General features: G+C 36.3%; 2 protein-coding genes and 1 long non-coding RNA gene across 7 annotated transcripts; all 3 read right to left on the bottom strand.

Moving 5' to 3' along the window:
• Positions 1-56,414: 56,414 nt before the first annotated feature.
• Positions 56,415-267,643, bottom strand: Mrm2 (Mitochondrial rRNA methyltransferase 2). 4 transcript variants are annotated; one of them, XM_081731192.1, is made up of 4 exons: positions 267,496-267,643; positions 186,270-186,443; positions 105,157-105,296; positions 56,415-57,049 (listed from the first exon to the last, which is right to left on the bottom strand). In XM_081731192.1, the coding sequence occupies exons 2-4, from the start codon at positions 186,428-186,430 to the stop codon at positions 56,619-56,621; spliced, it is 732 nt and encodes a 243-aa protein (XP_081587318.1). In that variant the 5' UTR covers positions 186,431-186,443; positions 267,496-267,643; the 3' UTR covers positions 56,415-56,618. The 4 variants fall into 4 exon arrangements, with proteins under 4 accessions (XP_081587318.1, XP_081587319.1, XP_081587317.1 ...); XM_081731193.1 differs by lacking the exon at positions 267,496-267,643 and adding an exon at positions 267,362-267,495; XM_081731191.1 differs by lacking the exon at positions 267,496-267,643 and adding an exon at positions 267,358-267,386.
• LOC145664478 (uncharacterized) lies at positions 130,491-144,823 on the bottom strand. Its single transcript, XM_081731194.1, has 3 exons — positions 144,560-144,823; positions 134,122-134,527; positions 130,491-132,114 (listed from the first exon to the last, which is right to left on the bottom strand). Exons 1-2 carry the CDS (start codon positions 144,765-144,767, stop codon positions 134,373-134,375), a joined length of 363 nt encoding a protein of 120 aa, XP_081587320.1. The 5' UTR covers positions 144,768-144,823; the 3' UTR covers positions 130,491-132,114; positions 134,122-134,372.
• LOC145664479 (uncharacterized) lies at positions 233,776-265,935 on the bottom strand. Of its 2 annotated transcripts, none has more exons than XR_014127447.1 (2): positions 262,180-265,935; positions 233,776-233,966 (listed from the first exon to the last, which is right to left on the bottom strand). It is a non-coding gene; the product is annotated as an uncharacterized LOC145664479 (long non-coding RNA). The 2 variants fall into 2 exon arrangements; XR_014127448.1 differs by having other exon boundaries at positions 262,229-265,935.
• Positions 267,644-288,358: the final 20,715 nt, after the last annotated feature.

Genomic DNA, 288,358 nt, shown 5'->3' with positions numbered 1-288,358 from the left:
ATTGTACCACTGATTAGACACGCCATATCTTATGTTCTACATGACAGGTTGACACTGAATATTGCACTCACTTCATATTCAGTGCTCTTTGCAAAACATGTACTTTTCATTGCAGTTGGCAACACTGTTAACCCCACTGGTAGCGTCCATTTGTTCCATATTGTGGCAAGTCTCTTTCTATACATCACTTGTCAGCATTGTATTTTGCCGTGCCCCCCCTTTTTTTGTGGAATTTGCACTTTTCCCCCTTGTCCAGCCTTGCTGTTTCCCGAACTTCCACCCCTTATATTTCTTGAGCCTATTGCTATGGGCAGCTTTGGCATAGGCCACATCTTTCACTGCAGCTATCATTTTCGGAAGGTTCCCTTGTGAGACTTTTCGGTTGGTTGATTGATTGATAGGTATTTACGTTGTTTGTCAAATGCGATGCTTTACAGAACGAAAACTAGAGTTTAAAGTTGGATCTTAACCACTGTAGTACGTTCGATGCTTACTCACCGGGAATCAAACCACGCAACCTCATGCATCAAAGATCAAAGATACGTTCGCTAGCTACTAGATCAACAAAGAGAGCCGTGACTTTTGAGGTTCAACACGAAAACATTAGGAAGGAACCAGGGATTCATTTGTGACTTTTAATCGCATTTCTTCTTTCCTTGGGAAATAACACAAACTGTTATATAAAAGACGAAGTCTTGAATAAATAACTGATCGCACAGGCCAAACCGCTTAAGCTAGAAACTTGGAATTCGGACAGTAGATAAGATTTGTGATCGGACAGTAGATAAGATTTGTGATGTAGGAAATTACTAAGGAAGGATTTCTTGGAAATTCGAAGAAAGGAATGGGGTGCCCATCTCTCCGAATCCCTTAAGGATGGAGACTTGAAGTTTAGTATTTGGATTTCCCATTTTAAATAATTTGACACGCGTTTCAACGTTTTTTTATACTTTATTAAAATTGGAGAAAAAGAGGTCAAAAGAAAAGGTTACGGGGATTGCAATTATTATAATAACATATAAATATCTAAGAATCTTTAAAGGTTAGAAACATGAAATTTGGCGTATGGACTTCTCACTCAAAATAATCCAATACGTATTTCAGCGTTTTTGATATTTTACCTAGAAGGAAAGAAAAGGGATGGAGATTATTATTACAGTTAAACCTCTGAATAACGGACACCAATGCGACATGAATTTTTGTCCGTTATTGAGAGGTGTCCGTTACAGAGAGGTTCAGAAATTTAATTTCTCACAACGGTAATTGTATGCAGTAATATACAGTGAATTCATTATGTATGAGCGTACATACGTAAAATTCATTATGAAAATACGTACTCTATTTACTACGTATTTGAATTACTGGGAGGGGTGAAGGAGAAATTCATTTTTGTTAAATAATATTATTGCTGGGGGATGTGTTAATATATTCGTATACCGGTACTGCAAAAGATAATGCGTATATGCTAATTTTCTTAAGTACATGTAATCACTCTGTAAGCATTTCTCATTTATTTCAAATTCTCAGAACCTTCTCAAAAGATGCGTTAGGAACCAACTAATCGGCTAAACTCTTTTATTTTGCGAGAAAAGGCATAATTTTTCCTTTAGAAAGGTAAGAAAACTCATTAGCAAGTGTCCTCTTAGAATCCTCAGTACGATTCCGGAAAAAACATGTGTATGTGTGGGTTTGTGTACTGGAGCGGTATCTTCGCTGGCGGAATGGATGACAAGGCATATGGGAGTTTATTGACCCAGCCCCAGTATCTAAGAATATCCTCTTAGAGACACTGAAAACTCCAACCCAGACTTGTTCCAGTATCATCAGTAAAAGAAAAATGTCGCTTGTCCAAAAAAACGTAATAGAGGAAACATTGCTCGTTGGAGATGTTACTGTGAAACAATGTTTGTTTTGTTATCTATGAAACTGACGGGAAAGATGCAAGGCCCAGAGGAAAAAGGACTAAATTTGTTAGGGAAGGGAAGATAGTTCGCATAGAATTCTTGGCCATACGACTGACCCTGCATGAGTGCTATCGCGCATTGAATGTTTTCTAGGATTTCCACCAGAAAGCAATTTATTGAGGGCAGAAAAAAAGAATAATTTCAAGTTCAGTTTGAAGCTGTTCTGTTTGATGGTTCACCAGGTCTAGACTCACAATAGATATACTTGTGGGGAAAGACTTTTCTGTCTACTGTAATATATCACAGAACCGAGAATAATTCCTGTCCGTTATGAAGAGGTTATTGAAACGTTTTTTTTTTTTTTGGGGGGGGGAGAGGCTGTCCGCGTCCGTATCTGAGAGTGTCCGTAAAAGGGAGCGTTTTGTTCCATAAGAGAACATATATTTTTGCAGGGACAAAATAATGTGTCCGTATTATAGAGGTGTCAGTTATTGAGAGGTGTCCGTTAAGGGAGGTTTCACTGTTATTATTATTATTATTATTATTATTATTATTATTATTATTATTATTATTATCATCATCATCATCATCATCAAATGCCCATATCTCGGGATCCCTTACAGTTAGAGACATGAAGGTTGGCTGTTTAATTTTTCATTTAAAATAATTAAACATGTATTTGAACGTTTTTGATACTTAACGTAAAAGGAAAGAAAAAGATTGATTGATTTTTGAGTTTTACGTCCCGTTCAGCAGCGAGGCTATATGAGACGTGAACCTACTAATTAACGTGGAATCCGAACCACATGAGCTCCCGCCGGGAATCGAACCCGGGTCTCCCGCGCCAAAGGCGCGCATGCTAACCGCTTAGCCACGAAGGAGCTCTGGAAAGAAAAAGAGATGCGGGTGGTTCATTAAAATGCCTTTCGAGGTGTTTGGATATCGTAACAGAGTTTTAGCTCAATCCAATTCTATATTATTGAAATGATAGCTCAATTCTATATTCTATATGAAAGCTCAATTCTATATTCTAAATGAGACGAAAGGAAGAACGCAAAATATTGTGTCAGAATAGCACGTAGGGGCATTTGCTATACATATCGTGCGAGGCCGTATGTAGAGCAAATTGGCGATCTGGGAGCGAAGCTCTACCCAGGCAAAGGTTAGTATAATATAATTTTATTGTTAGTTTATTTTAATATAAGCATAGCTGTAATTATACTGTTTCTAAGAACTGCATTTAAGAAATTACCTAATAGAGCCAATTTCCTAGTCCTAGTCTGGTCTAATGTTTTTTTTTTCTTTACATACTCAATTATACCACTGCAATAGTGGTGTATTCGGACAAAATACCGTATACAGAGCATTTTCGACACTAAAAAGTAGTGTTGTAAATAGAAAAAAAAACCGTTCGTATTTTTTCAGAAATTTCCGTTTTTTTTAGAAAAAAAACATTGTCTCTCGTTTTTTTTCTAAATTTCATTTTTTTCAAATAGTCATTTGTAATGCATATTACGTCTATTTAAGTATTAAATATTTTTTGTAGGTATAATCACCGTAAAGTGCAACACAAATTACACTCTAGATACTGATACCTACAAATATTTTACAATTTACATGAATACCATACCTATTAACAATTCGGGTTTCAGCAGTTTCCATCAATATCAACTAAGAAATAAAAGTAGAAATGAAATTTTGTTTCTTCGTGAAAGCAGGCCTTTAATAAGAACGAAAATAATGTCACGAACAGTATAAAATTCAAATAACTTGTCTAAAGGTAAAAACTAATACTAATTTGCCTAAATGTCATATATAAATAATTTGTCGACTAGATATATATAATATGCAGAGCCGGCTCTACCATATGTGCAACACGTGCATTTGCGTGGAGCAGGAAGTTTGGATGGTCCGGCAAAATCTGTCATAAGTATATTATTTAAATTAAATATTTCTTGTTGGAAACAGACTTCATGATGATGGTAGTTACATTTACTAAGCTGACCTTCTATTTGAATACTACATTCATAAATTATGTTTAGGTTGCATTACTTTAAGGCCACATGAACAATGCTAAAGCAAATGATCGAATAAATCCGAACACAAATTGCTTGATTGTTGCCAAATGCAAGAATTCAATTCTCGAATAGTAGTGAATATCTGTTCCATTTAGTAAGTTATCACAGTTTTGATATGACAACTAGTCTTGTTTTTGTCAGAAACAAGTTCCTTATCATAGAAGATAGAAACAAGTTTTTTTAAAAAATGTTAACAGATATAGAAGAGAAATAAAGATAAAAGAGCTAGTTACACTAGAATTGCAAACTGATACATTGAGATTGAAGCTCGATATTGAATTCTATAAAAAGGATTACCATCTTTACTCTGCAGGTGTGTTTGCTTTATCTTTCACTAACATAATAGATTAATATTAAAAAAAAAAAAAAAAAAAAAGACACAACGCGATTGCATTTTTAGTAAGCATTTAAGCCTTCCTGAGTGCAACTTCACTTACCCTTACCTTTGATGTTCATACTGGAGTAGCACACCTAAAATCATGACTTACGATTTGTTCTTTCTGGAGAAAGGGGGAGGCGGCAATTATGCCATTGCATGGGGCGACAAATTAACTAGGACAGGCCCTGATGATATGTACATAAAAGACATGAATATAGGATGATACAATTTGAAGTAATGCAGGGTGTTTCAAAATTAATATTAGGGTTTTGAAACTTTGTAGTATCTATTACAATTAACTTATTTAATACAATTATAAATATTATATCAAATGAAAGAGCAACTCAAACAGTTTTGTACGCACGCATGTACATGCAATGCAGTTGCAGTCCTTTTCGTTTGCAGTTGCTACAGGTCTAAAGCCTACAGACTATGGTTTACGTGCCAATTTCGCAAGTGAAATATTGCTGCATAACAATGAAGATTTTCTGGATCGTGTCGTCTTCAGTGATAAATCGACATTTCACCTAAGAGCTAATGTGAACACTCATAATGTTTGTATCTGGCCGTCAGCAAATCCTCAGGAGATGCACTGAGAAAAATCCATTATCCGGACAGCGGTATATTGTACAAATACAAGGATTCGTTATGTTTACTAAGGAAATCTGTACGGAGCGTACTTTATCCATATACTACATAGGTACTGCCTTTTACCCGCTTAGATATTACATCATGTCGCTGCAGGATGTCTGATATCTAACAATCTTCCGTATTTTACATACGTATACGTATGTTAAATACTTCAGCTATATGTTAAATACGTCCATCTGTGTGTGAGATCCAGGCCGCCTATAGACACCTCTTTCTTTCGCCATGGCTGACGTCATTGAACTACCGTCTTTTGCTTGCGAAACGAGGTTGTTTACAAACTGAAAAGAAGATAGGAAGGAAACAAATGCTTGGGTAAGTACACTAGTTAACTATTACTTTAGTTAAATATTCCATTAATTATATATTCTTTTAGTGTAACTTGCTTTAATATAGTACTAAGTAAGTAATGTAGTTTATGACTACAATTCTTACTATTGTAACTCGTAAATGATTGAGGAGAATGGAATGGGTGAATCTGAATTTTGAAAAAACTTTGAATATTAATGTTTTGAAACATATTATGTTTCAAGGTAGCAAAATGAATGTTATGTGTTTATTCATTCCATTTTATATGTGACGATTTATTACTTGGTGCAGATTTACTACAGGACTGCTTAACATAATTGCTAATAAACCGTTTTCAGCGCGGAAATTTCCTTGTGTAGTGAAGATTTAGGATTTAGATTTCTGGGCTTTCGGCATCAATGGCCTTGTTACCCCATATGAGGGATGACTTTCCTCGGCGAGTACACTATCCGGGGAAAGGAAGGGAAGAAAGGATTGGGGAAGAAAGAAAACGGCCTGGGACCTATATGTTAGGTACCACTCCGGCATTTGCCTGCTGTGAATGAGGAAAACCCAAGGAAACCTCATTCAGGATGGCTGGACTTAAAATCTTTTGATACTTTTTCGACCGAGTTCTCCCCCGGGATCGAACCCGGAACCGTTCGCACCGAAGGCGAGAGCGCTAGCGACTACCCTACGCGGGGCCACTTGTGTAGTCTAGAAAACTCATTTTTACTTGGATATTTGCAATTTTTTTTTTTTTTTTTTTTTGCTTTTAATTTAACGCCCCATGATTGTATATCAATGTAAGAGAGAAGGTGACAATGAGATACATGATAATGGTGGAATCAAGAAAAGGTAAGGAAACTGGAAAGTCTTAAGAATAACCACACCTACAGTGTTCACCAAAAGGCTATTTGTCGGGAGCAGGAATCGAACCAGGGACCTAACGCGTCAGAGGTAAGCGCTCTACTACAAAGCTTTCTTTTGTTTAAAGAACTTGTTTACATTGAAATATATATATTTTACGAAGATACTGACATATTTTACAGCCTCACTGAAAAAAAAAAAAAAGTAGTCAGGGAGAGTTTACTTGTCAGATTTTTATTTTTTAATTTAATTTATTTTTATTTTTATTTATTTTTGCTTTGTTATGTTCCCTAGTTAATTAATGTTTGGGTTACTGAAAATTAAAACCTTTTTAGTATTATTGTTATGTCATCACTTTGGAACCAAAAAAGTTAGATTTTTTTTCTTGTGTTTTCATATAGGAAGTTGGTAAGTTTGTGCCTTAGCATTGGTTTGGTTTCTAGAACGTAATTGAAGGTCATGTTGAGTTGAGTCTTGGCGGGTTTAGAGTTCGTGAAGTGTCAGGCACTGCTTGTGCCCCTGTCTTCTGTCTGTGATGTTTCCTGGCTTTGGGCTGTGAGGTATTTATGTTGAGGAGTACCAACGCAGGCCGCGTGATATACAGGTAGCTTCAACAGCTACGAGTGCCAGGTGTTCATCTTTCGTTACGGCGTGACTAATGCAGTATAGTACTAGGTTCAAATTCTATGGGTGGTAAAAATGGTCGTGGTGTGGTAAGAAATACAACGTAATTGTTATTAGTTTATTAGTGTTTCTTCATAGTATAGTTTCACTATTTCTAGAAGGAATTAAGTATTAACGAAGTAATAAATAAGCAAAAGCACACTTTGATTGGCGTTAACTATTTCTCATACTCCATTGAGAATGTTTTGATCCTCAGTTGCGCAAACATCCAGTGTGCGTTTTTTTGTTTGTTTACACTGCCTTATAGATGAGCTCCCTCGTGGCTAAGTGGTTAGTGAACACGCCTTTGGCGTGGAACACCCGGGTTCGATTCCCGGCCGGGGGCCGCGGTGGCTCAGTGGTAGAAGGTTCACCTCTGGTGCTTGGGGTCCCGGGTTCGATCCCAGCCCCGCCAAGTGAACCTTGTGGTGGACAAACACCGTGTGCGTGGGTTTTCTCGGGGTTCTCCCGTTTCCTCCCACTTTCTTCATTCCACTATTTAATTCATTACTCATCACCGTCTCCATTAGCCTAACCGGCATAACCGTAGGACATAAAACTCAAAGATTTCATTTCATTTTTTCGATTCCCGGCCGGAGCTTATGTGGTTCGGATTCCACGTTAATCTGTAGGTCCACGTCTCATACAGCCTTGCTGCTGAAAGGAACGTTAAAATCAAATCAGCACTGTTTTACAGATGCAATTGTTCGATTCCGAGTTCGAATGAAGCTTTTTACGGGCAGGGGGCGACTTTTATATATACAATCCAAGGATTTTAGTTATTAGTCAGTGATGCAATATATAGACCTATATATATTACAAAATTGAAAGTGACTATGTTTGTGACTCTTAATCTCTTAAGAGCTGCGGTGGCTCAGTGGTAGAGCGTTCACCTCCGGTACTTGGGGTCCCGGGTTCGATCCCAGCCCCCGTCAAATGAACTTTGTGATGGACAAACACCTTGTGCGTGGGTTTCCTCGGGGTTCTCCCGTTTCCTTCCACTTTCTTCATTCCACCATTTCATTCATTGCTTATCATCAGCGTCTCCTTTAGCCTAACCGGCATAACTGTGGGACGTAAAACTCAAAGGTTTCATTTCATTTTTTCTTAATCTCTTTGGAATCTTGTACTTAGGTTCACAGCGGAAGCGACGAAATAACTCGACTCATCCATTGTAGCTTTCTTCGCAACCAGTTTCCAAAATGTTGGCAATAAGTTTGCGAAACGGGATATGACAACTCCAATTTTGGGTGAAAAGTCGCTATAAAAAATAATAGAGAAATTCATTGTTTATAAGCATTGTTTTAAAGTTGTAGATGTAAACTAAACAATATGTTCTACTCACTGGCGCAAATTCGTGGGGGGGGGGGGATGACGGATACATGTCCCCTCCAATCTTGGAACTGAGGGGGACTTCTCCCCAATAATCCGATTTGAAATGTGTTTTTTGGGAGAAATTTGATTATTTTTGTCCGATTGCTACAAAGGAACGTGAGATAAAATAGATGTCCCCCAGAATAAGCCTCAAATCTGCAGCCTCCCAACGCTGAAGACAACTCTGATCCTCCACAACATTGTTTTTCAACTTCATAAGTATTTTGGACATCGCCAAAAAAAGTATGGTAACGGTCTTACCCCCCCCCTCCCCCAATGTTGAAGACAGATTTGCGCCGCTGGTTCTACTCACATCTTTGAAAATAGGGCGCAACCAATCCTTTAATTCAGGGATCATTTCAGGTTGTTTCGGGTACTTTTGTTCATATTGTGGTCAAAATAGTTCCGAAATAATTAACACTACAGTACTTACGTTAAGCAATTTTTTTGTAAAAGAAAAAGTGCAGAATAATTAAAAGACCCCAAAGGACAAATATAACAAACATCTTCTTCGCCTTTATTCACGCAATCTATAGCTAATCTTGTTGCTATCGGTAATGATGTATTACGTGTGTTTCTCAACGGAAACTCTGCGAACTAAAGGACATCAAGTTTGTAGTTGTTCTTCGTTAGAGGGCAAGGGTAACATAACAATGCAGGATTGTGGGGCAGTGAGTATGCTGTATTTCCAAACTCTTCATCAGTTGCGCTGATTAAAACAAACAAACAGAAAAAAAGAACGTAAAAACTGTTTTGAACTAATAATGCTTCTCTACAGATGAACATTTTGTTTGGAGCAAAAAGTCGCTAAATGTGTAAGTAGGTAAATCGTCATTTAAAAATCACCCAAAAAAGTCTCCAATCGGAAAAAAATATTTTTTGTCGCTATCGTAGGGCGACCATACGTCCCGTTTTGACCGGGACAGTCCCGTTTTAGTGGCGTGTCCCGGCCGTCCCGTCAGTAGATGGAAAAAGTAGTATTCGTCCCGTTCTATGTAAATGAAAGAAGTAAATAACAAACCCAGTATCTTTACTCCTTTTAAAAGTATTAATAATTAATAATAACAAAGAGGCAAAAATTGAACTGAAATTCCCTATATTAAACATACTCTATAGTCCGCAGTACTGCTCGAAAGGCAGCAGAGGTTTTAGCAGTTGGTTGTGTGTTGAACAAATTTCAACGTGTCTTTCCTTTTTCATAAGTAGCCGCTCTGTAACAAAGAGAGAGAGGAGGAAATCTGATATCAAGGCACAGATAAGAACAAAGGTAGATCTAAAAGTCTAGGGTTGCAAGAACCTGTCCCGTTTTTAACTGAAAATTTTATGGTCAACCTACGCTATCGTTGAGGTCGAATTCCCCTTATTTAGCGACTTTACCCAAAATTGGCAACATTGACCCCCACCGAACAACCAGGGTTGAATTCAGGGGGTAGCCCGGGGGGGAATCTCCCCCCCCCCGAAGAAAATTCATTCCCCCCCGGAGAAACTCCCAAAATTTCAGTCACAAAATGTAGAAATTACTTCACCCAATTATTTGCTTTTCTTTCCGTGTACGTGCAGACGAAATCCGATCTCTCAATATACATATAAATGACGCAGACCCATTCTATATAAATGTTAACATGTAACATCTAAGATAGAATACCAAATAGTGAATAAAACTTGTATTTCTTAACGCTATGACTGAGTTTGGCAGAACATGAAATTGTTAACTGTTGAAGAAAGGTTTGTATTTTAGTAGGTACTATACTCTCGCCCTATATTATATATTAGTAGGTAGCACTAGCACAGGTTGAGATACGAAAGGAAAGATAGGGAAGATCTTTCGATCATTCCATATAATATCTCATGTCAGCAGACTTCAGTTCTTGAAAATATACAGTTCCTACATTATTTGAAATAGGGCGCCTAAATCCCATTTCTCGCATCGGAAGTAACAGACGTAAATGTGTTTTACGATTGTTAAAGTAAACACATCTTTCTTTAATTAAAAATAATTCAGTTAAAGGGTGAGATTCAGTGGGCGTCATTTAGAGGGATCAGGGAGGAACAGTTATCCCTCCTTGATTAGAGACTTATATAGAATTTATCAATATGATAATAGTATATAAGTGAAAGATTGCTATTGAAGGTGGCCAAGATCCTGCTCAGTGCCGTTCCATGGGGGAGGGGCAAGCGGGGCGACGGCCCCGGGCGCCGAAGTAAGGGGTGAAAAATTCGGGAGGGAAAAAGAAAAGAAAAGAAGGAAAGAAAAACAGAGGAATGAAATACATGTGGACATATATAAAATGAAAGGAAAAAAGTAATGAAAAGTGCTCAAAATCAAGGAAAAGCAGGGTTTACTTTTTAAAATTTTCCCACCTTTGGCGGCTGGTCTGTCGACCTCACTCATATATACGGGGATGCCGTCGTATACTCTCGCGCCAAGCGCTGATTTTCCACGACACGGCACTAATCCTACTGAAGATTTCGTCAACTAAACTATTGATGTATATGCAGTGAAGAAACCAAGGCTAATATGTTTGATTTAGAATCAGAAGTGTGAGAAAGAATGATAACTTTTTATTAAGATATTCCTAAGTATGTTTGTTTTAGGAGAAAAAATATTTCAGTTAATTTAAATCTTTTTAAAAATTTTTATATTAGTAACAAACAGTAATTACTGAATATAGGAAATAATAAAAATAGTTACTGTAAATAGCAGTTAAAGTTTAGTGTAAACTATTTTTGCCAGTCTTTATTTAATGTTTTAGATGAAATCAAACGATTGTTTTCTTAAAATTATAATCTCATTGAATATTTATCAGCAATTAGTCTCAATATTAGGTAAGATGTGTATGTGAATGGAATTGTTAAATATGCTGCTTTCTTGAAAAAAATACAGAAAAATAACCCTCCCCCGAGCAGTTGACATTCCCCCCCCCGGGTGTAAATGTCTGAATTCAACACTGCGAACAACACCCCGTTATCTTTAGCCTAGCCAGCACAATAGTGGGACGTAAAACTTAAAGATTTCATTTCGAACAACACTCCCAGAAACCTATTGTTATACCATTCCCAAAACACCCTTTTGTACAGTTCTCCCTATTCGAAAAAAAAAATGTAAATAGCAGTGTTCATACATAAATATGGAACTCAATTTCCCTGAATTTTCCAGGTTTTCCAGGTATTAATTTTTCAATTTCCAGGTCTAGTGGAAGAAACTAATAGTACGAGAACACATAAATTTTAAGAATACTATATTTATATATTTGAGAATGGCCACCCTTCTCCCCAATGAACGATTGCAATTAAATATTGAGTCACAAGAAAATAAATAATTAAAATAAATAAAATTTAAGTTGAAAAATATGAAGTTGAGAAACCTACTAAGGGAATTATATAATACTTTTGTTCCATACTTGAATACATTCAAAATATACAAAAATATTGGCTTGGGGAAGAAAAAAGGGCCCGCGAGATTTTAACTGATTCTTATAGTACTCGACAACAGAAATAAATTACTGAAAGAATTTTCAAAATCGGCGCAGGTAAACATGCAGAAAATCGCATTTTCATGTACCGGTTCAAAATGGGGAAGAAAAGACGACCGCGAGATTTTAATTGATTCTTGTACACGACGAGAGAAATCGATTAGTGAAGGAATTTTCAAAATCGGCGCAGGCAAACATGGAGAAAATGGCATTTTCATGTACCGGTTCAAAATGGGGAAGGAAAAAGGTTCCGCGAGATTTTAACTGATTCTTGTAGTACTCGTCGAGAGAAATCGATTAGTGAAGGAATTTTCAAAATCGGCGCAGGCAAACATAGAGAAAATCTCATTTTCATGTTCCGGTTCAAATTGGGGAAGAAAAAAGGGCCGCAAGATTTTAACTGATTCTTGTAATACTCGACGAGAGAAATCGACTAGTGAAGGAATTGTCAAAATCGGCGCAGGCAAGCATGAAGAAAATCGCATTTTCATGTATCAGTTCAAAATGGGGAAGAAAAAAGGGCCCGCGAGATTTTAACTGTTTCTTGTAGTACTCGACGAGAGAAATCGATTAGTGAAGGAATTTTCAAAATCGGCGCAGGCAAACATGGAGAAAATGGCATTTTCATGTACCGGTTCAAAATGGAGAAGGAAAAAGGTTCCGCGAGATTTTAACTGATTCTTGTAGTACTCGTCGAGAGAAATCGATTAGTGAAGGAATTTTCAAAATCGGCGCAGGCAAACATAGAGAAAATCGCATTTTCATGTACCAGTTCAAAATGGGAAATGAAAAAGAACCGCGAGATTTTAACTGATTCTTGTAGTACTCGACGAGAGAAATCGACTAGTGAAGAATTGTCAAAATCGGCGCAGGCAAACATGAAGAAAATCGCATTTTCATGTATCAGTTCAAAATGGGAAAGAAAAAAGGGCCCGCGAGATTTTAACTGTTTCTTGTAGTACTCGACGAGAGAAATCGATTAGTGAAGGAATTTTCAAAATCGGCGCAGGCAAACATGGAGAAAATGGCATTTTCATGTACCGGTTCAAAATGGGGAAGGAAAAAGGTTCCGCGAGTTTGAACCGCTACGATGTATGTTCACGAATGTCCCCGTCTTCTCAAATTTAGTTAATTACTGTGACACTGAAACATGTGACACAGAGTCACATTGTGGATGACTGCAATCGGCAACCACTGCACATATACTCCTCCCGCCCCACAGTTTGATTATTTCGATCCATTCCTCACGTGCTAACGGCATGGTTCAACATCTGCAAGAAAGAGGTAAATGTAACGTTCAATTGGCAATAGCTTTTCACCAAATTAAGCTGCATGAAATCTGATTGCATATTTGACATACTGAGAAAATTCTAGTCCGTGGCCATATGTATCACATATCCCATCAATTCATAAAAATTTTGAACACAAAATTACGGTCGTCCGTGTGACGTACTCCCAAAAGGCCTAATGTGTATCACCCACCTCACATTCAATGAAACCACATCCGTGTAGAATTTAGAAAGGAACTTCTTATGATGTATACAGGATGTCTCAAACGTTCCCTGACATAGGATAACTCTGTTATTATCAGAGTTACAACAAAATGTAAGAGGAAAAACATCTCGAAATATGACGTTTTCAATCTAAAGTGAACACTTTTTAAAAAAAATCGGACGAGATGTTTGTGCTGTATACTCTTTATGCACCCAATTTTAAATGAAAATGCAACGTTGTCATTTACCTGGACCCACAACATAAGTGAATGAAGTTACTGTTTGAAACGGGGGCTGGCCATCGACATGTTAGCGTAAAAGACAGTAACTTCACTCACTTACGTTGTGGGTCCAGGTAAATGGCAATGTTGCATTTTCATTTCACATTGGACGCATAGCGAGTGTACAGCGCAAACGGGTCATCCGATTTTAAAAATTCCTTCACTTTAGAATGAAAACATTATATTTGGAGACGCTTTCCAAAGTAGTATAATTTAGTTTGTTTAAATTTACAATTTAATACAAGTAGATTCGGATTTATATGCGTAGGATTTTGTATGCATCTAACTAATGAATTCTTTATTTTCATGCTTAACTTAGTGACTTGGCTTTGGACTGCAACTGATTATTGTAACCCATTATTGCTTGAGAAGAAACAAGATATCCGAATCTTCATTTGGAGAAATCAAACGTCTATTGGAAAGCTGGGGATTACAATCATTAATTTCTACATTTCAAGGTGCGTAAATTATATATTCTGTGTTTGTTGTTAAATTACTATTACTATTATTGGGTTTAGAATCAATGAAGCACTTCATGATATTTTATGGGGATCAAGATGGGTGCCGGATAGATAAGTATTTGAGCGTCAGGCTCTTATTTCTTTTCAATTTAATATTTAATCAATGATTATTTTTCTCCCTCATTATTCCACCAAATCGTATTCCAAGATCATATATCCATTTTTGATCGATATATCCATATTTTTGATCTCTTTCATATTTCTATATTTTCGATTTTTGATATTGTTTATATTTCGATATTGCTGTATTTTTCGATATTTCGAACAAGTTTCGATAGTTTGTCAATATCGATTATCTATATCTAAATTCGGATATCCCAAAGCCCTATCGAACCCCCTCCGAAATGAAGTTTTTGGCTATGGACCTGATTAGGGATGCGCACGAGACAAGACGAGACAGAATTTTTGTTACGAAATTCGAGACGAGATAGATCTCTTCCAATAGAAACGGATCCAGTTTTCGAGACGAGACATAACTTTCGCGGCACCTTTTCGAGAGGAGACAATCTCAAATCTTTTCTCTTGCGCATCCCTACACTTGATCATGAGGTATCAAAAAAAAAAAAAAAAAAAAAAGTTAATGAGAAATACCGGTAACATGTAAATACAATATAGGTAGCTAAAACATTTTTGTTTTCATTCTTCAATAATGCATTATTATTAATCTCAGGGGGGCGCGGTGGCTCAGTGGTAGAGTGTTAACCTCCGGTGTTTGGGGTCCCTGGTTCGATCCCAACTCGCGCCGTGTGGACTTTGTAGTGGACAAACACCGTGCTCGTGGGTTTTCTCGGGGCTCTCCCGTTTCCTCCCACTTACTTCATTCCACCATTTCACTCATTTCTCATTATCTCCGTCTCCTGTAGCCTAACCGGCATAATCGTGGGACGTTAAACTTAAAGATTTCATTTTTTATTAATCTCTGTATTTTATAGTGTATTCTCAAGCTTAAGGTGATGTATAATTAAATTTTGAATTCAGTTAACTTATTTTGTTTCTCAGATTGTTTTTAAAATGTATGTACAAACGTTTATTTTCATTCTTGAGAGTTTAAAGTGACGTATAGTTATTAAACATAGTATTTAATATTGTACTCTTAACGTGGAAGTGATATACAGTTAACTTTTGAATTCAGTTAACATTTTTCTCTCTGAAATTGCTTTAAAAAGTATGTAAAAACGTTTTTATTTTATTTCTTGAGTGCTAAAAGTGATGCAAAGTTATTAAGCTTACTACTTTATATTGTATTCTTAACCCTAAACTGATACACAGTGCGTTTTTGAATAAATTATGTCAAGTTATTTGAGTGACGAACACTGGTAGAAAATCCTGACTACTACTGAAACATTTTGATTTTAAGGTGACGACTACTGGTGCAAGGATTTTAAAATATTGTTTTTCCTCCAACGGCTACTCCTTTTTTAATTCTAACTACATGGTCATTATAGGAAGGATCAGTGAGTCTTTCCAACTATGGTACAGCTCCGACAGATTCACGATGCTCAGAGAAGAGACAAAATAGTATGTTTTCAACCTTAAAGTGAGAACCACTGGCGTTTTTACCCTGCTATGCAAAAGTAAGTGAGTACTCCAATGGAGTTCTAATGCGGTACTTAATTTCTGCGTTTTAGATATATGGAAATACATGTCTCTAAAATGTAAAGAACTGATTTTTTTTTTTTTTACTGAAAACTGCAACTCGGTAAGCCTTATGGATACCGAGGTATGGGAAAATAAAGTATAGGTATGTGGGGCTTGCATACTTGACGCTACAATTCGGAAATTGAATTAAAATATGACTAACGGCTATCAAGATGTTGTCAAATAAAGGGAGGACCAACACAGTTAAGGGGTTTTCGTGTTAGATGCTAAAATTTCCGAAATCGGTCATGGAAAGTTAATAAACACCAGTAGTAATTTCATCTTAAAGTAATTAGATATCCTCATGGAGTGTTAGAACATCATGGGGTCTACCAAAATTAAATTTTAAAAGCTTTTGAAAATATAATCTGACATTTGTAAACAGTATTTGAAATATGTGTTTACCCAAAACTTCCAGCTAGTACATCTAACATCTGGAGAAACACTGTGAAATAAAAGCTTGAAATTTCGGAAACAATTATTGGTCGCAACAAAATTAAATAAGATGGTACTTCTATGGGTTAAATCAGTACCTCAGTACAATTTCGATCGAAAGATTAGTTCAGTCCTAGGTTTTCTTCAGGCAATTCCAAGGGTTCATCGAGCTGTGCAAAAGAATGAAAATTCGCTGTCAATATCTAAGATAGTAACCAAGATATAAGGAATTATATATTTTATGACGTAAAAATAGAGATCTTTACGGATTTGTACTTTTGGCTCTTTCCTATAAGAAAGAAAATTAAGAAAACTACTGTATATACCTTAATAGACAATTCAGTGGGCGGGGATACAGTAGCTTAGTGGTAGGGTATTTAACTAATCTTTTTTTTTTTTGCAGAAACTATTGGAGTATTCACTTAACCTGTAGAGATACGATCATACTTAACTCCCTATTTAATTTTAAAATTAAATAAAAGGAAATATTTCAGTGTAGCGACCCACGATTATGCATTTTAGTCTCACGGAGATTATGATTAAAGCAAGTGAATGTTGTTGACAGAATTGATGGAATGCAAAGGTGGGAGGAAAGAGAGTACCCCGAGAAAACCCACGAATACGATGTGCACTACAAACTGACTTGACCGTGGATCGAACCAAGAACCCAATACACTAGAGGTAAGCACTCTACCCCTAAGCCATCGTGCCCTCGCCCATTTAATTGTCTATTAAGGTATATACGGTTGTTTTCTGAAATTTCTTCTTCTTACAGCAAATACTCAAAAGTACAAATCCATGTGGGTCTCTATTTTTACGACGTCATAAAATGCATAATTCCTTATATCTCGCTTGCTATATTAGATATTGACAAAAAATGTTCACTTTATTTCAGAGCCCGATGAACGCTTGGAATTGTCCAAAGAAAATTTAGAGCTGAATTAATCTTTCGATCGAAATTGTACTGACGAGTCTGAGGTACTCACTCAATCCATATAAGTACCATCTTATTTAACTTTTGTTAGGATCAATAATTGTTTTCTGAAATTTCAAGATCTAATACGCTTTTATTGTATGGTGTCTCTCTAGCTGCTAGATGTACTAGCTGGAACTTTTAGGTAAATACATATTTCTAATACTCTTTACAAATGTCAAAATATATTTTACAAAACTTTTAAAATTTAATCTTGGTAGACCCCATGATGTTCTTAAACTCCATGGAAATACCTAATTATTTTAAGATGAAATTGCTACTGATGCTTATTAACTTTACATGACCGGTTTCGGAAATTTTACCACCTAACACGAAAACCCCATAACTATATGGATCCTCCCTTTATTTGACAATATCTTGATAGTCATATTTTAATTAATTTTCTAAATTGTACTGTCTAATATGCAAGCTCCACGTACCTATGGTGTCGCTTTTTATTTCACCATATTTCGGTAACTGTTAGGCGTACCGACTTGCGGTTTCGGTAAACACACACCTCTAACGTTCTTTAAAACGTTATTAAGACATATTTTAGAATATTTAGAAATGAGAGTTCTGGGAATATCATGGTACCCGAAAACCCCCATCAGGGCGTGTGTGTAGTGTATTTAATTGAAACTACTTTTGAGGTTGTTGTAAGCCCTCGTAATTACGTTTCCGAAACTGCACCATCTAGTACGCAAACTCCACAGTTCTGTAGTGTCGCTCTTTATTTTCCCATATCTCGATATCCATAAGGCTTACCGAGTTGAGGTTTTCGGTAAACAGATGTCAGTTCCTTACATTTTATAGACATATATTTTCATATATCTAAAAAATACAGACATTAGGTACCCCATGGTAGCCCGAACACCATTGAGGTACCCACTTACTTTTGAATGGTAATACATTTTGAGTTGTTGTTCAGCATCAATAAACACTTCATAGTTTTTCTACGTGCAACCCAAAAGTCCATACCTGACCGAACAGATTTTGTCCATTTAATCTCAAAAATGTTAAGATACTTTGTATTGTTAAGTACAACCAAATTAAGCACACTGAATATAACATTTTAAATATTTTCTGATTTTTGTTGCAGGTATTTCGTGCATCAAACCAGGATTCTGCTTGAAAGACAGTCAAAAGAAGCAGTGTAGGTTGTGGCTAAAAGTACGCCCTTTCTGAAGACAGACTCAGTTGTACTTACATTATTTTGTACGAATATATAACCCTAATAAAGATACTGTACTACAAATTATTTCTTTCTTCCATAAATTATAATAAAATATTATCTCTGTTTAAAGAAAATGATTGTTAATGTTAAGTCATTTTAATTCTTTTTCTCTGTAATAAGAACATTATCCCTAGCAATATTTTTTATCTTTGTGCTATTGCGATTGGATGAAGTAAAATTCTATACGAAGCACTATTATTTCAGACATGCATTAATAACTAATGTATTGTTCTGTATGTAAGACAACGTGTATACTGAACATGTCTAGCGAAGGTGTTGTTTTAATACAGAATCTATAACTCAGCTTTTCAGTAGTCAACTTTATTGGGAATCCGAAGAAAGAAGTTAAAAAAAAAAATGTTGGACTTACCAGCGTGTGTGTGTTCGAATTCTGGACTAATCCAAATTATCCAGAGAAATCATTATATATTTCTTTGTTGCTATTTCAGATGTATCCTTTATCCAAGTCGGAGACTTCATACATCGCTATACTTTGTATGAACTATGTTCCGTATTTACTTAATCACTTTGTAACTTTCTCTAGTGTTGACAAGGCCGCAGGTGTCAATCGAATAGTTTAGTGTTTCACTCATGTCACCTTGTGACTAAGGTACGTCCTGTCGGTATATATATGGTACTGGGTTCAATTAGCGATAAAATACATTTTTAGCGTTAAACAAATGCAAAAATCTACACGAAATGAGATACCGTGATCTCTGACTTACGGATAACACCAAGCAACTAATGGTACTGAGTGTGATTGAGTTTACTAATTACTATTTGGCTAAAATCAGTGTTCCTTTATCTATAGTTCTTTTCGTGCTTTGAATTGCAAAGTTTGAAATAACCGTTTTAAATTATTGTGTATATATATCTTCCGAGTAATTCTGAGAATCATTGCCCTTTCTTTAAGCAATGTATGAGACTGTTAAATTGCTCTTTCCTTAAAATGTTGCACTAAGAAGGATGCATCCAGGAAAGTCCAAATTTGCAGAATGTCTATAGCAGGGAAGAATAAATATGTTTAGTCGATGGCTGCACAACGCCTCCGCTGTCACACAGCGAATACAGCGGACGTTTAAGAGTATTCTGCACTTACTATTAGGTATCGGCCTGGGAACTTTGGCGCATCTACCCAGTCTCCTTCTTGGTGTTGCATTTTTAATGGTGAGTGCTGAGTAGGAATAATATTGTAAGCGAATACGTTTCCGGCTGACACCACACTTTTAATTATTGCGACATTTAAAAAAAAAAAAAAAAGACATACCTGTTAATTAAAATGTACAGAGAAGTTATTTCTGGAAAATTCTATTCAGGCCTCTTGTGGTAACAACTGCACTTTAGTAGAAGATACTATTAAGGAAAAGAATGAGGTAAAATAATCTTTATATCGTACAAGCAATGGATGATAACAGCTTAATAAATGATTGTATGTAAATCTTGTTTGAGTTTGAATATAGGATTGTATAAGGCTGTGCATTTTGCATTATTATTGAGGTGCTGCAACTAACTAACTGCAAACCATATGATAAATTCTTACAGTAATATATCACATATTGATTTACTCTGTATGGAAACGAAAATAGTTTAATATATGGTTAACCTCCTTTGTGCCAGGGGCGGATCCAGAGGGGGGCGATCGGGGCGATGGCCCCCCCCACAAGAGGAAACTTTCTTATTTTATATATAAATAAACCCATCCATAACAAGTTTGGAGCTCTTAAAAGTAGCAGTATTACCGCCGACCGCCCCCCCCCAGAAGTCCGTCCTGGATCCGCCCCTGCTTTGTGCCCATAATTTTAAAATTAACGCTTGTGTCACTTTTCAACACTTGACTTTGCAGTAGCTTTCCAACGAATTAGCAGGAAGCCCAAACTTATAGGACATCCTGCAGGTAAATACATTTCTTTGGACAGTTTCACTGCTCCAAACTAAGATTTGAAAAGTGTAGTATTGTTAATTTTATTATTATTGGCACAAAGGAGATCAACCATATTTTAAGCTATTTTTGTTTTCATACAGAGTAAAACAATATTTGACAACATTACAGTAAGAATGTATCATGCACTTTGCAGTATGTTGCAGCACTTTAATAATGGTGCACTATACGTACACTCTAGATCCTGCATATGTCCGATCCATACATTACAAGAAGGCAATACGTATTCGATACAGGTAAAATCTGTATATTTCATATGGACAACCTATTAGCTATATACATCCAATCTATACATTACATATGGCCAACCTGTACGCGACATACGTATAATCTATATGCTGCATGCAGACAGTCTGTAAGCTACATATATGCACTCTGTATGGTGCATACGGATATTCTGTATGATGTATCTGGACAAGCTGTGTGCGACATAAGGAAAATCTGTATAATACATACGTACAATACGTATACTGTATCTAGTCGTACGTATGGGGCACAAGTACAATATAGATGCTGTCTCGGGGTTGAACGCAAGAAACATACGTACAGAACGTATATTGCATACTTCTTGAAATCATGCTCCGTCCTGATAGTCAGTGTATGTCGTCATTATTAACCCACATGCTACATACGACCCTGACGTCACAAAGCTAGATATTACCTCCGTATATACTTGTTACTGCAGATAACGTCACACGAATGACGTCATTGCACTTGTGCAGACAGTACGTATAATACATACTTTTTCAGCTATACGTTTGCTGCAGGATGTTATATACGGTTGTACGTTAAGTCCAGAAACTACAGGAATTACGAATGTAACCTACGTTTTTAAGTATGCCACCTACATTTTTTTTTCTCAGTGTGGTACACTTGAAACGAGACTCCCCTAAATTGAATCTGTTTTGTGCCATATGGCGGAAAGTTTATGGGCCTTTCTCGCCTATCGACTAGATGTGTGCCGTGTGACGAATGAATCTCACATTGAACACTTGTAGCAAAGACTGTTTGAGGTGCTCTTTTACTTGATGCATTGCTTATAATTGTACGTAAAATGTAATAAGTACTACGAAGACTTAAAACCCCAAAATTCATTTTGAAACACCCTGCATTTCTCATCAACAGTGTTGGAACTAAGATGTAAAAATGAGAGAAAGTTTTCCTTATAAAGTTATTGTTTACAACAACGATATTATTATTAGTCGAGACTATAACTACTACAGCAACACGAGTTAGTAGTCAAAAAAGGTAATCAATTATATACTCGGTGGCCTAGGTGGCCAAAGTGGCATACACGGGTGTGTCATTTGTTTAATCCGCTCCTGTGTGGACACTAATTAAGATATCGGGATATTATTCTTGAAAAATATGGTTGGACTATAGTTTATCATATTATTTTTTTTCTTCTGCTGTCGAATTTCCTTCTCAAATTTCACCCAGTCAAAAATTCGAGAATTTTCTAATTTCGAATTTCCTTTACTTTTTTTTTTTCACCTGTAGCTTCCTTCGTTGTAGAAAGACCTCCTTAAGACTTGCCAGGTAGATACCTCGGATGAATACCTAACTGTTGACATCAATTGGACGGGCCTGCGCGCAGTGTTGTCAATTAGGGAAATTAAAATTTTCCTAAATTTGGGCAAAAAATTATAAATTTTTGTTTAGAAATCCGTACCTACACGTCCGAGTGGAAGTCAACTTACGCCAATCGAACATTTTTCCTTACTTAACAAACGCAAGTACAGATCGTGACAATGGGGTAATTAGGGAAGGCACGAAAAATTCTTATTTAGGTTCTAACCCTTGATTTTTCTAGTTTTTCCCTACTTTTCTGTTTACCGTAATATATTTTTGGTAATTAGAAGTTTTGTTCCTTAAATATCGTTATAATACTTGTAGGATATATTAGTGGTGTACCAATGTTTAATTTAAGATAGTTTGCGTCTGTCCGGTAGCAGTGTTACCAGCTACAGAAAATTTTAATTCCAGATTTTAGGGGGAAATTTTGGAAAAATTATCTGTTTTGTCTCTATTATTTCCCTCTTGTTGGCTATATCGGACCAAACGTACCAGTATTTGGAAGTCTCGTCTTTGCTCTACACAACGCACTATAGAAAGTTTCAGTAGAATAATTAGGGGAAGTACAGTTGAGGTTTACACTAGACCTTGTTCTCTAATTGAGAAGATAACTAAGATTTTTTTAAAGGTAGAATGAGATATTTTTTATTGACATGCTTACTTTACTAGATATCGTCACAATACTTGTAGGATATATTAGAAGGATACAAAAGCTTATTTTAAGATAGTTTGTGTGTGTCTGATAGTAGTGTTGCCAGCTACAGAAAATTTTAATTCCAGATTTTAGGGGCAAATTTTGGAAAAAATTCCCTTTTTTATTTCTATTATTTCCTTCTTGTTGGGTACATTCGAACAAACTTACCAGTGTCTAACAGCCTCATCCTTAGCCTACCCAGTGCACCATAAAAAGTTTCACTAGAATAATTAGGGAAAGTACAGTTGAGGTTTATAATAAACCATGTTCTGGAAATGGTAAGAAAATGGTGAATTTCTGAGGTAGAATAAGATTTGTTTTTTCAATTTCATGCTTACTTTGTTATATATCGCCATGATACTTATAGGATATATTCTTGGAGTACTAAGGTTTATTTTCAGATAGTTTTCGTTTGTCTGATGGCAGTGTTTCCAGCCAAAACAATTAATTCCCGCTTTTAGGTGAAAAAATTCGGAAAATTTCCCTTTTCCCCTCTATTATTACCCTCTTACTGGCTACATTGAAACAAACGTACCACTATCTGAAAGCTTCCTCTTTGCCCTATAGAACGCACCATAAAAGGTTTCAATAGGATAATTATAGAAGCTGTAGCTCCGGCATATTTGATTTTTGCTTGTGAGGCGTAAAAAGTGTCAAAATTTCATGTGTATGACATAATTTTTTCTTTCCCTTTTTGAATGGAAGCCAGCGACTTCAGGATTTCACTGTACCTTGTCAACATACCAAAGATTTTTTTAGGTGACTTTAGTCCATATAGCAGCAGTGGTACTAAATACAAAAAATTTTGAAATTCGGTTAGGAAATTTTTTGTAAATTTTCACTTCTACATTTCCGTCAATAATTTCCCATCCATTGGCAACACTGCAATGCAATTTACACCAAAAAATAGCCACATCCATCTTCTAAAAACTAAGGCCTTAACCATGTCAATCGAATGAGTGATTTTTGAGCAATAAGTAACTAACTAGAAATGTAGGAAAACGCCAAAAATGACCTGGGTCCGAAAGGAATAATTACACAGATTTGCTAGTATATAGGTACAAAGAAACAAAAGATTTCTAAGTTACGAGGGCTTCGACTCAAGTTCTGTTGATTATTTCAATAATCTGCAATGTAAATCAATAAATAATAGTTGCCAGAAAAAAAACAGACATTTGGAAAAAAAACATGAAAAAGAACGATGTTTTTTATTGAAAAAAAACTTCACAGAAAAAAACCCGTTTTTTTACAACACTACTAAAAAGGTTAAAGACATGGCTACGATCCCGGATGGGTGCAGATCGACTTAGCGGCCTGGCACTATTATATACGCACCGAGACAAACGTAAATTACGATCGTGTCATAGATAGATTTGTCAGGAACAAGATAGGGCGTAGATTTGAGTTTGTGTTGTAACTTTCACAGAGATGGACTGCAAGGTGTCTAAGGCCGTGGTGTGGTTTTGACCCGTCGTAGTTTTGGCCCGTAATTATTTTCAACTCGTGGGTATTCCACAAATATCATGAGTATGAGTCTAACCTTGAACTCCTTCTATGTATCTGAATCGCAAACAAAAGCAAGAAAGATGAACGAACTCGAAAAAGTTTTTGAAATTGCTTTTTTAAATATTTAACTGAAACAAAAGGGTACAACAACAATCGTAAAAAATGTGTATATGATATTTGTTTGTTTAACGTCCCACGGTTGTGCCAGGACGGCTAAAGGAGACGTGGACTTACTGATTATAATGGAATCCTAACCCCTTTTTTCGTTCAAATGTACCCCCACCGGGAATAGAACCCGGGATCACTCGCACCAAAGGCAAGCATGTTAGCCATTAGATCAAACCTTATTATATCTGAAATTAAAGAAAAACAACAAGTTTGTTTTTGTACTTTATTCTCCATTGGTGATTTCGTTTAAAAGTGAGAATTTTTCAAAATTAAATTTGAATATTTTGAAATATCTGATATTGTCAAATAATATCGCCAGTCGGAATGTTAAAGGAAATATAGTTTGTGTGCAGTAATGAACGAAAACATCGCTTTGGTTTTACATTACAGATCTTGTTTCCTTCATTTTGTTTTTTACTATTTATCATTATAATGGCTTATATTGTGATTCTATATAATTGCAATTCATATTTTAATTCATGTAAAATTTATACACATTTCGTGCTAGATCATCTGACAAAATTTCTGTTGAGTTTGTGTAAGAGAAAGTTTAGTATTGATATTTTTGTTATTACATTATTTGCAATATTTTATTGAATAAATTGTGCATTTGCCTTCGTAGTGATTTATATGGTTAAGGAGTACCTGCAATATATTATATTTATATAGGATTTCTTTATATGTTACTGCTGTAGTTTAACTTCAAACCGTCGCTCTGAGTTACTGTTAGTAGCACAATACAAGGTTTAAATGCAGTGAGGATTAGTATTATGTATTAGGAAGTGTGCCCATTTCATCCTCCTGTACTCGATCTGTGCCCTTAAGTGCGCAGGCTAGTTCTATTAAGGCAAAACCCATAACATTCTTATTTCCGGGGAAAGCCACGAAATTCATGTTTCGGCAATCACTACCATGGGTAATAATCACGAAACCACTAACGAGGAAGGTCCATAAACCGTGAGAGTTGAATTTTGATGAAAATAACTGACAAGATTTAGTTCGAGATGCTAAGTAACGTAGTAATAGTCACTCGATGCGCAAATGCTTCGTTGAGCTGCTACACCGACGCCATCTTTAAATCTAATAGGCAACACCCAAGAATAACCTTTTGGCATAAAAAAGAAATAGCTTTTGGTAGATCTGACTTCAACATTGTAAACTGGGATAGGACTCTATATGTGGGAGTACTACCAGTGCATGATCACCATCTTGAGAGTCGCCATATTGAATCGCGGTCAAATATGATAAATAGCAAGTGGGTCATGTGGGGTATCAAATAGCACTGGAATGTACTCCTGAATACATTTCCGTGACCAAAGTTTACATATCTGTTTTCAGTTCAGTGTTAAGAGCTCTCTCACCCACAGGAACATATAAAAATTGTGCGAGTTAGATTTGTGTTATGAAACATGGTCGGGTGAACAAATGCAAGATTTTAAATGTAGCAGTAATCACTTAATCTACAATAGCCACTATTCCAGTAAGATCTTGAGCCGAGTGTGAGAAATCGTTAATTAAATTGAAAGGCCTGTAGTAAAAAATGGAATAGCAGGACTGTAACAAATTATACCTATTTCAAAGTGCGATGGAATAGACTGGTGGTCGATGAAACATGTTTAATAGTACTGACGAGCAGATAATACTAAAGGGATTGCTCGGATATATGTTTGAAAATCCACTATAATCAGTAGATCCAGGTAAGACTAGTTTTCATATCAAAACTGTGATAAATAACTAATTGTAGCAGATGTTTCGAGGATTTATTTATTATTTAAATCACGTACTTGACAACTCAAGAGATTCATTTTGGGACTTGTTTATTCATGTGCTTTGACATTCACAATGATATATACGCCTCTTTTTGTGTTTGAAATACTCTATGGGAACGTGGTGAATTTCCCCAATATTGTACTCGGTAATGTTAAAACCTAACAAACTAGACTTATTAGTTCTCTTTACTTTGGACTATTGTTTACGGTTTTAAGACATAGTACGGAGAATTTAGAGAGTTTTCCTACAGGCGATAATTGCAGCATGGGTGTGCTGTGAGGTGTGTGTGTCTCCAAATGACAAACGGTAGTAGTACAGCAATTTTGGTAACGTGTGTCGTTCGGTACGAACGTATTTGTTAGACTAGTGAAACATTCATTCCGTGCAAAAATGCGGACAATTAATCCGATAAACATAGTCAACATTTAATCAGGCAGTGGTGGAAAAATATAGTGTCGTGAGTGAGAATGGGGTAGAACATAAGATATTTGCGAGTACATTGGTTGCAATGATACCAAGTAAATATTATGATAACGTTTCTCTAACATTTAGTGACACATTAGATGTAGACACTGACACAGAAAATGAGCACGAAATTACGACAAACGAAATTGATTTGGAATAGGTAACTAGTGCATCAATTAGTGAAAGTGAGCCTTCTACGAGCGAATATGAGATGTCATCTCCAAGCCGGACTAAATCTGTACGTGTAACAGAAGCTGTCGTTAAAAAATACAAACAAATTCAAGAGCACGTTGCATTATTGAAAAAGAATGAGAAACTTAATACTGTTGCAGCTGCAGCGAAGAAATTCAAATGCAATGCGGCGTTTGTGTATAAGGCTTTGGAATTCCGTAACAAACCTCCTAGCTCTCAGGTCATGCCACTACTAAAATACGAAGTACTAAAGACATTCAACATTTATCGCACTAAAGGACTTACGGTACCTGATTATCATTTAATAGCGTGGAGAAAATTGAACTATTCATTCCGTGCTTCTCGTGGTTTCATTAACAAATCTTAAAAAGGAGCATAGGAGTCGCTCAAGAAGGATTACTCAATTTGTAACGAAGAAAGATGTTGAAAATGAAGGTCAATTACTTGATAATGCCCGAAATTTTGTGCTTAAAATTAATAAAATAAAACATGAAAAACCATACACGATTGAATGCATCTTTAATACTGATCAGTCTAGGTTGAGTACGAAATGACCTCTGGTAGAACTCTGCCAGAAATAGGTGCAGTCGTTCAGTCTTTAGCCTCAGTGTCCCACGCATATACGATCCAAATTCACATTTCCCCTGTACGGCTAGGCACACATATGCATATTTATGTTTCCAGGAGCCTAAAGGCGTGTTCGGACCCAAAGTGAAACAACAGTTAGCTAGAAAGATACTTTCAACATTGTTACTGATGCGAGCAAATCAGGTAATCTCAGTCGCGAACACATCAAACGGTGGCTAAAAGACGTGTTTGTTCTTGATGTGAAAGAGGATTTCCAGCTGTTGCTTGACTCGTGGAGTGGACAGACGAGTGAATTTCATGCGAGAATTGTTACATGAGAAAAACATTCGTGCTGACGTTATACCCCAAAAGACCACCAAATTTATTCAGCCTCTTTAGGGATACCTTTATCGGCAATGTAAGCTGGTAATTCTCAGAGTTGAGGATTATTTTCGACATAAATTATTGTTTCCGGTACACCGAACAAGTTATAAGACAGAATTTCTGTCATGAAAATGCATTATATTGTGTATCATCAATTTTGTGCGCCAGTCCTAAAGGACATGCTTGCATATGCATGGCAAAAATGTGGGTACGTCACAAGAGCAATAGTTCGTTCATTTAAAAATGCTCTGGAAACTACGTTGTATGTAGAAAATAGTGTATGTGGTCATGCAAGTTGTTGTACTGCTCCATGATGTTGTATGCTAATCACTTCGTTATGGATCCCCATCATCACAAGTAAAGAGCAAAAGATTAGTAGGTTAATATCTGCTTATGTGCACCAGTTTATATTATTTTTCTGATAATTTTCCTGTTTATTTTCTAATAACTTATATTACATCATTTAAATGCTATGCATAATAGCAACACACAGACTCATATATATATATAGCGCATTTGGAAATAGGTTTAATTTGTTACAGTGCTGCTATTCCATTTTTCACTACAGACATTTCAATTTAATCAACGATTTCTCTCACTAGGCTCAAGATCTTATAGGTATAATGGCTATTGTAGATCAAGTGACAACTACTACATTAATTAAAATCCTGCATTTGCTCGCACGACTATGTTTCATAACACAAATCTAACTCGCACAGTTTCTATATGTTCCTGTGGGTGAGACAGCTCTTAACACTGAACCGAAAACAGACATGTAAACTTTGGTCACGGAAATGTATTCAGGAGTACATTCCAGTGCTATTTGATACCCCACGTGACCCTCTTGCTATTTATCATATTTGACCACAATTCAATATGGCGACTTTCAAGATGGCGACCATGCACTGGAAGTACTCCCACATATAGATGCTCTACCTTGGTTTACAATATTGAAGTCAGATCTACCAAAAGTTATTTCTTTTTTATGCCAAAAGGTTATTCTTGGGTGTTGCCTATTAGATTTAAAGATGGCGTCGGTGTAGCAGCTCAACGAAGCATTTGCGCATCGAGTGACTATTACTACGTTACTCAGCATCTCGAACTGAATCTTGTCACTAATTTTCATCAAAATTCAACTCTCACGGTTTATGGACCTTCCTCGTAAGCATCCTTGGAGTTCAGTTTGATTTTTTTTTTTTTTTTTAAATTTTCAATTTGCCGAATTATATCTGATATAAACAGCAATGAAAGCAATATGTAAAGATTGCTCCCCTATATTTTGGCCCAGTTGGAACAATGTGTGCCATATACTATTAAACATTATAATTAATTATTGTATTATTTTTTTTAATACATTAGCGTATTTATTTATTTATTTGTTTAAATAATTGTATTATTTTATTATCCCAAGAAATTTACATAAAAATATCATCATATCTTTTGTTATTTGTTGACATTTTGTATTATTCTTTATTCATGTATATTTTTGTTATCTATTTTTGCGTAGACCGAGTCTGTCTTTTTTTTTTTTTTATCTGTTGTCCCACAATTGTTATTCAAAATATAAATGATTAGAGCAAATTGTACACTCTTTCGTTAAAATGAATGCCATCGTCAATACAGTATTTTCTTTCGTGCAAGTATTGTCCAAGACAGCGCATTGATAGAGTGCGGTGACTAGTGAATCATGACACCGGCATGTCTCCGAAACGAAAGTGCGTATTTAATGTAAATCTACAGAAAGAATATACTTTCATTTCTTTAAAAAAAAAAACTTACAAATTCGGGTACCAAAATGGAATCTGGGAATCAAGTTTGCACCCCCCCTCCCTCCAGTCCCGCATTCATAAGCGTCCGATTCTTGCAAAAGAAAAATTCTGGTCACCATGAGGGTAAGATCATCTTTCAAGAATCGAACCTCCCCCCGCTTCCTAATGTTTCTGAGGGTTAGGTCAAATTTAGTACTAAATTTTGAGCAAGATTGGGGCTCGAGCTAATTTTTTTAAAAAATTGTCGGGCCCAAAACTTTTAAAATTTATCGGGCTCGAGCCGGGCTTGGGCCAAGAATTTTGAAAAACTTATCGGGCCGGGCCGGGCTCGGGCCGGAAATCTCCAAAACTTTTCTGGCCCGGGCTGGGCCGGGCCTAGGTACGTTCGGGCTGGATTGGGCTCGGGCCGAAAAATTCGTCCCGTGCAGGTCTCTACCTCCTACATCACTCCATGTGCAACATTTACAAGTTTGGAGAGAATCTTAGCCTTTCTATATTTTAGATTCACGTAGACAGGTTTTCCTCCGTATTACGAGAATAAATGTCCAATACTCCGACCACTCAGGGTATTCATTGATGTCTTTTTTTTCTCTCTCTTTTTAATGTACTAGGTTTCCGAACAGAGATTACCTTGACAAGGTATGTAATAATTACTACTCTTCCAGGCCAGACTGCCATTTTAAGGTTATCAAAGGTAACTGAGTTCGACCCTTATCCAGCACTTTTCCTCCCACGGGCTGGGAAGTAGTAAACAATTACGAAAGAATGTCGTTTGAAAACTTTGTGTTGAACGTTTGCAAATGTGTGTATAGTACGAGTTCACAACTTGTAAAAGAGTAAAGCCTGTTTTACTAAACGAAGGATACCAATATTATATATAGACTGTTAATAGCAGCATTTTATTTGGATTTATATTTTTCTTAATAGACGATGTACAGTTTGTACACAATGGCAGGACAAAGTTCTAATAGGAGCTTCCTACGAGTATGAACCAAATGTGATATTACAATAGTTGCTTCTGAGCGCATATTGTAGAGAATATTTCTTGTGGCCCTGGTCAACAGGCAGATTCTTTCTCATACTGGAGTGCAAGTAGTGTTGACAGCTCATACGTTAAAAAATAATACTGTAGCTGCGTGATAGTCTTATTCCAATATCTACATTTATCGCAGGAACTATCACTCACATAAATTATTATACATCCAAAGCAAATTTTTCCTACAACTGCGATCATTGGTACTAAACTTTAGAATTTCACGAACTAGTAAACTTTGGTGACAGACATATGAATGGCTTATTGAACGGGATGCAAGGATCACTGACACATGTGGAATTGCTTTCTACTTTCCAGATGTTTCTCCCTCGAGGAGTAAAATGCTCAAAAACACAATGATCAGCTGTGAGGCAGGGAGTCTTTCTTTGAGGAAGATTCCACGAAACCTGTTTGATTTTTATTTTATTTTATTTATTTTTGTATGTGTTTGCTTCAGATTCAGTGAAGTTTAAACATTCAAAGACGATTAACGAAAAATTAGAGGAACCAATTTTTTCTTACCAATCACAATGATCACAGGAGGCCTGTAACTGAAGTGCCCTTTCGGAGTAGTATTCCGAATAACATACTTGCCATTGCAAAGTGTATATTGATAGTAATCGGTAAACATAAATTCCCATTAGCCTACGGTTACCGTATCAAGATTATTGAATGTCAGATATTTTTTTCAGTAAAAGCATGACTTTTCAGGTTTTTTTTTTTTTTTTTTTTTTTTTTTTTTTTTTTTTTTTTTAAAGAAAGACCATTAATTTTTGAAAAGTCTCTTCTTTTTTCTACTTTAAAATTCTGTTCATAATGTTGAAGCCGTCTCGTTTTAAACGGGAAAATCCCTTCTTCAGTCTTTGTCTAGGCTCTCTTCGGTTCTAAAACAGGGCGACGCCAAATGTTAGGTTAGTTTTGATACATTAAAGTCTTATATCAGATCGCCAGTTGGTTATGCTATTCACGTCACTTTGGTTTCATTGTTCAGTTGTTTCGTTTAAGAGATAACAGTGAACACACTTTTCATTTTTATTAAGAGTAAGATATCCTACTGCACGCAGTAGGCCTATTATGGACTTTTCAGCACAGAGTGTATCACACACACACATAATATCTATATTATAAAAGAGAACGCACAAATCCTTTGTTAGCTCATCACGCTAATACGGCTGAACCAATTTCTTTTATTTTTGGGGGGTTATTAGGATTTGGACCCTAGATGGTTTTTATCATATCACTTTAATTTTTAATTACCAGTGTCTTGAGATAATTGACCATTCAAGTGTCCATACGTACAAATCCTTTGTTATTAGTTCATCATAGGTAAAAATAAACGTATTTATATGCAACCCGCATGACCGTGTCACTCGGCGGGTTAACATAAATGACAGGCGCTATAATGTTAACATTTACTGCAATTTGAAAGCGAAAAAGTAAAAATTATCTAAGTAACAAAGTTTATTGCGTTCCGGGGTGACCGCAGCGAAGCGGGGTGAACGCTGCTATCACTCGGCGGGTTAACATAAATGACAGGCGCTATAATGTTAACATTTAATGCAATTTGAAAGCGAAAAAGTAAAAATTATCTAAGTAACAAAGTTTATTGCGTTCCGGGGTGAACGCTGCTAGTCTATTATATAAAAGAGAACGCACAAATCCTTTGTTAGCTCATCACGCTAATACGGCTGAACCAATTTCTTTCATTTTTGGGGGGTTATTAGGATTTGGACCCTAGATGGTTTTTATCATATCACTTTAATTTTTAATTACCAGTGTCTTGAGATAATTGACCATTCAAGTGTCCATAACGTACAAATCCTTTGTTAGTTCATCATAGGTATAAAAATAAACGTATTTATATGCAACCCGCATGACCGTGTCACTCGGCGGGTTAACATAAATGACAGGCGCTATAATGTTAACATTTACTGCAATTTGAAAGCGAAAAAGTAAAAATTATCTAAGTAACAAAGTTTATAGCGTTCCGGGGTGACCGCAGCGAAGCGGGGCGGGTTAACATAAATGACAGGCGATATAATGTTAACATTTACTGCAATCTTCTATGGTTTTTATCATATCACTTGAAAGCGAAAAAGTAAAAATTATCTAAGTAACAAAGTTTATTGCGTTCCGGGGTGACCGCAGCGAAGCGGGGTGAACGCTGCTAGTACGTATATATATAAGATTGAAACAATATTGTATGTTGGAATATGTAATGAATTCTGTAGTGTCATTCAAACATACTACCAATACACGTGATTCCTGGTTCAATCCTTGGTGGAGGACCAGGCTTGGAAAGAAGACAGCAATAGGGCTGTGCGATATGTCGATATATCGATATCGTCGATATCGATATCATCTTATATCGATCATCGATATCGCAAAAATATCGACGTCGATATATCGATATCGTCGATATTCGATATCGATATCCGATATTGTCGATATTCGATATCGATATCCGATATTTTCGATATCGATATCCGATATCGTCGATATTCGATATCGATATCCGATATTCGATATCGATATCCGATATCGTCAATATCGATATTCGATATTGGTGTTTCACACTTCGAAAAAATTACGGCAGGTTTTGCTTTATATATATATATATATATATATATATATATATATATATATATATATATATATATATATAACGCTTTTTGGCTCGCGATAGTAGCTGCATTTGCATTTCTTAACCGAACGAAACCAAACTGCACGATACTCGTATGAGGCAGAAAAACGCCCCGTTTCATGAGTCAAATTAATGTAGGGCTTGGGGACTATGCTTCCCAACATTCCATGTTAATATTTAGTTTTCTCTTTTGACTTCATTTCTTAACAGAATGAAGCCAAATTTACAGAGGATTAGTATGGGTTAAAAATTTGGTTCCTTTTGAAGATAGTCCAAATCGGCGGCGGTGGGGTAGAGATGTTTCTACGTCTACTTAATCCACATAAATATTGTGTATTTAACTTATATTATCGGCTACACTTCTTCACCGAATCAAACCAAACTTTGTGTAAAAATTGTATTGGGCAGGAATGATGTTCCTTTCGAAGATAAAGCCAAAACTAGTGCAGACCCGGGGAGCTATGCCTTCCAAAATATTTCTCATCATTAACATGGCTGCATTCCTTAACCGAGTCAACTTGATATCCTCACTACAATTAATGTTTGTGCTGTATTGCCATTGCGAGTGAAAAATCAAATGCCTGTGCTAAAATTTGCTTAAATCTAAACAGACAGGAAAACAAGAATTTGCTAGTTTTTTGTGCAAAGTAGTAATTTTCCGTTTATTTGTATGTGGTTACTAGATGTAAGTTGAGCCACGTAATTCAGCCCACTAAAACAAACAAATCCCTCCATTCTGTCATTTCACTACACAGACCTACATATTCTGTTTAGGTAGTATTAACACTTCCCTATTTCTTTGGATTTGCTTAAGTATTAGAATATGCATTATTAGGTGCACTGTTATTAGGAATGACTTAGAACCTCTCTAAATTAATTTCACAAGCAGAACTGAATAATGATATAGGACGTAAGCTTTAGCCTAAATTTAATAAAAACATGAACACTTTTAGATATCAGTTTGCACAAAACCAATAACAAGAAACCTCTTCATATGGGAGATGTCACGTCTTTGCGTAAAGCTCTTTAATACAAAAAGATTATCAGTTTAATAATAACATGAAAGAGATCTCGATTGATCGCGTTCTTTTTTAATTGGATATTAAAATAGAATACTACAAAATAATAAGTCCAAGTGTTAAATTTGTAAAGCTAACGGATTAACTTAGAAGAACACAAACAGACACATCACACATACAGAGAAAAATGAACAATAACTGTCTTGTTTAGAAATATGCCTATTAGCACAGTTTTCAACTAGAAATGTATGATGCATTGAAGTTCATGACACTGCTATTTAGGAACGAGCTCTTTTGTTCATGGAAAGAAAATCAGTTGTTTCGCATGTTCTGCACTAACTGTACGTGAAGTATGAGCATCAGTTACGATATTGCATCCACAACTATTACATCCACTTTCCGATAGAACACTGGTACCTACACAAATACTTACGAGCCAGAAGAGCTAATTTTGGAAATTCACTGTCATGAGATTTCCTCCAGTGAAGGAGGTTTTCTTCCATATCTGTAGGCAGTGGTGCTATTCTAATTTTTGGCGACTGGTTATATCTATCTATCTATCTATCTATCTATCTATCTATATATATATATATATATATATATATATAGATAGATAGATAGATAGATAGATAGATGGATAGATAGATAGATAGATATGAGAGAGAGACATAGTAGATGGATACATAGAAAGATATCTCTCTCCAGTGGCGTAACTAAGGGCTTGGGGGCCATCCCGCAGACAACGTGGAATGGGGCCCCTTTTCTATGTCCTACATCGCAATTTGGAGGCCTCGTGATGGCCTGGGCCCCCCGCAATGCGGGGTCTGCGGGGCCCTTATTTACGCCCCTGTCTCTCTCCCTCTCTCTTAGGAAGCAAATCATGCAAGATAGACAAAGGCAAATTTTTCACTGGATACCACAAGTGACAAGTAGAGACCTACACAGCAACCTAATATAAGGTGTTGTGACGAAATTAGGTAGCACTGCGAATATCTTGGAAACGAATTATCCAAAATAGATGTTTGTCAAGAAGTATTGGAAACACCTTAACCCACCAATGGATCAACAATTATTGATAATGGTATGTATGCGTTTCAAATGTAAATAACCCTCACCACTGCACTCATGTGATCCCAGTTTTCATTCTTGATATCTAACCAGACCATTTGAAATTAAGAAAAAATAGTTTATACCTTATTCTGAGAGATTATATATCTAACCCTGTAGCTGTAAGAATTTCTAAGAACAAAGCTAAACAAACTGAAACTTGGTCGTTCTTGGGTATAAGTGGATAAAATTTACTGTTATGCCTGGGTATAACAAACGGTTTAACAAACTCGAAATATATTAACAACCGGCTGAATAGCACCACTGTCTGTAGATGGCACTGAAAGATATGCATCGATTTCCTGTTGCAGTGAGGCATCAAATGATTAGCACAAAAGAGAAACGGGGATTCCCCGATTTTCCTTTTGTTGATCGGGTACGTCATTCGTCCATATCTGAAATTAAATGAAATTTTTGAGTTTTACGTTCAATGATTATGCCGGTTAGGCTAAAGGAGACAGTGATAATGAGAAATGAATGAAAATGATGAAATGAAGAAAGTGGGAGGAAACGGGAGAATCCCGAGGAAACCCACACAACGGTGTTTCTCCACCACAAAGTTCACTTGGCAAGAGTAGGGTTTCAACCAGGGACCTCATGCACCAGAGGTGAACGCTCTACCACTGAGCCACCATGGACCCTATCGTCCATATCTGGATCAAGTATTGTTTGTGCGTGAGCTTAAAATACAACGCACGCACGTGTTATACTATAGAAAGAACTTCTCTCTCTCTCTGAAACGCATACCGCCACACGTGCACATTCACAATCACATACATGAAATAAACACCTACACACAAATAAAACACGCATAATGTATGTCACCCTGTTTCACTCTCATTACTTCCGCAATGATGACCAATATGATGGCTGAGAAAGAAATTAAATGACTATTTTTATTAACTTTTTCTGAGGAAAGACTGGTGGATTAGAAGGAACACAAGTCTGTTTTCTGTGACTAACAAGTATTCTGAGATATCCCCCATTGAAACGTTTTGAGACCAGATTGTATATATCAACATGAATATTCAAGACCAATCAATATGTTGAATATCCATATTTGATGTTCTCGATATCAATATTGGATGTTGTCGATATCGATATTCGATATTGTCGATATTCGATATCGATATTGTCGATATCGATATTGTCGATATCGATATTCGATATCGATATTCGATATCCGATATCGATATTGTCGATATCGATATCCGATATTGTCGATATCGATATATCTATTCGATATCGATATCAGAAAAATATCGAATGTCGATATCGAAATTTCGATATCGCACAGCCCTAGACAGCAATACCTTAGGTCTAGTGTTGTAAAAAAACGGTTTTTTTTCTGTGAAGTTTTTTTTCAATAAAAAACATCGTTCTTTTTCATGTTTTTTTTCAAAAGTCTGTTTTTTTTCTGGCAACTATTATTTATTGATTTATGTTGCAGATTATTGAAATAATCAATAGAACTTGAGTCGAAGCCCTCGTAACTTACAAATCGTTTGTTTCTTTGTACCTATACGAGCAAAATTGTGTGATTATTCCTTTCGACCCCAGGTCATTTTTGACGTTTTCCTACATTTCCAGTTAGTGACTTATTGCTCAAAAACTATTCATTCGATTGATATGGTTAAGGCCTTGTTTTTAAGAAAATGGATGTGGCTACTTTTGGTGTAAGTTGTATTGCAGTGTTTCCAACGGGTGGGAAATTATTGAGAGAAATGTAGGGGTGAAAATTTACAAAAAATTCCCTAAACGAAATTCAATTTTTTTTCTAGCACCACTGCTCCTATATGGGTTCAAGTCATCAAAAAACATCTTTGGTGTGTTGACAAGGTACAGTGAAATCCTGAAGTCGCTGGCTTCCATTCAAAGAGGGAAAGAAAAAATTCTGTCATACCCATGAAATTTTGACACTTTTTACGCCTCAGAAGCAAAAATCAAATATGCCGGGGTACAGCTTCTCTAATTATCCTATTGAAACTGTTTATGGTGCGTTCTGTAGGGCAAAGAGGAAGCTTTCAGGTAGTGGTAAGTTTGTTTCAATGTAGCCAGTAAGAGGGTAATAATAGAGGGGAAAAAGGAAAATTTCCGAATTTTTCACCTAATAGCGAGAATTAATTGTTTTGGCTGGAAACGCTGCCATCAGATAGACGAAAACTATCTGAAAATAAACCGTAGTGCTTCAAGAATATATCCTACTAGTATCATGGCGATATAGAACAAAGTAAGCATGAAATTTAAAAAAAAATTCTCATTCTACTTCAGAAATTCACCATTTTCTTACCATTTCCAGAACATGGTTTATTATAAACCTCAACTGTACTTCCCCTAATTATTCTAGTAAAACTTTTTATGGTGCGCTGTGTAGGCTAAGGATGAGGCTGTTAGACACTGGTACATTTGTTCGAATGTAGCCAACAAGAAGGAAATAATAGGAATAAAAACGAGAATTTTTTCCAAAATTTGCCCCTAAAATCTGGAATTAAAATTTTTTGTAGCTAGCAACACTACTATCAGACACACACAAACTATCTTAAAATAAGCTTTGGTATCCCTTTAATATATCCTACAAATATTGTGACGATATCTAATAAAGTAAGCATGTCAATAAAATATATCTCATTCTACCTTTAAAAAATCACAGTTATCTTTCCAATTAGAGAACAAGGTCCACTGTAAACCTCAACTGTACTTCCCCTAATTATCCTATTGAAACTTTCTATAGTGGGTTGTGTAGAGCAAAGATGAGACTTCCAGATACTGGTACGTTTGTTCCGATATAGCCAACAAGAGGGAAATAATAGAAACAAAACATATAATTTTTCCAAAATTTCCCCCTAAAATCTGATATTAAAATATTCTGTAGCTGGCAACACTGCTACCAAACAGACGCAAACTATCTTAAATTAAACATTGGTACTCCACTAATATATACTACAAGTATTATGGCGATATTTAAGGAACAAAGCTTCTAATTACCAAAAATATATTACGGTAAACAGAAAAGTAAGGGAAAATTAGAAAAATCAAGGGCTAGAACCTAAATACGAATTTTACGTGCGCCCCCTAATTACCCCATTGTAACGATCTGTACTTTCGTTTGTTAAGTGAGAACAAATGTTCGATTGGCGTAAGTTGACTTGCACTCGGACGTATAGGTACGGATTTATAAACAAAAATTCCTAATTTTTTGCCCAAATATAGGAGAATTTTAATTTCCCTAATTGGCAACACTGCGCGCAGGCCCGCCCATTTGATGTCAAGAGTTAGGTATCCATCCGAGGTATCTACCTGGCAAGTCTTAAGGATGTCTTTCTACAACGAAGGAAGCTACAGGGGGGAAAAAAGTAAAGGAAATTCGAAATTCGAAAATTCTCGAATTTTTGACTGGGGTGAAATTTGAGAAGGAAATTCGACACCAGAAGAAAAAGAAATTAATATGTTAAACTATAGTCCAACCACATTTTGCAAGAATAATATCCCGATATCTTAGTGTCCACATTGGAGCGGATTAAACAAGTGACACACCTGTGTGTGCCACTTTGGCCACCTGGGCCACCGAGTATACATTTGATTACATTTTTTTTACTACTAACTCGTGTTGTTGTTGTAGTTATAGTCTCGACTAACAATAATATCGTTGTAAACAATAACTTTATAAGGAAAATTTTCTCTCCTTTTTACATCTTAGTTCCAATGGTGAGAAATGTAGGGTGTTTCAAAATAAATTTTGGGGTTTTAAGTTTTCGTAGTACTTATTACATTTTACGTCCAATTATAAGCAATGCATCAAGTAAAAGATCACTTCAAACAGTCTTTGCTACAAGTGTTCAATGTGAGATTCATTCGTCACACGGCACACATCTGGTCGATAGGCGTGAAAGGCCCATAAACTTTCCGCCACATGGCACAAAACACATACAATTTAGGGGAGTTTCGTCTCAATTGTACCATCTCCTGAGGATTTGCTGACGGTCAGATGCAAACATTATGAGTGTTCACATTAGCTCTTAGGTGAAAAGTCGATTTATCACTGAAGACGACACGATCCAGAAAATCTTCATTGTTATGCAGCAATATTTCACTTGCGAAATTGGCACGTAAACCGTAGTCTGTAGGCTTTAGACCTGTAGCAACTGCAAACAATAAAGACGTAGTTGCAAGCGTCTCCTTAATATTCTTCACACAGACGGTTGCACTGTACAGGTTCAGTCTTTATTAAAACACAAAAAGCTTTCTGCTCTCTAGTCTCCATCTTTGCTACTTGCTCTTTCTAACGGCAGACAGAAGAAACAATGCATGTACATGCGTGCGTACAAAACTGTTTGAGTTGCTCTTTCATTTGATATAATAGTTATAATTGTAAGTTAATTGTAATAGATACTATGAAGTTTCAAAACCCTAATATTAATTTTGAAACACCCTGCATTACTTCAAATTGAGTCATCCTATATTCAGGTCCTAGTCAATTTGTCGCCTCGTGGAATGGCATAATTTGCCGCCTCCCCCTTTTTCCAGAAAGAACAAATCTTAGAAGTCATGATTTTAAGTATGTTACTCCAGCATGAACAACAAAGGTGAGGGTAAGTGCAGTCGCACTCAGAAAGGCTTAAATACTTACTAAAAATGCAATTCCGTTGTGTCTGTTTTTTTCTTTAAATGTTAATCTATTATGATAGTGAAAGATAAAGCAAACACACCTGCAGAGGAAAGATGGTAATCATTTTTATAGAATTCACTATCGAGCTTCAATCTCAATGTATCAGTTTGCAATTCCAGTGCAACTAGCTCTTTTATCTTTATTTCTTGATTTTTCTTCTACATCTTCTAACATTTTAAAAAAAAAAAATGTTTCTATCTTCAATGATAAGGAACTTGCTTGTGACAAAAACAAGACTACTTTCGTATCAAAACTGTGATAACTTAATAAATGGAACAGATATTCACTACTATTCGAGAATTGAATTCTTGCATTTGACAACAATCAAGCAATTTGTGCTCGGATTTATTCGACCATTTGCTTTAGGATTGTCCATGTGGCCTTAAACTAATGCAACCTAAACATAATTTATGAATGTAGTATTCTAATAGGTCAGCTTAGTAAATGTAACTACCATCATCATGAAGTCTGTTTTAAACAAGAAATATTTAATTTAAATAATATACTTATGACAGATTTTGCCGGACCATCCAATCTTGCCGTTCCACGCAAATGCACGTGTTGCATATATACCAGTGGTGTCCAATTATAATGAGCCTGAGGGCCATAACCGTCTTTGCTAGCAAGGTGGAGGGCCGCAGCTAATAATAATAATAGTAATAATAATAATAATAATAATAATAATAATAATAATAATAATAATAATAATAATTATTATTATTATTATTATTATTATTATTATTATTATTATTATTATTATTATACTACAAAAGAAAAATATAAAAATGTATTTGAAATATTACATTCAATGGGATAAATGATGGTAACTAGGAGAGTTTACAAGGGCTGGGATATCTACATCCAATCCTGTTATTGCGAGGCCGCAGATGTAAAAGAGAAGAATCTTCAAGGCAGCTTCCGAAGAGATTCTTCACAATTTTCATGGTGAATTGGTATGGTTGGTTTGATTTGGTTAATTGAAGTAATCGTTCCTTTTAGCCTATAGCTACATTACCGACTCCAGTGTTGCCTTGGGTGTCCGGGTCTTTTTGTTGTACAGAAGCACTAAATGGATGCCTTATTTCGAAAGAAGAGTGGAAACATTAAAAGAATGAACATAAATGTAATCAGTAATAACAATCGTATGTCGTGAGAGCTTTGTGGGCCGCAGAAAATGGTCTGGCGGGCCGCCATTTGGACAGCTCTGATATATACAGTGGCGTATTTAGGGGAGCTTCCGGGCTTAAGCCCTCCCCCCGACATCTTACTTACTATAGTAAAGTATATGAAATATCTTGCAGAATTTTCAGGCAAATCCCCCCGAAAGTTAGCAAAGCCCCTCCCGAAACAAAATTGTAAATACGCCACGGCATATATGGTAGAGCCGGCTCTGCATATCATATATATCTAGTCGACAAATTATTTATGTATGACATTTAGAAAATACTATTAGGCAAATTAGTATTAGTTTTTACCTTTAGACAAGTTATTGGAATTTTATACTGCTCGTGACATTATTTTCGTACTTATTAAAGGCCTGCATTCGCGAAAAAACAAAATTTCATTTCTACTTTTATTTCTTAGTTGATATTGATGAAAACTGCTGAAGCCCGAATTGTTAATAGGTATGGTATTCATGTAAATTGTAAAATATTTGTAGCGTATCAGTATCTAGCGGTTAATTTATGTTGCATTTTACGGTGATTACACCTACATAAAAATATTTCATACTTAAATAGACGTAAGATGTATTACAAATGACTGTTTAAAAAAAAACGAAATTTAGAAAAAAAACGAGAGCCAATGTTTTTTTTCTAAAAAAAACGTACATTTCTGAAAAAATACGAACCGTTTTTTTTCTATTTACAACACTACTTAGGTCACATTGCAATATTAAATTCACTATTCTTGTATTTTCGGAGTTGTGTAAACTAGTGATGATTTCAAGGGATAGCCTGGGGAGGACATTCTATCGCTTTCTAAAAGCTATGAAATTTTCCTGGTGTATATCCCCAACCAGGGATATAGCCAGCAGGTTTGTGTAGGAGGGGCCCGTCGTTTTTGAGGGGGGGGCAACTACAATGTACAAAGCCAAAAAATGTGTTGCTGCTAGTGATTTTGAGGCCTGAAGCAAAGGAAAATTTTGGTTTCCTTTTGGAAAACTAAAAACACTATTTTAGCTTCTTCTTCTTCTTTTTCTTCTTCTTCTTCTTATTATTATTATTATTATTATTATTATTATCCATAAATTATATTCAAGATAGTTTTTATTATGCTTAATCAAGAACTTCTGCCCGGGACCAAACGCTATATTTTTGTGCATAACTATAAAGGTAACCAAGAAAGTTTTGTCCCTTTTCGTGGAGGTCTGTGCTCAATTGGACCTCACACTGTGAGTTGAATGCGAGTGGAGATAAGGCGAAGGTCAGTTGTTGGTGTGGGTATATCCAACATACTAGCTGGTTGTGGCAATTCAGATACACCGTGAACTTGCGTAAAGACAGAGGGAACATGGGACATCCACAGAGCGTCATAAGAGCATGTATGCTGAACGAGTTTAAATGGAGGTCAAACGCCGCTGTAGCGGGACAGAAGATATGCCAGGCCTTTGGTGAAGGGGTCGTGACGACGCGCACAGTGCAGTGATGGTTTAACAAGCTTAAGGACGATGATGAAACACCCGAAAACACCACGTGCCAGAAGACCAACACATGTACAGAGAGGAACTGGGACTACAATTCAGTATGTGGAGAAACCATTCGGCAGCACATCCATCAACTTGGAAAGCACTACAAGTTGGGTTGATGGGTCCCACATGTTTGGACTCCGGGCCAGAAGGCAACGCAGCAGTCGCCTGTGTTTATTTACTGTTTCGGAGCCATTTCTGGACAGGGCGTTGACATGTGATAAAACGTGGGTCATATACGAAGCTTCACGGCTCCGTCATTATTGGTTAGCATCCCATGAACCGATTTCAAAACAGCCGAAACCAGCACTGTTCCAGAAGAAAGTCCTGTGTGTTTGGTGCATCGTGCATCGGGAACTGCTACCAGCTGGTCAGAGTGTCAATGCAACTTTGTAGTGTCAGCAGTTGAGCTGTGCTCAAGAAAAAACTCAAAACTCTGGAGCCATCACTTCTGAATTGCAAATGGGTTTTCGTTTACGGGACAACGCTAAGTCCCACGTGGCTAGGATGACTCAGGACACCATTCTCAGCCTTGGATGGGAAACAATATTGCAACCACTATATTCCCCGGGTGTTGCACTGTCCGATTATCACCTGTTCCATTCTTTGGACAATCACCTTAGAGGACGCCAGTTCAAATCCCTAGTAAAAGTCAAAAATGCATTTGATACCTTCTTCGTTTCACGGCTCACCAAATTCTATCGGGATGGATTCCATGGCCTTCCAGATCATTTTCAGAAGGTCGTCGATGCTGATGGGAACTATTTTTGATCTACCAGGTTAGGTGACATATCGATGTTCGAAGGTCGTGGGTGAAAAAGCAACAAAACTTTTCTTGGTTACTTTTATATTTAAATTTAAGACCTTGTATACACAACCTATCTACACAACATTGATTTTCTTTGAAATTTCACTTAATTTGTTTACGGTTTCCTGGCAAAAATATTTATTTATTATTCGTGACTAAAAATACATAATCATTTTATTACACTGAGTAGAAATAAAAGAGAATGAAATCCAAATTGAATAAAAACAATGTTTCTTACCAAATTTTCCATCCTCTATGTCTTTTAAAACACTTGTTAAAGCATATAAAAACATACTGTACTTACAAATCAATTTAGTACCTTTGTTTAATGACTGTATTTGTCAGTATCGGCTCGTAGTCTGTACAAGCACCGGTTGCAATGTTGCAATATCAAAGGTATGTAGGTACGCGCAAGTGTTCCCCTTCCCCAGCATTCTTGAGTTTTATCCAAGAAATATTCAGGAAATATGAAGAGGAAAGTCTTTTAAGCTTTATTTGTATATTATTGATTAAATTATTTCTCTAATATTAATTTAATATATAAGCTATTACCTTTTTTTCAAACTACCACTATCAATGTACGTTTATACACTATTTATATACAAAACCTCCACACTCATGTTATTGAACACGAGATAAATCGAATATATAGTATGTGCTGTAAGCCATGAATGATGGCGTTAATCCCAAAAGAAGAAAAAAAAGCAAGAAAATTGCATGCACGCAGTTAAACAAAATTATTTAATTATATAAACTATGCATTATTTTAGAATGGAAGGTCTTTCTTCGATCTTTCGGGCTTCAAATTTTTCTATGACTTTATTGAAATCTGAAATCCTGCTCGCCAAGTTTCTCTGAATAGAAATCATCACTACCGCAAATATTTTCCGCTTTATTTTCTTTAGGGTCCAGAAACACCTCTCTCCTCCGACAATATGCATTTTGTTAGCATTTCTTTGTATGAATATACGGAAGAAAAAGTCCATTTTCAGGAACCACGTATTTTTTTGTCTGTAAAGAAGCATGAAATCTTAAGATGTTTTCCTTTGAAAATAAAAATAAAAAATAGTTTAACATTCCAGCAAATTAGGCTAAAGAAGACAGATGAGTATTGGAAGTGAATGGTTTGATATTAATTTATGCTCTCCGCCGGAAATCGAACACGGAATCATGTGCACGAAAGACACAGAGCTAGGAATTAGACCAGTAGTAAGACATTTTCTTCTTGGAGACTCAATTGATCCCCCCCCCCCCCAGAATCTGATTTTTTAAAAAATAAATCTTATCCCAAGAATTTTCACCTTTGTATTATAAATGTTAAATAAAATCTATTGACTTCGAACGACCGCCCCCCAAACTTTCAGCCTGGATCCGTCCCTGCTACCACCAGACTCATATTTGTTCTTTGTGAGTTTATGTTTTGAGAATAACTTCTTTCTTCCACGCCTCTGTATCTTCCTCACCCTATCAATTGAGTCAAGCGCTTCTAAGGGGAGGAATTCGTAACTATTACAGAAGCTGACCAGTTGCGGAAGAAAATGCAACCACAAGGGACCAATACGGGAAGATAGGAGCGCTGCAAGAATAAATCCACTTCCCTATGTTAAGAGATGGGAGCTCGCTGCCATATGCTCAATGTTACTGCTTCCAGTGGCAACGTTCGCTGCCACTGGAAAGGCAAATCTCTCTCTTTCTTTCCGTTTTTTAATTGACTTTTTTCAGAAATGCATCAATACTGTTTTGCGCTCAAGAGCAAAGGTTTATTTTTTACTGATACACTACTTTAACATTTAAAAATATTTTTAGTATTAAAAAATATCCGGTTGCACAACCATGCAACATATAGTACCAGCCGCCACTGGTATTTGTAATACCTTGTTAAAACGTTTGTCTTCAAACTGTCAAATATAAATCGCAATAAATTGTGTAATCTACTGCCACAAAACGTACCCTATTTTTCGATCGGTATAAGGAAGAAATACTCGATCGGTATGGGAAAAGAATATTTCTCCATACTATTTTACCGTAAATTATTGTCAATAAACTTTGTTACTTTTAAATGAATGAAGCGAGATGATTTTACTATGATGTTTTAAAAGCTGGTCATTTGGGGGGGGGCCTGGCCCCGATAGGCCCCCCCTTGGCTACACCCCTGTCCCCCAACCATGTTCAACGTATCTTATCAGTATTTTCACAGTACTATTTTCACCCCCTCCCCATATGAGTTAATGGTGTAATCTGTGTTTGTACTACTGCTGACAAGAGGGTGTGTGCACAGTCGCGCAGGCGTAGTGCGCACGTCACATGCTCGGTAAGGTACACAGTCGGGTCTCAATAAACCTTTCCAGTTAGTACTTCTTGTGTGTTATCTCTACAGAAAGGTTGCTGCGGGCTATTAGAAACGAGTTAGAATTAGCAGAGGGGCTACAAGAGATCAGCTTTGAGCTTAGTAAATTAACATGTTTACTTTTGTTACAATTGGCATTTTGTAACTTTTCTTTTTCTTGCGACTGCCTGAACTATTGTATATACACATTTCTTAAGTATATAGGGGCCACGGTAGCTCAGTGGTAGAGTGTTCACTCGTGGTACGTGGAGTCTCTGGTTCGGTCCTAGATCGCGCCAAGTGGCTTCGTCGTGAAACACTGTGGCTGTGAGTTTTCTCGGGGTTCTTCCTCTTTCCTCCAACTTTCTTCATTCCACCAGTTTTCATTCATTCTCATCATCACAGTCTGTTTTAGCCTGCACGGCATAATCGTCGGATGCAAAACAAATATTTCATTTAGTTTTTCTTAAGTATACAATAGAAAACAATTCTTCAATCGTATAGCATAACGAAAAAATATAACATTATATAACAGAAAATAATATTAAGAACTGCGTTAAAGAAGAAAAAACAACAATAATAATATCAGTTTATGAAGCTATTGTGATATTAATGATGTTTTGTGTTCATTTGTTTAGAGCTTAATGTTGTTTTTTACCATTACTGTAAGGCCAATGAGATCTCTTCTCCCAAAAGGCAAGAACACTTACCACTTATTCACAAAGGGTCAATAATATGTCTAACAACCATTACCTTTTACTTCAAGTGTGTGAATCTTTACGATAATGAGATCTGACAAAATCATGGCAAACAACACCAAAATAGAATTGTGGCAAACAACATCGTGTCAAACACGCTACCCTTTATTTTATGCTTGTAGGCACATACATTGTACTTCTTTTGTGTTATCTCTACAGAAAGGGTGCTGCAGGATATCAGAAACGAGTTAAAATTAGTAGACGGGCTATATGAGATCAACTTTGAATTTCGTAAGTTACATGTGTACTTTTGTTATAATTGGCATTTTCTAACTACTTCTACTCTTGCGATTGTCCTAACTATTATATGTACACATTTCTTAAGTAAATAGAGGTTACGGTAGTTCAGTTGTAGAGCGTTCACTCCTGGTACATGAATCTTTTGTTCGTAGGGATGCGCTCGAGTCGAGACACACTTTATAAAATTCGAGACGAGTCGAGACAAACGTATTTCTCGACTCGAATTTTATAGTCGAGACGGCTCTTGAAAATCTCGACTCGACTCGAATGTCTCGAAAATTTTTCTATAATTTTTAATATTATTTTGAAGAAAGTATTCCCTCAGAAACAGCCTTGAACCCAATTCCAGCTTTTATTCCTTCAGAAAGGTACAGAACGCATAAAATTAATAGTTAAATCTTTAAAGATCAAGATTTAATTTTCAATTCCCGTTTCCTCCCACAATTTCATTCCAACAATTCTTCCATCATCATTCACTTACTTTAATCATTATCTCCCTTAGTCTAACAGGCATAATCCTGGGACGTTAAACTCAAAGATTTCATTTCATTTTTTAAAAAAACCCATTAAATCATAATTAAATTGAAGGCTTATTCTTTTAGTATGGGAAACATATTGACACCCATGGCCGTAATCAGGCTTGAAGATTTGGTCGGACAGACAGCATTTAGGGTCAGGCTCTTAAGTATTCTTTTAATAAACAATGCTGAACAAACTAGACAATCGTGTTTTAGGATTGTAGAAAACGACCGTGAATTATGTTCAAACACAATTATTATTATATTTATTTCTCTGACTATTGGATCTTTACATTACAGTGTTAAACAAAAGAGAATAATTGTTTGTATAGTAGTATTCAAGAGTTTTCTCATCATGATTAGTTTTGTAAACAATTCAATTACACTTATTTGGTGTTTATTTCTAAATAATAAGTCCTAATACAATTTCATAAAGTTGTAATTCTTCTTTAGTTTGTATCACTTTACACAATGACAAATCCAAAAAGTGTGTTGTATCGGTGCAGTACCAGTTTTTCACGTTTTTCAAAATTTTCCAAAACCCAAAGAATAATCTTTAATTTCTGATATTTTAGTCGTCACAAATTACAATTTTATAATGTAGTCAATGTTTATAATTACTGGGCAGTTGGGCGTTTAAACTAATGACATCATAATAAAGTCAAAACCATAATTTTGAGTTGAATTGATTCTGAGTTTAACGTCCCGTTCAACAGCGAGGCTATGTGAGACGTGGACCTACTGATTAACGTGGAATCCGAACCACATGAACTCCCACCGGGAATCAAGCCCAGGTTTCCCACGCCAAAGGCAAGTATGCTAACCGTTAGCCACGAAGGAGCTCCACCATAATTTTAGATAAGAAATATCTCGCCAGTGCTTTTACAATAAATAAAATTTTATAAGTATTAAAGAATAGTGGTAAGAGATTTTATAATAATTCTTTTATTTATGAGATATGAGTATTTTGAAAAAAAAAAAAAGAAAGAAAGAAACTAAAGAATAGGTTGGCGCAACCACAAAAGACTCGTAAAATAAACTTTCTTATAAGTACATACGCACCCTACTCACCTTTTATAATTGCTATGCTTACGTTCTCCATAAAAACGGAAATTCTCTTTTAGCGATACTTTACACAAGATCACGAAGTGGATTCCAATTTAATTAAAGGCAAAATACAATACAATAATCCACAAATATTGCCTCAAGTGAGTTTAAAGATTTCTAAACATTAGTGCGAAACCGGGCTCTGCCGTTGCGATCGATTTTGCAGGTCTTGAGACGAAAGTAAGAAGGGACTTACGCACATAGTAAGTAGAAAATATTAATATGCCCCAAATGGGTGTATCTTGAAACTAACCTCACCATTGTTTTCCTAATTAAATTCTAGCCCGAAATTATGTATCATATTACCCTATTCCCATTTTGAAAGCTTGACCTTAATTCAAAATGGCGGATTTCAAGATGGCTGCCGTCAAGGTCATACCAACCATACGACTTCACCCCAGGACTTATATGTATTCAGATGGTTGTTCTTCACTTTTCTTCATTAACGCTCCGTTTACAAAGGGTAGTAAGGGACTTCTGTAGTAATCTCTAACAACCACATCACAACTCTTAAAAGTTATTAAAAAAAAAAAAAAATAGAAAACATGCACCATGGCAAAAAATTGTCATCACAAGTAATGCATACATGCCTTCTATCAGCAAAAAAAGTTTCATTGAAATTGGAGCCGGACATTTGAGTGATGTCCCTTGGGGATGTGATTGAACGTGACGTCAGAACGCATCGCCCCCCTTCCCGGAATTTAAGGGAATTAGGTGACCTGAGTATGCACATCTGGTGTCAGCTCTCTCCAGCGACCTATCAACGATCATTGCGTGTATGCCAAGACGTGTCGCCGTTTTTATCCATGCCAAAAGTCGACATACTGACAATTGGGTAGGTAGTCATAATGGTCTGGCTGATATGTGCGTATATTTTAACTCGTACATTTTGTCTCGACTCGAATTCGAGTCGAGTCGCGACAGAAACATATTTTCGAGTCGAGACAACATTTTCTCGAGTCGAGTCAGGCTTAAATCTCGACTCGACTCGTGCGCATCCCTACTTGTTCGATCCTAGCTTGCATCAAGTGGGGTTTTGTCGTGGACAAACACTATGTCCATGCGTTTCCTCGCGGTTCTTCCTGTTTCCACCCATTTTCCATTTATTCTTATTATCACAATCTGTTTTAGCCTACGCGATATAATCGTGGAACGTAAAATTGAAATATTTCATTTAAATTTTCTTTATATATATATATAAATGTGTGTGTGTGTAACAGTTCTTTTGTAGCATAGAATGACGGAAAAATGAAATTAAATTTTTCAGTTTTATTCCCATGATTATGCCGGCTAGGCTAATGGAGACGAGAAATTAATGAAATGGTGCAATGAATCAAGTGGGAGGAAACGGGAGAACCCCGAGAAAACCCACACAAACGGTGTTATTCCACCACAGAATTCACTTGGCGCACTTGGAGCGGGGATAGAACCAGAGACCCCACGCACCAGAGATAAACGCTCTACCATTGTGCCACCGTGGCCCTATACGAATTTGAGGTTTTGAATATGAATATGAATATGAATTCGAATATGAAATTATTGTGATGTTCATGATGTTTTGTGTTCGTTTGTTCGGAACTTAATGTTCTTTTTCACCAGCAATGCTAATGAGGCGTCTTGACCCAAATGCAAGAACACTTACTACCTATTCACAGGGGATCAAAAATATACCTGGCAACCCTTACATTTTTACGTCAGATGTGTGTGAATCTTTACGATAATGTGATCTGTTAAAATCGCAATGAAAACTCTGTGGCAACCAACATGAAAATCGAGTTTTGGCAAACTGGCAGTTGTGCTACGCGTCAAAAGTGGATGCTATGTTACTCCAGAGTTCACAATTTTCCAAGGAGTAGACAATAACTTCCTCAGTCCCTCCCTCTATACGAGGTGCACACCTATAGGAAAGCCTCAAAGAACATAAATAATATAGTTATTAAAATGGTACTTTTTTTTTTTTTTTTTTTTTAACAAAAATTATCATTGACTTTTTTTTAAATCCTCAGGGTAATTTCAAATATCTTCACTTCCTCATTCTTGACTAACAATAATTGCAAGCAGAGAGTATGATTTCGAAGCCTAGTACACACACACAAGGCCATATTTAATCAAACTCAAGTAATTTTGCAAGAATAACTGTAAAGCAAACAGGCACACAAATGCCGGTAAAAGCTGTTTTACGCTCGTTTCAATAAATGAACTGCTTTTTACAACTGATATACTTTTAGGAACAATGAATTCTAAGATTATATTTTGTGCCTAGTAGCATTTTTACAGTTGGGAACAAACAGCCGGAAAAATAAAATAGTCTCATTCGGTTATGCTACGCGTCAAAAGTGGATACGGTCCGCGCAATAACAAGAAAGCTCTTCGTGGGTGGTACCGGCACTGTCCGAACAGTCGTATCCTCTTACTAGTGACATTGTAAGTAAATGTGTGTCCACCAACGTTGCCATAGTTTTGGTCTTCGTTATACTTTGATTTATGACTTACACATGTGGGTTTAAGAGGTCACTTTCCTCTCTTTCTCCCCCCCCCCCATGCCGTGGGTTTGAGATTCCACTTTGTTCTTTTCTCCCCCTCGCCAACAAAAGCTAGATGCTCCATTTTGTTATTACTAGTAATATATATATATATATATATATATATATATAGAGAGAGAGAGAGAGAGAGAGAGATAAAAGATTTTCACGTACACCACCACATCAATATTTTAATATTTCAGAGTACCCATATTTTTATTTTTGATCTATCCACAGCAAAAAATCATGTGTAATATTCACTATTTGATGCAAATATATTCTTAAGAGTATGTTTTAAAATACAAAATATACGCCACTTTAAACTATTAAGAATAATGAAGAATTCTGTTACTAATTTATTTTGCTTATTTCAACTTTGTTTCAATAAAATTAAGAATATTAATTAAATAAACTGCGCTATCCTCCCGTTTAAGCGAATCTCCGGTTTAACAGAATCGCTAAAAGAAATAAGCATTTACTCGTGCATGATTTTTGTATTTAAAACACCAACAACGAGTAAAATATTTGTTTTTACATGAGCAAAACAAGAAACGGCTTTTTGCAATCGATTTAGTGTCTCAAGAATACGTTTTAATCTCCTTCTTGAATTCGCATAGTTTGGAAGTCTTGGTTAAAATGATACGATACTCAATTGTTATGTCATCAAAATTCATATGCTAAAGTGGAGGAATAGGTTTTAAAATGTATACCAAAAATAGGATATTTCACGACATATTAAGGAGATGAAACAGTATAGAAACTCATTATTAAAAGTAAGTGAATACTCAGCGCCGTAACTTAGATTATTTTTCTGAGGGGTCAACGATATTTGGAACCCCTAGAAAAATTTATTTGGGACCTCCGCAAAATTCGAAAATAGGCCCCTTCTTTCCATCTTTCTCTTACTCTTTGTGGACCCTCCCGCACCGCAAGGTCTGCGGGGCCGTTAGTAACCGCTTTATCTATAATTTAATGAAAAAGTTAGATACTTCTGCATCATACATTTCAGATATTATTATTTGATTAGAATTCAAGAGTATTTTGTATAGATTAAAATTCAATCCTTCTTTCTCAATGGATGTATTCATTTTTATAACTTTAAAAGAATGCACACTCCGAAGTAGGGAAGGGGAAAATGAACACATTAACCAATGTTCCTGCATATAGTTCATTCCTCCCCAAAGGAAGGTTTTCCGCTGAAAGTGTCATATAACAAAACAACACAAACCATTCGGAGTTTCTAGGCTACTTTTTTCTTTCGCCAGAACCTTTCTCAAGTGACAGAGAAGAATACTCACCCATATTTTGGCTGAGAATTGTCAGTTGGCAACACCGGATTTCGGAGAAAGTATCTGTTTCACTACCATGTAGAGGGAGAAGAAGGCTAATAGGCGAATTTTCCATACCTTTCCCTAAGGTGTTTTTTTTTTAGATTTTTCAGACACTGTATTATGCTCCAAGAAGTAGACAATAACTTCCTCAGCCCCTCCCTCTATACGTGGTGCACACGAAGAGTATGTGCCGTGTTATTCTAGAGATCACATTTCTTGTCATTTCAGGAAAGCAATTGCGGCGTCGCCGACCTCCATCTTCCGTCTCTAAGCAGTGCAGGTTTTGTTTACTAGGTAGCAGCAGTTAAGTTACAGTGCCTGAACAAGTAAGACATGTTTCTCATACTACCCGTTCAGGGGATATGGAATTTTCATTTGAAAACAGCAACGGGTATACCTGTGAAATTCATCACCGCAGTTGGACGTTATGGAGAGGATATTCATCGCCAATTGGAGGCTGTGTGTGTGGTGATAGTGCTAGGAAGGGGGTGCATGAGTTCAAGGCATAGCGAACCAGTGTGAGTGATGAGCAGAGGTCTGCACGTCCAAAAGACAGCATCAACCGACGCTAACATTGCCCGTGTTGAAAATTTCATCATGGAAAATAGGCGTTTCACCATGCATGAGATTTGAGATACACTGGGGCTAACAATGGGAACAGTAGAACAAGTAATTACAAACGAACTGGATCTAGGAAAGGTTAATTCTCACTGGGTTTCACGGATGCTTAATGACGATCAAAAAAGGCGAGAATTCAGTGTTGCAAACTTGACACGCTTTAAAATAAAGGGAGGTAATTTCCTGGAAAGTATTGTGACAATTGATGAATCACAGATTCCATTACTCAAACCTCAGAAACCAAAAAGTGTTCGATGCGGTGGAACACACGGATTTATCACCCCAAAAATTTCTTCAGGTGGCATCCAGTATGAAGATGCTGTACACTAACTTCTGGTGTTCCAGGGGAGTCATATTGTCTATGTCCCGAAATATCACACAATTACGGGCGAGTATTTTTGTACACCTTTCGATACAGAATTTTTGCCAAAATTGACTGAGAAACGACCACAAATGGATATTTTATCCTCTGCAAGGACAATGCACCGCCACACCACACTAATGTTGTAAGCTCATTCTTAGCTGAGCCACGGTATTGAACTGCCACACCAACGCTGCTCACCAGATTTAGCTCCAAGTGACTGGTTGTCCTCAAAGCTCAAGGATTTTCTTCGTGGACGCCATTTTGTCAGTAGAGCATAACTGGAAAGTGCTATTTTCTAGTATCTGAAACATATCCTCAAAGGCGACTATGCCATATGCTACACAAAAAGGACGAAACATTGGAAACTGTATACCAATAAAGAGGGAAAGTTTGTTGAGAAACAGACACAGGTTAATTCCCTATATATTCTGTTCTTGGAAATCAGAATGAAACGGCACGTATTTTTGGTGTGCAACTTGTATAAATTATACATAGATAGATAAAAGTCAAAAAAAGGTTTTAAAAAAACTATTTGCTGATACAGAATTATTCAAGCCTGAAAGGGACAATGTCACCAACAAAGCTAGATACTCAAAGCTAGAAAACATGATTTCTTGAAGGCAGACGGCGGAAGAGGAGTGAAAGTGAGAGAGTAAAAAGTTTTCATATTTAATGATTTGATAGCCCGCACCGCTGCGTATAAGAAAAGTTGCATAGCCTCATTTATACGCTCCACGATTTTCAGATTAAGAAACCACGATACCCTATGAAAATTTACACGAAAAACCAGGACACCCTATTGAAATTTAGACTAAAAATCAGGACACCTTATTAAAATTTACACTAGAAATCAGAATATCCTATTAAAATTTACAGTATAGTTACAGTACTACACTCTTTTTTTTTTTTGCTGGAAAATCAATTATTTAAATAGGTCAATAATAGGTGAAAAATCGGTACTTTTGAAGTTTTGAACAATTTTCAGGACAACTTAGTTTGTTTACTCAAACTAAAAGTAAACCCATACGAAATTCAACTAATTTCTCAACTAATAGCTTTTTGCCTTAGAAATAATATTTTTCAATTTGAGGATACCATCTTTCGTCAGGACAATGGATTAGCCATGGACAATACTCTTTCTCCAATACTTTCGAACCTGGTATGGGAGATGTTCGAAATCAACATTTTCCCAAAATTTCCTCGTATCAGGTATTTTAGATATGCCGACAATACCATAATTCTGTACAAGGAATTTCAGGATTTAAAGAAATTATTTGATAAATTTAATGACACACATCCTAGAATAAAATTCACGATGGAACTTGAAGAAAATGGAGCTCTTAACTTACCTGATATCACCATTAAAAGACAAGCCAATAAGTTTGTTACTTCAGTATATCGTAAACCTGCTGGCACCAAGTATATTCATTTTAAACCATCACATTCATGGCTTCAGAAATTGAATATTTGGAAAAACTTCTTTAGAAAAGATCTTCTACTTTCGGATCTACCTGCTGACCTCAACCAAGACATTCAATATTTAATTAAAATTTGACAACAAAATGGGTTTCAAAAGTCTATTACTGAAGTGGTACAAGGAGGTACAATAGGAGATCGTCGGCACCCACCATCAACCAACAACAAATGCCGATGCTGGCAAATGGATTGGTGTCCCTCTGGTCCCTCGTATTTCGGCAAAAAATTAAGAAGGCACTGCATAAATATAACGTCTGAGAAGTTCCTCCTAAATCTATAGAAACACATATTACAAATTTTAAACCATTTTTTTACTGATCCCCAACAAACTAGCGGTGTCAATCGGCTTAAATGTCAATGTGACCAAATATACATAAGTCAAACAAAAAGGAATATTTATACCAGAATCGCTGAGCACATTCGCACATCCAAATCTCGTAGCTTATAACAGTTATCTGGATTGGCATCGCATCTTAAAGACAATAATCACAACATTGTTAATTCATGTTTGATAGAAAATTAAAGAGCCTTATTACATTTATACATAGAAACCGACAGATAAAGTGACATAAACGCAATTTGGAGTAGCCTTTTTACTACTCATTTCCGCCGTCTGAAAGATAATAATAATAATAAACAATCAGTGAACAAGAGTGAACAATGACAAGTGAATTACCATTAATATTTGTCTATTTCTAGTGACAAGATGATTTTACTTCGCATATTTTTAAAAAATTCATTTTTACCTATCAATATTTTCTTTCCTATGTTTTAAATCCATTTCGAAGTGTGCCTAGGCTAAAGATGAAGATCCTGTTCATCGAAAGTACTTCCTAGAGGTGTGGTTTGTTTCTTGCAATGAGTATTAGCCTTTTACTTACATCTTTTTCTAGTTATTATCACCGCTCGTAATGCAGTGACACTTTTGAGGACAGATTATGTAAATTCGGGATTGTCTCGGCTAAACCCTGTTAAACGTCTGGGACCTCTACTGACTTATAATACATATATGCAATTAAGTAAATTACAGTTATATTGAGCCATATGCTGGGTCACCGACCATAAAACGGATAAAGTGATCAATTTTATTTTACAGTTTTTACAGCACTTTAACTTTCGGCAAACTCCAAGTCAGGTAGACCTTCAGAGTGATTCACATTTGCCTTTATTATTTTAGTAATTTATGACTTTTAAGAATATTACAATAAACATATCCAACCAGATGTGAATGCTCGTACAGTAAGTGCGGTAGAATAATTTTGACAATGCGAATGATGAAAAGATAAGGAAAAGTTATTTGTAGGTCACTGGTATTTTGAGATTGCCAAATAAACTGTCTAAGATGCGTCGATGTTTTGGAAATGAGATATGCAACGTGATCTTGTTGGAAACAGTTCTAGTATTGCCCGAAGTATAGAATAAATAGGAACTATCCAGGAATACTAATAAATCACGCGACATCATCAGAAATGAAGTTAATAACAGCAAACATCACATAATATGGTTATATTGTATTTACACGAATATATTTTCTGTGAAAAATGATTTTAAAACATCTACTGTATAATTCACAACTGATTGTACATGCTTGTTGTGATTCGCTTAAAAGTAATAAAATGATAGTTTGTATGGATCACCATGTACGCCATTGAAAAGCTAGAAAAGAAGTAATACAATTTTGATAGATCTGATTTTAATTAAAGTATCCCTGCAAATGCAGATGTAATTAGCTTCAATCTGAAACCCAGCAATGGTCTACACATTCTACCTCTGAAATATATCTCTAATGAAATCGATGCCTATTAAAACCATCGTCTACACTTAATTTTCAACCAAAATGATTTGAGTAATTACTTCTTACATATATAAAACTTTTACCAACTATGTCAAGGTTTAAAAAGAAATATACATTTTTCTATACATTATCAATTTGTGTATTTTTTCGAGACTTTTCCAGTTTTGTTTTAAAGAAGTTACATCTGTATTTCACGTATTTATATTTTTTTAGTTACTTATGTGTAAAAATACATTCAATATTATTATTTCCTCCATATATTGTGTTTATCATACCTTTCTTGTTTTCGTAAACAAAGTTTGTGTATTTATAGCATTCTTCATGATTTAATACCTTGAAATCCTCTTGCTAATATAAATATTTCAGCAGAATTTACTCTACTAGAAGCCGGTTTTACAGTTTTCACTTGTTCATAGAAACGTCGTATATCCTGCTGAAGTGTGGCAGTATTTCTTCCATCCCATATTTTTAGCAAACATGATGCACCTATTTTTGATGTACACAAAGCTAATCTTAAAGCAAGGTACGCTAAATGAATTATATTGTCGTGGTCCATTTCTTGAATTCCAGTGGCATTGGGGGCCATATCACTAACAACCAAATCAAGAAGTTTTCCATTAAGAAGTGCCAATATGGCTTTTTGAGTATCAGGTTTCACAAAGTCCATATTACCTAATGTCACAGCACCTTTAACTGGGTGAAACGGCTGTCGATCAACACTTATCACAAGCCCCTTTGGACGACTGGGATCTGAAAATAATAAAAACTATTATTAGCGCGGGGTTTGACCCCAGTTTCAACTCGTACAGCATACACGCCCTTATGACGCTCTTTGGAGGTTCAGTGTTTACTCTGTCCTTACGCAAGTTCACGGTGTAACTGAACTGCCACAACCAGGTAGTGTGTTGGATATACCCACACCAACAACTGACCTTCGCCTTATCTTCATTCGCATTCAACTCACAGTGCGAGGGCCAATTGAACACAGACCTCCACAAAAAACGATAGAACTTTCTTGGTTACCTTTATAATTCAGGACTTGGAACCCGGTAGGTAATTTAAAACCGAAACAATGATTTTACAATTTAAGGTCATTGGTGGAAAGTTATTCTTGATGTAATTAGATTCGCTAATCACTAGAGATGCAAGGGCTCGGAAAAAAACAGCTTTTTTTTTAAAAAAAAAAAGCTCGGCTTTTCTGCTTCGCTTTTTTGCTTGGGAAATTTTGGTCTTTTTTCAAAATGTTGCTTTAAATTGATAAAGCAGACTTTGTTTCGTTTCTCTACAGCACAAAACTCATTTAATTACTGGTTGATGTAGGTAATAATATAAAACCTAAAATAAACCATGAATTTCGAAAAGATTTCTTTAAAATTCTTAACACATTTACATTATAAATTCCCAAGGATTAACCAATAGATGGTAATAATTTTTAAACCTCTTATACACAAAACTAAGTACTTTTATTTTTAAATTTTTTTTTTTTTTTTTTGGTATGTGCAGTGGCTACAATAATGTTATTTCGACATTATTTCATCAAAAACAGAGTTTTACATCATAAAAGGAAATATTCCTTATATTCATTCCTAAATTATATAACAGATTAAAAACTGTTTATTCTGTAGTGAAACCACTTACAAATCCAAATTTGGTCGAAAAAAGGAAGTTCGTTAGTCAATGTATTTAAAACAATTCCAAGCGTTAATAACAGATTAAATAAACAATTGAATGATCTGTAGATAAAGTTGCTACCACTCCCAAATTTACCGGTATTAGCCATTACTTCCAACAATGTATATTTATCCAAACTGGATTCAAAACATTCTTCATGAACATAGTCAAAGTGGTTGTCAGCCTCCTCGGATATGTCTCCTTCCGTCTTATTGCGTATTATAGAAGAAAAATCTCGTCCAGTTCTTTACCAGGAGGTAATGTGCCTAAGATCGATGACACATTCCCGCGCTGGATGGCGATGCTGATACGTTGGAAAAGGAATTTAAAAATTGTACACAAATAACTAGCAAAATTGTGTGTAGTATTTTTACTTCAAAATATCACACACCCTCTTTTTGATACAAAATAAAATAAAACATAAGACAAATGCATTTATGTGATAATCTTAAAGGCTGCACATCAAGAGCTTGGTTTCGGGTGGTTCTGCACTTTCTTGAAACTTTTAAGTTTTAACTTTCATATACATTGTATGGATACTTCGAACAAATTTTTCATTCATTGATCACATACGTAATAATCTGTTACCACCTATCAGGTGCTTCGGATCTGCAAAATCGGTAAAATTCCGAATTCTATAATGAACTGACTGTTCCTTAAGCTTGTTTAGAATTGGGCAAGTACCGAATTTTCTGTTCATGGATCATATGCGTAATAGACCGTTCATCTGATCGTGTGGTTTCCTAGGCTTATTAGCACCATCACGGTTTACCCAGTCCTGAAGGTTTCTGAATTTCTAACGACAAGAATTCAACTTTTTTGTTAAAAAAAAAAAAAAAAAAAAAAAAATGAAATACATTTTTAACAAGAGAGGAAAGAATCAACCACTGTTTCAATTCACAAGAAAGGCGACAAAACTTACTGTAATAATTAGCGAAACATTTCTCTTAACATTATATTAACAAGATTGATTCCATACGCAGATGAAATTATTGGAGATTATCAGTGTGGATTTAGGCAAATCGATCAACTATCGACCAGATATTTACTATGTATTCGATAAATACTCGAAAAGAAATAGCAATATATTACCCAGCACATCAGCTGTTTATTGATTTTAAAAAGGTTTACGGCTTGGATAGGAGAGAAGTATTGTACAATTCTTACAGAATTCGGAATACCGAAAAAGCTAGTCAGATTAATTAAAATGTGTTTAAATGAATGCCAGAGGAAAGTCCGAGTAAAAAAATTCTTGTCCATGGGCTTCAACGTCGAAAATGGTCTGAAACAAGGAGATGCATTATCGCCATTTTTATTCAGCATCATTCTGGAGTACGCTATAAGGAAAATTACAGATAGCAACTAGGCCCTAGAGCTGAATGGTATTCACCAGGTTATGGCGTATGCTGATGATGTAAATTTAAAAGGGGATGATAGGAGAATAATACAAAGAAATGCATAGGCCTTACTAAATGCTTGCAGCGACATTGGTTTAGAAGTAAATGCAGAGAAAACTAAATACATGGAAGTTCACCGGGATCGTAATACGGCAAATTGTGGATGCGTTAAAATATCAAATAATACTTTCGACAAAGTGGATACTTTCAAATATCTAGAATCAACATTACCAGACCAAAATCATATCCACAAAGAAATTAAATGTCGACTGAAATCAGGAAATTCGTGTTATTATTCAGTTCAAAATATTTTGTCGTCGCAAATTCTATCGAGGAATTTAAAGCTTAAAATATATAAAACGATAATCATGCCTGTTGTTCTGTATGGTTGTGAAACATGGTCGCTTGCGTTGAGGGAGGAAGAATGCAGACTGAAAGTATTTGAAAATAAAATCCTGAGACGAATATTCGGACACAAGAGGAACGGGAATGGGGGAAACTTCATAACGAAGAACTGCATAATTTATACGGTTTACTAAACATCGTTACGGTAATCAAGTCTAGGAGGCTCAGGTGGGCAGGTCATGCAGCCAGAATGGAAGAAGGTAGGAACGCTTTCAAAGTTTTAACTGGAAATCCAATCGGAACACGTCCATTAGGAAAACCTAGGGACCGATGAGAGGATAATATTAAGATGGATCTCGCAGAAATAAGAATACAAAGAAAAAACTGGATCCAGTTGGCTAAGGATAGAAGTCAGTGGAGAGCTTTTCAGAACGCGGCATTGAATTTTCGGATTCCATAAGCCATAGAGCGAGAGAATATATTTAAGTTAAGCACAACTGCACAACAACCATGACTGAGTGGTTAGTTTTTGCACTTCTATCGGGAAGTCCGGGATTCAACCCCGAATTCGAGCATTTTGACCAAAGATTTTCTTAATTCCATCTGTGAGTGTAGAGATAGTGCGTGTACTGTGAATCCTGGCCGACTTCCTTTATCGTTTTTAAATCGTTGTTATTACTAATTACCAGCAGTGACGGATTTGCGAAGGGGGTTAGGGTGGGAATGTCTTACAGATTGAAGCCTGTATCCCGAAATTACGGAATTTCTATAAGAATCGAAATATTTGTTATGCCTTTACTCATAAACTTCAAGCTCTCCTCAAATAAAAATTAGGTATTTTCAGAAAAACTAAACATTAATATGGAAAAACCCTCCCAAAATACTTTTCTAAATCCGCCGCTGATTATCAGTATAAAATGGTCTTCAAGGTTGTATCCGGAACATTATTGCTGAATATAAACAAAACGAAATATTAGTTATGCCTATACTCATAAACTTCAAGCTCTTCCGGCATAAAAATTAGGAAATTTTAGAAAAAACAAACATTGAGCAGAGAAACACCTCCCGAAATACTTTTCTGAATCCGCCACTGATTATTTTTATAAAACTGTATTCAAGTTGTATCCGGAAGATTATTGCTAAATCATTGCACAGCTACAGTATAACAAAAATGTGGAAGTACGCTCTGACAGATATACTGACAAACGTACGCTCTGACGGATATATTGAGAAATATAAGTTTAACTTATGTGCTAGAAGCTAGAGTAGGCCTAGTAATATCTAGGAAATGAAACACGGATGACTAAAAAGAAATGACATAGAAAAGAAAAAAAAATGTCGATAACTCAGAAGTTAAAATAAAATAAAGTTAAATATCCTCCACAATTGCCCTCAAATACTATGTACTGTATGTTTACTTTAATTCATAAAACATATGCTCCATCCATCAGGATGGTGAATTCCAGAGCGAAATATGGTATTTAGGTCATGAAATCTTATTTAAATTTAGAGTATACTATAAGAAAGCTATTCAAATAGAAAAATCATGAAAATGAAAAAAGCCAAAATTTCCAAAATTCTCGTTTTTTTTTCAAAAAAATGCAAAATTCTCTTTTTATGTGCAAAAAACCATCGATTCAAAAAAGCCGGCTTTTTTGCATCTCTACCAATCACTTTCAACCCACTGTTTAAATTTTTTCCGAAAGTTTTGTTCATTTTTTTTTTGTTTGAATTCTCTTTTCATCATTGTTTGATTTTCTAAAATTCTAGTTTGAAAAGTTTTTAACTCCAGTAATATAGTTACGACTCTCAGTCTAAGGTCATTGCTGTAAGGATACTACTCCTGCAAGGTAATTGCCTAATCACTTTCAAATCTTTAATTAAAGCATTTCAAGATTCGAAAATTCTTGAAGCTTAGGATTGCAGCTAGTCTATGATCGTTGGTAGAAATATTTAGGACTTGAAACCAAATATGTGAATATTGAAACCGATTAATATGTAACGATAACAATTTCACACTTTGAAATTTAGTCATCACTCATAGTCAACGTCATTAGTGGAAAACAATTCTTGCTGCAATCTGACTGGCGAATCACTTTGAACTTTTAATGTAAAATTTTCAAATGTTTGAATACTTTTGTGTGTGTGTGTGTGTGTGTGTGTGTGTGTGTGTGTGTGTGCGCGCGTTGGTGAACCCGCTAATCTTTGTAGGTCGATCGGTCTACAGAGCAGCACTCTGAGCAAGTTTTGCAATCGAGCATTTTTTAGTGGTTGCTCGAAAAGTTTTTTAGTTTTAACGCGTGCAGGACCATTATAAGGGTCCCCCCGCGAGTTCTTTTGACTCCGCTCGTTTATACGGATACAGCCGGTTGTGTGTGAAAAGTGTGTATTCAGACTGAAAAATTTCGTTTCTCGATCGGTGTGTATTCCCACGCAGTGCCATCTACGTGTGTATTGCAAGCAGGAACTAGAGCAATTCAAACTCGCAGCTGCTGCGTTCACCATTGTTGCCAATCAAGTATTTGTTGAAATGTTAAAGAAAATTAGCAGATTTCGCAGACGAATTGTTCACGGTAAGAACTCGGATATAATAAATATAACGCAAAAATAACCCTATGCCTAAAATGTTTTTATTAGAACTGAGGGGAGGGAGAGGTGTGTATATATAAAGATAAATCTATATAGGTAAAATCGAAAATCACTATGTTTGTGACTATAAATCTGCTGAACCGCCTGACCGATCTCGATCAATTTGTAACATGGATGAGGTTCGAGGTTGGGCTGGTTTTAGCCTATTCACTTTAATAGTAGAACTGAGGGTCGGGGGAAGGGGAGGGGTATAAAGAAAATAAAAATTAATAACTCCCGAACCACTCGACCGATCTTGATCAAATTTTCAACATAGATGAAGTTCAGGTCTGGGGTCGTTTCTATGATTTAAATTTGGCGGAGCAACGTAGGGGCGGAGAAGGAGGGGGAGATATGTAAAAATCAATTTATATAAGACTGAAAGTGACTATTTTTGTAAGTTAATAAATCTTGAACTATCCGACCGATCTCAATAAAATTTTCAAGATACATGAGGTTCGGATTTGGAAACGTTTTTTGTAATTTCACTTTAACGGTAGATCATACGAAAGGGGGAGGGGAGGAGAACTTATAGATAAAAATTAACAAAACTAATAACTTTTGAACCACGCATCAATCTCGATCGAATTTTCAACATGTATGAGGGTCGGGCCTTGAGGGTTGTTTATCGTGTCACTTTGACGAGCCAGCATAGGGGAGGGGGAGGGGGATATATGTAAAAATACAAATAAAAATGACTTCTTAGTGACTTCATCACTCTTGAACCACCTGACCGATCTCAATAAAATTTCTACATACATGAGTTTTGGGGCAGGGATTGCTTTAGGCTATTCACTTTGACGATGCAACGTAGGGGCGGGGGAGGGGGATAGAAAATTAAAAATGATCAAAATGACTTATATTAGTGTTGAATCCATAGTTTTCGGGATCGATGAGAGAAACAGTGACACTTCTGACGCTGTTTCAATCCAAGTTCAGCCCTCATAGTTAGGGAGGGGGAGGATACAACGTAGGGGAGGGGAATAAACGTTAAAAAATGATCGGAAATGACTAATGTTAGTGTCGAAACCGTAGCTTTAGGATTAGCTGAGATGAACAGTGACAATTCTAATGCTATGTGCCGCAGCACGGTTGACGGAGAGGGGGAGTTATATACAATAATGGTCGAAAATGACCAATATTAGTGTCTAATCCATAGTTTTCGGGATCATTCAGATGAACAGTGGCATTTCCGATCCGGTTTAAATCCAAAATCAACCCCACCAGTTGAAGGAGGGGAGAAAGAGATATAAAAATGATCGAAAATCGCCAGTATCAGTGTCGAATTTATAGTCTTTTGGGTCTCTTAGATGAACAATGATATTTTAGATCCTTTTTAAATTCAAATTTAAACCTTCAACTTGGGGAAGGGGGAGAAAGAGGTTTAAAAATGATTAAAAATGACCCATATTAGTGCTGTGGTGAATCCACATTTTTTGGGGTCGCTGAGATGAACGTTGACACTTGCGATGGCATACGCCGCAACATGGGGGAGGGGGATATAATGGTCGAAAATGACCAATATTAGTGTTGAATCTATAGTTTTTGGGATCGCCGAGATGAACAGTGACACTTCTTATGCTGTTTAAATCCAAATTCAGTCCCGCATCTTGGGAGAGAGGAAAGGGAAATAAATAAAACGCATAAAAGTGACCCATATTAGTGTCGAATCCATAGTTTCCGGGGTCGCTGAGATGAGCTGTGACACATCCGATGCTGTGCCGCGCAACATTGAAGAGGAGGAGGGGGAGATATATATATATAAATGGCCAAAATTTTCCGATATTAGTGTCTGATCCGTAATTTTGAGGGTCGCTGAGATAAAGAATGACACTTCCGATCCCGTTTGAAACCAAATTCTACCCCGTAACTTGGGAGAGGGGGAGATAATAAAATGAAAGAAAACGATTAATATTAGTGTCGAATTGATGGTTTTCGGGGTCGCCGAGATGATCAATGATCTTTCCGATGCCGTTTAATTTGATGCCATTAAAACAAAAAAAGAAAAACATATTCACCTGTACTAAACACATGAGGTACCGAATTGTGCATTTAAGTATTCATTTCACCCAGCGAAGCGGGTAAATATATGCTAGTTAAACTTCATAATTTTGGAACCACTGAACCGATCTCATTCAAAATTTCAACTTGGATGAAGTTCGGACCTGGGATGACTTTTATCATTTACGTTTGACGGTGCAATGTAAGGAAGGGATATATATATATATATATATATATAATATTGGGTGTATCAGACCACCAGTCTTAGGCATTTTTCTCAGCTCGTGGTGCACGTAGACACTGGAAACAAAAAATTCATGACAAATGAAAAATGAAGAATCAAATAGTGATACTTCCATATCCAGTGGCGTAGCGGGAATACACCAACGGGGGTCAACTCCAAAATTTTTAATGAAACTGGTATCAATTTTGATTTCTTTAGAAGTAATATTGAAAAAGAAATAAGTTTAACGGGGAACACTTTTCGTTATATTCTACGGTCTGGGATTTACATCTGTTATTTGTTGAATTGCTACTATCAGACCACCCGGTACAGGCATTTTTCTGTTCTAAGTTCACGTACACACTTCAAACAAAAAATGAATGACTAAATCGTATGTGAAGAATATAATGGTGATACCTCCATATCCAGTAGCGTAGCGGGAATACATCAATGGGATTAATTTTAATTTTTTAATGGAAACTGGTACCAATTTCGTCTTCTCTAGAAGTATTACTGATAAAGAAACAGCTTTTACGGGAAACACTTTTCGTCACATTCTACGGTTTGAGATCTACTTATATTATTTGTTGTTGAATTGCCACTATCAGACCACCCATTTCAGGCATTTTTCTCTGTTCGTAGTGCACCCAGACACTTAAAAAAAAAAAAAAAAAAAAAAAATGACCAAATCGTATGTGAAGAATCAAATGGTGATGCTTCTACATCAAGTGGCGTAGCGGGACTACATCCACGGGGGTCAACTCCAAAATTTTAAGTGGAAATTGGTATCAATTTCGATTTCTTTGGAACTATTATTGAAATAGAAACCACTTTAACGGCAAACACTTTTTGTTAAGTTCTGCGGTTTGAAATCTACGTCTGTTTTTTGTTGTTGAATTGCTACTATGAGTCCACCCGGCACAGACATTTTTCTCTTTTCGTAGTGCACGTAGACACTTCACCGAAACTGAATGGCCAAATCGTATGTGAAAAATCAAATGGTGTTGCTTCTATATCCGTGTTGCTGCTTCTATAATGGTGCTGTTGAAATCCAAATTCAGCCAATCCAGAAAAGGGGGAAGGGAAATACATAAAACGGATACAAAATAACCCATATTAGTGTCGAATGCATAGTTTCCGGGGTCTCTGAGATGACCAGTGTCATCCGATGTCGTGCCGCGCAACACGGAAGAGGAGGAGGGGATATATATATATATAAAATGATCAAAATTTTCCGATATTAATGTTGACCCGTATTTTTTATGGTCTCTGATATGAAGAATGAAACATCTGATCCCGTTTAAAACCAAATTCAGCCCTGTAACTTGGAAGAGGGGGAGATAATAAAATCATCAAAAATTATTAATATTAGTGTCGAATTCTTGGTTTTCCGGGTCACCGAGATGATCAATGATCATTCCGATGCCTTTTAATTCGATGCCATTCAAAACAAAAACAGCATATTTCACGGGTACTAAACACATGATGTACGGAATTGTGCATTTAAATTTTCATTTCACCCAGCGAAGCGGGTAAATATATGCTAGTAAAACTTCATAACTTTGGAACCACCGAACCGACCTCGTTCAAATCTTCAACATGGATAAAGTTCGGACCTGGGATGACTCTTATCATTTTAGTTTGACGGTGCAATGTAGGGAAGGGGGATATATATAGGATGTATCAGACCACCAGTCTTAGGCATTTTTCTCAGCTCGTAGTGCATGTAGACACTGGAAACAAAAAATGTCTGATCAAATGGTACATGAAGAATCAAATCGTGATACTTTCATATCCATGTGATGTAGTGGGAATACCTCCACGGGTGTCAACCCCAAAATTTTTAATAGAAACTGGTATCAATTTCGATTTCTTTAGTAGAAATATTGAAAAAGAAATAACTTTTACGGGAAACCCTTTTCGTTAAATTCTACCGTTTGGGATCTACGTCTATTATTTGTTGTTGAATTGCCACTATCAGACCACCCATTTCAGGCATTTTTCTCTGTTCGTATTCCACGTAGACACTTAAAATAAAAAATGAATGAGTAAATCGTATGTGAAGAATAAAATGGTGATACTTCCATATCCAGAGGCGTAGCCGGGATACATCCACGGGGATCAAGTCCAAAATTTTAAATGGAAATTGGTATAAATTTCGATTTCTTTGGAAGTATTATTGAAATAAAAACAACTCTAACGGGAAACACTTTTCGTTAAATTCTGCGGTTTGGATCTACGTCTGTTATTTGTTGTTTAATTGCTACTATTAGTCCTCCCGGCACAGAAGTTTTTCTACGTTCGTAGTGCACGTAGACACTTTAAGGAAACTGAATGACCAAATCGTATGTGAAGAATCAAATGGAGTTGCTTCTATATCCAGTGGCGTAGGGGGAATACCTCTACGGGGGATCAAATAGAAAATTTCAAATGTAAAGTTGTATCAATTTCGATTTCTTTGAAAATACTATTGAAAAAGAAACAACTTTTACAGGAAACGCTTTTCGTTAAATTCTACAGTTTGACAGTCTGTTATTTTTTTGTGGAATTGTCACTATCTGAGCATAATTCCGAGGCATTTTCCTCTGCTCTTTGTGCACATAGGCACTTTAAACACGAAATTGAATGACTAAATTGTGTATAAAGAATAAAATGGTGATGCTTTCATATTCAGTGGCGTAGCGGAATACCTACACGGCCTGTAATCTCCAAAATTTCAAATGTCAAGTTTTCTTTTTCGATTTCTTTGCAAGTATTATTGAAAAAAATGTCTTATTTCTGTTGTCATCTGTCTTATTTGTATTAAAGGGATGCCGGGAGACCATTTATGCTGTACGGTGCAACGACATTGCGCAAATTTTTCTAAAGATTAGATCGTTGATAATCTAAGTAATTTATGTCTTATTAACGAGGAGCAGAAAGTGCTGAAATTGCGCAAATTTCCGCCGCGACGTTGCCAACAACAGGATTTAAGGAATTGTGTGAAATTTTGCATCGAAATGAAATGTATAAAGCTATTCCTTTATGAGATATATTTTATTGCATTCTAATATTTACAAAGCAACATACTTATTTACAGAAAATTTCATTTTACAGTTTGAATGCTTGAAATTTAAATCCTACAGCTTTTAAAAATGTCATACGTGCCTTCTCATAGTTTCTCTGCGAATTCCTGAACTCAGCATACTTCCTCATGACAAACTCGCTCCTTTTGACTTCTGCTGGTCTTTGGGCCTTTGAAATTCCTTTTAATATGGACGTTATTTTCATGGCAGTTTCCGTTTGGATCTCTAACAAAGCAGAAATCACCGTATGAATATCAGGAGCAGGGAAGTAAAATTGACTATTATAATGTCTGTGAAAAGCTTCTGGTCCATTTGTCGTCCGACGCATCGTGGATGGTATAGACGCCCACATGACAGGTGGATACCTAAAATTAATAAAATAAAAAGATCCTTAGTTCATGCACACAATTATTGACAATTTATATAAAACACTAAAACATTTATAACACTAGATTCAAGAAATATTTATAGTCTTGGTCCGTAATTTGTTTACAACTATCAAAACCTGCATTTTAATCTACGTCTTACATGAAGACAGAAGAAAATTTCACTATAATTAAGTTGCATTGAGAGAAAATACCATATCAGCACAACCATTAATGTTGTGTTCAAACTAGGACAACAGTTTTTGCAGTATTAAGAGTTATTGAAGCATGTGCTACTATAGATGAAATTCAAAAGGAAGCTACTTACTTGCAACCGTCTTCTATGTAGTTTTCTAGGACGTAATCGGAAAATTTATGCCCTGTATCATCCGGCGTCATTGATATTAGTTGAGTAAAGGCATCTGATACTTCTGTTGGATGTAAATATGGCAACCCAAAAAATGCCTTTATCCATGAACCTGTAAGAAAAGCAATAATAATAATAATAATAATAATAATAATAATAATAATAATAATAATAATAATAATAATAATAATTTGTTAGAATAAGCAAGCATTGGGAAAGTAGTGAAATTGATGGATCTTACTGTTGGCTTTATAATTTCTTCATTTCGTACATTATTAGAACAGCAGTTTATTTGCTTTTAAGAATGGTGACTGAATTAAGATTCTTCAGTCAAACAGAATAAGATTCTATTTTCAACTGTATTCTGTATTAATATATAACAAAACAAAGTCCACATGGTATTATTAAATTAATAATAAAGAATAATAGACCATAATAATATCAATAATACCTAGTTCAGATTTTGGATCCATATATGCTTGTCGCAGATCATTGTCGGCTTGAATCCTCCGCCACCATGTTTGTCCCAAATGGAATCTGCAGCCACGAATGTCACAATTTGGAAACACATTCTTGATGGCTTCGTGAGCAGCTGTTTCAAAATCAACGTAAATGATTTTCAAGTCGAATCTACTGTCTAAGTTTCTTATCATCTTCCACATGGCCACATACGTATTCTTGTCTTTCTTCGGCAAAAATGCAAAACATAGAGGTAGATAATATCCATTTTTATATGCATGTATTGTATATAACTGTGTGAAATGCTTAGGAGCATAAGTGAAAGTTCCATCTGCAAATACTTCTAACCCGCTGAACTCACACAGAAAACTGAAAAGAAAATAAGATTAGTGTCAGAAAAGAAAATAGTAAACAAGACTGTAGTGTCATATCGTTAGGTGAAATGCTATGTTACGATATATTTTGTGAGAATCAAAAAAAAAAAAACTATTTTACTATAATTTGGAAATAAGACGGAAAAAGGAACTTTTCTGTTCAAGCAACTACTTCCTATTCTACTTCTTGATGCTGTAAATGAAACTCATTTCAAAGTTAATGGTTATAAATGAAATTATACTTACTCGATATTTTTCTTACACGTGAAAAGAATTATATTAGCTTCATCATCAACAAAGATGAATCTTTCTCCGTCAATTGCTATATCATCCTGCTTCTGAACCATTTGCTGTATAGCCTCTACGGTGTTTCTGGGTAGACGAGGAGTCACCTTTCTTCGATTTTTATAAATAACGTCTCGGCATCTTTTAATTTCTTTATGATCAAGTGTGTCATGATGTTCCAATTTTGAAACTTCCTGCCTTATAATTTTATTTGGCTTCTCGTTCAATTGTTCAGTGGCTCGTCGCTTACAATTCTCTCTAAGAAAATGCCGTTGAACACCATCTTCATCTTCACAATGATTATGAATATCTTTCCTTTCTAAAACTTCACTTGTATTTTCATCCATTGTTATACTAGCATTACAGCTTTTCTTAGTACATCTGAAAGAAAGGAAATAATAATTAAATCGTATCACGTGTTCTAAACTTACTATTTAAAGAAAAATGTATTCACTATTTCACTGGCAAAAATGTTATATCTTCCATCACCTTTTAACAAAGTATAGGTCCAATTGACTGACATAAATACTAATGCAGGCTTACTTATTCACTTACGAAAGTATAGGACAAATTGCCTGGCATAAATATTAAAATAGGGACTAGACACATATTTTAACAAAATATAGACCCAACTGACTGACATGGATATTAATGTAACTTTCCATTACTTAACAAAGTATAGAAGCAACTGAATGGCATAAATATTAATATAGGTTACATCACTTAACAAAATATAGGTCCAACTTCCCGACATTAATACTAATAGTGTGTTACATCTTTTAACAAAGTATATATGGATCCTATTGACTAGCATAAATACTAATATAGGCTTACAGAACTTACTAAAATATAGGTCAAGCTGACTACTGAAAATACTAATGTAGGCTTTGCATAACTTAGCAAGCTATAGGCTTATATACATGCAAAAATTATGTACTACATTAACTTACCTCCAATTTGAGCCTTTTTTTCCTTGGCGAAAGAAACGATACTTAAAGCCTCCCATTAATACACAAGGTACACCTTTTTCTGTTTTCGTCAATGTAAACTCCATTCTGAAAGTTTCACTTATGTTTCTCCAGTTTATTGCTTCCTGTTTATATTACCCTCCTCACCTAAGAACAACTAAGACGCAAATGCAAATCTAAGTATCATTTATAGAAAGGTGAAAGGATAGTTATTAAGATATGTGGTAGACACACCTGAAATATGTATACAAGTGCTTGTTTCTGATTGGCCAAAACTGGAAGATATAGACAAATCTTTATTTCTGATTGGTCGAACGTCTGTTCACGATATTTCAAGAGAACTTCTAGAAATATTTATATATATTGTTTATTTTATATATGTTTGTTTTCCTTACAGTATTTCAAAACTATTTGCTTTCAATAACTATATTCTTACAGTTTTAATCTTACAGTTAGATATGATACGGAAAATGAATGACTGGGACACATTCCCCAGTCACCCTCTCTAACGACGCCATTGCACACATATAATATAGATGACTGAAAATGCTATTGTTATCCATTACTTTGTATTTTTTTTTTTTTTTTGTTAAAACGACTTGCATTTTGGTGACTGTTTTTATTAGTCGATATACTTATGGTAATGATGGCAACGTTGCACAAGATTTTTTTCGCAATTTCCAATTTTGTTGCCTGCTCATTAAGGCTTTATCTGTGTCAACAGATAAGCGTGGGAAAATTTGCGCAATGTCGGTGCACCCATGCTGTACACGGCGCCTGATCTCCTGAAGTCTTTTGTGTTGAGGAAGGAAGTGCCCAGTCCTCTGCACACCAAGTGCAAGAGATGAAATGCTTTCCTCGACTGCCCAGCACGATTGGGAAACCGTTGATCATATAACCAAACAGCCTCGCGATAATTCTGCCGACTTCACTCAATACTATCAACATATCCAAAGCTACGATATTCGAAAAAAATCTTTTGGGTCCCTTCAAGCACACGAAATAATAGGCAATAGGAGTCGAAATCAACAAACGTTCAACAGTTTATCTTTCAACTTTAAACAACAAATTTTCAACTGTTTTATATCATAACTTTTTTCTGTTTTCTTTCCTTCTACTTCGTCAGATGACACTTATTAATGTATTTTTCGCTACTAATAACCATAATATAAAAACGTCTCCCGTTTCTCTCATTATTGCAGCTTCTTTCCCTCTTGACCTCCTCTTCCCCTGTATCTCATTATTATGTCAGGTGTAGCTTTGGCGCACGACATTTTGAACTATTTACAGGTAAAATTCAATTCTTTGCACGAAAAGGCATGTTTATAAGGATCAAATATCTGCAGGCGACAGAATGAAATACAAAGTAATACGCTGTATTATAGGTTTACAAGTGTAGTGTTACTAGTCTAAAATGATTACAAGTGATTTACGCCGGATATAATAAGTGAGTGTATTTGAGAGATGGTACTATTTGATGTTATTTTCTACTAGCAGCATATTTTTGCACAATGTACAAAACCTGTATTTTGTGTGTACAAGTGCAACGTTACTAGTACGAAACCATTGCAAGTGCTAGTGAAATTCGTACCATTGACAAAACCCATTTCTTTCCACTATCCTGGCTTGCGCACATAGCCCCGATTGCTGACGGGCTTGCTCTTTCGTGCGCACCTCCGCTCTAGCGTACGTGCTCACCAGTTTTATTCTGCCATGGCCCAAGTGGATAGCATTCGTGTTTTTAATGGTCACATAGCACAGGTTGGTTTGTGTTTTTGCAGTGTAATATTTAATTATTCATCCTTGTATTTTATCTATGCCAAGTGAGACATTTTCCTGTCGCCATGGGAATCCTTTTAGGGGGCAATAAGATGGAAATTAGTGAAAGAATTATGTTTTAACAATTGTTTCTAATGGTGCGCCAAAAGTAAACTTGTACGTATTCTTTTTCCTTCTGACTCTTCTCCTGTGAATCAGCGGTTTGTTTTAATTCTTCAGACTTCCTTCCATCATCTTTTTATAACTTTTCTTTCAACTCAACCTCTTCTTTTTTTTCTTGACTAATTACTCTATATCTTCACTTTATCTTTGATCTTTACACGTTCTTATTATTCCACTATCTACTTCCTATCTACTACTATTATTCCACTATATATCTATTTCTGTATTGTTTTCTTCTGTTTATTTCTTTCATTACTTTATTTTCTATTCTCACCTGTTTATCATAGTTGTTTTGGACTTCTATTATTTGTATTCTTTCCTTCTATTATTGTTGACCTAGTGGGTATTCCCTGACTCATATTAAGGTATTCCGTTTCTACTATCTGCTTTTCGGTGTGTCGTCTACAGACCTGATTCCTCTGTTATCGATTTTCTAGTTCAAGATTCTCATGTTTTACCTCTGAATTTCGATTTACCAACTAACTTCGATTAGTTACCAGTGAACATATTTTCTTCTATGTATTGGCTACCTGAATGGAGCTTAACATAAAATCTCCATTGAACTAAAGTTTCGTTCATCTTCTACATTCATATGTATGTGCTTCTATGTCATCTAATGCTTTTGTAATTCAGTAAGGATGAAGGTCTTGTCTTCCTTCTGAATGTCTTCATCAGGTAACTCATTGATTCTTCTTATGTACCTATTTGTATACCTTTTGGACAATATTGTGCAAAATGATTATATTCGTTGCAATTTCTACATTGTGCGCTCCTAGCTGAACATTGATATTCAAAATGTTTCCCACATACTAGTCAACCATGTTGATAACATCCAGATTTTCCTCTGATTGTTTCAGAACGAAACCTATTGATTTTATGTAGTTTGTCTTGGTAGATTTTTGTACCTTTCGTTAATCTTTTGCGGCATTCAGTTGTAGCGAAAAAAATACTTTTGTACACTGATTTAACAATGCACATCGCATAGACATAGCAAATCATGTAGCATTGCTGGAAAGGGAAGTAACCTTGTTTTGTGAATTTTATTCAAGAGTAGAAAAAAATGAATCTAGCTGCTCTCACTGTATTATTGATCTTCATTTGGGCCTAATTATTTGTTCTATACTAGCAGCCTGTGTTAAATGGATACAAAATCTTTGAAAACATGGTCGTCCCTGCATCAGGAATCATAAAATTCGTAGTGGCGTAACAAGACGGAAGAGTGATGTAAGGGAGCACTGCCTCCTCTAATTTCAGGAAGGGAATTGACTGGTGTCCAACTTTTTGTTTTGCACAAATTAGTACCTAACTCAAGAGTGCTAAGCATTTTCTGAAAGTAAACCTGGCAAGATAAACATGTATTAGTTTACATTTTTATGGGAAAGGAGGTAGCCCCAGACATTTTAACACATTGAAGTGGCTCTTGGTAAAAAGATATAAAATTGCCACGAATAACCCTGAAATATGGAATGTGAACTTTATTAACAAACTGAAGATATCGACATAAATGCCAAAATAATGAAATAAACAAATGACAACACAGATCGCTAAATTTAACATATTTGGAATATTGGCGAGCACTAACGAACACGTAAGATGATTGAAAAACATCATATTCTACACATAGAAGGAACAATAAGAAAACCTACCCACGAAGCTAACAAAGGTAACGTGTAATAATGCTATCTATTGATTTAATTGAGGTGCCGTTTCATGAACCCAGCCATCGCAGAATTCACACTACACCCAGCCTTCATTGAACGTTTCATCACAAATTATGAATTTAATGATGCTTTCCTGTTAATATTTTCTCGTAGTCCGTGTGGTGGTTCATTAGCTTCTTGTTACGTTACTTGGCTACTTCGTTTGCTGAAGTCACTTTTTCTTTCAATTTGCCTCATATGGTATCGAACTCTACCCAGAAACTCTATCGAACTCTCTATCGTGACGCTAAATGCCTCTTGCGATTTTCCGGCAATGATTATAACTGTTCACTAATGGAGAGCACTTTACTAGTTGATGAACGATAAGATTCTGATTTCTCGGGCATATGTGGAGAACATAGATTCCCTGCAGACGACAAACAAGAAGTACCCCCCTTTTCCTCAACCCCTACCGAAGTTGAACATTGTGGGTGTTCACAGGTAGGTCTAGTGTATCACCTTACGGCAAGAATCAAGTTTCTGGACAGATAGTTGTGTCTGTAAATATCTGAGGGTTAAGTGAATATATTCCGGTGCACGCAAATCTATTGAGAGCAATATTCATGCGGCCCACGTTTCAATATGCCTCTGAAACAAGTTTAAAGCCGTAAATTAGTTTGAAATAAATAATTGCTAGCTTATTCTCAGATCAGTGCTATGGTTGCAACGAAAGTGGCAACATCATGCGGCTTAGCCGTAATGTTTTTGCCTCTACCGAAATCGATGGTGATAAGTAGCTTAAGATTAAAAGGTAAAATCTTCTATCCCACAACGACCTAGGGTGGTGATTTAAAGGATATCTTTCTTACTCATCGTAGTTTCAGGAGATAGTATAGTTGTATCTCTTTGTTTATTGCAACCTCTGGGGTAGGTAGTTAAAGAAATACTCCTTTGCCTATTACGGCTTCAGAAGTGTGACTTGAGGAAATCTCCGTAACACAAAACGATCTCAGGAATAGTTTAAGAAGATTAGCGACAAGCACTGGAACTTATTCTTCAGTCCATTTGAGATCTTTTATAGCTGTCCTCTGAAGGGGAAGTTCGTGAGGAGAGGGTTGACCATCTTCGATTTCCTTCGGAACCAACTTCGCGTCTTTCTTGTATCCTCTTTCCACCGTCTGTTGGTGATTATGTTTTCAACAGGAAACACGTGCTCGTTAATGAAGCATGCTTTATGGTAGTTGCCTCTACCTGAGGCACGGAACCTTACAGCTCCCACACCAGGAACAGAATCCATAAGATCATTTGAAAAATACAAATATTGCTATGGAAACATTTGTTAAAAAGATCCTATTTTCATGGCAAAATCCTTGTTATGTGCCAGTAAGTAGGAGCATAAGCCCATAAAACTTTGCAAAATTCTCTTTTGGTGGAATCTTGAATTCTGTGTTTTAGGTTTCTTGGAGAGATTTTAATAGAAATGCCTGATACTAAATATCCGAGAGCATTCAGCTCTAAGTAAAATAAATTTGTCTTAAGTGAAGCACAAATATTTCTTAATTTTTAAAATAAAATTCCGATAGCTATTGTTGAAAACTGTAGCCTTTTAGCACGATGTTATCGACAACAAGATCTTATTCGTTAATCAACGTCAAATCATCCTAGTTGCAATTAAGAGAACTTGCGTGCTAGTTTTATGACCCATCACCCATCACACATATGAGAATTTTGTAAGATTTTCTTGTGTGATTGACCTCGAAGGTCATGTATCAGGGGCTTTTCGGATGGAGCAACATTTGGTGGTAGCTCGAGGAGAGATCTAAGGTCGTTATGTATTTTTGCCTTTCAAAGTGTTTAACACATATTCAGTTTACTGGCATGGCACCCATAAATATGTATGTTTTACACTGCTGTAAATTCAAAACAATTCTAAAGGCGTTCGTATTTAGTTTCTTGAAAATATTCTGTGGCGAGGTGAAGTTATTATCGACTGTGGGTCGTATAATTCTAGTATTAATGAGTTCTTGAATTTGTCTGCCAGATCTCGAATATGCATTGGAACATGGAGATTTGTTTTTGAACACTGCCAATTTAGGGATTCTTATTTTGTGATTGTAGCCCCTATAATGTCCAATGCTGTTCGGAGTGTATAAAATATTTTTATATTTGTATAATAACTCGTGAATGGCCTGTTTCTGCGACTGGTCTAAATTAGGATATCAAAAACACAAATTAATTTTTTATCTATACTTCAAAGAATTGTCAACCTCCTCTTTTTCTGTACATTTATTCTTCTATAGAACTCGCTTCCATTGTTGCAAAATATTAGTCCTGACATTCCACAAGATCCACCATTGCCGTACTTTTCCTTATAGTTACAGGGTAACTATTTGGATTCAAAATTACAAGTCATGTTGTTTACGTCTAATCTTTGCTGAATAGTTTGTATTTCTCAAGGAAGCCATGGGGAAATGATACGAAGAAAGATCCAGAATCATCAATCTGTCTTTTTGCTATCACCGGAACAAACGCGTGGAAAAGTGGAACTAACTTAATGCGTTTGCTGATAAAAAAGCAAGCTTGTTGTCTTTGCCTAAGTATATGAGCCGTGTGTTATGATAAAATGCTTACCTGGTTCTTCTCTGGGAATGTTGGCTGCTTATGATTTTTAAATAGAGATATAAGATTCTTTGTTAAATCGATTCCCCACTCCGAATGATACCATTGCTACATATTTCAAGTTAATAATTTTATTTCATATCACTTTAGCCGCTGTTTTATATGATATTAATTGAACATCAGGAAGTAAATATTTGAAAGGACAGATGGAAATGCTGGATACGGTGTCCACTAGCACTGTACGTCTGCGTAATTTAGTGATTATTCATAGGCTTCGTTCTGTCATTAGAATTGCTTGATCTTTGATTCCTCCTCACGGGTCGGCCTACTCGCTTTTAGGATGTTTAAAATAGGTAGAAGTGCAGTACCAAAGCTTTCTGAATATTGCGAAATCCAGTATTTGATCTTCTGTTGTGGATTTTGTTTTAGCTTTTGTGGTGTGCCCTGTTTTCCTCTATACTTAACCCCATTTTAATAGTTATTTTTGTTTCATCGCTTATTCCCTTAATTCCTCTTTCTATTTTGGTTATGCAAACTAGTTTATGCAACTATTAAATAGGGCTCTGCCATTTTGTTGGCCAGGAAAGAAAAATCGTTTTTAACAGGAGCTTTCTGCTGGTTTGGAGATTCTACGACGTTGAAGTTAGACTTGTGATCATCTTTCTCTATTTGTGGTAGTGATATCGAAGTATGTAATAGCGGAGCGGAAGGATTATATTGAAAAATAGGATTTTGTCTAGGTACTGCTAAGTTGACATTAAGTTTATCCTGTAATTATTTAAGAGAGTGAGGTAGTATATTTATGTATATACAAGTACAGTGCGACAATAATATACCGAATTGAAGTTTTTGCAAAAGAGAAATGAAAACTGCACCGAAAGCAAATATGTCTATAAGTTTCTTCGTGGCTAAGCGGTTATTGCGCGCAGCTTTGGAGTTGGAGACCCGGGTCCGATTCCCGGCAGGAGCACATGTGGTTCGGATTCCACGTTAATCAGTAGGTCCCGTCTCATATATCCTCGCTGCTGAACTCTAAATCAACTCAAATGAAAGTATATGTCTATCAAGTGCCTAGCGCAAATGTCAGTGGTCGAGCAGTAACAGAGCCACACATTATTATTATTATTATTATTATTATTATTATTATTATTATTATTATTATTATTATTATTGAATAGAATGTTACAGTTAGGTTTTGTTCCCTGAAGTTGGGAAAGTCAACTACGAAATTTCATAGGTAGTTTATATAATGCTTATATGAAGCATTGTGTAGCATTTGAGTTTCGCAATACCTGGTAAGGTCAGTGATTCTTTGAAGCATGCCGGTAAGACAGAAAACCGAGAGAAGAATGGTGCACACGTAGAAGGCACGGATCAAGTTTTGTTAGTCACTAATTTTGGATTCAAATCGTCCCGCTATTCTCTCATTAAATTAACAGTTGAATCCTTTGGGAGCAAATGTATGGATTTCATGGAGAGATCGAAGTAGAAAAAATTCTGTAAGAGTACTGTAAATATGTCAAGACAAACGGATGAAAAAGTTATCAAAAAAGTGAAGGCACAGATTATTGCTAACCATTCGCATTAAAATTGACAACATTGCATACTAGCATAAGCTATGGTTTGTTTCATAGTTACTACGGCTAAAACAGTAAAATAGATAAATTGATTGGATTAGTCAAATATCTTATAATATTTCAGAGAAACAGAAATTTTAAGCGATACAAGATTACGACGTTCAATAGTATATTAGTCATAGTATATGAACTAATAGTATATTAGTTCAATAGTATAATAGTATATTTGTGTGTTGTTGCTAAGTGTTAACGCAAGTAACATGATAATGTCTTAACCTTTTAAAATCCTTTCCTTGCAATTTTAAACTTACTGCCTTTTATTGTTTTATATTCTATCTTGTTTTGCAGTATTCTTGTAGTTTAGTATTTCATTTTCCACGTTATAACAAAAATATTAAATTCGATGGTACGAATAATTGAGTTAACTTGATTTTGAATTTAACGTCCCTTTCAGCAGCGAGGCTATATGAGACTTGACCTACTCATTAACATTGAATCCAAACCACATGAGCTCCCGCCGGGAATTGAATCCGGGTCTCCCACCTGGTATGAAGAATGTATCTTGTTTCGTGTTTCTTGTAGGCATATAATATTGTTCTCCCGCTGGTCTTGTAGCTAGCATGACCTTCTTTGGTCACATAGTCTCATGGTAGCATTAATAAAATATGAACTAATATAGTGGTTCTGATTCCACCTTCACCTATAAGTCTTCGTCTATTACAGCCTCGGTGCTGAAAAGAAACACTAACCTTCATCGAACAAACAGATATAACCCTACTTTAGTCTCGCCATTCCATTTCAAAATGAAATGAAATCTTACAGTTTAACGTCCCACGTTGTGCCGTTAGGTTAAGGGAGGCGGTGATTAAGATAAGTGAATGACGATGGAATAAACTAGTGGAATGAGAATGTTGAAGGAAATGGGAGTACTCCGAGAAAACCCACGGAAACGATGTTGTTCACCACAAACTAACTTCTCCGGGGATTGAATCAATGTGCTATTCCATTTGAAATCAAATGAAATTTCTAGTTTTATATCCCTTGATTATACTTTATAGCTTATAACAGACGGGTGATTAATGAGACTGAATGATTATGAAATAATTGGTGGAAAGGAAATGTGGAAAGAAACTGGAAGACCCAAGAAAGTCAACAGCATTAATCCATGTGTTTCATTTGCTACAAAGTTAACTAGTGTTTAAAGCAATTGCCCTAATCGCACTGCTCACGTTTACTCACTGAACTCGCATTTTACACATTTTACACACATTATCTTTGTTTGTTTGTTAGTGTCTTCGTTTGTTACAGTTACTCGTTTTGCAAATACAGAGTTGGTTTGGGTTCTCATTTGTACGCATCCAGTCATGGACGAGATATTGCATTCTGATGAGTCTGGGAACGTAGCTCTATTGCCGACGCAACTTTTGGAAACGTATCAAAAAAGTAGCTTCAATACTAAAGTAGATATGAATGCATTCTCGGTTTTCCTATGGCCAAGCTCGCATACGCCTTTTGTAGGGTAGACAAACAGGGAGAGAGGTAGGTAGGTGTAGGTAGGTAGGTAGGGTGTCTTCCCGTTGTGCCTACTTCCCGTTATGCCTACAGGCCCTCCAGCACTTTGTAGAAAATATTTTTAATGATCTTATCTGTAGGCAGAACAGTAATTCCCGTTGTGCCTACTTCCCGTTCTGCCTACTCTTTCGAGACGGGGAATTCTGTGCAGGGAGGGATCTTTTCTAGGGATTTTTTCTTTAGTAATTCTAATAGATTCTGTAAGAAGAATAACTATTCCTTTAAATTTCATCATATATTTTAAATGTTATCTTACTTGCTCTTCTCAGAAAAAATGACTAGGTACAGTTTTGTTATTAGCAGCGTTATTCACGTCTACTTTAGTAGAGATGTGTTTTTTTAATACTTACAGAGAAATGGAAAATTAATTGATTCAGTTACAAGAAAATAAACTTATTTCGGTCTAATATCAAGTCATTTCACAAAAAAAATTTATTCGGTTTTCCAGTATTTCATCTCCAACGTGCTACGACTCATAGTACGTAAAATGTGCCACAGTTCACATCCTTAAGACATGTTTGATGGCCATATATTAAACAAATAGGGCTAATGCAACAGGATGCATAAGGGGGCCCTTAAGAAAGGGTCTTAGTCTCCTACATTAAAATTACTTTTTCGGCATCACCTTATCAGCTGATTTGTCTTCTATACGTGATTCTATACTATATGCCGTAATATCATACATACTTCTATTTTCATATTTATATTGTCAATGTAAATAGCAGGAATACAAAATACAAATATCATAATTGAATGTTTTTGTAGAGTTTCAACTCAAATCAAAAGGTCAGATAATCGGGGAGGGAAAGGGATTTATAAGATTTTGTTTCAGTTTGGTACTCTTGAAGGTGATTGGCTACTGTGTTCACCGGTAGCCAATCAGCGTTCAGAACACCTGACGGCTTCGAAAAGTGAAAGTTCTGAGATCGAGACAGTAATCTGTATAAAATTCAATTCAAATTTTTAATATGTCACTTTATAAGTATCAATAGGAATAGTAAGCAGCACAGAATGGCAGAATTTGTCAGTTCGAAATACGGGGGGAAAGTGCTCGCGTACGAAGGGTTCTTATGCCGGATTAATAGACGTAGTAAAGAAAAGACATATTGGAAATGTACACGTGGGTGCAAAGCGACAGTTGTTGTTTTGGGTGACGATGTTTTATCAAAGAGTGGAGTACACTCTCATGAAACAGAAAGGAGCAAAATTGAAGCAAGATGCTTAATAGACAGGATGAAGTGTAAAGTGTCCGAGAATCCTGTAGATGCAGTTCCAAAAGTTTACAGGTAAGACTAAATTTTCTTTTTAAATGAGTAGTTATTTTATTGGTTAGTTCTATCTTCTAGTTAAAAATTAACTACTTTTTTGTTTCGTTTTTTAACATTACGTTAAGAGACACCAAATAGTTGATCTGGGTAAACTGAAGTCAGTTTCTTGAAGGTAGTGGCCTAGTATCTCGCTAGTCGTGTGATACAAGTTCAAGTTAGCAGTACAAATAATCTCAGTTTACAAGTTTTGACTTCAAGCTTATTGCACTAGTCAGATGAATGTATTTTGCAGGTAAATTTTAACGAAACTATTCATGTATTTTTTTTATTTATTTCATTTGTTTCTATCTTCAGAGAAGTGATTGCAAAGGAAGGGATACAGGAAGAGGTTGCAGCCGCTTTGCCAACATTTGAGGGAATTAAACATACCCTGTATAACTGTAGAAGCGCAGAAAGGCCTGAACTTCCCACAACAAGAAATTGTATTAGGTTAGAGGGCAGGTGGAGACAGACATTAACAGGAGAGGAATTTCTCTTAATTGATGATGGTGTTGATTCTGATCGATTATTGGTAACTGAATTTATTATTATTCAATTTTAATTACAATAACTTTCGTAAAGTACTTAATGTTAGCAGTGTTAAGTTTACAGACATTAATTAATATCATCTAGTTTGAATTTACTTAATAGGATCCTCAAAGTTTAGTTTTGGAGCCAGAGGTGTACTAATACAATTAACTGATTCAAATAAGGGATTTCAATTGTATTATATTCTGGGCACGAGCTTTAGATAACTTTAACATTCAAGTATGCATCCTTAAATTTTTAGCTAGAATTAAGTATGCTGGTCATCACACTTCAAGCTTGCAGCATGTCTGAAAATTCAATATTAAATATATATTTTGTTTGAATTTAATAAGTTTGTTAATATGTTAATTAGCTAATACACTAATAATTATCAATATATTAGGGGAGCTAAATATTAATATTATATTCTGCAGGTCTTTGGGACAACCGGAAATTTACGGAAGCTTTCAACCACAAAGACAGTTTGGATGGATGGTACTTTTAAAGCAGCTCCCCGTATATATCAGCAGCTGTACACCATACATGGGACATATTTGGGGCAGACTTTTCCGTTTCTATTTTGTTTATTGCCTTCTAAGAAAGAGGAAGACTATCGTAGGATGCTGCTTCTCATTAAAGATGCGGCTTCTGCAAATGGTCTTTCCTTTAATCCTACTACAGTGATTATAGACTTTGAAAGAGCGGTAATCAATGCCGTTACTGGTGTTTTTCCGGATGCAGCCATTCGTGGGTGTTTCTTCCATTACACCCAATGTTTATGGAGGAAAGTTCAGTCATTGGGGTTGTCCACTTTTTATGAAGAAGACAAAGAGGTCAGGAAGTGGATAAGACGTGCTGCTGCACTACCACTTGTGCCAGTGGAGCAAGTGGGTGACATGTTCCTGCATCTCCAGGAAAATGCCCCGAAAGTACAAAACGCAGAGAAGTTTCATGACTATTTAGTCGAAACATGGCTGGACGATGCAGACGCCATTTTCACAAAGTAAGTACGATATAGTAGTTACCTTATTTTCTACGCTATTTCACTATCTGTTTTTCGTTTGATTTTTTTTTCAAATATATGTGGTTTTCGTTTGGGAAACGAAATCTACGTTAGCAGTGATTAGTATTTCATATATAGGCCTACTCATTCGGTCATTTTAGTCCTTTATGTTTTTCCATTAGTTTCGTTTGTCATTGTTGTATTGCCTATGTGTTCTACAATTGTGAGCTCAGAAGTGTCTGGATATGAAATGGTGCATAGTGTCTTTAATGGAGTGTGGTAAGCGTAATTATTATTCTCATTCCATAAAAAATCATTTCTGAGATCTGCATGCCAATACGAAATTTTAATCTGCTCATACCAGAGATCTGAAATTAACTCTATACTAGTGTAATGATTACAAAACTGAATACTTATAAATTTACCGTGTTACTAACAACAAACAACAGACGTTATCCTTAACGTTATCTACGACAGACGTTAACATGCAACTTCCAATCGTTGTTGAATGTATTGTCAAGGTTTGATTTGTTTTATGTAATTAATGTTTCTCTCTTTTCCAGAGATATATGGAACCAATATGATAATGTTGAGGGAAGAACAAATAATGTTGTAGAGGGCTGGCACTCTAAATTAAACAGAAAACTGACAAGAGAACATCCAAATATTTTTACATTTGTACAGCTGTTGCAGCAAGAACAGAGTGAGAATGAAGCTTGTATGCTGATGTTGGAGGTAGGAAAAAAGCCGAAGGAACCAAAGCTGAAATATAAGCGAATTGAACAAAAAATAAAATCATTGAAGGCACGTCTGGAATCACATGTAATAGACTTGGTGGCTTACACAGATGCAGTTGCATACTGTTTGCATTTAGAACAGTGATGGTGAGATGTTTTAAATATATTGGCTATATTAACGATATATGGTATTAACATTGACGATATGTAGTATTTACATTGACAATATAAGTATATGTAACATTGCATGTAGTATAGAATCGTGTTAGAAGACAAATTACCTGTTAAGGTAATGCCAAAGAAGGAGCAGTGATGTAAAAGACAAAGGCTCTTTTTTTTTCAAAAGGGCCGCCTTATGCATCCTCTTGCATTGTTTGTTTAATGTATGGCCGAACATGTCTTGAGGATGTGAATTGTGGCACTTTTTAGTACTGCAAGCCTTAGTATGCTGGAGATAAACTACTGGAAAACCGATTAAAATTCGGTTGTGAAATGAATTGATATTAGCCCGAAGTAAGTCTGTTTCGTGTTCGTTTCAGATACAATGTCAAACGGGTTACTGGCAACTGAATCAATCAATTCGAGGAAAGAGATATGATGGAGACAAACACTCTTTTTAAAGGCCGCCTTATGCATCCTCTTGCGTTGTTTGTTTAATAGTTGGCCAGACATGTCTTGGGGATGTGAACTGTGGCATTTTTTAGTACTGCAAGTCTTAGCATGCTGGAGGTAAACTACTGGAAACCCAAATAAAATTTTGTTCTGAAATTGCTTGATATTAGATCTTTTTTTTTTTTTTTTAATGTTTGTTTCACATACAATGTCTAACATTCTTGCAACTGAGTCAACCAATTTTCCATGTATGATGAAACTTGTAGAGGTGGTGGTTGTTTTTACAGAAGCTTTTAGAAATACTAAAGAAATATTCCCTACAAAAATTCCTCCCTGCACATAATTCCCCGTCTCGAAAGAGTAGGCACAACGGGAAGTAGGCACAACGGGAATTACCGTTCTGCCTAGAGATAAGATAATTAAAAATATTTTCTTTAAAGTGCTGGAGGGTCTGTAGGCAGAACGGGAAGTAGGCACAACGGGAATGAACCGTAGGTAGAGGTGTGTGTGTGTGTGTGTGTATATATATATATATATATATATATATATAAAAGTTCTAAATTTTAGTTTGAAAATGTGTTGAACCTTAAGTTTGTAGTTAGGACTCATAATCCAGGGTCATTGATAAGGAAAGTTATCACTTAAAACATACTAGTTAATAAATAACCTATTTTTATGTAACCTCAATTTCACATTTTGAACTTTAGTCATAACTGATACTCTGTCATTACTCGAAAGCTATCCTTAGTGCAGTTTCTGAAATTTTGTTTAAACTTTTTTGATTAGTGTTCCAAATTTTTTGACTAAACATATTTGTTTAAAATTCTTAGGTTAAAAAGTTTGCCTTCATTAAAATTTTTGAAAAAAAAATGATCAAATTTTCTATTTTAAAATATTGTAGTGCTCATTTAAATTTCAATTATCACTTTCAAAATTACATTTAAAAATTACTTAATTTATGAACATCTCTATGTAGTTTTCTGAGCACTTTAAAAAAAATTGTTTCAGTATCCTGATTAAAATTGTTCAAATTTGAAAATTTTTTATTCAGTGAAAAATTTTTAAAATGTTGATGAAATGTTTTAAAGCTTCTGAAACTTTTCAACAAACGTCATCAATTTTTTTAACTTTCCAATGCATGTAAAAATTTTTAAACCTAAAAAAAATAAAGATAATGAAACAAAGTTTAAAAAGGGTTCTTAAAAATTTTACATAAAATTTTGAACAACTTTAAAAATATTCAAACTTGACTTTGGAAGTGATAATTGAAACTTTTAAATGATTGCAAGAAAATTTTAAAACAGAAAATTTTATTTTTTTCAAAAGCTTTTAATGAGGGCAAAATTTTTAACGTGAGAATTTTAGACAGATGGTCAAATAAAAAAAATCGAAGAATTTGAAAATCAATGAATTTTTTTAGATGCTCAACGAACGAAACTGAACCAAAGATAGCTTACCGCTACTGGCAGATTGCGAGTTGTGACTGAAATTCAAAATGTGAAATTGACATTGTTAAATATCAAATATGTTAATAATTACCCACTAGTGATTTCTAGTGATATTTGTTTTACCAATGATTCTAAACTGCAACTCGTAACTACAATCCTAAGGTTCAACAAATTTTCAAAATAAAATTTAACCAATGTCCTGTTAAGCAAAATATCGAAGTTAGAATATTTTTTCTCATCTCGCCTCGATTTCTGTCCATACAGCTTTCTTTCTTCTACTACGTGCCTCTTTATCGATCCCTCGTTTAAACTACTTCTTAAGATGCTTTCCATCTTGGAATGAGACTCCACTACTGGAAAAATATGATCTTATCCTTAAAATGGGTCTAGAGTCAATTTTGAACTGCTCCTTGAGTGACAACTCTTGGATGCAGGCATCCTTACCTGTTGGATTAGGAGGTCTTGGTATTCGACAAACCGTTGATATGGCGATTTCTACCTTTTTAGCGTCCTACCACGGATCTCTTCGTTTAATCGAGGCTCTCCTTCCACAAGGTTACCACCTGGACCCAGATGAAATAGTTCAAGAAGGCTCAAGTAAATGGATAAATATAACAGATACGGACCTTCCAGAAATCAGCAAAAGAGGTTTTCAGGCATCTTGGTACACACCAATAGAAGCACATTTTCATGAACTTATTTTAAAATCCGTTACTGTTCCTGAGGATAAAGCTAGGCTTCTTGCTGCGTCATCCCCCCATGCTGGGACATGGTTAAATGCGTTACCTTCCCCCCAATTAGGTCTTCACATGTCTAATGAAAACTTCCGAATCGCAGTAGCCTTAAGACTAGGTTCAGATGTTTGAGAGCCACTTCGCTGTCCAGCTTGCGGGGATCAAGTTACCCAACGCGGCCTGGATGGCCTCTCATGCATGAAGAGCATAGGCGGGAACACCAGACATTCATCTGTTAATGACATCGATTTGCGAGCCCTCACAACGGCAGGAATTCCTTCCATTCGTGAACCGTCAGGCTGTTGTCGTTCTGATGGTAAACGACCTGATGGCATGACATTAATACCTTGGATGAGAGGCAAATCACTAGTTTGGGATTTTACATGTTCGGACACATTTGCCCATTCAAGCCTTCCATTGACTGTTATGAATGCTGGAGAAGTTGCTAGACGTAGAGAGGCAGAAAAGGAAAGGAAATACAACAATCTCCTCGACAAATTTATTTTTGCTCCAATATCCATCGAGACCAGTGGGGCATGGGGTTCTAGAAGCCTTGATTTTATCAGAGAGGTAGGCAGACGCATATCTATCGTTTCTGGAGATGTTCGTTCAGCGTCCTTCTTAGTACAACGTATATCCATTGCGGTCCAACGTGGCAACGTTTCGTCAGTTCTTGGTACGTTGCCGCCTGGAAAGGAACTGGAGGAGATATTTCTTCTCTAGTAGAGTAAAGCGGGGCAAAAGGTCGCACTTAATGTTCAGCATGCTATTGCTGCTATACCAAAAACAATATTGAGATGATCCATAATTGTTTTTTCTCGAAAGCCATGTGAAATGAATCTTTTTATAAAGCATATATAAATATGATAAATTAATAAAAAAAATTTAAAACTTATGAAAAGAATTTTAAACAAAGTATTTCAATATTCGAAAATTTTAAATTAAAATACCAAAGTGACCTTCAAAATTTTAAACTAAAATTTCAGTGATCAGCCAATCAGATTGCATTAACAATAACCAATGAATCTTGGACTATGAGTTGTGATTAAGTTTAAAGTGGAAATTGTTCTTGTTTTATATTCATTGGTTTTAATAATTACATGGTATTTTGTTTCAAGTCCTAAATTTCTCTACCAATTATCTTAAGTCAGCTACAATCCTAAGGTTTAAAAAGTTTCAAACTAACTAACTAAATTTTAAAACAATGATCGAACAATTTAAGCAAAATTTTGAAACATTGTAAACAGTTCTACATCAAGATTTGAAAGTGATCAACCAATCACATTGCATCAAGAATAACTTTCCACAAATGACAAACCACGAGCCGTAAACACAAGGTTCAAAAATTTTCGAACAAAAATTTTTACACAAAACTTTTCAAAAACTTTAAATAGATTTGAAACTGATTACTCAATCAAATTGTATAAAGAATAATTTTACACCAATGACCTTGGACTACAAATTGTAACTATAATACTAGCGTTCGAAAGTTTTCAAAGTAGAATTTTTAAAAGAAATCAAGAAGTGATGAAAAGAAAATCATGGTGTCTAGCAAATTTCTCTCAGCAATTTCCCGACTTTTTCCAGACTTTTCCCGACCATTTCCAAACTTTTCCCGACTCATTCTAAAAAAAAAAAAAAAAAAAAAAAATGTTTTCGTAAAATTAGGAAAGGTTGAATGTAATGATAAAGTGAACAGTTCTTACCTGATCATAGAATGTCTTCTTCATATATGCAATGAAACAATCTAATCATGCAATTTTTTGATCTCCTCCTCTATGGTAGCTACCTGTTCTGACAACTGATTTACGATTTTCTGTTTCTTTGCTTCAAGTTCCTTTCGTCTCTGTTCTGCTCTTCTTTTTTCAGTGACCCTGCGATCTTTTTCTGACATCACTTTTCTGCGGCGTTCTTCGGCTTCCTTGATTCTCGCGTATGCGTTTCTCATTGATAGAATCATCTGCTTTGGGATAGGAAGGGCTTGTATGCCACCAGCTTCATTGACAGCATCATACACTACACGCTGCGCCACTAAAGAATCCTCTGACAAATTTTCAACTACTATTTCCCTGTTTACCGAAAAAAAAAAAAAAAACCTTTCTAATGCTGCATTACCGTGGGAAAGAATTAGGCATATCTTTACTATTTTTCACAGATATACATCATTTGGTGGTAACACACTCATCCAGAAGTCATCAAGTCTGTTTTCATTTCTTTTATACGACTCCATTTTTTCCCGCACATGTGTCTGATCTACTAGAGCATTGTATTCTCTGTCTGCCTTTTCTGCATCAGACGCTGAGACAATATTACTCTGCACTAAAATTTCGAACGTTGCTCTCATTTGTTTAACAGCTTCTTCCTGTGAGTGACCAACGGTTAAGGGATTGAGAAACTTCAGCGCTTTTGTAAGGGAATATTTTAGCGGGGACCTCTCCTGCAGCTTGGACACGAAATGTTGATAACATTCAGGTACTTACCTTCGGAAACATAAATTTCCTTTTCACTAACTTCTGTACATCTCCTCAGTGCTGACCTAGTTGCATACCCAAGGTCAATTTCCTTGATACGAATTAAATTAATATGTAAGTTTTCACTTTTCTCCATAACATCAATAGCATTGATACTCTTCCTGTCCATTATTTCTTTTTTAACGAAGCGAGACATCAATACTTTCAATAACTGAGTAAGGCTACCATGCAAAAATGGAGTCATAGGAATCTCTGACTGATATTCAGTCAGGAAAGGCTCACAGTCATCAGCAAGAGATTGAAAAAACGCTAATTTTGCATAGAGCAACTTGTCGTTCAAATTTCTAGCTACTATTCTGAAACTGTTACAATTGGGTTCTTTGTCTGTTCTTAGGTTAGGAAAACTGTCTTTAGGTTAGGAAAACTTTGCTTAGGTACTTTTTTTTTTTTTTTAATAGTTGGTAAAATAAACTTATTTATGACGGCAGGAATGTTGAATACTCAAAACTGACACGCCTGTAATTCATGGCAAAGTAAGAAATGGCATGTGGTTTGCCGTGACACTAAAATAACTAGCCTTTAAAGTGTTGAATTATTTACGAAATCATTGCCCAGGTAAACTTACTTGTACGTGAAAAACAATCCAACACTTAATTTATACTAAATATTATATACGCATAGTGCGATGCAACGCTCAATTTACCACCCGTTACTCTTGAAACGCAAAAACCTTTCTGCTGTCAGCAAACACTGTTGCCAACCACTCACTCACCACTCTTCTTCCCCCAGCACTACAGCAGGAGACAAACCGCGCGCCTCACATAAATCGCAGAAAATCCACGGTGTACGAGATGCAACGCGTACCACGTGACCGCTTCTACGTAGAAAATAGAAAAACGGTTGAGATGGATCGCGATGTATTTAGGAACACTTTAAAAAAATACGATGTAAACGTACTACATCGCGATGCATTTAGGAACGCGAGGTTTATCGGAGTCGCTCCGACAAGCGTCAGCATCATTTCTAACATGTGGAATTTAATTCCATTTTTCCTGACTTTTTTTCGCAAATTCCAGACAAATCCCCGAATTCCCGACCATTTTTTAAATTTAAGACAAATTCCCGATTTTCCCGACTGCTAGACACCCTGGAAAATTCAAACTAAAAATATTAAAACACAACTTTTCAAAAACTTTTGGAAATAATTTAAGCTTCAGTTTGAAAGTGATTAGCCAATCTGATTATAAGAATAACTTTCCACTGTGTTGCAACTGAAGTGTGAAATTGTTATGGTTTCATATAAATCGGTTTTAATAATTACCTATCAGGTTCCAAGTCTCACATTTATACACCAATAACCTTAGGTTATGTGTTGTCCCTAAGTTTCAGTGTAATGATGATTTAAATGTTTTTTCTTATCCAATGATTTTATATTGTTCACAGGGTAGCGGAGCGTTTTCCTGTAATGTTTCAATCTTGCTATCTGCGCACTTGTTAGTGGAATATTGCCTATTAACACATTATAACAGCATTCACAAGTACTACGGATTAATGAATCGTCTGCATTGGCAATTATAGCCTTACGCAATCTCGGTTTAGCTTTGTGCACAACATGTAGCAGATAAGCGTGTTTCACTGTAGGAGACATCGTGATAGATTAAATCATCATTTTAACATACTCAATAATTTAAATGTTTAGTTGGTACGTAGACGTATTGATTTAAATCGTCGGGAAAGAAATCGCATTTCGTCACAATGCTACTATTCACTTCTTGCATATAGTCAATTAATAATAATCTTGTGATTGAAAATCTTTCATCCGTGGAAATCCTTCGTGAAACTGTAATGAAATCGGCATCTTACAATACAATTTGCCATTTTCCATAATACAAATATATCTTATGGGATTTCGTTTTTATATTAGTTGAAAGTTTAGACAATAATCGTTTCACAAAGTACGTTTTGCCAGACTTACTAGGTCCAGCGAGAATACATGTAGACGGATGTTTCCACTGTGTATCCCTGATGAAAAGTAATATCTTGTTACAAATGTAGTGTATATTTTAAGTTATTGAATGTTGATGGTTTGTTTAAATTTTCTAACGTTAAAAACTTTTACGTTGATTTTTTTTTTTTGTTTTGATTTGAAACTTCTTAAATATTTTAGTTTGAAAAAACTACAAAATCTTGGTTTTAACTGAATTTTTAGTTGCAAAAAAGTTTTGAATTTTTAGTTCGAAAATTTTCGTTTTTTGTATTCGCTGAAAAGTATTGGAAATTTTTTCAGTTTGTCATTAGTACAATCTAACTGGATCACCATGAATCTTAGGATTTGTAGTTATGACAGTCTAAGATCATATATGTAGTCGAAGAATTGAAAACCGTTTATTTGTTAATCGAATAGTCGAAAATCAGATACTCTGACAGTTAACTGTAAAACATGGAGTTATTCTTGGTACAATCTGATTGGGTGATCAGCGGAAAATTATTCTTTATCACTTTAATTGGCTGATCTCTTTCAAATCTTGATTACATTTTTTAAAAAGGTTTTCTCTATTAGTTTCGTTTTCAAATTTTGTTTCAAACACTTTTATTTGGGAATTTTTAGTTTAAATTTTTGCTATGAAAAATTTTCGTTTGACAATTTTTGGTTTGAAAATTTTATTTATTTTTTTTTAGCTTGAAAAAATTTGATTTGAAAATTTTAGTTCAAAATTTTAAATATAAAATTTTTTTCCACTCGCTGAAAACAAAATGTTTGAATGTCATGAACCTTATAGTACAACATTAAAAATTTCCTTTTCATACAGAAAAGGTGACACACTCAAATTTCCCAGCCAAAGTAATATCACGTACTGCTTACGTATCTCTTTTTTCACTAATGAAAGCACACAATTTGAACTAACCAAATTTACAAAGAGATATATCTATATCCGTAAGAACATTTACCGATTTTATTCTTCTCGGACAATACGTAATTTTGATTTTATATCCCTCCTCCCGACGAATGCATGCTAGTGATACGAGCGAAATTCACATATAATCATATTATGTAATAAAGTACAATTAAAGAGGATAAAATTGGTTAGTAACTCACCACGTGGCAATACTAATATTTGGCAATTTTTGTATCCACAGGAGGATATAAATAAGACCAATAAAATTTATTACAGTCGTATACGTTACGGTCGTAGAAAACATTTACCAACTATTGTTCTTTCGACAATTTCCAAATTTCACACATGGACCTATATACTTCTCCCAAAATTTAAGAGAGAAGCATCAATGTACGCATGTCCTATGAAAGCATATAAGGTAATATGCTTCATACCGAGCGAAGTAGCTCAAGTGGTAGAGCGCTGGCTTCACATTCGGGACGTCGTGGGTTCGATTCCCGCTGCCGACCATCCTGACTGGGGTTTTTCATGGTTTTGCTCTTGCTCAGTCCTACCAGGCTACCTACTAAACAGACCCTGGCCGCTAATAACCCAAATTCTTTTCATGGTTATTGTTGTTTTTAGATATCCAGTATAAAATTGCCTCTGAGCTGCATCTGGTGATTGATAAATAAATAAATGAGGATAAAATAAAACAAAAACCGCCGAAATTTACTTTTTTGGTAATTCTTTACCAATGAAAGGAATGAGATGGTCCATCGACACACAGAGGTACATACCCCGTCCTATACTACCATATCAATTTTTTTAATTTGACAATTTCCAAAATTTAAGGAGAGTGATCCTACGTACCGCTTCCAAAATTTAGGGGGTGAGTCAAGATATTCTTGCCAAAATCAGGAGGGCATTGACCCTTTTATGTCATACCACGTAACGTACCTCAGTCAATCAGGAAAGTGCGACTAAGTGAAATCCTTGCTACTGTAGAGTAGAACATTCTGATAGCTGGTACTATGAAAACACGATCAGAATAGCGCGTCTCTTAATTTATTACCTAAACTTAACACAAAGACTTTGGTATCCTTTTCGAAATTTGGTGATTTGCATGTAGGTGTACTGCACGGGATCATATACTGTAAGATAATTACAACTGTATACGGAAAGAAGGGCTGTGTGGTATTGCAAGGAGAGAGCGATTTTACCCAGTCGCTGAACAGAAAAACTGGAATCAGATAGCGAAGCATTAATATCATATCATATATATTTATGAGAGAACAAAGATACAATAAAATTATCTGGACGTAATATGCTCGATTTTGAAATCACATAGTTAGTGCCGTCAAAGTGTTCAACGAACATGTGCACAAGTTGAAACTTGAATTTTCTTCTTTATGGTATGCTGAACATTTGTGAAATATGATCTTAATTCTACGAATAACAAATTAATTTGTGTTAGATTGCAGAGTGATTCTTTATATGCAGTTATTAGAATTGACAAAGAACTTGTGTCTGGAGTAGAGTTAAGTTGGATTGATTGGGAAGAACTTCTGGATTTGTCACCGTCTCTGCTTATTTCAATTCGGAAGCGGAAGTAACATTTAATAAATCATTTGGACGTCTTAATAAGCTAGTGCTTGGTAAATCATTGGAGAAAAATTCCTGATTATTTAAAAGAAGGATCATCCCACGCTTCTCGCAACACTGTATTTGAATATGAGTGAATGACATTATTTCTTGGAGATCTTCCCATGTGTGGAATGAAGAATGAAAAGTTGCAGGCAAGACTTCGAGTGTTGTGCTCTATAAATATTTTGAACAGCGTATAGATACTATTGGTACACATGCAGTAATGCAATGTCTTACATAAAGAAGATTGTTATTTATATATGTGTTTATGAGCAGAGTATAACAAATTCAGTGAGAATTAATCTTCTAAGCGTACTTGTTGCTTGCTGGTGTTTAAATTGGTGCTGAAAAACTAAAATTAGAAATGAAAGTGTTTTGTAAAGAGAAATTAATTGAACAAATTCGGGATGAATACTTTTGTTCGCATAAATCTTGACTGCCTTCCAGAAACTAAATTCAAAAAAATGACCCTAGATTCTTAAGAACTCCCTTTAGATCTGGATCATATTTCCTACATTTTTGCCGCAGTCAGGTGTGGAAATTAAATAATATTACAGTATGCATATGAAAATTTCGTTGTATATAACGAAAATAGCTACAATACAGGAAATTACGGTAACTTTATGTCGCAAATTTGACATATTATTTATATTTTTAATCTAGAACGATATTATCTGCGATGTAAATAGGGGTAGACTACAATGATTAACAATTTGCTTTACGCGATTTGTTAATTATTTCACTGCCAATTTGAATGTCTTCAAAACATACTTTTGTCTGGTTACCTTTCCTGAAGCCAAAACTAGGGAGAAATTTATGAAAAAAACCGATGTCAGCAGGGTAAATGCTATAACATCTGAAAACATTCTGCTGTTCTCTGATATAACATCCGACCTATCTTTTGAATTGAAGGTTGATGGGAACGGGTCTTTGTTTCTAAATGGATTGGATATTCCAAGAATCAAAGTAAGATCACATTAACTTGCAATGTCCGTTTTAGAACATTCATGCCAGAGTAAATTGATCTTGTTAGAATATGCTATAGTAAAAATGAATCAATATTTTTTTCAGGAAAAGAGATAAAAGTGTCTGTCATTTATTTTCTCTAAAGTCCTTCAGCAAGTAAGTAACACGATGAGAAAAACCTTTAAAATTATGAACTTTTATTAAGATCTCCGGTGCGTGGTCCCTGGACATTTTTTTATGGATAAATACCGTGAGTATGAGTGTTCTTGCAGTTCTCACGACTCCTTCCACGTTATTCATTCTATTATTATCATCATCCATCTCATTATCACAATCTTCTTTAACCTTGGTGCATGAACATAGGGGTTAAACTACACAATAACATTTCCTCTACTTTTAAATTTAACCCAAAAAATACTATCTTAGGTTAAATTTCATAACAAATCCACGTTTTGTCAGGAACAGAAATTCGAATTTTCAAAAATGAAAGAATAATACTGATGCTTTGTTATGTGAAAATAACCCTTCGCATTTTAAATCAACAGTAGCCGACGACTAAAAGAAAGATGTGATTCTAAAAGCATTCCTTTTTAGGATTTCAGTAGTTCTGTTTACGTCACTTTGCACTCAATAAGGATCCCGCTTGCGCCAATAAAAACAAATAAATTTTGCACCCATCTTTCTCGTTCATTTGTTTTCTAAGTTAGACTAATGTTAAACTAAAGTCCACAACTGCATTCATGTTTAACAGCTACTTTCATTTGTTTAATTATCTCAGATTGATGTATCTACATTGTGTTTTCTTTATATTGCACAACTCAATCCAATGTATAACCCAGTATGAATCCAGAAGGTAATCTCTAACCCTGGGATTATCTGAATTTAACATTTTAGCATTGTCTCATGAATTCTTTAACATTCCTTTCCTGTTGCGAAATTATCTAACACGATGCCTACACTCTCGCAAGAATAGTATCATAACATAGATTTGCGTATATACATTAAGCACACCATTGAAAATAGCCTTTGTAAAACGTTAATGGCACACTTAACTCACAGTCCCTCCACATGAAATACCAAGAAGACTATCACCCAGTGATATAAAAGTCGACTAGTAAATAGTAAACTGCGAGACCGACTTAGGAAAACCTTTTCAGTAGAACTATGTTAATGAAACAAAGTTAAAGGTTGATAATATATAAGAAAAAACATGTCATAAAGGCACAATCTAAACCAAGAAACACCAGTTTCACGTCAAAAGAATCGTCTACATCAGAAATAAGCAAATTGGAGTACTTTTCTAGGGTGCTCTAAGCTGTAACGAGCAAAGCTATAGCAAGGTGCTGTAGACTGAGTTGTTAACTTCGAATGAAAAACTCGTTAAATCACAAAGAAAGTCTACACAAGAGATGAAAAAACTTTATTTTTATGGTTTTATTTTCTAATGTTAAATTTTGTAGTTATATTTGCTTAATGAAGTTACATTTTTACTTTCGAATGACGAAAGAAAAATGAAAGTATTGTGATCGTGAAAACATAGAATTCGAGATTTCAACGAATTTATACCTTTCATGACCGTTACAAGCCAAAACAGCGAGTTTTAGATGTCTGTCCATCTGTTCGTTCGTCCCGATGTAAATGTGCTCACTCGTCTGGAAGCTGTACTATTCAACGTACCGCATTAAATTTTAAACTTAAGGTTCTTAAAAATTCTCCAGGGTAGGTTTCGAATTTTCTTCCTACCCCCAAAATCAAAGGAGTTTGCTGTAGGGCGAAAACAAAAGAAAGTGATTTTTTCGAAAAAGGCTATAGCGATTTCATTGCTTTAATATACCAATGTTTTGGTAACAACCTTATACTATCGTATGTCACTTTTCTGAGAAAAAATTATGAGAGAGTGTTTATTCTTAGAAGTGAGTTTTCTCGAAGTGTTTTCTCAAAAATGACTCAGACGATTTTGTTTATATTTCATAGAATATATTTCATTAATAACTTAATAGTATGGCAAAACTCATTTGTTCTGAAAAATCTACAAGGGATGGTTTATTCTTCGGGATGATTATCTTTGGATGATTTCCTCAAAAATAACTATGCTATGTTTATAAATATACATTTCACTAATAATAATAATTTTGTATAAAATACTTTTTACGTAAACATCACAAGTGGTAATTTACTCTTGGGATGAGTTTTCTTCGGCTGAAGTTTTCCGAAACGACCACACAATTTTCTTTGTATTTCACAAGAAAATGTTTCATTAACTGCAGCACAACATGATTTAGTTTAACGTAATGAAGCGAGAAAGTTTAATGTGGTGGCCCGTACATTTCATTTAAATATTTTACTTGTCTGATAATATATTATATGAAACTTATAAATGGAAAATGTATTTAAATAAAATCATGTTGTTCTATAAAAATAATACTGGAAAAGAATAAACTTTTAAAAGATTGAGATACATTTTAACATTCTGAATTACTGCATACATATACACATTTATATACTTTTGTATTCTGGCATAGATATATAACATGTCTAGCTTCATAAGGAAATACAAAATATCACTCAGTTTTGATTACTATTAATATTTTGTGATTGCCAACCCGTGTTCGTGGGTTTTCTCTGGGTTCTTTCCACCACTTACCTCTTCCACTTTCCTCATCATTCCTTTTATTCTCATCATCACCATCTCTTTTAGCCTCGGAGCATAGCCGTGAGATAATAATAATAATAATAATAATAATAATAATAATAATAATAATAATAATAATAGGCCCATTCAAGCCCTACTTACTGATGAAGTGGCTTGGGCGTGCGTCTTTGGTTCACCGAGTTCCGTTTCCATTCCCGGTATACAGCATTGTGATTTTAATGCATTACGGTGGTTCTAATTCCATAACTGTATGTTTGCATATCATATAAGTTTGGCGCTAAACTCCAAGCAATTAATCAAAATAAATGAAATCAGAAACACAAATCAGGTCACAACAGCAGACAAGTCGTTATGTTAAAATATACCTTGAAAAAAATATTTAAGCGAACAGTATATTTCGCCTTGTTAACGAGAGGTATTTTTCTTAAATCCCGTGGTCAGTTATATGATTACTACTTTCCCACCATCTACCTCAGTTTCGTAAGTAGCGTGATGTGATACCTAGGCTTTAACCCGACTTCTTACTGAAATAAGTAATCAAAACTGCGTTTCTTTTAAAATAGCGTCAGGCTTCAGATCGATGCAAAGTAGTGCTCTTGTTTCTTTACATTTTTGGGGAGGTTGTTTGTGGTGTTTGTGTGCGTGCTCTGGTGTCATGTTTCTTGGGTGCTGTGACTTTTTCAAGTGAAGTGTTGACAATGAATCATGGACTGAGGTGTAGTGAAAGCAGTTTCCATTACATAGCTGCTGCTTGCATACCAAGAAGACCGCCATATGCTTTCTTAGCTCCTGCTAAAAGTGACAGAGGAACTAGCAGTGACCGTATGACAAGGTATAAATCAAAAACAGAAAAATAGAACCTCATTCTTTTTTGTCTTCTCGTGCTTTGTGGTGATATTCACATAAACCCTGGTCCACCTGGTCCAGACTCCACCAGTGCTTTTAATATATAATGGAACTGGATTGCCTTGCAGTGACTGAATCGTGGTTCAATGAAGCAGTGAACAACAGTGAACTTCATTTCTCAAATAATTTCTCCATCTTTAGTAAAGACCGCATAACTCGTGGAGATGGAGTGATGATCTGCATAAATAATAAGTGGAAGAGCAAGATAAGATTGGATCTTGAACGCGATTGTGAACTTTTTTGGGTGTATTCCAAACTGTAGCTCTGTGTTTATTGGGTGCTTCTATAGACCGCACAAGAACACTCCCCAGTACATCTTAGAAGCTTGCTATGACTCACTGTTACAAGCGTTGTCATATGGTGACGTCATCCTATTGGGTGATTTCAACCTTTCCATCACGTGGCAGGACAGTAAGCATGGCATCGCTACAGACGGAAATGACAATTATTTCATGGACAATTTTATTCATGGACTTGGACCGGGTCAGCACAATATGCATAATACCCGCAAAAATAGCAATCTGGACTACGTTCTCTCTTAGAACGTTATTGTATTGTTCCATGCAAAAATCTCTTTCCCTCGGATCACGATTCCTTGGATGCTTCATTCAATTTCCTCCCCTCCACTACTACAAACCAGCCCCTTAAAAGTAGGTCAGAACTTCTTTGGAAGAAAGCCCCTGGGGTGACATCTGTTGGGCTACTGAACTCTCTCCTTGGTGCTTGTTGGAGGGAGGATCTGTCGACGAGGCGGTGGACCTATTTACATCTGTTGTCTACTCAACTATAAAGGATTTTGTCCTTGTAAAAACATCAAAATCGAAGAAGTTCCCGGTCTGGTATGACAATGAGCTGCGTAATCTTCTTAAAAACAAAATGCTTGCCTGGAATCTATGAAAGTCACATCCGAGCAACTACACATGCAACAATCCGCTCAAATTAGAAGTGTTACCAAGAAGGCACAGCGACGTAAGTACTTTGAATACATGGACTCAATTGGTGATTTTACTGTTAGAAACCCTAAACTATTTTGGCCTGTAATTAAATCTCGATCGAAATCTCCTGGCATACCAGCAACAGTTCATGACGAAAATACTGAAGCTAGTGATGTTCAAAGACCCGACTTTTTAAATAACTACTTCTGTATATATATATATATATATATATATATAAAGTGAAGTAGACGAGGATGATCAAGGATTTAGTATTCTTTGGGATGAGTCTGAAAAGACTATATCCGAGATTCGGAATGGAAAGGCAACCGGGATAGATAATATACCAATCGAATTCATTAAAAATATAGGACACAAGGGAAAGAAAGAATTGTTCCGACTATGCAATGAAATACATGAAACAGGGGAGTGGCCAAAAGACTTCCTGAAGACGATCATGATACCTAAGAAATTGAACCCAAAGAGATGTGAGGATTATAGAACTATTAGTCTCATATCTCATGCAGCTAAAAGTTTGCTCTGAATACTGAACAGAAGGTTATATGGAGGAACAAATGAAGAAGTTGAGGAGGAGCAGTTCGGGTTCAGAAGAGGTAAGGGGCAGAAGAGATGCGATTGGATTATTAAGGGCGATCGTGAAAGATTTATAGAAGAGAGGAAAGAGGTTTATGTTGTGTTTATTGATCTAAAAAAGGCTTTTGACCGCGTACATTGAGAATTGTTGTTGGGAGTTCTAAAGAAGATAGGGTTGGAATGGAAAAATCGAAGACTCATAAGAAACTTATACATGAACCAACAAGTAAGTGTTAGGAGAGGGAAAGAACTGAAGGAAGAGAGTGCAATTGGAAGGGGAGTTCAACAAGGATGTTGCCTCTCGCCAATACTATTTAATGTCTATCTAGAAGAGATAGTGAAAAAGAGTTTACATGATGATGACGGCATTTCGGTAGGAGGTAGAATGATTAGACGTGTAAGATTTGCAGATGATATGGCGCTTGTTGCAGAATCTGAAAAGAAAATTACTAAAATGTTAGAAAACCTGAGGATGGGCTTTCAAGAATATGGGATGAAAATAAATGTAAGAGAGACAAAAGCCATGGTGTTTGGAACGAAGAGGTCTTTGTCAAATTTAAAAGTGGGAGGGGAGCAATAGAACAAGTGAATAGTTTTTGATATCTGGGTAGTATTCTTAGTAATGACATGAAGTGCGAACGTGAAATAAAAGCAAGGATAAGAATGGCGAAAGAAGCCTTTAGGAGGAAGAAAAGTCTGTTTTGTGGGACCTTAAATAAAGAGATGAGAAAAGGACTCATAAAATGCTTCGTGTGGAGTGTTGTGCTGTATGAAGCGGAAACGTGGACATTACGTAAAAGTGATAAAAATCGACTGGAAGCCATCAAAATGTGGGTGTGTAGAAGAATGGAAGGAATTAGTTGGGTCGAGCTGAAAACGAATGAGTGGATGTTAGAAATTATGGGGGAGAAAAGAACACTTTTAGATATTGTTAAGAGGAAGAGAAACTGGTGGGACATTGACTAAGAAGAAATCGTATCATGAGGGACGTCTTAGAGGGTATGGTGGCGGGAAAGAGAGGGAGGCAGCGAAGATTATAATTAATGGATGATATAAAAACAGAAAGATCATACGTGAAGACGAAGAGGTTAGCGGAGGACGTGGAGCATGGAAGCTTCTCAGCTGCTGCAAATGACCTGTCCGTAAGGGCAGGATACCTATGATAATGATGACTTCTGTAAAACATTTACTGCCCTTCTCCCTAACACCCATCTTCCCCCTCTCCGTTCCATCTGTACTAACACCTTATCAGACTTCTCTACCACCCTAGATGAGGTTTTGGTTCTCTTGCAATCGCCTTCTCCATATAGATCTCTTGGGCCCGACAACACTCGCTCTCTCTCTTAACAAAATTGCCTCAGCTACTTCAGTTCCTCTATCCATACTATTCAAAGATGCTTCAGAGAAGGATATTATCCCACTAGCTGGAAACTAGCTCACATTACCCCAACATATAAATCAGGACTTAAAAATCAAGTATTCTCCTATAGGCCAATTTCTTTTCTTTCTGTAATACCTATTATCTGCGAAAAAAATAATCAAAGACAGGCTACTCAAACTCACGTCGCCTTACATTCACACTTCTCAGCACGGCTTTTTACCGAAAAGCTCAAGTCTCACAAATTTAAGAACTCTTCTTTCCTGTGAGTTAAATGTATGAATAACAATACTCAATTAGATGTCATGTATTTTGATCTCTCCAAGGCCTTTCATTCTGTCAGTTACATTCTTCTTCTCCACAAGCTTTCCAATAGGTTTAATGTACATGGTAAATTTCTCTCTTTAATCACCAGCTACCTGAAGGGCCGTAAACAGAAAGTTGTTCTTTCAGGGGCGACTTCTAACCCCCAACCTGTGATCTCGCGGATGCCTCAGAGAAGCGTACTAGGGCCCCTGCTATTTGTTCTGTATATGGACGACTTCTACTCTCATTTATCAACTAATCCTAGTGGTATTTTACTTTTTGCTGACGATTATAAGAGAAATATCATGTTTCCATGACACGACTGCCCTACAGGAAGGCATAAATTACTTTGTAGACTGGTGTGAAATGTGGCAACTGAAACAGTAAGAAATGTGACAGTATTACAATTACTCTGAAAAAGTATCCTGTTCCCCCCAAATACCACATTAACGATTCCCCTATAACACATTCTGCTAGTCATAATTATCTTGGTGTCATCTTTGATTCCAAAGTCTCGTTCTCTGACCACATCTAATTAAGTTAAGAAATCAATGCGTATGCTGGGGCTTCTTTATCGATTCGTTGAACTACGCACTGTGACATCATTAGCAACATTCTATAAAACTCTTAATAGCACCCAAGATCGAATACTGCTCTCCCATATGGGCCACTGTCGCACCTACACATTTCTTTAGACTTCAGTCTGTTCTCAATTTCTTTCTTGCAATAGTACGTTTTCGTGTTCCCTCATTTCGAATATTACCCAAGGAGGAAATTTTGCGATATCTTAATATCCAGATGCCAGGAGTATGCGGAAATAACTCTGACCTGAAATTCCTTCATAAGATAACTAATGGGAACTTGAGATCAGAAATCCTTCTTCAAGAAGTATCCTTACGTGTCCCTTCCCGCAAAATCCGGAATACCCAATTATTTCATCTTGCACGCCCTAGGCTGACAATTATACAGAGGTCTCTTTTTCACAGAATATCGAACTATTATAATAATCTAACTAATGAAGTTGACATTTTTTTCGAGCTACCCGGTGTTGGACAGAGCAATAAAACACATGGTGGCCAAATGATATTACTTGTGGATTCTTTGTTGATATTATTGATGTTATTGTTGTTATTTATTCTCATTGTTTTTGTCGTTTTCCTTTTTTTTCCTGCTTGCTAACATTTCCTTGTATAAAATGGCAAAATTATGCTGTATCTGGGAATTTGTTCAAATAAATATTTCATTTTAAATTCTTAAAGGATTTTGGTTGTTTATACTTTAAAAAAATCATACGTAAACACACTGATTACTCGGATTAGCATTTAACTCCCGTTTTCAGTGCCAAGACTACATGAAACGGAAAGAGGGACCAACTGACCAAATACCAATCAAATAATTTATTATGTAATGTAACTAGACAGATTTTATTATACACATATTATATTCTTATTTTACTACAACAGTGATTCAAAATAGTCATTTTCTTGATAATATACTGAGACACATATTTGTGCGTCAAATTTTGTTTTATTTTTACAGGCATTTGTGTAAAAATATACTTAATATAAATAAATATATATAAATAAATTATGATATAAATCTAAATATGAATAAAACTTGGATGGTATAATATCCAATTTTTTAGCACCAAAATGTTCATTCACTCGTTCTATGTAATGTATGTAGTTTCGATTCCACACAACACTATACACTTATATTTCATATAGGAACATAATAACATTGGAAAATACTGTAAAATTATAATCAGGCAACGTACAATGCCTGCCCATTATATCTTACACTTGATATATAAGAGGGTAAGTCAATAAGTATCTGCAATCAATTTTTATTACCACAAGAGTACGATCTTTTCATTCATATCATTATTCAACGTAGTCAACCTGCTTTTCAATTCATCTGGTCTACTGTTGTACAAGCTTTCCGATTGACACCCAAAATACTGTGAGCATCACTTTCTTCGCAGAAGTTTGAATCTTGAATTTCTTCTTGACGGGAGATGCGGGGTGCTTTCATTTCATGCTCTGACCTTTGCTCTCTGGTTCAAAGTGGTGAATCCACGTTTCACCTCCAGCGATGATTCGCCTGAGAAACGCTTCACTTTCGTTGGCATAACGGTCCAGTAGGTGCTGACAGATTCTAACACGGTTTCGCTTGTCCTCTTCATCGAGATTTTCGCAACCCATCTCGCACAGACTTTGAAAAAATTAAGCCTGTTATGCATGATGTCATTTGCAGAATCATGACTAATCTGCATATGGCTTGCCACTTCATCAACAGTCACTCATCTGCTCGAAATCAAGGTACGGACTTTTTCAGTAACGTCATCTCTTATTGCTGCACCTAGCTGGACGCCCTGCTTTTCCTCATCCTTCACGCTCGTTCGACCACTTTTGAGCTGTTCCATCTACTGGTAAACACTTCGCTGTGGCAACACATTGTACCCGCAATGAGCTGAAAGTCTTCTATGAATTTCCGCTCTGGGTACACTTTCAGACCACAAGAAACGGATGACAGAACGCTATTCTCCTTTGGTGCACACAGAGAGTGGCGTGGCCATCTTTACTTCGCAACAGCGGAAAACGAGTTGATGTGATAACGCTGCAACCTACCACAGACGAAGCTAACAGTGACACCTAGCGTACGGAGCACATGATGCCGTAGAGTCAACTTGAAAAGAAACTTATCGACTTACGCTTATATATATACACTGTTTATTAATACTATTTATGTATCTAAGATTGCTCTTTCATTGTTTTAGTTCATGATTTACGGTTTATTTTGTGTTTAATGTAGAGGGAATTTACAGAAGAAATCAAACTTCGATTGAAGTATATCAACAGCGGGGTAGCAAACCCAGTAGCGCTAATTTTTGTATAACTTTTGGGGGTTTGTCAGATATCACCTAACAAGATATCAAAATGAATTTTAATACAAACATGTAGCCCCAAGCAAACTTCAGGAGGCCCGAGCCTCCTTGACACCCCAGGATCGGTTCTCATGAACAAACCTTCGGTTATTTGTAAGTGTGCAGCTCATAAGACCAAAATATTTATCATTATTTATATCTTGTTAAAGATGAGGATATAACGTTTTTATTTCTCCCTCGCAGTATCCATGATTGGAAAGCGCTTTATCCACTACCGAAACAAATAAACATTTTTTTCGTACTTTGTGAAAGTTGGATGAATATATCTTCTTTTTTTTTAATTTAACGTCCAAACATTATGCTAAGAGACTAAGGGAGAGACTGATGATGATAACGAAATGGTGGAATGAAGAAACTGGGAGGAAACGGGGGAACCTCGAGAAAGCCTCACATACGATGTTAGTCTATCAGAGTCTACTTGGTGCGATCTGGAATCAAACCAGGAGCGCGACGCAGCAGAGGTATGAGCTCTAGTACTAAGCCACTGCGGCAACCAATATATTTTCTTGTATACCATTCTAACTTAATGATAATTATCGTGAATAAAATCAATCACCAAACAATTTTAATTCTTTATATCTAATTTGAATCAAAGTTTAAAAGTATTTTAGTGAATTAAATTAAGAAATTCTCGATAATAGTATTAATTTTCGCTTAGCATTTTCTTGCAAACTAATTCAAAATCTCAACATATTAAGTTTTGAAAATATATTTTTGATATTTACGCTTTACCTCAAACGTAGAAAAAATACTTTATTTTTTAACGTACTACTTTATAAATCTATAGCAGAATCTTTCTTTATTATTATTTAACTATGCGCATACATACTTTGCCTAAACTCTGATTATATATAAGGAGAATAGGTAGTTCAATATATAATAATAGTTGCAAGTTAAAACATTACAGAATTTAAAATTCACTTAAATCACACGCACTTACTTTTTCATATAAATGTCACTTAGAAGTCGTCACATAAAATAATAGTGAATCTTAAGCAGAAACATAATCGGAGAAAATGCCGTGATTATCCGCAACCATCATTACTGCTGTGTATTGTGGATTTTAAGGTGACATTAAAAAAAAAAAAAAAAAAAAAAAAAAAAAAAAAAAAAAAAAAAAAAAAAAAAAAAAAAAGCTGTGCATTTGAAAGCTAGCCAAATGCAGAAGAATTATGAAACTGACTCATTTTACATACATCAAACAACGAACTTTGGCATGCTACATTTTGATTACGAATCCTTTATGAAACATTTTGATCATGGAAAATTTGGAAACTTGGTAGCTATCTTGAAAGTGATAATGTAGTTAGTTTACCTTGCCCATCTGCATTTGTTTGTTTTACCAGTACTTGGGTCCAACCGCCTGGTGCAGCTCCACAATCAACAACGTCCATACCAGAAGAAAGTAGATGGTAACGTTTGTCAATTTCAAGTAATTTGAAAGCACTGCGACATCTGGAAAATAATAAGGATAACACATAAGTGAAAATCCTTAAGTACGGCAAGATTAATAGTATTTTCATTCCAAATTCTCTGAACTTTTCTTAGAACAGTAAAGCAAAATACATTGATTACGTTCTGAATTCTACTTGCTGCTTAAAACTCAATCACCTAGTATGTCAGAACGTACCTCCGTATTATACGAAATTTGGCAATGGATTTGGTCAGGATATCTGGTTCAAACCTAAGTGGTTGTATGTAGTTACGGATCTCGCGTTATGTGCTTCATATTGCCTACATGACGAAAATGGATATTAAACTTCACACACACACATTCGGGCCAGGAATTCTGGATTTTTAAAATCAGTGGGGATGTTCTAAGTCAGTGTCCACAACCGTGGGAACTGGGGTAGAAATAATTTGTAGGTTTGGCGGGGGCCTCCCCCAGTAAGTCTGAATAAATGACCTTTTCGAAAATGCAGTTTTAGGTTTTTCACAGTGTAAAATATTCTTGAATGAGAATATAGCGGCGTAAAGGTTTCAGAGTTTGAATTCCCTGCATTAATTTCCGTCATGTCATTCTGAACGCTGACCTTCTGATTTACAGATTAAAAAAGGAAAGAAAGAAGGAAAGAAAGAAAAGAAATGAAATGAAAAAAGGAAGCAAATAAAGCTAGCTGATTGGAATATATTTAAAATATATTTTTATGTTATAATAATACATACAATGGAACAAATTAAAATGAAATGCTCGTCATTAGTATAAAAATTGAAGTCTTTGTAGAATCTCTAATTCTCACTCAAGAAAAAAAGGGAAGAAGCATTCTGTCGGCGATCCTTTGATAAAAATATTTCCCACAGTTTCAAGATTCAATATACGTTTCGCTTCTTGCATACGGATATGCATAAATTGCGTTGTTCAATTTTTCCTTCCATCATGGTAACCCGGGTAAGTCTTAATTCTCTAGCCAGAGAAAAAATGTTTTGTTGTATATATAAAAACGTATATTGTTAACGAGATTTTTAGCAACTTATCACTGTAATCAGTTCGCCGACATGCTTATTTGAGGAAAAGAATCGCACTAAGTGTTCTGGACTATTAACGAGTAAACTTTATGATACACACATATTCAACATCACATTTGTGTAAAATTAATCTACCAGGGTCAAAGTCTTCCTTACATAATTCTACTACAGAACTGCACTCTTTAGTTTTGGAAAGAAGGGTTAATTTTATTTCTATAGCAGCTTTAGAAAATCGATCATCGTAGCAATTCGTTACACTATCTAAATTCTCGAAATAAGTTTTCCGATAAAATCATGGAAGTTTGCAAAAGCGAAGGGCTGAGCTAGGCATTTTTCAACTTTTGAAAGTTTTGGCTCTTCGACAAATATTTTGATCCAACTCAAACAAGAGATCTAGACTGTATCGAAACGTTTATCAGTTGCAGGTAACTTCAAAACTTCGGAAATAGTATCAATATTCCCCACGACTTTTTCCAATTGTATGTTAAAACTTTGCACAAAGACATTTGAAGTTTCAACTGAAACTAAAATTTGCATAAAAAGCAGTGACAAAGTCAAAGGAACACAGAATATTGGGAAACCTTTAGCTTTCGCACCGACATCAGATTCGGTTTCCTTTTAAAAAAATCGTAATACTGCAAACAATTTTTCAATGAACTTATTTTGCCTGGTTAAGAGTCTTCATCCCGGCGAAATTAATATACCGCTAATTTTACAGTATTTATGTGATATCTTCAAGTAGATAAAAGATAATCGAAATCTGGAACAAGAGCGCCCTAGACAATATTATTTTACATGAGAAACCGTTATCACGACTCACTTATCTGCTTTCGATTTCGAGACATTTTGAAAATCGGCATTTATTTTCGCGTTTCTAAACAGCTGAAAACGGAAAGCCACTAGGTGACTTGTGATAACGGTACCTCACGCAAAATAATATTGTCTAGGGCGCTCTTGTTCGATATTTCAATTATCTTTTATCTATTTGAAGATATCACATAATTACTGTAAAATTAGCGGTATTTTAATTTCGCCGGGATGAAGACTTAAGAAAAAATGAATAGTTACAGGGTGTATGCAGCTATCATCTTGGGCAGCTTGCAGAGACCCAAATATTATTAATTGTTTGGGTGATTCGTCACAAAATTGATAATTTCTTTCACATCTGCACGATAGTCTCTTGCCACGGTTTCATTTTGTATTGCCTCTTGAGTTACGAAGTTCAAAAAAGTGCAAAAAAATGGTCTTGTATGACTCCCAGTTCAATTTCTGATTTTTCCTTGCAAACCTGAAAAAATGCCTACCCTATTTGTCGCTCCGTAAGTAGCAATACTTCTGCACGACTTGATATCCAGAGAAAAAGTATTAGAATATCCATTAGATTTTCAGCTGTAATAATTCAAATATTATTATCACAAAAAATTTATTAATTTGAAAATCCTTACCACCAACAAATCAAAAAAAAAAAAAAAACAAACTGAAACTTACTCGTGTTGACGTGCATCTCCAGTTTCATTCATAATTATCGAATAGTATTGGGAGTTGTTTAGAATCTTGAAATTTAGGAACTTGATCCGACCTCGTTAGCCATGATGGAATCTAGTTCATGTGTTATGTCGTGCGAAGATCATGGACAAATAGGAGTTATCTTCAGTATCTGAGTTGAATAATTCATGAAAATTAGAATTTCCATCTGTGATTACGGCTTCCTAATCCCCGAACCATGAGTAACGAAGTGAAGATAACATTCTTGACAAATTTCATGTCTCTTCATTACCTTTAACCATCAAGAACTAAACGTTCACACCTTATCCATTGTAAGTTTACCAGTAAAACAAGACATATGAAAATAATAAACTCTTTATAAGAGTTTGTTCCAAGAAAATAATCCGACTTCTCAAAATACTTTGTATTGAATTTTGTCTTCTTTATTTATTCGCAAAATGTCCACTGGAGGAACTATTTTTCCTATTATTTATTGTACAACTAGAGACATGTATCATCTTACAGCCCAGATGATATTGATTACTTTAAGGCAAACGAGCACAAGATACAAATAAAATGCTTCATTTCATCATCGTTCCGTACCTATTCCTTTAGGAATACGGAAACAAATTGATAAATCAGATGCAACAGCTGTTAGATGCTAATATAAAGACAAACACTAGTGGTTTTTCATCCTCTTTGCTAGTAGTAAATAAACCATATTCTAAAGAATTTACATTAGTGTTTCATTTACTGGCTGGTACCAGCTATACAGAATACTTGTCCACACCACTTCAATCAACGGACATCTTACGTGTTAAAAAGAAAATCTTTCCTATCCTCGACTGACTTAAAGCAAAGTTATTTTCAAATTTTATTGCATCCTAGGAGTACTAAATATATGACTTTTGAAGTGAATTATACACGCAAAACCTATAAATTCGAAAGGTGCGTTATGGGTCACAAGACAAGCGCTTGGGCGTTATCTATAGCAGTGAAAATGATTTTAAGACTGCAAAACATGATCCTCATCCTAATTTGAAGAAGACACCTCGCTCGCCTGCTTTTGATCACTGAGATATAGACCTGGTGGAAATCTGTAACAAAACTCTACAGATAAACCGGTAACAACTTATATACCCCACAGAACACTTTATTTATCCTTCGTATACATGGTTAAAATTCTAAGAACTGAACTTTTGCCACATAGAATTCTTGGAAGTGTAGTTAGGAGCTTCAAACGAGTATACATATATCTGAGAGAACAGCTAGAAGTCTCAAACTGCCCACACATATACTCGTCGGGAAAATTCCATATAAGGAAAGAAAACTAAGTCTTACTTCGTTTAACTTCGTTGGTTATATAATCGCTTATTATAACTATTGCATTAGTTGTTCATCGAAGCTCGTGGAAGGCAAACAAGGGAATTTCCTGATGTTGATTTTATTAATTCTGAATATATGAAATGAAATCTAAGTTTTACGTCCCACAGTTATGCCGGTTACGCTAAAGGAGACGGTGATGATGAGATGAGTGAAATGGTGGAATGATGAAAGTGGGGGGAAACGGGAGAATCCCGAGCACGGTGTTTGTCCACCACAAAGCACACGGCGCGAGCTGGGATCGAACCCAGGACTTCAGGCACCGGAGGTGAACGCTCTACCACTGAGCCACCGTGCCCCCAATTCCTGAATATAATTTAATAGTAATTGTATGGTGATGCACAGTGAGAAGTGTTGAATCTCCCATAGTGTTTTTATTTCCCCTCTCTTTAGGGAAAGTAAAGAACGATGACTTGTCTTCATCCCTTTTTCTCTTCCACTCCAAGGTTCATGAAAGAAGGTGTAGTCAGTTGGTGGCCAAGAGGCAGCAAGACAAAAAGCAATGAGTTAATAACAGTAAAGCAAAGCGCCGTAGCCAGGCGCCTAACCTTTATAAATATTTTCACTATTCACGAAATAGCTCTACTGTTCTACTATTATGACGCTAAAACATAATCAAGAAATATACACAAATTACGATATTTTTAAGTTTAGTCCTTAAAATGGGATAAAAGCGAGGAGTAATCCGTAAGTAATAGTGCAATGATTCTTCCGTGATAAGGAATAATGGAAAATGTATGACTGCGGAATCATTGAGGATTTGTAAAGTAAATTTTATTGGTTACCCGCAATATGCGTTAGTCATAGGACAGAAATAAAATAGAGTTGTGTTTTTTCCTTGTGCTTGTGATTCACGTACGTATTTATCATACAGGAAATATAGTGTTATTGTGCTATTTTAAAATAACCTTTTCTTACAATCAACTTATTGCAAAATATTATTCATTTTCCCAACGCTCCTAACTTAAAATAATGAATATTTTAAGTAAGTCAGTCAATTTGCATCCTAATGTTTTGATAATATAATTTCGTCTCACAATTTGGTTCGCCTCAACAAATCTAGATTGGTCACTTTTCTTACCTATTTCCCCTTTCACCAACACCTATTGTGTCGGTACCGTTGGTCAATACCAAGAATTGAACTCAGAGTCTTATAAATTGGTATCTTCTCCGAGGGACATACGATCATCGTAAGCTTGTTATCCTTATACAAAATTCATTAATATATTCCATACGAAAAAAAAAAACAGGCACCTGTGCAGCTAATGTCAAACATGTGCCTGAAAATGGAACACGACTTTTCACCTGTACAGTGCCTGGACTTATCCAGTTAATGGGCCTCTATAGACGCAGAGAGCATGCATTTACAGGCGTCAAGCACATACAAGAAACCTGTACATGCAATGTACAGTATATATTCAGAGAAAGAAACAGTTTATTTACAGGTAAGGAACATGCTGTATTCAGGATCACAAACACAAATTCCTATACATGCACATGTCCAGAGAAAGAAACAGTACATGTACATTGCATGTATAAGGCGAAATACATGTACTTTTCAGGTATGCAGCACCCATTTAGAACACCCAACACTCATGTAGAGCACCCAACACCCATGTAGAACACCCAACACAATAACTGTAAAGTGTTTATACTTCGCCTGTACAGATACATGTACTCCCATGCGCAAAAAAAAATTGCGCGTATACTGTAACAAGATTTTTCGCATTTATTCCATTTTCCTTACGTTTATGGGTAAAATTCAGTTATTAGTATGTGGAGATAATAGAAAGCAATCCATCTAATGAAATATTTCCAAAAAATATAGTAAAATAATAAAAATATAAGCAAAAAACAAAATTATGCTCGGTTTTTTGTTACTGGCAACGATGATTTCTAGGGATTTTTCAGTAGCAAATCACAATTGCGGAGGGAATTCAGTAGGGAAGTCGAGGAGTTGGATCAAGGAACTGGATAGTGGAATAAAATGTTGCATTTATTGGTTAAAACCTAGTGTGTAGATTGCCTGCCAAATATAAATTAGCTTCTGTAACTAAGATGTCATACGAAAATATAGAATTAAACAGAAAAACTCTTATCTTAAGGTTCGAAGCGATACGGACCATGGTTATGAAGATTATTTCTTTTGAAAAAGGAGCTAACACCACGTAGCCTCCGTGGTTCGGTGGGTAGAGTGGCGGAGTCGTAGCTATTTTATTATTTTGACACCACATCGAATCCCATCCCATCCCATCCCATTTCTTTTTCTTTTTTTCTTTTTTTTTTTTACAAAACATTATAATTTTCATGTTAATAAGAACCGAAGCAATATAATAAGGACAACTTACTGATATTTTGCTGTAATGACGTATTTATCCAGGATTAGAGAACTATTGTTAATAGCTATTGTTTTCTGTTCATGCTGTTGTATAGTTTCTCTCATCTTGTTTTCTTGGGGAAAAAACAATTTTGTCTCCAACGAAGTGTGAAGGATATATACGGACAGAAAAAGACATATTAGTACCAAACGTCATTTATCGTGATGAAGTGGACTAGTTTGCCATTATTAAAAAAAAATGAAGTTGGCTTTTCTTTAGGTTTTAGCTAAAAAAAATATTTTTTTCTTTATAAGACTATACTTTATCAGGCAAGGTGTGTGATCATACCCACAAATTTAGCTAGGGAATGAAAGATAATTGTTTATACAAACATTTTATAGGTTTAGGTGCGTGAAACACCAATACACCATGGTCTCGCTTATCCGACCATCCTTTGTTCCACATACCGTATGATCCGATATATCATTGCAAATAGCACCAATCGGCAAGATGATCTGCAAGTTGTGGTCTTAATCTATTTTTCATGCTGTGGAGTCTATCGCCTAGCGCGCCCGTCTACACCTTGACTCATACGTCTATCATTCAGTGCAGACACGTATCCAGGTTTTCTATTCGGAGGGGGCCCAACACGAATCCTCGTAAGCACGTAATTCTAATGTTTTTAAATATCAATAATAATAATACTAATATTACTACTACTACTACTAATAATAATAATAATGCAACAGTTCTGTACTTCTCTTAAACGTTTTCCTACTTTTCATTTATAAACCGGTTTATTTTGGAAACTGCATTATAGCACAAACAAAATGAAACATATTTTCGAGAGAAATGTAACTAAAGAAAACTGTCTGCTACGTATATCACATAACAAAAATAGCAAGAAGACATGGAGTGTATCGTTCTAATATATTAAAGTTAAAAACAGAACGGAAACGAAATGTTAATCCTATTTAAAACTGTTCTTTAATTCCACCTGGTCAGTGGCGTATTTACGATTTTGTTTCGGGAAAGGATTTGCTAACTTTCGGGGGGGGGGGGCTTTGCCTGGAAATGTGAAAATTCTGCAAGATATTTCATTTACTTTACTATACTAAGTAAGATTTCGTGGGGGGCTTAAGCCCGGAAGCCACCCCCCTAATTACGCCACTGCACCTGGTATAATGGCATTATGGTATGTTCTTAGAATTATAACAAGACAACAGCACATTGCCCAAAGTTTGGACACTGACTACTAGTAAACTGATATAAAAGAACCTCAAAAGGGTAAAGGCAAGTGTATTAAAAAGTGCTTGAGTTTTGGAGAGAGACAGCTCTCAGGCCCTCACGCTGGATACGTCCCTGATTCAGTGCAGTGCAGTTATTTGTTATAAAACATTATTATTAGATGCGTAATATGTAAAATTATATCATAAGTTTTACTTTTAATAGGTCTTTTCTTAACACATCCATATTATCCAGCGTTCTGTCTGCCTATTTATGTCGGATAAGCGAAACTCTACTGTATTTCCAAAGCTAGCATATACATGAACTAGAATTGTATCGTCCTAGAAAGACAATAGTCTGAAATGCTTATATTAAAAGGCTGGAATAAAAAAAAAGCATAAGTACTGTTTTGGTAGCGTGAGAACAAATTAAAAACAATTCAGTATATTTCCTAGGTGTCAGATTATCATCTCATTATGTCGATGTGTATTCTTTTTTAAACATAGTTTTAAAAGTTATACCATTCGCAATATTCCTAAAGAAATCGAAAGAAACCCCTTGTGCCTCTTATGGCAAAGCGGCTAAAGTGCATGGTCCGAAACCGATTCCCACGTTAAGGTATAGATAAAGTTCCCGTACTTCAAAAATGCAAATCCGGGACGCTACTAAATTACGAGAATCTTTGAAATGCTTAAAACTGAAAGAAGTGTTGAATACTAATTTACTTTCCTTCATTAGATAGAGTTGTTCAAGTATTACGATATCACATTTTTATTCATTTCACTAGATCTTCCAAGGAACTCCAATTTCTCTGTAAATTTGGGGAGGGGTGGCATTCAAATGCAGAAGATATATATATGAGGATTTTAAGACAAATTACACACAAATTATGCCAAATATTGTATATTCATAAATACAAAGGAGGCCTACATGAGCTTTGAGCGGGCCCGGCCCCCCAGGATCGGCGCCCTTGCCTTCTTCCTAGTTAAGCAAACGTAAGCAGATGATTTACTCCCTCCCCCTGGTAAGCAAAAAAAATTTTTTTTCCCTCAAGACCTGTGGTGTTTCGTGAAATAACAGCAGGAATTTCCTGATTACTTAACCATCTAAATGAATGTTTTTACTTAGAGCCATCCCGTCGATTCGCATTGCCTAGGACTAAAATAAATTAAGGGTAAATAATGAAGATGAGACTTTCATATCAAACATGAAGACATGTGGATCGGAGATCTTTCTTTGTTCCAACTTTGATTTTTTCAAATCCTTGATGGGAAATTATATTATGAGTACAATTTTCGAAATTAATAGTATACAATCGTAAAAATATCTTACAAAACGATGGTTTATTGCAAAATACTTTGACTCAAAGAATAAATTACAAGTAATAAACTTGTTACTTTTCCTGAAGAGTCTAAGTCTTGAATGAGACGGAAGCTGTCGAGCGTAGTGCTTGGAACGATTGCCTCACTTGTTCTACCTTCCCGTGGCGCAGCCTTGATTCGACTTGATCCTAAACGTATTATTCAGAAGTCGAAGTCGGAAGATGTTTCCCATTTTTCCAAAATACTCTTGGTCGATTACAATCTGCCTCACTCGTGAGGGGACAATCCCATGCCGTAAGCGTCGGTGGACCACCGATAGGCAACTAGTGACATGTCCCCAAAAATTGGCGGTCCCGCAGCCAAAAATTGGTCCCACTTCCGTTTTGAAAATTATTCCACCACCGGCAGAGAAGCGACGGAACGCTAACGAACCACAAAATTATTCCCCTAAAATACGTTAAATCGCCTATATGCGTAATTTCTTTGCGTCAAGATGAGTCTAAAAGCATTTTTAAAAAAATAAAACGAAAGTGCCCTGAACTGGGCGTGAACCATCAACCTTAGGGTTACTAATTGCGTGTTCTTCCGAATTCGGCACGGAGGCGATTATGAAGACACAGCTTGTGGAGTGATAAATCGTTGAAGTCTTTTTAATATTTCTAATCAGAGTGCTCCTTTAACCGTGTATATTTGAAGACAACTGTTCGGAATCAAATCAAATGCACTCGTCATGTAATTTTATAACAAAATGGCAAGCGTCTATTTACTTTTTTCATAGTTCTCCCATATTCACTTGCTAGTGATCGGCGACAGTTGCCAACTAAATTCATACAATTATACGCACCCACCCCAAGATTTTTCACTTCAAGATGTAAAGGCAGGAGTTACTCTTGACCGCCGGAGCTCAAGTATTGTCCTTATAATAACAATTCGTCAGGGAAAAATAATATATAATAATAACCGCATGCACATGACTGGCGGTAGTTCATGTTGGTCCCTTTTAGATTCTCCGTGACAAATCAAACGAGCGCGGACGAAAATGAAGTCCTCGTTCTTACGTGGTGGTAACTTCAATACCCCCGATTCTAGATATCTGCTTCGACTCGACGAATCCCTGCCACTAGTGGCACGCTAGCGGCAATCCTTCGACGCGTCGCTATATCGACGATCGCCATTTACCGGCAAGTGGGCCACTAGGAGTTGGCGACGTTTACGGCATGGGGAAGCTAATAAACAAACAAAAAAAAATAATAAATAAATAAATCTAAAGCCTTATAAAAAAGTTCTCCGAAAAGTTACATCTAGCAAAATCATTTGTTGGTATTCCAGAACTGTGAATTCACCTTTATTTATAATTTACTTCTATCGTAGTTTTGATATGAGAATGATGTCTGAAACTGTAACACAGGTCATTAATATTTTTTTTGCTTTACTCAGATTTAGCAGTTTTACTTAACAGTCAGTCAATTTGGATCTGTGATATCAGAGTTTTAGAGATTTCCTTATTTTTTCATTTTTAAAAAAGTTTGCAACTAACACCATTAACGTATCTCTTTCGATATTTCCATAGGCAATGGCTTGGTCACTCCCAGTATATTTCAAACAATAAAATATTTACGGTGTCTTACTCCATTAATCCGAACTACATTTTATATCAAACAACTCTGTGCATTTTTCCTTAAATCTGCAAACTTTCTACTAGGTTAAAACTCGGTATTTTCTATTTTCTTCCTTTCTTGCTAAAACGAAAGTGTTCTTTAGACAACCTGGAATGATGACTATACTACATTATGTTGCATAGGGCATTTTATGTAGCATATCATTTGACAGTTGGACACTTTCTTTTTATATTGAAAGCAACAGGGATTAAGTCCTTCTACACTTACATGAGAAGTAAACACATTCTTTTTAATTCGTGGAATTGTGCCAATGCATTAGGTCCAGAGAGTTTTTAATTTAAGATAATAATAATAATAATAATAGTTATTATTTTTATTATTATTGTTATTTTATTGACTTAGGTTTTCCTGAATATTAAGCAATATTTCACAAAAAGCTGGTATTTTTAAACAAATGTGTTCGATATCAAGTTTTCATAAAAGTAGTCACTCTTTCCTATAAATAATTTCAGAGGGGCCGCGGTGGCTCAGTAATAAAGCGTTCACCTTTGGTGCATGGGATCCTTGGTTCGACCCCAGCTCGCACCAAGTGAATTTTGTGGTGGAGAAACACCATGTGCATGGGTTTTCTCGGGGTTCTCCCGTTTTCTCCCACGTTTTTCATTCCACCATTGCATTCATTTCTCATCACCACCGTGTCCTTTGGCCTAGCCGGTATAACCGTAAGTCGTAAAACTTAAAGATTTGATTTCAAATAATTCCAACCCAAACAGTTGCAGGAAGTATGTCATTTCGAATAAAACAAACTACTCTATAAAATTCTGAGTATTATTATTTTTTATATATACAATTCTAGCGGACCTTATTTCTAAATCGAAGGGTAAGAAGACTAAATTCACTCTCTTATTATTATAAATTCATTTCAATTGAAGCAGTTAAAATAGTTGGGAAAAATTAGAAAGATATACCCTATATTCCAGTGTGCCACAACCAGATAACGTGGCACACTGGCGTGCCCAGCAAAATGAACAGTGTGACGCAAACTTTTACCTATTATTTACAAGAATATTTGTCGAGATTATTTTATTTATTATTATGAACGATTCTTCCACGGATCAGCTCTCTGTATACAGTTAAACAAACAAGTATCACATTGAGGGAATGAGTGTAATTATTTACTTTAATAGTAATATAAATGTATATTTTCTTGTATTTTCTACCGGGAATAACTGCATCCGGTCTAGAAAGCTGGGACTAACAACAAAGGAACCCAATGTGCTAAACACACACCACCTACGCACTTCAATACACCAATGAAGGTGCAGACTATTCATGAATTAAAGTCTCTCACCCAATGTATTCTCCTAACATGTCTCCCAGCGATTACAACATTTTTTGGTATCTCAATCACTTCCTAGTAGGATAGCTTTACCTAGAGACCACTGATTAACCTGGTATTGGATGTTTCACTTTCTTACCTTTGGAGTTGACAGTCATCGGTTGGACAATCTCACACGCAAATATCTAATATTAACAACGTTTCTTCTATAATTTCGTAATATTGTATTATTTCTTTGTATTATTTATTAGGTTGGTTAGGCTTGTTTCAACACTTTTCTCTTTGCACCTACTTATTACCTATACCTTAACGCTGGATAAAAATACACTAGCTCTCACCGGGAATCAAATCCAGAACCAATGGACTTGAACCATTTGGCAACAACAAGGCACATTTAAATAGAAGTTTCGATTTTGTTAGGAAAATTGTGATTAGGTGTAACATTTAAAAATATATTTAAGAATGGGTACGGATGAAACGCACTGAATTTTCTCGCTCGAATTTCTTAAACTGACTCGTGTTAGGCTGCAGCTATTACTGAAACATTTATTTGGGAAATGCGAATAAAATAATGTGTTTTTGGAAAACTTTGTTCGAAGGAACTTATGTCCAAAAGTAAAGTACCCATTGGTCATATTTCTGTTAGAAATAACTTATGCCATATATTAGAATTATTAAGGAAATAATCGTATGTGAACTATGAGCAAAAGCGTCTAAGTACTTTCTGAGAAATCGTCAAAAAAGTCATTCCCAAGAATAAAATATCCTTTGTGTATCTTTTCAGGACAAACGGGTTATGCTATTTATGAAATACGAACAAAATTGCCAGAGTCACTCTTGACAAAATCGTAGGGTAAAAATTGCCCCGAAAAGTAATATACCACTTCTAGCTTTTAGGATGATGGAATTATACCATATCGTTAGGTTATTTATGTGACATTCATTTATGAAATATGAACAAAATTGCGTCAGACGTTAATGAGAAAATCGTCGGAGAAGAGTAAACTACCTCTTCTGAATGTTTACAGGACGAACGAGTTGTGTCATATTGTTAGGTTATTAATGATACAATTATTTATGAAATGTGATTGAGAAAATTGCTCGAAAAAACGCATCCCATATAGTAAATTACACCTTATGTATTTTTTTCAGAGCAATGATTCAAACTATATTTGTAAAAAAAGCAAAATCTTTACAGCTATTTTTGAAACAATTTGTTTTAAATTTTCATCCTTCAGTAAACTACCCTTATTTTTAGGTGTCGGAGAATATAGAATTCGAAACGATAAAGTGTTGTAAGAACTTCATGTCTAGACTTAGGTCCAGATACGTCGAACAGTATGGCCTCTATTTGAATGCATGTAAAAGCATGACGAACCAACAAACGAACAGATGGACAGACATCAAAATTACTTTTTCGATATGTGGGGGCGTGAAACTTGAATTCATTGAAATCTCGAATTTGATTTTTATCACTATTACTACAATTTCTTCTTTCGTCGCTTGAACGTGAAAAAGAATAGGAATACAACGACACGTAAGGTGATAATTTGTAATTCCCAAAATTTAATGAGTTACGTTTAATGTGTTGCCATGCTAGAAAAAAAGCTTATGCCTGTTTGTTATATCATTTTAATATCAGTTTTTCACGCTACTATATAATGTAGAAATATGGTATGATTATCGTTCATATTCATTCTATATTTGGAAATATTCGTGTTCCGCATACATAGATCTGTATAATTTAGTTACGTTCAACTAAAGCATTCTTGCACTTGTGAATATGAAAAAAAAAAAAAAGAGAGAGAGAGAGAAAGTCAATAGGCTACTCTAAAAAGCAAAAAAAGAAACACACACACACACAAACGATCATTTAACATCAGGTCGATGTAACAAGGGGTAAGACTGCACAGACTGTCAAGGTCGCGTATGTTCTTCCTGACACACAAACCCGAAGTGAGTTGTCTGCTGTTCAAGAACGGGAAGTAACATACAAGACTATAAACTGAAAACAATAACTGTTTCCAATAGTACACGTATTCTAATACTGAATAAATACGTCGATTAAAGGATGCTACCAATAAATTATTTCCTTATTATATTGTTTCGGTTCTTATTAACATCAAAATTATACACTTCCTATAATGTTTTGTATAAAAAAAAAAAAAAAAAAGATGGGATGGGATTCGATGTGCTGGTCAAAATAATAAAATAACTACAACTCCGCCACTCTATCCACCTAACCAGGGAGGCTACGTTGTGTTAGCTCTTTTTTTAAAAGAAATAATCTTCATAACCATGGTCTGTATCGCTTCGAACCTTAAGATAAGAGTTTTTCTGTTTAATTCTATATTTTCGTATGACATGTTAGTTACAGAAGCTAAATTATATTTGGCAGGCAATCTACACACTAGGTTTTAACCAATAAATGCAACATTTTAGTCCATTATCCAGTTCCTTGACCCAACTCCTCGACTTCCCTACTGAATTCCCTCCGCAATTGTGATCTGCTACTGAAAAAATCCCTAGAAATCATCGTTGCCAGTATACACAAAACCGAGCATAATTTTGTTTTTTGCTTATATTTTTATTATTTTATTATATTTTTTGGAAATATCTCCTTAGATGGATTGCTTTCTATTATCTCCACATACTAATAACTGAATTTTACCCATAAACGTAAGGAAATGGAATAAATGCGAAAAATCTTGAGTTACAGTATACGCGCAATTTTTTTTGCGCATGGGAGTACATTGCCTGTACAGGTACATGTACATTACATGATTATTATTATTTTTTAATTTTTTTTTCATGCACTGAACAGGCAATGTGTATAATGCTTGTACAGGTTACTTGTGTATTGCATGCTGATTAACTTTTTACATGAACTGAACAGGCCACTTATACAGTACCTGTACAGGTTAAGTGTGCATTGCATGTTCAGTTACTTGTTATATGCTCTTTACAGGAAAACTGTACATTGCTTGTATTTTACATCTGCATATATACTTAACTGGCAGCGTGTACATGCACTGTACAGGTTATCCTTATGTTTCCTTTGCATTGCATCTGTACATACATCGAACAGGTGACTGGAGTAAGTTTTCAGTGCCTGCACATGCACTATCTTGTCTGTTTAGTAGCTTGTGAAGTGTAAAGTAAGTAATGATAAACGGTGCATGTATAGATATACTTCAAATGCTACTAAATAGATATATGTATAGTGCATGTACAGGCATTAAAAACTTATTCTGGCACCACCTCTTCGATATATATATATACAAACGCAATACACAGTAAATGTAAGTATAGCCTGTACAGAGCATTAACATATAGTACGCATGATAAAGCCTGTAAGTGTAATGTACACATGCACCAATAGGATAGCTACTTACCCCACTGCAGTAACAGCTGAGGTTATTGTTCCTATATGCATCGCCTCAAACGTTATATATGCAGGACAATATTTAAACTATTGCTGCGTAGTAAGCAGGGCTTCCACTCAAATTAAATAACCAAATTCACGGTTTTCACGTTTTAAAATTTTTCAATTTCTTGATTGGAAAGGGTATAAGAAAAATCTCTACTGACCGCACTGACAATAAAACTGCCTGGTGCGGAATTGAACCGTGGGTGTTGCAGCCGCTACGCTGCAGTAGAAATGAAATCTTTAAGTTTTACGTCCCACGGTTATGCCGGTTAGGCTAAAGGAGACGCTGATGATGAGTAATGAATGAAATGGTGGAATGAAGAAAGTGGGAGGAAACGGGAGAACCCCGAGGAAACCCCCGCACACGGTGTTTGTCCACCACAGAGTTCACTTGGCGGGGGCTGGGATCAAACCCGGGACCCCAAGCGCCAGAGGTAAACGCTCTACCACTGAGCCACCGCGGCCACGCTGCAGTAGAATAATTAAACTTGCCCTCGTTCAACTTTACAATGAAAATTGGACACAGAAGAAAAAGGGAAAACACTAATTAGAATTTTCAAGGTTTGATAAAGAAATTCACGGTTTATTCCAGGATTTTCACGGACGAAATCCACAGCTTTTTCACAGTTTCACGGTTAGGTGGGTACCCTGGTGAAGTAATTAGTACTATATTATATATTCAGAATTATATATGCAGAATTCACTTATGTCACTGAGCGGCAACATGTATGTATGTCCATTCACAGATAATTTTGTAACTGCGAACGGAGTAAGTGGAACTAATATATCAAAATATAAATACCATAAATACTCACTCCGTTTTTTTTTTCTTTTTCTAAAAAAGGAAAACCTTTTACTCGTTAAGGTATAGTCATGTTCAAAGATCTTGGAAAGCTACTTCTTTTCAGTCGTAGCTACTCACCTTTGACAATAGCTTACACAGCTTAACATAAATGAAAGGTACTGTCACCTTTAGTCCTTTTCGAGATCTTTTTCTAACCGTATCTAAAGAAAACGGATGAAGGTAGACTCTTCTAAAATAGATGCGTCAAAAGATTTCTTGAACATGACTGCATATACAGCTAGGCTCGTGTACACAGCAAGTGCAGAGAAAACATATACAGCTAGGCTCGTGTACACAGCAAGTGCAGAGAAAACAGATTTTAAAGAATTTTTGCATGAATAACACTTTTTATTTATTTCCAGGAAAGTAGCATGTACACGGTTCATACAAGTGAATACAATACATTATTAGTACTTTTTTAACTATTGTGGTACATTCAAATGCAATTTACTGTTACCTGAAAATTACTTCTAAATAAGTATAACATTTTTTATGCGTTAAGTATAAAAACACACTTTTCTCTCTCCCTCTGTATATAATAAATCTTACCTATGAACCCACAAAATATTTCGACTGTACATAGTACCGTTTTCTACTTATGTCTTTCTTTTAGAAATATTGTATGGGCCAAAAATAAAGTGCATAAGCTTGGAATACACGTGTTCTCATTGTACATACTGTCACCTCCGTCAATTTACTGTTATACAGAGTGTTAATGAAGTAGATCGACAAACTAAAAGAGGTGATTTCTTACATCAAATTAAGAAAAATGTTTATATAAACATGTGGGAGAAAAAGTGCATAGTTTCAGGGCTAGAACGGTCCAAAGCACGGAAAACAGACTGAACACACGTTATTTCGAGCCCGAGGAATGGAGGGGCGGCGGGCTCTCCACAACAGCGTAAAGGAAGTCACACAACGCTCCAAAAATGCTCATTTCAGCAATACGTAATGGGTGCGCACGGGATTCCTCACACGACAATTCCAAATATGTTCCCAACAGAACTCCCAGTTATGCTCCAACTTAAAAATGGGTCCAAAGTAGCCAAAAAGTAAGCCTTGACAGCAGTGATAGGAGATTGGAAGTAATGTTTCTAATGTTCAGAATAACAGGCATAGGGATATTTTTCTACACGTTTTTGGACAGCCCTAGCTCCGAAACAATGCGTTTACCCCCCACATGTCTACATGAACTTTTTCTTATTTTTAAAGGTGAACATTAAGAACTTATTAAAGAAAGAAAGAAAAAACATTTAGTTTAAGGAATCACCTCTTTCAGTTTGTCGATCTAGGTTATTAATAATCTATATATGATAAAAGAAGCGAACATACGTAAAAAAATCCTGAAAGTATCCGGAAATCAAAAAGAAATACAATCAACCATACATAGGAGATATTTATCACAATTTTTGCTTTACAGAAATATGTATTTTCGTACCACGTACAAATCAAACTATGAAAATTACACAGAAAAAATTGACGCTGCACTGACGGGGATGTGTACCAATATCTTACTTGCAGGCAGCTGCTCGAATGCAGTTTAGCAGCAAAAACACCCAAAAATCAGACGTTTCACTGACAGCTCAGTCGAAGGAGGAACAAACACATTTTTTGAGTTTGCTTTATGTGAAAAGGGAGAAAGAAGGAAAAACCTTCCTTAAGTTAGTTTACACAAAGTACTTTTTGAATACGTTACAGTGGTATCTGCTGTGCTTCGTATTAACGGACTATTTTCTTCCCAACCAGAAACTTTCCTACTTCTGACCTCGAAAACTCACGTATGCTAAGTTTTATAATTTCATTCGGAGATGTAGCTCCCGGACAAACTATAACCACAAGACGAAAGCATGTCAGTATAAGATGAGTAATAAAGATCCAAGTTTCCTTAACGCGCGACATGCCAAGCTTAGCTATAATTAATTATCTAATAAGAAGTAGCAATGGATTCACAGTAAAGATGAGCAAAAAGGAATCTCTGTTGTAACGTGCTGAAACAGTCAGGTTCAGAAGTACAACATAATTTAGGAACCAAGTATCAAACAGAATCATTAACGAACAAAACGGTAAGAAACTGGTGTATATTAAAATTTGAAGTAAAGGACTTACGGGTATATGACAGAAAACAAATAGGCAAGCCAAGGCGTTAGGTTGCGTAACGCGTACGAGAATTCTTCACCGAAAGTCTCCAATCCCGCAACCTGAGAATTGTAAATGTTAAAAAAAACTGTTATTTATGCTACTCAAAAGAGTTGCTTGTGAACTACACCGCTTAAAGGTGCCCCAAGTTCTCACCTCTTCATAATATCACATCCGTTACCACTGTGTATGGAGTTTCGTAGCCTCCTAGGTCACTCAACCTAATTCCGTGACTTTTTCCCATGTGGTCGTACATTAAAGACAATAAATGCTCATCCCGCTCATACACAGAGAAAAATCCGTTCTCCGGACAGCGGTATATTGTACAAATATACGGTATCCTCTTGCTTACTATAGAAATCAGTAAGGAGCATACGTTATCTGTATGCTACATAGGCACTGCCCTTAGATGTTACATCATGCCGTTGCAGGATGTCCGACATCTAACAGTTTTCCGTATATCACATGCATATACTTATGTTACCTTCGTCGGCTATATGTTATATACGTCCATTTGTATGTGAGATCCTGACCGCCTACATTGTTTCATACGGAAAGTACGTATAGATGGAACACTTATACAGAAAGTATTATAAAACATGCGCTTTCAGTTATACGTCTGCTGTACGTTAAGTCCAAAAACTAGAGGAATTACGCATGTAACCTATCTTTTTAATTACGCCACCTACAATTTTTTTTCTCAGTGTACCCTAAGTTATTGACAGTATAGTCCCAACACAGAATCAACGCTGGATGCAGTTAGCACAATGGCATTGATATGTTACAACGTGTGCACCGGGCAACAACTTAATGACAAATTTGGCATCAAATCACTAAATGAGGGCATATCGAACATGTGTAAAGTAAATTATAAACTTGCGTATTACTATTTTCAGTGACATACTTTCGGCCTCTATGGATAAGTTAATCCTTCAGCTACGAACCTATTAGTGCGGAAGTTATGTGGGCAATTCTATAAAAATTGTGCACTTCTGGGAGAAAAAAAAAAAAAAAGTGAAACTATCAGGAATACTTGTTTACACCCAGCAGAAAAATCTAGAGGTCGGGCCCAAGGGTTCTTGGCCGCCGTATTGTAAAATGGCCGCCATCTTGAAAAATAGGGCTATTTTTCAGAATATTCATTTGAAGTAGCTACTGTTTCAACACTATTCATCCGAATTTCATGGTTAATACGTCATTCTCTTCAGAATAAAACAGGCTTTTAAATGCAACATGGTGTATTTCCATATGACGTACAACGAAAGGGAAATCGGGAATTTTTCTTTTAAAAGAATATCGTTTTTGGAAGTCCCCCTAGAGCCACCCCAGGTAAGAGTAGGCGAACCTAATGTGCCCTGAAATATACAAAGGGATTATGGTATCTCTTTGCCAAATAACATTGGAATATCCTATATAATGACATGAGAAAAATATATTTCCTAATCCTGTTTCTAAGTAGGAAATTTACACTAACAGGGAAAATGGCGATCTAAAATTTCTGGATAAGTTAATATTCCAACAAATTTCATGGCTAACACTCCATTTTCTTTAAAATGATACAATTTCTCAATTGCAATACTGTCCATGCCCCTGTGAAATATGGAAAAAGGGAAATATATCTGAAAACCTTTTTTTTAAAAGGATGTTTTGCTCCTGAAATTATCCCGGGTGAAAGCACCTGACCTTAATGTGCCCTGAAAAATACACTGGAGTATTGGTAATGTTTCTGCCAATTACTATTCCGATATCATGCATAGTAACGTTGTGAAAATTAATTTCCCAATCTTGTTTGCTAGGACATACTATCACTTTTTAGCAGTACTTCATAAAAGTTAATTCTGACATTAAGTAGACAAAAACACTTAACTCTTATGTTTCCAGACGTTGAGCACCCACCTGCTATGATTAAACATTCAATGTCAGTAGTAGCAGATGCTGTAAGTTATCTCAATGAAGGACAAACATCCGGTATTACTTGTGGTGTTCCCCTGTATGCTATTGCAAAACGTATTCAGTGGACATGTCCTGAAAAGTATAGTGAAAACAGTTATGTTGTGATGATCGGGGCCCTTCATCTGGAGAAGACTATCATGAGAGTACTAGGAGATCTTTCAGATGGCAGTGGATAGGTTGAGTGTATCATTGAGACTGGGTTAACATCTTCGGGTAGAGCTCAGTCTTGTAAATTATTCATTGTAGCTTTGGAAAATTCAAGATTAGTAATAAAACTCCAACTGACCAAAGCAGTATATATATTTTAAGATTATATATTTGTGTTACAGTTTCGGCTATGTAACATAGCCTTCCTCAGACACATTATGAGAGAGATATCCAATTCTGACAGTTTATATACAATCTGGATGCAAGACACACCAAGACACGAAAGTGGGCTGTGGAGGGCTATGTTACATAGCCGAAACTGGAACACAAATATATAATCTTAATATATATATACTGCTTTGGTCAGTTGGAGTTTTATTAGTAGGCTCAGTCTTATATCAAATTGCATCATATTACAAGGGCAAGGTATGCACATCAGGTGACATTATGTGCCCTGTTTATCTTATCAAAACAAGCTTATACTCAATATATTAATGGTGCTAATGAGCCTCTTCCGATTAAGCAATGGTGAAAAGACAATTGTGAAAGAATTCCAAGGTTCGCATATTGGAGTACAGTGATGGAGCTAAAGAATTCGCTTCTGAAATTTTTGACATCAATCTGAAACTTCAAGTTTGAGTCTTATGGGAATTCTCTGACAAGATGGGCTCCTTGGTTCTTTTTATTTAACTACCAAATCTATGCCAGATGGCTTGCAGTGCATTGACGTGACATGACATATCTGCCAGAGATACACCCGAGAATTCATGAGGAGTTTTTAGCTGGGAAGTTTACTATCGACATTAGTGAGAGATTATTTTCTGCAATGGCATTGGACCAGGTGCATGAACAGTGCAATGCTTACGTTAAGACGGATGGAGGTGCAGTGAGATTAACAAAAAACCCAGATGTTTTGATGCGATGGACGGTAGCTAGTCCTGAAGGAACAAGATTGATACAAAAATTTGAAGAAGGATTTAAAAAGCCCAACACAATCTCAAAGGAACACCATGAATGCTAACAAAAACGTAAAGGCTCTGAAGATTTAGGCAATCCATCTGAAGACAGCAGCCAAGACTTGTGAAATGTGCATAATAGGGTTATTGTTTCTCAAAGGGAAATTGTGGATTTAAGAAAATGCATCAATTTAAAGAATTTGTCAACACCAAACGAACAGCAAGTAATATCAACTGAGAAACCGATCAAACTCAATTATTCTATACAAAATCTCCAACGAAGAGCAAACCCCAATTGCGGATGAGAAGAGCAAGAAATTATGCCTGCCTCTTTTCAAAATTATATATCGAGTGTCAGTAGCGAAGTTCTAACCTTGATGAGTTTTCTAGTCATGAAAGCCAGCCATTTCCACCTTCTTTGTCAGACTGTGGATGTCTTCGAAAATCGAAGAAATCTGATCTTCTTCAGGGTTTCAGAAATGTTTGTGACTATCTCAGCGACAAATCTACAGCATCATGTGTCATACTGAATGGCCCAGCCTTACTCCACATGATACCACCTGGAAATGCCAAGACGTTTGATATGTACTCAGAGATTTACCAGCATAGTTCTTCACGAATGGGACAGTATAAACAGAATTTACATTGTCTGGGAAGACTATAAACCTGACAGTTTGAAACCTGAGACCAGGATGTTTAGAGATGCTGGCATAAGACGAAAAGTATGTAGTAATACGCCTGTGCCTAGAACTTGAAAGAACGTTTTGATCAATGGTGAAAACAAAAAGGAACTCTTCTATCTACTTGCAATTAAACTCGTATTTTGATTCGGGAAAGAAGTGGTGACTACAAATGGATAAGCGATATTGTGCAATACACCATTATGTACCCATGAAGATCTTCAGCCATGCAGTCAAGAGGAAGCGGATACAAGAATTTTGCTTTATGCTAAGGAGGCGTATCAAGTGGGACACAAATCTATCATCATTCGCACAGTGGACACTGATGTTGTAGTGCTTTCTTTGTCAAAATTTAATCAACTACAAGCAGACTTCTTATGGATTGCATTTGGCACTGGAAAGAATTCAGAGTACATCCCAATTAATCTACTATTTACCAAGCTTGGAGTCGAAAAATCTATTTCCCTTCCATTTTTCCATTCATTGTCGGCTTGCAACACAATTTTCTCCTTTACTGATTATGGGAAAAACGCGTGGGAAACATACAGAAATCTCCCTAAGATCACACAGATTCCAGATTTTGTCCCAGCAACCTGCAGAAATTGAGATGTTTATGGACGAAGTTGACAAATTTGTTGTTTTGATGTATGATAAGTCATCATGTCAGCACAGTTAATGAGTGTAGGAAAGAACTCTTTACAAAGAAAGGACATTCCATGAAAAGAATACCACCAACAAATCAGCTTTATTTTAACATGTCTTTAAGAGTGCTTATGAAGCTGGCTATTGTTGGAGACAGTGCTTAGTTAAACAGCCTACCTTACCTGATCCAGATCTTTGCGGTTGGAACAGGAATGATACTGGGAGCCACCATGGACAACTCTTCCTGAAGCCGCTAGTGGATGTAGGGAATTATTCAGTTGTTCTTGCAAACACTGCAACACTCCTCGTTGCATGTACAAAATGCAGTGTACAACACTCACGAACGCAGTGTACAATGCTTTGCAAGTGTACTGATTGTGAAAATGAAAGTTAACAATTCGAACTTCCTACTTGTGCTGACACTAGCGATTATGATTTTGACGAAGTTGAGACTGACATTTAATGTGGTTTGTTACATTAGTTTTACCTTTATTTTAAAAGCTGATTAGTCTCTAATACTTCTTCCCGTTTTGTTTCTAACGTGTCAGGAGAAAGGTGTTTGTTGTGTCAAAGAAAGAAAATGAATGATGAAGTCCAATAATGCAAAATTAAATTAAACACAAACAAATGAAATGTTATAAATAATTTCCCTTTATATCTTCAGGTTTCAAAATAAAGGGTGTCAAAAAAACACCCTAATGTATAATTAAGAGGATTGGGAAATTATTTTTCACAACGTTACTATGTATAATATCGGAATAGTATTTGGCAGAAACATTGCCAATACTCCAGTGTATTTTTCAGGGTACATTAAGGTCACGTGCTTTCACCCGGAATAATTTCAGGAGCAAAACACCTTTTTAAAAAAAGTTTTCAGATATATTTCCCGATTTCCCCCAAATTTCCCTTCTTCCATACTTCACAGGGGCATGGACAGTATTACAATTGAGAAATTGTACCATTTTAAAGAAAATGAAGCATTAGCCATGAAATTCGTTTGAATACTAATTTATCCAGAAATTTTAGATCGCCATTTTCCCTGTTAGTGTAAATTTCCTACTTACAAACAGGATTAGGAAATATTTTTTTCTCGTGTCATTATATAGGATATTCCAATGTTATTTGGCAAAGAGATATCATAATCCCTTTGTATATTTCAGGGCACATTAGGTTCGCGTACTCTCACCTGGGGTAGCTCTAGGGGGACTTCCAAAAATTATTTTTTTAAAAAGAAAAATTCCTGATTTATTCCAAATTTCCCTTTCCTTGTACGTCATACGGACATACGCCATGTTGCATTTAAAAGCCTGTTTTATTCTGAAGAGAATGACGTATCAACCATGAATTTCGGATGAATAGTGTTGAAGCAGTAGCTACTTCAAATGAATATTCTGAAAAATAGCCCTATTTTTCAAGATGGCGGCCATTTTTCAATGTGGCGGTCAAAAACTTTGGGTCCTACCTCTATAGATTTTTTCTGCCGGGTGTAAACAAGTATTCCTGATAGTTTCTCCTTTTTTTCCAGAAGTGCACAATCCAATCAATCGCTTTTTTTTTCTTTTAATTATACTTGTTCCAATTTAAAAATGATGAAAAGAATGTGTCATTTCCAACTCTCAAAGTACATAATTTTCTAAACAGAATAGCTCTCGTAAGTAGGATATATTCTTGCACAAAGGTAGAATTTTTTGTATACTCGAAAATGTGAGAGAGTGAAAGACCAGACCAATTTTCTATGAAAGCATGGTGGACTTGTCTTTTTAGAACTTGCATGAAAATATGTTCTTTTTCACACGGAACGCATTGCATTACAAATATTTCTAATATTCTACAAGCAGAAGTCGTACAATTTCCATCTTCTTTTAACAAGAAATAACTATCATCATGTTTTTCACCTTTTGAATAATTCGAGGTACAATATAAAATCTTTTTCGTATTTTTATCTTTTATTCCATTACATTCATACAAAAGACAATTTGAATCACTTGCTGCATTGACAACGCAAGTTAGCGTTAATGATATATTGCTACACTTACGAAGAATCCCATCGTTGTCCGAAGTATCTATTTTACCTAGTTTTGGGAGTGACACCGAATAAGAACTTAGGATATATTCACGGTCTTCACTGTGTGAGACATTCCCTGATCGAATGTCCACCAGTCGTTCAATAGCAAATCCTCTGAGCAACTGCTGACTAATATACTGTGTTCCATGCAGTTGTTGTTTTAAAGTAGCATTTAAAGATTCGAATGAAAAGCAGGAAAATGAGTATAAGGGTCCTGCATTTTTCACAGTCACTAATGTGTAGTATATCATGAATATTGGATAACAAATATTTCACCGTATAGATGCTGCATTTGAAATACGAAGGAGTGTAAACACTTTTCCATAGTTGGTATCTCTTTGACATTGATATTTTTACACAAGAAACTTTCCAAATGTCTTACGATTTGGCACAAATGATTGAAATACATATCATCTTGAAAAATTTGTTTAAAAATTGGTAAATAATATATGAAAAGAAGCTCAAATCCTATTGCTTTCCAGTTACGTCTTTCTCTGAAAGAACGAGGAGTACGTGTAGCGTTTGATGGAGGTTTAATTGCTAGCAAAAGTTTATCCAATTTATTTATTTTTCGACCTAAATACCAGGGTTCTTGTTTATTTTTGAGATCAAACCACATCATAATTAACACTCGAAATACTCCTTAACACGAACAACGCATATAATCGACCAATGTGCCTTCTATTATTTTGTATGAAGTGGGCTGTATGAAAACAGGTATTCCTTTCACTCCATATTCCTTTGTTTCCGAATAGTTCAGAATATCGGTATCACGCCTTAGAGGACCCTTAGGATTTTCCTTTACATAAGGATAAACTCTTAAGCCTCTTCGCAAATATTTACCCGGTTGTAAGCATTTGCTACACCCGTATTTTCCGTTAAATTGAGCTAACTGTTGCACAGTGCATTTTGCGATCTTATCAAACGTTCCCATCAAAACAAACAACGTAACACGTTGTACAATTTCTCGAATATCTGTAAATTAGTAGATAATTCAACTCCCGCTTCTAAATCTTTAAGCTGTGAAACAATTGTTTTGTAGAAAGTACAGTGTAAGAGATGACATTTTTTCATTGAACCTTTTAGTAAACTACGTATGACAAATATACCAGCTAACAACATATTTTCAGCTTTCTACCGATGTAGTTCATTAATTTCTAAAACTAAAATGTATAATGGCCAAAAAGAGGTGTTGGAGCCAACAAAACATTGAACTCCGTCAGTATTTAAAATTCCAGATAAAACAATTCTGCCTTCAACAGAAATTAACTGTGGGTATTTACGCTTGAATTCGACATAAATGTTACCATCACGTATTGAACTCATAACGTTTCGTGTGTGAGCTCTCGATAAATTTTCAATGAAATCAGGTCGTGCAAAAAGGTTTTCTATTTGATTCTTTAGATCAAGTGTTACAAAGTAGTGTAACTGCCCACATTCATGTAGTAAACATCTTCCACAGTTATTGGAAGACTGTTCAAACAAACTATCACATTTACAACAAAAGTAATGTTTCTTTTGTGTGATTACTTGCGTTTCATTAAACCTTTTATACAGCAAGTCCTTAGAAGTTGGTACATTTTTAGCATTTATAGATTGTACTAAACTTAGAAGATCTGTGAAATCTTATGGCGTTTAATGAATTGTATGATGATGTACTGACTTACTTCCACATCTTTCATGGTTAACATTATCGTCCATCTCATTTAAGTGATCTAGACTTATTTTATCTCCAGATAACTTTCTTGGTTGATCACCTATATGTTGAACTGTTGGTGATTGGGATGTGGGGTTACTGCTTAAAACAACGCTTTCTCTTTCAGAAAGAATGACGCAAGAGTTCAACACACGATGGTCATTACTGCCATTTGTATCATCAGCACTTATACAATTCTGACGATTACACCATCTGTAAGCAGTTGTTCGTGGTATTTTTGCTATTTGTAATGCAAGCGCACTCTCTTCATTTAAATACTGTTTGAATGATCGCTTCATTTATGCAAAAGATTGTTACAGGTTCGTGAACAGCTCGAAACTTATCAAAAGCACATATGAAAAATTATATTCTGAAAACACACTTAAAATACAAAAAAATAGACATAGATGCAGACTGATTACTTCTGTTCCTCTGTGTTTTCACTCTTATCTGAGCTTCGAACACTGCCTTTCCTCATGGCCATTCGTCTGTTGTACACATCTATCTATCATGGCAGCATGAATCTTCGACGGTTTTACTGATGGATACTTAGCAATCACGAAATCTAAGGAAAAAGAAAATATACATTTTTGAGCCACGCAGACAGAATTAAAATTTGGAGCAAAGAGAGACAACTTTAAAAAAAAATCCCAGCGTATAAGAAAAACGAAAACAAACCTTACAATCAGATGTATACAGATATTCATAATTCATCACAAGCTTATATACAATGAAACTTGTGAGTAACGGAACTATTCTAAGCGAAAATTTCCCGCTTGAAGGAAGACCCCGAAAATCTTCACAAAATTTATTTTAAATCTGTTTAAAGTTTACTCCCTTTTGCATGTAAAGAGTACCCTACACAACTCCGAAAAAGAGGTTCTAATTGAACAAACAAACGAAAAGTTGAGAACATAGAAAACTCCTTTCTTCTCAAAAACGTTACTTTTCAGTGTCACACTCCTGATTATTTCACTGCAACAAGTTTTTTCCTTGTTTTCCAATGGGAGTATTCTTAAGAGTCTTCACTATAGCGAAATTAAACTACCGCTAATTTTAGAGTTTTTCTGTAATATCTTCAAAACAAATAAACATATTCGAAAACCAGAAAGATAGTGAACTAGACAATACGATTTTCCATGTGATACCATTATCACAACTCATCTATCTGCTTTTGATTTGCAACTCTAGATAGATTTAGCATTTTTTGCGGGTTCTGTGAATAGCGGCATACCCAAAGCAGATAGGTAAATTATGGTAAAGGTATCACATGTAAAATCGTATTGTCCAGTTCACTACCTTTCTGCTTTTCGAATATCTTTATTTGTTTTGAAGATATTACAGAAAAACTCCAAAATTAGCGGTTGTTTAATTTCGCTGTAGTGAAGACCCTTAATTAAGTTTTCCTGGCATGTATATCTTAGGATCTACGAAATAATCCACGAATGATCCACGAAATAATATCTTTAATGAATATGCAAGTGAGTTCAAATATGACCGCAACTGTTGCTATTGCAAACCACAACCCATGCACTCGCTGGTGAGTTCAGCTACTAACTCCACCTTAACTCCCGTGCAGATTAGAACTTGCTCAGTCGTGTCCAGGAAGTGCGAGAGTGATGAGCGAAGAATAGCTGCCTGGGAGCGTGCAACAATGCATTATTGATAAAATTTCTCATTGGAGAAAAAGTCATGTCATCTTAAATTTGACACCGAGACTCCAAATACAGTATAAGGTTTGGCTCCAAGTAGTTAAAGGCTTAAATCTCACTTGAGAGGCATGAAATGGGGTGGATAACGACGCCGTCATCGTCAGTGTTCAGGAGTGTATTCGCAACCAATAGAAAAAATGTATATGAAAAGAGTATGAAAATGCTTCCAGAACACTAGCAAAAATGTATCGACTCTAGAAGGGAGTACTTTGAAGGGTGCTATGTTCAATTCTTTCGCTCTCAGTCAAGGTTTTGGTATAAAAAAGTCATATTTGAACCATCTTGTACATTACAAACAATTAACAAAAAGTCCCATGATTTCTTTAGTAGCATTTTCGTTACCATACGACTACTATATAGTAATAAAAATTGCGAAAAAGTCATCATTACAACCAAAAGCATGCAAAATTATGGTAGAAGCTATCCTTAAATGATATACAGTAGAGCGTCGATTATCCGAACGTCGGTCAACCGAACGACCGCTTAACCGAACTGTGTACTCGCTCGCATCTGTTACTCTCCCACCCTACCGTCCATCATCCCCCTCACTCCCAAACCAAGTTTTCCACAGTAGTCGCCGCACTGAGCCACCGCTGGCGGAACATTGCTTCTAATGGGGCCTTCATAAGGCGCTGCTGACCGGCCAAGCCGCCAGTCGCTGTTTCAACAATCAGCACACTTCTTTTTATGAATAAATTTACTGTACAGTACTTCTTTTTGGCAAATAAACATGTACAGTTCGATTATCCGAACAAACCAGTTTTCCGAACACCCATTTCCCCCAATTACTTCGGATAATCGACGCTCTACTGTACTACAAGTTTTTATAATCTATGAAAGAAGAAAAAAGTATTACTCACACCAGATTCGGAGTTCGACTGATCAAAATCATGGGAGTTTAATTCCAACCAATTAAAAGCTGTTTCACATTATGCGGTATTCGCAACCGTTTGTCTCGCTTGGAACTACTGAGCACTTTTTTTAACGCTGAAACAGTACATTCTTTTTCATGCAATTTTTCTTCTAGAGACGCAATCTTTTTTCTTTAGCTTTCTACAATTTACACAGCTCTCTGGAACAGACGCAGTGGCATTCGATGCACTACTACCGCTTACTGTAAGGTATGAATTTTCAAACTCTTCTTGCAATGTTCGTTATTTCGTGTTGGAGACACATCATGTTCAGAAAAATCTACACTTAAAACACTTTCTCCATCTATATCATCGTCACAAATTTTAAGATGCCTTTCGCAATCACCTCTTGATCCTGAGAAAATAAATAAATAACCGTAAGTACAATGAAACTAATGTCAAATATTACAACTTAGTTCTTTATTGTGGCCAAGTGGCCAATGCTGCCTTTTGTTACGTCAAGAAGCATATGCGTGCCTAATGTCCACTGTTTGCGCGTGATTTTATTACTGAAGTCTTCTCTAATACACAGTATATACAGGTTGTTAATAAACCACATCGACAAACTGAAAGAGGTGATTACAAAAAACACGTGGACATGAAGGGAAAGTACATAGTTTAGAAGCTAGGACATCCCCAAGCGTGGAGAAAACATCGCGGCATGCGATATTCCTAACATGAGAAAAAAGGTGAACTGGAAGTCACTAATAATTCCGAGCTCTCGCCAACGCATTGCATATTCACGGCGGCCAAGGCTTTCGTTTTTGCCAATTTGGACCCACTTTAAGTCCGATCATATCTCGGATTCTGTTCGGAGCTTTTCTGAAATTTTGCCATGTGGGAAATCCCCTGCGCACTTATTGCTAAAATATGCATTTTGGAATGGTGTGTGTGTGACTTTCTTCACTGCGATATGAACAGACATTTTCTATGGTTCCACGTGTTTGAAATAAATTATTATTACTTTAATGCAGTGGTCGCCAAACTCATGCAGCTTCTGAGCTACCATGCCAGTTTTTAAATCCTACTGTGAGCCACCAATCAAAAGAATTAACAGCTTTAAAACAAAAAATCTTACCTTTGTTTACTAACATGAACTTACATTGTACATAATTATACATAAGAAAGTAGTTCAAGTGTAGTTAGTAATGGTAGCTCGCGATTGACAGTGGCGACTACTATTTTAATTTGAGAAATTATTTCGGTCAATTTGTCGGTGCAGTTCATTAATATTAATATATCTAAAAGTAAGTTTACTAACCTGAAGTTAAAAGCCAAGCTAATTCACCGAACATATGCATATGATAAATGCATTCAAGAGTCATTTTTCCAACACTTAAATTATTTACTTACTGCTAAACTACATGCAATATTTTTTTTAAAAAATCGGATCTCCGGCACACGCAAAAGTTTGTTAACCTTTCTGTACTACTTAGGATATTCCCCAGACATGGTACACAATTTTCCTATTGACGGGAGCGAATTACATCTCAAATCACTTTAACTGTCCTACAACTGACTTCTGTTGTGCCTTACGGACAAACTTAATGCCAAGTATTAGCTTATTCACACTTTGAAACACACTGAAACTGAAGAAAAATACTAATGTTGACAAGAAGTGAACATTAAAGAATAAACGGAAATGAAAACAAATGCACACAAAGTTAAGTCATAAATTTTCGTATAGAATTTTTGTTTCTGGGAACAGCGTTGTGTACACATTTGCCCGAAAGCCCTAGCTACCGGCGCGTGCAATTCTGGTGCACGAAGTTCCGGTTCGATTCCCGGTGAGAGCATTTGAACGGTTACATGGTTCGGATTGCACTCTAAACAGCGGGGCTAACCCTGTGCTTGAATGGATTCAGAATTGTCACTATTCATTTCAGCTCCCCCGAAAATTATGAATTCGACACTGATCTCGAGCAATTAGGACATTTTAATTTTACCTCCTCACCCAATATCGATGCGGCCCCCATGCCAATATGAGCTAATCTTAGACTTCAATGGCTACGAGATTATTACTAATCATTTCAGCAAACCCAGTGACTACGGATTCGACACGAATCACTGCCATATTTAGTAACTTGTTTCGGGGCGAGGGGGCTTGAGGAATAGCAAGAAGCATTTCGTTGTACTTACAATGCGATTAAATTATAACTTACTTATTTCGGGAGAGCTTGAGCCCGATAGCCCCTCGTAAATACGCCACTGACACTAATATTGATAGTTGTTGAGTTTTTTTTTTTTTTGTGTGTGTATTCATTTAATTGACATATTTCTATCTTGCTTAGTTGGATACAGCGCAGTGTGGAACCACGCAGCAAGCAGAATTTCCCATAATTGCAATCAAAACAGTTCATGCGCATCAAAGACAATTAATTACCAGTTTAATCAGTACTGTTATAGGATGTAAGGAGATGTCATATTATACTTTAGGATATTTATGGAATATTATCAGATATTATGGTTTTAGATTTCAATCTTAGTAAAGTTACAATATTTTATGTCATTTAGATTTAAGTTTATTCACATCATCATTTTACTCATTAAATCATGTCACACAAATATTAGGAATAACATTATGTCATGAAATTCATTTAGTTTGCTGACGCTTTATTATTTCACTACCAAAAAGCAAATAAAGCAACCTAGTTACATTATGTTAACGAGAGAATTTATACAATGTAGTTATTACGTTTGTCAGACAATTACAATTAGATCAGCGTTTTCATTTTCAAAATTGAGAACAGAATGTTTATGATATTGTAAGAATTGTGTATCTTTTTGTTTTTAAAAATTCTTGGATTGACAAAATTTAAATCATCTGAGAGATTGTGTCTGGGGATTCTAGAGATTTCTGGTCAGCAGAATGTCCTGTCCCAATTGAGTTTCTCAAGAATTCCACGTGCTATCTGGAGCCTGTTGTTGTCATGAATATCTTCAATGTCTGCAACCTCATTTCTTGATTATATAAAACCGTTTCCTTGGAAAGAGAGGGCAGTTAAAAGGAAGGAGTTAATAAGAAGCAGTGAATAAGAATTAGTTAACAAGAATCGAGTTAATAAGACCTCAGATAATGAGAAGTTATTAAGAGATCTATTCGTAACAAGCCGAGATAGTTACTTTAATCTAAGTTTCGGAAAGATCGTTTATAAATTTTATTCGCGTACACTATCGAGTGATAAGCTCATTTTCCATGGACGATTTATAAAGTTTGGAGCTGAACTGCAGATGGGATTACCTGACAACATAGGACCAGTAGTCACCCAGGTATGATATTCTTAAGGCCAGGTTTCCCTAATTTCTTTCCTCATGATCTTTCAGATATTTAATCAAGTCAATCTCAGAACACCAAATTCATTGTCCAATAAACTGATACAAATCGAACAATATGTCTTTCTCTGAGTTAAATAACACTTCCATTGATCACAACTAAATTAGTCTTAAATCTCATGTTACACATTTGCCTAACTTTTAGGGGCACGTTGAGAGAGAAATTCCAGATATTTCTCTTAGTTTAGTTTGGTCTTCTCATTCTTGCTACTATCCCCACATTCATTTCGTACAAGAGTAGACCAGGCTAACAGTACTTTAATGCAAGTAGTTCATTGATTTCTATATATATAAATGCAGCAGTTACTGTAAGTACCAAAAGCATAATTATTTGTATCATAGCAATGTATGTTGTATAAAGACTTGTTTACAACGAAGCAATAATGCATGTAGTCACTGTAGTGTGAATCATATTTTATATCTGTAATAATTTCATAGTATAAAAATAACAAGGCCAAATCTTAGAATCAGCGTTAATAACACAGTCCACAAGGTGTTATAGCAATACTTTAAATCACATACAATCGTTTTCGATTATTTTACTTATAAGCCATATAGAAAATGACTATTTTCTCCGGGAGGATTTCAACTCAGAGGGATAAAGTAGTATTGCAAGCAGTGTGCGAATTGACGGGGGGATGCCTGGGATTTTCCCCTCTGACAAACCTTTATCCTCCCTCGGAGAAGAATAATTTTAAACCCTGCAGGGGTAATTTTCCCCACTGTCTATAGGAGTTTACGTGTGTGATGGCTGAGTGCGTATATGGTTGAAATTCGTCCCTTCCTGGGAAAAATATTCAATTCGCACATTGACTGCGAGGATACTGGTAACCCACCTTGAGCAAAATTAGAGATTTGCTTCGGTCGGGGAAAATGCCCCGGCCACCCTCTGAAATCATCACTGATAGAAAGTACGGCATTACTGCTGTATCGCCGGACCAGACGAAAATCCCAAAAAAAGTTTCTCCCCCAAAATACCAGGTTATGACCCTGACACAACTGGTAGTGATTATTGTTTGAAATAAAGTGTGGACGTATGGCATATAAGCTAGTGAATACTTAGGTAGAACACGAACCAACTTGTGCTAGATGACCACTAAAAAGTACGAATGCTATCTAACCGAGTCAGCGTAGAAACACAGCAGGGGGCCCGAGTGGTTGCGAAAGGGTCCGTCCGTAGGGAGAAGACATGTCAACGGCGGTGAGTATACCCATAAGCCAGGATAGTGAAAAAACACTTATGTCATAAAATGCTTGGCTTGTATTGCACAGTTTTGGGGAAGATAGTAAATGCCATGCAAAAGAAGTAACAAACTGCAATAAATTAGGTTTGGTTACATCTTTTCTGTAGTTTCAATAGCTTCGTTTCTACACTTACGACAAACAGTTCACCTGTTTAGTAGACCATGCCTTTCACACAATTTCAGCAACTGACATTCCATATTTTTGTATAACTCGAGAAAACTGAAACACGATATGTAACAATCTTGTTATTTACGCACCGTTTCTACACTGAGTTTCCCATAAATCATAAGTATATCTCTCCGTCAAATAGTCCCTTCCGCGTCTATTATAGTGCCGCCTACAACATCAAAAACAACTAACAACAAATATTTTCTTAACTTCAAGTATTCCCCTCACCTGACTTTCACTCACTCTACCTCACAAACCAAAATAAATTCTCCAGTTCATCTAATAAATTGTCTAAAATTGGTCCGGTGATACAGCAGTTAACCGGAAAGTACCCCTTTCCCGTTACTAAGAGTGAATTTTCAAAAATGCTACATCACGTGTCTGCTTATTTTTAAAGAAGAGTTAATATACCTAATTTCCCTTAAGTTTAGAGGTGCAACTCCAGTTTCAAACCTACAAAAAAGCAGTCAAAATATTAAAAATTATTAGGTTACGCTAGGTTATGTTACCCGGTAAGACTTTAGTTAGACTAGAAGGATCTAGAAGGTAAAAACTGGGGAGCGGTCAGAACCCAGGATATACTATAAACTTTGAAAAATATATAAATAATAGCTTAAATTATATTTATCACTCTAAAAACAGGGAGCCTAGCCTCCCGGCCCCAGCCTAAATCCGCCACTGGACTAGATCCGGTTCTCTGAGAAGCTTCAATTATCACTTAAATTCAGTAATCCGTGGTTCTCATAAAAATTTAATACATTGCCTTCATCAACCATATATAATTCTGTAAAAGTCAATGCGGAAATATCACATTCAACGCACCGATTCGCCATCCAATACGATTACATTCTGCTGCTGAATCATCGAAACCTTCTGTGTTTACAACTAGTACCCACTTTCACACATCTTTTCCCGTATTAAACGTAACTCTACTGCAGTGTTGGGAAGTAACTAACGCAAGTAACGCGTTACTTTTTAAGTAACGCTTCCTAGTAACGCTTACATTTTTCCAAAGTAACTATAACGGTAACGCGTTACGAATTTTTAAGTAACGTACCTAGTTTGCGTTACATTTCGGATGAGTAACTACAATATATGTATATTTTTTTTTCGGAAACAAATGTTTCTTTCCTGTAAGTGAATTTCTCAGAATGAAACAATCGAGCATGAACTACGTATTAGGGTGGGCCGAAAAAAAATTTTTTTTTTCAGATATTCCGGATAGAGTAGTCATCAAAAGTTGTGCATTGATACGAAATGAAGCCATGTCAAATATGTTGATTTCAAAACAATATTTAACCGGGCCCCGGTGGCCCTAAAGTGTCTAATTTTTTGTTCAAATAAAATGGTTTTAGGTAATAAGAACATTTTACCAGACAATACTATTAATACACAAAACATGAAATACATGGTTTCAATATACACAAACAACTATTAAGAGCTTAACTAACTTTCATAACTACCATATTAACACACGAAAAACCTCCGTGTTGAGTCCAGCTCAGAACTCTCAAACTTTAAGAGAATATCACTTTTTCGCATCTGGATGCAAAATGCACAAACTGGCTTCCCGAAGGCGGCGCTTACATTGCTGAATTTTCCGATTGCGGCGCTTACATTGCTGAATTCAAACTAGAAACGTAATGGCTGCGAGCCTCTCTTCCTGTATTGTCTTGCCTTCGAATTAAGGATATGATTTTGAATTATAACTCAAAATGCAAAACGATCATTAACCTCATTAAGAACGAGATACCTCCCATTAAGAGCCAAATTAAAGAAATTTAAGAACGGTGCTCAGAAGTTATTTGATATTTTCTCTTGCAAATGCTGCGATAGATTAACCTGTAAGTGTGATAAATCAAATTAAATACCACTTTTGGAGTGGGAGTTCATATTAAATCAGAGAAATCAGAGACAAATGACGATTTGCAATGTAGATAAAGCAGAAACCCATAAGCTCAAAAGAAAGCATGACCCACAGATCGATTATAATGCTGCGGTACCAATTACAAGAGGGTTAGAATCGTTAGCCTCAATCCCGCACTTGGAACATACATTAAGCGCTTCCATCCCGAATTCAGACGATGCAGAGTTCGCATGGAGCTATCGTTTAGAGAATAAAATCTAAAGTAAACCTAAATAAACAATAGTGAGCCCTAAACAAATGAGTACCACAAAAGATTTAACAGGTGTCTCGAATTGGTCGGCTGCTAAAATTGTATCGCTGTGTAGAGGATATGAGTTTACTGAATAAAACTAAGACAAGGTAGTAGATAAAAACAAAATCCATAGGAAACTAGCAAAACAAGAAAGAGAAAAAGAAAAAAAGAAACCGTTCTACAGTGTAAAACTACTAATTTTAAGGGTCACTATTTTGATGGCCTAAAATACCAAACTATAGTTCTAATTGGCAATTGCAGTAGGCAAAGCACTGAAGAATATGCGAATTATATCGATTTGATCGATTGGTCAGAAGTAATAGTAACGAAACCTCCAATTTCGGCTAATGTATCAACAGAAGAACTAACCGAAATGATTGTGGAAAAGAGGGGTTTCCACAGTGTCACATTCCCTTTCCACACACAGGCTTTTGACAGGTGTATAAAGGTAGTAACAGAATAATCTTCAGAAGTATGCGGTAGTGTTGCACGAGACGGTTATATTCGCACAAAACTGGAAGCACGAAAGTATCTACCAAGCTTCGGACATAAATCTCAATATCTTGCTCCAAGATTCAACTAAGGAGCTTTAAGTACGAGGAGGGTGGGTTTGAGGAACTCGCTATGTTGCCACTTCCACGTGGTGGGTTCTGGGCTGGTTTGGTGTTTGTTGGTCAATTTTTCAACCTTACACTAAACACCAATCCGACGAAGAGCAGGATCAGAACATTTAAAATCCTGGAGTCAAGTTAAAGTATTACGGATTTTAACCAATGTTCTAGACATACTTAAGATAATGGTATATATTTTTTAAAAAACAAATTAACACTTTTCGGACCCGCAGGATTTATTAAAATCTTTTTATCTGCCTCTGTTTTGGGGAAGAAACATAGCATTATACAACTTTTGCACGGTACCCAAACTTAATTTTCTGAAAACAAATATTTCAATAATATTTTCACTACTCACAACCATATTTTTTCAGCATTAACGTTCTTTGGGGCTCCCGAGGCCCGGTTAAATATCTTTATATCCGGCTCTGTTTTGGCTAAGAAACATGTCATAAATTTTGCACGGTACTCAAACAACTTTCTAAATATATATATATATATATATTTCAATAATATTTTCACTATTCACAACTATCTTTTTTTTTTTTTTTTTTTTGTAAAAAAAAAAAAAATAAACGTTCTTTAGGGCCCCCGGGGCCTGGTTAATAACTTTTACTCCGGCTCTGTTTCTGTGAAGAAACGTAACATTATACAATCTTTGCACGGCACTGAAACTTAACTTTCTGAAAATATATTTTAATATTTTCATTGCTTGCTACTTTTTTTTTTTTTTTCAAAATTACCGTTCTTTAGCGCCCCCGGAGCCCGGTTAATATCTTTTTATCCAGCTCTGATTTCGTGAGGAAATATAACATTTTTCAAACTTTTGCACAATACTCAATCTTAATTTTCTATTTAAAAAAAAAAAAAATCGGCCGTTTTCGGCCCACCCTACTACGTATGTCAGTGACCGACAGTCACAGACACACAGAGAAAAACAGATAAATTCGTAGTGCCACTTGCTGTTTTTTGAAGAAGATGAGAGCCTTAGGGAAATCACGTGTACTGAATGCAAGCACCTGTAAGATTTTGTCGTCGATTTTGACGGCTCCAAATCAATACATTCAGTGAGTGAACTAGGAGTGCAATGATACCGGTAGTGTATTTTAATTTGATTGGTATTGTTTTTATAAAGATAGAGAACGAAAATATTTTACCGTTCGAACATTTGAAAGAATACTTTTTTCTTAAGAGCTGAGGATGATGGTGGACAGAATTTAAAAGTAAAGTGTCTGAAGTGCCCCGGCGGAAAATATTTATCAACAACTAGGGTGCCATAATTAACGATTTACAGTAAGAGGTTAATATTATGAGCGGGCCTACTTTATTACTAGAAAATAGTTTGCTGATGGTATGTAATACTGGAGTTTTTTCAGAACATTTTGCTTATCCTAGAGTCCCGTTGATTATAGAGTAGTGTAATGTTTCTCTATATTCTTTATTTTTAATTTTACATAACAACATTATTATTATTATTATATAATTAGTTTAGCAGAATAATAATAAGCAACCATTTTTCTAACGCAGAGGGATGAGCAAGAGTCAAGCTAAAGTCGAGTTTCAAGTCCAGTTTCGAGTCAAGTCAAGGTTAATATCCTCGAGTCGAGTTCCGAGCCGATTCAGTTTTTCGCGTCGAGTCGAACTTGATAAATGGCTCGTTCGTTTTGTCGTCTCGAAATCATGGCCTGATTACACTGGAAAACGAAAGTCATAAGAAATGTAAGCCAAACAGTAATATGGAATACTTTTAGTGTTGCTCACGAGAGGGGACACTGCTTGCATCTCGTCTCGTCTCGATAGCGAGACCACAAGAGATGTTTTATAACAAACTCAGCTCGGCTCGGCTCAACTGAGAAGATGGCTTTAGCCGGCTCACTTGGGGTGAACCATCGGCTCGAGCTGGCTATGGTAGGGATGAGCCATTTGCTCGGTTCGGCTCAAGTGAGCCGAGGGCTCTAGCCGAGTCGGTTGGGTGAACTGTTGGCTCGGCTCACTCCTCGGTTCGGGTCGATAGTGAATGAGCTGTGAGCTGCTTGAATCGTTGACAATTCTAAACCCGGGCCCAGCAGTTTTGAAGATATTTGGCCAGTGCCCTATAACTTTTAACAGTGTTTGGCTCGAGCTGAATACTCAACCTAGACCCTCAACCCAAATTCAAAGGCTCGTGAACAATGTCCTTGACTCCTAGACTTCACGACTACCGAGGTTGGCAATCAACTAGTTCTTTAGTATTCAAATACAAACCGCCTATCTTTCCTTTTATATACAATGTTGTTATAATAATAATAATAATAATAATAAATAACCATAATAATAATAGCGGTAGTAATAGTAGTACGGAAAATTGAAATCATATTTTTTTCCCATTTTTAAAGTTTCGGACCTAAAAGTAACGCGTTACTTTCGAAGTAAAGTAACAGTTACTTTTGGGGGGCAAGTAACGCGTTACTAAAGCGTTACATTTTAAGAGAAAGTAAAGTAACTTGTAACGCGTTACATTTTTACAAATAACTTACCCAACACTGCTCTACTGCCAAACTTACACACCTGAAAATCATATAAGAACTCCAAACCATCATTTCTTACCTGATTTCTCCTATAAATTTTCCTAAAACGGGCGGGGATCTTTAAACTTAACCCCCAAGTTTCAGCTCATCCTAAGTTGAAAGACTGGTGAGATACCAGATACACACATTGTTCGCAGTGAGAGTTTCACCGATACATAAATTTGTCACCGCATTGTTAATTTATGCGCCTAATACTACGCTTCATTGTGTGTATAGACAAACATATTAAAATCCATGCATATTGTACGTTACTACACATATCTAATATGCTATATTTTTATACGGAATATGCACAAAGACTTACCAATGTATAGAACTGTACCATTGTACAGTTTCCTTCCTTCCCATGTAACTTCGTATATGTTGTTCATGCAGACGCTCTCTTCTTCACAGCGTGATCGAGGAAGAACTGATTTCTTCTCGTTATCCCACTCTACAAGCATATACAAACTTGACATTCTGTAGACACAGGTGATGACTTCTCGCCCAACTTGTATAACACCGCAACGCATACATATACGTTATATACCGGTAGTTCTTTGTTCTCGCACTTCACGCCACATTTGAATGCGCGCGCACCAACTAGCGATAAAAGATATTTAAAAAAGCTAACTCGTATTTATTTATATTATTAATAGTTTTACAAGTTTTATCATTTTATTTTATATGCCGTTAGAATTAAATAAAGAAAATTACGTAATTCTGTTTACATTTTTGCTGACATCTTGTGAGGATATTTTCAATCATACAGTGCATGTATCTGTGGCTGTATTTCACAGTTAACATAGCGTTCACCAGTGATGCCAATTTAGCCTATTTTTGGCTAAATTTAGCGTATTTGGAAAGGCATTTAGCCATACAAATCTACGAAATGCTTATAGCCTTAAATATAGCTTAGTTCATGAAACTCTTTTGCCAAGTTGGCTTTTTTTTTTATTAGCCGTTAAATTAATTCTAAAAATACTTTTTCTTTGAAAATAAAGTGTAATTTTTAAAAGTTAGCCTATTTGTCATTAAATATTATCGTATTAATTGATTTCTCTAGAGGGTATTTTATTAGACAACATACATTTATTTTTCATTCTTCTTCTCTCTCCCAACCCACAGATTTACAACTACTTAACAATACTTATCGGCTGAGAAGGTATTTTAATGTCGCTCCCGTAACGGTCCCGTTTGCTACTTTTTAATTATTTTAATTTTCACATTTCATTGCAAGAATGAAAGTTTTTCAATACAAATTTAGTAAATTGTTCTGTTAATCAAGGTACTGAGATTGTTTTTGTTTATTAAAGAAAACAAATAGGATATCTAATTAGCTTGAAAACTCTCAATGCAATCATGATGATTCCTGTGAGTGTACGTAGAAATAACAAGTGTTTATAAATATTATGACCTGCCAAAAGTACTACTGAAGATTGGGACAATGGCAATCTACACAATCGCAATCAATCCGCAATCCAACCATGGTGTATCGAGTTCCAGCGCTTGGGCTAGTTGCGACATCATCGATGATGACTTATTTCAATTCAACTAATATTATGGCTGCTGAATTTCACAAATCAGCTGAGTTGTTGACGGATTTTATTGTAATTTAAAGTCACATTATTTGTTAATCTTCACTGAATAAAATTCAAGATTTCAAATTTTACTACAACTTACTTATAATCACAAAACAGGGTTTAAAATCTACAATGTGGGTTATAGGTTAGCAGTTCTAAATCTAGGCACTTTTTGCGTAAAAAAAGCTTATTTCTAAAGGGCATTTAGCCTATTTTCTTCTAAGGTTGTTGGCAACACTGGCCTTCACAGTTAGCAATCCTAGTTTGCAGGCAAATATTACCAACATGAAAGACATACAAGCTACTATAAAGATCCATGTTTCCTTTACACGAACATGCACTGTATATCAGTGGCGTAGTCAGAAACTCATCGAAGAGGAGGATTAAGCCATTAACATTACTACTATCCATTTCATAAAGATAGGCTCCTGACTTCGCGGTGCCGCCGTGACGTCCAGTCAAAACTTATATTTCATTGTCGTACCTCGTTGGAATTGCTGGAATGTTGTCTTTTCAATACTTAAGACATAACAATTTTCTTTGTACTATGTAGTGAGAAAAAATAAAAATTAATGAAAAAGTGCGTATTTTTTCGTACTTTTTTGGTAGATCAATATTTATAGAGCTATATCTCAGAAAAGAGATCACGTGAAATAATTTCCTGTGTACAATATGTAGATGCATCCATTAACTATAAGTTGTGAAAAGTTCACTTGTCATCACTTGATATTTTTTGTATAATTAAAACAAATGTACGACGCTCTGATCTCCTTTACCATGGTAGGTAGAGAAACGTACAAAACACTGTTCGAAAATTTGGAAGCCTAGTGTTGCAAATATTTGGAACTATTAACAAAAAAGGGTTTAGTTGGTAGAGTATTTATTTTTTTAAAAAAAATGTTCACTTCAACATATTCTCTGCGTTAAGCGGTGAGCCATGTTGCAGCCCAATCTTTAAATTCCCCGCGCTTATATGAAGAAACAGCATACAGTAAATGGAAGTGTGGCAACGCTGTCGTGCAGTGTTATCGCGTTCAGGAAGCTTGTAGCGCGAAGCCTACTTCATAAGAATGTAATAGGAAAAAGTATTTATTATAACCTTTCACAACATCATAAAAATATTAATGCATTTACACTCATGTCCAAAATTATTGTCGCATGTCTATAAATATGTTATTGTAGGAATATAATTTGATAACGAATTCGCCTGGTATTTCTTATAATGTTAGTATGTGTATAATCGGCAAAGACATGTAGGCTATGTGGAAAATTTCATGTCAAAAGAGCAGTAAATAAGAACAATAAAACGAAACAAAAATTTTCTTATCCATTTAGCAACATTTTGTTTTACTCATGCTAATTTTCGTATTCTTTTCCTATGAAATTTACCACAAATATACATTTCCCTATTACAGACATAGTATCAGTATTAAAAGTACCCTGCAAAATCATTATCAAATTATATTCTTACAAGAAGACAGTTATAGATATGCGACAATAATTTTGGACATGAGTGTACACATCTCAATGTAATCGAAATAAAACGTTGAAGTAACACATCGAAAAACTCATCTCTTAATCTATTTACTTCATTCACTTTCGTCATAGCTTTGTTGACTCATCGCTGCTTCTGCTATCTTCCCTAATATTTATAAACAATGGCTCCATTTCTACCTCAAGATCTATCAGTATACACACACTCCAGCTTACGAACATGTTAAAGGTTAAAAAGAAATGTAGTGTTGTAGCCTTGGCAATCACGTGTTCACCCAAGTTCTGCGATCAATTCCCCTGCCGAATGTACAGTAACACAGAATGGGTCCTTTGTTTTCTTACAACGAAAGAAAACAATGCAATTAGTAGGTGACGAGGGCTGTATTTGCGTCTAATCACGTTGCACTGATTAAGTCTTCAACACTTCCCTTCGGTTCGTAGGCGTCAAAAACTTACACACGCACTCATATCATATGGGTTCATTGCAATGAGACGGACGAATGGGCATTTATATTTTCGTGAGTATATCTTGTGCTTTTTTATTTTTAAAAAAAAAAATGGATATTCCTTTACGAGCGGCGGTATTACAAAAAGAGGCAAAATGTTTAGCGATAATGAAATTGCAGAACTGATGAATGACTCCGACTCAGACGGTTATGAGTTAGTAATTAATAGGCCTAGTAAGGACATTGATTATTCTGTGCTCAGTGGCGTATCCGGGAGTGAACAAGATAGTAACTCTGTTTCAAGTAAACCTGAGGCTGCGCCGAAAAAAAAAAACGTCATTCCTGTTCAAAAGCAGATTCTAATGTAGCTTGGAGCTCTTAGATCTGAAAACAGATTTTCTGTGAAGTGTAAACTCAATATTACATGTCAACTAAGGTTGTATCATATAATAAATTTTGTGCGTGTTTTTGTTTCTGTACAGGTGTATTTTGTACTGCGTGCAATAAGTGAAGAACTGACAAAAAGCAACAAATTTTCGAAGACCATTACATGCAAATCCAAACAAGATAAGAGTTCGCTTTTCTAATTTTGAACACTTGGTACATTTACTGTATATCCTGTTAATTTCTAAGAAATTGGTTTAAAATCTGTGGAGACATTACATTTTTAAAATATCTCTAAAAAGTGCCGGACAGTGTGCGTGACAAGTTTAAATACCCGTCCGGCTGAGAGTGTATACGCGTCAGGAAAATGTGACAACGTAGCACTCCGTACAAACTGCAATAGCGAAGGGCGCAAAGCAGAGAAAATCATAATGTCATATTTGTGATTGTTTATCTTTTAAAACAAGTCAAAACAGTTCGGTTGAAAAAGCTACTTTAAGATCTTTCTAAAAGTTTTTTTCAGATTGTTAATACACCGCAGCAATTCGGAGATAATGATGTCTCACTTTTTGCTGAATAACAAGAAAATTACTACGTGTTGAGTAATGAAATTTTCAGAACTTGCAGGTAATATAGGCATCTACATATCGTGCACAGGAAATTATTTCGTGTTATCTCCTTTCCGAGATATAGTCCTATAAACATTGATGTACCAAAAAAGTACGAAAAAATACGCACTTTTTCATTAATTTCTATTTTTTTCTCATTATACAGTACAAAAAAAATTTTTATGTCTTAAGTATTGAAAAGACAACATTCCAACAATTCCAACGAGGTACGCCTAGCAGTATGTTTTGACTGGACGTCACAGCAGCACCTCGAAGTCAGGGGAATATCTTTATGAAATGGATAGTAGAATATTTAGCTGAGGGGGACATACCCCTTAATTCTGAGAATTGAAAGAATTTTTCAGTGATCATATAGTATGTAATGGTATTCTGGGGGACAATTGCCCCCTCTAGTTACGCCTGATTTAAACACATACACATATCTCAAAGATATAAAAAAGACAAAGTTCAGAGTGACTAACTAACTAATTGATTAACGCATGGGACAAACTACTTAAGCTAGAAACTTGAAACTTGGACAGTACATAAGATACGTGATGTAGGGTACCAGTAAGGAAGGATTTTTAGAAGTTCAACGGGAAAGGGGAGAGAATGGGAATGGGAAGAATTTTTAAAAGATGGCTGTATCTCCGAATCCCTTACGGTTAGAGACTTGAAATTTGGTATTTGGATTTCTCATTTGAAACAATTTGACACATGTTTTAGCATTTTTTAAAAAATATTTTAGTAAAAAGAGGAAGAAAAAGGTGTGGAGATTGCAATTATTATAATGACGTCGACATTTCGGAATCTCTGAAGGTTAGAAACATGAAATTTGGTATTTGAACCTCTTATTTAAAATAGATATCTATTTCTGTTTTTATATCTATATGCAACCTAGAAGGAAAGAAAAGAGCGGGAAGAGAAATGTGTTTAGGAATACAATTATTAAAATAAGATGTTTATATCTTGGGATCTGGAAAGGGAGTCATGAAATTTGGAATTTCAAATTAAATTCGGTATGGTTTCAGGTATATGCGGTGCGAGGCCGTAGCCCGAACCATTACGGGCGTCTGAGGGAAGTGGCATACCTAGGGAGAATCCAGGGATCTGAACACCCCGAAATTTTAAAAAGTTGTTAAAGCCTAAAATCGCGTTTTCAGTCTAAATTTTTCCGAAGAAGACTCCGGACCCTCCCCGAAATGAAATCCTATCTACGCCTTTGTCTGAGTGCGGAGCCTTTAGCTAGCCGAAGGATAGTAAAATTAGAATGACGATATTCATCATCTCATCACGGCCAAACAATAATGCCGAATGAAATAATTGTTGGTATACACTTAGAATCCAATCTGGGTAATACAGGAGATTTATAATATTCACTTTGATTATAATACGTACCCTAAGGGGGGAGCAGTGTTTTTTTTTTTTTTTCGAAGGATTAGTATCTCACGAGCTATTTAACTTAAGCTGAAATTGGGTATAGCTATTAGCTTGTAATTCAAAATAAACAGACATGTTCTCTAGTGTTTTCGAAAATTCCCTCTTTTAGGGAGGGGAGGAGGTATCTTCTATAATATATATGGAGAATTGATAATGCGTTATATGTAAAATAACCCAAAAGGGTCAATATTTGTGTTGAATCTATGGTTTTCAGGACAGTGGCGGATCTAGCCCGGGGAGCCTAGGAGCGGTACTCGCATGACTTGGCCTAACTTTGGACTTTGACCCCAACCTTTAGGACGTCATAGGTCAAGGTCAATGACCTAGGGGTACTTAGGACCACCCTTTCTAAATTTTGGCAGGGCTACCTTGGCCCACCCCCTAAATTTTGACAGGGGTACATCGGACCACCCCCCTTAAATTTTGGAAATTGCCAAATCTAAAAATTTGGTATGGTAGCCTAGGACCATAGTATGTACATCTATTACTATTGGGGGTCTATGTCGTCCCCTTTCATGGGTACAAAATTGCCAAAAATTCAAATTTCGGAGGTTTTGACCTAATTTATCTCCTTTGATGAGGTGCTATTACCCTATATGGTTATATGGGCGTATACAGGGGTCAATTAGCTTTCATTAACATGGGTATATTGATGCACCCTTTAAAAATTTGGGAGGGGTACCTTGGCCCACCCTTAAATTTAGGAAATTGCCCAATTTAAAATTTTGGTATAATAGTATAGAACCCTAGTATGTATCACTATAAATTTGGGTGGTCCACCTCGTTCCCTTTCATGGGTACAAAATTGCCAAATTTAAGTACAACCACGTGTTTGGTTTTTGGCTCATTTTATCCCCTTGGATGAGGTCCTATTACCTTATATAGTTATATGGGCGTATACAGGTGTCCATTTCCTATCGTAAGACATAGGTACGTTTGTGCACCCCTTTAAAAATTTGAGAGGGGTACCTTGGCCCACCTCTTAAATTTTGGAAATCGCCCATTTTATACATTTGGTACAATAGTATAGGACCCTAATGTCCCTTTGCGGATCCCATGGTACAATTTGTACTATACGGGTGTTTCATGGTACATTGCGTTATAACTCTCCTATCTGAGGTTTTTCGTCCGTTTTTTTTTTGTTTTTTTTTTTGTTTTTCAAGTCCAGAAGCATTGTAGAACACGTTACGTATGGTTTCACACCTTCCTGCGTCCAGACATAGGAGGTGATGACGTCATAATTTTAAATATATGTTTTCTTCTTCGCCTGTTCATTATTTTTTGGCGGGCTTATTTTTGCACGTACAAGATTGAAATTTTGCACAAACATTCAGTCCACCGAGTAGTATTTACCAGAAGTTTTTTTTCCCCCGATTTCTGCGTAAAAACAGGGGGAGTCCAGAGGGGCAAAAGTTGAAAAAAGGGAAATTTTGCCCCAAAAATTCCCTTTTTTCAGGAACTTCTCGCCTTAGATACATGATGGAAACATGTGAATGGTACCGCGTGAAAGACAGTTCTATTCTGAAGAGAATGATTGGCGGATTATAGTCCTAGGGTAATTAAGGATGTCTCAGGAATTTTTTTTCCTGAGATCATAGTGTTTTATGGTAATTTGGGGCATTGTGGGAATTTTTGATAAAAATTCTTCCGCCCTTACTATTCAAGATAGAAACTTGAAATTTGGCACACACATTCAGTATACCAACTACAATTTATCAGATTTTTTTTAGATGACTACGATCACACAGGGAGGGGGGTCCAGGGGGGGCAAAGTTCGAGAAAAAAATTTTACCCTCCGAAATATTCACTTTGACATTTTTTTCCCGCTTCTGGTATATGGTATGAGCATGCAAGTGGTACCATTTGAAACCCAGCTCTATTCTGAAGAGAATGAGGTATGAACCATGATCCTAGGATAAATAGTGACGATACAGTAGCTGCTTGACTGAAAGTCTAAAAAATAGCCCAAAAAGCCAGGATCCTTTAAGGGATATAGGTTCATTTCCTATTATAAGACATGTGTACATTGATGCACCCTTTAAAAATTTGGGAGGGGGTATCTTGGCTTATTCACTCAGTTTTAGAAATTGTTTAATATAAGCATTTGGTATCATAGTACAGGTCTTCAGTATGTACCACTATAAATTTGGATGGTCCACATCGTTCCCTTTCATGGGTAAAGAAATACTAAAAATCAAATTTCGGAGGTTATTGACCCCCTTTGATAAGGATTTAGCACGTTATATGGGTATGTACAGAGGTTTATTACCTTTATATGTTTATGTTCCCTTTTAAATTTGGGAATTATCAAATAACAAGTAGGTGTCCCTCTTATGGACAAATATTCAAATTTTAAAGGTTATTGACCTATCTTATCTTTCTTGATACGGCTTTATTATTGAATGAGTACATGATTTATTACTTTTTTCATAAGACACAGGTGTATTTGTGTATCAATCTTAAATTTTGGGAGGGGGTACATTTCTTATTGTTAAATCAATAATTGGTAATTGTTCTTGAAATTGGATGGTATCTCATTCTTTGGGTAAATCATTGTCAAATATTAGTATGATCACGTGGTCAGTTATTGTCCTATGATGGGATTAGGAGTCCAGGACATTGGTACATTGAAACTTTGTAGGATAATTTGAGAATTGTCAAAATAAAATTACGTCATTAGTTTTGATTATCCCCGCCATATATAAACGTAAGCAATATGATGTACCACGTGATTGACCTTGATGAGGTAGTGTACAGGAATTCATTTCCTTTGTTATGGTACTTCTTTCTTAAGTTTGAGTACACACTTCTAGAAAACAGTTGGTTCTGCTAAAGTAAACAATTGACGGACATTATTGACCTTATTGAACATATAATGCCACGGTTAATTTTAAGGCAGGTATATCGAGAGAGGTATTCTTTAAATTTGGGAATTGTGATAAACAGAATTTTAACATAAGGCCCGAAATTTGAAACAATACTTTGAACTTTAATCACAGCTCATAGTCTAAGATCATTGGTGTTGGTTGATTTGACCTTGAGCTTTAGAAATCTGATAGCTAACATTATTGAATCTTATGACTCATAGTCTAAAGACAATACATGCTAAAACACTGAAATTTAGTCACAAGGTGATGTAATCTGACACTGGCAAAGTTATTATTGATGCAATTTGATTAGTTGATCACTATCTTTCGTACAATCTGATTGGTTGATGAATTTCAAATCTTTGCTGCTTTCAGTTTTAAGTTTTGTTTAACATTTAAAAATCTTGGTTTCGTTCAACATTTTGCACTCACCGATAAATATGATCAAAATCGTTTATTTGTTAATTGAATAGTTAAAAACCGGATAAAGATTGACGGTTAACCGTGAAACGTAAAATTATTTGTTTAAAATTTTTTGTTTGAAATTTTTTATGATTTTTTTTTCGTTTCAAAATTTTGTTTGAATTTTTTGTTTGAAATATTTGTTTGTTAATTTTTTTGTTTCAAAATTTTGTTTGAAAATTTTTTATTTCAAAATTTTGTTTGTAATTTTATCGTTTCCAAATTTTTAGTTTAAAAAATTTTGTTTTAAAATATTTTGTTTGAAATTTCTTTTGTAATTTTTTTTTCAAAATTTTGTTTGATTTTTGTTTCAAAATTTTTTGTTTGAAATTTTTGTTTCAGAATATTGGTTTGACATTTTTTAAGTTTGTGCACTCATTAGTAAAGAACCGGAACTGTTTTAGAACAATAAGATCTGGCAACATTGTTTATCATGATGCAATAGTACACGTCAGAACATGGGGTTGTACTTGAAATGAAAAAAACGCAAATCATTGAAATGGATCATTTATTACACTGTACTGATTAATCACATACATCCATACCAGATAAAGGATCTGTATATTGTCGATACAATGTATTTTGAACTTCTTGCACTAGTTTGTCTTTAGCATATAATTTTAATTCAACTGAAGTCTTTTAAGGTCTATTGCAATGTCAATTGGTGGAAACTCAATGTCCATTTGATCACAAATAAACTGTTTATCAATACAGGTATGCACCCACGAACGATGTTGACAACCATCACAACATCTAGATACATGTTGTACAATATGCATGACACATTTCTGAAAATAGTACTTTTTCAGGAATATACTTGTTTTGTTGCCCACTTCCATTGCATGCTTTACACACTGGAATACATTGATGAATTTGTTTCATTCCATTTGCGTTAGATATACAATGTTGCGAGGGGCATGCAATGTACTGTTTTTGCGTAACAGCACCATCTTCTCTTCGAGGACTGTACGCAACACCACTTCATGATTTGAGCCTAATGATTTGACTATGGTCACATTTAGCTCATCATGAAAATAATCATTCATTTGGTCGATTCGTGAACATAATATTCGCCGTTCTTCACAGGTCAGTTGTACACCAAATTGATCTGCTTTGATCAGTCGAATCACAGGTACAAATGTTGTAGCACTGATACCAATCATCACATGTTTTGTTTGAAATACATTTATTGGATAATAGCTTGCGAAGAGGAATTCTTTACGTAAGAAGTACACATCTTTCCTGATGAAACGCACTTGCTCAAATGATTTCATGGGCTGACACGGTATTTGCTGATTTCATAGTTATTGCTGACTTCATTGGAAAGGAATGTTCTGACGTCTGAATTCATTATTTCATCACATTTGCTGACATCATGCTGACCAACCAAATTCATAGATCGCATTCTGTGATTCAAGATTTCAGCATACAGCTACGTCTGACGTCTTTGAAAAGGAATGTGCTGACGTTTGAATTCATGATTTCATCACAATTACTGACGAAACCAAATTCACTGATCCGGCTGTGTACTAAATTCAAATTGATGATTTCGACCCAAGAATCCTTTGTAACATAAAGATACACATACAGTATTTAAGAAACGTAACAGTTCCTATTGTTTTGATGCTTTCATGGGTAAATATCTTGCTGGTAAAATTATATTCTTATCATTTGTCAAGCTTCACTACGGTTCTTAATCCAAACTTTGTAGGGATTATTTGGCTAGCTAAGATTCTATAAGGTACATTCTGTTGTAAATCAGTAATCTTGGTAAATGATTTCATCACATCACGTGTGTTTAGAAACTGTAGACAAGTAGCCATGATAACGTTACGAAGAATACTATCTCGAACGATGATGCAAAACTGATGACGTTGCATTACCATGTTCTGTCGTGTACTATTGCATCATGAAAAAACACTGTTGCAATACGTTTTTGTTCTAAACACTTCCGGTTCTTTAATGAGTGCACAATCTTCAAAAAATTCAAACTAAAATTTCAAACAAAATTTTGAAACGAAAAAAATTTCAAACAAAATTTTGAAAAAAATTCACAAAAGAAATTTCAAACGAAATATTTTCAAACAAAAATTTTGAAACGAAAAAAATTTCATAAATTTCAAAAAAAAAACTTTCAAACTAAAAATGTTCAAACAAATAATTTTACGTTTCGCGGTTAACCGTCAAACTTTATCCGGTTTTTAACTTCGATTAACAAATAAACGGTTTTGATCATATTTATCAGCGAGTGCAAAATGTTGAACGAAACCAAGATTTTTAAATGTTAAACAAAACTTAACACTGAAAGCAGCAAAGATTTGAAATTCAACAACCAATCAGATTGCACGAGAGATAGTGATCAACCAATCAAATTGCATCAACAATAACTTTGCCAGTGTCAGATTACATCACCTTGTGACTAAATTTCAGTGTTTTAGCATGTATTGTCTTTAGACTATGAGTCATAAGATTCAATAAGGTTAGCTATCAGATATCTAAAGCTCAAGGTCAAGGTCAAATCAAACAACACCAATGATCTTAGACTATGAGCTGTGATTAAAGTTCAAAGTATTGTTTCAAATTTCGCGCCTTATGTTAAAATTGTTTATCAAAATTCCCAAATTTAAAGAATACTTCTCTTAAAATTAAGCATATCATTATATGTTTAATAAGGTCAATAATGTCCGTCAATTGTTTACTTTAGCAGAACCAACTGTTCTCTAGAAGTGTGTACTCAAACTTAAGAAGTACCACAACAAAGGAAATGGATCCCTGAACACTATCTCATCAAGGGCTATCACGTGGTACATCATATTGCTTACGTTTATATATGGCGGGAATAATCAAAACTAACGACGTAATTTTATTTTGACAATTCTCAAATTATCCTTCAAAGTTTCAATGTATCAATGTCCTGGACTCCTAATCCCATCATAGATCAATAACTGACCACGTGATCATACTAATATTTGACAATGATTTACTCAAAGAATGAGATACCATCCAATTTCAAGAACAATTACCAATTATTGATTTAACAATAAGAAATGTACCCCTCCCAAAATTTAAGATTGGTACACAAATACACCTGTGTCTTATGAAAAAAGTAATAAATCATGTACTCATTCAATAATAAAGCCGTATCAAGAAAGATAAAATAGGTCAATAACCTTTAAAATTTGAATATTTGTCCATAAGAGGGACACCTATTTGTTATTTGATAATTCCCAAATTTAAAAGGGAACATAAACATATAAAGGTAATAAACCTCTGTACACACCCATATAACGTGCTAAATCCTTATCAAAGGGGGTCAATAACCTCCGAAATTTGATTTTTAGTATTTCTTTACCCATGAAAGGGAACGATGTGGACCATTCAAATTTATAGTGGTACATACTGAAGACCTGTACTATGATACCAAATGCTTATATTAAACAATTTCTAAAACTGAGTGAATAAGCCAAGATACCCCCTCCCAAATTTTTAAAGGGTGCATCAATGTACACATGTCTTATGATAGGAAATGAACCTATATACATGACCATATAACCATATAAGGTAATAAGACCGCATCAAAGGGGATAAATTGGGCCAAAAACAAAACACGTGGTACAACATATTGCTTATGTTTATATTTTGGCAAATTTTTACCCATGAAAGGGAACAAGGTGGACCACTCAAATTTATTATGATACATGTTGAGGTCATGCACTATGATACCGAATGCTTAAATTGGAAAATTTCCAAAATTTAAGGGATTGGCCATGATACCCCTTCCAAAAAAGGGGTGCATCAATGTACCTATGGTTTATGATAGGGAATAGACCCCTATATATGACCATATAACCATATAAGGTAATAGGACCTCATCAAAGGGGATAAATTGGGCCAAAAGCTAAACACGTGGTTGTACTAAAATTTGGCAATTTTGTACCCATGAAAGGGAACGAGGTGAACCATCCAAATTTATAGTGATCTATATTAGGGTCCTATACTATAATACCAAATATCTAAAATGGGCAATTTCCAAAATTAAAGAGGTGGGCCAAGGTACCCCTCCCAAATTTTTAGAGGGGGTTCACAAATGTGCTTATGTCTTACGATAGGAAATGGACACCTGTATATGGTACGCCCATATAACTATATAATGTAATAGGACCTCATCCAAGGGGATAAAATGAGCCAAAAACCAAACACGTGGTTCTACTAAAATTTGGCAATTTTGTACCCATGAAAGGGAACGAGGTGGACCACCCAAATTTATAGTGATACATACTAGGGTTCTATACTATTATACCAAACTTTTAAATTGGGCAATTTCCAAAATTTAAGCTGTGGGCCAAGGTACCCCTCCCAAATTTTTAAAGGGGTGCATCAATATACCCATGTCTTATGAAAGCTAATTGACCCCTGTATACGCCCATATAACCATATAGGGTAATAACACCTCATCAAAGGAGATAAATTAGATCAAAAACCTCCGGAATTTGAATTTTTGGCAATTTTGTGCCCATGAAAGGGAACGACATAGACCCCCAATACTAATGGAGGTACATACTATGGTCCTAGGCTACCATACCAAATTTTTAGATTTGGCAATTTCCAAAATTTAAGGGGGTGATCCTAAGTACCCCTAGGTCATTGACCCCGGGACAAGGTCATTGAACTTTGACCTATGACGTCCTAAAGGTCGGGGTCAAAGTCCAAACTTCGATAGGGTGACCCCCTTACTACTCTAGGTTCCCCAGTTCTTCGAGTGGCAAAAATAATTAAACCTATTATTTATATATTTTTGAAAGTTTATAGTAAACTAATGATATACCTTCATATTTAGTTATGGGTGGCCCCCAGTTTTTACCTTCTAGATCCGCCACTGTTTGAGGGTCGCTGAGATGAACAATGAGAATTACGAAGTCGTTCAATCCAAGTTTAGTCCTATCGGCATGGCGAGAGGGAGGAGGCGCGGCATTTCATCAATTGTTGGTCTGACGAAGCGAAGCGGGTACGTTCAATGTTAACGTTAAAAGATGCTTCTCCGCATGGAATCTTTCAGTAGTCTGGAAATCGCTTGTACAACGCATGCTTAACTATTTATTCCTTGTCGGGTGTTAACCGTGTAGCTGTACATCGCCTGCACATTGCTGTTAGCAGTAGCTTTGTACAGCCAATGTATAGTCAATGCAAAACCGACATCAATCCAGATGTACTTTTGTGTCGAATTGCATGTATTCTTCACAGGAACATTCGCTGTACCTGGAACATGTAACACGCCTGTGTACAGGCTACTAAACACATAGTGTACAACCCAAGGTTTGAGTGACTGTACAGTGCTTGTTTATTTCAAACATGTTAACGTTAAGAACAGCCTCCGTAACGGGAAGGTTTTCGAAGTCTGAAAAGCGTTTATACAACACATGTTCAGCTATTTCTTATCAGGTGTTAAACAAGCAGCTGCTCATCGCCTGTACATTGCTGTTAGCAAGAGCTGTGTGCTACCAATGTACGATCAACGCAGAACAGACATCAATCCAGCTATACCTTTTCTGTCGAATTGCATGTATTCTCCAAATATACATTCACTGTACATGCAACATGTAACGTGTCTGTGTACAGGCTATCAAACATACTGTACAATGCATGTTTTGAACTCATGTACAATTTTTGTTCATTTCTTACATGTTAACATTAAAAATAGCCTCTGTAAAGGGCGTGTTTTTGGAGTCTGGAAGCCGTTTGCACAATACGTACTCAACTATTCCTTGTCAGATGTTAAACATGTAGATGTACACTCATGTCCAAAATTATTGTCGCATGTCTATAATATGTTCTTGTAGGAATATAATTTGATAACAAATTTGCCAGGTATTTCTTATAATGTTAGTATGTGTATAATCGGCAAAGACATGTATGTGGAAAATTTCATGTCAAAAGAGCAGTAAATAAGAACAATAAAAGGAAAATAAAACTTTTGTTCATTTAACAACATTTTGTTTTACTCATTCTAATTTAAGTATTTATAATTTTTTCCTATGAAATTTACCGCAAATATACATTTCCCGATTATACACATAGTATCAGTATTAAAAGCACCCTACAAAATCATTATCAAATTATATTCTTACAAGAAGACAGTTATAGATATGCGACAATCATTTTGGACATGAGTGTACATCGCCTGTACTTTGCTGTTAACAATGTACAGTCAATGTATGACCTATGCAGAACAGACGCCATTCAAGGTATACTTCGTTGTCGATTTGCATGTATTTAAAAAAAAAAAAAAAAAAAAAAACATTCATTGTACATGCAACATGTCTGTGTACAGGCTATCAAACACAATATGCAATGCATGTTTTGAACGCATGTGGAGTGCCTATTCATTTCAAACATGTTAACGTTAAAAACAGTCTCTGTAAAAGGAATGTTTCTGGAGCCTGGAAGTCATTCCTACAACATTTGTTCAACTATTCCTTGTCAGGTGTTAGACATGCAGCTGTACATCGCTTGTACATTGCAGTCAGGAAGGGCTATGTACAGACAATGTACGGTCAGTGAAGAACAGGCGTCAATACAGGTGTACTTTTCTGTTGAATTGCAAGTATTTTTCATAGGAAAATTTATTGTACATACAAGCATTTTGTTCAACGCATTTTTGAGCGCTTGTACAGTATTTCTTACTTTTTTAACATGTTGGATGCAAAACCAGAGTCTGTACATGCACTGTACATTGATGTTACCGAGTTCACTGTACAGCTCATGTCCGTTTACCTCAAAATAGATCTCAATACATGCACTTACAGATCAAGAAACGCCTGTTTTATTTCATGAAACAGGTACGTAACATGCAACATGCATAAAACAGGACCTGGAAAAATGTAACACATGCACTAGACACGCGTTTCCAGTGCCTGTATAGTACCTCTACAGATTTTTCATTTTCGTATGGGTATTTTGAACATAATCACAAAATATAGTCAAAACTATTGCCGAACATCACATTTGCTTTAAATACATTTGTACAGTCGGGGACCAAGAAATCAAGCTTATTATTACATGGGCATGAGCTATGCACGATTTCAGACTGCCAACTACAAGTATATCCTCAACTATAAATTGAAAGAAATCACCTACTTAAAATAAAGAGAAAAACTGAAACAGAATCTATTGAAGGTTCACGAGATGTTAAATAAATATTTCGACAAAACATATACACAGACTACCTTTTAATCTAGCCAGAAAGTGTGAATTTATTTCCCATTTCGACATAAAGGCATTCTCAAGATGAAACAACCTATACAGAATTTGAATGCCGGAAAATGTTATTGATACATCTCTATTGAGCGAAGAAAAGTAAAAAAGATATAAGATGACCAATATAGCAGAAAGGAAGAAAAACAGAAGAGAGAAGAAACATGATCCCAGCAGATAACATGCCAATCATTCCTCCCATGTTTTAGCAGCAACGAAAAAAGAGGAAACGAGAGAACAAGATAAAACCGAAAAACACACAATATACGATATGACTTATTTTACAACTGAATTTCGGCAACTGCCCGCTAAAGGTATTTAATTTTACCCTCAACTTTCAAAATTTTCAACGAACTATCACTTTTATGTATTTCCTGTTACCACAAGCAGAGAACTCACTTTCTCATTACTTTTTGGATTTTCATTTGATAACCACTTTCCTCTGGACACTAGTCTTCATAGCACTCTAATTATTTTATTATTAATTGGAAATGGAATTTTTCTTTACTATCTTCATAAGCGAGTCATCACGAATAGCAACTAATGAAACAAAACTACCTTCTCTTACAGTAGGTATAGAATTCTCATTCCGATCTTTACAACAGCCGCCATAGTTCTCTATTCTTAATGTTCCTGTGTATTCTCTATAGACTTCTCAGGAACCGACCAGCCACACAACTGAAGCCTACCACTGAGATCTATAGACATATTCCAATGGACTTTCTTAGTTTAATTTCTTTAAATGACGTGCAAACCTCGCCACAATATAATATGGCCATTACTATCAGTGACCTAGTGTATAAGTATTAATTGACAACGCTAAAGCTTCGGCAACCTCTCCTCTGAGGGAGATGATACACTATAATATATTGATCCTGCTTAGGAAAGAGGATAAACTGTTGATACTCATAACTTTATTTTCATTTATTTGGGTGAAAGTTATATACAGGGTTGCTTAAGTGAATAATGTTTTCCTTTTTATTCATTTAAGTGTTCAGTGTTCTAGTGCTTCTCTTTTACAAACAGCACAACCAATGTACAAATTCCGAAAGAAAAAATCTTAGTTATTATTATTATTATTATTATTATTATTTACACCACGGGGTGCAATGATCCACACGTGCTTTCTGTAAACAACTTCAGACGACGAACACGACGACGACGTCGTTGACCATCATCAACAACAGGCAAATAACGAAGGTCAACAAAGCCAGCCGATATTTCAGGATAAATGAAGCCACAACACCGCAGAACGCATCCATCTTCAACAATCAATGCATCGCATGAGAACCAGAGGAACGTAACTCCAAAAATGCAGTTTTCGTTTTCTTAATGTTTGAACATAATTTTGAAAGCCCCACTTGGTGTAAAAGGAACGTCAGGCCATCTGTTCTCCTTGTCGATCATCTGTTGTAATGTAGATCAATTACGATCTTATTAGAAGCACATCTTTCTAAGAAAATAATACTTTTGGCCTCTCATCTGTAAACCTACGAAAATGGAGTTACGTTCATCTGGTTCTCATGCGACGAATTAGTCGTCACCTTTATTCTCTAGGACGCCTGGTCCTCCCAATAACCTCACCACTCTCTATGACGCCTGGTCTTCGTGTTTTATCCTCCTCTCTAGGACGCTCGATCTGTGAAAGGTTCCTACACTCACTCCTTGGCTGCATGAGCTTTGGATCCTGTTACCCTACGATGCTCGGTCTGTGGGTTCCTACAATCTAACTAACAAACCACCAAATTCTAAAAACTTAGTACTTCAGACTGTAATTATGATTACTGTACATAAGAGGAATTTTATACTAAAAGGTGATTGGGAAAGTCCAAACAATTCCTGTATACTATTTTATGCTCTACCCTAAACGGAGAAATTTAAAAAATCACTGTGGTTACAGGACCTGAAAAGAACTAATCTCTTCCAAGTAATTTCTAATATGTGCCTATAAGGTTTCTAATTACTATTAATATTTTATTACTTTCGTTAAACAATTAATACTGCTATTATTAATCTATAATCTAAAATGAACAGATTATTAACAAAAGGTTTGTCATAAAAAATATTACAATTATTATTACTGTTCAGCAAATCGCCTATTCATGGCTGACGACCTGAGACTATGCCACAGGTGTCCACTTCTTTTACTATTAATAAACTTGTTTACCCACATCATTAAAAATAAAAACAAAGTTTTCATTATTTTAGGTTTTCCTTTTCTTTATTTTGATTTTATTCCAGTATTACCATGTGTCATAATTAAGAACTGACTTATTGCATTATTTACGTTATTATTCACTTAACCCCCTAAGCAACGAAATCTACATGAATCACCTGTTTCTCATCTTTGAATGTCTGTGACCGTAATGGTTTCAATTTACGAAAATCTATCATGTAATTTTAGCCTAATCATTTATAATTAAAGCACCTTTTCTTTTGGTGCACTTACAGTGAGAACACAACTTGGTTTTCTTTCCTACGGTTACTGTGTGATGTTAATGTCGATGACATAGTTCATGTTTCGTTTTATCGCTACCTACGAGGTATGCATGCTCGAAACCAGCAAATACTTACCTTATAATGATTTTGGCTCGATCCTTGATAACTGAAATGCATTTTCTTTCTTTTGCTTGGGCTCATATTCCACAAACTTTATCTTTTTTGTTTGGAATATTTTGCCCTAAAATGTCTTCGAAAGCTTTCTTTTTTCTATTACTGCCCTCAACAGTTTCTAACTCTGAAATGCGATGACTATTGTTATGTTTATCTTTATGATAATCATCATTTATTTTAGCAATCAGCTATTCAGTTGGCTGAATTCCAGTCATTGCCGCCAATTTCCGATTGACTAGCGATACTGTTATTAATCCGTGAGTTGCGATGGTAAATTGTCTATTCTTCTTTCTACTTGCTTGTCACCTGTTCGAGGAAATACTTCAAACCGACTGTCATTTAGAAATAATGATTTTTTTTTCACACTTGCTCACTAACAACGTTGTCGCGCGTAACCTTACCTGACTCATTCGTATCCTCAATTCCAGAAATGCATGTTTGACCCTCGTAATGTCTGAAAAAGCCTTTGTTGTAATCAGATTGCTATCTTTATTTTCTTTCTCGCTAACTACGCACTGCAAAGTTCGTAGTTCGGCAATGTTGTTTTTCGTGTATGACTGCTTTCTTTTTCTTTCTGCTTTCATTTTCGATAATTTCAGTTTCTATTTGTATTTCTTCCCTACTTTCCCTAATCTTTTGCGTACTTTCACTAATCATTTACCTACTTTTTCTAATTTGGGGCAGTATTTCTTCATTGTCTACTCTAATAATTTGTCTACTTTCTCTAATTTCGGCCAGCATTTCTTCATTGCCTTCTCTAATTTCGGTCTACATCTGGATTATTAAATTATATAAATTACGTGAGCGACAGTCATTTTGAAATATGCAGTTAATATATTGACTAATACACAACATGGAAACGTATAATCACTAACTAGACATAATAGCAGAACAAAATAAATGTTTATAATATACTGACCCAAGACTGGAACTTTCTTAAAATCCTATCAGGAAGAAAAAAGATTATCTTACAAAGTTAAATTATTTTATATTTTGAAACCAACGATGCTTCAAGGTCCATTTGTTCGGGTGTCATTTAATATGTAATCGTTTACTACTTCCCAGTTCTTGAGAAAAGAATGCTGGATAAACGTCGCACTCAGTTACTTCTGTAACCTTAAAATTGCGATCTGACTTGGAAAAGTAGTAATTATCACATACTTCGGTCAAGATAATCTCTATTAGAGAACCTAGTATGTTACAAAGAAGAAAAAAATCAAACATCGGAAAATTGGACATATTCAAGACTTGTAATACGTAAGAAAAAAAAGTAGATGTAAATATTAAATATGGAGAGGCTAAGATTCTTCTCTCCAAACTGATAAATATCGTACATGGAACGATATAGGAAGTACATGAAATGTCAACAACCATATAAAAGAAATTCGGATACGTTACTTGGGTACTAAATATTTATTGTATATTTGCAGAAACACGATGTACGAAAATATAACACAGGAACACTTGCACAAATTAAGCGTGATTTAAGATTATGAATGATTGCAACATTTAAATTCTTATCATTATTATGATACCTTTTTACTAGTATTCTCAAACTTGGAATCATACTGATTAAATACACTGGCATTTACTTCACAAGTGGGAGAGTGTATATTTATGGGTTCATTTGTACAGGGTGATCGATGATTACCTAAAACTGTGATGAATTCCACTACTTGCCATGATAATTCTACTAGCCCTCCAAGCGTCTTGAAGATAGATAACTGAACTACAGTTGCCTTAACAGCCTGACAGTGATTTCACTCCCTGTATCTGTAATCGCCAAAGAACGTAGGAAATGATTTAACTTCCCCTCGCAGTGGAAAACCGTTAACTCCACGACGCAACGAGGCTCATACACTAGGGCACACTGATGTACTGTCCCTGAGAAATACGAAGTTTCTCAGCACTCAATTATCAGTAAAACTTGAAAATCTCGTATCAAAATCCATATATGAATGTAAGATAATTGCTCTTAGGTTGATAATCTCAAGAAGGTTTAGAACTACCCGACAGTATCTTTTCATGACCATTTTTCCAATTTGGGACCTCTTGGAAACTTTCGTGACTTTTCCATGTGTTAGATACCCTGCAAAGTAAAGTTTGAGTAGGAAAATACTTTTCCACGAACTTTCACGTCCAGAATGGCCTGAAACAAAGAGATGCATTGTTACCATTATTTTTCTGGAATATACTATAAAGAAAATCTAAGACAGCAACAAGAGTTTAAGAGCTGCATGGTACTTACCAGGTTATGGCGTATACTGATGTTGTAAATCTGACAGTGAGTGATACGATGACAATAGAAAGGAAGATGTTTTATTAAAAGCCTGCAGGGACATGGGTTTAGAAGTATATACAGAGAAACCTAAATACATGGAAATTTGCCGTGGCCATAATATTGCGAATAATAGATACGTTAAACTATCAAAAAATGTTTTCGATAAAATGGATACTTTCAAATATCTAGGATCAACATTAACAGACCAAAACCATATCTAGAAAGAAATTAAATGCGGATTGAAGGCAGGGAACTCATGTTATTATTCAGTCCTAATTCTTTTGTCTTCCCGAGTCCAAACGAAGAAGTTGAAGCCTGAAATATATAAAACGATAATTAGACCTGTTGTGCTGTACAGTTGCGAAAAGTGGTCGCTTCGTTTGGGGAAGAACGTAAACTGTAAAGATTTGAGAACAAAATCCTGAGAGAAACACTCGGTCTCAAGGGGAACGGAAATGGAGAATGGTGGAAATTTCGTAACGAGAACTACATAATTTATACAGTTTACCACACATTGTTAAGGTCAGTAAACCTAGGACACTGAAGTGGCAGACCATGTAGCCAGAATGTAGGAAAGTGGAAATTTTAACTGAAACCCAATCGGGGAAAGACCACTACAAAGACCAAGGCGCAGATGATAGGACAATTTTAAGATGAAACTCGCAAAAATAGGAATACAAAGTAGGAACTGGATCACCCGGTAGAAACCGGTCCTAGTTGCCCAAAGGAATCGAGCCAATGAAGAGCTTTCGTAAATGTGACACTGGGCCTCCTATTCCATAGGTCATCGAGTTAGTTTAATATATACAGTTAAAATCACAATTTTGTAAGTAATTTTTACAATGGTATATTATTAATATCCCGAAACGCTCTCAAAGTTAACAAGGACTAAGTGAAATATAACTATGAACCTATATGATGCATACCCGATTTGACCTTTAATACGTCACACGTTTGTTGAAAAATTAATGTGAACTATAGATAAGAATTTGGACATTATTAAACTCTATATCTGGTTGTCTTATATTCAATAAAATAGAACACTGCATATGAAAAGGTTTTTGGAACTGAATTCACCGATAATTTATTATATTAAGACTGGAGTGTTAGATCCAATCATTGTTACACCGAACGCTAGAGTATTGGTTACTGACGTTGTATGACTCTCCTAATACTGTATAGCTACTATTATCCTAATATCATACAACAGTAGTTTACCGCATTCTCCTTATTATTCCTATTACAGCTGCTTCTGGGAACGCTGTTTTCAAAGCTAATAACAATAAATATCTATGGAGACCTACAAAGCATCAACGTTTGAATAGACTGACTATCATAAAGATGAACTGATGTAGGATTTGATCAAAGAGAAAAAACAACGACGAGCTACTAGCTACTTTCTTTTAAGTTCAAGCTCACTTGGATCAAATAAACAGTAGAGGGGTGATTATACACAGTAATAGTGGTAATGGTAATAATTAATCGATAGAATTAAATATTTTCTAGCTTTATCTGTGATAATAACTATCAAATTATTATTGTGATCAATTGTTTTCCCCTTCCGATGAACAACTGAGCTGCTTTTATGTAAGGTAGAGGAATTATCGTACACGGGAATTTGGACTTTCCCATCACTTTTTATTATAAAAGATCTTAAATACATAAATATATTACATTACAATAAGTAGTTCCTCTAATAATTTTAGGTAAGAAAGTGGAAGGAACCCAATGACCAGGCATCGTAGGTGAGGTTCCTCTCTTTGACCGGGTGTCGTGAGAGGGGATAAGTTTTGTGTAATTAGGTGTGTCTCTCGGTAACCGGGCGTCATGAGAGAGAAAGGGAACCCAATGGCAGGGCGCCTTAGGTCTTAAGGATAGGTATCTCTCAATTGACCAAGCGTTGTGAGAGGGTAAGGTGAATCTAATGGCCGGGCGCCTTAGGGCTTTAGGTGGTTTGATCAACCTGGATATATTGATGCTTGTTGAGGCGTGCTCCTAAAATGTCGGCTACCTTCGGTGATCTCCACCCTGCCGACTGCTGGCGATTGTGGTCGACTCCTCTTCGGTACTGTCGTCTGCGTTGTATTTGTTTAATGTCAACACGTGTACTACACACATGGTTATCGCATGATATGAAGACATGCGGAACCTTACACTCCCGTGGCGTAGAAAAAAAAGAAGCCACAGGATTATTTTTTGTCATTATTGGGAATCTGCATATTGGTCGCAGTGTACACTGAAATCCACTGAAACACTTGAACACAAAATGAAAGTGAAAAGCACTGGTCACTTACAGAACTCTATCACATAAACAAACTTAAAGTTGAAGTTGAAGCACTAACAGTTTTTACTCTAACCTAAGCAGGATCCATATACATTACTTCATCTCCCTCAAAGGAGAGGCTGTTGAAGCTCTGGTGGTTATAATTAATAGTTATAACTACGTCACTGATAGTAAAGGCCGTAGTACATTTTGTGAAGTTCGCACGACGTACGGTGCTATTATAGAAAAGTTTCTAATATCGGTCTAGTTCTTACTAGTCGTAGGAAATGGATGACAGAACATACTTATATAATGGGTAAAGTCACTACTATGATAAACATAGGCATGCCGGAAGAAAGTTTGTCAACTGAAAATCCTGAATTTCTGAACACTCTGTGTGTATATATATATATATAGTTAATTATGTTAGTGACAATTATGAGTCGCGGCGGAGAAGCGAAAAAAATGATGTTGCTGGCTTTGTGAAGTTCATTCGCTCGAGGCGGAAAGAAAAATGCTGGCTTGCAATTTTGTTCGTTGAAGGAAATTGTAAGTATGCAGGCAGTCTAAATGACAGAATGCAGTGAGGGGAGGAATTATAAGTGAAAAAAAGACAAGGGATCTGTTGCAATGTGAATACTAAGGTACGTACTAGATTTGGTCACTTCAAATAATTAGCCTTATCGTATTACATATCTTGTTTACAGATATTCCGTGTTTTGTTTCTGTTCTTTTTTCCGTCGCTGAAGTATGAAGAGTGCGCGGCGCGTGTCGATGGTCCGTATCTGTTGGAATCATGTTATTCTTCTTTATTCTTATCTCTTCTATTCTTCCTCCTAGCTATTGCGTACTTCATTATCCCTGTATTACAAATGTTCCTCGCCATCATAATATGGTTTATTCTGTCGATTGAGATATTCTGTTCTTTCTCCCTGAAATTGTCAGGCATTCGAACTCGGTAGAGATAGTTTAATTTTGAAACTGTTGTGGCCGGTCCGCACTACCTTTTGGTCCATTATGATGATTCACCGACCGTTCGAAAAGGGGAAAAAATAATACCTTATCTCCATTGTGAAAAGTTCCTTGTCAAAATATTTCTTTCGTTGTTCATGAGCCTTTAATAAATTTTGACGTACTTTTTCTCTTAATTTTACAAGTTAGTATCTTTCGAGCTGTAGCTGGGGAGCTGTCTGTAATTGGCAATCGCCGAATTGTCCTTGGTTCGTACCCGTATATTAAAAAGAAACTTGATTTCTTCGTTCCTAATTGGACGAAACTGTTTAAACCAAAAGTGATGTGAGGTAATAGTTTTGGCCACGTTTTATGATTTTGTTGGACGAAAAATTTTAAGGAATTCTGGAGAGTTTTATCATGACCTCGACTAATCCTATATCTTGGTGATTAAAAGCAGGGCAGAACTTAAATTCAAAATGTCATATTTCTGCTAGTTTTTGAAGTTTCTTCGCTCTGTGTACTTGGTGTTTGTCCAGATGAAGAAAACGAAAGGAGCCGAATTTTAAAATAATTTCTTCCAATAAGAATTGTTCAATTGTATCTGCCGTGATGCTATTAACAGCTTTCGTCACTATATAACGAGTGCTTGTTTCGATGGCGACTAAAACGTATTTTGGTTTTCCTTCTTCGTGCGGATAAGGTCCTAAACCGTCAAATATGCATCGTTCTCTTATAAGGCCTGGGGGATGATGGAGTTCTTGTGGTTTTTTCGGGAGTTTCTTTAAGAGTTGACATTCTCTGCAGTTCTTAACTCTAAATGCTAAGTATGACTTCATGTTTGGCATGTAGTATTTGTTGAGAATGGTCTTATATGTCTTTGAAAACCCAAAATGGGGTGCTGACGGATCCTTGTGAATACTCGAACCAATGTTTTGCCAAACTTTTCGCGATACATAAAATATAAATTAATCCGAGTTCTGGATGTTTTTGTGTGCGGCAAAGTAGGTCGTCTCTTAAGCGAAAATGCTTAGCTGCTCTCATAGTAGAACTTTTTGTTGGTTCTTTCCCTTCCAAAACCGCTATTATGTCAGCGTACGCGTCATCTTTGTGCTGTTCTTCCCGTAAGTTCTTCAAAGATCCTGATTGTTGTATTTGAAGAATGGGTTCTTCTAAAAAATTGGAACGGTATGCATGCGTATCCTCGGTTACCTGATGTAGGTCCGTGGGTGCTGGACTATCATTGCTGTTTTGTTCTAAGCGGCTGATGATACCGGCCGGGTGCTTCTTTCCTTCAATATGGCAGATGTCAAAATTATAGTCGGCTAAGAAAAGTCTATACCGTGTGTATTTTCCTACTTTGTCCGGATGCGTGTGTAGAGATGTAAGACATTTAGCGTCTGTAAACAGTTTAAACTTACGGTTAAGAAGGAAATATCTGAATTTGCGTAAAGCATATATAATAGCGTATAGTTCTTTTTGGCAGACTGAACTTCTAGTTTCGGCAGTTGTAAGACGACGGCTGCAATATGAAACAATTCTTTCTTCGTCTGTTTGGGGGTTATAACAAGCCAGTAGCTCCCCAAGTTGGTGTGAGCTTGCATCAGTATAGAGCCTTATCTCTAGCTTTTCGTCGAAATGGTAGAGAGATGGGGCATTCAAGATGTCTTCTTTCAGCTTCTCAAATAATCCATCGTGTTTTTAGGTCCATTTGGATTTAGCATTTTCAGTAAGGAGCTGTTGAAACGGTTCTACCTTGGTCGTGAAGTCCTCAATATGACTTCGAAGATAAGAGCAAAGACCTATGAAACCTCTTCAGTATTCGTTTAATAGTTGGTTACTTAAAATTCTTGATTGTATTTGCTATTTTTGGTGAGATGCTGATTTTTCTCCGGATACAAGAAATCCTAATACTGCGAGTTCTCTATATAGCAAGCGTGTCTTCTTGGGATTGGCTCTAAAGTCATGCTTCCGTAATTTTTGGAATAAAAGCTCCAAATCTGAGAGTTCTTGTTCCCACGTATATGAGCCAATGACGAGGTCATCTGCAAAATTGGTAATTCGTTTTGGTAAGCCGTCACGTATCATTTTAATGACAATAGTCAAAGATTGGGAACTTGAGCAGTGGCCCATTACGCACCTGAGAAATTTATAACTTTTGCGTGTATGGTTCACCTCAAAAGTCATGTATTTAGTGCTTTTTGGATGCAATAAGATTTGGAAGTACGATTGAGAAAAGTCCAGGGTCGAAATTCCCTTTTAAAACCTGCAAAACGTCTTCTGTAGATTGAAACGGGATGCTTAAATATTTGGTATAACTATTACATGCCTGTAGATTCAACACAAGCTTGAATTCTAAACTGTTTTTTGAACGCAATTAGAGGCGAAGAGTAATTACTCGTCTGTGTCTCAGTTATGATTTTGGCATCTAACAGTTGTTGTATCTGCTTATCAATTTGGTCCCTGATACCTAATGGAATAGATGGGGAACGGTGATTAAAAAACGCACTTTTATCTATGCATATTTTATGTTCGTATTCTGTAAAATAACCTATATCCTCCGGACTGTATGAAAAAACATCCCTGTATTTGTATAATAAATTGCTTACAGCTATTCCGGTAAATCGGGATTTATATTAAAAAGTTCAATGTTAAAAGTTTTAGCGGTCTGTTTTAATCTTCCCTGTATCTCTTCTCGAGTTCTAAATTGATGTTTTTCTTGTCGTCGTCTTCTATTTTGAAACAAAATTCTTCCACGTCCTCCTCTGTATACGCCACTGCTGTGCCTTTACTTAAAGTTACTATGCGAGCCGTAGGGTTTGAGATTAATAACGTAAGGTCGTTACTCGGTAGTTTCATGGTCATTGCCTCCAATCCATATCGTTCTAACAATGAATGCAATGGAGTAATGATGTAAAATGCTGCGTAATGACTTTTCTTCAGAATTGAAACAGGAAAGTAGAAATGTGATTTTCCTGGGATCGTAATTTTACTAGCTGTGGATACATTTGCGTTTCTCTGCAAATACAATGAACGAGTAGTTGCTTGCGACATTTCCTCCGTCTCATTTTTTTCCTTGAGAATAGTAGGCTCCCTAGGATTTCTATATAATGATATAGAATTATGCTCTAGGTCTATTTGAGAAAAAAGTCTAGTGAGAATGTCAGTCTCAAAAATCGGACTGAAGTCTGCATCTATAATGCGGAAATAATGTGAAAAGGTAGCGGTACCAATTTTAAATTTAATTAGAGCTATTTCCTTCAAAGTCAGAACTTGGTTAGCAATGCCCTTGATACGAGTCTGAAAAGGTATTAATTTACAATTTGGAGGTATGTCTCACCTGGACCATAAACTAAGACTAGATCCTGAGTCTATTATTACTGGCAGACTGCTTGAATTTACTCTAATATTAAGTAATAATTTATTATTTTCTGTCCCCAGCTTGACGTGTTCTCGGCGATCATTGTAGGTCGCCTGAGTGAAAAAAAATGTCCTCCGTACCATTAAAAGTTTCCGCTATTGCCTGTTCTTTTTGAAAGTGATGGTTTTTTGATTGTGGTAGTTTCTGTGTGGCCCGCGCCGACTTCTCTGGAATGGCCCGCGAGGCTTGACTTTGACCTGCGAGCCCATCTATGCGTTTCTCTCGTTGGAATTTTTTTGAATTATTCCAACACGAAGGTGCACCGTGGTTCTTATAACATATTGGGCATACAGATATTTTATCGACTTTTACAAAATTTTTGTTTTGCCTATCACCATTATTTCCTTTGTTGGTATTCTTTGCGCCCGCCTTGACGATGTTTTCCTCCGTTATTACGCCTGAAATTAGTCTTCATGGCATTCTGTGCTACCATTAATGATAATTCGGCCATTTGATTGGTTAGTTTAATGAGGTCCATGTGAGGAGGTTGTAAGGGCTCGTTTTGACTGATGGGGGTGCGGATTTAAAACTTCAGGCTGAATGGAAATTGACTGTGGAGGAGAAATATTCTTCAATGAAGGTGCAGGAGGTAATGATTGCGAATAACAAGGAGCAGGTTTGGTGTGATGCACAGTAGAGGTTGACTGTTGTGCATAGGTTGGCATTAACAAACTAGGATTCGTTTGTTATGAGTCATTTAAAGGAAGTGTTGAGGGGCGGTTAGGCTGGCCGATTAAAGAATGAATTGCCTGTGACAATTCCACGTAGTTCCTCTTCTGCATGAGGTCCTGAGTCTTTTCTAATTCGTGGGGTCGATCCTGCAACTGCTGGACTGTTTGGAAGGACTCCAACGCTATTTTCTGTAATAAATTTCTTTGTAATCCCAATGAAAGAAAATGGATCTTCTGTTCCTCCGAAGCCGCTGGCATTAGCTGTCTAATAGTCCTTAATCCTTAAGAAATATGAATTGACCAACTCATTTTCGTTCTGCTGTATTTGAAAAATTTCTAATTCTGCCTTGTATGCTGGTAAATTTGGACGAGACAATGAAATTAATTTAGTTTTAAGTTGGTCGTAATCTCAGGTGTTAAATTGATTCTGATTTTGTAATTGCAATACACTAACACTAATACACTGAATTTTAAAAGTTCTAAGTCCGTTTTTCCGTTAATAAAAAGAGCGTCCCGTAGGAAAGTCGTTAAGAAATGTCTGCAAATAGACGCCGACGCTTCTACCATGTAAAATTCTCTCAATTTATGTAAGGTAGAGGAATTGTCGTACACGGGAATTTGGACTTTCCCATTACCTTTTATTATAAAAGATCTTCTTAAATACAGAAATATATTACATTACAATAAGTAGTTCCTCTAATAATTTTAGGTAAGAAAGTGGAAGGAACCCAATGACCAGGCGTCGTAGGGTTTTGTAGGTGAGGTGTGAGTTTCCTCTCTTTGACCGGGTGTCGTGAGAGGGGATAAGTTTTGTGTGATTAGGTGTGTCTCTCGGTAACCGGGCGTCGTTAGAGAGAAAGGGAACCCAATGGCAAGGCGCCTTAAGTCTTAAGGATAGGTGTCTCTCAATTGACCAAGCGTTGTGAGAGGGTAAGGTGAACCTAATGGCCGGGCACCTTAGGGCTTTAGGTGGTTTGATCAACCTAGATAGATTGATGCTTGTTGAGGCGTGCTCCTAAAATGTCGGCTACCTTCGGTGATCTCCGTCCTGCCGACTGCTGGCGATTGTGGTCGACTCCTCTTCGGTACTGTCGTCTGCTTTGTATTTGTTTACTGTCAACACGTGTAGTACGCACATGGCTATTGCATGATATGTTCATTGTGAGAGGCTGTCGTAGTGAAAGGACGTGTTTGTGCGAAGTTCCAGGGAGCAGTGAACCGAGACAACATGGGGATCGAAATTCAAACCTGGCGTGTGAGAATAGGAATGTGGTGCGGTCGAGTGTGTATGAAATATCCGAAAACTCAGTGTGACCAACCTTGCTTGTCTCCTATATTCTTCATGGGAATTGTGATTGCTGTGTTGGTTATAATTGGTGGGATGGAACTGAATCCTGGACCAGCTACAATAGATGATGTGTTATCCAAGCTTGAGGACGTGGACAGTAAAATAATATCATTGTGCTCAACCACTTGTGACCTGGGTAAAAAAATAGAGAACTTGACTGGTGAATTAACTGATATCAAGAATGAAAATAAGGAACTTAAGCGACAGTTGGAGGAGACAAAGAAGTTGATTGATAAGCTTGAGGACCACTTCCGCCGCAATAATATTGTTTTCTACAATATTGCGGAAGGGGAGAAAGAAAGATGGGAGGAAACAGAGGAATTGATAAGGGAATTCGTTGAGGAGAAACTGCAAACTGAACTTAATCCGATTGACATTGAAAGATCTCATAGATTGGGTAGGGGGAGGGATAGACACACAATAGTGAAATTTGCGAATTACAAAAGAAAGGTAGAAATACTAAGAAGTGCTTATCGTGCCAAGGGAACGCTTGTCAGAATAGGAGAGGACTTTTGCTATGCTACTGGTGCCATTAGGAAGCAACTAAACACTCATCGGATCGAAGCAGTGTCGAGGGGTCAGAAAGCATGACTTCAGTATAATAAGCTGTACATCGATGGGAATCCTTTCCGGCTAGAAGATCTTAAGAAAAATAGTAACAACCAGATGTCTTCGAAAGTGCAGTATGGTAGTGAAACTAGTGCTAACGAGAAGGAGTCGGCAACAATGCAAGGTAATCTTCCCTCAGTTTGGGCTTCAGTCGGACAAACAACAGCAGCGGCAAGGGTGAGTGAAAAGGAATATCCTGTCCTTCGACCAACAAGAAGAAGAGGAGGGGCACAACCTCAGGAGACTTTTCGAAATTGACAGGAAACGTTCAATGACCTTCAAGGTAAGACTTTGAAAACTGAATGCTCCAATGTGTTTGGAAGTGGTAAAAAAACAGAACATTTACGTATGTGCTATATGAATGTGCGATCTCTTAGAAAGAAGGCGACTGAGTTTTATCCTAATATTTTATCAAATGACTATGACATAGTAGCATTAACAGAAACCTAGTTAAATAACAGTTTTTGTGATCATGAGTTTTTTGATATTCGATATTCTGTTTATCGGAAAGATAGAGATAGTGCAAGCAATAAAACACGTGGGGGAGGCGTGCTCCTGGCATTTAAGAACATAGAAGTGATTCAGGTTATCTATACCGATCTGAACATGGATGGTATTCTTGTGAAAGTAAAAATTAATTCAAAGGCTGTTTACATTTGCGTTGTGTATATTGAACCGGACTCCAGTATCTCTCAATTTGATTACTTCTTTCAATTTATTGAAGGCAATTGTGAAGTAGACAGCACTATTCTCATAGTGGGGGACATGAACTATTCTCAAATAAATGGAACGCAATTTTCTTTTCTTAACTTGACAGGCAAATATCAGCATTTATATAATTTCCTATTGTATTATGACCTAACATCCCTTAATAATGTGTGCAACAGCTTAGGACGAACGTTGAACCTCGTACTCTCTAACCTTGAGAATGTTACTGTAGAAAGAGAGCTGCATCCTCTCGTAAAAGAGGACATGCACCATCCGTGCCTTCTCATAAATATATTGTGTAAACGGGCAATAAAATCGAAATTCCATAAAAATATTTTAGGTTTCAACTTTCGAAAGGGAAATTTTTTGCGACTTTACAAAGATCTACATGAAATAAACTGGTTAAGTCTGGGAACTTACCGGGATGTAAATAGAATGGTGGACCAATTCTACGAAATAATTTATGACGCTTTTCGCAAAGTATTCCCTTGAGAAAAAAGTCTACAAAAATTTTTCCATGTTGGTTTACAAGTAGTATAATAGAAAAAATAAAAAATAAATCGTACCACCGTGCTTTTTGGCTGAGGGGAAAGGGAATTGTCAATATCATTACAATGAATTTTGTAAATTGCAGAAGAAAGTGAAACAGGAAATAGCAAGGCAGTATAAATTATTTATTTTAGAAACGGAAATTAACATACAGGAAGACTCAAAACAATTTTGGAACTATATTAAGAGTAAAACGCGACATCTCTCTTCTGGACCACTGTTGTACCAGGGACGTAGCCTGAGCAAAAATGATGAGATTGCAAATGCTTTCGCACACCATTTCAGTCTATATATCGACTAGCGTCAACTAATGATACCGGTAGTAGTCATTCATTTGGTGATAACATTGATAATAATACTACGTTAGGCTCTTTTTTTATATCGGAGATAACCATATTAAATAGAAGAGATTGAAGGGCAATCAGAAAATTAAAATCTAATAAATCAATGGGAAATGACAACATTCCTCCATATATTGTTAAAGCATGTATTGATATTTTCAAATATCCTCTAAGTATAATATTTAATTTTGAAAAAAAAAAAAATGTTTTTCCTGACAAATGGAAGCACTCAATAGTTTGCCCAATTCCAAAATCAGTAAGGAAAAACAATATTGAAAAATTTCGGCCTGTTACAATTTTACCCGTATTTGCCAAGATATTTGAAAGTATCCTATATGTTCGAATACTAAATCACGTGCGCCCTGTAATCTCGGTATATCAACATGGATTCTTACAAAGTAGATCGACAATTAGAAATTTAGGTATTATTACAGACTTTATAGCTGCTTCTTTGGACAACAATGGTCAAGTATATGTTATATATACTGATTTCAGTAAGGCTTTTGACACCATACAACATGATGTTTCACTACATAAATTAGCTTTATTTAAATTTGGTCCTGCGATTGTCAATTTCTTTTCCTCTTATTTACATAACCGTAAACAGTCCGTTATCTATAAAGAATTTCTTTCTGAAGAAATCGACATGATTTCAGGAGTTCCGCAGGGATCGAACTTGGGGCCTCTTCTCTTTTTACTTTTTATCAATGATCTTCCGTGTTAACTAACTAACCAACTCTATGGCCTATGGAACCCGGAGGTTCAATGCCGCGTTCACAAAAGTTCTCCACTGACTTCTATCCTTAGCTAACTGCATCCAGTTTCTAATTTGTATTCCAATCTCTGCGAGATCTATTTTAATATTGTCCTCCCATCTGCGCCTAGGTCTTCCTAATGGTCGTTTTAAGATTGGTCTCCCAGTCAAGACTTTGAAAGCGTTTCTACTTTCCTCCATTCTAGCTACATGATCCGCCCACCTAAGCCTCCTAGACTTCACGACCCTAACAATGTTGGGTAAACCATATAAATTATGTAGTTCCTCGTTATGAAGTTTCCGCCATTCCCCATTCCCGTTCCTCTTGGGTCCGAATATTCGTCTCAGGATCTTGTTCTCAAATACTTTCAGTCTATGTTCTTCCCTCAGGGTAAGTGACCATGTTTCGCAGCCATACAAAACAACAGGCATGATCTTCCGTGTTGTATTACAAATTCAAAAAAACTACTGTTTGCAGACGATCTCAAAATATATGCCAAAATCAAAACACAAGAAGACTGTTATTTATTACAGCAAGACCTAAATAAAGTAATGAATTGGTGTAAGGTAAACAAACTTCAGATGAATGTAGATAAATGTGTGTCTGTGACGTTCAGTAGAAAAGAGTTTCCTTGCGAATATTCGTATTTCATTGGTGGGGCAAATTTAAATAAATCGAACTCAGTGAAAGATTTGGGAGTAATATTTGATCATAGGCTAACATTCAACCAACATGTAGATAAAATAACTAATGAAGCCTACAGGAACCTCGGATTCGTAATTGGAATGAGTAATTAACTTAGAAATGAGATGACGTTGAAGACTCTTTACTTTTCGTATGTTAGGGCTAGAATATGCATCAGTTATCTGGAATCCATACTTAAAATCTGAAAGCCAGAAAGTTGAGCAATTACAAAGTAAATTCTTGAGATATTTTACCTACAAAAAGACCGGTCTTTATTCAAAATTAGAACACTATACTAATCTTATTGATAATTTTAAATTCAGGACGTTAGAACAAAGAAGAACACTAACTGACTTAATTTTTCTCTTTCGACTTCTGCATAATAAAATTGACTGTCCAGCGCTGTTACAAAACCTATTTATTCAAGCCCCGTCCCTCAAAACGCGTGCAAAAAATAACAACATATTCTTTTGCCGGAAAGCAAGAACAAATATACTGTTTATGTCACCTACTTGGAGAATTAGTGCTGCTTACAATGCAATAAGTAAAGAGAATGTGTTTTTGGAAATATTCAGTGACAAAAGAGCATCACTTCAGGAACCAAGTTTTGGAAATCCTATTATTCATGGCTTATTTGTACACTTAAATGTATTTTATTTGTCTTGTCGTGTTATTATGTATTTATTTATGTATGTATTTAAACTTATTTATCATCATTACTCTTACTGGTTAACTGGACATAAACATTAATGTTAACCTTCTGTAGCTGGAGTTTTATACTCTGTTGAAGGTACAAATACAAATAAATATATAAATAAATAAATATGAAGACATGCGGAACCTTACAATATAAAACCGAAAGTGGTAGATCTGTAACTTTCGGTTGCAACGAAGGATAAGGATGAAGAAGGATTAGAATTGAAACCAAATTTTGTACAGATTTCTACAGCCTCCAGTTTTTGTATAAAGATAAGAGCAGAAATAGAACATATTTCTATAATTCTGAATCCATAAAAATAAACCATTTGTAGCCATTTATTATCATCTTTGTTCATGGCGATCAATGTAGAAACTAAAAAGCGTATTATCCATTAGGGTTTAATAGAGAGATAAAAATGTGGACAAAGTCTATTCTTAAAACGCTGAATGCACTCTAAGAAGTAGCTTTCTGGTATCTATTACAGTTTTTATTCTATGATGATAAACTTGAAACCGTAAATGGTTGATTTCTGCCATTTTCGTTTCGAATACAAACGTAAGGAAGGAGAATTATCTATTCTTGATTCACCGAGTCCATATTAAAAGATTCTTCATATCTCTTACAGTTTTTCTGAGATACAAGTTGATTAATAAAATGGACGGATGGATGGATTCATCCGTTCTATAAGACTTCTCATACTTATATGAGTGTCTCCAGAAAACTACATATTTGAAACTTCCCTCATTTCTCTACATATTCAACACCTTCATTTAAACATTTGTCGTATCTATTCATGAGCTTCAGAATTCCTGTTATACTTTTCTGTCAGCAGTCCATTAAGCCAAGTGGTCACTGCATTCTCCACTCTTCATTACTTCCAAAACGTTTACCGTCCAAAAACTCCTTCAGCTTAGGGAAAAGGTAGAAATCGCGAGGAGCAAGGTCCGCAATAGAGGGTGGATATTTAAAAATTACCCATCTGAATTAATCCAGTAATTGAGTTGAAGCAGCAGTGTGACGGCGAGCATTGTCGTGAAGAAGCACAATTCCTCCTGAAACCATCCCTCGCCTCCTATTTTAGATGGCTCATCACAGTTTTCTTCGAGTTCACAATAACGATTTGCATTGATCGTAGTGCCTTTTGGCATGACGTCAACCAAAAAAACACCTTTACGATTCCAAAAGACGGTTGCCATGACCTTTCATGTTGAGAGAATCTGCGAGGCCTTTTTTTTTTTTTTTTCCTCCTCAAGGGATGACGCCACACGAGTGATTGATGCTTGCTCTCTGGGGTGATGTGACACCCAGGTCTCATCACCAGTCACAATCCGATCAAGAAAGGCATCTCCATCTGTGTGATATCGTGTCAAGAATGTCAATGTTGACCCCATTTTCAGGGTTTTGTGTTGGTCACTCAGTTACCGCGAAACTCATCGTGCACAAATTTTGTTGTAGCCGAGATGTTGTGACACAACTTCACCATGCAAAGAACGACAAATGTCTGGAAACACAATGTGCAATTCATTAAGCGTTACACGCCTGTCTTGCAAGATTCTGTTTTCACCTCAGTCTTCAGGTCTTCTGTGATGAGTAATGGGCGTCCTGGTCGAGTTTCATCGTGCACATTTGTTCGAGCACTGTTGAACATTTCACACCATTTTCTTACTTTTTTTCGTTCATTACATTATGACCATATACTGCTTTCAGTTGCCGGTAAATTCCTTTTGTTTCACCTTTTGAGCGTTCAGAAATCTAATAACATTCTATATTGAGCGTTCAGAAATCTAACATTCCTGATCTCAAAATCGGCGCGACTTTTAATTACGCAGATCATTTTGACCACCCCAACTGCACAAGGGCGACTCTTTTCAGCCTCCACTCACAGCATTATGAGCACAGCTGTTACGGAAGGCAGTTGACTCTGAAAAGAGAAAGAGGTGTGAGCTGCGCGAAGGAAATGCGCGGGTGGTCTTTTGTTTGAATGTTTAATGAAATGGCTGCAGAAGAGTATAACATGGAAATTCTCAAGTTCGTGAACAGATACGACAAATGTTTAAATGAAGGTGGTGATTATGTAGAGAAGTGAGGGAAGCTCTGTAACAGAATTGTTTCTTTCTAAAAATATTGTGTTTTTCATTTTATGTAACTAGTTTTTATTTTCTGGATGACCCTCGTACATAGCATATTTTGGAAGTATAAAATGCGTATCATGAGCTGCTCCTATAAAGAATGCGTTTTGATTTAAAATGGATTTGGTAACATATAAAAGGCAGTGAATGTTGTTTAACAAATACCAGTACTATATTATATTGTTATGGAGCGGATATTATTATTGTTGTTGTTCCTTTGTTTTAAATATTTAGTGGAATATCGCGGTAGTTGGTACAAAATAATTTATTCATGACGGATATAGAAGTCTTAGCCACATTATTGAGCCCAGAATTTACTTTCCCCCAGGTCCTACAAAACGACAGAATGATCCTTTGAATATGCATAACCAAGGAACAGCGAGTAAAAAGCGAGCAGTCATGGAGTATCTCTAAAAGAAGGGAATAGGTACAAAGAATCCATATCGATATGTGTCAATCGTCAAGGAACATTGAACCTTCTAATGCTACTGTGAGTAACTAAGTTCCAGATTTTAAAAAAACATCCATTGATAATGACTTCGCTGCGGAGCAACTTCAACGATGCTGACCCAGAAAACATTGTGGTCATCCATGATATGATACTTCAGAATCAAATAATAATAATAATAATAATAATAATAATAATAATAATAATAATAATAATAATAATAATAATAATAATAATAATAATAATAATAATAATAGACTACGTTCTAATAGTGATGAAGGAATGATTAAAGGTGATAGCGATTTGTTGAACAAAATACCTCTGGATTTTATTTTCATGTTTACGAAAATCTTATGGATCGACGTAAGAAAGGACTCGCACTAAGGAGGGGTTACATTGGGAAATCTAGAAAAGTTTTCACGCCTGAGCGGTACTTTTATTTTTGGTTAGGTTAGAAAGTTCTCTCAATTAACCCAGTGTAATACATATAATAAAAATCTAAGGCAAGAATAGCAAAAAAAAAAAAATCAGAAAACAATAAAATAATCCGGTGGGATTCGAACCAAGTTTAAAAATACTGAATATCAACATAACAGAAATAACATCCATGGCTATCGAAACAACTATCGAGATTTCCACCAGTAACCTAAAGATTAATTGATAGAACTTCTCAAGAACTCTCCTTGTTTTTTACGATCTTTCTTGGTCCAAGTTTGTGTGTATTTTCTTTATCTATAACAAGTTCTTTTGGATCTGCCAAGATACTGTTCGTTCTAAAGGTAGCACTGCATTTGATAACAAAGACGAGCTGAATATCTCAAACAGCGAACTGTGAGCTGTTTTCGGAAGTCTCATTTTTTTCTATTCCTTTCTTTCTAATGTGTTGTTGCAAATTGTATATTTTAAAGGAATTTAAAAAAAAACATGCGTGCAATTCTATTTTGGAGGAACACATTACGGTATGTTCGCACAACTTCTACATAGATGCACCGATTTATATATATGTGTGTGCGGTATTAACACTGTGTGTCATTGAGGATTTTCATGACCTAGTTCAAAACATTATCTATCTATCTATCTACATACCTCTACCTACCTATGTCTCTCTCTCTCTCTCTCTCTCTCTCTCTCTCTATATATATATATATATATATATATATATATAGAGAGAGAGAGAGAGAGAGAGAGAGAGAGAGAGAGAGAGAGACATAGGTAGGTAGAGGTATGTAGATAGATAGATAGATATATATATATATAGAGAGAGAGAGACATAGGTAGGTAGAGTTATGTAGATAGATAGATAGATAATGTTTTGAACTAGGTCATGAAAATCCTCAATGACACACAGTGTTAATACCGCACACACATAACTACTTAACGTGTGGAGGTATCACGTATGCTTCATGAAGTGACTCATTTTATAGGAAGGGATGTTTTACGTTTAGTTTAGGTACTACCTATACTACTGAGGTGATTCTACTAAACTACTGGGTTACCGATAAAATGGAAATATAAATATAAAACTTTTTAATGTATATTAACTAACTTTACAAAAACCGCTATAAAGCATTAATTTTAAAAAAGAGCTAAAATTTTCTACCTATACTAATAATTGATTATTTAATTTATTGTAAAATCACGACTTTACGAACCTACTTAATTATATTATACTGCATCTACCTATATAAGATTGCGTTCTACAGGGTGTCTACTAAAATTCCAAAATGAAATTTCGTGACTTTTTCGTGACCTTTTCTTTACCAAATCACAAAATTTTCTAACATTTTCAAGGGCTAATTTGGGTGCGAATTAGGCCGAATTTTCATCCATGCGATAGACACGTACTTTGCTTGCGATTTGGTAGCGTCTAAAGCCGACCACAGACATTTTTGGTGATGAATTTTGACGTTTTATAGAACAAAATTTTCCAATCTGTACTTACATTTGTACAGTTAAAAAAAATCATGACCCAAAAGCTAAATTTCGTGACTTTCATGACCGTTTTATGATTTCGTGACCGATAGACATCCTGGTTCTATTACTACAGGGTGTGGCGCGTCCCTTTACAAGACAGAAGATGGAAACAATGATTAAATAAATTCAACATTTACAATGAAATGTAATGTTTTGAATGTGATTACTCACCTTCACAGTAGGTGCTGAAGATGTTCTCAACACACTTCTGAGCACGTGTGAGGAGATTCATATATACACTTGTCAATTCTTGTGTGGTGACGCTACTGATGACATCCTGGATGGAGGTCTTGAGTTCAACAATTGTATGTGGATTTGCTACGTATACTTTTCACTTTAACAGTCCCCACAAGCAAAAGTCACAAGAGGACAAGTCTGGTGACCGAAGAGCCCAGAAGTCTTTGCTGATTGTCCTCTTTGGTGTAAACATCTCATGCATACGCGACAATGATGAATCCGATGTGTGTCATGTTGAACCGTCCTCCTGAAAGTAACATAACTGACGCTCCTCTTCTGTCAAGTTCGAATAAAACTCCTCCAGGATTCCCAAATACACGGTACTGTTGACTGTGGTCTCAAAGAAATGGGCCCTATAACGCGTGAGGCAAAATGACACACCAAGCAGCAATCTTCTCGTCACACAAGGGTACCTGGTGGGTTTCGTGTGGATTTTCTGTCGACCAATACCGGTTGTTTTGGTAATTTACGTACTTGGACAGGTGGAACCAAGCATCGTCATTTATGATGAGCATTAGTGGGTCCAACAAGCCACTGGCAACATTTCTCGACATCCATGAGCAGAAATGCACCCCCTTCTGCAGAACAGGCTCCTTCAGTTGTTGCACAACATTTGTCCAGTACGGTTTTAGTTTCTGCATCCTTAAAACACGTCTGCAACTTCTCTCACTCGCTGGAACCTGTTGACTTACGAGGACTTCTTGCCATTATGTCCTACACCTGTCTCTTTAATTCAGGTGTGCAGACAGCTGATGGTCTGTTTCTGGGAGTATTTTGAACAGATCCTGTACGCCGCCATTTTTCAATCAAGTCTTGTATGGTGCTTTTTGCTGGCACGGACAGTTCTGGAAATTTCTCGTGAAACAAATTCTTTGTTTTCACAAAAGATCCTGTACGAACGAACGCTTCAACAATGGCCACACGCTCGATTATCGAATAGGACATTATCTCACACACCCGACTTCACACAACGAGGCCTACTTCTCAACTGTTTTGGACACGTGTCACTGGCTGCGACTGCAGCTAGTTTATACGTGCTCCTGCAGGCCACTTGTCTCGACACCGGCTCGACAAGCCATCTCTTGATAGGAAGTCGAAAATAAATTAATTGTCGCCAAAAACAAAACATACCATGACATTGTGACGGGCCGATTTACGTACCGCATCCTGTATTATTTACTGAAAATTTTGACGTCTGTGCCACATCAAAAACATTAATGCTTCATAAAATCACCACTGAAACCATTACATTGGTATTTAAGTAGATAGGTTCGTAATGTTATTGCTTTATAATAAATTAAATTACTCAAGTACTTATCTTGTTAAAGTATGTGAATTATTTTAAGCGCTTTTTATTATTTTCTGTTCTCTAGAGCTTTTTGGGTCGGTTATTAATTTATATTTGGATTTAAGAATGTTTTGAATGAAAGTGTTACACTGGATCAACAAGCGATATCCACATTTACAATATACACGAAAATAAATTCACAATATGTATTTCAGAAACGCTTAAATATGCTAAATATTGAACACAAAATCAATTTTCTAATCAAATTAATTGACCTAATACCAAGATAAACTAAAATAGTTGCCTCGTTAAAATAAATAAATAAATTGGGTGGCATAGTGTATCATTAATGTTTTAAGAGGAAATTTATACAGTAATTTCCCCTTAACACGAACTCGCTTAAGCCGAACACTCGCTTAACATGAACAAAATTTCGTTCCCGGCAGCGATGTACGTTATCTTATAGGAAGTTTTATCGGTTAACACGAACTTCGGTTAGCACGAATTACGAACTCATTCTTAGTCCGTTTCGTCATTAGAGGTTTTCATTTAACACAAACTATCAGGATTTCTTTCGTTTTTTCTCCAGCTTAGGTTTTTTTCAGATTCTACTCCAGATTAGTTTCTGCCATACAGTATTTATGCATAAGAAAATTTCCTAGTAAATAAGAGAGAAACAAGAAAACGCTGGAGTTAGTTTCGAGGAGTTTGTTGGTGAAGGTGATGATGTTACCGTGTGCGCTCCAGTGGAGTCTGGTGTACAAGCCACTGTGTCTGAGATGCAACAAATGCCATCAGAATAAAGCGAGTTTACAATATCATACCGCCTACCCATCAGGAAGTGTTACACGCCTTGGACACTTTAGAACGTTTTACTGCAACATCCGAAATGTCCGCGAATTTTTCGAAATCCATAAGTACAGTTGGACACAAAGTTACCAGACATTTTCAATCCCGTCCTAGACAGCTCAATATACAGGATTTTTTACCACAAAATGATCTCTGCATTTTTGCAAGTTACAGTACAGTTACAGTATTATTGTAGTGCAATTTGCTCAAGTGGATTTTCCGTGTTGTTGCACACTAAGATAAGAGAATGCAGGTAACGTAGTGTTTTCTATGATGACATGCATAATATACTGTAGTGCGCATATATGAAAAAATAAAAAAAAATTAAAAAAAAAAAACTGTATTCCAAAAATAAAATTTGGGTCGTTCGTTCGGTCGGTTAACACTAATTTTTTAACACGAACCCTCGATTTTCCAGTCCCTTGAGATTCGTCTGAACGAGAGTTTACTGTATAACGTTAAACTAAACAAACTATTTTCACATGAACAAAGTTAAATTAAAGATGCCATACTCTGGTTAGTAAACGGTTTATGCTCAATGAATCACCTTTTGGTGTTCAAAATTATCATTATTATGATATAGGAAGTTCTTTACTATGAACAATTAATTATTGCTAAATAATAACCTAGTTTATTACTAAATAAACTAACAACACTAATCAAGTAATCAGGGAATCTTACCTAAAATTTCCCATTCGCGCTAACTCCACATATGGATCATTGAGTTGTCTTTTAAGCCAATCCTGGGAGCTCTTACTACGACCTTTCAATGTAAATGGTATTTTCTTCTTCACAATGCAACTTGTGCTAAATCTATAAATTAATTTTATATTAAATTCCATAATACTTGTGAACCTAAAAATGAAACATTAAAAGCGAATTTTAGTCTATATTCATTACTATACGACAAAAACGTTTTAACAAACCAGCCATAGTTTTTCATATTCTAACATATTTATACTTCTTCCTAAATATAATTGAAATGAATATCTCTGGAATGTTGCTTCATTAAAGACGGTTTCAGAACGAACGTACAGCACTTCACACAAAATCATGAAACTGATATCACCATTGTGTGTGCTTTATAAATAGAAAATCGCTCTCTCTTTTGATTTCAATGTTAGCATGTAACGCAAATCGTTGTAAACCACTTTTTTTTCTTCATTCATTTGAAACGCCCTGTCTTTTCAGTTTCATTTATTACGTTCCGATTCTTCTGACAATTGAACCTGGGACCATGTACGTTCAACTCCAAATCTTTCAGTTTTTATAAACACAAGGAAACCTCATACACAGATCATGAGAAAAGAATGGTGGCTCAGCCGTAGAATGCTTATGTTCTCAAGTAGTAGAGATATACGGATTCTATATTATTTCTCACTATTCCTCATCGGGGGATGCTAGTTATTGTCGTATGAGAGTAATAATAATATAATAATGGGGTATCCTGCGACAAATTATGATATTATCCATCGTGTCGGTGATCATTTTGTCTATGTATTAGCCATTATCGGCCATGAAGTAAAGCAGAGTGAAAAGTAGATTTGAGAAAGTAGGTCATTGATATTACGAGTTTTGAGTTAAGCTGATGATTTTTGCAAGGCAAATGATCAGGAAAGTGAGTCTCATATAGAAGTGCCCATCCACCAAGTTTCAACCCATGTGTTCCCATTTTCTAATGGAATTATTAAAAATTAAGAAAAGTGAAAAAAGTGCGTACTTCAAAGGTATATATATCTCTGGGAGCGAGGGGGGGGGGGGACCTGATAAAAATATATAATTCCTCCCCATAACATGTCTATATGATATTATTATATACCAAAAGTTCAGAGTTTCAGATTTGAATATAAGTACCTTTATTATTAACACAAAGTTATACCTACACATAAGCATAAGCAGAAGTACGGATAACCGAAAGCTTACTGTATAGCCATCACAAATCAATAGGCAGTGGATGAATAAGTTACAAAGAGGTTAAGCAAAACATACAACAAGTTTTATCCTGTTAAAAATCAAACAGAACAAATGTACATGAATACACAGTCAGCAGGCTCCGTGTTCCAACATGCAGAATCGTGTTCAGACATGCAGCAGATGGGAATTCATCACTGGTGTCTCAGTCAGATACGTACAGCGCAAGGAGATGGTTGTATTCGTGCAGATCTGTGTATGAATGTCATAAGTATGTATATGGGCCAGTATCAAGATGCATGACGGTACTTCAGTGCATGATACCTGACAGATGCATGATGCCACTACAGTGACTTCAGTGAAGAGAAGATGAATCTGCTGATAATGCGAACAAGCAGTGGCATTAAAACATATCCAACTGCAATGAAATGAAGTTTTCTCGAAAGTATCATCATCTGTGTAGTAATTCGTGTTTCGACCCGCAAAAAATTCATATAAAAGCTGTAACTAAAGGACTTTAAGAAATTTCGATTGCACACTTACTACAGGAAAAGAATTATGCAGTACAGCTGATTCCTGGAAAATTATTATTGCTACATGCTACACAAAATTCTTTGTTCTACAAAGGAAATGCAAAAACAAAAACAATAATGATGAATTAAAAAATGAACTTGATTTTGCCCCTCCATCAGACAATATTGACGTTTCGAATGCAACGTGTTCAAAGGTAGGTGTACTACCTGTTTCAAAACTAAGAAAATTAAGTGTTAAGCAGAAACCAAGAGCAATTAACAAAAAGTTAAAACAATTGACTACAGGTTTGCAAAGAAGACTTAAAGTTGTCCTGGACAGTTCAGTTGCTGATGAATCAAGGATAGAAAATATGTCATTCATGCTCGGTTGCACCAACCGAGGATTAATCCGTGGATAGGGATTAAACTAAAGTTAATCATCGAAGTGAGGATAATGTAAGTATTCTGTTTTAGATATTTTACAGCGTTTTGTTGCAGGATTGCTTATAGAAGACTATATCAATAATTTGGCTGTTTATGTGGTTATGTGGATATAAATGGTGTTACTGTGCTTATTTCAATTGTTCCTAAAGCAAGAAAATGATATTTGTATCAATAAATATCTGTCATTACTACAGTGGACCGATTAAAGTAGCATACTTGCACTAATTCATTATATTATTTATTTTATTCATTGAGTTATTTATTATAGTTTGTGAACTGAAGAAATTTAGTTTTTAGTGACTACCTAGTAGAGTTGGACATAGTAGGTTAAATTTACCTCACATTTAAGGTAGTTATATTTATAAGATTCGGCCTTGCTGCAAGACACTCTCTTGGGGTCAACTATATTTTATGGCATACACTGCCACATTCGTTCATTTAACAGATCTATTGGCATTTTAAATCTGTACATTTTTTTTGGGGGGGGGGAGTTGAATATGCCCTTGTATATTAAATACTGCAGAAATAAGTGTGAAAAGAAAAGTAATAAACCGAAGCAGAAAATTGGAACAGTCATATACTAGAATCGCTCCCATCCTTACATTGAATCTGCTAGCACGTTCTGTAAATTTTACAATAAAAACTATTGATTGCTGCTATCGTGCTTCTACCAATAAGTTATGCAGTAACCACCGTAAGCAATAACGAAAGGACAGAATGGCAGGAGGACAAAATGGCAGGGGACATAATGGCAGGAGGACAAAATGGCCATGGACGGAATGGCAGGAGGACAAAATAGCAGCGGACGAACTGGCAGAAAGTTAATTTGGCAAAAATTATAACTCCTAGGGCTCGTATTTTTAGATTTCACCTATTGTGTTTGTTAGTAGGTAACGATTATCGATTTAGTCATTTCTGCCTCGAATGTCCAAAGCATGTAAATACGGCTAAATTGAACCAAGAGCGTAAAAGAGGATAAATATCAGTTATCCAAATCTAACTTTGTTTCTTAAATTTATTTCTTTGTAACCATCTTCCAATTCATATCTTGGTCTTGTAACAATTTTAACTACAAGAAAATATAGACTGAAAGCAAACAAGGTAAGTACAAAACTGAAAGAAAGGTTACCGGTACTATTTATTCTTCAACACTAGTAAATATCATACTACAGATCTATAAAATTCCTTTACAGTTACAGGAATGACATTTTTTCTCTAATTTCCTATAACATATCCTTTAAATTATAAAAACAGCTTGTAGTTGTAAGAATGACTTACTACGTACATCTTTCTTAATTCTCAATAATAACGGATATCATAGAACAGACTATAAGGAACACTCTGCAATCGTCAGAATGACAAATTACTTACATCGTCATTAATTTTATATAACAAAATTAGCCTTTGGCTAGGAGCCCCCAGACTCCCAAGTCTGCTCGGCCTACGGCCTAGCATTTCTTATCTATTGGTCTTTGCATCAACAATGAATTTCGTGAACTTGCTTGCTCTTCATATTTTCTGAATCTGCCCATCCGGGGGTTTCGCCCCCACACACTGTCTTTGCTTGGCCTACGGCTTCGCATCTCTCAAACCCATAATTCTATCGTTTCTTATCCTATTTCAACTATCTAATAACATTTTGTATCCCAAGAAAACGTCCATTTAAATAACATGGGAATCTCCTCATCGCCGTCTAGACCCCTAAACAATTAAAAATTAAAGCTTTTTGGCAATTTTCCTGTCGGTTAGTCCTGGAAGGCTACAATTATGCCAAATTTCATGATTCTAATCGTGCCGGAAGTGCCTAAACATTTAGGGTTTTGAAGACGTCCAAGTTAGAATTTCAAGTTTTTGTTCCAATTCTAAGTACCTAAAGCACGAGATATACGTCCAAAGAAAGGCCCATTTAAATAACATGGGGAAATTCTTCATCCCCTCTTTAGACCTCCTAAAAATTAAAAATTTCTACTTTTGGCAATTTTCCTGTGGGTTAGTTCCGGAAACCTACAATCATGCCAAATTTGATCATTGTAGCCCTACAGGAAGTGCTCAATAATTTATGTCAGCTCATGTAGTTTTATATACAGTTAGGATAGAATTAGGATATATCATAATATAGACTATAAATACACTTTGCAGTCGTAAGAATGACTAGTTACTTACAGTGCTGTGAACATCCTGTAACACATACCCTAGAATGCACTGTAAAAACTAATCCTGTCGAATTTTTGTGACATTTGCGGTTTTCGGTTTTCTGAAAACCGAAATGCGGTTTTCAAAACCGATTTCGACAGCACTAGTAAAAACAAAACAAACAAAAAAAACTCTGCGCTCGTAAGAATGACTAAAACATAGTCCTTAATTTTATATAACAAAATATATCATAATATAGATTATAAACACACTTTGCACTAATTACATACCAAGCAGGCTCGTATCCAGGGGGGTCTATATTATGATATATTTTTGCTCTCCCCCTAAAATTTTCACTGTAGTCTTGCAAATGAACTATAATATGGTTGGATCCCCCCCCCCCCTACATTTTTGGGCTGGCTACCGGCCCGATACCAGGGCGTTTACATCTTATAACACATATACTAGAAGACAATATGAAGACATTCTGCAGTTGTACGAATGACTAATAATTACATCGGCGGTTATTTTATATAACAAAATATATCGTAATATAGACTATAAACACACTTTGCAGTCGTAAGAATGACTAGTTACCTACAGTGTCGTGAATATCCTATAACACATATCCTAGAATATGCTATAAAAACATTCTGTAGTCTTAAGAAAAAATGGCTAATTATTTACACTGTCGTTAATTTTATAAAACAATTTGCAGTCATAAGAATGACTAGCTACTTACATTGTCGTTAATTTCAATTTGTGAGCAATTCCCCGCAAGAATTCCTCAAGAGATCTTTTGTTTGTGTCATAATCCACACATATGTTCCTCAATCTATGCTGCAGATCAACATAAACCTTTTAAGTTTTCATGATGGGGTACTGTCCTCTTTCGCACTAGGAAATGGTAGAATGAACGGTGGAATTCTCTTTCTGTAGGCTTTGTATGAGTTTCCATACCACTGGGTGGTTGTGTCCAACCAAATGGAAAAACTTATGATTCCATCCTTCACATAAGTTATTTGTGCGAGGATTGTTAGACAGAGTTGCCTCATGAGCATTCCAAACTTCCGGCGGAAATCTTGGTGGCACTCTCTTAATTTTCACATCAGAATTTTCAGAATTGAAATGTTATTAGCAGTTCGAATTGTGGAACATAATGAATAAATCGAAAATTTATGTTGAAATCTTCATTTACCAAGTAAGAAACAAAATAGTTTAAAACCCGAGAATTCAAATAATATTTTCTACCTTTATGTCCTCCTGCCATTCTGTCCGTTCCCCGTAATAACTTGATGTGTATATAATTTTTAAAGAAAATGTAAGGCTAGTTTTAGACGAAAGCATTTATCATAGCAGATGTGCTGTCAAAAATCTTGTATAATATTCTATGGCATCAAAAGTATATTGTGCTTTTACACGATAGCATTTTGTCGTGAGGTAGCAAACAAATCACTGGAGAAGAGCGCAATTATGACTCCAAAACTAAAAACAGATATTTCAGTCACTATTTCTTCTAAAGCCCTTTTTCGGATATGCTTATTATGCTACAAAGGACTTTTAACGGTGCAGTTATACTATACAGAGCCATAGATTTTAAAATTTACAGAAGAAATTTCTAATATTACAGAGGTGCCCACAAAAGGGGCTATGACGCAAACTGCATCATTGAAATATTTGGGGGGGTTAAAAATCTATATAAATATGTTTGAGAGGATGTAAAATTAATCAAAAAGTTTTTTTCATGGAAGAACACCTACGGATAGACAATTAGGGGTGCATCATGGACATAAGGGGGTGTAGGCACCACTGAATATTTTAATAGAATAGTGTATAAGTAATGGAAATATGGTGTGCACTTACATCTGAAATGCGTATTTACGTGGAAATATAGAAATTAAAGTCGAACCTGAAATGCACGTAATCTTCAATAAGCTGCCATAAAATTTTGGCAAGTCTGTAATTTCCCCATTTTGTATCGAGAACAGAAACCAACCAGCCCCTTCGAGGCTTCTAACCCGTTCCCACTACTGCTACTACTACTACTACTACTACTATTCCAACTACTAATACTACTACCCGTTCCCACACCTATTCCTACTACTACTACTACTACTACTCTTACTATTACTACACCTACTGCTACTGTTACTAAGTACTCCTACTCTTACTACTACTTACTCCTCCTACTCCTACTACTACTACTTACTTCTACTACTATTACTCTTACTACTACTACTTGTACTACTACTACTTACTCCTCCTCCTACTACTACTACTACTTACTCCTCCTCCTCTACTACTACTACTACTACTACTTGTAATATGGATCCGTATAGTAAAACTACACGTTGCCACCTGTTAAAGTGAACCTGCACCGGAGAATGCAAGAGCACACCTCAGAAATGATTACTGGTGGTACAATAAATGAAACAAAGTTTTTTTTTTTTTTTTTATGAATTTGTGTGGGTCCGTATAGTGAAACTGCACGCTTTTAACTTTGTACAAACAAGGATGTTCCTCATATTTTTTTTAATCAACATAATAATAGATCTAGTATCCCTACTGTAACTCATTTTTCTTTACTACAATTCAATTTCCCACACAACAAAGAGCATGGATATTAGATACAAAATCTTTCGCTTCCTTTTAACACACCACGGCGCTGCAATCGGAACAGAAATGCTGGGGAAAATGCTACGAAATAGAGCAGGTTCTATCGACAAGAAATGCCATAGGATATGCCATGGCATGGGAAATGCTATAGGTGCCTTCCATTTCAATTCAGGCAGAGCATGTACCATCACCATCTCAGAAATTGTTGAAACTTTTTTTATAGCAACTAGACATGTTTTTAAGAGACCCATATTTTTTTGTTTTGTCGAAAAAAATTTTCCCGCCAAGTAATGGGCCATCAAAGACGGGGAGTACAATTTATGAATTGTAGAAGACATGGAAAATGGTCAATTTCGGAGCCTCACCATTCGGCTATGGAGACAGGTAGAGTTATAATTCTTGTTGTGGTATGTACATAGGGATATAAATAAACTATATTTTATTATAGTTTGCTTTGCGCATGCGTATCTTTTTGTACATAAATTAACAAATGAACGTCAATTTATCTGAAAAGTCGAAGTTTGCGAATTTTTTTCGAGCACTTCCGGTTCGAATTTTAAAATTCTGTTTTCACGGTTGGTAAGACCTAGTTACCCGCTTTCCGAAAAAAATTTTGTATCGCTTCTGTTGTCAACCGTTTTGTCGCAAAAAATTCGAGAAATTGTAAAATTTTCAAAAATCGCCATTTTTGGGCGCCATTTTCTCGAAAACACCATTTTTTAAAATTCTGAAATTTTGTCAGATGGTTCAACCTTACCTGAATAATAAACACACCAAATACCATTCTCGACCAATGCTTCATGGATTAACTGCAGCCTTTTGAAGTTAGCGAAGTTTCGCTAATTTTGATGTCACAGTTAGCAACACTGGGAACAATAAAAGTGCAATGATTTGATGATGTTTGTGGTTCATATTCATTAAATGAAGAATAAAAGGTTTTCTTGGCTGTTTTTTTATTATTTTGAACAAAGAGGCTCTCTGAAATAGTAAAATAAGCCTCACCCTACTCCGTTTTCTTAAACTGAAGTAATCTGAGGTGGAAATTACGATTACGAAACACACAAATTTTAAGTTTACTTGAAATGGCCATCCAATGAATTCTGATGATCTATAAAAGGCCTAAACTATTACCTCAGTGTGATTTGGAATGCTCCAAAGTCTCAATTAAGTGCGATGTCATTAGAGTGATCGAAAAATGACAAAAATTTAAAAAAAAAAAAAATCAAAACGTTTTCTTACGCGTTCCAAAGAAATTTACTGAATTTTTAAACAGAACAATCCCAGCATAAAAATGGGTCACTCGAAATTTTATAGTATTCGACTAAAGTGTGTCAGTCCGCAACCAGAGAGGGAAGTGTGTGTGTGTGTGTGTATTGTGCAAATTTTATTAGCTGCTACTGCGTTGCTACAAATCAAAGGTGCAACCTGTATTGAAGCTGTCATGAGTGACCTATTTCCTTTAGTAGTATGATCCTTAGAAAATGACAGCTGTCTTCTTCAAGAATGTGGTGAATGTCCTGGAGTGGAAGAAATAAGTGTGGTGTCTTTAATTATTGATCCTGATGAAAATGATAGTGGTTACTTATGCCATATGGGAGAATAATGATCTCGTTAAAAAAAATTTAAAAAAAACTGTGCCACTTTCTGTTTTCGTATCGTACATTGCCGCTTTAACTGTAAGAATTGTAGTTCATGACTACATCAAGAAAATCCAAAGAGAATCAATTGGTACCGAAAACCACCGTATAAAATTTCAAGATACAAATTCTATTTTACTTCATGTGGACTTCGTTGAAAACTGGACTGTTATTCTGCAAAGTGAAATTCAGAGTTATTACCGAAATATGAAACAATTGACAGTTTTGTTGTAATAAACGACGATAAAACACACGATTCGGCTCATGAACTCATAGTCATAGACAAGATTCTAAACATACTCGAAGAAAAGCGAAAATATATTTTATAGAAAAAGGTTTGAATACGTGAAAATAGGTGTCTACAATTTCCCAAACCGTGTCAGTGATTTCTGATGGTGCTGCATCCCACTTTAAAAATCGCTTTCAGATGTTCGAGATGCAGACAGGTCCGATAAAGCAGTGTTTTTGCAGTGAAACCGGCCATGGAAGGGTCTCTACGACGGTAGTGGGGAAGGGGGGGGGGGGCAAAGAATGTGGCAACGCGCCATAGCCTTAGGCTAAAACAGATACACAGTATTAAAACCGCAGAAGAAAAAAATGAAATGAAATCTTTAAGTTTTACGTTCCACGGTTATGCCGGTTAGGCTGAAGGAGACTGTGATTATGAGAAATGAATGAAATGGTGGAATGCAGAAAGTGTGAGGAAACGGGATAACCTCAAGAAAACCCACGAGCACGGTATTTGTCCACCACAAAGTCCATACGGCTCGAGCTGGGATTGAACCAGGTACCCCAAGCACCGGAAGTGAACGCTCTACCACTGAGCCATCGCGTCCCCACTAAAACCGCAGGAGAATTCGTGAGTATAGTGCAAGTACAAACTCCGGGTATTACTCTCGTTTTGTTACCTGGAACTGAATTCGACGACTTCCGGAAGAAAAAAGGAAAAGTATGCGACCGGTAACTGGTATTCAACGAAGTTATCTTTGGCTTTCGGAAAATTGCGAAGTTTTTATGGCAGTAACGGGTCACCATGAACTAACTTCATACTTCCGCCAAAATCGAACTTTTGCAATTCAAAGTGTAGATTTAAGAAATCTGCAAAAAGGAACTTTTGTTATATACATATATGTATGATAACCAGTGGTGCGTAGCAGAAAAATTATGAATAAATCATGAATTACGCGAAGTTGAAGTGCTGTTTATGCTTCCACATGAACCTTCAGCAGGTTACAGGTTTCCAGAAGAGCATAAGAGAAGTGAAAATAAGTGTTTTGTGACTATCGACAATGTGCTACGCAGGGGCGGATCCAGGACGGACTTCTGGGGGGGGGGGGGGAATGTAATACTGCTACTTAGAGCTACTTTTAAGAGCTCCAAACTCTGGGATGGGTTTTATTTATATATAAATAAGAAAGTTTCTTCTTCTGGGGGGGGGGGTGGCAATCGTCCCCCCAGATCCACTCCTGGATGAGTTATGAGTGAACCAACATCTATTGGATCATCTGCACGGTTAGATGCTATTAGCAAAGAAGACAACAACCAAGCAAATGATTGGCCCATGTTAAAAAAAAAAAAGTGATATTTTGTTTCCGAAGACCATTTTAAGTAAGTGAACTTGAAATGTGTGTGTTTCGTAATCGTAATTTCCACCTCAGATTACTTCAGTTTAAGAAAACGGAGGAGTAGAGGGAGGCTCATTTTACTATTTCAGAGCCTTTTTAATCAAAATAATAAAAAAAACAGCCAAGAAAACCATTTATTCTTCATTTAATGAATGTGAACCACAAACATCATCAAATCATTGCACTTTCATTGTTCCCAGTGTTGCTAACTGTGACATCAAAATTAGCGAAACTTCGCTAACTTCAAAAGGCTGCAGTTAATCCACGAAGCATTGGTCGAGAATGATATTTGGTGTGTTTATTATTCAGGTAAGGTTGAACCATCTGACAAAATTTCAGAATTTTAAAAAATGGTGTTTTCGAGAAAATGGCGCCCAAAAATGGCGATTTTTGAAAATTTTACAATTTCTCGAATTTTTTGCGACAAAACGGTTGACAACAGAAGCGATACAAAATTTTTTTCGGAAAGCGGGTAACTAGGTCTTACCAACCGTGAAAACAGAATTTTAAAATTCGAACCGGAAGTGCTCGAAAAAAATTCGCAAACTTCGACTTTTCAGATAAATTGACGTTCATTTGTTAATTTATGTACAAAAAGATACGCATGCGCAAAGCAAACTATAATAAAATATAGCTTATTTATATCCCTATGTACATACCACAACAAGAATTATAACTCTACCTGTCTCCATAGCCGAATGGTGAGGCTCCGAAATTGACCATTTTCCATGTCTTCTACAATTCATAAATTGTACTCCCCGTCTTTGATGGCCCATTACTTGGCGGGAAAATTTTTTTCGACAAAACAAAAAAATATGGGTCTCTTAAAAACATGTCTAGTTGCTATAAAAAAAGTTTCAAAAATATCTGAGATGGTGATGGTACAATTTTATATTTTTTTGCCTGAGTTGAAATGGAAGGCACCTATAGCATTTGCTACTTTACACGGTAGGATATCGATGATACGATTTTTGCTACGATAAATGCTTCCGTCTAAAACCAGCCTAAGCAAATTTTCATTGGAATCGCCGGTTTATATTTACTGTACGGATCCATAGATTTGTAAAATTTACAGAACAAATTTGTAATAATATTTTAACAGACTAGTGTGTTACTAATTGAAATATGTCTTCTTCCCTGAAGACATCCCAAATCCTCAGCTACGTAAAAATATATTAATGAAAGTCAAACTTGTTGTGCGCGGATTTTCCTATAAGGTAGCTACTAACCGTAGTATGTGAAGTAAAGAACCTGAAGTCAATGTGCTAATTCATGACGCGCAACGACAAATGTCTGAGCGTTAAGAGGTTCACATAATTGTGAAATTTACGTTAGTAATGTGTTATGTTAATTTGAGCATTTGTGCTGTACCGCCGGACCACACGAAAATCGAAACAAAAAATACCAAAATGTACTACATTTTGTTAGATTAGATTAGATATTATTATATTAGGTTAGGGATAAGTTTAGAATTACCCCTCCGTTTCTTTCTTTCTTTTTTTTTTTTTTGTTGTTTTTGTTTTTGTTTTTTTTTTAAATAAAAATTAGGAAAATTTACAGGAGAAATGAAATAATAAATGATGATTTGCAGTTCTTACGTGATGTTTAGGTGTGTAAGTTTGGCAGTAAATTTATGTTTAATATGAGCAAAGGTATGTGGACGTGGGTACTATTTGCAAGACGCGGAAGGTTCGATAATTCAGCAGCTTGCCCATTTTATGTCAAGAACAGAATCCAATGAACCCTTGCGGGGCTTCTAACCCGTTCCTACTCCTACTACCACTACTACTGATACTATGGATCCGTATAGTAAAACTGCAAGTTTTGATGTTTTTACTGCTTTTGTAGATATGAAACTGGAGGGACAACTCTAAATTTAAGCCTTAGGTTAGTTTAGGTTGAGTTACAAGCCTGTTATCTTGAAAACAGATACGTGTAAACTTTTACAACTTGGAATAAAAAAATCAGTATATTCGTATAAATATGGAGTCCGGATACAGGTATGGCATAAAAACTAGTGCAGAAAACATAGAACAACTTGTGCTAGGTGGCCACTAAAAAGCACAAATGCTACCTAACCGAGTTGGGCAGGGCGGCGCTAGTGGACCCGCACGATAGCGCAGAACTCGTCCGGCGATACAGCACTAAACCCTTAATTTGGAACACAAATATACAAGCAATGAAAAAATCAGCATATTACCTATAACGTTTTTAGTAACGTACAAATACAACATCATGTAAGGTAATTTGATGCCATATATAGTGTTTGGACTATCCTCGTTTATATTTATATCCACCTTCGCTGACGCACACCCTCGCTACCGATCGGGTCACTCCTCTGCGCTCCTACCGTGACTTGCTTAGATAGCATTCATGTTTTTAGTGACCTTCTAGCAAGAGTTGGTTAGTGTCTTTTGTGCAGTAGTTCTTATCGTATACATACACTGAAGTTCCCCTAAAATGAATCTGTACAAAGAAATGCAAGTCCTCACCCCAAGAATAATTATTTAAGGCACAAAAAGTCGATTTACTGAAAAAGAAGTATATATGCAAGGAATTTGTGCTGGATCCGTACGTAAATCTGCACTGCATCGCCAGTTGGTAACATTATGCAAACCCGACAGTCAACTACTAAAATTAACTTTACTTAATTAAGATGATCAGTTTTACGTACACCAGTGATACTGGAATGAAGCATAACCAACTGGCGACGCAAATATAAACTTAAACCATTGATATTTATTTTTTTCAGTGGAATTGGCGCGGCGATGTAAATGTAAATCCATGTCAAAATTTGGATTTTAAAAAGGTTGTCCGAACAGAGTCGTGGGGGGCGAGACGGGGACATATAACCTCGCTGTTGACGTCCCCATTATTCCCCCATTCATGCTCATATAACTGTTAAATACAGTGTGATGGTGAGACACGGCAATATGATGAGTTCACCTAACCTAACCTTTCCTACCCTTCAAAATAATGGCTAAATATTGATTATAAAGTATCCTAACTTACTCTACCCTACATTTGGAGCGCTTACCTCAGGTGCGTGCGGTCCCTTGTTCGATTGCAGGCCAAGTAAATTTGTTTTGGACAAGATCGTGTCCGTGGGTTTTCTCAGGGTACTCCCGTTTCCTCCAATATTCTCATTCCAGCAATCCTTCCATCATTCACTTGTCTCTCTCAGCCTAAGTGACATAACGTGGGACGTTAAATTTAAAGATTTTATTTCATTTTTCTGCCCTACATTTGAAAATAATAGCAAAGCATTGAGCTAATGTAATCTAACTTAACCTCCACTACTCTACCGTACGCTACCCTAATATTCTATACTTCTCCCTATCCTACCCTATACTTCAGTGCAAAAACCGAACGTTGGATTTTAGACAAGACAGTATTTGTATGAAGCTGAGCGTAGTGTGTAGTCAAACATTATTTAAGGAAAATGGACCACTCACACTTACTTGAAAATGTCGCTTAACAGGCGGATAAAGGAGTTTGATCTGCTACAACAGAACTATTATTTTTTTAATTTTTTTTTTTCAATTTAATATTTGGACACTAGATATCTATATTTGATTTGGTTTGGAGTTTAGCATTCCTTTTAGCAGCGAGGCTATATAAGATGCGGTCCTACAAGCTTAATGTAAGATCCGAACTACATGAGCTCTCGCCGGCGGATCTTACAAGCCATCCCGCTTATCAAAAATTAAAAACGCTCCTATATATATCTTGGAATATCAGAAACAGCTTCTTTTTTTAGTATTTGATATGACTTTTTATTTTTATTTTTTTAATTAATTTATTTATTTTTATTTTTTAATTTATTTATTTATTTTTATTTTTATTTATTTATTTATTTTTGTTGTTGTTGTTGTTTGTCCAAAAGCATTAAAACACATTTGCCTTCCCGAGCAGTCAACTTCACCCTCTTTCCGTATCAAGTACAAAAGTTACCATATGCTATGCGAATCAGTTTTCAGTTGTTACTGCACTGTTTTAGCCAATCAAATGCATGATATTGCATGATGTCATGTCATAAACGTCATAGTTTTATACAGCTTCCGATTACTTGTGGATAAGTTAATCTCTTATCACAAACTGTTGGTGCAACGATGTAAGATTCTTATCCAAAGGTAAAAATAATCAACGGATTATCTTATGGATTTTAATCTTTCGTTGGTGCAACCGAGTATAGTGTCGTTGGCCGAAGAATATGAAGTTCTGATCGAAAAATTGAAGCAGAATTGCACTGTTACTGCGAAAGAAAGACAATGAAAATAATAACCTTGCTACCTGAATTGTGGCCAAGACAAACGGTGAGTACTGAATTTAATGTTTCAGAATGTTTAAACTAGCTAGGAAACTAACGAAAACGCAATGAATACTGCCAGACGTATGTAACAGAAGTGGTAAAATTATTGATAAAGATGCTGTGAAGAAGGTTGTAGACTTTTATACAAGTGAAGAAAACAGTTGGATCCTTCCTGGTAAAAAAGACCACGTATCTGTGCGAATTAATGCAGTTGAAGTTCACAAGCACAAGCAGTTGGTAGCTTGAACGAGTTATTCTTACACTTTAAAGAGACAAATGCAGATTGTAAAATTATGTGATGAAATTCTATGAACTTAGACCTAAGTGCTGAGTATTTGCTGGTACATCAGGAACAAATTTAACGCTTATGTATGTGTATGTGTATATAAGCACAATGTGAAGTTAATGATCGACGGTGCTAAGTTAATGTTGACTATAAAGATTTGCTTGAAATGTTAACATGCGACTTCAAAATGCATGATGGATAATTGAATGTAGTGCCCATATACTGAAAGTCTACTTCAACTACTGTTTCACGAAGAGTATACAGATGACATTCCTGACAATATTATTTACTAGCAATGCGTAACAACAGATCGTGCTGAGATGATCACCCTAATGAACCAAGAGAAGACCTTCTTGAGGACATTGCAGCAAAACTTAGAAATCTCAAAGTCACTCCAGTACAAAGTACAATCTAGTTTTCCTGTAGAAAAAAAAAGTCTTTTACACTATAAATGAATTGTTTTAGATGATATTTCAGAAAACTTCCCATTCGTAATTCAAGACGAGATTCAAAGTTTTCATTGAATCAACAAACAGGCAACGCTTCACCCATTTGTTTACTATTATAAACTAAGTGATGAAGGTGATGTAAATGCAAGTATGTGAATTATCACTTATTATTTACAAGATACCTTCCAACGTCATCTGATTGAAGAAGTTAAGGCACATGCCCCGTCAGTGGCACATCATATACTTCACGGATGGGGCTGCAAGTCATTGTAAGAATAGGAAAAACAATCAGTTAGTGTATTCACAAAGGCAATTTCGGTCTTGAAGTGGAATCGCACTTTTTTGCGTCCTGTTATGGGAAAAGTGCTTGTGATGGGATAGGAGGGACAACAAAGCGGATAGTACCATAAAGAAGTTTACAAATGATAAGCAATTATGACATTTTCTCCCAAAGAATATGTATGATTATTGTGTAAAAAACATTCCTGGTATATAGTACATTTGTGTCAGCAGTGAGGAGGTGGTCAACCATGAAACTGAACTGCTCGAGAGATTTGGTACTTGTTTACCTGTTCCTAAAACATGCTGACTATCATAAATATGTGCCTCTCAGTGACGCAAAATTTACATGCTTTCGCACTTCAATTTGAACTTACTTTCAGACGTAAATATGATGAAAGCACCTTGGGGCAATCCAAATAAAATCGACCAACTTCCAGGTCGAAGGTTGCTGACTTTTTTTTTTTTTTTTTACACCTAAGATTGTACCACATTCAGGGCGTTGAAAACGGGTATTCATTTATTTTTTCGTTGCGCAGGTTTGTGGCTGCCATTTTGTATAGGCGCGTGTGCGTATTTTGCGCTCCTCAGAGGATTCCGTTAAACGCTGTAACTTTTTAGGTTTTAAAGATAATGAGTTCGAACCAAAGCCATATGGACAACACTCTGTGTTCTGTGCACGTTGAGACGTTCTTCAGAACGTCGAAAGAAAAAGCTCTGAACATTGAGATTTGAAACTAGAAATGGCCATTTTGGAATGTACATTTTGAAACAAAATAAATGAGACTCACCTTCAATTTTTTGTCTACATAGAAACTAGATAGCAGACAACGTCCCAAACAAGTTTCAGATCTGAGAACTATATACTTGATTTTTTGGAAATTTTAAAACATTGCGAATTTTCGAAAAATCTCAAATTTGCACAAAATATATTATAGTTATGCAGTAACAAGTGGGTAAAATTGCATCACTGAGACTCGAGTATAGTTTCTGAGCTATAAGACTGAGTTTCTTTTTCTTCACTGGGACTTAATATTATGAAGCGCCACGAGGCGTGTACATAAACTTTGTAGCAAAAGTCAAAATAACACGACAGTAATGTTAAATGGGTAATGTGTGCATAATTTATGAATCATATCTTGTACAAAACACGAAACACGTCTGTTATTTCTTTTCTTATTATAGCGCTGCTGTTAAAACATCAGTGAGGTAAATAGTTGACTAATGCGTGAACAGAGATTAGCACTGATATTGAAAGTACGACCTGTAGGAGTTGTGAACTCTGTGGTTGTGAGTTTCCGGAGAACCTTAGTGATTGACAGCCACACTTTGTCATTCGTAGATAGTTTAAAAGAGGTTCTTGGACCATGGGGATGGAAAAAGTGATAAAGATCGTGATTTTTCTGTCTTCAATTCCCCCCTCTCCACTATTTCTCGTCATAAATACAGGCTACGGTATCATTAGTTACAAATGACATGCTATGTTCTGGAAGTACTGCAATCAGTAAATTCATCTGATTGTGAGTATTTATTACATCTGATTTGTGTTTGCGTCAGAGTTATAAATCTATGATCTGATCTGGTATTGATAATTCTTTTACAAGTAGCAAATCTCGAATTTCTTGCTGTTTGACTGCACTTCTGATGAAACACAGATAAATTATAAGCCTGAGATACTATATCAACACAAAACCAGTACATCTGTTCAGTTCTTAAAATCGCGCATTTCATATCACTTCAACAACTTGTAACTCAGAAACTACTCAAGTCTCAGTGACGCAGTTTTACTCACTTGTTACTACACAACTATCGTCTATTTTGTAAAAATTTGAGATTTTTCACTTGTGTCCTTCCTGAGATATTTGATAGTGAAAATACACAATTTTCGAAAATTCACAATGTTTAAAAATTTCCAAAAAATCAAGTATACAGTTCTCAAATCTAAAACTTGTTTGAGACGTTGTTTGCTATCTAGCCTTTATGTAGACAAAGAATTGAAGGTGAGTCTTATTTATTTCATTTCAAAATGTACATTCGAAAATGGCTATTACTAGGTTTCCAACCTCAATATTCAGAGCTTTTTTTCTCGACGTTTTAAAGTACGTCTTAATGTGCACAGAACACAGAATGTTGTCCATTCCATTATCTTTCATGTACTTTTGGTTTGAATTAATTATCTTTAAAACCTAAAAACTTACAGCGTTTAACGGAATGCACTAAAAAGTTCAAAATACGCTCAGCCGCCTATACAAAATTGCCGCTACGACAAACCCCTGCACGGCTAAAAACTAAAAGAATACCCGTTTTCAACTCCCTGGATGTGGTACAAACTTAGGTAAAAAAAAAAAAAAATTAATAAAAAACTAAATTTTGTCAGCAACCATCATTGGTCGATTTCGTTTAAATTAGGATTGCCAGACGTCCCGGTTTTCCGGGACAAACCCGGTTTGAAGGAAAGAAATAACTCCCGAAAAGGGCTTTCGGGACGCTTGTTTGTCCCGGTTTTCGTTCTTCAGATTGAAAAAAATCAACCCGCAAGAATTAGTATGTCTCACCTAAAAACGCAAGGTAGTATTTCTGACTCAAATGATGATGCAACAAAGAAAAAAATAACCCTTCAATCATAAATGGGAGAGTCTGTCGTATTGGCACAATATTTAGGGCCTGTTAAACACAAAAATTCGGAATAAGGGACACAGAAACCTCTCCTTATGTTCCCTTTTCATATTCTTTATACATCCATTGTGGGGCTTCATTTGTGTCAACTGTATATTCGAGGAGTTTTGAGCCTTAAGGAAACTATAAGGCCGCGCCTCCATTGCTTTCGAATGCGAATTTCCCAGCACGTGTAAATAGATTGGAGTGCGACTAGTTCCAAAATGTGAATTGCGAAAACCGACGAAAAGATGCGAATGCGAACGATCCCAACCTGCTGGGATTATTCCGTCAGAATTCGTGCAAATGGAGAGTCGTCTGCAGAGGAATTGAGCGATATCTGAGAGGAGAAAGTTTGTTTTGCGTGAAAGTAGACGACGTTGCGAGGTGCGGAGATAAAATAAATAAATAAATAATTAAAAAATAAAGATGGAAATAGATGCTGATGCAGTGTAAACTGTGTTTTTGTTAAAGTTACATTGTGGAACTAAGTTCATCCAGATTATCACAAACGACACGTCGTAAACAAATTATGGGCACATGTAAGCAAGAAATTTGGAGTGGAAGGTGTATATATATTTTTCTTTGTTTTGTCTTTAAAATATGAAGATTTAATAAATACACGAACATTAATATATTCAAGCAAAAATATTTCACGCTAAGCTTCGAAAGAGACATTGCAACTTAATTCACATTCGCAAAACTTCGGATCTAGTAGAGGAACATGAATTCGCAGTTCGCATTCGGAAGCAATGAAGGCGCAGCCTAAGAAGTGCAGATTTGGTAATACTTTTATTTTTCAACATAATCCCCTTGGACAGCAACACATTTGTTCCAACGGTGCTGCAGTGCTCTTATCCCAGTAGGGAAAAAATCCTTAGGTTGTGACCACAGAAACTTATCCAGATGCCATCACTTTGCCAGCGGAGGGGATCACACCTTTGCTCTTGTTTGGTAAGGGGAGGAGGGGTGCTTCCATTGTTTGCATTGTTGTTTTGTTTCTCACTGGTAATGGTGCATCCAACAGTCGTCCATAGTGATGAATCAACAGAGAAAATTGTCCATATCATGTTCTAACTTTCAAATTGTTCACGGATACGAGGTACCGAGTGTGTTTTTGTTTGGGAGTCAGAAGACGTGGGACCATCGAGCAGAAACTTTTGATAAACCAAGCTCCTCCTTCAGAATATGATCTGCTCGCTCCTGTGATACGCCCAACCTGTCTGCTATCTATCGAGTTGACAATCGGCGATCTTCCATGATCATGCAATGTTTTCCGTAGTGGTAGCATTTGATAGTCTCCCAGATCTCGGCTCATCTTCAACACACTGCCTACCACGCTTGAATTCCTGCAACCATCCAGGGTGTCCACTTTCAAAGCGTTTTGAAATTCCTGCTTTTCCCGGCTCTACTAGATAAATTCCCGGTTATAACGGGCACTAAAAGACGAATCTTTTGAGAAAGAGGCGGAAGGATTATTATTTAGTTCCCACCCGAACAACATAAAATTATACTATCGAAAGAAATTATATTTTCTTACCTGTTTTCATTACTTCCCGATAAGTGCGTTGATTTTTTCTTCCAGAAGAGCAGCTTCTTTTTTTACCTCAGCAATTACCTTTACTTTTTTAGCTTCCAATTCCAGTTTTTCTCGCGTCACACGTTTTCTCTCTTTCCATCTTTTCCTTTTCACTCAAATCCTTCGCCTTTTTCTTCAAATGTTCAGTATATAGAGCATGTGCATTTCTGGCCGCATGTATCATATCTTTGTTGATTTTAATTTACTCCAATCCACCTAATGCACTCACACCATCATACACTTGTCTCATGGCAATAAGGCTCTCCTGTTCTCAAAAATGCATTCAGAATTTACAGAAAATATCTCTACTGATGCATTTCCGTGTGACAGTATCAAAATGCATTGTATAAAATCATTGAGTTCTTGTACACTGTCCTCACTGAATACGCTGAGAAGTTCAACATAAAATGCATCCAGACGCTTCTCCTTTCTTTTAAACGTTTTGCACTGATGAATAGATTCAGGTGAAGAAAATACCTTCCAATATTGTCCCATAATTTTATCTGCTTTGCTTCCGTAAACCATTGTTTAGCTACCATCTCCCCAAAGATAATGTCAAACGCTTCTCCGCTAGTGTCAGGGTGTGACCAATAAGCACAGGATCGAGACACGAAATACCTCGAGTACGTTTGTATTTCAATGGTGACCTATCCATTATTTTACTAATCATCGTTGCGATAGCTTCTCTGCACGTTCGTCGCAGTGTTAGCTTGTCTAGACCCGTTATTTCCTCGATTCCACACATAGCATCCCTAGTTGCAAAGCCTATGTCCACATTTTTAGCAGGAAGAAGATTGTTTGGATCTGATATATATATTTTTTGAACAGATGCACCTGCTTTATTAAGAACATCACCCTTCACTATTTTTTCCATTAATCTTTGTACGAAAGAAGTGTGCTCTTCATGTAAAAAGGGTCCCATGGGTTGGTCTGTTTGAGATTCGGTCAGAAATGGTTCCACCATTGAAGTAATAGTTGAGAAAAATGCTAATTTTGGTGCTAGCATTTTGTCATGCGAATTTTTTCTCTACAAATGAGAACGTTGTCGAGTTAGGTGTTTTCTTGTCCTTCTTGACACACGCAATATTATATATATATATTTAAATGAGGCAACATTAATAAGGCTCGAGATGCAACGTCAGTGTTTTCTGCCCATCTAACAGCACAAAACTTCTTTGGGAAAATATCAGGTTCGGTGTAATAAGTGTAATCCGACCTTCGTGCTGGCGAGTCTTTGAATAAATAAGACAAAGCACGTAAAAACCCCACTAAGTTCCAATCTGTCTTCTGCATGTCGGTTTTGAACGCCCCATTAACTACATGAAGACCGCAACTACCAATGCTTAATAACACTGGACTTTCCGGCGTATGTTGCAGTTCAAGTTGCACATCTGATAATAGTTTAAAATTGACACTTGGCCCATCCTGAATAAGTTTCACCTGAATGAGTTTCTTTAAAACGTCCGAAGATACATTTTCACTGATACCTTTTAACACATCTGACGCTGTTGAGTATCAGAGAAAAACAGATGTAAACATCTTGTTGTAACAAGAGATTTATCTGAATCCCAAAATCGTACATGTAAATCCATTAGTTGCCTCTGAGAAACTTTATTCAATGTTTCGTCGAAACAGATCACAACGTAGGTACAGTCTTTTAATAACCTATGAAGTTCTCGCTCGAAATAGGGTGCTAATCCAAACACTACTGTGTACCTCACTTTAGTTCGATGCTATTGCATTTTTTCTGCAATATCATTGTCAGAAAACATCAATTTAAATGTTGATGCACAACGCTCAGCTTCTCGGAGAGACATATGGTTCATCACAATTTGTAAACACCAAAGCACCTCCGCTTTAGTAACTGAATCTGCTAATAGGTAACGTTGAATATTCGGTTAAGAAGTAGAATGAATACTGCCTGACTGACAAGAAAAAGATGTGTCATTCTCAGACGAAGAAGCAGAAGTTGACGCTTGACAATGATCAGTGGATGAACTTTGCTTACTATTAATGTTGGACGAGTTTTTATGACAATGATCGGTGGATGTACTTTGATGACTATTAGTTTTGGACGACTTCTTAAACGCTACATGAGTTAATCCATTCACAACGCAAATGAAAGTCCTCCAGCTGATTTTTCCACTGTATTAGGCAATAAAAAATAAGAAGAAAGCATAATAATACCTCGGCATATGTCGGCCTGATAGAGGCCAGAATTTCTTACCCAAAAAAGTTGCTTTAAAAAAAAGAAGCCTAATTTTGGTTAGATAAGGTCAGTTTTGGTTAGGTTAGATTTGTTTCGTTATTTATGTTTGTACTTACTGTCACAGTTTGTATAGATTGGCCCGCAAGAATTTGTGCAAGAAACTTCAATATTTCGCTTACATTAAAGTGGATTATTGCCGAGACCGGAGTGGCGATTGCTCATCAGACACAATCCCACACTCGCTGTTTCATACATGTTCATGAACAATTTATTTATTTATTTTCTGTGGTGTGGAATAACTGTAACAAAAGCCTTTCTACTGTTATTTCATATTGTTAAGAGAATAATTACCATCAAAACGCAATATGCTACCTTGTACTTATTGTGCTGATGTTACCACACGTGATTAAAAAAAAAAAAAAAATGGACTAATGACTTTCTTACTGACTATTTTGTCTTTTTTAGTCACTTCGTGATGCAGAAGTAACTTTTGCCTAATCCAGAAAATTAATGCCCTCCTTTATTTTGGCATTCCGCACCTGAAAAGTGCTTTAGTTTTACATATTTGCTCACATCCGTATATTTGAAGTATTTTTAAAACCAGCTTTAAAGATACTCAATAAACTTGTACGACATTAATAAATGTTTTATGAGGACCAGTCCTACAACCTCCTGATGCCGCTTAATATCAGATAAGAACGGGATGATAAGTGATCACAATATTAATATATTATGTAAAATGAGAACTACTGCCGCAACATCTTGATGAAAGTTTTAAATTACTCAATAAAGTTGTATACCAATAAATATTCCCTTAGGGCAAGCCCTACAATTTCCTGAAGTCTTTTAATCGTCAGATAAGATAATGGAATGATACCATTTACCACAGTACTAATGTGTTATTTTACGTAAAATAACTACTGCAGCAACATCTTGCTAACTTATCTGGTGGTTAAAGATATCAGGAGATTGTAGAACGAGACCTATTACTAAACAAGCAATCCTAACTGCCAACTAGACAATCTCATTCCCGCCATTTACTATTCGCAATCATCTTTACATTGCTATTCATTTTAAACAAAAGTAATAATAAAGAATATATCAAAGAAAAAATTCGTGCTACTTAAAGTTGAATCATAGTTAAATAATTATCCATATTTTTTTTTTTTTTTTTTCCTTAGAAGACCAATGCCAAAACAAAAGACCGCACACATGATTGCTGACTACAACACAGCGCTCTTTCAGGTTTCAAACAACCCCTTTTGACGCATCACTACTCCATTCTTTTTTTAAAAATACAAAACATGATCGATAAGCGAACCACAACGTAGGATTCAAGCGACCGCCTGTTTCACCGTTGCCACGTTCACTTGAGATTCACCATTGATGCTGAATTCGGACGCCTCAAACGGTGGATACCGCCAGGATGACGCTGGAACCGACCCAACGAATCATGAATTCAGAAGCGCCCAGTGACTTATCGGTAGAAAACAATTGACCTACGCCTTACGTTTTTAAATTTCGGCCTTCTTCGGCTATTATCGTCGTGTTCCCCGGTTCTTTGGAGCAATTCATGGCTTATTCCCGGTTTTTTCCCGGTTCATGAAATTCCCGGCTATTTCCGGTTTCCTGGTTTTTCCCGGTGGGTGGACACCCTGCCATCTTCTGATGGTGGCATATGAAGGGGCAGATTTACCTACGGTATTGACCATATACTGGTGGATCTCAGATGTCGACATTCCTTTTAATTGCAGATACTTGATGACTGACCTGTACTCGATTATTTTCATTTTCCCAAATTCTGCCATCTCACTCACTTCAAGACTCTGTACAAGACAAAAGCAATTAATTAGAACCAAGAGCTTCATACACATTAATATCGAAGGTTGTACTATTCTAATAGATATAATTATTCTATTCTAGATTCTAGTTTTCTATATTACAGATGTTGGTCAGCCTACATTTGGCCGATTTCGTTCCTTCCCCGTCCCGGGTAGAATGGACTCACCCAACCTGGCTCGTGGAGTCCTGCAGTGTTGTGCAGTGGCTTCCTGGGAACGGAGTTGTTTTCTCCACGCGGACAACAATAACGCACAAAACAGGACCATTGTTGTGAGTATTGTGTTAAATTTGTTTCCAAGTGTGTGGGTTTCCGCTCTGTGATCAAAATGCCGCGCAAACTTAGCCGGTTTTGGGAAGGCTATGTTGCGGCTCTTTATGACGCCCATTTTAGTGTTTCTGTCATTAGAAAACAGTGCAAGAAGAATGGTTGCAACATCAGTTTAAGTGGAATAAAAAATGTTATTAAAAAGTACAAGGGCAACGAAGCTCCACCATTTGGATCACCAACGAAGTTGTCTAGGAAGCGGGAATGCACCAAGGCCACCTCCACCATGCAGAGGAAATTTCGCAAAATGGCAATGCAAGAAAATCCGCCAACACAAAGTTGTATGGCTAATCGTCTTGACGTGTCTTTGGGGACTGTGAGCCGGACGTTACACCATCAACTCAAGCTGGAAAGAGTCATGAAAGCTCGCGGCCATCTTCTCACGGATGCCCACCAAAAGGAACGAAAGTGTAACGCCCGGAAGCTGTACGAACGGCATCTGGCAAAACAAAAGTGGATGTACGTCGTAACGCTCGATGAAGCAAGGATTTACCTTTCCGACTGCGGCAAACCGAGAGCCATCGTGTACCGAGAGAAAGGCGCCGAGAACTTCAGAAGGTGGGTCCGTGTCTGTAAAGAATCCTCCCCAAAAGGGTTCATGGTCCTTACTGGCTACTGTTACCGAGGCAAACTGAAGAATCGTAGGGTGGCGAAGAACTGCAAAATAAATTCGCAGTATTTTCAGGAGCAGATCATGCGGCCGATCTACGAGCATGAGATTCCAACAATGTACGGATATGACGCCAATCTGTTGCGCATTCACACTGACAAGGCCTCATTACATACCTCACGATCGTCCCTCGCATTCTACAGAGAGATGGAGGGGGCACGTGGTATACAAGTAATACCTTTCAATGAGGTACCTGTTAAATCTCAAGATGCAATTCATATGGACTCCTGTGGATTTGGATTGTTGACGCGGGCTTTGGGAAAACGACGTGTGACAACTGTGGAAGGACTTTAGAAAGCTGTGCAAAGGGAATGGGACAAGATTCCCCTCCCAGTTCTTCCGAGAAACCTATTGCAGTGGAAATTATGCTGTTGGGATATTGTTAGAAACCAAGGGAAACACACCTGGCGCCATGGATTCTTCTAAATTTTTAGGTAAGTCGAAATTGGCCAAATGTAGACTGAACAACCTCTGTAGGCTCGAACTTTTCAGTCACCCCTCGTAAAATCAACTAGAAAATTGTGAGTACTAACCTGGAAAAGACAGGTAATTGATTCTGACCAAATAAGTAGGAACCGTGATCTTATATATAGCCTGAGATTGGTGGCCCGGTTTTTCGGTTACAAAATCTGGCAACCCTAGTTTGGATTGACCCCTCTTGCAATGCTTATAAACAGGAGACATAGTTGCGAGTATTTACAACAGAAACTAGTATATTGGAATTGTTGAAGATGTCAGCAAGTTGGAAAAAACAGTTTTTTTTTTTTTTAAAAAAAAGCCCAATCCACCTGGGCCCATATGGGTTTTTTCGGGTTTAATTGGGTTTCTTCGAAATCAATATCTTTGGGGCAAAAGTGTTAAAATGTGATTTATATTTCAAGATTGTCACTGTCGCAACTTGGCAAAAATTTTCTGTTCACTGCTCTTTTGAAAAAAATGCCCCATTTTGAAATTTTACATTGGATTACCGAGTAAACCTATACAGCAAATTTAGAATATCTCGTGCTTCTACCCTCAAAATTTCAACCTAAAAATCCAAAATCTGCGCTTTGTAGCGTGGATACCCGCTATTTTGAAAAAGAAAAATGACCGCCATTTTGAAATTTTACGTTGGTATGCCGCCAAAATCTATACAGGAAATTTAGGGTGTCCCGTGCTTGTAACCTGAAAATTTAAATTTAATAGACCGGAAGTTGTACCCTGTAGTGTGTGTAGTAAAGGCAGATAAACGAAGAAATGTAGATCGAGTCATCTCAGGAGCCTCAGTGATGTTCGCCAAATATGAATACCAAATATATTAATTTAAAACAAAGACATAATTTATGTTTTATAAAATAAATGTTTCAAAATTTCTTATATGAAATAATATTTTCCAGCTTAAAATAAATGGTTTTATTATTAAAGTTCACTTTCGGTACTTTGTGCGTTCAATTGCGGGAATTCCCGAGCACTTCTTTCACGACGGGTTTTTCCCGAAAATGAAGCTTTCTTTGCTGTTCATCGAAACTTTCACTTGTACAGAAGTTTGAATTCAGCACTTGAAATAGTAGCGTTATGTAATCTTCGGAACTACGAGCATTAAGCTTCTTAAGTTTGACAAGAATTTTTACGCTATTGCTGGTGTTGATTCTACAGAATACTTCTTTGAAGAGTAGCAACAAATGACTGAACTAAACTGTTGTTGTTGGAAAACCAAATTTTACTGAAGAACACTTCTGTTACCATCAAAGATAAGAAATAATACTAATAGTTTTACTAATGTATTTACATATTTACTGGTACTACCGGCACCTATGGCCTTAAACCCGTCAAACGTATAAGGGATAACACCCCTGGGTGTTGCTGAGTCGGCGAGCACATTATTCATGGAAAGTATTTTCTAAAAATACAAAATTGCATAGTTTACTTCAAATAGACTATAAGCATAATCCACACATTAATTTGTTCTATAATTATCTCAAGCTAAGGTAAGATTTATCATATTATTATTATTCATTCATTCATTCATTCAGTGCATTCAGAACTTTATAAAGCCCTTCTGTTGAATGTTTTTGTAACTTTAACGTAAAATCATCTAATTCATCCAAGGAAGGTCCAAAATCTGATTAAAAAAAAAAAAAAAAAATCACTTAACGTAATCACCTTAGTTGTACTAATAATATACTAACAAAAAGCTCAAAAACCCAGGTGGGCCCAACCCGAAGGGCAAACCCTGAACATGACGTGAAAGTTCGTTTTTACGAACCACTAGAACCACAAACTTCATTCAAACTTTCAAGAAAGAACAAGTCATGGGTGCCTTTCAAGAACATTTTAAGGAAACTTACACCCACTGAGCTTACAACAACGACTAGTCTGTGTCATACTATCACTCCTCAGATCAGGGTGGCCACTCATTTGGAACTTCAAAATTCCCTGACTTTTCCAGAAATTTTCCCGGTTTTCCAGAAAATTTCTAGAGAGATCTAAAATTGGTATATCATTGTTTTTCAAAGCTTAAACGGGAGCTACAAGTGAAATGCAATGTGGACTAGAGGATCATTATTTAAAAAAGAATCACAAAAACCGCTAGCGAAGATAAATAGTCTAATTTTAATCACTTACTTGCATAATTTTCAATTCTCCTGTGTGTTTCCACTCCACTGTAACCAACTGCTGCACAAAACGAGAAGAGGAATGTTTATCCCTATCGCTTTCCAACCTTAAGCTTAATACTAGTCACAAAAGTACACACACCTACAAATTACTGGAACGAACACTACTTTACTGAAATGTTTTAAAACCTCAAATCACAAACTTGCAGTTCACTAAAATCAAACTGAAGTAAAGACCACATCCACTTAAATGTTTTAACACCTCAAACCAATAATCTCATCATCAATTGCAGACAGTTTCTCCTTGACATCATTCAACAACTTCATTTTCTTCGCCTCGAGTTCAATAACTTTATCCTTAATGGCATTTCACTTCTGTTTCTTCTCTTCCTCTTCTTGATTCCTCAGAGACTCAACATATACTCCATGAGCATTGCGGGCAGCATGGACAACCCTCTTTGTAATTGGAAACTTATCAATACCACCCACAGCTGAAATTTTATCATGTACCTGCCTGAGTGCAATTAGACTCAACTCGCTTTGATTTTCAATTAAACATTCTTTGTTGATTGAAAATCCCCTCTCCACACTAGCATTTCCATGAGATAAAATGAGGAGAAATTTCACAAAATCAGTCATATGTACTGAGCATGCACCTAAATGCAGCATCTCCATCCAATGGTCATCTAATCTCTTACTTTTCCTGTCATAAGTCCTCATTGCTTCCAATACAAGAGGATTTTTAGCAAAAACTTTGAATTCACCTTGGATTTCATCAGCTAATGTTCCTGAAATCCAATTCTTGGATACTGCAATTTCTAGGCAATTGGACAATCCCTTTGCAGCTACAGTGTCATCCATAACAAACACACTTGGATCCAGGAAAGAAATTGCTCTTGTCAGGTTGAATTTTAGAGATGACCTGTCCATTATTTTCAGTATAAATTTCTGACATCCTGCGCGATAGTTTTGTCGAAATTCAAGAGTCTGTATATCCGATACGGTATTGGCTTTTCGTATAGCATCCTTTAATGTGTACCCAATGTTTACAAACTTGGCTGGCTTTAAGTTTTCCCTATTATTGAAATCAATCTTAACCAATGGCCTGCCTTCCAAAACACTATCTTTCACAAAACGACCTGCAACAGACAATACTTTGGCCTGGAGCGAGTTTTAAAGGAAGGGAGCTAATGGAGCTTCTCCCTGAAATTCACGCAGGAAAGGTTCAACAGTTTTTGCTAATGTTGTGAAAAAGCCAAGTTTTGCACCAAGCAGGTTATCATTTGTGAAATGTCTTACAGTATCAAAGCTTTAGCACTGTGGTACTTTCTTCTCATCAACAGCCCACTGTACGTATTTCTTTACGTTCGGTAATATTTCCATCGCCCGGGAAGCAACGTCTGAATTTTCTGTCCATCTAATGCTGCAATTTTTTTTCGGAAACACAGACGACCCTGTGCATCTTATGTAATATGCACGACGAGCTGGAACGTCTTTGAATAAATTATAAGACGCCCTTAGGAATTCTTCTAATTTCCAACCTGCTGCTTGCATTGCAGCTTTAAAAGCACAATTCATAGTATGCAGCCAACAACTTCCAATATCAAGAAGAATTGGATCTGAAGGTGAACTTGCAAGATCTTTCTGCAGGTCACTTAAAAATTTGAAGTTAACATGTGGGCCATCCATCGAAACTTGAACAATTTTCTTGAGGTCCAAACCTAAGATACCATTCTTGAAACTAACTTGAATGTCTGCTGACGTTGAATGTCCGAGGAACACTGAATTTAAATATCTTGCTGACACTTGGTTTCTTTCATTGTCCCAAAACCGAATCGTAAGGTCTATTTGCTGCTTTTGCGAGACTTTGTTAAGGCTTTCATCAAACCCAATAACATAATGCTTGCAAGCTTCTATTTCTTTGTGAAGATCACCTTTAAAAAGTCGTCCAAGACCATGAACGATAGTATAAGCTAACTTGGTACGTTGTAATTGCATCTTACTACAAATTTCGCTATCAGGGAACATGAGCTTGAAATTTGTTGCCAGTCGGGAAGCAGATCGGAATGACAAGTGTTCCATTACTGCCTGCAAACACCACAGAACTTCAGCTTTAGTTACCGACTCAGACACTAGAAACGACTCCATAACATTAGCATGTTTATTTTTAATAGATTCTTCGGAAGCCACCAGCATCTCATTACTTACAACCAGTTCTTCAGCGGGACAAGAAGGACCTGGACTCTGACCACTACATTCCACTGCATTCTTTTGCTGACAAAAAGTTATTATCGGCCGAGTTACTAGAGAGTTCTTCACAGCTGCAGTGTGTTGTTTGCCTTCCATGTTGCTAATAATAGCCCGTTTCCCCAGAGAGTATGCAGAGGACAATTATGGAGCTACCTGTATTAAGAAGTAGCGGACTTCGGTCTAGAAAGCTAGCATTACCAACTTGAGGTAGGCCCGGGTCCCAAAGGTTTTGTCGTGCCAGCAATGGCGTGCGGTGGTTATGCAACCGAGGAACAGGTCGACATAGATAGGAAATATTGTGTAACAAAACAACGGAACTGAAGTAAATAGGCTCTAATAAAATGTGCTTTTAAGAAATCAGAAAATTTTGTTTGTAGCTGATTTTTTTTTTTTTTTTTTTAGAACAGTAGTACATGCAGTAGCGGAATTGGGTGTAAAAACTAGGGGGAGGGGAATGCCATTACCTCAAATTGGTGGTCAAAAAGTCAAATATCTGTAAAAAGCATAGCCAATTAATCGTGTGTCGCAGAAAGTACTGCCGCCACTGAGTACAAATGCATGTGGAATCCACAGTTTTTGATTCCACATAGAAATACACGCATTAACCAAAATTCCACACATTTTGTGGAATTTGAAACAAATTCGGAACTCTTCCGGCAGAACTCAACTACCGTTCAGCCTTTATATTAATCACGTGACTACCAAAACGGGATGCAGGGGCGCAGGCCCGAGCGAATTCTGAAAATCGAGCAGCCATCGAACAAAACAAGTGTGTTAATTACAAAATGGTCCCGATTTCGCTCCAGCCAATTCATGGGCAGCACTAAATGACAAAAGAACATGAAGAAAGTATGCACAGCCCAAACCAGCAGAGCTAGATAAACGAAACCTGGAATGAAGGAGAGATCTGGGGACGAAGCCCCCAGTGACCAAAGTTATTTTGTATTTGAATAAACCGCCTAAATGGCTAGGAATACAGCAGAACGTAAATTTTCCCCCGAGAAAAAATTCCCGGTTTTTCATCAAAATTCCCTGACTTTTCCAGAATTAAAAATTTCCCTGACTTTTCCCGGTTTTCCAGGTTTTCCAGGTGAGTGGCCACCCTGTCAGATGGATGATGCATCATCCAAACTTTTTGTGGAACATACTGTTTAAATTGTACTAACCCAGCATTGTTCTTGTATGTTTTACTTAAGAGGGGACTGGAGCCTTGCGAGGATGCTGTGAAAAATGGGACAAATTTAACACGGGATTTTTAAAATTTTGCGTGAGATCATGTCCTACACTGCTCATTTGGAGAAAATCGTAAATTAGGTTTATACATTTAACCATATTATTCAAATTCGTGAAGTTCATAAAGTATATGTGTGTAATTTGCACAAAATTAGTAACATCATTTTTTAAATTTCCCATAAGGAAATCAAGATTTACCACCAAACTCCATTCCGCTTTTTAGAGAAAGTAATGATAATTAGCAATCGAGGTACATACCTTCATAATCTTTGATTCGTCTTTATTCGACCTATAATTATCTTATTTCTTATTATCTACAGAGAAAATGCTAATTAAATTAAAGAGTGCACATTATTGTAATAATTAATGTCAAAAAAGTTTAGCATTTTTCCATTAGATGACTGTTTAAAAAATGCAGCCGGAAAAACCAGGCTTGCGTTCATCTTCCGTGACCGGACAACCTCAGCGCTTCATCTGTCCCTGGTTCTTCAGTCCCGCCCCCGCTATCAGCAAAGAACAAGTTTTTGTCATTCATATCGTTCAGTCTGTTTCCGAATTTGTGTAAAGGCTGTGGTTGGAGAGCTTAGTGAAGAGAGCTGATCTTGTTTTGTTTCGGGATAGAATGCCATGAAAAGAAGACAAACAACCCAAACATACAGTAGAAAACACAAATTGTAAAATAATTTGAGATTGTCAACAAAAAGGAAGAAAAGAAGATTACCGACAGGATTGAAAAAATATCAGGAATGAAAAAGGGAAGACTAGATTATTATTATTATCCTTTTAGAGAAAATAAACACAACATTGATGTGAAGTAAATATTCCCCAAGAGTTACATAGTCCCCTAAAGTTTTTCGTTCAGGTAGGAAAAATCCCCCCCCTAAAAAAAATTATTCCCCTAAAGACTGAATTTCCCTAACAGCATTTGATTAAAAAAAAAAAAAAATCAGACACACTACGTTTATTACATATAATTACAGGTGCAAAATGCTCTCCATCAAGGCTTACTTCTTTATATTGGAACAATTAACCCTAGTATTACAGTCTATTTCATCACGTTCAGAAAGACATTCATCCACAGAAAGCATGAATATATATTTTCTGTAACACATTTCTAAGGGTTCTCTAATGTGTTTTTGTGATTTTAATGTCATTTTTGATAATTTTAGGTCATCAAAATCAGAGACCCGGTTATAAAATCGATGATCAAAAATAGAAATTGTCTTAAATAATTCATTTCTGGTTGACATTGGCCTATTCATCAGTTCAGAAACAAAGACATTAAAAAATTGTAATGTTTTTCGACTTTCCGCAGTTTTCTCACCGGGGTAATTTGGTCAGTGGAGTGGTATTTCGGTCGCATCAGTAATTTTAACCGGCTATTCCTCGAACCCTAAAGGAAGTAAATAAAAATTTTGACTCCATTGTAATTGGACAGAAATAAAGAAAAACATAGTTTGAATGTAACAGTCATATAAAGTTGGTAGCCCTATGTAATAACCTCAGCTAAAGCTGTTCCTCGCTAAGAATCAAAGTTGTGGCGGTTTAAAGAAACCTTTGAACTTAATAGATGCCTTAATTCATATTAATGACAAAATGCTATCAATAATAATGTGTACTTTTCACTTCTACTCGTGTTATTACATTTGAAATTATCTTCAGGAAGTCGTAAATACCCTTCCCAAAACATTCTTTAAAAATCTAGATTGCGGATCGAACTTTGAAACAACAGCAACACAATAATAATAATAATAATTTTATATATATACTGTATATATATGAGAGAGTGAGTTACATTTACTTTGGTTCATAAATCACATACAGTACTTATTTCCACCTATTTCATACTGACCAGCAATGAAGAAAGTATAACGAACTAATATGAGACTACTCAAAGAAAACTGTCTTCTTCCAGAACTAGTAGATCCTTGCCAAAGTAGATCTATGCCAATTAGGGTCCCTTCGTACATATTAGATACCCAGGAAAGAAAGCAGTTGGCTCGTAAGAGACAATCAAACAGAGCCATCAACGTCTCGACAATGATTTCAAGACTCGGCCATCAACTATGAAAATGAGATAAATAATTTCTTTGCAGATCTTACAGCTTGGCTTACAGCAGATAAATTGGCTTAATTCAGCCTGGATTTATTCTTTCTGATATTATGATTAGTTTTTAAATAAATAGTGCGTCTTCTTTCTCCTGTTTGTAAGGAGAAAGAGGTACGTTTCAAAGTGGCAACCTTTCAGCTTCAGGATAAATAAGAGTTTTTATAACTAGAATATGTATTACTGGTGTAAGATCTTGTAGTTAGAACTTATGGAGATTTTCTATGGGAGATGTTGGAGATGCATGACTCAAATAATATGTAAAGATGAGTGAAGTGGAAATCAGTCAACATGAACTAGAAAATGTGGGTATTGTGGTGATAGAGATAACTCAGAAGACAGAGTATTCATTAGTTGTGAACGATGTCAGAAATGTTTTCATGTCAGTTGTATTGGATTAACCTCTAGTGAGTTGGAAATTATAAAACAAAATGAGAAGGATTGGTACTGCGCTGAATGTCAGATTCTACGAGAATAAAACTTAAGTAATAATGAATGTGCTGGTGATGTGGTTAGTTCAGGTGTGGATCAAAACGCTATTGGTAATAAAAACCCAAAGCCTGTACAATCGGTGCCGAGAATTGAGATAGATGGGGGACCTCTTCTGGAAACTGTAAAATCTTTCATCACAGGACTAGAAACAAAAATAGATAATAAAATGTCTTCATTAAGCTCTGAAATAGATAATAAAATGTCTTCATTAAGCTCTGAAATAGATAATAAAATGTCTTCATTAAGCTCTGAAATTGGTAACAACATGTCGATAAGCATAGGTGATCTAAAATCTGGTATGTCCAGGATGAGTAATGATATTGTGTTTCTAAAAGAATCATTTTCCTCTATGAAAGTTGAATTGAATAATGAAGTGTCAACTTAAATTAGAGATTAATGAGACAAAAGCTAAATTTCGGAGAGTATAGAAAATGTCCAGGATAAATTTTCCACAGAAATAAGTGATATTGGTGAAAATTTGGGTAAGGTTAGGTTAGATTTAGATACTTTGAACATTGACCTGCAGCAATCAAGTGAAAACATGGATGGTAAATTGAATGCTGTTAAGAAAGAAATATCAGAATTGGAAGTAGAAATTAGTAAAATTAGTATAAACACAGAAACTGAATTAAAGGGTGTAAAGGAGCAGCGAACTGAAGAGAACCGTAAATATCGTGAGTTGAACGAAAAAACGGTAAACAGAATAAAAGTGTTGGAAAGGGAAGTGATTGACGCGTATAGACATGGAAGGGAACAATGCAAACAGAATACAGAAAATCTAAAACAACTATTGATAAAGCAAATGGATGAGGAGAAAGTTGACTACAAAAATTTGTCTCGCGAACAGTTCGAACAGGTAGGAAATAGACAAATTAATCAGGCAAGTAACGATATAGTGTCAGAAACAAACGGAATTGAATGTAATATATAAAATGAGAGTAATGAAAATCGAGCATTTGAATTAGATGAAACTCGAACAAGCCGCGAAAGAGAATATGTGCAGTTGAGTCTTTCTTCGTCAGATACGGATGAAGGAAAGAACACCCCTCAGATTAAACGTACGCGTATGAGAACTGACAATGTTAAAAAGAGAACTTGATGTCGGGAAAAAGGTCTCCATCATTGTCGAAAGGTTGGAACGGTAGATGATAGAGTAGGTATAGAAATTTCGGGTCAGAGTAAAGAAGATATGAATTGGCAAAACAGTCGTTAACATAAAATGTGCGCAGGATCTTATTTGCGTGAATTACACCATTTCTCACGATTCGATGGGCAAATGACTCAAGGTATTGCACAGATTTTTCTCGATGATTTAATACATACTATGAATATGTATATATTAACGGATCAAGATCGTATATGTATATAATTGCCCGTTGTTTAGAAAAGTTTGCGAAGATCTGTACAGAAGTGTGGTAGGTAGGATTAAAACTTTCCAAGATTTTGTAAACTTGTTCAAACTGCAATACCTATCGGAACGCATGGAGAGGGCACAAAAGCGTCGGCTCTCTTCGTTAAGATATGACAAAAACAAATATGCCTCTTTATTAGATTTTGTCCGGTATATTGTCGAAACATACAATTCTATAGCTACATCGCCGTCTGACCAAGAGTTGTAAAACTTAATTTTAGATTGTCTTCCCTAGTGAAGAATCAAAAATCCTCAAATGAGGATCTGTTAGCACTGTCCAGGACTTAATACTTAGAATAGCTGAACTAGAATGCAACCCTAATAGTAATAAGGAAAATTTCAGTGGCGTGAAGTTTCAGAATAGGAAACCACAAATACGAAAAAGTTTTATAGACCAACCTAAACCAACCCGGACTGATAATACCATCCAAACGGAACCTATAAAAAAAAAGAGAGTTCTGGGAAGGAGAATATGTTAAATAATCAAAATTTCAGAAATTTTAACGGAAGACAACGTAAAAATTGGAGAAGTAGGAATCAAAAATCTAATTGGGGGATGAATGAAGAGAATAGAATCAGACCTATGATAGAAGCTCAACACCCCTATGATGTATGGGAATGGACCAATTCCTTACCTGGTGCCTGGGATGTATAATCTGAAACCAGCATTTGGGCAATATCCTCCGGTACCAGTAGTTAGCTCTCATTTCTCCCCAAATATGCCAGTTGTAACTTTGGTTACATCCACGTTGAATCCACCCTATCCTTCAGTCACTGTAGAGTCAAATAATAACCGCACTACTGCGTTTACGGGTAATTCTTCTCTGTCTTCGGAAAACCTGTTGAGCAGTCGTCCTTAAGGGGAGACGATGACTGCTCTAGCCAACTTCTCTCTTCAAAACAAAATTTAGGTGAAAATTATGAATTTGAATTTACAAACAAAAGCTTTGATGTTCGGAAAGCTATCGAATCACCTTTAAAATTGCTAATTTATTTTGTTTTAAAGGAAGAGGACGTAAAGCAGCGAGAATTTGAAATATTTCCATAACCTTCGGTAAGCTGTAGAGTGGGGGAACTGCAAATAAAGTGTATCCTGGACACAGGAGCTGAGTTAAATTTCTTAAATTACAATCTTTGGTTACAATTACAACATTCTTTCCGGAATGCCAAACTTAAACCTGTGCCCTGTGTTCACTTAAACACATTTGCTGGAAAAGATAGTTTCCCAGTAAAGGGATTACTCGAGTTGACCTTGAATATTCAGGATAATCTTTTCGATGTGCCTGTGTTCGTTGTAAGATATGAAAGCAAGGTTATTGTTAGGATCACCGTTTTTCGCAAAATTTCACGTAGTTTTAGATAGCTCTAATAGAAAATTAATTTTGAAAAACAATAATCAAGAAGTTGACTAGATATCTCGTATCCGAAAATATTACTAGTTCAGGTAGATAGTCCTCAATTGGTTGGCAATCGATGTGATGTCTTTTCCTCTTCTGATGAACAGAGTATAGATTACGGTGAAATTTCGGAATTTGAAATTATAGAATATATTAATAAACGGGAATCTTTGGATATGGATACTAAATTACAATTACAGACTTTACTAATTAAATACAAACATCTATTTTGTGAATATCCGAAACCTATTCGTTGTGCCCCTTATAAAATTGAGCTCGTTAATCAGGAACCTGTGGTGGGAAAAATTTATCCCATTCCCTAGGCCATGCAACAAGAGTTCGAGAAAGCGTTAAATAAATGGATTAAGTTAGGAATAGCGAAAGAACACCGCAGTAGCTACAGAAACCCTATCCATTGTGTCAGAAAAACATCAGGAGGCGTTAGACCGGTGAACGATCTTCGCTTACTGAACGAAAAGGTAATTAGCCTTAAAATCCAAGTAGAACCTATTAGCGAGATACTGTCACGAATTTCAGGTGCCAAAATTTTTAGTTCCATGGACGCTACTATGGGATATTACGGAGAAACTACATCCGGACTCGTTTCAGTATACAAGTTTCATATACCTTGGTCGTCAATATGTACTGTGTGTATTACCGATGGGACTCAAGTCGAGCCCTAGTATTTTCCAAAATATTATGAATGCATACTTCGGATTAAACACTCGACATTTCGTAGTTGTGTATCTCGACGATTTGTTATGTTATAGTCCAAATTTAGTTGAACATTTTCGTCATTTAGAAGAATTATTCAAAATTTTTACTTTTGGGAATTTTGCTCTAAATTTTAAAAAATGTCAGTTTGTACAGACTGAAATTTTATTTTTAGGACGTGTTGTGAGTGGAACGGAATTAAAACCGAATCCGAAGCAGAACGAAGCTATTAAGTATTTTCCAATCCCGAGAACCAAGAAGAAATTGCGATCTTTCTTAGGAATTCTTTCTTGGAGAAGAAAATTTATTCCTCAATTCGCTGCATTAACTGCACCTTTCTTCGAACTTTTAAACAAGGATCGAAAATATTGTTTAACCGAGGAATTGTTAGAACGACTCGAACAATTGAGAAGGTTGTTGAGTGAACCTCCAGCCCTCAGTCAACCTCATTCCACTGTCTTTTCATTTATTCTCGGACGCGTCTTTGGAAAATTTAGCAGGTTATCTTGGTCAATATGATGAAAATGGAGAGCTTTTTGTTATCGAATATGCTAGTCGTAAACTAAAATTATATGAAGTATCATATTCTGTTTCAATTAGAATTATTAGCAGTCCTATTTCTATGTGAACATTTTGCGTACTACATAATAGGTAGACAAGTCACGGTACATTGCGACAATAAGGCAGTGACTTATGCATTTCCTCTGCAAAATCTCATACCCAGAACTACTAAGAGTTTGTTAAAATTACAACATTTCGACCTCCGATTCGAGCATATTAAAGGGATTGACAATAAAATAGCGGATATCTTGAATAGAAATACTCCTGAACTGCATACCGAATCGGAAGAATATCATGCAAATTTCATACATTACGATACTAACACATGGTTTGAGGTCGATGAACTAGAATCCTTGCAAACCGTAGATGAGTATTGTTGAGAATTGATAACGAAGTTAGATACTGAAGCTATAAATAATCAGGTTCGAATAGTGAATGATTTAATACATATTCGAAATTCTAAACTACAGCGTTGGCTGCTAGTAATTCCTGCGAAGTTAGCTGAACAAGTAATTAGACGTATTCATGAGACCGGACATTTTGGTGTAAATAAATGCGTTAAATTAGCTCGAGAGTTATTTTTTGGAAATATCAGAAAGAACATTTAGAAAATATATAAACAATTGCGAAATGTGTGCTCAAACCAAATTCTCGAATCGAATTGTTGCTTGTGAAGACCTTCATATCACTCCAGAGAAGCCCCATCAAAAATTATGTATTGACCTCGTAGGAAAGCTCCCTTGTAGCTATGGCTATTATTATTTTATCTATTATTGATGTATACACTCGCTTTATTTGCTACTTACCTTTGAAAACGGCAACCACTGCGGAAATCAGAACATTAGAAAAGGAATATTTCTAGTGTCCGTATCCAACTCAAATTGTAGCTGATCAAGGTCCACAGTTTGTTTCGCAAGTAAAAACCTTTTGTAATGAGCGTCGAATCCACCATATTCTAATCTCTCCATACAACGCGAGGCCGAACGGGATCGTAGAACGTTCTAATCGTGAGTTGAACCAATAAGATTGATGTGTAAAAATAACTATACGAAATGGAAAACCGTGTTAAAACCTGCGCAGGACTTACTTTATTATTCATACACTAGCACTATTAAATGTACGCCTGCGGAATTATTTATTTCTTTCTCAACAGCTGATAGGTTTCGAGAACAATTTCCTTGGCCCCCAGAATTGCAGAGTGTGGAGAATTCGAGCCGTTATATCCAAGTGGAACCTCGACTATTCTCAAAAAGAAAAAGAAATTTACAAAAGAGTTCGAATCATCTGGTAGAGATTAAGGAAGGAAATTTGATAATGGTCCGAACACATTTTCTTTCTGATGCTTTTAAGAAGATTACACATAAGTATATGGCTGTTTATACTGGGCCTTATGTGGTAACAAAATTACACAATAATTCTGTTTAGTTAAAGGATCTAAAGCGGAGAGAAGTACCAGCACAAAATTTATGTAACAAAACTTTTTAATTGCTCGATAGAGAAACGAGAAGAATTGCTTAAGGATTTCAAATAAAAAATAACATTTTTGGGCCATTAGGGAAAAATGTAACGTACCGGTTCACCGGTAACTGTACATTGATTATTTAGTTACCTGTGGTAACTGTACATTGATTATTTAATTACCTGTTTTATTGTCTGGTGGCCCTTGTATAGTTAAGCTTACACTTTTGTTCATTTTATTACTTGGCGGCACTCGTATAGTTAATCTGTGCAGTGTCATTATAATACATGGATTATTTCGTTGTTGGTGCTATTGTTTGGTGGCACCCATGTAGTTAAACTGTCACTTTTGATATGGTTAATATACTATACTTAGGTTGATTTTTCATTAATTTTCCCTGTAACTATGTTTGTTTTATAGGTAACTGATAGATTATTATTGTTTGGGTGAAACATGCTAATTTTGCCACTTTTGTAACTTCCCATATAACACTATTACCTTGAAATTACGGATCATAGCCAATTATATTAATGTTAAATATTAGAATAATGTAACTTATCAATCTAGGAACAGTATACATTTAAACGATTAATTCTTAAACTTACTTACGTACCATGTCAAAACTTCGAAGGTTTGTGATTGCATGAGATTCAGCTTTGCTTATATTTACTTGGCCTAAATAGTTGAGTGATAGGAAATTATTTCAGAAGTCTTCTTAAGTTTAAATCTTTATTAGAAAAGTAATTATTTAAAACAAAACAATAATACTAAGATGTATATGTGCGCAATAACAAATAATTTATAGGTGTTTCGAAATAATTATCGTAAACGAGTATCGTGTGCAACTAGTTATGTTAGTAGTAGAAGTAAAAAGTTACAAAACATCGGACTACTGGTGGCGGATCCTCCAGTAATTTGAAAATAAACGTAGAAGATTAGTGATTTCGGACTGTAACCTTATCGAAAAGCTTTTAGATCAAACCTTAACCTGATATGATTTAGTGTAAAACGGGAGGAATCCATAAAAAATTTAGTAAAATACCGTTAGGTTGCTACCAATAACATTTCGTGTATGGTCTGCCATGAAAATCATGCAGGAACTAGAATTGGAGTGCGAGGGAATTCAACAGCTGAATCTGTGAACTTCAGAAGTAGAAATTCTTTGCAGTCGGAATCTAGTGTCTGTTTTTAAAAGAATTTGCTGCGATTCAGGTAATATAATTTAATATCTTTATTCGTCCAAGATTGAAGCTGCCAACCTAAGATGGCGCCTCGTGGGCTACAACCATAACATCACCATAGCAACACACTATTATGAGCATTAACTGTTATGATAAAAACCAGTTAAATTAAATATGCAAGGGTTTTACATTACGATGTATAGTTAAATCAATGTTGCGTCACGCATCTTACGCATTTCCTATACATCTCTCCACTAGAATGAAATTTAATAATACTTGAATTATAATAGTAGTCTGTCAACCTCAATCAAAATTTGTTTCGTTGTCCGTATTATCATTAGCTATGATCACTGTGAATGATATTACCGGTACATCTCGGAAACAGCTTTCATCACGTAAATATCTAGATCAATAGTGGCCTTACGTGTTTATTTAAAGGGGAGTCAGTTTTTGGTTTGCTGCTCTTCATATATTAAGACTGACTCATTATTTAGATTAGGTCAATTAATGGTGCTGATCTGAATAAATACCAGGGAAGCAAGAAAGTTCGTGCGCTTTTATACTATGGAAGAAAACTGTCAATTACAGGGTTTTAACGGTTTGTTTATTCGGCAAAATAGCCTCCATTTGCTTCTACAACATTCTCCCAGCGCTCAACAAGCTTGTAAATACCAGTTTTGTAGAATATTTGTTCCCGAGACACGGAAAGCTCAGCAACTGCATTTTTGACGTCTTGTTCAGTCTTGAACTGCCTGCCACGCATAAAATTGTCTATGGCCAAGAATAAATGGCAATCCGAAGGGGCGACATCTGGGGAGTAGGGAGGATGAGATACAAGCTCCCAACCAAGTTCTGAGATTACTTCCAGCGCCTGTTTTGCAGTGTGAGGGCGCGCGTTGTCCTGGTTATAGAGCACACCTCTTTTGATTACTAGTGCTGGCTGTTTCTGGGTCAGTTTGGTGGCTACCGTTCTCAGTTGTGATGAGTACACATCTTTGGTAATTGTCTTACCACGTTCCAAGAATTCGTAGTGCACGATACCGTTTGTAGTCCACCAAACACAGAGCAAAACCTTGTGTTGATGGATGTTCGGTTTTGCAGTCAAAGGCTTCGGATCATTCGGTGATAGCCAATGGTATGACCGTTTTTTATTGTCATACATGACCCACTTCTCGTCACAAGTTATTATACGGTTCAAAATTGGACAGATTTTGTGTCTCGTCAACAAAAATGAAAGATATTCAGTCTTAGAACTTGGCTCGTAGCGGTCAGCTCGTGATAGACCCACTGACCCAGTTTTCAGGTCTTCCCCAACTGATGCAGACTTACCCGAATAATTTTCCTGCTTACCTCGAATTGGTGAGCAAGTTCCTCGCATGTTGGACTGGAATAATCTTCAATAGAGGCCTTCAGGTGGTCCATATCCACTGATTTAGGCCTCCCAGAGCGAGGCTTATCTTGAAAGGTCTCGTCACCAGTTGAAAAGGTCTGGAACCATTTTTGTGCTGTACATTTACTTATTACACCCTCTCCGAGCGCAACACATATTTTTCTAGCTGCTTCTGCACCATTTGTCCCCAATTTAAACGCGTAAAGCAAACAAGCTCTAAAAACTTCATTTGACACTGACATGATCACGAGCGATTTTTACACACTACACTGACAAATGCGTTGTTATATTCACCGTGGCTGATGCGTCAATGAATAATCTCTCCCAAACAGTCAAAACTTTCATGCTACGGGGAAAGATGTCGCCGCAGCAGCAACATGGAAGCGGGAGTGGTTCAAAAGCGCACGAACTTTCTTTGCTTCCCTGGTAATTGTTACTGCGAAATGCAAGTTGTGATAAACATTTGCAAATGCGTTCTCTCGATGTCAAATATTTTCTCTTGGATTTTTTTTGTAGTTGCACGTCATTTGTAGATAGCTCATAAATCATCATCACGAAGTAGTTGTAGTGTATTCTAGTGTATGGCTGGATTAGTATGTGCTCCTGCTTTGAAGATATGGCAAGCAGTTTGTAGCAATGCGTACCGCTTAGGGATGGCCAATTCCGGAATTTTTACTTTCCGGAATCCGGAAAGTAAAATCGGAAAATTCCGGAATTCGGAAAAATTCCGGAATTCAGAAAAAATCCGGATTTCGGAAAAATTCCGGAATTCAGAAAAATTCCGGATTTCGGAAAAAATCCGGAATTCAGAAAAATTCCGGATTTCGGAAAAATTCCAGATTTCGGAAAAATTCCGGAATTCAGAAAAATTCCGGAATTCGGAAAAATTCCGGATTTCGGAAAAATTCCGGAATTCGGAAAAATTCCGGATTTCGGAAAAATTCCGGATTTCGGAAAAATTCCGGAATTCAGAAAAATTAAGGATTTTAGAAAAATTCCGGAATTCGGAAAAAATCCGGAATTCGGAAAAAATATTTTTTCTTTTTGTAATCCTAAGAATTTTGTTCAAATGCAAACGAACAAATTTCCTTTTTGTAATCCTAAGAATGCATGATGCAAGTTAAGCTGAAACTTACATCCTAAAGTATACACTACTCAATCTTCCCATGGTTAATGAGATGTAGTCCAAAAGTGCGATGCACTCCTAATATTTAATTTTTGTTTTACTGTGATATTGTCCAGAGGTAATACATATATCACACTGAGATAAACAACTTGACAGAATGAAGATATCATACGTAGTTTTCCAGAAAATCGTGAGAAACGAATTTTTATGAAGTTAAAATATGCGTCGCTTGTTGCCAGTGTGATGCAATTGATAACTTTTATGCTGGAATAGTCTTATTATTATTATTATTATTATTATTATTAATCGTTTGTGTACTGTAAAAGAAAAATATGAACCGTTAAGTAGTAGATTTTATCTGTTGTTTTTTGACATCTTCTAACAGTAATAACAAACTGCTTGTAAATACGCAATGATTATCAAGGAGAATGGCATATTAATGTAAGGACTACTCTGCAGACTAGCAATAAACAATAAACAATAGTTCCAAAAAAAAAACTAACTAACTTGGGCACGTCAGAATGTTCGCGAGAACATAGGGACCCATTGAGACTATACGTGGTGTAATTATTACTCAAAGGGCCGTACAATGGAGGCATTAACGTTAATGTTAATGGTACTAATGAGCACTTACTTGCTCTAACGGTTAACCTCATTTTTGAGATGATTCTTAGAAGTGGGCGTGTTGGCATGCAGTTAGAAGACATATCCATTATTTAAAAAGCACACGTTATCTGTGGAGTGCTAACGATTTGCGTCACTATCGAACACTAACATAGCACTAGCGACGTTTAAAGTCGAAATTGGAGTCTGACATAAGTGGCTTGTCAACTTCACGGACATTATATTTCCCTTGAATGCGAGAATTTTGCGCCCAGGAAATTTGCGCCCTACCACAAAAATAGGAAAAACTGCGCTCGCAATATATTTGCACTGGGATGTTTGCGCCCTACCGCAAAAAGAGGGGAAAAAGCGCCGGCTATATATTTGCATTGGGATGTTATTGCCCTACAATTCAACTTATTTTTGTATTGTGTAAAGTAACTTCCACTCACACTTGAACTAGGCTTGCCTCTCATCGTCTCAGTGAGTTACTCCATTCGTTATAATATTCCGAACAAATGAAAAAAAATACAATTTTAGTTCACTAAAGGGCAATCCATACAAATATAATTTTTCATTATACTACAAAATTTACAATAAAAGTATAAATTACTGATATATAATTATTTATTAATATAATCAAAGAGTATAATTTAATCTACAAAAGGCTGTTTGGCTCTACCCAGATATCTGTGTTCACAATCCTTGCGAGTTGTTTGGCTTTTTAGGACACAAAATATAGAAAAGAAAATGTAAAGTGAATGTAAAATCAGTTCAGTAATATTATCAAGAAAACTATGTACAGTGTGTTTACTTGCTGGAATTACACTTTAAACACACAATTGCGTTCAGTCGTTCTTTCAGAAAAAATGTTCCGGGGGGCACACTTAGTATTCCGGAGGGGGTCACTGCTGGTACTATTCTATTTATTATTATATTATAGACATATTATTTTGGTCTCCTCCGAGGGGGCACTTTGAGAGCTCTGGGGAGGCCAGTGTTCCCCCAAAATCATCTCTGGAAGAAGCAGTGATTGCGTTGATCCGTTGTGTTCTTTTGGCTTATATTGAAGTTTATTCTCCCCTTATATAGCCACAATGAAAATAAATCACAAATGGCATGGTTGTGGGGGAGGATTGTTTATGCTGTAATGTCAGCCCTTCCGAGCAAATGCGTAAGCTCGAATAGGTTCTTTTATTTCGCAGGGCTCAAACTTCCCGGTGGAGGTACATTGCAGGCGCAATTTTCCTTGTTCTTGAGGTAGGGCGCAAATTTCCCAGACGCAAAATTCTCGATATTATTATATTAATATAAATTAATGAATGCCTGCTTATGTTAATTATTGAACAATTACATTGTATACTTCGTAAAGTCAAAAATTATAAATTTGTATTTACTGTACATACAGTGAGCGCAGAAAGTGTTCGTACACCTATGCTATTGAAACGAGAATGCCTGCGAAAAAGAAACAGAAAATTTAAGAAGTGTAATAACACACACAATATGAATAATGAAAACTAAGCTTTATGAATATATCAATAAAGAACCACGAAGACAAGTTTAATGGTCAGAAAGTAAATAAATTCCGTAGAAAGTGTATAGAGTAGACGCAAAAAGAGATCGTACACCTGACGTACGAATACGAAACAAAGATACCACAACTGGGGTTCACTAGTATTCACCTGATTATACACCTCTGTTTATAGCATGACGAATAACAGAATGAGTTTAGTTGTGGAGTGAAGAAACTGCACGGTGGGCTGTAAAAATGGGAAGCAACCGAACAGAAACAAATGAGGAGACAAGAAAAGTAATTATTAAATTGCATAAGAAGGGTAAATCTTTGAGAAAGATAGGAAACCTTGCAGACAGACCTCATTCAACAGTACAAACAATAATTGCGATGTATAATGTTTCTATCACTGTGCGAAAAAAAAAAAAAAAAAAAAACTGGAAGACCAAGAGTGTTGAGTGAACAAGATAAACGTTACATTATTAGGGAAAGAAAAAAGGTTCCGAAAAGTAGTGCTGTGCAATTGGCAACGGATCTGGAAACACGCGGTGTTAAAGTATCAGCCAGTACAGTGCGGAATATTTGCAGGGTATCATGGTCGGATAGCCAGGAAAATGTTATGGGTGAACAAGACAAATCGTATAAAGAGACTAAAGTTTGAAAAAGAGTATAAAGATAAGGAATCAGGCTTCTTTCTGGAATAGGGTCATATTTTCGGACGAAAGTAAATTTAATCTTATCGAATCCAATGGGAGGCGTATGGTATGACGCAAGGTGAATACAGAGATGAATCCTCAAAATCTCGTCCCTAAAGTAAGACACGGAGGAGGGTCCGTGCTCGTCTGGGGTTGTATGAGTGCCTCAGGAGTGGGTCGTCTCCACTTTATCGATGGAGTGATGATCCACAAAGTGTATATTAACATATTAAAGGAAAATCTCCATACTAGTGCGCAGAAAACAATTTATTGTTCAGCAAGGCAACAACTAAAAACATACAGTGGAAAATACTCGATTGTGGCTACTCTATAATACCTTGAAACAGCTTCGCACACCTCCCCAATCCCCAGACATGAACCCCATAGAACATCTATGGTCTGTTCTGGTGACAAGAATCAGAAGGCACAGCTTCTCTACTAAAGAAGGCCTGAGAAAAGCTATTCAAGAAGAATGGGACATAATCAGTCCCGAAGCTACTAACTAACTAACTAACTCTATGGCCTATAGAACCCGGAGGTTCAATGCCGCGTTCACAAAAGCTCTCCAGTGACTTCTATAGTCCCGAAGCTACAGAACTACGAACTACTACAGGTGAAATCAATGCCACGAAGACTACAGACAATCATTAACGCACAGGGTAATCCCACAAAATATTAAATAACGTAATATACTTTATAAGCATTAATTCAATCATAAGTGTACGGTGACTTTTTGCGTTTACAAAAAAGGAATTCTCTCTTTTCTTCTGAGCAAAACAGTGATTGTCTTTGTTTGGCCTTTCTCTTGTATATAGAAATAAAATGTATGAATGTGTAGTCTTAATTCTGGTTATATATATATTTTCCACCTCCCGTTCTCATGCTAGCTGTTTTCAATATAAAGTATGCATGGTGTACGAGCACTTTCTGCGCTCACTGTAGGTATGTTGACAATAAGCGAATGTTATTAGAATATTTGTTGAGATTTCTTTTCCTTCACTGCCTTTCGCCTGATTAAAAAGTAGTTTGCAGTGCTTTGGAGCAGCTGCAGGTGGGAACGCGATAATGTTTGAGACATACCGGCGACTTTTTTGTGTGTGAAAATAAGACCTTCTCATAAAGCAGTAAATAACTGCAGTAGCAATTGTCTACGTAAGTGATAAAGACATATCCAACTACAAGAAACTAATACAGTATATATATTCATTATTGTGTTTCTCTTTTAACAGCTACTAGCTAGGGATGGCCAATTCCAGAATTTTTGCTTTCCGGAATCCGGAGAGTAAAATCGGAAAAATTCCGAATTTTTTCTAAATTCCGGATTTTTTTCCGAATGTCGGAATTTATCTGAATTCCGGAATTTTTCCGAATTCCGGAATTTTTCCGAATTCCGGAATTTTTCTGAAATCCGGATTTTTCCGAATTCCGGATTTTTTCTGAATTTCGGAATTTTTCCGAAATCCGGAATTTTTCCGAATTCCGGATTTTTTTCTGAATTCCGGATTTTTCCCGAATTCCGGAATTTTTCCGAAATCTGGAATTTTTCTGAATTCCGGAATTTTTCTGAATTCCGGAATTTTTCTGAATTCCGGAATTTTTCCGAATTCCAGAATTTTTCCGAATTCCGGAATTTTTCCGAATTCCGGAATTTTTCCGAATTCCGGAGAGTAAATTTTCCGATTCCGGAAAACAAAATTTCCGGAATCCGGAAAATTTTGGCCATCCCTAGTACCGCTAATACACTTCATGCATACCTGGCTAGCGGTTAGGTTTGGTGGGATTCACTCATTGTTTTGAGACGCATATTATAATGATTATAAAGTTATTGGATCGGATCAGCCCATATCAATTTTATGACGTACATGTAAATGTAATGTGTTTAGTCAGTCTTAGTAATGTTCCGTAGATGGCTCCTTATTATATTATAACTAACAAAACTCCAATGTGAATGATCTAGTTAAATAAATGAAAGCAAAATTTTGTAGTTTCTCTAAATTTATTACGTTTTGAAATACAATTGAGTGATACATTCTAAATTTGAACATTCTCAGAATTATCATGAAAGTATGGGCATATATGAACTAAAGTCGGCGATATAATCATAATTATGTTCTGCTGAAGCTATTATCAGTCCTCATTGTATTTTTGATTTGTAGCATTGATATTGCCTGGAACAATAAAAGTAATTTTGTTCAAATTAACATTATTTATTGAATGAGCGTGTTCTTGCATTAATGAATATATACATTTTTTTCTTTCTTACGGAACTAATATACATCTGCAAACACAAAACTATGAAAGTAAGATAAATAATTTCTTTGCAGATCTTACAGCTGGTATACAATTCTAGAAAGAACCTATAATTATTTTATAAATAAATTGCGTTCTGGGTTAAATAGCTATCGGTATGAATTTTTTTTTATTTTATCGCAGGAAAGTAAGCGTAATAAATTGGCTTAATTCAGCCTGGATTTATTCTTTCTGATATTATGATTAGTTTTTAAATAAATAGTGCGTCTTCTTTATCCTGTTTGTAAGGAGGGAGAGATACGTTTCAACCTGAGCGAACCTTTCAAGAAAACTGGAAGCATTTTTCTGAGGCTTATTCTATAGTTGTACCGATAATCGAGCTGTTAGCTGTTACATATTACATTTTGCTAGAAGTTACATATTAAAATTTTCTGCGAGTGTTAGCGGAAATATTACGATGAGACTGAGATGTGCGACGCAATACAAAGTACTATTCGCACATGTTCATCATGCTATTGTTAAGTACGGATAAAAATTTTGTAAACAGTTAATATTTTCCAACGTTCTAAAGTTCACCACACGAATGCTACCATAGATCATGTTATCTTCAGTCTGAATGCTTCGATCAGAAATAATGTAAATCTGGTTTTACCTGATTATGAGTTGTTTGACTATCCTAACTCATCTGGTTCCCACCTCTCCAGCCAACTGCAGGGGCCAGTCTCAAAGCGGGTCCGGACAACGCAGACAATTTTTACCATCCACTTCGGTTCTCCATGGCGAAGTTATGGATTATTATTCATTGTGACTTTATTTACGAAAAAGGTTAAATTAAATTTTGGTCAGAGCCTCCAATTTCAATCCAAATTACTACAGGTTGTGCCGAGATAAAATTTTTGAACTTGTTTCACCTAATACAGCTTTTCGCAGGAGATAAATTTCGTATTTTCTGGAGGGGTCTGACTGCGTCACATTATTCTTACATCAGTATGGAAGGTGATGCATCGTTCAATACCTGACCACTACACACCTGGCTACAACACGATATTTTACATTACAAACCTAAATTTTCTTATAATTACTCTGTTAGATTTTAAAACAGGGTTGGCAAAAACCATGGTTTTTATTGAAAAAACAAAAGTTTTTTTGTTTAAACCCTTTTTTTTTTGTTTAAATAATATACTCTATGTATTTATATTAGATATGGACAGAAATTAGTTTGTTTCGCCTTGATTTTATTATGCAACAAGGTTATGCTGGAAGGGGTCACATAAGCTTAAAGCGGAATCCAAACCGCTTCTCGGCTTCATCCAAGAAAAATTGTCCATTTCGACACGAAACCGGGACTAATTGGTCACAAATGCGATTCCCAACTCACTCACGAAGGATCCCTGATAAAAATACGTTGTACTGATCTTTACATAGGCCTAGTTGTTAATATAATTGTCAAGTGTCATTTCAGAAGGACAAAAAGATAAACAGTTACACAAGTAAAAACATTATTCAATTATATATAAATACGGAAACTCCCGCCTTAGCCATTGGGAAAATCCTGTTATTACTTTAAATGTATTTGTATATAAAATTTTAAGCTCAACGTACCATAATCACTACGCTAAAACTGAGGTATTAAATTACAAATTTGGTATGTAGATATCATTCAATAAAATTAAAACAAAGTAAAATCCAAGCTGATGTCGGAAGCTGCGTAGGCAGTTGATAAATTTTGCCCATTTCTATCAATATATTTAAGCAACCTTGGCTTCTTTATAAAACAACAGGTATTCAGGCAAGTAGAAATATATAATTTGGTTTCGTTTCGTATGTTTAGGCTTAACATCATAAGAAAAATCAAGGTTATCACGGAGAAGACTTTCGCTTAAAGGGACACCTTGAATCGCTACTTAGTTTACACTTGAAAGATGGGTTGTGGTTCGATCGAGAATTGAACACAGGACCCGTTGATTAAAAGGTGAAAAGTACATAAACGTAATGCAAATGGTTTCATATGTGAAAACGTCACCATGAAGTTCACACGAATTAAAGCATTTTTCGTTCTTCTTTTGTTTGGTTTAAACCAGTTGTTTTTTTCGAAAAAACCAGCTGCTTTAAACCATGGTTTAAACCAGCCAACCCTGTTTTAAAACTTAACAAATTAGCAACAAATATAAAACTTTCAATGATTTTAATAATTCCTTAACTAAGAACGAAATATTTATATACTTCGATTACTTTTGCCTACCATTTCCCTATTTCCTGCTCCAATCAACTGTCTACAACTCACCTTCACCTAACTTTTCATTTTCGCCATCTTTAAATTTACTCCACTTTACATGCAACAAAAGACTGACGCTCCGCAATACTAAAAGTGAATGTTGCATGGCACGGATGAGTTTTATTAAATAACATGATTTCTACGACTGTTCTAAATAATAATACGAGTGAATTATGAGTTTTAAGCCAAAATCCAAAGTTTGATATAGAATTTAATATATTTTTACAGGGTAATTACATTCATAATTAATCTTGATTCAACGTAGCAGTACTTTTAAGCATAGTGCTCAGATATAGTATAACCACACCATCTAGAGGTTTGCATTATATTATCATTAACCTTTCAAAAAAAACGTTAAAACCAACATTCAAAAACAAATCAAATCGAACACGTATTAGAACGAATGGCACGATTCTACTAAACGGGAACCATTCAAACAAACAAAAAAATAAAAACAATAATGTGAGGTACCGTAAAAGGGTACGTTACAACCTTGTCCCCAGTGCATATTATTTTCCACAAAACTTGCAGGATTTACAATTATTATTTCAAAAACTTAGAAAACACGATTTTAGGGCACCACCCAAGAAAAAACACATTGACTACCAGGAGCTTAACGTATTAGGACACTTTATTAGTGAGGAATCCATTAATCTCCTAAGATAACCAAGAAAATACGAACTTTTAAGAAACCGACTACTAAGCGGATTCTCAAAAGCTTTATTGGCCTATGCTCATATCTTAGAGCGCAAATCAAAGACTTTACAATAAAAACTGAGCCTTTTCAGCAATTAGTAACTTCTAAATCTAAATTTAAATGGACAGAGAAGCATGATGCTCTCTTTGAACAATTGAAAGAAGACATATTAAACGCCCCATCACTAACTCATTTTGACGACTCGCTAGGAAATGCGCGTCTATAGCGATAGTAGTCAAACTCAGGTAGGTGGAGTACTCGCTTGCTATGACCCAAAAACACGGAGAAGGTAGTTGCTTATTGCTCTCGAAAACCGACAACTGAAGAGAAAGCTAGCATATGGCAAAGAGTTGTACGCTCTCATATATACATTACGCAAATTTCGCTACTTTTTACTAAATAGAAAATTTATTCGACACGTAGACGCAAAGTGTATAGCGACGATAAATACACAACTTGACAAAGTTGGGAAATACACAAAATATAAGCTATTCTTGGGTGATTACGATTTTAATATACAGTATCTACCTGGGTCCAAACAACCAGCACACATAATTAGTAGGATCGAACAAACCCATGATATTAGGAAAGAGGAGGAAAAAGAAGATAAGGATGAAGACTACCATGCTTTTAAATCAAAGTCTTCAAGTCAATACTGTAGAAGCAGGAGATAACAACCTCTTACCAGACATCGCAAAAGTGCAGCGTAAAGACGAAATTACAAAGACATTTCCGTTTTAGAGGGGAAGGAACCGGACAAGATCTCCACGGTCAGATCAGCAAGATTTTTTGTCTCAAAAACGCCCTATTATATAAAAAAAATACCACCCTGATTATAGCTTCCTATATCTTCTATGTATACCGAAGTCGCTAGCCAATTTGTGGTTCACAACCTTCCACAGTCAGGCGACCAATCCGCATTTTGGGTTTTCAAAATCGTACAAAACCGCCATAAAGAAATTTTATATGCTGTACCTCAAAAACTATCTTGCTCATAAAATACGTACGTGCCAGGATTGCCAGCATTTAACGAAAGTACCACGAAAGAAGCAGGCGAACTACTACATCACCCGGAAGGAGAAATAGCAAAAACATAGATATATGACGAACTAGGGGCTTTCCCAAGTAGAAAAGAAGAAATAAATACATACTAGTAGCCACAGAACTAGCCACACGTTATGTGATCGCAAAAAGAGTAGACGCCATAAACACGGAAAATATAGAAATTTTGGAACATATCCTCAAATTTCGAGCATTTACAGTGCTGTATTGGGACCAACATCCAGTACACGGAGAGACTCGTTTACAACAGTTAGCACAGAAGTACGATTTCGCCTATAAATACTCACTCGCATATAATCATGCTTCCATAGGATTAGTAGAACAGACCAATAAAATCATACAGAATTGTCTTAAGTTTTTCGTACAAGAACCCCATACGGACTGGGAAAGATGGTTACCGCACGTTATTTTTGACATCAACACTTACGTACAAGGAGAGACCAAATATTCAGAAAGCTTTTTATTGTATGGTTACGAACTTAGGATCCCGACAGAATGTACCTCGCATCAAGGCAACATATACAAATCGACAGAGATAAATTAGCGGCCATCAGCAAAAAAGTACAAAGTAACCTGGAACAGGCATATAACAAACAAAAGCAATTTTATGATACTTATACAGATAACTTACAATCCAGTGGACCTTGTTTTTGTATATTATCCCACAAGAAAAAATTGGTTTACCTGAAAACTTTACCGTTCACTATGAAGGACCAGTACGAATAGTGGAGAAGCTCAATTCAAATTTATATCGAGTCGAATTACCATCTAAATTCAAGCACAGAACTCAAGACATTGCGGTAGACCGTTTGAAGCCATTCTATGCGGACCAAACAGACGGAATACAAAATTAAGAGGCACTAATCCAAGAAGAAGAATTTAACAAAATTCCACGTACTCACCGAGAACAGAAGAAACGAAAAAAAAAAGACCTATTGTGGACCAAGATTCGCACTGGCCATATAGGCTGAACAGGCTTTGCTGACAGTCGGCTGACGGGATCACAATACTATCTCGCTGGGATAGCGTAGAGAAGCAAATACACAGCAATTAGTGAACTGGCCCTTTTCAGGCCCACCAACCCAATTGGTGACTGTGGCCCTTATCAGGATCAGCAAACCCGCAAAGCAATGCCCAGACCAACAAAAAGAACATCCACAAAGAAGTCACGTCATGCCAGCCACAAAAGGAAAGACGACCATTCGAGTGTGAGAGAAAACGAACCGTCGTTAGAAACACCCAGAAGAGAGCCCAGCAGGGAGAAGAAACCCACCAGAAGACAAACGTCCAGGGACGACAAACATGAAGACGAAGTAAGGGAAGAAACCCATACAGAAATGACCACAAGGGAGATCCGGAAGGAGGCAACCAGCCCAGCAGTACTAGAGACGCCCCCAGAAGCACATAAGCCACTCTATGATGACTACCTGATGTTTCCGCCCGTGAGCATCTTGAAAACCAGTCAAGAAATCAACATCGAAGTCATTATCAAACGGAAGATCGATGCAGAGGATTTCATGTTGCTCAGCATCGGTGGAGCGAAGCATCGTGCTTACTTCAAGTCAGAAGCCACAAGAGATATCTTCCTGAAAATATTCAAAAACAGCGACTTTGGCCCACAAGCAATCATACTTGGACGTCTAACGCACACCACAGATACGACTCAACCAGAAAGACCATCCACAGGAGGAGAACAAAGCATCACGACGAAACAGCTCACACAGGAGAGACCTCAAAATTCTGGCTCTTTTCAGGGCCACCAGAAGCACACACAGGTGAAAACCCCTTCTCATACAGGTGAAAAACCAATAACAAAGGATCAAGAAGTTGAATTCAAGCCGGTTCAGCATAGAAGAAAAAGAAACCTAAACACTGAAGAAGCGAGAAGCTCAAACACGAAGACAGACAGCAGCACGCCCCACAAAGGCAGGAGAAAAAGACACCAACGTATACATGTGTTATACGCGTGGTTGAGACCACAACCAGCATTAATAAGATCAAAGAAGCATCACATAAGCAGAAATAAGGTTTAACAACCTCATCCTCATTAACACAAATAGTGGCCCAGTACCAATGTTAAGTTTTTTTTTTTTTTTTTTTTCAAACAATTGAAGACATCAATAGACTCACAACTCAAGGACTGGAAACTGAAGATAAGCGATACAAAGTCGAGAATTCTCGTCAACCTCCAAGACCGATGCCCTGCTGAAACTGTTACCAGTATGAGCATCTGAAATTTCAATGCACCAGCCAGGGAGTCTGTTTCCGCTGTGGAAACTCACACCAAGAAGATTGTAAGAAACCGTTGACAATGGCTTTTGTGTCACTTGCAAGCAAACGGGATACAGAACGGGAAGCAGCACCCCTAAGACCACGAAGCATCCCCTAGCAGAAATACACTAAAATCACCATAGAAGAAGAAAGCTCGCCCTACCAGACGCACTGGCCCTTCTCAGAACCATATCGCCACAGAAACAGCAGGAAACACCACAGAAGCGAACATACCAGATCATCCATCTGACCTAGAACAGAAAATCACATCTGCAATAGAGACGGCTATAAACAGAATTATCACATGGGTTACAACCATCCTCACAGCAACCAGTCATCAAGAAGAACGCACCAAGATGTTGACAATTACACAAACAGCCACAAAGAAGGTCTTCGCAAAAACAGTGAACGCCTTGACAGCAACTAATGGTTCCATACATGTCACCCAACCCACATATGCAGACAAGATAAAATCCAGGGGCAACCAGTCGAACAAAAATTATAAACCAGCTTCAAAGAACAATGAAACAGAGGTGGCAGCTGTAGAACAGGTGAATTGATGCTGAAACCAGCAGATGATGACACATGCACAGACGAAGGAAGATGAGGCGGCTAATTTGCATGCTAAAAAAATAACACAGATCCCCAGTAACAATACATTCCCCACTACAGACAACACAGATTTGTATATAACTTAATCAGATAGGCTTTAATATAACATAATAATTTATTATTGACAGACACATTTACATGGACTTTTGCCACCCTTCTATTGTGGTTTTGCCATGTAAATACTATTGCATGCAGCATGACCGATGCAGGTTTTTTTTCCTGGCTTCCAGGTTTTTTGTCCCTCTATCAAACACAAATAACTCTTCTCTCGCGCTTTCCTATCTTCTATTTTACCCTTCTTTCTTTCTATTTACACTTTATCTACAGATACGCGAGTAAATGTCTTTCGAAAAAGATAGAAACCGCGAGACACACCCACCGACAGCAGCTTTAGGTTACTAACTGCATGGGAGAGAGGCATGTAGAATGCTGGTTGATTCCTTACCCACTATCCAGGGCGCGGGCTTTCCCGAGGGGCGTCCTTATTTTTAACTTTTCTGTTTCTGATCCAGCATCAGTCGACCAACTGATCGTAACCTATCCTAAGCCCTGGAGGCTGCTATAAAGCTAAGGGGTTATCCTAACCCCAACTAATCCCTGGAGGTTGCTATGAAGCTAAGGGGATCACCTTAAACACCATACTTCGTGAAGGCTGCTATGAGCGGAGGTTCCTAGAACCAAATCCTAGAAGACTCCCAGAGGCTGCTCTGAAGCTCAGGAGTTATCCGTACAGAACACTATAACCTGTAAACCTTGGTCATTGAAGAGATACTTAATTGTCAAAACTTTTGTAAACACAAAAGACTAATTTTAGAATAAAATTGGTGAAGGGATAGATCTCGGTCCATCATTGACTCTACCAAAATTATTACAATATTCAAAGGTTATTTTAATAACTTGTAACGTGTTTCTTTATTTTAGTTACTTACATCGCGTCGCGCAGCCCGAATACTACTCCACTTCTACCAATCCCTTATGTGTAGCCTGGAGGAAATTCATTGAAACTAAAAAAAATTAGCACGTCAGATCACTGGCGTAAATCTCGGGGGATGAGGGGGCATGTCCCCTCCAATTTTAAAACTAAGGGGACTGTCCCCCCCAAAAATTAATTTGAAATGTGTTTTTTGGGGGAGAAGTGTGATGGTTTGTGTCCAATTGCCACAAAGGAAAGTAAGATGAAACTGATGTCCCCCCAGAATAAGCCTCAAAATCGCTTGAGAAATAAAAAAAAATATATATATAGGAACGGTCTTAACCCCCCCCTCCCCCGCTCGAATGTTGAAAACAGATTTGCGCTGTTGTGTCAGATGTGTCTCGAGTGTTTCTACCTAAATTGCGGGTGCTGAATCGGAATTTGCCTGGTGTATAAATATGTACACCTTGAGCATTTTCAATAATTCAAGATGGTGCTTATTAAAGTGATAAGAATATTTTTGGAATATTTTATCAATACGACTACCGAATTTTTTTCGGGGGGGGAGATTCCAACAAGAATGTAAAAATGTTAATGAAATTGATGAAAACAAGATATCCAAAATGGAAAATTCAGATTCAGGTCCTCAAGTTAGGTATATACTTAGATATAGTGTAATTTTGGGTTAGGTCTTGATGCTTTTTCCTGCCACCACAGCTTAGAAGAACAGGCTTTCCGTGACGCTTTGCAAGGTATCAGAATCTCGGTCGTTTTCACTTATAGGTCCCCTGATCCGAGGCTATACAGAGACGGGACCTACAGTTTGAATTGGGATTCGAACCACTACTTGCGTATTCCTCCGATGCATTGGATTTCCAGCAGAGTTTAAACCTGTGACCATCCACATTGAAGGCAGGTGAGAGATTCCGGATTCAATCCGTTGACATAACGTCGAGGTAAGGAACAAACAGTGCTGAAACGCTGTTTATTTTCTCGCGTGGCTTGCGCTTGGAAGTCCTTGGTTTGACCTTACAGAGTAGCTCGTTGCGAGAATCATAGAGACTGCTTTTAGTTACATTTCGTTAGTACAAGTGAAGAAAAAAATATTAAAATTCTGAGTATTTTTCACTGAGTATAGCGAAATTGTCGACTTACACAGCATTTGTGTTGTCTGTTCTTACGGTAACTGAAGAACGCGAGAACCGATTTGAATTAAACTTTTACACATTGCTTATTATGGTTCAAAATACAAGTCAAGTACGTTGGGGTAAAAAATCGTACAGGAAGTAGGAGGTGAAAACGCCCTAGAAGTGCCAAGATGTAGAATAATGAAGGTAACTAATATTAAAAACGAATTAAATGACTATTTTCTCTTATAAGTGCTTCATAAATATGCAAACATACTATATATGGTTTCAGAAAATGGATTCCAGAACTATATATACTTTCGGAAAAGAGAGAATTATGTCTTTCCATTTCTGTTCAATTTCAAATGAGAAGCAGCATTTTTTGAAAGAAAAATAGTTGCACTATCATGAACATGTATATATATACAGGGTGACCGCGTGACTATGTTACAAAATTAAAGGGATGATTCCTGACACGGAAACAAGAAAAAAAGTTCAAATAAACTTTTCTCCAACGTACATAATTTCGGAGCTACAAGGTGCCGAAAGCGTGGGAAAATGACATTCAAAGCTCTATAGCTCGACTATGGTGAATAATAGAGCTAATGCGGCATGGTCACGTCAAAGACATCGAAGCTGCTGTATTCAAAAATGCTTAGGTCGAGATCGTGCAATTCGTGCACAAGGATTCCCCAAAGCAACGTAGGGATTCCCGAATAATCTCTCAAGAAAGATGGGTCGAAAAGGATACGAATGAATAGCTGTCCCAACTGCTAGCCATAATGCATCTGTACTAAGTCGATATCTCGCACTTGCACAAAATGGCGAACAGTTTTATACGTGCCATGTGTGGTTGCATAACGCGCACTAAATAAGAGTGGTAAAACATGAAAGGAAAATGTGAATAATCTGGTACAAATGGTAAATACATGATATTACGCTTTCGTATCATTGAACAGACGCTGTTAATAAAAGGTAATAGTCATGAAACATACTAAAAGCTTGTAAAAGGATCACACGATTAAAGTCTTTCTTCTATGTATTGTTGTCATTGAAAACAAATAAACAAACCTAAGCGAAACAACCATAATGCAAAAGAGGTTGTTTCCTAAAAACAAAAGTCACAAGAATGGGAATAATGTCTTCAATCAACATTTTATAGCAGGATTGAATGCAGCCAAGATCACCAATTACCTGTAAACGAGACAAATCTCCCAATTATCCTACAATAGGTGATGGACATGGCGTACCTCTACTTCAACATAAGCGTTACAGCGTGGCAGTATGTTCTGACGCATCCGCTGTAACAACCCAGGATGTGTTCTTATAGTATCACAGGCAAGGAGTATTCGTGCTAATAGTTCTTCTGCGTTGTCTATAGGCGTTTCATAGACAAGTGTTTTGACATGGCCCCACAAGAAAAAATCAAGTGGAACAAATCTGGGGAACGTGCATGCCAATTACCAGTACCGCCTCTTCCAATCCATCTGTCACGAAACGTTTGATTCAAATACTCTCGAGCACTAGCTGAAAAGTGGGCTGGGACACCATCATGTTGAAACCACATCCGTTGACGAACACCGAGAGGGACATACTCTAATAACTATGGAAGTATGTCTCGCAGGAATTTCATATACACTGGTGCAGAAAATCGTGGTGGTAGTAAATATGGACCTATAATCTGATCACTGATAATACCCGCCCACATATTTATGGCGAATCGGTATTGGTGGCCCCTTTCCACAATTGCATAAGGATTTTCGTCTGACCATACATGACTATTGTGACTATTAAATATCCCGTCTTTCGTGAAACAAGCTTCGTCGGTGAAAAGCACGCAGGAAGCAAACTGCGGATCAATTACAGAGCGTTGGAGAAATCACTCACAAAAACGAACACGAGGTTGAAAGTCAGTTGGACGTAAGGCCTAAACCCTCTGTGGGTGATAATGGTGTAACTGTTGCTCGTGTACTACTTTCTAAACAGTATCGTGTGCTACTCCGCTTTCACGTGCTACTTTCCGGGTACTTACTGTTGGGTCTTGGGCGAAACGATCAAGCACTTGTTTTTCAAAGTCTGGAATCCTTGTGGTTCTTCGTCTTCCTTGGTCGTAGTACTGAGGTTGTAAATTCCTCGTGTTTCATAAGCGTTGAAAAAGTCTGGCAAACATAGTATGGGCTGGATGTCTTCTTTGTTTATACTTCAGTCGATATAACCTATTAGCTTCTCGACTGTTGCCATTTGCTTGACCTATACAAATGTCATGTCGCAAGTTCTGCTATCGAATACTCCATTTGATCTCACATTCGAACAAGCAAAGCACAAACTGCACTAAGCAAACGCTACGAAATATCTTCTAAACGATAACAATATGACGACATGTAAAGTATTTTAGACAAAATCTCGGAATCAGTCCTGCAAAAATCGGAAGCAGCGACTAAAACAAACGTCCTGATAAATTGTTTTTCCTTTTTTTTTTTTTTTCAATGTTCGGGTAACGCACATTACGACTAATGATAAGAAACGGATATTTTACTGTTGTTCTCTGGCAGTGGTCAAATTAACATGGGATGGCGTAAAAAGTATCCTCGACTCGTATCATCAAATAATATAAGATTTCTGCCTGGATGAAAACACCCATATCACCAAGTTTCTCCCCTTAGTTTTACTTGCTTTTAATGACGAAACTACATGGAAGAAAACAATCTTAGTGTGATGTTTGTACAACATTTTAGTACATTTCATGATTATTCCCTTTATTAAACGCGTCTATACGTACAATAAACAGGACAGTGTACTATCATGTATTTACCATTTGCACAAATTTATTCACATTTTCCTTTCATATTTCCCACTCTTATTTAGTGCGCGTTATGCAACCACACATGGCACTTATAAAACTGTTCGCCATTTTGTGCTTGTGCGAAATATCGACTTAGTACAGACGCATTATTGCTAGCAGTAGGGACAGCTATTCATCCGTATCCTTTTCGACCCATCTTTCTTGAGAGATTATCCGGGAATCCCTACGCTCCTTTGGGGAATCCCTTGTGCACGAATTGCACGATCTCGACCTAAGCATTTTTGAATACAGCACCTTCGGTGTCTTTGACGTGACCATGCCGCATTAGCTCTATCATTCACCATAGTCGAGCTATAGAGCTTTGAATGTCATTTTCCCACGCTTTCGGCACCTTGTAGCTCCGAAATTATGTGCGTTGGAGAAAAGTTTATTTGAACTTTTTTTCTTGTTTCCGTGTCAGGAATCATCCCTTAAATTTTGTAACATAGTCACGCGGTCACCCTGTATATATATATCTGGCGACGAGAATATATTCAATCTTAAAAAAATGTAGAAATAATATGGATCACCATTCTTTTGAGATGATTTTGGATTTAACGTCCCGTTCAGCAGCAAAGCTGTATGAGACGTGGACCTACTGATTAACATGGAATCCGAGCCACATGAGCTCCTGCTGGGAATCGAACCCGGGTCTCCCACGCCAAATGCCCTTACGCTAACCACTTAGCCACGAAAGAGCTCTCGCCATTCTTTTGTACATGAATAGAAAAAAAAGAAAAGCAGAAACCAATTTTTTGGTTTGGATGTGACGTACTGAACATAACGAATATGAAATACTGACGCGGAACTCTTTGAAATTAACGGTTTATCACTTTTGCTTTCCAGGAGCTGTCAACAAAGAGAAGATCAGTGAGGTATATAATTGACACGCGACATTTCTTTCCAAATGGAATATAATGTGTTTTTACATGCCTGGAGATAATGAGATAAATTGATTGCGAAATCCATTCTAATAACGAGATATTGGATTTTAAAATTATTATTAGTACTAGCATATAATATCCGCTTCGCTGGGTTGAAATGAAAAATTTAAATGCACAACTCCGTATCTCCTGTGTTTAGTGCCCGTAAAATATGCTGTTCTCGCTTTTAATGGCATCGACTTAAACGGCATTGGAAAGACCATTGATCATCTCGGCGACCCCGAAAACCATGGATTCGACACTAATATTGGCCATTTTCGATCATTTTATTATTTCCCCCTCTTCCAAGTTGCGGGGCAGAATTTGGTTTTAAATCGGATCGGAAGTGTCACCGGTCATCTCAGCGACCCCAGAAACTATGGATTCGACACTAATATGGGTTATTTTTGATCAGTTTTATGTATTTCCTTTTCCCCTCACTCAAGATGCGGGGCTGAATTTGAATTTAAACAGTATCAGAAGTGTCACTGTTCACCTCGGTTACCCCCAAGACCCCATAGCAGAACATGCCGCGATCTGCGACGTGATCGCAAAAACTTCCCGCGCCTGTGCAGAAAAATTGCCAGAGGGGAAAAAAGTAGCCAACAGAAAAGTATAAAAACGCCTTGTGAATGACCCTATGGCAGTAAAGGGCCAAACTGTATGTGAAAAGCCCCTAAAGAGGATTCACTTGAGTAGAACATTGCACCTAGCTACTACTTTATTGTTAGTGGGATGTCCTTCAGAGCCACCACTACACAATACTCAATTAATTAATACAATGTTTATATTTTCTTCATTGAATACAGGGCTGAGTACTGACCTTTGAGAATCAGATAAAAAATAGAATGCAGGAGCTATGAAGTTGATATTAGATCATCAGAAGCAAGAGAGTAGCGTTAATGGTCATATAAAATTTTAACAAAATTGAAAAGAAAAAGACTATACTATACTGCCAATGATACCGAAATGGTGCAAAATCTTTATTTATTTATTTACTTTTTTTTTAGTATCTCCCTTACTATATAGCTCCTGTCAATACTTGGGTTCTAATTTTACTTCCTGTGCCCCGTTAGAAAGTGACAATACATACGGGAAACACTGAGAAGTCCTTCATACAATTTTCAGCTGAAAAAAAGAAAACAGGAAATGGTACATCTAAAAATCAGTGTACTCACCAGTTCCAGAACCTTGGGACAATTCAGATATGAACCAGCCATTTGCTTTTTGATATGATTTAATAGCAATAATTGAAGATTTTAAAAAAATGGTATAATTCTTTCTGGAACACTTGAACATATTTCATTTTGCACTTTCCCACTGTGCACAGGGATAATTACCGACCTTGTATATGTCTATGCATATATTTATATATACATAGCTAGAGAAGTTTTACTTAATAAAATGTTTATCTAGTTGATGTTGATATTAGTTTGTTAAGCGATTTTAGTACATAGTTCGATTAACTAGGATGTGCACACAATCTTAATATTTTATGTCACTGTTCCGCAAAAGGACAAGTCCAAGTTCACTAAAAACCACATATATTTTTAAAGTCAGGATTATAGTCCCTTCTTAGTCCTTTGCAAACACCGTCTATCTGGTACAAGATGTTTCTTAGAACTTTTAATTGTCTATGATGAACTAACAGCTTCGTTCTCTTTTATGTTAACTATTTTTTTTTTTTCACTATGTGTGATCCGCCGAAGATGTGTTATGTGAAGCAACACATTATTCTCCCCAAAAACCAAGGGAGCTGCATTGCCCTGAAAATGTCTGGTAGGCGTTTGTCTTCCAACTGCAAGCAAAGTTGAGCACTTTAAAAAAAAAAAAAAAAATCTTCAATTAACTCCGATAATACACACTGAACTTGTGAAAAAAAATAGCACTGGTTCGCCGTATTTCGATTTTGTTTATCGTTTTTAACTTGCAGAAGCGGCAATTTAATATTTCAGAACACATACTGTTTTATATTTTTTTCACACGAATTATCTTACTGTGTTCACCATTCTCTGGCTCAAGCACTTCTCCCCTTCGAATGCTCTTATTCTCCAGAATCCCTACTTTTTTTTTTTTTTTAAAGTTCAAAACAGGAGAAGTGCTCCGCCCCTCATGTCCACTCCAACCGTTTTTTTCTCCCCTTCTTCCAAAGAATTTGTCCAGAACCGCTCCACAGCCAGATTCCACCCTCGCTTTCGATGGTCACTGTCCTTCAGGCTCTGTTAACGAATTTGGTTTCTGATGTGGTATATTTTAAAAAAAAATAAATAAAGCGAACACCTTCAAGTTCGTATGGATATGTAACATACTTCAATTTATGTTCCTATTCTCTTTCTTTTCCTTGACCATAATAATATCGAACACTGTTAAGTTTTACTGTATAAATTAAAACAAGATTAAAAATAATAACTACATAAAAGAAAAAAGGCTGGTTCGTCCAAATCCCTTCTGCCTATCCTGTTATCTAGATCAACAACAAAAAAACTCCGCTCTCTCAGCGTATATATGTGTGTGTGTCTGCTCTGTTAGCAGACTGTTGACACATACAAGTAGCATAAAAAATGAAAAATAGAATAATATACTAGCTATAAGGTATGGGGTCCCTATACGGTAATATACCTGACATCAATATTTATTGTACAATAATATTAAAATTTTCCAATGTGCGGTAAGGACATGATTTTCTTCTGCACCAAAACCCTGCTCCCCCTTCCGCCGAATTCGCATGAAGGGCTGTATACAGAGATTTTGAAGAAATAGCGAGATTAACCGCTCTTGTCGTAGGGAATCGCGTTCAAGTTTCAATTTTATTCGGAATAATTCCCAAGAATAATATTTTATATTTAATTCATACAAAATTAACCTATTACATTAAACTTGTTCTGTGATTACATAATAAAGAAAAATAAAAATATAAATACAGATATGCAAATAGGATAATTTTCATATTAAAATATAAAAAAAAATACTGAGTGCAGACTGCACTTCACAATTCCCCCCTTGGAAATGTGAAAGGTGGTAACTACAACATTTCATATTTCCAGAGTATGTGAGAAGTGCTGGCATTGGATATGAAATGCATTACATAAGTAAAATTAATTATGAAATAATAGATGAAATTAATTACGAAATACATATTATATAAATACTAAATTGAAATTAATTATGAAATACATTACAATAGCCAATTCTTTCCTATATATATATATATATATATATATGGCAAGATGTCGTACTGGAGAGTACTCCATTAATTTTTCTCTTTGTATAAATCTATTCTTTTGCAATACATTCTTCTGCTATTTACGTAGGTCAGCTGGTGAGATGCAACTTCTGAATATTTCTGACTGGTGCGTTAATATTAGTGGCAATAGCCAACAGATGAACTCAGTTCTAGGACCTTTCCCGGTGTTGTATAGTCCATTACATGTATCACTTTCCCAGCATCTTTTCCAGTTTAATTTTTGAAGTAGGTCCCGAGTATGTGTATTTTAATTTTTGCAAAATAACACTTGTTTAGCCTTTGAGGTAACACTGAGATTTTGAATAAACATGAATTATTTCGTTAGAATTTGTCATGCTAACAACAGGGTTTTTTTTTTTTTTTTTAGCAACTTAGTTCGTGTAATTTATAGGAAATTAGTAGAAGCGTTTTTGCTTTCATAGGATGAACGTCCGTTATCATTATCCAATGCACATTATGTTTTGCAAGCAGACTTGAAATCGAACGGTGCCTGGTGCTTTATTAAAGTTTTTTTTTTTTTTAATTTCAATTTCTTGGTAGGAGAGAGATCAGTGTTGCTATCTGCATTCTCTTCTATTTGTGGAATTGTTGCTTGGGTTCTCACCTCTTTCCGAAAGGTATACATTTGATTTGCCAGCTCAAATGTGGTCGGGTATATTTCATCATCCAACCTCAGCCTTGGAGATGCCGTATTTCTCACGGTCTTACTTTCATCCATGTTGGCTACTAAAGTGGCATGGTATTACGTCCTTATTCCCGACGTTGATACATTTTCATACTCCCCTACAGGAACCTAGAGATTCTCGCAGTCCAATTCCCATTCGAAGGTACGCAACACTAAATCATCTGTCTCCACACTAATATCTCTAAACGATATTTCTACATCTTTTCTTCATCAAAATATTTCCGCTTAACAATATTCTCACAAGTACTACAATTTCCAGATTCCTGTTCTAAAGTCACAATTTCCTTAACTGAAGTTTCTTGGTCATCAGTGTTTAGTTCCCCTTCTCTATTACGCACACACTCGGGTTTTGAATTTGCAGACTCAGCCAGAGTATTCGTTAGTTTCACTGACCTACCGTCTTCCGAAACGTATGCAGGAACATGTCATTGCCTTGAGGCAGGGTTCCCATGGCTTGAGGTGTCATGAAAATTATTTCCATTGTTGCTTTCTGTTGCTCTTCGCTCGTCATATGCCTCAAGTACTTGTACTTGCTCTTCCCCCCTATATGTTGTTCTCGCAGGATTGGAGAATGACCTCGTAGCATCTCTCCGTCCTCTATTATTTCGTGGTGAGTCGTTACGGGAACTATTTCCTCGACCACGTGATGGAGGTACACTCACGTTTGCGTTGTCACGGCACGGAGAACTATTTCTTCCGTTCTCATGATCGTCATGTCTCTGGTACGGAACTCTCTTTCGGATCTCCTGTTATTCCATCGAGGAGAATTCCTGCCTCTCTTGCCAGTGGAGACTTCCGGTCTGCTATCTACTTCGACTTCTAGCATGTGTACACCTTTCCTATTGTTTCCATAATAGTCTTTATCTCTTATGGAGGTTTGAAGTTCTTGAACCAGATTCAAAAGCTCTGTTATACTTTTCGGCCTTGATGAGACAATTGATCTGAAAAGCCAGTTTGGAAGCTGGCGAGGAAGTACCTTCAACAATGTCTCAGGTGACATAGGAGGGGAAAGGATGCTATTTTTATGCAGCAGTTCCAGCAAATAATCAGAAGGAAGTTTGTGAATCCGCTGGTCGTAGTGGGAAGTTAATATGGTGGCACGGAGGTTAGCTAACCTCTCCTCACCCAAGTACGCGTCACGGAAGTGTTTCACGAACTCTTCATATGTTTGAATCTTCCCAGCTGTCACTAAAAACCATTGTGCTGCAGTATTTCTCAGACACTTAGATACAAGATTTAGCCGTAACTCAATCGGCACCCCAGTTAATTCAAAGTACCTCTCCAAGTCAATCAGGAAATTATGAGTCACCGTCTCACTCTCGTTTCCGTGGTACGTGGGTAGGGTAAGATCCCGATGCAAAAAGCCTAGTGCAGTTGCCAACTGCATCCGGTTTGAGTGATCATTAGGACAATTCTGTGACGTTGAAGGTTGCTCGCGTCCCCGTGCTTCCTGGGTGTTTCCGAGGTTTGCAGGTTGAGAACCCTCCAAATCGCGTCCAGAAGAGAGATGATGTGCAGAGGACGGCGAGTCAGCTCTATGTGAGCCAGCTGACATAGAGGCAATTCTCCCGTCCACTATCTCAGCTGTCTCACGCTGCATTGTCTCTTTCCACTGGGTCAGTTTTCCCTCCAGTTTCTTGCACACACCATTTACCGTCTCTTGCATTCTCTGAATGCTGCTGTTGCACTCAGAACGAATCTCATCTAGAGGCGTGTCTTGGAGGATTTCTCCCCTAATCCGAGCTATCTCCGAATTAAAGTTTAATTCGACGCGCTTCACTTTTTCATGAACTCTTATCACCGAGCTTTCAACATTCATAACTCTTTCAGTGACGCAACCAAAAGTCTGTTCAACCCGGTTTGAGACCTGCTCCAAACCTTCTGATAACTCTACATAATTTTCATCTACCTTACTTGCAACCTTTTCGGCATTGTCTTCTAACTGTCCTATTTTATTATTGATGTCGTTGATCTGAGAACTCACCTCCTCCCTGGTACTTTCGAGTTTGTTTCGTAACTCGTTGGTATTTTGCTCTATTCTTTCCACTAGCTGTCGTTCGCTTTGACCTAGTTGTTCTTTTACCTGGGCTAAACCTTGCTCTAAATTACTCGTGCTGGTTTCTAACTTTTGTTCTAAATTCTTGTTACATTCTCTATTCTCTCTTCGCACCTGCTCGAGTCCAGATTCTAAATTTCTAGTGCTTGATTCCAGCTTTTCTTCTAACTGCTTTTGCCCCTTTAAGATTTGTTCTAAAATCATAGTTAAATTCAAGTTCCCTGTATTTCCTACTTCCAAAACTGTGCTGTTAATTTGTGCGTTTTCTGCATTTGGAGTAACCTCCAGTGGCGTTTCATCGATGCCTGGAGGGGTATCATTTCCTTTCTCAACTTCAGAGAGCTCATTATCTCGCTGTGCGAGTTCAAGTGACCTTAACTCTTGTTCCATTTTCTGTATCTGCAGTCGCGTTCTGACCATTTACGTTAGTGCTACTTGAAAATAAAAGTATTCTCCCCCCCAAACACTATGATGTCTGATATACTAATTTTACTAAAACTCTAACACACATAAATACAATACAATTTCAAACACACTGAAACTGATATTATTCTGGGAATTATATTTCTTAAAAGGGACTTAACCACACAAAATCCGTAAACTACTGACCGAAAAGTGTTTCCGTATGTTGTCTTATTTTCAACTAGTCAAACAAGTAAAAGCTTGTGACTACTGAATTGCCCCACGCTGGGCGCCAAATTTTTGTGAATGATCCTATGGCAGTAAAGGGCCAAACTGTATGTGAAAAGCCCCTAAAGAGGATTCACTTGAGTAGAACATTGCACCTAGCCTACTACTTTATTGTGTTAGTGGGATGTCCTTCAGAGCCACCACTACACAATACTCAATTAATTAATACAATGATTATATTTTCTTCATTGAATACAGGGCTGAGTACTGACCTTTGAGAATCAGATAAAAAATAGAATGCAGGAGCTATGAAGTTGATATTAGATCATCAGAAGCAAGAGACTAGCGTTAATGGTCATATAAAATTTTAACAAAGTTGAAAAGAAAAAGACTATACTATACTGCCAATGATACCGAAATGGTGCAAAATCTTTATTTATTTATTTACTTTTTTTTTAGTATCTCCCTTACTATATAGCTCCTGTGTCAATACTTGGGTTCTAATTTTACTTCCTGTGCCCCGTTAGGAAGTGACAATACATACGGGAAACACTGAGAAGTCCTTCATACAATTTTCAGCTGAAAAAAAGAAAACAGGAAATGGTACATCTAAAAATCAGTGTACTCACCAGTTCCAGAACCTTGGGACAATTCAGATATGAACCAGCCATTTGCTTTTTGATATGATTTAATAGCAATAATTGAAGATTTAAAAAAAAATGGTATAATTCTTTCTGGATCACTTGAACATATTTCATTTTACTTTCCCACTGTGCACAGGGATAATTACCGACCTTGTATATGTCTATGCATATATTTATATATACATAGCTAGAGAAGTTTTACTTAATAAAATGTTTATCTAGTTGAGGTTGATATTAGTTTGTTAAGCGATTTTAGTACATAGTTCGATTAACTAGGATGTGCACACAATCTTAATATTTTATGTCACTGTTCCGCAAAAGGACAAGTCCAAGTTCACTAAAAACCACATATATTTTTAAAGTCAGGATTATAGTCCCTTCTTAGTCCTTTGCAAACACCGTCTATCTGGTACAAGATGTTTCTTAGAACTTTTAATTGTCTATGATGAACTAACAGCTTCGTTCTCTTTTATGTTAACTATTTTTTTTTTTTTTCACTATGTGTGATCCGCCGAAGATGTGTTATGTGAAGCAACACATTATTCTCCCCAAAAACCAAGGGAGCTGCATTGCCCTGAAAATGTCTGGTAGGCGTTTGTCTTCCAACTGCAAGCAAAGTTGAGCACTTTAAAAAAAAAAAAAAAAAAAAAAAAAAAAAAAAAATCTTCAATTAACTCCGATAATACACACTGAACTTGTGAAAAAAAATAGCACTGGTTCGCCGTATTTCGATTTTGTTTATCGTTTTTAACTTGCGGAAGCGGCAATTTAATATTTCAGAACACATACTGTTTTATATTTTTTTCACACGAATTATCTTACTGTGTTCACCATTCTCTGGCTCAAGCACTTCTCCCCTTCGAATGCTCTTATTCTCCAGAATCCCTACTTTTTTTTTTTTTTTTTAAAGTTCAAAACAAGAGAAGTGCTCCGCCTCTCATGTCCACTCCAACCGTTTTTTTCTCCCCTTCTTCCAAAGAATTTGTCCAGAACCGCTCCACAGCCAGATTCCACCCTCGCTTTCGATGGTCACTGTCCTTCAGGCTCTGTTAACGAATTTGGTTTCTGATGTGGTATATTTTAAAAAAAATAAATAAAGCAAACACTTTCAAGTTTGTATGGATATGTAACATACTTCAATTTATGTTCCTATTCTCTTTCTTTTCCTTGACCATGATAATATCAAACACTGTTAAGTTTTACTATATAAATTAAAACAATATTAAAAATAATAACTACATAAAAGAAAAAAAGGCTGGTTCGTCCAAATCCCTTCTGCCTATCCTGTTATCTAGATCAACAACAAAAAAACTCCGCTCTCTCAGCGTATATATGTGTGTGTGTCTGCTCTGTTAGCAGACTGTTGACACATACAAGTAGCATAAAAAATGAAAAATAGAATAATATACTAGCTATAAGGTATGGAGTCCCTATACGGTAATATACCTGACATCAATATTTATTGTACAATAATATTAAAATTTTCCAATGTGCGGTAAGGACATGATTTTCTTCTGCACCAAAACCCTGCTCCCCCTTCCGCCGAATTCGCATGAAGGGCTGTATACAGAGATTTTGAAGAAATAGCGAGATTAACCGCTCTTGTCGTAGGGAATCGCGTTCAAGTTTCAATTTTATTCGGAATAATTCCCAAGAATAATATTTTATATTTAATTTATACAAAATTAACCTATTACATTAAACTTGTTCTGTGATTACATAATAAAGAAAAATAAAAATTTAAATACAGATATGCAAATAGGATAATTTTCATATTAAAATATAAAAAAAATACTGAGTGCAGACTGCACTTCACAGCCTTCTATGTGTAGATGTCTTAAATGCACGGACAACTCGCATAAATATAAATTGAACTGTTTTTTACGACGCGTAAAGCCTATTTTAACAATTACAAGCGTTTTTCCTGCTGGAACTGATTCCGGAGATATCCGAGACAAATACTATGTTGCAGTAAAGCTAATGATGTTCAATTAGAGTGTACCAATGTCTGAGACCATACGCAAAAGCTGCGGTTCATTGGTTACTAATGCGATGGAGGAAAGGCCAGCAGAAAAGGATGGACTTTGTGATAATACGTGAACAACAGACATGCTTACATACATTATTCTAAATGGACCCCCATCAAGTCAAGTTTAAAAAAAAATAAATAAATAAATAAATACATAAAAGCTGCTCTCTTTACAAAATACGGTGTATACTATCATAAATATTTTAAATCTGCTTCTTTTAGCAAAACTCTTTCAAATGACGTGACTTTACAGATTGTAACTCGAACTAGGGATACCGGTAAAAACTTTTTACCATGCTTCATGTAACACTGTACTAAAACCATGATAGTATCATCTTGATTTTTTTTTATTTTATAATTCCTGCAGAAAATTTCTGACTTACAAAAGCTTATCGCAGAAAGACAAAGAAAGCTCTGCCATCGGGCCCCAAGAACTATAGATTCAACACTAATATCAGTCATTTTCGAGCATATATATATATATATATATATATATGCCACTTCTGATGCTGTTTAAATCCATCCCATATATATATATTTCCCCCTCCCCATGTTGCGGCCCATGGCATCGGTAGTGTCACAGTCCATCTCAGCGACCCCAAACAATGTGGATTTAGCACTAATATCGGTATTTTCGAATATTTTTAAATATATCTTCCTCCCCTTCCCCCAAGTTTTAGGGTTGAATTTGAATTTAAATGGGATCGAAAGTATCACTGCTCATCTAAGCGACCCAGAAAACTATAAATTGACAGTGATAGTGGCCATTTTCGATCATTTTTATATATCTCTTTCTCTCCCTCCCCAAGTGGCGGGACTGATTTCGGATTTAAACCGGATCGCAAATGTCACTGTTCATCTGAATGATCCCGAAAACTATGGATTAGGCACTAACATTGGTCACTTTTGATCATTATTATATATAGTTCCGCCTCCCCCTCCTCCGTGCTGCAGCACACGGCATCAGAATTGTCACTATTAATCTCAGCTACTCATAAAACTATGAATTCGACGACACTACTATTAGTTATTTTCCATCATTATATAAATGTTCATCCCCCTTCCCTACGTTATACCGTCCCCGACCCCAACTATCAGGGCTGAACTTGGATTGAAACAGCATCAGAAGTGTCACTGTTTCTCTCATCGACGCCGAAAACTACGGATTCAACACTAATATCGGTCATTTTTGATTATTTTTAAATTTCTCTCCCCTTCCCCCTCCCCAATGTTACATCATCAAAGTGAATAGCATAAAGTAATCCCTGCCCCTAAATTCATGTATGTTGCAAATATGATTGAGATCGGTCGGTTGGTTCAAGAGTGATGAAATCACAAAATCAGTCATTTTTATTTTTTTTTTTTTTACATATATCTCCCCCTCCCCTAGGTTGACTCAAAGTGAAACTAAAAGACACCCAAGGCGCGACCCTCCTATTTGTTGAAAATTTGATCGAAATTGGTTGGGTGCTTCAAAAGTAATTAGGTTTTATTAGTTTTTATTTATACATCCCCCTCCCCAAGGATCTACCGTTAAAGTGAAATTACAAATATGTTTTCAGATCTGAACCTCATATATTTTGAAAATTTGTTTGAGATCGCTTGGATAGTTCAAGAGTGAATAACTTACAAAAATAATCACTCCCAGTCTTATACAAATTGATTTTTATATATCTCCTCCTCCTTCTCCATCCCTAAGTTATTCCGTCACATTTAAATCATAAAATGATTCCAGGTCTGAACCTCATCTATGTTAAAATGTGATCAAGCTCGGTCTAGTGGTTCAGGAGTTATGAAGTTTCATTTATTTTTCTATACCCCTTCCCCCTCCATCACACCTCAGTTCTACAATCAAAGTGAATAGCCTATAACAAGCTCAGCCGCGAACCTCATCCATGTTTCAAATTTGATCGAGATCGGTCGGGCCGTTCAGGAGATTTAGAGTCACAAACATAGTGATTTTCAATTTTATGCAAAACGAAAATCGGCAAAACGAAACAAATACGTATTCTTTTCTGTGTTCAAATCGAAGACAGGAAAAAATACATGCCATCTTTCCAGAGCGAGCTCAAGTTTTTTCTTTTTTTTTTTAAATTTTTTTTTTATTTCGCATCATCGCAGTGTAAGAAGCTTCCTGCTCACTCCCTGAAGAAAGATTAGTAGATATCCTAGTAAATACTCCTCCTCCTGCAAGGGCACCCCTGCTGCGTTCAAGAAGGGGCGGGGAGAGGCAGCGAAGCGACATTCCATATACCTGGAGTTTCTGCCTTTCGCCACAGAGCGCTGTTTGACAGCTACAAAAGAACAAGAAAGCTAGAATGCAGAAACTGAATTATGCTCCAGTCCACTCTTAACCCCTTTGTAAGTTATTCATCCACTGCCTATTGGTGTACGATGTCTATACAGTAAACTTTCGGTTATCCATACTTCTGTCTATGCTTATTTGTAGGTGTAACTTCGTATTAATAATAAAGGTACTTATAGTCAAATCTGAAACTCCTAACTTTTGGTATATAAGATCATTCAGACCTGTTATGGGGAGGAATTCTATATTTTTATCAGGTCCCTACCAGATATATATATACACCTGTGAAGTACGCACTTTTTTCACATTTCTGAATACTTAATTTCTATTTTAAAAAAGGGGCACAAGTCTAAGAGTTCACAAACTTGGTGAATGAACACTTCTATATGAAACTCTTCATCAAGAAAAGCTCACCTTCTTGCAAAAGTCGTCTCCTCAACTCGGAACTTTTAACGTTAATGACCTACTTTTCACCCTGCTATACTTTATGGATGATATTGGCTAATACAAAATCTTGTGGGTTACAATTTCTGACAATGTTGGTTTTTGTTCCACATCGTTAGAACAACCAGTTACTGAGATACTTCAGATTCGGTATCCCCTTACATCATCACCAAATTGAACGTCTTCGAAAATAAATATGGCTGCCACTCGAAACCTAGTCACTAGAATTAAAATAATGGTTGTTTTGAACTAAGAACATGCACATCAAAAATCAGTTTCAAAAATTGTCATCAACGATTTATTCCTTTCCTGGACCACCTGACATGGGTTTACCCTACCCTGCCCACACAGAACAAATCCTATCGAAATTTTGCGCAACTTTTTGACGTTTCCGCAGCCTGAAATTTTCTGAAAAAATAATTTTGGACCTCAGGATCACATTGTGACCAGATTTGAACTAAAAATTTGCGGACCCTTTTATCTACCCTGCCCACAGAGGATAAGTCCCATCGAAATTTGAGCAACTTTTTGAGGTTTCCGTGGTCTGAAATTTTCTGATAACTCTATTTGAAATTTTTGGATATCAGAAATATATTCTGATCAAAATTGAAGCGAAAAGCCCCGGGTCATTTTATCTATCTTGCCCATGGATGGTAAATTCCAACCTAATTTTCGAGGTTTTGAAGTTTCCGTGGGCTGAAATTTTCTGTAAACACTATTTAGGACCTCAGAAACAAATTGTGATCAAATTTGAACCGAAAAGCCACAGAGCCTCTTATCTACACGCCTTCTTAAAACTAGATAGGAGAAAATGCGTGCAGGTCAAGTTTGGGAACACCATTCAAAATAATTGTTGAAAAAATATAATTCTTTCAATAATTTTCTTCTTACTAGCCTCCAAAAGATTAGCGCTGGGTCATATGACAATACTCCACCTAGCACAGATGAAGTTTAACGAGGCTACAAGAAGTAATTGGTGAAAAATAAAACGCTATTGTGATTTGCGTACGTAAAGATAGCGTCCAGACATATGCCATAAAAACTATAGTGCAAAAAGCACAAACTATCCTAGGTTACGTGGGCACTAGAAAAATATTATTTAACCGAGTCAGGGCAGAACGAAGCTGAATGGCCCAGTAGCACGTCTGAAGGAAGTAGGTGCATCAGCGAAGGTGGTATTTGCGAATGCAAAAGTAGTGAAAACGCGTGGGTTTTTCGCCGTGGTACGAATTCTTATAGCACTTGTAATGGTTTCACACTGGCTTTGACGAGCAGTAATCCTCCGCCGCCGGAAAATAAAATTAATAATGCCATACTTCATATGCCCTCACTTATTTTAACCGTTGTAAAGCACTTGTAACGTTACATTAGTAACGCTACACTTGTAAATATAGAATACAGCTATACTGCTTAGCATTTAACTCTGCCGCTTCCAGAAATTTGTTCCGGGTTAAATTCCGAATAGTAAATCCATAAATATGAAAAATGCGTAAAACTACTGGAAATAAATTGTGAATTGCTGCTTTTCCTCGAGATTCATGATAACTGAACAAGTTTAATGTGGTATTTTGATATGTGCAGAGCTGTAACTAGTGAGTTCGGCGCCCGGCAACGCCGGGAAATTTACAACTATTTACAACGTTTCAAACTATCGATTAGGAATGAAATTTCAATACATTAGAAATTTGTTTCTTACAATGTTCAAAATGAATGATAGCATTATTTCCAGAAAAAACAGTAAACTTTTGTAATGTTATTCTGTATGTGACCAACACAAATAGAATTTTAATTTTGATTCTTGTACGGTAAAGAATATTTTGTGAAATATAACGGAAATTCAGAAGTAGCTTTCTTTGCGAATTTCTCAATATTCATCGAGGGAGGTGAAGAATATGTTTAATGTTTGTATTTAAAATCCAAAATATAGTTGGACTACTACATATGTTTGAAATTATAGTAATTACGTAATTTCTTAATGAATAAAAGTTTGGAATTTAAGGTTACTTATTATTAATTAACGTATTCAAATTACACTAATCCCCCCCATATATATATATATATATATATATATATATATATATATATATAATATGTGTATAAGTTTTGTATATAAAGCGTAAACAAGAAATTTGTAGACTGCAAAGCCGTATGTGCATAATGAAACAGGCATGCCACTTGACCAAACTGCCAGCACAAGCAGATGCTCGGTGCTTCTCTCTACTTCTAGGCCACAATTGTCCGTTTGAAACTTCAGTATTCATGATGTGACGAAAGCAGAAAGAAGTAGTGACAAAACACATCATTTCATGTTACGAAAATGAAGCAAGTAAAAATAAGTTCAAAACACTGCTTTATTTTCGCGACATAGGTGTCCCAAAATACACGATACTCCGAGTGATCTTCAGGTTCGAGGCTACCCAACAGAGAGTTACCGCTAACAAACTGGTCGTACAGCCGCAAAATCAGGACCGAAGATGATGGAACAAGTGCTGAAGTTGTTTCAAAGGAATTCGTGCTGCACATAAGTTGAAGCAGTCAACTCTGTAATTTGTAAAGCAGAAAAGGTTGGGAAGTAAGGCATACCTAAAGAAAACTGCACCCAGGTACATCAACGATCAGGATAAGCGTGCGAAGTCAGGTTCAGTTACGTTTACCAAAAATCCCTGCGCAAAGTCCTCGTGGTGGAAGGCGAGATCTATGTGCCTTGGGAGCCAGATGAAGTTCCAGGATGGAGGTAATCCCATGCCTCGGATCCAGCTGCGTTATGATACGACGAAAAAACGAAGAGGCGGTGCAAGTTCTTCAAGAATATATTGATGTGGAAATTAATAGACAGCAAAGGGACAGTCTTGGAGCCTTTTATATCTGAAGACACCATCAACGTCAACGTGTACCTCTCAGAATTTTTGAAGAAGAGATCGATTCCTTTCTCATCCAGGCGCCGCGCCGAAGAGACTATTTGTTTTGGCCGGATGTCGCACTACGCCAAGAATGTCGTCAAGTTTCTTCGTCGTGAGGGCATTCCCTTCGTTGAGAAAGCAAAGAACCCGCCTAATGTGACTTAAGCGCGGGCCATAGACGCATTTTGGGCCTTATGTGAACGTCCCCAGAACCAAAAATCTTGAAACTCTCAGCCAAGAAGTTGGCGAACTACAGGACTCGACCCGATGCGGAGGAGGACACATAAGTTGCGGGGAATTGGGTATAAAGCCATCCAGAACGCCAACCTTATTTAAATAGTTTTGTATGGAATCGTCATTCTCATGTACTATCCGTTCTGAAATATATTTCAAAAATACATTTTTCAATCCTTATATTTTGTCCAGCCTACCAACTTCTTGTTCACCCTTTATGTAGATAGATAAAAAATACCTGGCAATACAAATAGTTGATGGAGAAATGATCCCAATAAATTCCTTACAATGGGAAGCATTTCAAAAGAAGTCCTGGTAGTGATAAATCTTCGAAAACGGCGAAACTCGTTGGGTTAAGTTCTGTCCACTTAAGCCCCTATTCTTCAACTGGTTCTAGTTCGAAAATGTTATTAGGCCTATTCCATTTGTTTACCTTCATTTTTAATATTCCCGCACTAACAGCAGCTTGCGTGTCTCTCCTTATTCCTCTTACTTTCATACCTTCATTCTCACTGTCGTGATTAATCTGATTAGGTAGAAAAGCGTGATTAACTAAGCAAACTCATCACCATCAAAACGGCGAACACATATTTCAAACTCTGACCGTTTCTGATATTCAAAACGCTTATGCGTATAGTATAACTCACTACTCGGCACCTTGTATATCACATCGGCAATAACAGATCAACTTTTAATAATAAGTAAAACTTGTCACTCTTGTTGGAAACGTTTGGGTTGCGAGCGAAGTGAGCAAAATCTTTTTTTATCACGTCGATTTCTTTGTAAAACTAAAGATTATTGATTTAATAGGGCGCCAATACTTTTCCGGGGCGACACATCATTTACTCATTTCCAAGTTTTCCTTTCTTTTTGCTCGTTCGGCACCCTCTTGCTATCAGCGCCCGGGGCAACTGCCCCGCTCAGCTCCCTGCCCAATATTATTCTGAGTAGAGTTATGCTGACGTCAAGCATTAGGGTATAATGGGGAAATTGAAAGATGGCAGTTCCATGTGACAGATATGACATTTCAATTTTGCGTTTTATAAGAACGTGTGAAGAACCAGAAGAATTTTTCCGTCTTCTGCAGGCGCAAGGATTACTGGAATTGAACAAAGTTTGGCATACGTAGAAATGCATGGAAAATAACGAAATAAAAAAACAGTTACATATTCAAATGTGAACGTTTTGTTGATAATGTGAAATGTCATTGGCAAGAGTCGGCAGTGAAAAGCATGGATAGCATTTAGTGTCTTCCCCAAATCGATCGACGGCTCCAGAGCCGGAATTATGACTTAATAGTGAGCCGTCGTTTAACGACCACGTTTATGCGTACACCCAGTATCGCTGACGCGGCTCTTCCCTCGTTGTTACGCACGTGCCGTAAGTCTGTTACATACCATCCGTGCTTTTTAGTGGCCACCTAACACAAGTTGGTTCGTATTTTATGCCTATAGTTTTTATACCATACGTCCATATTGTATTTATACTCGTCAAACTTACAAATAACGAACTGTAATGACTACTACGTAAGCTAGAGTCACTACAAACTGATTTGGGGGACAAACCAACAGCATTTTCTCCAAATCATTGAGTTGTCGAAAAAGTGAAAACATGGACGGTTATTTATCTGAATACTTATTAAAGTCCTCTACGATAAACGAGACAGTGGTCAATTGTTTCCTGAAGCCAGTATCGGAATTGCACAAACGGTAAAGATAATGGTAAATAATTGCAGTGATGTGTTAAGGCCGTGTCTAACGTTTTCAGCTGAGATCATCAATCCCTATATAATAACATGGTGAACTTCTTTCCAAAATATTATGAAAACTATTTGCCTTATGTACTTCATAATTTCTCCAGATGTTAGCCTACCCCAATACTACATGTTCACTTTTTTATTTTTAATTTAGCCCTTATAGTTCACTAATATTACTTTTTACAAATAAATATGACAGCGTTGGGAAGCATATAAGCAGGATTTCTTTTCCTGTTCGTGGAGGTGCAGATACCTGATCCATTCACACCATTGTTCCTCAGTGATCTTCAAAAAGTTGGTAGGGGAGGGAAACAAGTTACAAAATGAGATAAGATCGTCTATCTAAAAATGCAGAGAGTGCATATCTTCGAAGTTATGTTCGTTGAGAACCTGATGATATTGTCGGAAGAACAAAAGGTTCGAAAGGCAAGACTGGCTGCTGTCAGAAATGAGATAATCTTATCTATCTATATATCTTTTTAGTTGTATTTTGTAACAAGCCTTCTTGTCAAACAGCGTGCGCTTTCCCTCTTTTCTTATTTCTACTATTTTTGATCCTAAATCCTGATTCTTGAGTGGTGAAGAACGGAGACACGTCAGAGGAATCGCAAAACTAAAACCATTATGATCAAAATTTTGCTTTCCAAAATAAGGAATATAACTTTAAAAAATAAAACTTTAAAAGAAATATTTGGGAAGATGAAAGAACAAATCATGGCATTTCATACGTGTGCATAACAGTAATAGGCATATACAAAATAAATATATAAATAAATAATTATTACAATATTTCTGAGGGTCTAGATCATTTGGATCCGATAGTAATATTCCAAAGGTAAGCAAGTGAAATATTTTTCACCTGATTTTGACTGAAAACTTGATTTACAGAATTATACATATATTCTATAGGGCATAATAATTTATGTAAAAGAATCTTTGAAATTCCCATATTTTTAATCTGCGCGAAAATAGGTTTGATGAATATTATTTCTTTTACCTGGGTTTATTAAACTTCTACACTATTCTATGCAAAGGTTTCGAAAGCCTAATAGAACAGCTATGTCCGTTAACAGGTATCACACCAAAAGCGGCAAGAGATATCGAGAAGGGTCTTCTGGAATCCATTTAGCGTCCTAAGAATAGGTTCCATCTCCTCTGTCAATCTTCTATATAAATTGGAAGTAATAGAGATGGACCACTTACGGGCCATAAATGAAAAACTATATTACCTAGCGATAAGCGGTTTTAGGGAATTTATTCAACGTCTCTAGAAAATGTACCATCTCCAATCCTATATTTCTATTGAAAACAGGAACTGGTAGAAATTTACTACTATTTCCGGTTTCAATATTGATGTTCATAGAGCATAAACGATATGATATATCGAAAAGCAGTTCTCGGTCGTTTTCTTCTTACACATATATTAATTATTTTGCAGCTCGCTACACATCACAACAGCATAAATCCTTTCCGATCTCTGTGTAAACCCTTGTCAGTTGATGCGACAAATAAGCTAGTTTACTCTACATTATGCAGTTCAAAACCACTTTTATAAATGAACACTTGCCTCACTTGAAAGAAACATACTGATTTTCTGAAACTCTTACGTCGTTAGCTCCAATAGGCCCATACAGGTAACTATTCGTGGAGATGTTTATGTAGAATCAATGGAATCTTGAATATCTATGAAGAAAGAGAAAACAGACTTTGCTCTTATCTGCTGTCAATCTGCATTCCATTGGTTTCATCATCTCCGGAGACAACCCAAAGTTCGCGCACGTGACCTAGCGGGGGACAGAGAATGAAAGAAACCTACCTGCTTAGCCTCCTATCTGCTGTTCTGCGCTGTTGCAAAATGCAGCCATTATCTTACACAGCTTTTAAATGGAAGAAAATTAATTTTTAATTAGCGCGCTCTAATATTATCCTAGGAAGAAAAAGTAAAACTGCAATATTGATACTAACAAACATTTGGACGAATTTTGAAATGTTTAAAGTAAATAGTTTTCATAATATTTTGGAAGGAAATACGCTATGTTATTATATAGGGAAATCCCAACGCATTCCGAGGGTTGGACACAGCCTTAAGAAAGCAAAACCTAACGCACACCCACTGTCGCATCTGCTCCCGATGGACGAAATCTTCCTTCAATCTTGCCCAAGGGGGTTTGATAGTATTCGTGCTTTCTAGTGGCCAACCGGCATAGGTTGGTTTGTTGTTTTGACATTGTACTTGGCTAAAATATCGGCGTGCAGGTTTACTTTTGGCGCACCACTCGAAATAATTGTTGAAAAAAAAACACACTTCCATTCATTTCCTTTTTATTGCGTTGAGCGACATGAAAATATTTCACAGAGCACAGATAAAAATTCAAGGGCTTACCAGAAGTATTTGCTAAATATTAATTTTTTTACGATTTAAGTATAAACACGGCTTACGACTGTATAGCATAAAAACTACAGGGGAAAAACACAAACTAACCTAGGCAAGTCTTCACTTTAGGCAACGCAGTGACAATAACCGATTCATCTGAATCGGTTCCCACAGTTACAGTTACAGTTCCCAAGAACGAAAGACAGAAAACAACGTGCCCTGCGGGGCTCTAACCCGCCTTCACTCACTGACGCTCGCTCAGGAACGGCAACGACATTAGCGACGAATATCTACGTGAATAAGGAACTACAAAGAATCAGTGAGAACCTGTGAATAATAATAACAGTGACAGCATATCACTGCCTTGCCCAAAGTGAAGAGTCACCCTAACCTGTGCTAGGTGGCCACTTACAAGCAGGAATGCTATGTAACGAAGTCAGCGTACGGTGAAATTTGTGGAACCGCGCGACCGCACGTCATAAATGGTCGGTATACGCATAACCAAGGATCATGAACAGAAGTGCGTTTTGGGTTAATGATACTAGTTTCAATAGCATTTTTCATTATTTCATACTAGTAACGCTTCACTTTGTAAACATAAAATATAACTTCTGTACACTGTACAAAAATACAGCACCGGTTGAAATAACGGTCCATGTTCCGTTAACGGGGTCCAAAACTACACTGGACCCCCTTCAGGTAACCTAAGCTAAGCTAACCTAACCTAACCTAATATAACGTTATATTATGTAATCAAATGTAAATCAATAGAAAGAAGTTGTGTCAAAGACACTGGACCCCCTTAACGGAACATTGACGTGACCGAGCCATCTTCCATATGCACTCATTTATTTTATCTATCGTAACGCACTTGTAATAATTACAATAGTAACGATACAGTTGAAAACCTAATTACAGCTGTATTACTTTGTATTTAATTCTGTCGTCTGCCGACATTTGTTGCTGGCTTGTATATAGCCCGCTTCCTCCATTTCTTTGTCACCGGAACTGAAGGAGTCACTAATACTACTTATATCGAGAACAGAACCCAACCAACCCCTGCGGGGCTTCTAACCCGTTCCTACTACTAGTACTACTACTACTTTTGCTACTAACTACTACTACTTATACTAAAGCTTCCTTACCACATGCAATTCCGATTCATTATGAACTAATATGGGTAATAATTAAGAACAGCTACTTCTCCTCTCGCGTGCACGAGGATACATCTTACTGTTGCACTACCTAAACACTCTCAGTACAAGGGCAAGAACTCAGTCTATTACCTACTTTTTAACATCCTAGATAGTCAATGAATAATTCCTGAAAGTGTGGCGTTTCTCGTCCTTCCCTAAATGGGAAGTACGGCTCCTTAACTATAACCCTTATAAATATGTCTTTTCATGCAAAGTACTCAATTTTACCTGTAAATCTTCCAAAACGTTTGCGCACCAAAACTACACCAGCATGTTTATGCAGTGTTGCCAACCAATTTTTCCAAATATCAGGAAAATTTTTATCCAAAATCCAGGAAAAATCCAGGAGATGCAACTTAAAATCTAAAGATGTTAATTAGGATGATTATTTTTTTTACAAGGCAAACAGTGAACCCATCAATGATTATACCTACCAACAAAAGTCTAATCATCTTTATCTGCGTACATGTCAACATTGACCTTGCTGGTCAGAGACGGATTCACAGGGGAGCTTAGCATGAGCTGTTAGTAGTGAGCGTTCTTGTGTGCAGCACTCCTTGCAAAGTTTGGGTATCAAGTCTATCTGTTTCGCCTTCATCAAATTTACGATTGAAAATACTTTTCTCTACAGTAACACTTGAGGAAGACAGAGCAAAGACATAACAAATGTGGATATATTCGGAAATATTAACTGTATAGGCTATCTACTTCTTTTATTATTATTATTATTATTATTATTATTATTATTATTATTATTATTATTATTATTATTATTATTATTATTATTATTATTATTATTATTATTTACTAACAAGTATCAGAGGCATCATTTAGTGAGGACGGGGAGGCGCAACGGCCCTCCCTGAGTTGGATATTTATATTGATTTTATCAATAGAATAGTAGTGAATAATTGAAATGTGCGAAATTTTACTTATATCAAAGGGTCTTATCGCCCTAAGCAAAATCTGAAATGACACTCCTGACAAGCATCCAAAAATCTTGAACAGAAACATCATTTTCAGTTTACAAATCTGTTTCGCAATAACCGCCATTCTGTGTCTACGTGTTGCAATTTACTCTATTCTATAACATTAGGAAAGTCAGCTACGAGCGGAGCAATTGATTGTGCCGATTTCTCTATCTCGTTTGATGGGCTAATCATCTCTTAATGTTTCATGACGGGATCATGAAGCGTATATCTCTCTCTCTCTCTCTCGAGTTGAGTTGAGTTGAGTTTAACGTCCCGTTAAACAGCGAGGCTATATGAAACGTAGACCTACTGATTAACGTGGAATCCGAACCATATAAGGTCCCACCGGGAATTGAACCCGGTCCTTCCACGCGTGCTTAGCCACGGAGGAGCTCATATCTCTCTCGAATTTGATGTACTGCTTCAATATATAATTCAAGACACCTGAGTTAAAAATCTTGCAGTCCATAATTTGGGAGATTTCTTGATGCCATGAATAGGGACACTTTTGCTGCAAAGCACATTTTATCTGTAGATAAGAACTCCTTTTGGTTTCTGAAGACTACATTTTCTAAGTGTTTTTAGATGATACGCAAAACCAGGAGTTTTTAACATTTTTTAAAGAAAAATCAGTAGACCAGGAGATAACTTGAAAAACCAGGAAATCTCCTGGAATATCAGGAGACCTGGCAACGCTGTGTTTATGCAGTTACTCGGCCTAAAGTTTGTAAAATGCACAGAAAACTTTCTGGAAGTCTTGTTGCCAACTCGCCAGTGTGAAATGTCGCTAGTTTAGTACTCTAAAGTCGCTAGAAGTCGCTAAACGCCTCCTGCCAAGTCGCTAAAAAAAGTCGCTATATAATTTTACAAAGGAATTAAAATAATTTAAATATTTTTCATGTACAATGGAAGACTAGAGTATTTTTTCTTTAAAAAATGACCATCTTGACAAAACCACTGCACTATGCGCTTTCAAGAATACAAAATTAATAAATATAGCGTTAAAAGTTTGCAAGAAATACTTAAAATTTTGGATCACTTTTTCCCATTCCTTCTTATAGAGTACGATTATATTTTCTAGAGGGGTTGGGAAATTCATGTTGCTTTCGTATTGGAACAATTCACCGAACTTACCCCACGAAATTTCTGTATAATTTATATTAAGAACAACCGCAGTCAAATTAATTCATAAATCACACGCACTACACTGAACTAGAAAAGCAAAACGTTCTCCAACGTCACTGCCACTGTAAGCACTGTGCAATGCAAGAGGTTACCAGCTATTACGCAACTAGTTAGATACGGGAAATTCCCAGATTTCCGAACCGCAGTGAAGAAGGGCATAATCTTCATAGCAGCGATGAATACAAGTCGCTCATAGCAGTAGTGCAACCGAGTGTGTAAAAGTAATTATTAGTATCACAACTGCAAAATTTTGGAAACTTTAATATAAATATAGAACAAAATATTTAAATTCCTAAATGTTGCTAGATTTGTCGCTAGGCGCTAAATAAAAATTTTTGTCGTTAGACACTTCCAAAAGTCGTTAGCTCTAGCGACAAAGTCGCTAAATTGGCAACACTGTCTTTAATTTGTCTTGTCTTATGACTCTTATCAGTCAAATAGGTAGGTGCACCAGCTCACTAGTCATATGTGCTATAAACGCTAAATGGTCAAATGTGTACCTCAAACAGAGGATTTATGATTCAAAAGCAAAATAGAATAAAATACGGGACACAATCGGGAAGAATTGACACAAGTCAAGAAAAGAGTCAAAGTCAGGGAAAGGTCACAATCGGGAAAGAAGTTCAGACAGGGAAAGACGGCGAAAAGCCAAGATGAACAGGGCAAAAAATTAAGGGTAAGTGGGAAGTGTAAAATGAAGAAAGAAAGCGTAGAAACAAGAAGGGAATATATTTACGTGTAAATGTAACAGAAAGTGTAAGTGTAGTGTAAGTGTATAGCGAGGCCCACTTAACCTTCTTCCTCACGGGGCACAACTAGACACAAGGCACCCACAATCACAGCCACTGCCGAACTCCGTCTTTAATCTAACCATTTTTTGTCTGGCCTTGGGACCATTATCGGACAAATAGATGGGTGCCCCAGCTCGCTATTCATGTTTGCTAAATATGCAAAAATGTCCTATGTGTACCTCACACGGAGATTTTTGTGATTCAGAAACAAAATTGAATAAAATACAGGACACAATTGGGAAGAAAAGACAATTGGGGAACACGTCAAAGTCAGGAAAAGATCAAAATTCGGAAAGAAGTTCAGACAGGAAAAGAGGGCTGAAAAGCAAGTTAAACAAGGCAAAAAGTTAGAGAAAAGTGGGAAGTGTAAAATGAAAAAGGAAAGAGTATAAAAAGAAAGCATGTATGTACACGACGATCTGTGTCGTCCTATCCCCCCCCCCCACACACACATACACACATCCGCCACAAGCAAGGAAAACACATTACTTCGTTTGTGCTACACTTGTTCTAAATTGTTCCAAAGTAACAGAATTTGTTCTGTTACACTCTTCAAGTAAATTGACAATCAATTGTGGTGGGAATAGAACGACGTCGTCCTGGCCATTCCACAACCTTAGTCATCGGTTTATGTAAGAAAGTAGCTTAAATCGTTTGTGTTCGATTTGCTCTAATTTGTTCTACAGAATGATTGTTCTTCAACCGTTTCGGAAAAAATTAGAAAAATAATTGTGGTGGGGCTAGAACAACGACGTCATAGCCCCTCCACAACCTTGAAATCATTGGTTTAGCTTAAATCGCTTAAAGTAGCTTAAATCGTTTGTGCTCGATTTGTTGTAATTTGTTCTACAGAATGAAGATTGTTCTTTAACCCTTTCGGAAAAAATAAAGAAAAATAATTGTGGTGGGGCTAGAACAACGTCGTCCTGCCCCTCCCCCCAGCTTGAAATCATCCGTTCATGTAAGAAACTACTTTAAATCGTTTGTGCTCGATTTGTTCTAATTTGTTCTTACTAACTAACCCTATGGCCTATGGAACCCGGAGGTTCAATGCCGCGTTCACAAAAGCTCTCCACTGACTTCTATCTTTAGCTAACCGCATCCAGTTTCTACTTTGTATTCCAACCTCTGCGAGATCCATCTTAATATTTTCCTCCCATCTGCACCTAGGTCTTCCTAATGGAGGTTTTCCGGTTGGTCTTCCAGTTAAGAGTATGAAAGCGTTTCTACTTTCTTCCATTCTAGTTACATGACCCGCCCACCTAAGCCTCCTAGACTTGATGACCCTAACAATGTTGGGTAAACAATATAAATTATGTAGTTCCTCGTTATGTAGTTTCCGCCATTCACCATTCCCGTTCCTCTTGGGTCCGAATATTCGTCTCAGGATCTTGTTCTCAAATACTTTCAGTCTATGTTCTTCCTTCAGAGTGAGTGACCATGTTTCGCAACCATACAGAACAACAAACATGATTATCGTTTCGTATATTTTAAGCTTCAAATTCCTCGACAAAATTCGCGACGACAAGAAATTTTGAACCGAATAGTAACGCGAATTCCCTGCTTTTAGTCGACATTTAATTTCTCCGTGAATATGATTTTCCTCTGTTAATATTGATCCTAGATATTTGAAACTATCCACTTTATCAAAAGTATTATTTAATATTTTAACGCATCCATAATTTGCTGTATTCCGGTCCCGACGCACTTCCATGTATTTAGTTTTCTCTGCATTTCTTTCTATTGTTCTCCTATCATCCCCTATTAAATTTACATCATCAGCATAAGCCATAACCTGGTGAATGCCGTTTCACTCTAGGCCCTGGTTGCTATCTTTGATTTTCCTTATAAGTTAAATAATAATAGCGAAAACGTATCTCCTTGTTTCAGGCCATTTTTGACGTGAAAGCTCGTGGTCAAAAATTTTCCTACTCGGACTTTACTTTGGGACTCATTTAAACATATCTTAATTAATCCAATTAGCTTTCTCGGTATTCCAAGATCTGTAAGAACGTTGTATAATGTTTCTCTCTTAAGCGAGTAGTACGCCTTTCTAAAATCAATAAATAGTTGATGTAGCGGGGTATTGTATTCCCACTTTTTTTTCGAGTATTTGACGAATGGTAAATATTTTATCGATAGTTGATCGATTTCGTCTAAATCCGCACTGATAATCTCCAATAATTTCATCTGCGTATGGGGTCAGTCTTGCTAATAGAATATTTGAAAGGATTTTATAGGATGTTGATAGAAGAGAAATGCCTCGATAATTATTACAGTCAGTTTTGTCGCCTTTCTTGTGGATTGGAACAATGATTGATTTTTTCCACTCTTCCTTGTGGCAATTCTTCCTTGTTGTAGATAAGGAGAATGAGTTTGTGTATCTTATTCAACAATTTTTCGCCTCCAGCTAAAATTAACTCAGCCGGAATTTCATCTACACCCGGAGATTTGTGTTTTTTTTTTTTTTTTTTTTAATTTCTTTATAGCGGTTTCTACTTCTATTCGGTTGGGTTCTGGAATATACGGTTCTGCGGTGTGTGTCTCCTTTTCTCCACGCACACTAGTTCTTGGTTGCGTGTTAAGAAAATCGTCAAAGAAATCTTTCCATCTATTTAAGATGCTATCCTTATCAGTGAGAACTGTACCGTCAGATTTCTTTAATATATAAGCACGAGGTTGATAGCCTTTCTTAAATTCGCTGATTCCCTTATACATGTCCCGGATGTTTTTATTTTTACTATTACCTTCAAGTTCCTTTATTTTAGCTTTCAGAAAATCGCGTTTCTTTGTTCTAAAAGTTTTGCAAGTTTCCCGCCTGATATCTGCGAAATTTTGTGTAGTTATTTCATTCGGATTTTGTAACCAGCGTGATTTTGCCTGTTTTCTCTTCTCTGCTAGTTTTATGCATTCCTGGTCGAACCATGGTTTGTTCCTACGTATTTCCGCGTGTCCCAATTTTTCTTTTGCTGAAATTTTATTGCTACCTCTAATTTCAATCCAGGTATCCTCAACACTAGTGCACTTCGTATCTTCCAAAGCCGAGAATCTATTCGAAACTTCAATCTGGTATTCCTCTTTTACCTGGCTCTCTTCTAATTTCTTTAAATTGAATATCTCCGTTTTCGGACGATGTATATTACCTTTATTCAACGATAACCTCTCTTGTATTATCGCTGCTACCAGGTAGTGATCAGTGTTACAATCAACCCCTCTGAACGACCGGACATCAATTATGCTAGATTGCATTCTTCTAACTACTAAAACGTGATCAATTTGATTATGTGTTTTTCGTCTGGTGATGTTCAAGTATATTTATGAACGTCGCGATATGGGAATTTTGTGCTCTTCATAATTAGGTTTTTGGATATTGCAAAGTTCACGAGTCTAACACCGTTGTCATTATTTTCCTTATGCAGACTTTCGTTCCCTGTAATTGGTTTGAAAATATCCTCTCGTCCTACCTTCGCATTAAAATCCCATAATAGAATTTTCATATGGTATCGCGGAAGTTGGTCAAATATCCGTTCCACTTCTTCGTAAAAACTGTCTTTTATATCATCATCCTTATCTTCTGTTGGGGTGTGTACATTTAAAACAATATCGCACCACCGTCCCTTAAGAGTAATAAAAGAAAGTCTGTCAGTAACAAATTCAACCCGTTTAATTCCTGGTAATATTCGTTTATGAACGAAAAACCCTGTCCTAACTGGTGATTTTTATTTCCTTCCCCGTAAAAGAACGTAAAATTTCCGGAATTCACAGATCCATTTCCTTCCCACCTGTATTTTTCTAACTCCTTGTTACGGATTTTAACGCACCTGCCCTATAAAGACTTCTAATATTCCATGTTCCAAATCTCATGTCCATTTTCTTTTCCTGAGGTCTTGCCAAGTTACCAGTCTTTGTCCGAGGCTTTTGTGAATATTTCTGAACAAGTGCTTTTTTTTTTTCTTACAGGATGAGGTTGTTATCCTCACCCAAACCCCCAAGCTGGAAGACCACTTCTACAAGGTTGTCCGCGACTGCTTATTCACTATATTCGCAGCTAACCTCTATATCTAGAGGCCTTCTCCTCGATCCGCAATCTGAGGACGCGCCATGTCGTGGTGACAGGAACGCATGTTACACGGTCTAATTTGACCTACAGAATGAAAAAATATTCTTTAAACGTTTCAGAAAAATAAAGAAAAAATAATTGAGGCGGGGATAGAACGACTTCGTCCTGCCGCCCCCCCCCCCCCACAACCTTGAAATAATCGGTTTATGTAAGAAAGTAGCTTAAATCGTTTGTGCTCGATTTGTTCTAATTTGTTCTACAGAATGAAAGATTGTTGTTTAGCCGTTTCGGAAAAATAAAGAAAAATAATTGTGGTGGGGCTAGAACGACGTCATCCTGCTTCCCCCCCCCCACACACACACAGACACAACCTTGAAAACATCGGTTTATGTAAGAAAGTAGCTTACATCGTTTGTGCACGACTTGTTCTAATTTATTCTACAGAATGAAAGATTGTTCTTTAACCGTTTCGGAAAATTAAAGAAAAATAATTGTGGTGGGGCTAGAACGACGTCATTCTGGTCCCCCCACAACCTTGAAAACTTCGGTTTATGTAAGAAAGTAGCTTAAATCCTTTGTGCTCGATTTGTTCTAATTTATTCTACAGAATGAAAGATTGTTCTTTAACCGTTTCGGAAAATTAAAGAAAAATAATTGTGGTGGAGCTATAACGACGTCGTCCTAGCCCCCCCCCCCCGCCCATAACCTTGAAACCATCGGTTTATGTAAGGAAGTAGCTTGAATAGTTTGTGATCGATTTCTTCTAATTTGTTCTACAGAATGAAAGATTGTTCTTTAACCGTTTCGGAAAAATCAAGAAAAATAATTGTGGTGGGGCTAGAACAACTTCGTCCTAGCTCCTCCACAACCTTGAAATCATCGGTTTATGTAAGAAAGTAGCTTAAATCGTTTGCGCTCGATTTGTTCTAATTTGTTCTATAAAATGAAAGATTGTTCTTTATCCTTTTCTAGGGATGCTCACAAGTCGAGTCAAGTCGAGATTTAAGCCTTTCTCGACTCGAGTCTCCACTCGACAGTCTCTGTCTCGACTCGACTCGAATTCGAATCGAGACGTCTCGTAATTCAAGTCGAGACAAAATATACAAGTTAAAATATACGCACACATCAGCCAGATCATTATGACTACCTACTTAATTGTTAGTATGTCGACCTTTGGCACGGATAACAAGGCGACACGTCTTAACATGCACGGAATGATCCTTGGTAGGTCGCTGGAGAGAGTTGACACCACATATGCACACACAGGTCACCTAATTCCCGTAAATTCCGGGGAGGGGGGCGACGCGCCCTGACGCCACGTTCAATCACATCCCATATGTGTTCGATTGGGTTCAGATCCGATGAGTTGGGGGCCAGAACATTACTTGGAACTCTCTTCTGCGCTCCTTGAACCACCCCATCACACCCCTGGCCTTGTGACATGGTGCATTATCTTGTCGAAAAGTGCAATTACCGTTGGGAAACATGGTCGTCATGAAAGGGTGTGCGTAGTGTGTAAGCAGTGTGCGATACGCCTCGGCCGTCATGGTGCCTTGCTCGAGCTTCACTAGACATATAGATGCTCACATGAACGTTCCCCAGATAATAATTAAGCCGCAGCCAGCTTGTCTCCGTCCCGCAGTACAGGTGTCAAGGAGCTGTTCCCTTGGAATACGACGGATTCGCACCCTCCCATCGTCATGATGAAGAAGTTATCGGGATTCGTCAGACAATGTAACTCTCTGCCACTATACTAAGGTCCAGTGGCGGTGGTCACGTATTCATTTCAGTCGTAGTTGCCGATATCGGGGTGTTAACATTCGCACATGAATGGGTCGTCGGCTGCTGAGGCCCATTGTTTACAACGATAAGGTTGTATATAGTATTTGCAATCTGTGCCAGCTTATAAAAAGGGGGATCAGAGGCGAATTATTTGAGCAGTAATATATAAAGAAAAGAAAGACACATAGAGATATCGAGAGATTATTTTGTAATCGTTAACTAGAAAAAGGGTTGTTGCTATGGAAACGTAGTAAATAAGTGTGTATGTATGTAGACATCTTGTTAAATATGCATAAAGTTGATTATGTACGCTTCTCATGGTTGAATATTAAAAATCAGCTAAGAAAGTGATAAAACGTATGAATTATTTTGAAGATTACTAAAATTGAATTTACGAACCACCTTCTATGTTAGGACTGTTGGGTGCACTATGTGTTCAGACTAGTGTTGTAAAGGCCTGGGAAAAAACGGAAATTTTGGGTAAAAAGTCAGTTTTTTACGGTTTTCCCGAACTTGAGAAGAAAAACGGAAAACGGTAAAATTGAAATTTTAGAATATTTTATTATATTATGCTTTCAAAATCAAATCTATTTTGTATTTACTAGTTTAGGGTTAAGATACTTGAGTACTTATTTTTCTTGTATTAGAATAGGGAAATTTTGTGCACAACTCATCCAAACACTTCAAAGTTAGTACCGTGATACAACGGAGTTATGGCTACAAAAGAAACTAAAATATACTCCTAGTTAGCTTGATTAGTATAGACGCATTAAAATTATCTTGAGCAATTTTTTGAAGTTCCCCCTTGATGGCAGGGAAGTGTTAAAATAACAGGGCCAGAATCATTTTAGTTAATATGTTAAATCAAACATGTATTTTATAGAAGCCTTCCTTGTTCTATGCAAAATTTCCGGAAATTTTGAATCCATTAGAAAAAATCGTTTGTCCGGAAATATTGGCAAAAACAGGAAAATATAATTTAAAAACTATTTCTTGGCCTGATGCTAGTCATCTTACTTGCTGTAACATGTCTGCATCATATACAGTAGGAAGTCGAAAATTCGAACTAATTGGGACCACAGGTAGTTCGGATTTTCGAAAATGACCAAGAAAATGCCATTTAGGCTTACATATACTGTATGGTATGTTCTTCTATCGATACAGTGGTTATTCAGTACATACAGTAATTACAATACCGTACGAAAGGCTACTTACATTTAATGTTTCTCAAGAACTTGCTCGTACACTAAATTACACTGATGTTGTAAGTCACACTTAAAACTTACAGGCCTAAGAGAAAATAAAAAATAAAAATATGTATGACACACAATTACGTATGGATGAACTTTTGTAAAAACACTGACTTCATACAACGTTGACGGACACACTATTGTTTGTTTATCGCTAGCGTTATATTAAGACAAAATTTAAAAAGGTTCTAGGGACCGCGTTCGGATTTTTGAAGTTCGGATTATCGACGTCCTACTGTATATACAATGTATTTCGCTAAGGGAAAAATACTTAAAGCAACAAGATTTAATTCTACTTTTTAGTTTTCTGATTTCTGGTAAAATTCCTTTTTATTCTTTGTATATTTTTCGAATAACTCAAAAAGGGAGATGATCATATTTACATATACTCACATATACCGCACAAGTGAGTAAATTTGAGCAGCGAGAAATATATTAAAGGGTTGAGTATGTGAAACTTCCGTTCATTATTATTACAGACTAGCAGAATACCCGTTTTTCGCACGGGGAGAATACGTTTCATTTCGGACACAAAGGGCACTAAAAATGTCACCAGTGAACTTATGGAGCCCCAACACTATGAATTCGACATAATATCCGTAATTTTCAATTATCTTTACATGTCACTATTATTACCCCTTAGAGTACTAATGGGACTGAATTTGGATTTAAACGGCAGGAAGTGTCACTGTTCATCTCAGCGACCCCGAAAACTATCGATTCGACACTAATATCTGTCATTTTCCCCTCTCCCCTTCCCTCAAGTTGCACCTTCAAAGTGAAATAATAAAAACCATCCCGAACCTCATCTATGTTGAAAATTTTATCGAGATCGGTAGAATTTCCAAAAATTTTGAAGCCATTAATAAAAAATAATTTGTTCGGAAATATTAACAAAAACCGGAAAATATAATTTAAAAACTATTTCTTCGTCTGGTGCTAGTAACCTTACTTGCTGTAACATGTTTGCACCATTATACAATGTATTTTGCTAACAGGAAAATTACTTAAAGCAACAGGTTTTAATTTTACTTTTTTTTAGTTTTCGGATTTCTGGTAAAATCCTTCCTCTTTATTATTTGTGTGTTTTTCGAATAACTCAAAAAGAGATATGATCTTATTTACACATACCAGGGGCGGATCTAGTGTTAGGCGATCGGGGTGATCCCCCCAGAAGAGGAAACTTTCTTATTTTATATATATAAATAAAACCCATCCCAAAGCTTCGAACTAGGGATGGTACCGAGACCGAGACGGCCTTTTATATACCGAGACGAGACCGAGACCGAGACGGGCTTTTATCTACTGAGACGAGACCGAGACGGAGCTCTATAAATCGAGACGATACCGAGACGAGACTTAGGTCAGTCTCGAAAGTCTCGGTCTCGTCTCGAATATTGATATAGACAACTATTAAGATTAACCTTTACTCAAAATTTCTTTCGTTGCTGTATAGGTGATATGTGAACAGTTGACTAATGTTCAGTGGCGTATTTAGGGGATGGCTATCGGACTGAAGCCTCTCCCAAAATAGATTTGTGATCATTTTTTCGCATTGCACGAACAACACAAATATTTCTTACTCGTTTTCAAGCCTCTCCCGAAACAAAACCCACTGTTTATGTGTATAGTCATCTCCGTCTCTCTCTCTCTCCTTCTCCCAACATTATATATACATATACATATATATACACACACACACATTATATATATATATATATATATATATACCAGCGGATCCAGGATATGATCGAGGGAGGGGCTAAACCATAGTTTGACATTTTATCCAATGTAAAGAAAGAAGTAGGATTGAAGCCAATTTTATACAATGTATAGCTGAGCGTCAAGGGGATGTAAAACCCCTTTAACACTCCTCTTGGATCCTCGCCTGTATATCATATTTAATATAAGTAAAAGGAAGAGTTTGTTTGTCTGTGTGTCTGCGTGTCTGTCTTTCTGATTGCCTGTGTGTGGCTTGGGGACCAGACGAGAGTCCAAGAGTTACGAAATTTGGATGACCAGTATCATGTCCCAGGCCTCAGACCAAGAAGAAGCGTTTTTATTTTTAATTTTGAATCAGGAGGGGCGTTTACCGGTACATGTAAAAGTAGTAGAAAATGACCGATATTAGGGTCGAATACAGTTTTCGCAGTCGCTGAGATCAATGATGATACTTCGATTAGCGATGACTTTCAAATTCAGCTACCAGTGCATGCGGGCCGGGGTTCACCCGCTGGGGAGGGGATACCAAGACATGTAAAAATAATACAAAATGACCGATATTAGGGTCAAATACATAGTTTTCGCGGTTGCTGAGATAGTGATACTCCCACAGGCCTTGACTTCCAAATACTGGTCCCATGCGAAAAATGGGTATTTCATCTAGTTATATATAATAGTCATATATATTAAAAATACTGAATTTTTTTTAACATGCTGTGTGAAATATGGAAGGGGAAATTCTTCTAGATACTCTGCAATACCACTAGATAAACAAGCAATGTTGCCAACGCAACATAAAGTTGTAATTTCTGATCAAGCATTATCAATCCACTGCTGGATGAAGTTTTCCCAAGTTTTCTCTACAACTATCTGTCTTGGGTAATTATTTTCCCGGTTACTTCCCAGTAGTTTTTGATTTTGTCACAATTTCTTGTATGCAGACATTTCCTAGGCTGTTTTTGTCACGTGGTATCGAATCTAAAATTGTTTTCGTCTATCGATCATAATTTCGTCTTGCAATATGTCCATTACATTTTCCGGTCTATTTTAAACATTATTTCATTAGTACCAGTCATTAGTTGCCAAATAATTCATTTCTATATATTTGGGCTACAAATAGTTCATATCCTCTACTTTTGGAGCACAGACACGCTATTTTTTGATCTTCGGATCTGGCAACACTGACTCAATTATTTTAATCAACACAATGTAAGAACCCCCATTTGCTGTAATGGCTAGCACGCTTGATTTTGGTTCGCATGGTCCCGAGTTCGATTCCCGGTGGCGATAATGTTCAACGACCGACGTTTTTCGGATTCCACTATGATCAGTAACTCCACGTCTCCTTTAGCCACCATAGCATAATCGTGAGACGTTAAACTAAAACAAAACAAACCAAAAACCAACACAATGTGTATTAGTAACTGTAAGCCTTTGAATAATTGCATATAGCTATATGGATCGAGTTTAAGGTGGTCGGTGTTCAAACTATAACAAATGAAATGCAGTTAGGGTGTAACTAAAATTTTAATAAAGCAGTGTTTTAATCTAAAAAATACACCAGGCTAGCCACTGATAATTGAAACTGGAACATACGCATGGAAAGCATCAGCGCTAGCAAATTAGCTCTGAAAAGTGCACCATACTATAATTCTAAGTCAAAAATAAGGCCAAAAATAAGAAGCAGAAACGACAAACTTTACAATAATAATAATACTTTTAAATTTTTATTTCTCCTATTTATTTCGAGACGAGACTGAGATTTGGCCCACGAGACCAAGACCGAGATCGAGACAAGCATTTGTTGACCGAGACGGCGATTTTTGACTCAAGACGAGACCGAGACAGCTGTTTTTAAACCGAGACGAGACCGAGACTGTACAAAGTCTCGTCTCGTCTCGTCTCTACACCATCCCTACTTGGAACCCTTAAACGTAGCAGTATGACAACCAACCGTCCCCCCCAGAAGTCGGTCCTGGATCCACCCCTGACACATACACACGTATACTGCACAAGTGAGTAAATTTGAGCAGCGAGAAATATATTAAAGGGTTGAATATGTGAAACTTCCGTTCGTTATTATTACAGACTAGCCGAATCGCTTGCACGGAGAGAATACGTTTCATTTTGGACATAAAGGGCATCAAAACTGTCACCAATGAACTAATCGAGCCCCAAACCTATTAATTTGACACTAATGTCGGTAATTTTCAATTACCTTTACCTGTTCCCATCCCGTCTTAGGAGTAGAGGAAGTTCGGGTAATATGGAATACCTCATTATCTCGCCTGTGATGTGTTGCTTTCAAGCGGAAAGGAAAGAAACTACTACCTCACCTTCCCATGATGCTCTACAGTCAGTCTCCTTGTGATTGCGACATTCGTTGTGTTGGTAGACATGAAAATCTGATTTCATATTCGTGAAAACTTTTACAGGTAAGGATTTTACAACCTGTATTTTCCTATTGAAATGTAATTGAACAACAATTCATTATTCACTATGACGTTGGATATACAGAGTGGTACTTCGATAAACGCCATTTTTCTATACGTTTTCGAATGCGTTTAACAGCTCTTTTGTTTTTAATTTGGCGTGGAGGGCAATAGGGAATACCCCAAGAAAAGCATGGTATTCCGTACTCCGTATGGTATTCCGATTACAGAAATATCTATCGCTATTGGGCAATTGAACATACATTTATGATGACAATCCTAAGCGTATTTTTTATTTTTTCACAGCAAATTTTCTGATGGTACAAGGGGTGAGCTTGGGTCCAGCGTTTATCATGTTTAATGTGAGTGCACAATGACTGTGCCGATCCTGAAGGAGAGTATTATATTTATGACTTTTGCAAGGAATCACATTCAGTTATGGCTTGGCATTCAGAATTTTCATATATTGTCACTGTATTTTTTGTGTTTTCAACAGAAAACTCATTTCTTTTCTATATATTATTTGTATTCCATATTACCCGACTATTTCATATTACCCTCCAAAGTGGTTTCTTTACAAGTAATAAATTTTGCCCAGCCTTGTAACGAAACTTCTTTATCAACATACGCATAAATAAAGCCAAATATATAACGTGTATACTAGTTTTCCTTTTTGTTTCAATGTGGAATTATTAACTGAGTTACAAGCGAAACAAAAATGGTATTCCATAACACCCGAACTTCCTCTGCTAATGGGACTGAACTTGTGGATTTAAACGGCATTTTCTGTTCATCTCAGGGACCCCGAAAAGTATGGATTCGACCAACAGTTTCGATCATGTAAATCTCTCTCTCTCTCTCTCTCTCTCTCTCTCTCTCTCTCTCTCTCTCTATATATATATATATATATATATATATATATATATATATATATATATATATATATATATATGTGTGTGTGTGTGTGTGTGTGTGTGTGTGTGTGTGTATGTGTGTATATATATATATAATAAAGGTGCCGGTAAGCTGGATCTCACGTTCACAATTGTTAAAAAGTTGGAAAGTTGGTTGCATACCTTTCAGGGTACTACTACTACTACTACTACTACCACTACTACTACTACTACTACTACTACTACTAATAATAATAATAATAATAATAATAATAATAATAATAATAATAATAATGAGCACAATATATAGCACAATTAGCTTACAATGTTCAGACTTCAAACCCTACACTTTTGAGTAGAACAGCATTTTCATAAAAGATAATTGAAATATAAGCACGTACGCAGCAATTTTTTCGGAAGAAAAATGAAATGAAATCTTTAAGTTTTACGTCCCACGTTTATGCTGTTTAGGCTAAAGGAGACGGTGATAATGAAAAATGAACGAAATGGTGGAATGAAGAAAGTGGAAGGAAACGGGAGAATCCCGAGAAAACCCACGAGCGCGGTGTTTATCTACCACAAAGTCCACATGGCGCTACCTGGGATTGAACCAGGCACCCCAAGCACCGGAGGTGAACGCTCTACCACTGAGACACCGCGACCCTATTTATTTCGGAAGAGTCAAAGGTATTGGGGGGTTCAAGTTCAATTTAAGGATAAATTATATTAGAATTTGTAAACTTGCCCCTAGAATTAGACTAAGTTTGCACAAAAATCAGGATTTCGGGGGGTCCGGACCCCCAAAATTCACCCCCTGCGTTCGTCCCTTTTGAAATGTCTACGTTTATAGCATATTCCAGATAGCATCGTAGAATACGAAAAGACAGCATAATATTATAAAACATGGTTCATAGGATAAGAAATGTACTCACATGGTCCTTGGCAATTTTAGAAAAGCGACTTATTTTTTGTCATATCTGGAGATAACTACTCGACGTTACTCTGCACAGTACACACTTATACGTACGTTAGATTCAATTAAAATTTTCATAATTCGAACATACATACAGCTTTCTTGTCTACCACACCACGCAACAAATCACACGACCAACTAAATGAAAGATACTTCATTGCTGAAAATTCATCCTACGACGTTTTAGTGTCCCGGAAACCGTAGCCGCTTGCAAAATGTTCAGATTCACAGGATTTCTTGAGCCGCTATGGTCGGAACTTCAATCTTTTCCACCTGTAATAGAGCACAAACTCGAGAGTGCGACGAGTTGAAGTTGCCTCTCAATGCGAAAAAACTAAGATTTTAGACAGAAAGCTTGGTTTACTAAATTGCTTTTCTCAACGTGTCCGCAAGTAACAAAAGTGAGTGGGCTTCTATATCCAAAGAAGTTTCTACCAAAGCATACAAAGATACAATAGCACAATAGTTTCGATAACATCTATGTGGTCCTTAGGTAGGCTACACATCCCGTAAGAAGCTAAATTCCAAATTGTAAAATTGGTAGGAAGAAAGGGTAGTTTGGACTGCACCCGTGGCCAAAACAAAAGACTCGTAGCCGGCTTGTATAGATAATTGAATTCTGCATCTTGAATGCACATTTCCATTTACTGAATGCCCATTTGTGAAAGAGAGAGAAAGTCTGACTTTTGCTCACAGTCCACTTTGGCCTTATTGCTTTATTTATCTCAGAATTCATCGGCGCGTAATTTTGGTCCGTAAAATGATGTAAATTTCGGTCCGTAAGTTTACCCATACATCTAGCGTAAAAATAGGCGCGTAAAAGAAGAAGAAAAAGAAGCTGTCATTTTTCGCTCTTCCTCTTGCCTGTTGTTTGAGCACTCGGTCGTTTTCCATTTTGCTCAAGTTGTTTGAACCGGACTGATCTATCTTTTAAGTGCAGGTCCTATAAACATTATGCTATTAAGGAAACGAATAAAAAGAAAGGACAAAACAATAGAGAGATTTGGACGTCAAATGTAGGAGTACTTTTTATTTCTTTTTCATAGTATCGGAATGTGAAAATTCTCATAGAATGTTTTAACAAAGTTAAATCAGACAGATTTAGAAAAAGAAAGAAAGAAAGAACGAAAGAAAAACAAAAGCTAAATGCATGATTTTGTGAAAGCAGTAATTCAATTTAATAAATTTTCTCACTAAATTTGTTAGATTTCTGGAATAAATAAATAAATCTACCCTCTGTGGCGTAACATATCTCATGGAACCAGGCTCTACCATCCAGCTTGTGCTACTCATGTCTTTAGAGCAGGGTACGAATCCCGGGGCGGAATTTCCTTCTATTTTGTTTTAATCCCTTCCAAAAGCAACAAACTGAAACATTGATTCCTCACAAAGCAACCAACTATCTCCTGTTAGGAACTATTTTATCCTCCTTCAAATATACACAACCTAATTCGCGCACTGTTTTTGGGTAATATATGCTCAGCACATCTGCTGCTATTGTAGTATCTAGTCCTTAATGAAAGGGTCAAGAATAGGGATGGCCAGATCCGGATCCACTTGGGTCCGAATATCCGGTATACGGATATCCAGACACTGGATCCGGATCCGAGATTTCGGATCTTAGATCCAGATCCGAAATTTCGGATCTTGGATCCGAATCCGAAATTTCGGAATTTGGATCCGGATCCGAAATAACAGACGTTGGATCCGGATCCGAAATAACAGACCTTGGATCCGGATCCGAAACTCCGTGTCAGAAAATTCGGGTGTTCCGAATCAGCAAATTTTTCGAAATTATTGACAAAGTGATTTCCAATCCTATTCTTAAAATAGGATTTTAAGACACTTGTTGTATGTGATCGTGTGACAGCCTTGCGTTCTCTTCATTCTGTTGATATTTGGTTTTTGTGTCTTATGTCACAATTACACCAAAGTTGATTGACTAAAACTGTCGACTTTGGTGAGAGCAATCTCATTGTCAGATTCTAGTGGAAATACTTGACCGAAAAGGTAGTAAATCTTTTTTAAAGCGGTCGTCCTGATGAAAATTTGTCCTTTGTTTTCTGTAACACTAGTCAAATGCTGGGATGAAACCTTAGTCTCAAGCTTCTTCATTAGACTCAGGCTGCTTACTTTTCTAATTCTTTCTGAGTTATTGTGGTCACTGAATGAGGCCATTTCCTAGTCGTGATGGGCTAGGCCATAGCTAATAGAACAGCCCATAAAATATAGATCAAATCAAAATAAGGAGCAACTTCCTTTTCTTGCTCTTGATGAGGTTTTTTCTTTCTTTAATAATACGTTTCTCTGTAGCCGTACCACTCCAGTTAGAATTAAGAATTGTAGTAGAGATAAAGTTCTAAATGTCAATTAATGTATTAATGTAGCTGTATGTGTATACAAAATTCCATATGCAGCCTCGAGCAGAAACACGTATCTTTATAATTAGTAATCTACTACTATTAAATATGCATAGGTTGTATAAGGAGCTATATCATTCATGCAAACACATAGGCGGATCCAAAGGGAGAGCGAAAAGTCGTTCGCCCCTACCCAGCGGCACCATTAACAGTGTACTTTAGTAGTAATTTGTGGTAATTTCAGAACATCTAAGTAATTTTTCACTGCTAGCATCCCCAACCGCCCCCTCCAGCAGTCCGTTCTGGATTCGCCCCTGCGCAAACAAAATATCCAACTCATTCAAGAGTACATTTTGTTGGCTTTTTAAAATTTTTATTTTAAAGGATTGTCATTTCACGTGGCTACTTATGCAATTTTGTCCACAGGGATACATGCAATTTCCAGTCATTAAGCAAATACATGTATATACTTACTAGACTGCGGCTAGTTGGGAGCTTCGCCACTACGGCCCGTTACTACGGCCTGGCACCACAAAAGCCTCTAATCATAATCAATTTAAAAAGAAATGTCTGGGGATTCGCTCTGACAGCCTCTGATATCTCATTTGATCGGCCTATGTAGTAATGGGTAAATTCCCGGGAAGATATTTTTCAGGAATATTTCCTGGGAATATTCCCGGGAAAATTCCCAAAATGGGAATTTATCCGGGAATTTATGTACAATCAGAAAGAAAATTGCATTTTATTACAATATTATGATTTCAAAATTGAATTAATTTTTATATCACAGCATATTGTTACAGTTGTCCACAGAGGATTCTTTAAAATATATATTCTGAACGGTACTATGCTACTTTATTAACAGTTTATTATATTTAAAGACTACGCATAAATGTATATTTTTTACAATATGTTCTATCAATTAAATATGTGTAAAAAAATTATATAGTAACAGTTTAAATTTATATGTAAGTGGATTTGCTCAACTTGACTCTATTACTGACATTATAAACACATTAAATTTATAAATGTTATAAACCAATTAGATTGGGTAAATGCTACATGTCTCACCAATTTATCAACATTTGCGCATACATATTTATGTTCACAAAATTTGCCAGATACTTACTTATCTTTATATTTTAGCACGTAACATTGTATTACACGACCTTTCATTCTACCTATTTCTCGAAATTCCATACGTTAATTCACATGTAAAAGAAGTCCGAATTCCTCTTCAGAAATTCGAGTCAGAGAGAGGAGACAGACCGACGTCTATTACTAATGGTGGTTCAGGATTTATTAATAGTACTTCATCTCTATTTCTACATAATTCTAAATTACTTTACAAAGTGGTTCCTTTTCATCATTTGTAAATAGTACTTTGCTACTTTTGGCTGTTCTTTAGCATTGGGGGGCCAGCTTTTGCACCTTCTTTTTTGCGACATTCTATTCCGATGCGGTTGTTTTATGGTTTCATACGTTAAATTACGTTACCAACATTAAATTCAGACAGCATTGCAGAGCGAGCGTTAGCGAATGAAGGCGGGTTAGAGCCCCGCATGGCACGTTGTTTTCTATCTTCGTTACCAACAATTCACGTTCTTTTCTCTCATAAATCACTTCCACTTACCTTTCCGTTTTGTATAAATCCCCTACTGCCCTAAAAAAAAATGTGTTCGATACTTTCTTGATTACTTGAACATCACTATCAACTCATTTCTTCCGTAAATCATCCTATTTTTTTGCTAGTTTTGGCCCCCCAATACTAAGCAATTACCTTACTTTTTAGTGCAAACGAAAATGGAACTTAATAAATCATATTATTAGTTATATAAAGTACCGTCAAATAATTTTAAATTTTTTAACCTCCAAATTCTTTAATACCTAGAAGTAAGTCATAATATATTAAAATAAAGTAATTAGTCATATGGTTCTTATAATTTGGAAGATAAAGTAAAGAAATGAAAATAAATTCCTTCCCGGGAATTTATAGGCCAGGAAAAAATCCGGGAATATTCCCATTTTAAATTCCTTCCCACCGGGAATATTCCCACTGGCCATCACTAGGCCTACGGCCTCGCACCTCGTAAACCTACAACCATACCGAATCTCAGTTCAAATATCAAGTTGTATGTAGCAACATTCCGGTATTCCGAGATATACCGAATTTCAGTGCGAGTACGTGGGGGCTGCCCACACATTTGCTCGGTCTATGGCCTTGCACATAATACGCCATAATACGTAATAACGAATTTTTGTTCAAATAATAAGTTTCATTTCTCTAACATTCCAGGATACCGAGATATAAAAATCTTTTCTTCCCGCCTCTTTTCTTCATTTCTAAGACATACATCAAACAACGCTTAAGTACATATCTAATTATTTCAAATGAAAAGTCCAAATACTAAATTCTATGCTCCTAACCTTCAGAGGTTCCCAGATATCGACATGTTATTATAATAATTGCAATTCGCACCCTCTTTCCTTTTCATCTCTATTATTTTCCTTATTACTAAAACACCAAGAAACACTGAAACACATGTCAAATTATTTTCAATGAGAAAGCCAAATACCAAATTTGAAGTATCTAACGCAAGGTGACCAGAACTTTTACTTTCAAAAACGGGACGCATACGAATCGGCGACGGGGGGTGACTTCCACATTGCAT

The sequence above is a fragment of the Thermobia domestica genome, chromosome 11 (assembly GCF_964235325.1).
Source record: "Thermobia domestica chromosome 11, izTheDome1.hap1.1, whole genome shotgun sequence".
Taxonomy (NCBI): Eukaryota; Metazoa; Arthropoda; class Insecta; order Zygentoma; family Lepismatidae; genus Thermobia; species Thermobia domestica.
The sequence above is the reverse complement of the archived record's forward strand: the minus strand, read 5'-3'. Positions and strand labels throughout refer to the sequence as shown.

What these genes read in the sequence shown, in the direction of transcription:
- LOC145664478 (XM_081731194.1), bottom strand. Translation starts at nt 144,767, where the DNA reads ATGCGTTGCGGTGTTATACAAGTTGGGCGAGAAGTCATCACCTGTGTC. An exon ending in TGGTACAGTTCTATACATTG is followed by an intron (nt 134,528 to 144,559) that starts GTAAGTCTTTGT and finishes TTATTTTCTCAG; the next exon opens with GATCAAGAGGTGATTGCGAA.
- Mrm2 (XM_081731190.1), bottom strand. Translation starts at nt 267,236, where the DNA reads ATGAATCGGAATTGCATGTG. An exon ending in ATGAATCGGAATTGCATGTG is followed by an intron (nt 186,444 to 267,216) that starts GTAAGGAAGCTT and finishes TTTCATTTTTAG; the next exon opens with GTTCACAAGTATTATGGAAT. An exon ending in GCGCGAATGGGAAATTTTAG is followed by an intron (nt 105,297 to 186,269) that starts GTAAGATTCCCT and finishes ATTATTTTCCAG; the next exon opens with ATGTCGCAGTGCTTTCAAAT.